Source organism: Podarcis bocagei (assembly GCF_964188305.1).
Source record: "Podarcis bocagei genome assembly, chromosome: 4".
Classification (NCBI taxonomy): domain Eukaryota; kingdom Metazoa; phylum Chordata; class Lepidosauria; order Squamata; family Lacertidae; genus Podarcis; species Podarcis bocagei.
Window position 1 is genome coordinate 54,311,558 of NC_138128.1, and position 288,358 is coordinate 54,599,915.

General features: G+C 42.3%; 4 protein-coding genes and 1 long non-coding RNA gene across 12 annotated transcripts in view; 3 read left to right on the forward strand and 2 right to left on the reverse strand.

Annotated features, from left to right (window-relative positions):
- KCNK18 (potassium two pore domain channel subfamily K member 18) overlaps positions 1–3,758 on the forward strand; it is a gene marked incomplete at both ends in the record, with an annotated part of 8,832 nt that extends 5,074 nt beyond the window's left edge. Inside the window, one exon of the mRNA XM_081192395.1 lies at positions 2,947–3,758. Within this exon, the coding sequence (XP_081048521.1) occupies positions 2,947–3,758 (812 nt within the window). The remainder of the gene's footprint in view (positions 1–2,946) is intronic.
- Positions 3,759–30,679: 26,921 nt separating this feature from the next.
- Positions 30,680–55,058, forward strand: SLC18A2 (solute carrier family 18 member A2). 5 transcript variants are annotated; one of them, XM_081192106.1, is made up of 16 exons: positions 30,680–30,768; positions 33,377–33,527; positions 37,406–37,763; positions 41,404–41,462; positions 42,091–42,174; positions 42,736–42,828; positions 43,749–43,838; positions 43,949–43,992; positions 44,072–44,132; positions 46,575–46,670; positions 48,093–48,171; positions 48,419–48,470; positions 49,803–49,866; positions 51,307–51,426; positions 52,451–52,584; positions 53,332–55,058. In XM_081192106.1, exons 2-16 carry the CDS (start codon positions 33,407–33,409, stop codon positions 53,440–53,442), a joined length of 1,566 nt encoding a protein of 521 aa, XP_081048232.1. In that variant the 5' UTR covers positions 30,680–30,768; positions 33,377–33,406; the 3' UTR covers positions 53,443–55,058. The 5 variants fall into 5 exon arrangements, with proteins under 5 accessions (XP_081048232.1, XP_081048229.1, XP_081048230.1 ...); XM_081192103.1 differs by lacking the exon at positions 30,680–30,768 and adding an exon at positions 30,784–30,904; XM_081192104.1 differs by lacking the exon at positions 30,680–30,768 and adding an exon at positions 30,994–31,019.
- Positions 55,059–57,107: 2,049 nt separating this feature from the next.
- PDZD8 (PDZ domain containing 8) lies at positions 57,108–94,867 on the reverse strand. The gene is made up of 5 exons (XM_081192844.1): positions 92,940–94,867; positions 79,227–79,349; positions 77,448–77,550; positions 64,281–64,443; positions 57,108–61,488 (listed from the first exon to the last, which is right to left on the reverse strand). Exons 1-5 carry the CDS (start codon positions 93,809–93,811, stop codon positions 59,198–59,200), a joined length of 3,552 nt encoding a protein of 1,183 aa, XP_081048970.1. The 5' UTR covers positions 93,812–94,867; the 3' UTR covers positions 57,108–59,197.
- A 28,434-nt stretch (positions 94,868–123,301) lies between these two features.
- On the reverse strand, positions 123,302–193,761 carry LOC308586450. 3 transcript variants are annotated; one of them, XR_014007876.1, is made up of 4 exons: positions 193,672–193,761; positions 148,145–148,241; positions 134,213–134,407; positions 123,302–125,445 (listed from the first exon to the last, which is right to left on the reverse strand). It is a non-coding gene; the product is annotated as an uncharacterized lncRNA (long non-coding RNA). The 3 variants fall into 3 exon arrangements; XR_014007877.1 differs by lacking the exon at positions 123,302–125,445 and having other exon boundaries at positions 134,138–134,407; XR_014007878.1 differs by lacking the exon at positions 123,302–125,445 and having other exon boundaries at positions 134,138–134,407; positions 148,062–148,241.
- A 100-nt stretch (positions 193,762–193,861) lies between these two features.
- EMX2 (empty spiracles homeobox 2) lies at positions 193,862–205,113 on the forward strand. 2 transcript variants are annotated; one of them, XM_081193085.1, is made up of 3 exons: positions 193,862–194,927; positions 197,718–197,902; positions 203,509–205,113. In XM_081193085.1, the coding sequence occupies exons 1-3, from the start codon at positions 194,531–194,533 to the stop codon at positions 203,674–203,676; spliced, it is 750 nt and encodes a 249-aa protein (XP_081049211.1). In that variant the 5' UTR covers positions 193,862–194,530; the 3' UTR covers positions 203,677–205,113. The 2 variants fall into 2 exon arrangements, with proteins under 2 accessions (XP_081049211.1, XP_081049212.1); XM_081193086.1 differs by lacking the exon at positions 193,862–194,927 and adding an exon at positions 196,726–197,022.
- Positions 205,114–288,358: the final 83,245 nt, after the last annotated feature.

Below are 288,358 nucleotides of genomic sequence, written 5' to 3' on the forward strand. Positions count from 1 at the left end.
TGCTGTGAGGATTAAAATGGACCATAAGACTTTTTTTTTTTTGACACCATACATTGCAATCCAGCAACAGCATTCCAAGTGAGATGGGCTGAATCAGTTTAACAGCTGGCCCACTGCAGTCAGTGAGGCTGCAACCCGCAACCCACTTGCTAGGGTAGAGCATGACAGGTGTGTTTGGATCTTATGGCCTTTAGGTTGCAGAAAGCTATTGGATCAGATGTCTGTCAAGAGCCATCTGTCCCCATCCCCTTGTGTAGGCAGAATCATGGAAGAGAGAGAATAAAGACGAGGATGGGTGTGGGGGTTAGGTCCACTTTCAGCTCTGGTTATGCAAACTGATGGCATTCAGCCCAGCATAGCTTATTCTCAAAGACAGATGAAAGAATGACCATCCTTGTACTAAGGAGTAAGTCTCATTAAACTTAGTGAGATTTGCTTCTGTAAGCATGCAAAGGGAGTTTGCAGTGATGCAAGTAGTTCATGCAGAGTGACCTTACTCATTCTGACTTTCCCATGCTGTAGCCTCACAGTTAGAACAGCCGTAGAAATGTTTCTATAACTGAAGTATCAAAAAGTTGATTGTAAAAAATATTTCCAGTGAAATACTAGTTTTCAAATCCTGTTAGGGCGCAAATGATAAATGAGCAAATAAAGGAATCCAGTTTGAATATGACATTCTTAGCAGCTGCAGCAAAGTCCATTTGTATTAACCTAGAATAAAATCATTATAAAAAATTCATATGTTGGGTATTTGCCACCTTATATGTTGAACAGAATAGATAACATTGACTATTAAAACTACTGGAAACATACAGGTGTTGTGAATGAGGCAGAAAAATAAGGATCTATCTTTCAGGGAAAGAAAACCTCCAAGAAATTTGAAAATATTTTCGTACAGCAGGTTTTTCAACGTTATCTTAAAGCAGCAAACATATAAAAGGATATTTGTCCAGCTGTAGACTTGCACTGGAGATTTCATACTATCATAAAGCTGGAAAGAATAATAATAATAATAAAATAGTTCCCTGCTCCAAAAGAAGGCTTATCCTTCCACCAGTTCTCTTCCCCTTCCTGTTCCAATCCATATACACAATCCAGACTGTTGTGGCTCATGAACTAGAAGGTGCCTGTAAGGCAAATACCCCTGGACTCAGGAAATCAAGCCAAGCCAGCAAAATCATGAAAGCAATGCCAATCTATTTGCTGAGGGTCTTTTTTGTTTATTTGAGATAGGAAAGGAGGACACTCTCTTTTGCCTGTAACCTCAGGCAGAATTTGTTAGTATTTGGGTGGACTGTATTGTTAAAGTATTTTACAAATAACAACCCCACCCCACCCCCCAAAAAATCCCAGAGTCTGGGCTTAAGCCTTTTCAATTACTATCATTAAGAGATAAAAAGGAAACAAAAAACCCCCACTCCATACATTTAAATTATAGCAATTAACTTCCTCCTCTAGCCAATCCCTGAAGTCTACATTATTAGTTGCTTCCAGGTGGGAAAGTAAGGAGGGAAGGGCATTCCAAGCTTCAAGGCCACACATCAAGTTGGCTGTAAAGTTGAGAATGGAATCTAAAGACTGTAGGAACACTTAGTAGCAAGAATGCATGCAGTATTTGGACGTACTTCTATAAGAACTTTTCTGGGAGTAAGTCCTATTGAACTCAGTGCAACATGCTTTTGAGTAGACACAAATAAGATATGCTGTTAAACCTTTGGTTTGCTAACATCTCTTGATGAACTAAGTAGCATATGTAGTGACAGATCTTCTCATAAACTACTATCTTCATATTGTACTTTGTATGCAGTGTGGAATCACTGTACCCCCCCCAACCCAATTTTCTATTAGTTCTTAGGAGGAAAGGACTCTGATCATAACATATAGGAATGTTATTAATGCAAGTTGACATTATGTGATTTGATTTGTTGACGCTTTGCCCTTTGCTGCTAGATCTTTAAGGGAGAGTGAGGCCGCTGCCTCAGGCAGCAGATACTAAAGAGAAGGGAGCAGGCAGAACTGTGTGACCCATACAGACTGCCCTGAAAGCCCTAAGGTAGCTTGCTGTCCTCCGATGGGGTGGATAATTTTGTCCCATTGCCAGATGTAAGAGTCAAGTACAAGTTTGATCAACTTCCGTGCATGGAATGGGAGAAGTACCATCTTTCCCTTTGCCTCAGGCAGCAAAATGTCTTGGTCTAGCTCTGTGTTGTAGTCAACCGGTGTATTACAAAGAGATGAAGTTGAAGCATGCTAACATCTTGCTAAATCACCTACCAGCACTTAAAAAAAGAAAAATCAACCAAGGATTAGCAATAATCAGCCTTTAGTTGAGCAAAAGATACCCAAGTTAGATACAGTGGTACCTCGGGTTACAGACGCTTCAGGTTACAGACTCTGCTAACCCAGAAATAGTACCTCGGGTTAAGAACTTTGCTTCAGGATGAGAACAGAAATCACGCGGTGGCGGCACGTCGGCAGAGGGAGGCCCCATTAGCTAAAGTGGTGCTTCAGGTTAAGAACAGTTTCAGGTTAAGAACGGACCTCCAGAACAAATTAAGTTCTTAACCCGAGGTACCACTGTACTGGAAGAATGTTGTTATTTGGAGAAAAGCATGAAGAAACTAAGGATAAACTCTACAAAAGGAGGCAACTTTCCCCAAAAAATTTTAAAATGCACAAAAGGGGACTTAAAGAAACCATTTCGTCTTGCATTGTAGGTAGGAAAACTAAATTCTGCATAGTATTTGTCACGTGCAATGGAAATACATGAATGTAGTAGAGCTGTCTGTTTTTAGACTTCACGTTCTGGGTGGCAGGGAAGCAATATTGGATAAAGGGAAGAAATTCTTTGCATATTTCATCAGCTTGGATTTAATTGACATACCAGTGAAAAAAACAAATCAAATGGAATTTAAATTGTACTTCTCTGATTCTGTTTGGTTTCAGGTTATGGTCATACCTACCCTGTGACAAGACCTGGGAAATACTTGTGTATGCTGTATGCATTATTTGGCATCCCTCTAATGTTCTTAGTTCTCACTGATATGGGAGACATCCTCTCATCTATATTATCCACATCTTACAATAAAGGGAGACAACTACAGTCAAAAATATTAGCCAGACTTTCTCTTGCATCCTGCTGGAAGAAGAAGAGAGACTCAAAATCTGGATCCTTAGCTCTCAGGCAAACTAAAGTAGTCCTTCATGAACCTTTAAACATCAAAGAAGTGCTAAGACATCATTCTTCACTGAAAATAAAGCCTTGCCAAAGTCGAAATGTCGAAATATTTGAACAACTTATTGCCAGGGAGAACCAGTTCCTTGCACCACCGAGACCTGGCAAGTTTGAACGATGGAGTTCATGCCCTGAACTGGATTCAGGGGCAATGATGAACCACATGATTGACAACATTGACAATATAGGGAAAAGAGTAGAAAAGCTGGATGTGCCATTTTGGTTGATGATGCTCATTGTCTTTGTATACATTTCCTGCGCTGCCGCCATCCTTCCGCGCTGGGAAAGCCGTTTGAATTTCGAGGGCGCTTTCTATTTCTGCTTCATCACCTTAACAACAATTGGCTTTGGTGACGTTGCCCTGGAACACCCCAACTTCTTTTTGTTTTTGTCGTTTTATATTGTGGTCGGCATGGAAATTGTCATCATCGCTTTCAAGCTGGGACAAGACAGGCTCATTTCTCTGTACAAAAAGTTGATCTGCTGCATCGGACGGAAAAATACCCCACCAAAAATGATATGAAAAATGTCCATCTAACTAAAAGGAGAGGCAGCAACATCAGTTCCAAACTCATGTTGATGGGCAGCTGCTGCAGGCTATTGCAAATGCTTTTGTTTTTCGACCTTTGATTCAGTAATGGAAAATCACGATGGGTGATTATTTTCATTGACAGTGGGATCTGCTGTAAACTAGTGAAATGATTATGTAGCAGCTGAACACAAATGATAGTGAGGGCATTCCTCCCCTTTAAGGTGTTAAAACTGATGGAATAAAACTATTCTTTGGAACACTAGGAAATATAGAAGGTGCCTCTCTGTTAAATATGAATATTTACAATTGTGTGGACATATCAACCATTTGGCTCTCCCTACTCCATTGGCAATGACAGCGGTGAGCTAGAATAATTGATAATAACCATGAAATATTTACAATATTAATATACCACATCTTACTGAAATTGGTTCCATGTACGTTTACGCAATTGAAATAACAAAATAAAACAGATAATTGGTAAGCTTTCAAAATGTTTAAAGTTTAAAAGCCTGGGATAATAAAAGGGGGGTTGTTTGGCACCTAAAATATGATGGTGATTAATCAATCAATCTATATAACACTTGATGCAAAAAAGGATTTCAACATGGTTTACAGGTATATAAAAAATACAGAATCATTGAAATATAGGCATCCAAAATTAAAATGTGCAATAAAACAATTTCATCAAATAAAGACAATTGAATCTGCAATTAAGGGGTCATCCATAACAGCAAGAACTCCTTGATGGACACTGGCGTGGAAGCTGGTTTTCTCTCAGCTGTCCCTGATCTAAGCATGGCAAATGGCTTTGAAAACCACTGAGAAGAAATCCAGAAGAACCCACCATGTTACATTCCCTCTGTATCTCCTAGAGATGGTTATCAACCAGGGCAACCAAGGCAGTTTCAGATGGCAACATTACTACCATGTGAACTTCCTGGGGCATGCCATTCCATGAATGAGGCACCATGGCTGAGAAAGCCCCCTCTCCAGTTATCACTCACTTCACTGATGTCACCCAGGTCTATTTTTTGTGTGTCACATCTGAACCAGAAGTGGCTGTATAAGCTCTGGACTGGATGCTGTGGTGGGCTGGATGAAGGCTAGGAAACTGAGTGAATCCTGGCATGACAGAGCTTCTGTGGGCAAGTGGTTTCTGTTGTCAGAAGATAGGCCAGCTGTTTGTTCTGGGCAGGGTTGCATGACCTTTGAAAGTGCAGGCATGCAGTCTGGGGGATGCTCCTACAGGTGTCTGTCACTGGAAACGCAGGTATCTTCCTAGGCTTGAAAAATCTGCCAATAAGCCAATATGCTACTGGGTCCAATCTCTTCTTCTTTCTTTGGCAATCACTCATAGCCAAATATGGTCTTAACAGTGTGTCCGTGAGTGACTGTGGAGGCCAATTCTGGACCCACAGATCAAATTTAAGGTGCTGCTGTTAGTATGTATATAAAGCCTTAAACAATTTGGGGCCACTGCCAGGCAAAGCTACCCACTGAATGGTCAGCAGCAAGAAAGTGGACAGGTGAGAGATGGCTGAGGGCAATCTGAGGTTGGTGGGCCAACTGCCCATTTGTCCTAACAGATCAACCTCTACCAGTAGCAGCACTGATGTTATGGAATTCCCTGTCAAAGAAGATCAAGCAAGTTCCATCTGTATTAACTTAGAAGCAAAGATCTTTGTTTAATCAAGCTTTCCTGAAATGTGACCAGTTTTGTATTATTAGTTACTTGACTGACAGTACAGTATTCATTTTTGAATTTTATATTGTTTCATGTAATGTTTTGTATCATTCAGCACTTAGGTGGGACTTTCCTTTTGACTGAATGGTGTATAAATTTGCTAAAGAAAATAAAGAATAACAGGAAAGAACCTTAGCTAATGATCTGAGAGTGCAAGCAGGAAGGCACTCCTGCAAGTACTGGGATCCCAAGCTGTTTAGGCTTTAAAAGTCAATGCTAGCACTTTGGGTGGGCATAGAAGTGGCCAGCCAGCCAGTTGAGCTCCTTTAACGATATATGACCTGAATAGGCTGTGCCAGTTAAAATCCTGGCAGCTGTATCAGCTCAAGCTTCCAAACTGCTGCCTTCAAAGGCAGCCCCAGATGGAACACATTATAGGAATCCAATTGGGAGGTTATCAGGGCATGGGCAACTGTGGACAGACTAGCCTTGTGCAGGAGAAGCCACAGATAATAAACCAGGCAAAGCTAATGAAAAGCACTATGACAGCCTAGGCTGTAGCTTGCCCCATGAGAGAGAGAGAAGGAAGGCAACTAAACCAGTCCAACCAACCCCTTCTTGGCCACTTCACCTCTGTCACAAAGGGAATGTCTTTATTTTTCTCCGGGTGCCTCTGCTAAAAAGCCCTTTAATTGGCACAACTTGCTCCTAATACTGAGTAGTGTGGCATTTAGGGTGCAATCCTAATCCTGGCTGCCAAGCAGCAAGGCTTTATCAAGCAACAGGCCACATCTCCAGCCCCGACACACACAGCAGCCGACATGGAAGGTGGAGAGAGGCAGCAAAAGTGCTGGAGCTGATGCATCAACTGGGCCCAGTGTCATCACACAACAGCAGTGGCTCAGGATGAACAGATCCTAGGGCAGCTTCCCTCCTCTACAAAAATACTCCATTTCAGGGTAGAGGAGATCCCATAGGAAGCACTGCTGCACACCTGCACATTTCGTAGGCAGAAGGATAATAACATTAATGGAATGAAACCTGCGACATTTCATCAGTGGCAGAAGGCTGGAGGCTAGCTTAGCCAGGAGAGCTGGGTGGAAATGACTGAACACTCCCACCCCTGGGCCTGGTGCAAGAGAGAAGATTGAATTGGTTTGCCAGGCACTGAATGAATAACAAGGTCTCATACCCCCCCATGAAGCTTTTCACAATGTGTTCTTTGGAAAATATATGTGGCTGAGAGGGATATGTCAAATTTTCCTGCATATGTCCAATCTTTGTTTGTTACTTTGCAGAGAATACTTGGATAGAGTTTAAGCACTCCTCACACATCCTGATCTTCTTCTTTTAATGGCTCAACTATGGCTGAGAGCAAAAAAACAACAACCCAATAATTTCTCAAAATCATAAAAACCGCAATTTTTCTTATTAAGCATAGTGAATGCATTTCTTCTATTTCCTACAGTACTATCACTAGAAACTTTCTTTCACAACAATGTACTCCTGTTATTAAAGCACATAATGAAAACTCACCTTGCAAACAGCAAAGATTCCTCCCCCCAGGCATGCACTTGCTTTGAGTTAGCAGTCATTGTGTGCACAACTAACCTGATTTTATGTTCTAGCTGCAGTTACTATAATATTTTCAGAGAGTCAGAGTTGGGCATGCATTGTCAGTGTTTCTGTAAAACTGCAGTCTGAAAAGCACTTTAAATTCTTATACCAAATTTTACCAATGATAACTTGGCTGAACAGACTGGTGCCTTCTCACTAACCTCTTTCATTTTCACAGTGAAATAACCATCATCTCATAGCAGGGCTGTTACAAAGATTAAATCAATGAAACTTAATGTATACCTTGATCACAGAAAAGCGTTGTCATCCTAATGCATGAATATTTTCCCAATGGTGCTTACACTTGGTCTCAAAAGTGGGTTTGATTCTCTTTGTCACACAAATCCTATATACAAGTGCATTTTGATTGTCAGAAAGTTCAGTAGTGCAGAACTGGGTATACAGGCTCTCGTATCAGTGAAGTATTCCTGGTAGGGTCACTGCTCTGACTTTTAAAACCCTGCTTCAATACAAATGGGCAGTTCTTCAGTATGTATCATTTGATTATGCTGGACTCCTTTTACAGTTCACATCTTGATCTGAGCTGATTGTTTTTCCCGTATAAGAAGCAGGAGCACTGCTAGGTACTTAAGAGATTAACAACACAGGCCCATGCCACAAATTGGCACAACATGTGCATATGCTAATTTATATGTATAGATGCAAGTTTAGGTGTCTGAGTGAATTAAGATGGTTTGGCTGGGGTCTCTCTGCCACTGTGCTTCATAGCATCCCCAGCATGCCCTGTAAGCAAAGGCTCCCCCCCCAAAACATTGCACTAATTTATTGCCCTGTCAGTGCAAGGATTTCTGCTTTCACAATGGGACTTTCCTCCTCCCCCATGTGTGCCCCTCCTCAAATCTGCCCCAGAGGCTTGGGGATACCCCCAGAACAGATTTAGGAGGCCTGTGAGGGAAGAAAGTCCCACTGCACAAGCAGAAATCCTTGTGCTCATGGGACAGTTCCTTAGCACTACATTCAATGCAAGCCAAAGCAGATTTTTTAAAAGTTTGTTTTTAATGGTAAAGGAGTCCAGAGATCTGGGGCCCAGCATAAAAGATGTGGGTCTTGGAGGGGGCCTGCTAAACCACCCACTAACCACACCCCTGGTAAGAAGTGAGAAAATAAAAATCCACGTTCTGAGTTCCTGATCTTTTTGCAAACTGTTAATGACGTTTGTCCAATAAAAGCAGTTATTTTATGTTTGTTTCCTATGGTTTAAGCAAAGAGTATTTAAATAAACGGGCTTTCAGTAACCTCAATAATCATGATTGATTGCTAGGAATTAATGAATAATTTATCATATGCTTTAATGTATGCAAAACAATACTAATAAAGGTTATGCCTGCATCACACCATTCTAGGTATTTAATCTTTAGTTTCATTTGGCAGCTGTTGTTCCAAAATAACAGCACTGTTTGGAGTGACTTACAAATTTCTTTCAGGTTGCCTGATATTTACTTATGCTCTACAATGCCTCTAAGCTTGCCCTGATATAACTGAAAAGTAACGAAACAATTTCACCCAAAGCTCAACTAGTGCTTCCAGGAAAACATAGGTAAATATGAAGCTGTCTTGAAATTACTCTGGAGATGTAAATTTGGGTGGCCCCTCTGAAGTGGCACTGAGTATGGACTCTTAAGTCCCCAAAACAGCACCATACACACAGAAGAGGGAGATATCAACAGACCTGGTGCAACCCCAAGGCTTGCAGATAAACAAAAGGAAACTTTAGAAAAAACCTTAGGCGTGGAAACCCTAAAGCAAACTAAACATAGTGGAAAGGGAAAATTGAAAATAGGCGTGGGTGGGAGATGGAATGACATAGGAGCACCAGAAGCTGCCTTATTGTCAGACTCACATACTCCAAACACCACCGCTGAATGTCCAGCACTCATTCAGCAATTGGGTTCTCTCCAGATTGACGTTTGCTCCAATTTAGCATAAAAGAGCAGGTTTTCTCCGGGAAAGGAGCAGGGCAAGGGGGAAAGGCACAGCACAAACAGAAGTGTGGAACACTTAAGAGGTGTTTTTAATATTTCGTTGAGAGCCACCCAGAGCGGCTGGGGCAACCCAGTCAGTTGGGTGGCATATAAATAATAAAATTATTATTATTGTTGTTGTTGTTGTTGTTGTTGTTGTTGTTGTTGTTGTTGTTAAGTGTAAGAAAGACTAATAGCAGTATAGGCTCAGCAGCAAACCTAAGGTCCAGAAGTCTAGATTCTAAGAGATTCATAACCTAATGGATGCTTCGAAGACGTCCTGAAAGGTAACATGTCCCTTCTGCCAAACTTTTAAAGACGAGGCAGGCTGAGCTTCCTCATTACACACTCTTGTTCTGTGGGCCTGCTTTGTAGACATGTGCTCTCTCTGGGTGCATTTGAACCCACCAAAGAAGGTGGCACTTTGTTTTCAGTGACAAGACTGTGTCCTGTCCCTCTGCCTCCAGCACCACTGCCATCTCCTCCTGTTCTGCCCCTCTCTTTGACTGGTTGAAGTCCTGCCTGCTCCCTGACAAAACTCAGTACTCCCTGAAGGGGCAGGGGAGAGAGCTGGCCCATCTGCTTCTCTCTCTTTGACACCCAGAGGCAAAAGCAGAGGACTTCCCTTCTCCATGCCTTTGTGCCCGCCTTCCAGCCCTCCATCGGCTCTTCCTCCTTGACCATCTGGGGTAGCCAAACCATGACACATCCTGATGGAACCACAGAGTCCATGACACCTATTCTGAGCCAGACAATTGTTCCATTTAACTCAATATTATCTAAATTGACAGGCCACAGCTTTTCAGGGTTTCAGGCATGATTGAACCTGGGTCCTTCTGTACATAAATCAGTGCTCTTCCACTGAGCTCTAATGTCAGAAATGTCAAACAAGCATGCTCAACTGTTTGAAGTGTCTCTCACAATAATGTGGGAATGAAAGAGAATGGAACTTGATCTAATATCACCACAATTCTGAGGATAGTTTCTCCCAGGAAGACACCAACAACGTAAAATAGAATATATTCTTTGACATAACAGAGCTGTGTCAAAGCCTGATATTGGTTTGGAAAGGAACATTCTCAATAGTGACAGTGCTTTTTTCTGGGGGTACGCATTCTTCTAAACATTTTGTGAATCTAAGTTTGACCTACTTGAGGGGGAGTATTTCAATATGAGTAGGAAAATGAGAGTACCCCTAAACATTTTTTTTTATAGAAAAAAACACCCTGAATAGTGGCATCCCAGTTTGGAATGCCTTCACCTCCCATGATAATAAAGTGTCAGCTCCACATAAAAATGTGACTATTCACACAGCCATTTGGCTAGACTAGTGCCCTCTCTTGGCTGATGGAGTTACTGTACATTGCTAGCACATTGCTTGGTGTTTGTTTTTTGTTTTTTACATTAAGTTGTATTTAAATGAAATATTTTTGTTGTTGTATTTTAATGTTGTTCCTTGGCCTGAGATTGTGTGAAGAATAAAGGGCTGCCGCAAATGAACAAATAAAAGTATGCTGCGAACGTCTTCATGTAGTGGGAGCAAAATGCTCTTGTAAAAGTCTTGGGGGTGGGGGGAGATCATCTGAATGTATCCGTAATTCCATGGAAACAAGATAATCAAGAAAAGCTCTAGCACAGACCTTCTTCTAAAAGCTGGTGATACTTGATTCTCCGCTTCAGCAGAATTACTTGGCTTTCATGCTATGTTGGCTGTTGGCTGGCTCCATGCTGAGTGCTCTGAAGGAGCAACTCATTGACTTGCGGAAAGAATAAGTGACTGTTGACACTGCTGCCTATTGCCGTATGTGATACAAGGTCTCAAGAAACAATCACCTGTTTAGAGGATTGTGCTTCCAGACGGCACATACTACTCTTCCATAAGCTTGCCTTGCTATTCATTTCAAACAATGGGTCAAGTACTGAGAGACTAAAATGCAAACAAGACCAGCAGTGTTAATTCAGGTGAAGGCTTTCACATTTTAGGTGGTTTTGTCCTGCAGAAACATACTTCAATACTGCAAGATGTAACTGATAACTAGGAGTTTCTGATTTGCTCTATATGCCCCGTTTCAACTTCAGCTGGTGGAAACTGTGCTTCCGCTTTGGGTATGGTTCCAACATTTGATAAACTGGGAGCTGTCTTTAAAAAGTGCATCCTGTCTGCAAGAAATTAAACAATTTCCTTCAGTAGTGGCTGTGTATGTAATATGTTTAAAAAGTGAAAAGTGACTGGCCTGAAGTCACCCAGTGAGCTTCACGGCCAAGTTGGCATTTGAACCCTGAAATGCCTTCTCATGAGTAGAAGGCAAGTCCTCTCTTTGGGTCCAACCTGCTGAATTATATTTTGGGTTTTCATTTCACATTATTATGGTACAACAGATTCTAAGTTATAATTTGATAATTATTCTAGGTAGGTCCTTGAAGAAATATTTAAAATTAGTATCCTGTTCAATTCCAAATCTACTGCTACTTAGCTCAAAATTCCTGCAGCATATGCTTTTAAGTGCTTTGTTTTCATTGGCCAAATCTCTCCCCCCCCCTCAGTTAATTGTACTCTAAGCCACATAATGAATTTAAATTTTAAATTAAAGAACTTACATCAAATTTCAAAATGTGGATGTATTCATATTTTTAAAAAATCAGCTTGCCCTAATAATTCCTCTAGGGCTGCCACTACAGTATCTATCACATCTACATCATATGTAATGAAAACGCATTTATGGCTTGGTAGCGAATATATCGCAGTATAGCTTATTAAAGCATGTCCATGTCATAAATTTGGCCAATTTGCTAACATAAAAGAGTCTGGTGACATCAGCATTGTTGTCTGTCTATGTCCAAATGACGCAATTAAAAAGCATTGCAAATAAAGCATGTGCAGCATGCAATTGTCCAAATGGAAAGTGTTCCAGCTGTACTGCCTTTATTTTTTCAAATTACATCTTGGAGCATAGCCATTTGACCAGCATTTATAAAAAGGCCAATGTCTTATCAGAGCATTCATTTTTTGTGTGCTTCCATTAATAAATACACATTATGATCATTGTGCAAACACACTGGAGCCTTCCAGCAAGCACCAGGGAGAAGAATGCAAAGGTTTCAAATTATAGCACTTTCCATTATGAACCAGCTATCTTGATCCTTGCAGGAGGGCAGAAGTGGGCTATTTGAAAGGAGCAACAAAGCAGGATTCCCCCCCCCCCACTAGCAAGGGAGGAAATAAATATAGTGAGCCTATTTGTGAACAAATATGCAACTTCTGGTATATGGATAAAAGTTGTGGTTGTTTTGTTGTTGTTGCTGTTGCAATGCTCACACTTTTGAAGGACTTTTCAGGCCTGTGCTCACTCGGTTCCGTTAAAAAACAATAAGCCAACAACAACAACTTGGGATTTTCATTAGGAAAAACTACCGTATTTTTCGCTCTATAAGACACACTAGACCACAAGACGCACCTAGTTTTTGGAGGAGGAAAACAAGAAAAAAAATATTCTGAATCTCAGAAGCCAGAACAGCAAGGGGGATTCCTGCGCAGTGAAATCAGCAATCCCTCTTGCTGTTCTGGCTTCTGGGATAGCTGTGCAGCCTGCATTCGCTCCATAAGACGCACACACATTTCCCCTTCCTTTTAGGAGGGGAGAAGTGAGTCTTATAGAGCAAAAAATACGGTATATACAGTGGTACCTCAGGTTAAGAACTTAATTCGTTCTGGAGGTCCGTTCTTAACCTGAAACTGTTCTTAACCTGAGGTACCACTTTACCTAATGGGGCCTCCCGCTGCTGCCGCGCGATTTCTGTTCTCATCCTGAAGCAAAGTTCTTAACCCGAGGTACTATTTCTGGGTTAGCGGAGTCTGTAACCTGAAGCGTATGTAACCTGAAGCGTCTGTAACCCGAAGTACCACTGTATGTGCCTTAAGAAGAAGAAGAAGAAGAAGAAGAAGAAGAAGAAGAAGAAGAAGAAGAAGAAGAAGAGTTTGGATTTGATATCCCGCTTTATCACTACCCGAAGGAGTCTCAAAGCGGCTAACATTCTCCTTTCCCTTCCTCCCCCACAACAAACACTCTGTGAGGTGAGTGGGGCTGAGAGACTTCAGAGAAGTGTGACTGGCCCAAGGTCACCCAGCAGCTGCAGGTGGAGGAGCGGAGACGCGAACCCGGTTACCCAGATTACGTGACTACCGCTCTTAACCACTACACCACACTGGCTCTCATGAAACATGAACATGAAAACATAAAATAGGCCTGCTGGATCAAGCCCATGGCCCACCAGGCCCACCGTCCTGTTCTCACAGCAGTAGCCAACCAGACGCCCATGGGAAACTTGCAAGCAGGATTCAAGCACTGGAGCACTCTCTGTGGTTTCCAGCAACTGGTTCCAGAAGCATGATTACCTCTCTGGCCATGGAGGCAGAACATAGCTATCATGGCTAGTAGACTTCGATAGCCCTCTCTCCTCCAGGAGTTTATCTAATCCTCTTTTAAAGCCATCCAAGGTTGGTACCCACCACTGCCCGTCCCCCTGGGAGTAAGTTCCATAGTTTAACTGCACCCAGAATGAAGGAGCACTTTCTGTAATCTGTCCTGAATCTCCCAACATTCATTGGACATCAGGCTTGCCTCTTCTTTTCCGTTTCAGTAGAGGGCTTGCTACAAACATTATTCAGAACCTGCTGATTCAAAGGATGAATTGGTGGCATGGTCTGGAAGGCAAACACACCCCCCCCCTCCTGCTATTTTCATAGTTTGAAAGTAGTGAAGTGACCTGGTCTCCTCCTCCTCCAATCCTGCTACAGAAGGCATATAATTTTTTCTCTCTTGTTCTTGGTACATGGCCAAATAGTTGAGGGAAGATGGACAGTCGTGCACGATTTCTGCAGGAACAGCAGCCTCACTATCTCATAGCGATATTTTCTAATTTTGAGAGAAGTTGTTTTCTCACCCAAACAGCAACAACAAACTGCACTGTAATTCCAAAGCTATGGCTTTTGTAAGAGTGCTTTCAGGCCACATCAAACCATTATCTGCTTTCACATCTATGGTAACTGCATCCCTGATGTAATCTCATTGGCTATTCTTAAGGTACCCAAAGCTGACTCATAAAGTGTGAGCTTAAAAGCCCACATGAAGAAGTGCTAAGTCTTACATATTAGACTATATGCCTGCAGGCAGGTCTATTGTCCATTTTTTAAAAAAAAAATCTGTACAGTGCATCACTGTAGGCATAATTTGTTATATGGTGCATTAAGGAACCTCATATCAATATAGGGAATGCACAGTGATAGCAGAATACTCCATCGTCACTGTAAATATGCAGCACATGGGCGAAGCACCATTTTTCGCTGGCAAAATCTTCCCAGACATTTAGTCAATTTCTGCCCAGACACTTTTTGCAATATTCTGGCTATGTCCAGGAAATTCCAGACATATGGCAACATAAGATGGTTTGGACAAAGCAGCTGTTAAGGCACAGGAGCTCTGGAGTGGAGTTGGGGAGGGACCACCCTAGCAATAACTTGCTTTCTTATACATCCTCCCAAGGTCTTTTATTGCGTGCTTCCAAATGCCTATCCTTTTGTTTGGAAGGCTGGCCTCTGTTCTACGTGCAACACAAGTTGACTCATCAGACAGACTTAGCAGTGGCCACCAGATGGCATCACTGAAACATATAGTTTTGAAATACAAATTGCTCGTGGACATAAAAAATAAAAAGACACCAAATGGAATCCTCTGACACAAACTGTTATTCTTTGATCCCTTGCTTCAGTATTCTCATTCCATCATTATTTTTGTAAGCATAAAATGTCATGCAAAGACCTTAACTGATTTTAAGGTAAATCCCATGGTGCAGTGATTTACAAAGCCATTATTTGGGGAAAATGAGGTAGTAGTAGTAGTAGTAGTAGTAGTAGTAGTAATAATAATAATAATAATAATAATAATAATAATAATAATAATAATAATAATAATAATAGGCCCAGAGCCACAGTGCAGCTCTGTGACAGCAAAGCCCTCAATTTTCAAAACAATTTGGCTAGTACTTTAGTATACTGTTCTTAATATTAGCACATTTTCATTCAGAATTGTTATTGAGAAACTATGTAGAAGTACCCAGTATATTCTGTCAACTCAAAAGTGCGCACTTATAGTCTAGGTAATAATTAAAATTAGAAGACAATGTGAGGAATAAAAAAAGTAAAAATGCATTTTAGGAGAATTAGAAATTAATCTTCATTAAACTTTTGTATATTGATATTGGGGCATCAATATACAGGTCTTAGGCTGCACTCCTATAGACACTTACCTCAGAGTCTCATCAAAGTTAAATTGGCATGTGTAGGATTGTGCTGTTAGGCTGCAACTCTGTGCAAGTTGAAAGCAGGCTGATCAGGTAAAAAAGAACACAGGGCACCTGCACCTTTAATAGCTGTATAAAAGAGAGAACTTCAGCAACTATTAAAGATACAAGAGCCCTTTCTCCTTTTTTCACCTGGCCACCCTGCTTAGAAGTAATTCAACCCAATGGAACTTATTTCCAAATAAGCACCTATATTGTTGTGTTCATATTTCTTTTAGGGAATTAAATATTGTTCGTATTTTGTATAATGTATATAAACAGCATTTATTCAAATATTGTTATATGGCATGTTTCAAAATACAGAGCCAGCAAGAGCATTTCTGAGCATGTGCAAGGAATACCTCCCTTGCCATTGAATGCTGACTGCCTACAACATCAAGATCTGAGACGAGAGACAGGGGATTATGCTCAGAGGTTGGGCTTCCAGTCATGCACAGGTATGTTAGATATTTAAGGCATAGCAGTCAGTCAGAATAAAGCAGGCCTATGGTCTCATTGATTTTAATGGGAGGTATTTAAGCTATAACTCTCTTCCACTGAAATGAAATGCTTTGGTTGGATCATGCCAGTAGAGATTAAACACTGACTATATATAACACATGTCATATCTTAAAACAGTTTTAACAAGTGACTTAAATATTGGCTCAGTGCTTGCTCTACAAGGGATGATAAACTCTGATGCATTTAATAAGATGCTTATGATAAAAGCATACCCGACTAATGCCAGGTGTTCAAATGATGGACTGAGAAACATATTTTCACTACCGCCTTTTTGGTTTTGCTCTGTGACTGTGTGGGTAGCCAGAAAAAGGGCAGGGTTTCAGCAGCTAGGGTTTTTACAACTAGTAAAGGGGGCCTGGGAATAGCTCCCTTTCCTGCGCAACTAGTGTGGAGAGCCTGTTTGCAAGTCATTGGTCCCTCAGCCTGCTAGCCAAAGCTTCTCCTGTTTCTTGAACTTATTTTGGGTAGGGCAGCCAGAAGCAGCATCTCTGTGCATGCCTCCAAGTTGTACAAAGGACTCTGGTAAGTGGTGTCATGCTTGGGGATGTTTGAGGGGGGTGTCTGATGATTTGGGACAATATTAGCAGATGGCAATGACCTAGAAGGGTGTGCCTTTTTGTGAAAAAAGGCCTTCAAGATTGAAGCTGTCATTACTGCCCTGTTCCCTTGCTCCTGCCTGCAGTGCCCTGGGATGCCTTTCAGATCTTTCGTCAAACATCTCGTCAAAATCGAACAAGGTAGCAAGTGAGTCACATAATTAAATGTTCATCTTCTGCTTAAGCTTTTCATTCAGCGGTGAATCTCCTCCTTTACTGGTTGCCTGTTTCCTGGAATTTTAAGCCCTGTGCAGGTTTTGATTAGTCCACCCTTTGTCTCAGACGGCAGCATATGATTCACAGTCTTGATGGTACAGCTGATTGCAAGTGTTAGCAGTGCAGCAGGCTTGTAAAATGTCAGCTGTTGCACAAAGGTCTAATTGCAGAATGACAATGGCCTCCCCTCCCCTTTAAGTACTACTGTGACCACCACTGAACCCTTCCTGCCCCAAACACTTAAGAAAACACAGGAAGGCCAAAACACCAGTGATTTTGCACCTGTGAGACACATATGCTGCCTATTATGGTCTTGACTTCCTGAAAAATGAAACGCTGGAGATTTTTGCATAACATACTTTCATTAAGAAAAGAAATACGGTCTCTCTTATACAGATCTGATAAAACAGCTGACAACTTAGCCAGAACCAGGGGGAATGAGAGACGGAGATCTGTACTGAACAGCTCCATATATCCATTCCTGTGTCTTTGGGAATCAGCCTTCCCCAACTGGGTGCCCTTCAGAGGTTTTGCACTACAATTCCCATGAGCCCCAGCTAGCAGTTAATAAGTATTTTAAATAAAAGCAATAAAATATTTATATAAAAGGAATAACAGAGTTCACATTCTCCTGGTCATTCTGACCGGTCCATAGCAACCTGGAGCACGCTCAGGGCTGTAAAATTCTGCAAACATGGGTCAACCATTTTAATGCAACTTGGATTTCTGTAGAGCTTAGTCATATCAGAACTCCTGTTGTTAGTGTCAGCAGGAGATAGATCTGGGCCTCTGTCTCTCGCTTAATTATGGTCTCCTGTACAAAATGTTTTGCATTGCAGTAGTTCAGGGATGCTGAAACAATCCTCTGCTTAGATTCAAACTTTAAAGCTGACTTTCTCAGAAGAACAAAGCGGCAGCAGGATGTAATGAGCATCCAATGATCGTAAATTACTTATTTTATCTCTAATTTGCCCCTTTATTACTTTGTCTTTGTCCTTTCCCCCCCTTTTTTTACAAGGAGGGAATTCATACTAATATTGCAAATTTAAGGATGGAAGCAACAAAGGCAGTCTTTTGAGGGTTGTTTTTTTTAGCCCTAGCAGGTCTGTCTGGTTCGAGGAGACTAAAACTGGCATATTTGAAAGGGTCTTATCTGCCAAGATTCAGAATATCAATGTATTTATAAAATATATGATCCAAATACTCTGGATCCACATACTTCACACATACACTGTGCAAGTATTATTATTAAATAAAAATGTGTGCTTTATTATTTAAAGAAGAGGTGGCATGGTTTACACTTGCTTCGAAGCCCTTCCCAGATGTGCAGAAGTTTGTAGGACTGGCTTAGTTGTGAGGAAAAGGTACTCTGTACATGCTCATGGCGTATTTCAGTTTTCACATACAAATAATAATAGTTCCAGCTTAACAGGAAATTGAAAACAACAATGCCTGATCATAAAAGAGACTTCAGAAACAGTTGCATTTGTAACATTCTGAAAATCATATTACATGGTCATAAATTACATGGTGGACATGCTATGAACATCTGGGTGAGAATTAACCTATACAATGTCCTAAATTCCATCTAAATTTCAGGAAATTTGGAAGCCTCCAGCTGAGGTTTATCTCTGTGGTCTCTGCGGTTCCAAAAAAAATGGCTTGACTGGTTATAGCTGTGCCACCCTGTGCATGTTTACTTGGAAATAAATCCCAGTGGGTTCAGTGGGGTTTACTCCTCAGTAAATGTGTATACGATGGCAGCCTGAATCCTAATGATGTGATTGCACAGTTTTTAGCTTCTACTAAACTTTGGCTCGGGACGCGGGTGGTGCTGTGGGTAAAACCTCAGCGCCTAGGGCTTGCCGATCGCATGGTCGGCGGTTCGAATCCCCGCGGCGGGGTGAGCTCCCGTCTTTCGGTCCCAGCTCCTGCCCACCTAGCAGTTCGAAAGCACCCCTAAGTGCAAGTAGATAAATAGGTACCGCTTTATAGCGGGAAGGTAAACGGCGTTTCCGTGTGCTGCGCTGGTGCCGGCTCACCAGAGCAGCTTCGTCACGCTGGCCACGTGACCCGGAAGTGTCTTGGGACAGCGCTGGCTCCCGGCCTCTAGAGTGAGATGAGCGCACAACCCTAGAGTCTGTCAAGACTGGCCTGTACGGGCAGGGGTACCTTTACCTTTACCTTTAAGCTTTGACTCAATCTTGTTTAGAAGCCATATCTTCTGACCCAGAAGCCCAGTCTCCTGATCCCAGATGTGTGGGAAGTACTGTATTTCTCTCTGTGATGAAAGCAATACATTCTGCGCTAGTTCAGAGGCGCTTTCTTCTTCATTGAATTTTGCAGGCTGAAGACAAGTTCTCTGGCTAAGCCCTGAACCAAATTACATCCCAGTTCTTTTCTTCTTTCTATTCCTCTCTTGGTTCACATTGCATGGCAAGTAGCCAGAAGCAAAATGGCCTTTGCAGTGAGAGAGAGAGAGAGATAAGAAAACGGAAGCTACAGTTGACTCAGCACTAGCATTGTGGTTCAGTTTGCTAAAGATCTTGATTTATCTATTGAGCCTAAACATGCCATCCGCTTCCCTCAACTCATCTTTATTTTCAATCTCTGCTGCAGGAAGAGGCTTTAAAGGCAGATCTATGAAACTGTTCTAATGGAGTTTCAAATAAATGGTGTTTTGGATGTTTTCCATCTGGGTGGTGGTGGTGGTGGTGATTACCTGCCCTTCACCCTAAAGTCCCAGGTGGGTTAAAACTATTTAAAATACAACATTAAAAGCAGTCTTAAAATAAAGTATTTTAAAAATACAATAACAAAGAACAAGGTGGCTCCTGAAAATATACAGGTCAGATACATTCCACAACAATGGACATATATCAGGAAATCTAATGAACATTTGTAATTAACACAAGGACAGTGATCCAATGAAAGGGTGTTTAGTTCACAAATCTGTCATTTTAATAAATGAACTGAGTAATCCGTTACAATTAAATGAATTTGCATATTACCAAACACTGATTATTTGTGCCTTTTGGAGATACTGAAGGGAGTATAAGCGGATATACAATTTGTTGAACAAAAACTGCCATCCATTGTTAGTAGAAAGGCCGCTGTTTTATGTTCTTTACTCCTTTTTACAGCAGAAGCAAAATAGCCTCACCATCCCCCCCAAAAAGGAAGAAGTTGAAAGTGCTTAAACTCACAGCTCCAGCAATTAAAACTTTCCCAGGTTGAAAATTGCCCCGACTCAATAATTTATTCAGTGTAGGTAACTGAGACTGCCATTCCTATGAACACTTAGCAAAAAGTAAATGCTGTGGGTTTTGGATCTTGCTGCATTCCACTGATAAAACATATTAATTGTTGCAGCCCTAATTACTACTTTCAGCTTCAGAACCCACTGGTATATTTTCACCATGTCTTTAAATCCTCCATCATAGGATATTTCACTGACTGTTCCTTCTCTTTGCAGTAAATGTATAAGGGACAGGAATATTAAACCTCTGTCCTAAACAGATACTGCTAGACTACCTATCCTAAAGAGCAGCTGTTTGCCTTAGAAAAAGCTGCCCATCCATTCCCAGGCAACTTACTTAGGATTTTCTAATAGCAATGTGTACATCATCTGAAAATGTCTGGAAGGTGGAAATTACTTGTACGTGCTGGGGACAATGTTCCATTAGCAGCAATTTATTATCCTTAAGAGCCTCACAGGAGCATTTATTAACACAACAGAACACAGACATTCACAATCTGTTGTAGTATCACATTGCATTTGCCCATTTGTGAATCAGCACTATATTGATCGTTTTATTCCTAGACCAATCCTTCTATTTCTTAAAATCTGTCCTAAATCCATAGGACCAATTGAGGGAAGGGAGGGTGGTGGGATTAATCCTGTGACAAAATAAATTGCCGTAATTGAGAAAATACACAAAGCAGGCACATGACATTACCCTTGGTGTTAGTGCTTATAAAATGCATGCGTTTTCCAGCGATATTTTAATTACATTCAACTAAGCTAAGGAACAGTTTTCAATTCTATGTAAAAAGCTTTGAGAACTTGTTTAAAAAGCAATATAAACATTCTGTATGAATAAGACTGCAATCCTACACTTACATGAGTTCAATAGGGTCTGCACTGCAAGTTTCAGGTAGGACTTGCTGCAAGATTATTTGCACCTCCTAACATCAACCACTGGCCTGTGGATGAAAGAGTATCTGTGTGTGAACGCAAGCAATGTGTACATCCAAACATATTGGCTTGGAGCCTAAGAAAAGTTAACCTCAGGACATTCAGGGAGGTGAAGTTTCCCATTCCTCCTTCCCAGCTGCAGGCAGCTGCAAGGCTTTTCAGAGGCTGGGGAGCCCGCCTGAAGAACATGGCAGGAGGTGTCAGGAAGGGCTGCTGAAGTGCAGAAGGAATGGGAAATGGTCCTTCTGTGACTTAATTTTAGCTTCATTCTGTAAGCTTTCTTAAATTAACTCTGCCCCCCCCAACACGACCCTCAGACATCTTCCCTTTGTACTGTCTCCTGTCCCTCCTAATTTTTTATTTTAAAATTTATGGGGTTTGCTTTGCTTTTTCTTTATTTGAAGGGGCTGCCTTTGCATGCTTTTTTGTCTGGGCTTTATTTGTTTTGGGTGGTTATGTTTTCCCTCTTTTTTGGTGGTTCTGAGCATCACCAGTTGTTATTTTGTGAGATAGGTATTTTGTGGTGCCTTAACAGTTCCTTTGATTTCCAAACAAGTCTCCAAGCCTCTGAAGGTTGGAGATTGCTGAGTTAACTTACCTTAGGATTCAGGTCATTGTCATTATACCAGTTTAACTGATATAACTACCCTGGCTTATAGTCTGAAGAAGGCACAGACAATTTCCTCTCAGAGATACTCTTTCCACCCCCATAAAGGATTCATTGGAGAGATAATAATGGTTAAGCCAACTGCCATCAAGCCAGTTGTCTGTGGGAAGAGCTGTGTGAAAGAACCAGCCCTGACCTAGACATTGATACCTGCTCAACTTCTGGGTCAGGTCTGGGATGCTTTGGGGGAAGGGTTGTTCTTGAGTCCTGAACATCTACATGTGAAAGCCCACATTATCTGACACTCTGCACTTTAGTCAATGTCTTGATGAAGCATGTTTGCAAGCCTCTGTGGACCTACTGATGCCACCTAGAGAACTTTTATATGTATTAAAAAACAGTATATGAACTTCAAAGGAATAAACAAACCAGTCACTATGAAAGCCCAGCTAGATCTTATATGGGAGAACTGATATTATATCTTTCCACATTGTTTTCTTTTCCTAAAAGCAAACCTTAGGCTGGATTTGCATCAGAAACATGGCACAGAAGAGGTGGTTTGAACCCTCCCCCCCCACCCACCAGAGCCTCCCTATCCAACTCCTAATGTAAGAAAAAAACATGTAGGGAGATCCAATAGCAGATCTCCCATGTTATGTCTTGTTTAGTCCTTAAGTCTATAAATTTGAATGAATTTGGGAGACTCATCAGTTTTAAAAGGGGAAATTCAGTATCTGATTCAAGCGAGCCACAATTTTCCCCATGGATCTCATCTGAGATACTCATGTATATACAAAACACAAAACACTGATGTGTGAGACATAATTATAATCCAGCATGTAATTCACATTTAGCATCGTAGCTGCCATGATGGTGGTGTTTTGGCATTCCTATATTCTTTTGCTTTAACCTTGTTGCCTTGGCTTATTTATCCCTGATCCTAAATCTCTCTCTCTGTGTGTGTAGACACACACACACACACACACACACACACACACACACACACACACACACAGGTGTCTGTACATGCACTGATTTCTCAGTCTACTTTGTGCATCCAGTTAAGTAGTCTCTTCCCCATGAAAGCTCATGCCACAGCAAATCAATTCATCTCCAAGTTGCCACTGCACTTTCTGCCTTTTTCGATGCTCATGGAAAGTTTGCTTTGTACCTTTCTTTCTACCTCTGTGCTCCTGACGAAAACTGTTTATGGGCTGAAGGCAAGATGTGACATTTTCTTTTCAAAGTTCAGGGCCCAGAGGAGCACAGATGACTGTTTCCCTTTCTTAGCTTGCCCAATGCACAGTTAAGCTACATGTGCTTGTCAAATGAACACAGAGGGGTGCACCCTGATGTAGCCAATATTTAACTGAGGAAGCATATTGCTATTTTATTTTTATTTTATTTTTTAAAAATGTGGACCGTTGCACACAGGTCATCATGCAAACATAATCACATTTGAAACATAGATCTATAGTTACATCCATTTGTACTTCCACCATGCCTAGAAGGTGGTATTTACTGCTCGGTGCTTAGAAAACTAAATGCCAAAAGGTTTCAAGAGCAGTGTAAACAGTCAATATAAACACAATTTGCATGTAATGACTGGATTCCTCTAACCTCAAGCGATGGGAAGATTATTTGTCAGATGCCTTTTTGTGAGAGACAAATTTCCAGAAACAAATAATTAGGTTTGTAACACTGCAGTCAGTGTGGCTTCTTATTGATTATGAAGCTAAAGCAAAGTTGCCCTCAAGGCTGTGTCAAGTGTTAACGGAATACTAGGTTTGAAAAGACAGATAAAACAATGTGAGATTTAGCCTGGTTGTTAGTCGGCTTTTATTTTGCTTGACAGAGCCTCTCTTCTTGTTAGAGTAACGAGACATGGCAATAGAGGCCTTCCTTTCAGGGCGCAGAATGGGAAGCAGTGTGTGTCTGTGTGTGTATAATGATATAGCCAGCTGCTCCTGAAACCATTGGCCATTAATATTTCCCCATTGAATGGATTGCCTGACAAAGTTTAAATGTTGTGTTTTTAAATTCCATTGAGGTTGTTAGTGCTTGATATGATTCCTCGGAAGAAAACTTTTTATGGTGTCAAAAGGATGCAGTGGAAATAACAAGAATGGGACAATACTTGGCCGCAGCAGAATTTAACAGGAGAAAAGATTGACACAGGAATCCAGACAAGGAGTAGAGAACAGGGGAAATGATTTGGAAAAGCACTGCACAGGTCAAGAGTCCATGGAATTAAGACAGTCTCTTAGGAATTAAATATAACATACGAGAAATCAGTTCTCTGAGTGCTGGTCCTTAGCTAGCCACAATGAAAATCACGAGGGGACGTTTTGATAGGGTTGGAGCATCTCCATGGTTTGTAGACCTTTTAAATGATACTATCTTACATTTGGCACTTTATTTTATTATAATATTGGACTGGTTAAAGGTGTGTTAATCCTGACATGAACTTGTATGACTGCTCTGTATAGTGTTGTGTTATATTCTTTTAAAAAATATTCTTATTACAAACCTGAAATAAAAACATTTTCTCCCAACAAGGGGAAAACTATATCTATCTAAAAACAGCCCAGTGGGCAAGTGATGCTGACTTTTTCTAAGGGAAAACAGAGAGGTGCGAGGAAGAGATAATGGAACTTAAACATTCCATGCCACAAACATTCTGTTGCAGATCCCACTAGTTCAATACAACATCTGTAGCGATACAGTTGGGATGTGGAGTGGGATTGCTGACTCCTCATCCTGACTCAGTGATTTTGCAAGGTCAGTTTTGAAAGTTGTTCTAAAATAACAGGAAACTTAAGTGGTAGAATTGTGGGTGGTAGTATGTCAGGCTGCAGGTAGACCCTGTATTTTGAACCCTTCCCTGTGTAAAAAGCTTGCTGAATGCAGTGAACAGTGGCACCTAAACTATTTTGCTTCATGCAAGGAGAAACTAGTTTTCTAGATTTTGAAAGGTGGGAGCATTAAAAATGCAAACCTCTCCCAAATCTAATGGTAGCATCTTTATGCCATTTTAATGGAACCATGGAATGAATTGCACATCCACAATAAAGTGTGTGGTATTTGAGAACATTTGTAGAGTTATTAAGGGAAAATAAGTTTATCCCTACTGTGTTTTTAATTTTTCAAAGGGTTAATCAGACACACAAAACCAAAATACAGTGGTACCTTGGGTTACATATGCTTCAGGTTACATACGCTTCAGGTTACAGACTCTGCTAACCCAGAAGTAGTACCTTGGGTTAAGAACTTTACTTCAGGATGAGAACAGAAATCGTGCTCCGGCAGCACAACAGCAGCGGGAGGCCCCGTTAGCTAAAGTGGTGCTTCAGGTTAAGAACAGTTTCAGGTTAAGAACGGACCTCCGGAACGAATTAAGTACTTAACCCGAAGTACCACTGTATTTCACAAATCAACAAACATTTTCATAATAATTGCTTTGCATTAGCCTTTCCTCAAAAAAGCTTTACAGTCATAGTTCCAGTAGATTAAAACTACGCTCTAATGTAGATAGAAGCAAATCTGCATTTGTAAATTAATATTAAATGTTCACAAAATGTTCACCTAAATAAGGTGAGGCTTAAAACTGGCTACTTTGAAAACAGTAGTAATTCAGTGCTTGAATTGTTATGCTTAATTTTGACTTAATTTCGGGGGATGATAGAAAGTGTGATATGTTAAGGATGAATGAAACACACAGAAAGAACTCTGCTGGACACAAGCAAAATAATCTGATGATTATTCTAAGTTCACTCGTGTTGATCATAACCTGTTCTACAAGGGCCCAAGACATTATTCAAGGGAAATTTAGCAGTTAGGATCACATGTAGTCGCAGTTGGTACAGTCACAGTGCTTCCAAGTTTGAGTAACCAGATCAGCACCTGAGAGAGCTCCCAGTGAGCCAAACCTGGCAGAAGTTTCTTCCCTCATTGGATAACATGGGAAGATGTTAACACAGCAAGTTGTTGTTCTCCTTGGATTTTAATGGCATTTCCAGGCTATAACATTATTACTCCTCTATTCTAATTGTTCATAAATTCTCCAACAAGGAGTTGCCTGGTTTTGTATTCTTAAGCTTTTGTGAAGCTGAGGAGAGGGGTTGTGCGGTTGGTAGCTCATCCTCTGACAATGTGGTTATGTATTTTGGCTGGGACAGTGCAAAAGAGGGTCCCAAAGGATCCCACTTTGAGACAACACCCCAAACCTTCTGCTTGTCTGCAGCATCCCCCATGCCTTGTAAGAACCCAGAGCCAGGGGTTGTGACACACATAAATTACGGTACTATAATTTTTCAAAATTCCATTCAGGTTAGACCCTAAATTTTGTTGCACATTCTCAGGGCTGCAGAGTATTATATATATATTCTTAAAATTGCTTCACTTTATAATATAATTTCATCTGAAGCCACACTGCATCATGCTTTTTGTAGTTTTGAACTTCCTTTCCCTTTGACTCTGAATGGAGCAGAGGCCACTTGGGAGTAAACATTCAATATTTTAAGTGTATCTTAAGTGCAAAAATGTGGTGCTGTTGGGATGGACAAAATTATGGGATGGACTCGAGGCAAAGGACTGAAAATATTGCAATAAATATGGCATGCTGGTAGCTCTTATATTGAAAATCCTAAATTACCAAAATCTTCCAGAATGAAAATACAGAGTTTCCTCAAAAAACTATGGATTTCAGTAAGGCTACATGAATTTCCAGGCAAGCATACTGATGCAGCCATAGTATTTGAGTATGATTTTACTATTGATGGATTTTGGCTGTAGTCGTATTATTTGAAATTTAGTTTACAATTATAATATAAATATTGTGCAGAGAGAATAACAAAATGTTGCCATATTGTTCCACAGATATTGACCTCTGGATAATGAAATGATAACTTTGGAATGATTTCTATAGGTCCCTTACAAGAAAAAGAGAGTGAGATGTGAGTAGCATCCAGGAGCTGATTGGCAGACCTTTGTCTTTTCTGTGAGCAGACATCTATTTTCTTCCTTCTCATTTAAAGATTCTAGTCATAACTGTGACTCAAAGCCTAATGATCTTGGAGATCTTGGCTGAACTGTGCCCATCAGAGGAGGCTGTTAACAGAAGTACTTTAAAATACTTCATCTATATTTCTTTTGTTTTAGCATCAAACGTTAAATGAACCACATCAAATAAGAACAAAATAGCACTTCTGCCCACTTAATGGGCTAACTGCAGTGCAAAGTGCCCAGGGCAGCATGCAGTTACGCTTCAAATACATCTTCACTCACTGATAAGATCCAGACCAGACTATAATGAAATTAACAGTGTATATCACTGGCCCTAGCACACATACACACTTCCTAAAGCATCAGATTAAAACAAGGGCAGTATCCAACTAAGTCCTACTTAGAGTAGACCATTGAAATTAACGTACCTACATTAATCATACCCATAGATTTCAGTGAACCTTTTCAGATAATTATTGTCATGTGGGCAGGGGAGGGGGGAAGAGCTATTTTCCCTCAGACTTACAAACAAAACGAATGCACACTATGGAAGGAGAGTGGAGGGAAAAGGTAGAGGAGAGAGATCAATGTGAAAAGATCAGAATTTCAGCAGAAAGTTAAAGTATATGCCCTGACTGGAAATGAAGTTGTATGGCTGCCCCCAAAACCTTTGCAGGCACAAATATTATTAATAATAACAGCAATAATACATTTATTGTCATTGTACAACCTGTGTACAATGAAATGAAATTAAATCATATTGAAAGGGGGATTGTACATGACTGTCCCGATAGTATGCCTTGTGAGCACAGATAACCATGAATGCACAATAAAAAGGACACCCTTAATTCACATGGATACTTGTGAATAAACAGTTTGTCCAAATGTCCATGCATGTTCTGCTGTGGCAATGGAAACCTGTCCAAATTGACCTTTAGATGTTACCACAATGCAAGTATTAATAATATATCTGTGCACAAATAAGTACTCTCAGAAACAATTTCAGCCATTTGTGCCTAAGGTACTGACAAGATCCCTTTTAATATATATTGGCTTTTTGTATCTGGCGGTGAGAATGTCAGCTCCTTGGAGGCAAGGAGGGCTTGAGAGACTAAGAAAGCCGACGATTTAAACTTGAGCAATACTAAATAGCCATTGTCAACATGGACTGCAGTGAGATGGGGCAAAGAATAGCAGTCTACAGATCAGAAGGCCTTTCATGTCACGATGTTCGCAGTACAGTATATTCTGTCACAAGCAAATTTGTTCCTCTCCATTCTATCTACAAAACATATGGAAATACAACTGAAGGCTAATTCTGCTTTGATGTTCTATGAAAGCCCAATTCCTTTTTCTTCTGATGCAATATTTCTATTGATGTTTCATTAAAATGCATTAAAAATGTGATTCCCTATCACCAAAGCATTATCTACACAACTATTCATTTTTTGATGGACTAGGACTTCAAACACAAATGTAATTACACATATGTTTACAGCTAAACCTTCAACTTGAAATGCATGTCTGTCCCTGTCACTCTGGTCAGTTTTTGTACATAAGGAGGTTTCAGAAGGCATTTACATATCATGAGGAGAATTATTTTCTATCCCAGGAAAATATATTAATACACACTTTGATATGACTTCTTACGTATTTTAAAAATGCCTTATTTATGCCTAATGCTTTACAGACCTTTACAGACCTAATGCTTTACATGAGTCTGACCCAAACATGCCATGATAGTTAAGCAATGCCTTTCAGTCTCTTTCATTCTCTCAAGAGCCAATGTGGGATTTAGGTTAGAGTGGTGGGCAAGGATCTGGACCTTGGGGCATTCATCACATCTCAGCCTAACCTAATTCACAGAATTGTTGTGAGAATAAAACGAGAAGATAGAACAACCATGCATGCTACCTTGAGCTTCTTGGAAGAATAAATTAAAAAGAAGTGACCAAAATGGTTAGATAGAAAGGGACCCCTGACCATTAGGTTTAGTCGTGGGCGACTCTGGGGTTGTGGCGCTCATCTTTCTTTACTGGCCGAGGGAGCCAGTGTACAGCTTCTGGGTCATGTGGCCAGCATGACTAAGCCGCTTCTGGCGAACCAGAGCAGCGCACGGAAACGCCGTTTACCTTCCCGCCTATTTATCTACTTGCACTTTGACATGCTTTCGAACTGCTAGGTTGGCAGGAGCAGGGACCGAGCAACGGGAGCTCACCCCCTCGCGGGGATTCGAACCACTGACCTTCTGATCGGCAAGTCCTAGGCTCTGTGGTTTAACCCACAGCGCCACCTGTGAAACATATAGAACACTAAAATAAGGACACTTATAGTCCACTACCTTCTGATGGCTAGAAAAATCTGCTCAAGTACTCTTTTCTTGAAACTCATTGTATGAAGTCTGCCTTCTAATGGAGACTTCATCACAGAGCAAACCAAGGCGTAGTTGTCACAAAAATGTTTGGCAATGGAAAATCTGACTTTATGAATTTAAAGCATTTTCAAATTCTGGATGAGAGATTTTTAGTAGCAGCCAAGAATGTAACTCTGCTTACAAAATGCAAGTTGTATATTTACTAGTATGGTCATAGAAACACATTAGGTGGGATCCAGGCTAAGTTAGGTGAAGTTCCTACTGAAATCAGTAAGACTCCATGGCTAACTTGCCTGGATTCCAATGGGACCTAAATTCAGCTAATTTACTGACATTAATGGGATTTACTCTCAGAAAAGTGGGCCCAGGCCTTAGTCTGGTTCCACCCCAGTGATCATAATCCATGCTATTTTTCTGTAAAAAGAGGTGCCAGAACTTCTCCCTTGTTCTCTTATCATCATCATCATCATCATGGCAATGGTGCCCACCTGAGAGGTGCTTAAACTGAGTTCCGCCAAGTTCCAGCTGAAGAAAAGCTCTGATCATAATTATTATCATAGGTATGCCAATGGTAGTGATTATGTTCAAGCAAAGAATAGTGAACTATGTCTACCAATGGCCTGAGAGAATCGGCTGTGAGTCTTGCTGGACCTGCCCCCTTCCTTGTGCTACGTTACTTGTGTGGTGGACAAATTATCAAATCAGCTGTGGAACCTGCTGAAAGAGATTAGTCAAATGTTGACTTCTTTTAGAAATTAGAATTCAATTATTTGTTTGGAGGGGGAAGAATAACCATGAGATTCTCCTTTCCTCACTGCCATCTGAAAACTGTTCCTAAATATATTTTGTTGGGAGTAAAATCAGTATTTTTTCTTTATTATTTTACTTCCAAGGAATTATAGGAATTATAGGATTATTATTTTACTTCCAAGGAATTATATGTAGGATTCGGCTGCAACCAGTACCCTGCAAGAGTCCTTGGGTAAGTGAATATATATAACGGTGTAGAAATAAACTGGCTAGCACATTTGCAAAGCTAAGCAGGGTCTGGTATGGTTTCAAATTGGATTGGAGACTGTGTGTTGAGATTCGGGGGTTGGGCTAGATGACCCTTGGATTCCCTTCTAGCTCTATGACTCAGTGACTCCATATATATTCATTATAATTCAGGCTGATCCCTTATAAAGCATAATAATAATAATAATAATATATTATTTATACCCCACCCATCTGGCTAGGTTTCCCCAGCTACAATGAATGCCAACAGGGAAACATAGTTTAATTTGTTGTTGTTGTTGCTGTTGTTGTTGTTTAAAAACTTATGCTATTTTAAAGGTCCCTGTGGTTTAACAAAGCTGCTAAAGGACCCATGCCGTTTCTAAATATTTACACATTTGTCTATAACAAAGGAAGGTGCATCTGCTATTAGCAGCAGCGTGGAGGAGGCGAGGAGTGTCAGTATCCTGTTCAATGAGTCCCAGCTGGAGACGCCAGAAAAACCCAGCTGGCTGAGTGAGTTCTTTACACTAGTATTTATCCCTCGCCTCGCAGCTGCAACAGGGACCAAGTGCACGGCAGGAAGCGATGGTTTTGCTGCTTTCTTCCCGGACCTCCAAGCCAGGCGCTTGCCAAAGTCTGGCAGAGCCGCCTGAGTAGAGCATCCTCCGGGAGCTCCTTGCAAGCGGGGAGCATTTGGTCCAAGGCAGCGGCGAGGTGACGCGGGGAGTAAAAGCGGGGGCTGGGTGGAGGTGGGGGTGGGAGAGACGCTTGAGTCGAGTTGGGTGCCTGCTTGGAACAAGCAGCGCCCCAGAGGAGTCTATTGGGAGCGATAAGGATCTGGCGTGACGTCAGAGAGGAGTCTGGTAAGTGGAGCTGCCCAGAGGCGCTGGGAGCTCTTTCGAGTTCTGCTGGAGAGGACGAGGCAGCGTTTTGCTGAGGCGGAGGGCAGCAGGCAAGCTCGGGGGACCGCGGCTGGGGAAGCCTCGCCCGCCCAGGAGGGTAAGCGAAGCCCCTGGCGCGCGGGAAGGGAATTTAGGCGGGAAAAGGGAGCAGGCGAGAGAAAAGGCGGGGAAAAAGTGAGGGCGAGTGGCGCGCCCAGAGGGAGAGGCGTGGGGTGGGTCTGGGAGTGGGGGGCGCTCACGTGAGTGAAGGGGGCGGGCAGGAAAAAAGGGGTCACGAATGTGAGGTATACTTGGGAGGGAAACGTCGAGATTTAGGCCTTGCAAAGCAGGGGTGGGGGGAAGCTGTGCCCATGGCTGGACTGGAACACCCATCTCCCTCGACATTTATTTATTCATTGCGCTTATATCCCACCTTTTTCTCCGAGGAGCACGCGGTTCTCTTCCTCCTTCAATCCCCACAACAACCCTGTGAGGCAGGGACTGACCCAGGTTCACTCTGTAACCATTACGCCACACATGCTGGATGGGGTGGCTGATGGGTTTTGGAGTCCAGTAGCATCTGTAGGGCTGCAGCTGCCCCACCCCTTCTGTGTGGGATACTGAGATGGAGCAGGGAAAGTATCTAGTTGGGCAATGAAGGTGACAAAATACTCAAACAAGTATTGAAAAAAGGGCAATAGAAGTGGTCTAGAAGCATTAATCCCAGTAACCTTGGTTGCTGTGGCTGGCTCAAAAATTGATACTGGCACCTGTGGGTTATTAGCTTTGTAAATTGGCTGCTGTTTTTTGAAGTCCTTAAAGTAAGGGGTGAATAGTGTGTTTTCCGCACTAAGGTCAGACCTGAAATTGGGTGAGAGTTCTTCTGAGCATGTACAAAGAACATTTGGCTCACTGCTGGACTTTCAACGCATCTAGGTTTAGAAAGCTGCTTGTAGGTTAGAGAGAGTGGCTTCCAAGCTGGTTTAATTGTTGGCAGTTATATTTCAGCACTTTGTAGGAGAGGACAGTGGAGGAAAACAGGGAGCACAAAGGTAGTGCTCTGAAAGTGCACGTTGAGTTCACTTTATGTGTCTTGTTGCGTAACACAAGCTGGTTTTTTGGACAGTGCCAAAGATACATTCAGATTCTCTTCTGATGAATGGAGATTTCAGTCATCTACAGTGCACCCACTATATGGCGGGTTCAAAACTAAGGTTTTCTTAGTTAGCAGGACACACAGTAAATCCATGTAATGAACCTCTACCCAAATGCAATTGCAGAAAAAGAGCAACCAGTCTCTGGTGCAAAAACTGCTTTGTCAGTCAGAAGGGAGTGTAATTGTTGGTCAGCGAGAGTGTATAGCGGGGTTTACATGCATTTGGTAGTTCGCACAATAATACCCCTTTGTGTTAATAGCATCCTTACTTTGTGTCCTTTGTGTGATGGACACTTCTCCAACCTGTTGAATCAGACATGATTGTTGAACTACAATTTGCCCTGTTTGCAGGTTAGAAAACAGGAGAGACATATTTTTTCTGAAAGGGGAATTTGAGGGATTGATCAAGGTGGTGCAGGAGTCTTGCTTTGAGGCAAATTTGCCCCTTCCCCATTGTGCTGAGTATCTTGTCCTCACAGCCCAAGTTGCAGCAGTAATGTAGGGATCCCTGGTCTGGAGTTTCGACTAGGGTTTTGAGAAGTCAAATGTTAGTAATCCATTATTCCTGTCTGATATCCTGTTTGTTTATGGCCAAACTAGATTAAGCAGTGAAGAATTAGAACGTGAGCATTTTCTAATATGGGAATTGGAACAAAACATAATTCAGAGAGATGTGTTCAGTCCTCTTTGAATGTAGATTTTCTTTAAAAAATGTATACATTTGTAGCATTTGGAGTTCTAGATGTTTATGATTTGAAAGCTAAGCAGAATAAATATACTCAATGGATACTGCTGACCATTCATAGTGCTTTGAGAATATTCTAAATGAAGCTGAAGTGCTTGATGTTCTTTGCCTTGGGAAATATGTGTAGACGGATTAATTAATACAGAAGTGGAAATGAAACCTGCTGGCTAGAGATATCTTCCATTTATACCAGTTCACTTAATGCTTATACTGTATTTGAATGCATCTTTATTGCCCTTATTTTAATATGTTTGGGTTCTGGTGGACTTCATTGCTAGTTCTATCTCCACCCTTCCCCACAACCCCTTTAAATCCTACATAATTGGACTTCGCAAAGTTTATTTTTTGGTAGTCAGTTTTATGAAAAGGGCAAGTGGCTTTTGTATAGTAAATTAGAATGGTAATGCTGAAACCAATGATGAGAGCTTGGCTGGAATTATCATTTGTTTTCATAGTGATCACAGGAAAACATTGATTTACTTGGCTATTATAAGTAGGTCCCAAATGCAGAAGCAGCCTCATTGACCCCTCCCTATTATGCCCAGGAATGGAAGAGAACCAAACATCTTACATTTCTGGTGGCAGATTGGAAATCATGTTCTTCCTTAAGAAGGCTGCCTTGAAAACAAAAGGGGATAATGCATTTTAATTTTGGATTTGTATTAAAATATTATTTTTTATGTTTGTAGTATAAGCCATTACTCAAGGGAAACTAAACCATGGCTTGGAGTGAATTCGGTGTCCTCAGCTGGCTCAGAGAGAGTCGGCAATCCCGGAAACTAATCTTGTTGATTGTCTTCATTGCTCTGCTCTTGGACAACATGTTACTTACTGTAGTTGGTACGTAGTTGTTTTTTATTCTTTCCTCTTGTTTTTTTAACAACCTTTAAAGAAGGCTAAAATGCTACAATTGCTATGAAAGTGCAATTGATTTCTTTATAAACAAAGCTAGCCATTTGTTAGGACATATCCCTTACCCATTTCTGGTTACAATTGTAATAGTATTGCTTCTGTGGATATCTGCAGGAACCGTCAAATAATGCTTTGAATAAAAAAAAAATCATAAGACAAAAATAGCAATGTAATTATTTTTTTAAAAAAATCTACAGTACTTTCCTTTGTGGTTTCACAAACCAAAATGACAGTGAGGATAGGACTTGAGATGCATGCTTCCTTTTGATAGGCTCTTTTTCATCTTTGAGCTTATGAGACTATTTAGCTTTGCAAAGCTACAGCATTTAGTCATCATAGATTATGAATATGGCCACAGATGGAAAAACTTGCACCACTGCTTGTATTTAATAAGAATTGGCCAGAGAAGTAAACACGACACCCACATTATTTGACTTCAGCAAGGTATGATCAATACCAAAATACTGTTAGGTTGGTATTCAACCTAGTTTTACTCAGAGTAGACTTACTAACATTACTAAACCCATAGTGAAATCTTCTTAAGCTGCCCCGCTCTTGTTTTTGCTGGTCAGCTTGTAGGGCCAAGTTTGAAGCAAGTGGTTACTATTGTGGAATAACACAAGTTTCCTGCTTTGACTCAGCCTTGGTGAGCTAATTGCTCTGGGCTGTATGTGTATGCCATTACCGAGATGTTATCTTGTGTAATTAGGCGTCAAAAGGCGGGGAGGAATGCATCCACAGTGCTGTAAAGTGAGGAACCTGAGAAAGCAACATAAGAACATGATGCTTGCTGCAGTACATTGCTACCAAGATAAACCATTGTTTATCTTGCTGTCTGAATGTAGCCAATGAAAAGGCATGAAAAATTTCTTTCTATGGCATTGAATAACAAATACTCTTATGCTCAGTAGTGGACAGCATGGTGGGTGAGTTGCTTCTGCTTGCTGGGAGGGACTAGGTTCCAGGATGCTCCTTGGCAGAATGAAGGCTCTCTTTAAATATAGACCCAAGTGTTTTAATTGTTGTTGCAACCAGTTAATAAAGTGCTTAATCAGAAATTATGTGCTGTAGAAACTTTGAAGATTGCTTTATACTTGTCCTTTAAGTGGGCCTCTTTTCTCAGTGGTTTAAATCCACCATGCTCTATACACGATTTCTTCAGCATTTCAAAATATCGTGGAAGTCCATTTTACAAATTCCTTATTGTTGTGCAGTCTAGGTTTACCAAAATAAACTGAAATCCATAAATTATAGAGCTGGTGCTCTTCTGTCTTGTTGTATCTCCCCCACTATAACACACACAAACACACATGAAACCTTGAGTGTCAACCTGGATTTAATTCTACTACCAAGTCTTGTGTGTTATTGATGTTAAGGAGATTTGCTTTTAAAAATAATAATCTGACATCTGTGGGTTTTCCCCCCTAACTATAAACCTAGCTTTGCCTTCATTATTCAGACTGCCACTTCAACATAGTGAAATAATTTGGAATGGGACTGGCTTCAAAAATGGACTTTCCAAATGTTGATAACATTTGAAGTTGATTATCATATCTTCATTTTCCTGTCTCAGTTGTCTAGATTTCCTAGCTGTTCCAGTTTATACTCCTGCCTTTTCGGTGCTTTGCATCTCCCCCCTCTCCCTGCTTGAAAGCACCATGTAACTGTTTGGGTAGTTATTTGAATAACACCCTTTTATGGCCGTTTGTGCTCTAACAGGAGCAATACAATGTGTCTGAGTGACACTCTGGAGTGTTTATTTTCCTGTGTGTTTGATGTTATATTCTTGCCAGAGTTGCTATTTTGTTCTGAAATTGAAAAACAACCTTTTGCAAATTTGTTGCTGTATCACTTGGCCTTTCACATCTCGACAGAAAGGTTTCCTAAATAAATATAATTGTTGCCACAGTAAATCGATCCAGACATCTGCAAGTCATGATGCACGTAAATGACTGTTGATTTTGTCACTCATATTTCCTGATAAAACATGCTGCTTCACCTGCTTCTACTATTTTTAGTTCTCGTTTCCTTCCTTTCAATACAGTTAGGATGTAATTAGGATTTTAAATCGCATGCAGAAGTTTAATCTTACCTTTCAGAGTTTAGCTTTATCCTTCCTGCATTATATAAAAGGAACAAGGTACTAGTGGTGGAGAAGCCAATGTTATATGGGATTCTCCAGCTTTTTTATTGTCAGGAGCATGGGATCACGTAGGAGGCAGGGCCATGGTAAGTTGCTTCTCTGCCTCTTTGGTTACACTTTAAGTCTCTTTGAAACCAATAAAAAATAGCTGTGACTTAGCTCCCAATGAAATCGGTGGGACTTAATTGCAAGTCCTGCATTTTAGTCTGTCTATATCCTTTATTCTTTAATGTTCAAGCTTTGTGTAAAACAGTTTGAAGAATAAACAAACTTAATAATAAAACAAAGAACAATGAAAATAAAGAACTCTGGTAAAACTCCTGCAGAAGAGGAATATAGTGTTCCTGATAAAAGATACTGAATGAAACTTGTACTATAAGTACACAATGCTCTCTAGATGTTTACTACAACTGGCTGCGGCTGATGGGAATTGTAAATAAAACAATTCTTAGCGTATTGGAACAATTCTTGTGATGTGTTGAAGACAATAGCAATTAGGTGACTTTCAGTATAAACATCTCTTGTTTATATTTTATTCCCCACTCTTGGAATAGTAGTGATTCTTTTGCCTTAGCAAATGAAATATATTCTTTGCACCGTGTTATGAAAGGGAAGTGTGTGCATGGCATGCGTCACTTTCATTCTTGACTTTAAATGACTGGAAGTTTATATTGTAATTCAGATCAAAAATACCATTGGAGTCTGTGGGGTATGCAGGTTAAAACTGCCCCACTTCTCTTTTCATCATAACTTACCCCATTGTATTTTGCAATAATGTATCGTCATGATGCTTATTTATATGCCACTGTTTCAAATTATACTCAAAGCAGTTAATCACAACAGTAAATAAAAAATAAATGTGTTCCACAAAAACAACAGATATTAAATACATCTTTCAAAGTGTTTTATACCCACATTATCAAACCAACAAAGAAATTCATCTTATTATTATTAGCTACATATTTGCACTAAGGTGTCTCAAAGCAATTTACATAATAAAAATTGAATTATTAAATTTCCCTATTCATATGAAAAACATTCAGATCTGTTTCATCGACTGTATGGGTCTTTCCCCGCTCCCTTGACCTGTCCTCTCATACATATAGTGCCTAAGAGCTGGATTACTGGTTGCTGGTGCTCAAGTCTATCCAGAAGTCCTTCCCCCACAATATTTGATAAATTGGCACTCTCTATTTGCCAAACAGGATTTTTTTCCGGGAACTTTAGAGTTTAGTTTCCTTGCATTTTAGAGAAATGAACTTTGCATTGAAAATGGATGCCATGCAGAACTTTGTTGAGCCTTGTTGCAAATTCTCCTGACCATATGGAAACGAGTAGGGGAGAGGGGTTGAATTTCCATCATTTTAGAAAGTAGCGGCACCTATGTTTTCCCCAAAGATGGAGGTATGATAGGAGGATGCCCAAGGTGTCAGTGTTTCAGTTTGCATGAGAACTTCCTGCACATTTTTGTAAGGAGCACAGCTTATGATTCAATGATAACTTATGTACTCTTCCATGATTTCTGGCAGTACGTACTGTATAACCTGAAAGCTTAAATAATCTTCTTGTAATTTGATCCAGCAAAGGTATAACATTTATGTATGTTTTGATAGTGGTATTTGTATATTTCCCTATATAATATTTGTTCTGTTTGTTTTTTCAGTGCCAATTATTCCCAGTTACTTGTACAGCATTACACACCAAAAAAATGCAACAGAAATCCAAACTATTAGGCCGGAGACATCTACATTAAGCCTGAATAGTTTTCAAAGTATCTTCTCCTATTATGACAACTCCACAATGATTACTGGAAATCATTCTGAAGGGACAAGACCAGGAGATTTTTATCATGCTCGGACAGAGCAAATGGTGGTAAATATGACTAAGGCATCACCATCCTCTGACTGCCCCAAGGAAGACAAAGACCTGCTAAATGAAAATGTCCAAGTTGGTTTGTTGTTTGCTTCCAAAGCAACTGTGCAGCTGCTTACTAACCCTTTTATAGGGCCAATGACAAATAGGTATGCTCTATCTCTTACACACTAAAGTGGCATTTAATACTGATCTGCCAGTTTATATATCAGCATTTCAGAGAGAGGTTTGCCTTTTCCCTTTAATTATTTGCATTATTTGTATGTTTTCGTTGATTGCTTGCATTAATGGATTGCTCTTACCAAAATATATATCTGAATAGTAAATCTCCTCTAAGCCTGCAATATTTATTAAATAACGGGCTTCTATTAGTTATGTTAAATAAATTTAACATCTCCTTCCTTCTGTATTCCTTGAATATCACTTGTTTATGAAGGCTTTTGTAGAAAGAGGGAACCTCTTTTATACCAGGGTAAATACCAGCATGTGTGAAGTAGAAATACATAACAGTGGTTGTTATACTTGTAAATTTTTTGAAGATTGATTTTTCTCTTTTGAACTTTTCAATGTCATTTCATACAACTACAAAATATGAAATTATAAGATTGAAGAGCTTCTGAAGGTTTTGGATTTTTATATCTCAGAATAATATATATAATCTAAATCTAAATCTAAATCATGATGATGTTTGTAACCTATCCATCCGATTGGGTTGCGCTGGCCACTCTGGGCAGCTTCAAGCATATTCCAAACCGCAATAAAACAGTATCTCATACAAACAGGCCACCATCTTGCTTGGTTAATTAAAAACTAGTTGGAAGTCTGGGAGTGAGGGACCAAGACCCCCAATTTCAGCAGGTGCCAATGTCCTCAGCCTAAGGGAATTTGTATCACAGGTCATAGGCTGGTCAACTCGGGAGCAGAAATTGGTTGCAGGCTGTGCAGCCATCTATTCTGCTAAGGCCAATTGTGTTGCCACAGTAAGTTACTTTATGGATTGAGAGGCAATAGGCATGCTTGAGTGAGGAAAGCAAGTTTTATTAAAGCACAAAAAGCATATAACTGAAGAATGCACACTTAATGGATCACAGTTTCAACAGACTATATAAGGCATATTACTGATAGCTAAGCAGAGCTAAAAATCTATAATAGTGTATCTCATGCCCTTTCTGCTGCTGGGGAAATCCTTGCACTCACAGAAAATTCTCCATGTTGGATTCCACCCAGTGTCACAATCCTATGTTTCTGAACATCAAAGTCAAAAGCACAAAAAATAGGGGTAGAAGCAAAAGCTAACAACAATATTGTGATCCACTCCCACAGAGTGCTTAGCAACTGCTCCACCTACTAATTATGGTGGCATTTGCTGGTGATACATCCACATTAGCCATGCATGAAAGACACCAATAAGCAAAGAGCAGTGAGTGGAATTCCAGGATGATGTTCCACTCACACATACTATCATACACAATGCACAATCATGTTATGAGGAAAAGGCCGTAACATGTCTGTCAGAGCTTCAGTTGGCCCATTAATTAGGAGATCTGTATGTAATACCTTTATGGAACCATCATCTTCCTTTCCCAAGAAGGATTCAAGTCCTGATGCAATACCAAGGATCCCCACAAAGACAGCATGAAGAACATTGCATACATCACATTTGTATTGGTATCCATGTGAAGTTGTCCCGAAACAGAGAACACTAAAGATCTGGGATGAAAAGAACTATCAATCTGCCCTACTCCACTTTTCTTTTTGTTTTTTATACACACTATATTTAAAGCACATTCAAAGTGCATTCTTATCCTCAAATAATTCTGGGCACTGTTGTTTAAGTTGGTGGAAATGTAACTCATGAGGTCAACTGCAATGCCCAGAATTATTTGATTGAAAATGTACTTTGAATGTGCTTCCCTGCTATAGTGTGTACACAACTTTAGTCTGGCAGCCAGATCCACAGAACATGTGGGGTTTGCTCATCATATGTATGCATGTTCTTCCATGTTGTGAAACTGTCCAGACTGCTGATGATTGCAAATGGAAAAGGGCACATGGCTCTTGCACCATTTAATAGTTGTTTAGAAGATACAATTTCAACAGGTGTTTCTTGAATGACAAGCTGTGCCTGCCTCTGCTCAACTTCCCTCTTCTACACAACTATTAAAGGTGAAGAAGTCCTATCTTCTCTTTCACCTGGCTACTCTGTGTGCAGACAGAACTCTTGGAACATTGAATCTGTGTTTAATTTTTATAATACTATTTTACTTTTTAAATGTATCATTGTAGAAGAGATTTCAAAATATTAAGCTGTTTAGAAGTGTTTTTAAGTAAATATGACACAAGTGAAACAGATTGTTAGTGTTTCTGCAGATGGAAAATGTGTGATAGATAAAGGTAAAGGGACCCCTGACTGTTAGGTCCAGTCGTGGACGACTCTGGGGTTGTGGCGCTCATCTCACTTTACTGGCCAAGGGAGCCGGCATACAGCTTCCGGGTCATGTGGCCAGCATGACTAAGCCGCTTCTGGAAAACCAGAGCAGTGCACAGAAACGGCGTTTACCTTCCTGCCGGAGGGGTACCTATTTATCTACTTGCACTTTGACGTGCTTTTGAACTGCTAGGTTGGCAGGAGCAGGGACTGAACAATGAGAGCTCACCCCGTTGCGGGGATTCGAACCGCCAACCTTCTGATCGGCAAGCCCTAGGCTCTGTGGTTTAGACCACAGTGCCACCCGCATATGATAGGTGTATCACAGATAGAATTTTGGAACAATGTGGTATCTGAGCTGCAAAGTTGGCTTTCACTTATAGACCACTTGGAGGATTGTATCGTGTAACAGCTGTGCAGCTAACTGTGCACAAATAATAGCACTGTGCTATTACCTTGTGCTAATACCATGTGGTATAATAAAGCAGAATTAGACAATTGTAGCAAGTATATTGTAGCATTGTATCAGAGCATTATGAAGAGAAGTGTGCTGATCCAAAGCCTCCAATCTACCAGAATAATTGGTTGCTTAGGGTGGAAGTAGCCATTACCCAAAACAGATGCTGCCAAGAAATTAACCAAGCTAGTGTGGTGCACCGGTTAATGTGTTGGACTAGGACTTGGGAGATCACCATTCATATCCCAGCTCAGCCATAAAGCTTACTGGGTGACCTTGGTCCTATCATAAGGTTGTTGTGAGGATGAAAGGTACATCATATAGTGCATCTTAGAGGAAAGGTGGGGTATAAATTTAATATAATAGATAAAATGAAATCTAAACATAATTTTCTGCCTCTTGTTCCACAATATATGACAGTTGTGGTTGGCATGGTGGGGCCAAGACACTTACTTGATCTTGAAGGTCTGCTGCTTGCCATGCAAGGTTGGCACAGTGCAAATGCACCAGCAGAGTCAATTTGGTGCTCCTGCTGGTGCACTTGTACTGCAACGCCTTTCTCAGTGCCTCATCCCACCCTGCCTCTCCTAGTAAGCAGTGGTGACTTGCCTACTGGGAGATCAGGTAAGTGTCTCTACCCCTTGACATCATCTGCTAGAAATGTGTGCTGCCCTGCCCTGTTGACAACTAGTGGCATTTAGGACCTAGCAAATGGTCCGATAGCACCTGATGCTTTAGTATTTGTTACAGCTAAATAGTAAGGCCCAACGGAGAGACCACAGAGAGGTCCAGGTAACTGAATTTTCTAAAGCAGCTTTCTAGTGAAATAAGTCTTTTAATGTATGCTAAGATGCAGTAAAGCATAAACATCAAGCCAAAATATTGTGTTGGTTTTGTTTTCCAGAATAGGCTATCAGATTCCCATGTTTGCTGGCTTCTGCATCATGTTTGTCTCAACAATTAGTAAGTGCTTTTCCTCCCCTGCCTATGTCACCAAAAATTATTTTATTATATACTGGAGATGGAGGGGTGGACGGATAGGAAATACACAAATGGGGACACTAGTTTAAAGCATGCATGAGTGTACTGAGAAACTTCCCTGCTTATATTGTTCCATAACAGTATAGTATGGACATGATCATTCTTTGCTTCAGTTTGGGGGGTGTTGCTTGGTGCCTAAAATATTTGCTTTTCTTGTCCAGTCCAAAATGTTGAATCAGCAGCACTATTTACAACCCAGCACAGTCAGTGGGAAGAGAAGGCTGCCATTGCCACTTTGCCCGCCTTCCTTTGCTAGTTTACAAGCAGCTGCAGAATAATTAAAAAGGAAACTCTATGCTCTTCTACTCATCCATCTGAATGTTTCCTTGTGCTGTATCCATGTTCTCATGGAGGCTTGACGTTAGCTTGGCTCTTCCCGTGCTATTTTCAGCAAAGCACTTCTGCTGGCAAGTGTGAACTGTATCTGGTTTGGGACACTTCCTGTGGTGTTTTTTTATGGTAAATGCATTGTGAAATGCCTTCACAAGATCCTGGATCAATCTAGTTCAGTTTAATACAGTTGTGTTGGTGTGTTCTGTCTTTTCCACAGTGTTTGCCTTTTCAGAAAGCTATAAGTTACTTTTTATAGCAAGATCTCTTCAAGGAGTCGGATCTTCTTGTTCTTCTGTAGCTGGTAGGTATTCATATGCACTACATGATATAGATTGGTGGTTGCTAGATCTGTCATTTTGAGCAACCAACATATTCTTGACTCTGTCGTTTTAGCTAAGTACCTATTTATTTAGTTAAAATAATTTTTCCTTTTCATTTACCGTACTTCCTCTATTTAATCAGATAAATTTTCTCCATCTAGCTTTTTGCTGTTTACAGATGAGCCGAAATGGTCTAATGACTCCATTATTGTTGCTTTTTAGAAGAATTATTGCATCATTTTCTTTTGCTTTCAAAGTTTTAAAATTCAGTTTTATAGGTCAGATGATATTAATATATTGCGTGAGGTAGGAAACATTTTACTGCAGGTCGTCTTGGCTCTTGGGATTCCTTTTCCTTCTCATTTGGGTGTTCTATTTTCAACAAGCTTGCTAAGTTTAGCTTTTTTGTGAACAAATGAAGCATGTTCTTGTGCTTCATATGCACCTTGCTATTCATATCACTGTGTGATTTCCTGCCTGATTTTCACACTGAGAATAATCATCAGTACTGACTTGTCCTTTTTCGTTTACTGCTTATGCAGGTATGGGTATGCTGGCCAGTGTGTATACTGATGATGAAGAAAGAGGCAATGCAATGGGGATTGCCTTGGGAGGCATGGCTATGGGGGTATTAGGTTAGTATGAGGAAATTCATTGAAAAAGAATGTGTGGTTTCCAAAAAGAAAAAAGGTCTATCTCTTTCATACACTGATGCCTTTATGTACCTACACTGCAATAAATGCATGTTTTAAAATGTTCTAATCAACAGCGGCTAATGGGGGTGGTGGGGGTGATGGAGGAGGCAGTCCCTGTCCCAGCAGGGGTAGTGCTGCTGCCATCAGGACACCACTGCCTTTGCCTTCTTGTGAGTGACTGCTGTTTCTAACAAATTAGTATGAGTTTCCATATTGGTACAGATTGGAGAAGATATACCTGTGGCGCTGTGTAATCTTAATTATTTCTGCTGTATATCATTTAATTGAGTTATTTGCCTCAGGGTTGTTCCTTTCTGCTAAGTGTCAAATATTTCAGTTATTAATATACAGGTATCTCTTTGTCCTTCCTCTGTTTCATAAACTCATTTTAGTGACATAGCTAAAATATGCTAGAACAAGATCTGCTTGTTCAGTGCCACTTCCCCTCTCTCCTCTTCTGTGCCCCTGGAGGAGGGTTGTGTGAACTCCCAAAACAAGTTTGGTGGAGGAGGATGGAATACAGTCGTATCTTGGTTGTTGAATGCCCTGGAACTCAGACATTTTGGCTCTTGAACGATCAAAACCCAGAAGTGGCTGTTCCAGTTTTCAAACGTTCTTTTGGAAACCAAACGTACGACAGGGTTTCTACAGCTTCTGATTGGTTGTAGGCGCTTCCTGCAGCCAATCAGAAGCTGCGCTTTGGAAGTCGAACGGACTTCCGGAATGGATTCCATTCGACTTCCAAGGTACAACTGTAGTCCTGTTGCATGAGTGGACCTCATTCATTGTGTACATACCCCACTTAGAACTATGTTGAATTCCACCCTAAGAAATGTGTAAATGACTTTTTTTTTTTGTAGTGGGACCGCCTTTTGGAAGTGTAATGTATGAATTTGTTGGGAAGACAGCACCTTTCCTGGTGTTAGCAGCATTGGCTCTTTTAGATGGTGGTAAGTAAAATTCCCATATCTATGACATGACCAATAGCTTTGAATTGCGACATTGTCACCTACCTTTATTTTTGAAAAATACCCCAACATTATGATTTCTTTTCCTGCAGCAATACAATTGCTAATTCTGCAACCATCCAGGATACAACCAGAAGTAAGTAGTTCAACAATTGTGTTTTTTTAATGCTGGTATTACACTTTCCCTAAAACTGAGGTTATTTATCTGTTGATAGAGTCAGAAAGGAGCATCGCTGCTGACACTCTTGAGGGATCCATACATCATAATTGCTGCAGGTATTTGCAGTTATTTCACACTTGCATTTATTTGTTGTGGTCATTTCTGATCTGTATTTGGTAGTCTGTGGGAAGGATCACTTAGTCCGACTAAGGAAGGATCACTTGAGCTGCACGCACCAGCATGCAGCTTGTGCACATTATGGTTAAAACTATAATGTGAGCAAACAGCCAGTTTTGTTTTCAGGTATTCAGTTGTGATAGAAGGACAAATCTACTACCTTGTGCTCATAGACATATGAGTTTTTCAGGTGGAGATTATAGTGGAAAGATTACATTAGACATAACATTTTATCTTTGTAAGAACAGTGCTGAACTATTGCTTCTTGCCCTCAGGATCACAGCACTAGTGAGACCACAATATTGTTTTAGGGATTCTTCATACAGAGTCTAATGCAACTTGGCATATTTGAACAAAGAATGACAGCAGTGGTCATTTTTTTGCTGAACTGTGTTACAAGAGGAGAGCCTTTTCCCAGGAGAAATAATTTATCTGTGATTTAAAACAAATTAGACTTGAATTTTAAAGATAACAAGCTCCTTTACCTGTAAATGGCTGCAGCATGAGTCTGTTGTATTTTTTTATTGTGATCAAAAGGGTATAAACATGTTTTGAAGGTACATTCAGCACTGAATGTGCTGTTCGACAAAGTGGAGTGGCAGTTTGTAGATTCAGGGCTTCTTTACATAAGACAAACATCCTAGATTTCCAGGTAGGAAAAATTGCATGAACATAGTGTGTGCATGATGATTCCACACTGCCTGCTTTGTCACATGTACATATTGTAATCCAGAATGATGGTGCATTAGTATGATATATTGCTATGGCAAAATAAACCCATGTGCGTTTTGTTGCACACGGCATAGTACATCAAGAATATATCAAATAGTACAAAGTTGAAATTCAGATATGTATTGACAAATGCTGTTTAGCCCATGTCCCTTACATGGAATATCACATTTTCTTTTGAATATATTAGATGCACTCAATATATTGGGACATTGTCCTGTTAAACATTTGATTAGCTGGGATCTGGCATCCTGTTAAATTAGTGGTGACCATTTCATCACAGGCTAAGCAGCAGAGAGTAAGGCAGCCCACATATATGCATCATCATATATATAGAATTAGTGTGATCTTTGTCAGCTTTTGATGATGAAGATTAATCCTTAATTAAGATGAATTTGGGTGTGTACTTACAGTACTGACAATGGAGTCCTATTCATGTTTTCTGTGGAAGTAAGTCCTCCTGTCTTGAATATGGTTTACTCCCTAGTAAGCATGTTCAGGACTGCATCCTGAATCTGCTTATGTTTTGCACGCATGCAAGTTCATAATATACCATATGGTGAATGCCATCCACAAGTATATGCACATGTACCAAAATGTACATTTGAATCCACTCTTAGTTCTCATTAGCTTTATCTCTCCAGGCAACAATTCTATTTTATTACAAGTGATCAATTCGCTGGAGCCTGTCTTTCCATGCAGGGGAAGTCCCTAACTGCCAGATGTATCACTCTGATTTCCTTTGGACCACATTAGTGAGGCTGAGAGAGGGGGGTATTGTCATCTGGGCAGCCCAGGACCTCCATACACACTGCCCAGATTTGCACCCTGGGAAGGTCACTTTGGTCTGACTTCACCCCTGGAGGTGCACTCCATTGTCTCTTGAGACAAATGGATGGCAACAAGTGATCAACGCTTCAGTTCCCATAGGGACGAAAGGGACAAAAGGCAATTCAACTAACTAAATGTCCTGGTGGATGGATTAATGTTAGCACAATGAGACTTTCCCCCCTTATCAACCTCAAGTCTGCTCCAGAGAATTGGTGGGACCCCAATAACAGATTTAGGAGACGCATGAGGGGGAGCATGTTCCATTGCAAATGAGCTGACAAAAAGTTCACATTAGGACTACATTGAATACAGCTGAAAGTCTTCAGTGTTCTTCTTTTATTCTGCTTCAAGTACCTGAGGAATAGGTTTTAAACAAATCTGTGTCCAACAAAGTAAACTGTTACTGAACAAAATTAGAAGTATATTTTCAGATTACGGTAATTATTTTGTTACAACCGGAGCATGTGAACCAGGTGCAATAGAATTATTGGCAAATCTCCTATTGATAACTGTGTTGCTCCTACTAGAGTTCACAGTATCATCACATGCTGAAATATTTTGTCTTTCTACTCTGAAATGCAATGAAAATAGGGAAATCTTTTGGGGGGGTTTTATGGGGGGGGGGTAAACTGGAGTATATATGAAATTACGGATTAAATGACTTTCCTCCCACACTAGTAATTTAGAAGTAATCAGTGTTGTATTATTTGACAAGCAAGTCTTCAAAAGACGTTTTGTTTCTGTAAGTGTTGCTTTTTCGAGCTGTTGATTGGAATTTAAGTGAAACAATTCCAGCAATTTGTTTTCCATCTCTTTCCAAGGATCAATATGTTTTTCAAATATGGCAATTGCTATGCTGGAACCAGCTTTGCCCATCTGGATGATGGAGACAATGTGTTCGAGAAAATGGCAACTCGGTAAAGTGTTTTCTTTCATTTATTGTATTTCTGATCCTGAGAATGTTTGTGATTGCCATCTCAGATCATATGACAAATGGTAACATTTTTAAAAAAATGTGTCTCTAGACAATTGAGTGAATACTGTAGATTGCTGGTATGCCATTATATAGTTTATATTGCACATAATCAAGGGACACTTTGGTACCTATTTATTGGGGTGGCAGTGGAAGACAGGAGTGCCTGGTGTGCTCTGGGCCATGGGGTCATGAAGAGTCAGACATGACTAAACGACTAAACAACAACATCCTGATTTCAATGAGAGGTTATATGATACTGTCATTGAGGATTCATTTTGGTTGGTTTGTTATGCATTGTTGCATCAAGCAATTGTTAACCTACACAAAATGTTCCATACCCTTTTATATCTGTGTGTCTTTCTCACTTCCTTTCCCCAAGTAACTCCTTTACATTCCACCTGTTTTTCAGCACACCCCACCCCGGTTGTGTCAGCTTTCTGTGTGCGCTGAGCATGTTCATTCTTCATTGGGCTGGTTTATTCCCCTTCCCTACTTTAGTGTTTGTTCCAAAGTTTTTTTGGGGTTTTTTTGTACTTCTGTAGATCTCTAGATATTCTGTTCTTGTGCATGAGTGATATGGTTTTGGCTACAGAAAGGTGAACCGCTGAAGTCTTTTGAGTTTGGTGTTGGTATATATGGCATTTTACATTTATCATAACCCAAGTTCAGTATAGGAAAAGAGAATATGCGTGATCAAAGTTATTACATATGTATCCTGTCTTTTCTCCAAGAAGCTCAGGGCAATGTGTTGGGAGTTTTACCCATTTCATCCTTATAAATAACCTGTTGTTTTCTGGGGGTGAGGAAGGAGAGGGGCTGAGCCTCACTGCCATTACATGATGACATGGGACCTCATTGCTGTTCCACCTCCAGGCTGTCAGATGTTTGCCTGCCTTCTGCCCCCTCCCCTTCACTCTGGCTGGCATGAGCAGCAGGGCTACAGATGCAATTTGTCCCCTCTGTTTGAATAAATTCTGCCCCTGTCCAGGTCTGGATTGCAGCCTTGGATTGCAATACTCTTAATATTAACTCATCTCCTTTTAACACAGTTTATTATTGTGTTTAATTTGGAAGCTACCTTTCTTTTGTTTTATACACACACACACTACTTCACTTATGCACAGATACTGGTGTCCAATAGCAAGTATTATTTTTTAAATATAACAATGGTCTAAATTTGATGGATAATCTTGCTAGATCAAACAAAAGGCTTGAAACAAACCGGATATTAATTTTTTTTTGGTTCAGGCTGAAGACCTTCATTAGATATGTTCTAATCAAAACTGCTGTGTCTGAACTTATTGCTTTCCCCAATGCTTCACAGAAACCAATGTTGATAAGATAACCCGTTCATATTTTTCAGGCGTTGCTTTTATTCCTGCCAGTGTATCTTATCTGATTGGAACTAATATTTTTGGGGTCCTTGCACACAAAATGGGACGGTATGCTGAATTTAAACATTATCTAATTCCTTAACACAGTTGTACAGTATTTTCTATTCTTTCAGTGTTCCTTCAGGTAGCTGCATTATGAGAAACAAACTGCAGCTTTCATGATAAATAAATTAACCTGCTGCTTTATTTTAAAGTTAATATTTTAGTACTAATTGTAGTAGAAATGCTGAAGTTAAACACATGTTTAGTGCCTACGTTTCTTGGTGTCTAAAAGATAATGTTTCTTCTTTCATAGGTGGCTTTGTGCTCTAATTGGGATGGTAATAGTGGGAATAAGCATTTTGTGTGTGAGTAAAAGTTGATACTTTGAAGAGCAAATTCTGTTATTTCTATAATTTCTATAATTTACTGATGGTTCTATCCTTTTGGTGTGGGTATTTGTAGATGTAAATTGGGGAAGGGTATTTGGGATTCAGTGATGACACAAACTTTCTTCAGTCTTATTTTGAATGTAATCCCCTGAAGGGTGCTGTAGCATTCGTACTTTCTTGGTTTCATGCATAAGACTATGGAGAAGAGAGCTGCGGGAAGATTCTATTATATTTGTTTTTTATCTGGGCTGTCTTTATTTGTTGTTGCACACAGTCTCCTCATTTACAGCAGCGTCACTGTGGCTGATTAGCTTCTTTTAACTTGAACCTAAACTGTTATGGGTTATTAGATGTTTCATGTTTGATGCTAGTAGGGAGCAATCATATGCTGCTTGGGAGGGCAGCTGAAGGGCCCTAATGAACTGTGGACCTCTGTGGGTGGGTGGAATGAATGGTGTGGCATGATGTCCCTGGTGTGGCAGGAAAAAGCTGCCATTGGTGGGGCCAGGATCAGGACACGTTTGGGGAGTGCCACGTGAGGCTGTGAATCTTCATGATCCAATTCCCTCTTGTTTCCCCAAAATCCCACTTTTAAAAGGCTCGACTAAACTAGTCCAAAGCTGGAGCTGGCATAGTTAATTCCCTTCCATTGCCCATAATATGAAAAGTGCAGGAAAAGGATACCCTGGCCACTGCACCCTTCTCCTTGCACCCTGCCCTTTGATTGCTGTATGTCAGAACTTACTGACTACAGAGCATAATAATAATAATAATAATATTTTATTATTTATGCCCCGCCCATCTGGCTGGGTTTCCCCAGCCACTCTGGGCGGCTTACAGAATCTATAAAACATAATAAAGCATCAAACATTAAAAACTTTCCGATACAGGGCTGCCTTCAGGTGTCTTCTAAACATTGTATAGTTCTATTATCTCCTTGACACCTGAAGGGAGGGTGTTCCACAGGGAGGGCGCCATTACTGAGAAGGCCCTCTGCCTGGTTCCCTGTAACTTCGCTTCTCGCATTAAAGGAACCAGCAGAAGACCCTTAGAGGAGGACTTCAGTGTCTGGGCTGAGTGATGGGGGTGGAGATGCTCCTTTGGGTATACTGGACCGAGGCTGTTTTCAGTGAAAGCAGTATGATAAACATTAGCAGAAATCTAATAGATCAGAAAGCTAATAGATCAGATTAAAGCTAATAGATCAGATGAAAGAAACACTCACCAGTAATTAAATGAAGGTCATATGATACAATCTAGTAAGCAGCTTGATGTTTGATTTTGAATGTTTGCTTTTCTTTTTTTCAGGTGCCACTTGCTAGAAATATATATGGACTCATAGCACCAAATTTTGGGGTTGGTTTTGCCATTGGTAAGGAAAACACAAAATACTTGTTTCTGTTTTTTGATGTATTCTATTTTTTTTGTGAGTCGCTCAGAGACTCAAGTAAAACAATAGAAATAACTAACCAATCACATTGGTTCTGCTCTCCAACAAAGACCTGCCCTCCCCCACAAAAATCCTGGCTCCACCCATGCTAATAGGGTTAAAAAGAATCTGCACTTTAATATATTTGTTAATAGATAGGACCCAGTTTAGATTTCTCTAGATGGGGTGAATGTCCACCTGTGTGATAACTGGGGAGTAGTAGTCCTGCCAGGTGTGCATTCATGTTCTTGCATTTCAAGTAAGGGCTGGTTCATATGCACCAGGCTAGTGACTGATGGGAAAAGGGAAGGAAGGGGAAAGTGCTCTGTTAACTTACGGGGATTGCCTCCCATGCTCTGCTGTGTTCTAGAGTTTAATGATTATGTTGCAGCATATCATCCTAAACAGTAAGGCCCATAAGCAGACTTTCATGTGTGGCTTTGCTTACCAAATTCCGTATGGATGTATGTGCTTAAAAAATCAAGGGAAGCTGTGGACGGTGGATGTGTTGATCCTTTCTGAATTGGGCCTGCTTGTGTGCATTTCCTAAGAGATGGTTGATTTTGGGGGGATGTTGGCTCTGAATCCAGAACCCTTCCCAGCTTCCACTGCTAATGGGTGGTCAGCACTGCCACAGCTGACTTTAGCTGCCACTCACAGCAGTGGGTGTGACCCACAGCTACAGGTGAATAATTCTGGCTTGGGCTTTAGCTTCTGGGGGGCAGGTGGGGGGCGGGTCAGAGAACTTAAAATTCTTTGTAATTTATATGACATAATTTTTCAGATAGTTTTTTTAATGTAAATTCCCTACTGTTCCTTTCCTTTCAAATAGCAATTTATGTATTGCTTGAAATGCAACAGGTGAACAGATTCAAGTTTAAGTAATTCAACCAGGCATATTAGCAATCTCATCTTATTTCAAGCAAGTGTGTTTAGACTGTGCTGAGAGTAGTAAAGTCATGTAAGTGTCTTTATTATACAGTGAAGGACAGGTGATGAAATAATTGGATATTTAGAAGTTTAGCTTCTTTTGAAGGTCTTAAAAATTCTCTGAATATCATGTTTTCCAATTCTGGAGAAAAGGGTCAGAGGGTTGTGCAAGATTATAACGGTATTAGGTTTTGTGAAGAGGGTGGTTTTGCATTTGCTGGCAGATCTTGTGTTTAGGACAATGGCACCATCTTAAAATGAAAAAAACCTCATACATTCAAAAACGGTATAAGGAAAATTGAACACAATATATTGGCCATAAAAATGAGCAAATTATCTCACCATTATGTTTTTTCATATATTCATGCTTTAAAGTAAGTTTTCTAAACTGTGGAAAGAGGAAAAATGAAAGGTCTTTCTCAAAATAGCATTTGTTTTCTCCCTTATAACCAGGGATGGTGGATTCTTCGATGATGCCTATTATGGGTTACCTTGTTGATCTGCGCCATGTTTCAGTCTATGGAAGTGTCTATGCAATTGCAGATGTTGCATTTTGTATGGGATTTGCTTTAGGTAAGAGCTGAATTTGCTTCTTGAAATGCATCTAACAGTACCAAAAGGATATTACAAAGGCCTTGGAGCAAATGCTGGCAATGCCAGCTGCCTGGTAGGCTGCAACAATAGTGGGGTTTGCTGCATAAAATATGCAGGTGATAAGGCTGTAGAAGAAGGTAAGAAATATCCCTTTCCCATTGGCACTATTAGCTGTATCACACAGAGGCTGTAGTCATGCTGTTCAGTCTCCACACTATTGGGGTAAATATCTACCCAAGTCTCTGTTAGGACAAGGCAATTGCATTGAAAACTCCATCAGCTAGACTCTCTTCTGAACTGATCAATAAGAGTGTTCTGCTTACGTACAGAGATAACAGCTTTTAACAGGGATGACAAAGTTGTCACAACCTGGTCAGTATGGAACAGCAAGAAACTAGCTAGGCTGAAGTCAAAACCCCTGACATTCCATTCATCTACATTCATTTTCTCTCCCACCTTCACACTTACTTTCTGTTTACTCTCCAAGAGAGATGTGGCCTTAAGATCTTAGCTGGCCCAGGCCTCTTATAGGCCCAGGCCCTTGCAGACTTCAGACCCATACATTCTGCTTCCACAGATTACAGAAAAAGAGAGGACTCATGAACTTGTATTAATTTGTGGCTACTGGTGGGGGGGGGAGGAGAATAGAGGGAAGGCAGAATACCTTTCTTTCCCTTCCATTTCTGTAATTATGGGAACTGTTGTCAAGCCTTTTGCTTGGTAATGAAACAAAAGCACTGAACTAGTGGGTAGTTTTAAAATCCATGTTGAATTTGTACTATTTTCACTGGCTTTAAAAGGCATTTAAAAAAATCAATAATTTTCCAACACACAGGTTTTCAAGCATACTGTATATTTGTTAATTCTGCTCATACAGTATATTATGTTAGGACTTATTTTTTTCTTGCTCACAGATTCTTTTAGGCTAGTTCTTGTTTTTCTTATGTATGTACCCTAATACTTTTTCTTTTTTCTTTTTTTAAAAAAAATGTGTTTCCCAAAGGTCCATCTGCTGGTGGTGCCATTGCAAAGGCAATTGGATTCCCATGGCTCATGACCATTATAGGAATCGTTGACATCCTCTTCGCTCCTCTGTGTTTGTTTTTGCGCAGCCCTCCTGCCAAGGAAGAAAAAATGGTAAGCACAAACTTTTTCTCGCTTTGCTGTATTTGAATTCTGATATATTTTAGTACAGAAGCAAATAGAGAAACAAACTATTTTGTAATGTTCTGTTTCATTAGCTGAAATCAGTATTTTGTATTGAGTGGGGTAACTTGGTTTGCACAAGACAAAAAAAATTACAAGGCTGGCTTATCTTTGGAAACCAGCAGTAACAAAGTTACTATATTTTGGGTGAAGTTTGAATTAACAGTGCATGTTGGACATCTGGTTTTCTTTGATGTGTGAGGCTTTGCCACATTGATGCTGGAATTCAAGTACCGTATTTTTTGCACCATAACACTCACTTTTTTCCTCCTAGAAAGTAAGGGGAAATGTCTGTGCGTGTTATGGAGGGAATGCCTATGGGTGGCATGCCTACAGATTTTCCTCCTCTAAAAGCTACGTGCGTGTTAGGGTCGGGTGCGTGTTATAGAGCGAAAAATACGGTAACTGTGAAGAGTTCACATGGAAGGGTATTTGAGACTAACACCTTCTCTGAACCCTCATAGTAGCAAATTGTGTCAAAAACCTGAGGCAACTTTAGGAACAGTGGAATGTCTTGAAGAACCTTCAGGCGTCTGATTTCAGTGTGAGAGCCCTCAGGGTTGCTGCAGTGCATGCACAGAAGCTAGGAGATACTTGGTTCCAATTCTAAGCCATCTGTTGCTGAAAGCAATAAAATGCTTAACAGATATACTAATGCAGAACTCTGCTCTTTTTCAGGCAATACTTATGGACCATAACTGTCACTATAAAACCAAAATGTATACGCAGAACAACATCCAGTCACATCCAATAGGCGATAATGAAGAAGAATCAGAGAGTGATGAGTAATTTCTGAAAGCCATATCAAGTAGTTTAATGCATACAAGTGTTTCCTGTGGAACATCTCATCAAGACGTTTTAGTTGTACTGTACTTTTAATAGTAAAATAGTAAACAAGAAAAAGCCAAAGGTAGCTTTATTTATTGCCCTTGATTATGAAGCAGATTACCTACTGCCTTATAAAAGGAGAAGGGAAGCTTTTATAGGAGTTTGCTACAGTGTCAAGAATTTGTGCATTTCACATTATGCACTATATTTTTGATTAAATGAGTAGTGTACATCTAAATCCAGATCTATGCCTTTAAAATGTCCATTCATTAACACTTTGCTTATTCCACCATTTTCTCTATTTGACTGATCAGCAGCAGAGAGTGCCTGAAACTAACAATGATAAATTATCTGATTGTACACTATATAAAGAAATGAAAATGTTGCATTTGTCAAATAGCTTTCCGTGAAACCATGAAATAGAATACATAATTCCCCTAATTTATATGCATTTCCCCATTATTCCTAGAGGAAAAAATCATTGAAAAATAAAATATGGAAATTGTGAAGGATACATTTAATTGAACTCCTTCTTGGTTCATCTCTATCTACTATTTACAGATAGTAGGTACTACACCAAAAATGGCTGTATATTATGCTTTCCAACACACTTGTGCAACTTAGGTGGGGAAAAAACTATCTGTATAGAAATATTGATTCACAGTGTATTATATGATTTAAATTTTAGACAAGTGTTACTAGGTACACACCACAAATTAAATCCAATTTGTGTCAGACACTTACAGATGCATAATACTTGCAGATGGACAATCCCTCCCATATAACATAAGAGAAGACAGTTTAGACAAATATATGACACTAGAAGCAAGACTGGTCGATGTCTGAACAGTTTCACCTAGTCAATTTGAAACTTCTCAACAATTCGGATGAAATTGTTTTTTCTTTCTTTATTTTTATTTCTTAAAGCTTTATTTTGATTTTTAATTAAGAGAGTTGCAAGACACAAATGTCTCCTGGGGGACCTGTGTGTCTGCCCAAATAATGTAAATCTAAGAGCTATCAATTAGGTAGTCAAATTTTCACTCTTGGCTGGCCCTCGGGTATGAGACTACAGAACCACAGCCTTAGAAAGTATTCCTGCTCTGGGCAGAGTAACTTGCAGCAAGAGGATTTGGAGAGACGAGGACTATGTAGATTGCTATAAGGGAGGAATGTAATACCCCTGCCTCTTCTAATTGATAGGCAACTCAGCAGTCCATTGAGGCCTACAACAGTGTTGTCCTTCATTTGGACCTGAGCTCATGAAAGGATGTGTGGTGTCCTTAGTTGTGAAAATAGAATTCCAACAAATGATAGACCATGTATCAGTATCAAATATTTAGTGTCATGTACTTGTCATGCTGTTTGTAAAACATGATCTCTGTGCCTTCTTTCATTTATCAACAGATGGTTTGTGTCTTAAAGCAGACACTTTGTTTACATATTTTGTAAGTGTATATATATTGGTCAAAATTAGAGATGCTGTAGATTAATTATTGTTGTTAATTATGCAGAAAAGTAACAACTTGGAATGTTATCATTTCTTGGAAAAAACCCAAAATAAACGGTGGACAATTTGATGTTGTTTTGCTACAAGTGATGTACAGATTAGTAGAATGACTCCAACATTGTCTTCTAGGAAGAAAATAGGCTTATGATTTCATCATGCTGTTGCACTCTTGCTGTAACAGCTCTTGATATGATCATACGAGAGCTTAGGGGAAGCTGTTTCAAACCACACTTGTTCCTGCATGCTGTTTCCATATCCTTAAGTCAGCACCATTCCTGTAGCACAGGACAGTATAGTGACTGATAACAAGAGTACTCTGTTGTGTGTATTTTGCAAAGGGTGCTTCTATAGCTGTAGTTGCAACTTCTGCTGCAAAGTCACTTAAGAGTACAGGATTTGGTCAGAATGCTGCTCAGTTTTGGATATAAGCCTGTTTTATTTTGTTATATAGGGAGTGGCCAACTTCCAAGAGACTGCGATCTACTCAGAGAGTTTAAAACTTGGCAGTTCAGGTTGAGCTTTTAGGGAGGAGGAAAGCCCCATTTTTTAGGGGTTCAGGTCAAAGTTGTTGAGCTTCTTGGGGGGGGGGAGCCAGTGATCTACCAGAGACGTCCAGTGATCTACCCATTGGACATGCCTGTACACTATCAAAATGCTTCTGAATGGTTCAAATTATAAATCAAATATCCTGTGATAACTATTCAAACATGTTTTTAAGCTTTTTCTAATGGAAACAGTACTAATGCGAATAATACATGGTTTCAGTAGAACCTTGAATAATATACCTCACCCATCAGACTGGATTGCCCTAGCCACTGTGGAAGTGAGATCTATGTCATAATGTGTGTATCTGAAGAAGTGTGTATGCACACAAAAGCTCATACCAATAACAAACTTAGTTGGTCTCTAAGGTGCTACTGGAGGGAATTTTGTTTCGACCACGGCAGACCAACACAGCTACCTGTAACTAGAACTATGTCATAATGATTGCATTTGTTTCAATACTTATCTGAAAATGCTGTAGTCTGCATATTGTTTTTCTATCAGACTATTCAGAAACATCCCTTCAAGTGGCGTCGGTATAACTTGGGTCAGAGGTGATGGTTAACTTTATTATTTTAAAATGAAAATTAATACTAAATCTGAAGTACTTTATGACTGAAGCTTTAATTTCATGGTAAAATGAATTTCAAAATGTTTTTTATATACTCACAAGCATTAGACAATATGCCATAGCTGTTTCACAAAAAGAGCATCATGTGGAAATTCTCTTCTGAACACATTGCACTGCAATTTTGTACCTGTAGGCCCACATCCATATGAAGATTTGTCAGTTTTTGCATGTGAAAAAGACATTGGTCCTGTCACTTTGATACATGTTTCTGGAAGGAGGAGAAAGGCTCTGTAGTGTGCAGCTACAAAGGGATGTGCTCTTGGACTCAGGTTAAACCCACACAAAATGAAATATAGGCCCTAAAGCAACTTTCCAAGGTTGCATTGCCAGTTTCAGGATATGTGAGACTGAAACATTCCCCCCACAATAAATCAAAATACTGTGAAGTTTAGGTCTGCAATGCCAAAGTGCATTTAAGGAATTTATACTAATTTGATGTAGTAGATTTTTATCTATGCAGCTTTGCAACAGAATGGATCCTGATAGGCAGCCTACAATACTTTCAATCCCCTGCACTTGTTGAGGCCCCCCAAATGCAGGAGAAATTTAGCATGCTACCTAGAATGTATCATTGAATCCTCTGTGCGGATGTGAAAGATGTTCCTTAGCTAACAAGTCAATGGAAAGGAACAGTGAAAGCAGTCTATACCACTAGCCCATCAAGCTCAGTAGTGTCTACAGCGAGTAGAAGTGACTCTCAAGGGCTTTAGGCAGGTGCCTTTCCAACTCTATCTGGAGACGTCAGGGAGTAAAGATGGGGCCATCTGCAGACAAAGCATGTTCTCTATCACTGAGTTGTTTTCCAGGGCATCACTGAAAGGATTCACTTGAAGATAAAAACTTTGGATGTCAATCCTCTACAACATGGATAAGATAATATTTGCAGATAAGTACTGAAAATATCCTATAAATATAACAGCTTGCAACAGAGAAACTGAGAACTTATTTTAAAAAATTTATTAAAGCTTGTTTTCATGATAAAATCATGTCTGACAATCATCTTGGGCAGACTTTCTATAAATATGTGCAAGTGTCAAGTAGTTACATACCACTACATCAAGATATCCTTGCTTTCAGTGGCATTTTTTATTTTCAGCTATGTACAGTAAAGCACAGAAGCAAAGAATATAATAGGAATGTATTAATACAGCTTGCCTCTCAAGATCAGTGTTTGTTATAATTATGTTTTCCCTTGCTACCATACAATTATTTTGCCACCATTCTCACGCAACATTTAGAATATTGCACTACATTTATTATACAATCATCATAGCAGAGTATTGATACCAAACTTTTCATGCCCGTTTCATTAACTGATAAACTATAAGGTATTATTTTGAAAAAACCTAATGCCTATATTATTTTTGCAGCTGTTTTCTCAAATGAGCAAGTGTTTCAAGGCAGTACCTGGACTCAAGCGAAAAACTAATGGAGAATTATTCCAAACCACCTCAGTTGGTAAGCAACCCAGAAAATAAATTGAGAGATAAAATTCATTAAACACAATGTTGAACTCTTTTGGAGGGGTTTATTTTTTGGAAGTATCTAGTATAAGTTATGAAGCAAATTTTTTTAAAGAGCAGAACTGTACCCTTTTTTACTAGTATGGATTGTATTCTAATTTAATATTTGGCTCAGTTATGTTTTTTTAAAAGCAAAAGGTTATTCTTAAGGCCAAAAAGATGTGAAGAGGTTGTTATCACTCCTATACAAACTGAAAAGCAGATTCAACATAATAGGATATCTGATTGCTTGTCTGTCAAAATAAGAGGCTTTAGGTGTGCTAGCTTTGCCAGTTTCTACAGGTGTTTGTATATATAGCACAAGGCCTAAAATAATGATATGGAAAACAAAGCCTTATGACACATAAATGTCAACCCCCCCCCCCCAATATATTTCTTAGCAGACTAGCTGAGGCTTTTAAAAAAGAAATTTAAAAAAGGTCCCCAATTTCTGTTGGGCCCAGGAACCAGTAAGGAAACTCACATGCTATATTAAAAAGCTGGGTATCTAACTAGCATTTTTCTGTTCACGATGGCATTACAACCAGTGGAAGTAAATTATTTTAGCATTTCATTTACCCTTTAAACATTAACACACAAAAGTCATACATTTTGTGGAAAAATCAATGCTTAGGTAAACAGAAAAAGCTACAACTCAACTTAAAAATAGGTCTTTATGCATTATAATATTACAGTGATATGTTCTATAAGGCTTCCACCTATTTTTACATTAACATATCTTTTGCTGGTACATTTCCAAGAAATTGCTATACAATATTGGTACAGCTTATGATCAGGCGAAATTGAATGTTTGTGGTCTTTAAGGAAGGAGAGAGGGGGAGATGAGCACCTACTGATAATTATTTGAGCTTTGAACTAGACATATTTTAGAATTCTTTCCCAGCTTACAATTCTGCTAAACCCATAAAGGAAAAAGGTATTCAAGTGTCAATTAAGCTTCAAAAATCTGTGACTGAAAAAAATTATGGAAAGTAAGCATCATGATATGTAGTAACACCTTTACTAAATAACTGAAAATAAAGCCTGTGTTGGCTATGATGCATGATTGGCAAAAAAAAACAGAACACCCCTGCTCTGAAATAAATCAAAGAGCCAAATAATGAGACACAATCAAAATCTTCAGAACCTGGTCCCCATGGCTGTAAATTTCAGCATGCAGTTAAAAATCAAAACATTAAACTTAATAATGGAACGGAACAAAAAATAAAACAACTGTATTAGCATGAAACTTTAGAAAAAGTTCAAATAAATTAATCTTCCAGTATAAACTTCCAAAATGTTCTTTAAACACAAATTGGACCAGCTATGTCAACAAAAAACAAGAAAGGGGAACTGTACTTTTAAGAAAACTCTAACTATACTCTTACAGAGATTTAAAAAAACACCTGTGGAAAAGCAGCTTGTATACATTTTACCAGTGTTTAATTACATTTTAATGTATCTGGTGTGGTTTTGATTAAGTGCAAAGTATTTTCCCAGTTTATCATTCTCAAGGCCAAATGTGCAACATCAATCTACTAAGTCATCAGATCTTTCAAGCTCTCCTTCTTTTAGTAGTTGTTCGAGTACTGGCTCCATTACTAGCGCACTTTCAACTTCATTATCCATTTCTTCGTCTTCATATTTATCCTCTTTTCTGGATTCCAGGTCTAAAGCTTCTATATCTTCAATGCCTGCTCTGTAGTGAATCATAAGGAGTGTTAGGGCTTGCAGTCGTTCACCTGATTTAGCCAATGCAGTAGACAATAGCATTTTTTTCCTTGTATCTGTTGTTTCTTTCTTTTCTCTTATTAAAGAATTGTTATTTTCCAGTTCCTGGTCTATTTCATACTGTAGTTTTTCCAACATAACCTCTAATTTTAGGATTCTTTCTTCTGTAGGTAAACCTCTATAAAGGTCTCGACCAATTTCTTTAACAGCAATGTAGACACTATCATCTAATCCACCTTCTTTTCTTGCTAACTTTATCCCTGTACTTGCTTGCTTGGAAGGGCTACTTGGACCACCAGTTTCTGTGTCGCTACCTTCATTATCGGAACCATGTGGTGTGTGCTTTGGCGAAGGTTCTACTACATCAGCCCCTGGCTCACTAACACGAACTTTAGGAACTTGACGAAGATTTAACAACCGGGAGCTAGTGTTGATGATATGTCTTGTTAAACCTGTTGTTCTGTTTGCAGTTTTCAATTCTGTATCGGCACGAGATGCTGGTACGCTTAGAGAATCAGGGCTATCAAATTTAAAAGTGCGAAGGTCTCGTTCAAGCCGTCTTGTGGCTCCTAAACAAAATGGGCTTTCCGTTAGACATTTTTCTTGACATTTTTTGTGACAAACGTATGCACAAACAACACACTGCGATGCTGCTTTAGTCCAAACTTTTTTTTTGCAGTAATCACACCAAGTTGGATTCTGAAACTGGGTGTCCTGAAAATTATGCTTGTTTTCAGTGTAAATAATCTGTCCAAAATAAGGATCCTCTTTGGGAAGAATGGGAGCAGATTCATCTTCTGAAATATTTTCTTTTTCTTTTTCCAGGAGAAAACTGGAGTCTTCTGGTTCACCCTCTTTTAAATATTTAAAATGTATAGTAATATCACCGTAACAAAAATTTTCATTGAAACCTTTGTGAGAAATCAAATTACGCAATGCAGTTCTAGTTACTGAAGCTTTAGGTGCAGGAGGATTTAATCTAAATTGTCTAATGAATTCCATGGAGGATGTAGCTATACAATCTAAAGCTATTTCTTCAAGTTTTATGCTTTCATATCCTAAACAGAGAAGCCCACCTAATTTGAAAGGATCCCTACACCAAACAGCAACATTTAGGTACTTGTGCTCTTTTTCTACTTCAAATATGTAGGAAGAGGTCTTTGTCCTTGTCCATTTACCTAATCGTTTGCGATAAGGAATTTCTGGTGTTTCCCATGAATTATGGTTTTCTGTAGCTGATCTAGAACTTTGTGAAGATTCTGAAGGTTCTTTTACTGTTTCTAATTTGTTTGTAACTGCTTTGTTTGTAACTGCTTTGGGACTCTGTAATGATTCTGAAGCGTCCTTCATTAATTCTAGTTTGTTTGCAGCTGGTTTGTTTGTAACTGCTTTAACATTCAGTGTGGAATCGGAAGGCTCCTTAACTGCTTCTGGTTTATTTACAACTAATTTGGATCCTGTAGGTTCTTCTTCTATATCAGTATTTTTTGTTAGCTTTACTGAATTTTTATCTCCATTACTTGCAGGAAGTGGCTGCTTCTCTGGTTTCTCAGCAGATAAGTCACCAGTTTCTAGTGTATTTTGAACTTCATTAGGAAGTGGTGTGGTTTTAAACTGTGGCCTGGGTGGGACAGGAGGTTTACTTGTCTGTTTGTTTGTTTGGTGGGTTGCATCTATATTTTCAGAACTTTTTTGTACCACTTGTTTGGCTGCCTCTCTGAAAAGTGCCTTTCCAGTTGCCTGAGGACTTCCAAAATGTCCCTTGCGGCTTGGTAGCGGTGATACAGTTCCAGGTGGTTTTGCTGTAGATGACACTGTGGTATGCTTGGGACTGGTTGAAGAATCATCTCCGGGTTCATATGACTTTAATTCATTTGCCAAATCCTCAAATTGTAAATCTAGTTCTTTGTTTTCTAGATCTACTGATGTCTCCTCATCTGGAAACACTGAGTTTACAAATGGTGCAAGACTATCTTGCGGTACTGAATTCTGTTGGTTATAGCCAACAGGCCTCTCATAATGTACGATGACTCTGTCACCAGCCTGTCTGATGAGCTTTAGCACTTGTATTGTTGATGTAATTTTCACTCCTGTCAAAAAAGAGAAAAAAATCCAAGAATCAATAGTAATGAAAAAATATATATATAGCTGACTTTATAAAACATTCATGCCCTGTTTCAATGAGGACAATGGTCATACCAAACACCAGATTCTGCTGACTGGGAACTGTGTGCACAGAAAGGGCCCAACACATGGAGATCTTGGCAGCACTTTGAGCGGAATATCTTGTTTCCATGATGAACAAGACATTCAGATTTGACAGCATACATGTGAAATGGAACTCTGGCCCCTCCTAGTGGTAGGGTGATAGGCACCTGAATTCAGCTCCTTATTGATCCTAAAGGGAACTGGTACCATCAAACATGGCAGTGTGAAACATTTGGTTCAGTAGCTAACCATGTAAACCATTCCTGATTCAAGGAAGAAGACACAAGCTATTAACACAAACCAGAGCCATGGAGAATATTTTCACTATTGTCACTCCAACTGGTGATGAAGAAATAAATATGAACTTACAAAGATAGAAGTAAGTTGCTAATATACCAGAATACCACATATAGAAAAATGTTCAGGAATCTGTTTTGTGAACTCCGAATTACTGGATACTGTTGCACAAGAACCCAAAATACTTCCTCACTTTCGGAATGGCTGGTGCCTAATCATGTGATATGGGCCAAATTATTTATATATTTTTCAGGTCTCTAGGTAATAATTTATCAATAATTATTGTTGCATCAGTCCATAGTGCCTGCAAAAACCATGATCCATGTTTAGGTGCAGCTGGAATCTACACACAGGCAATAGCCAGGGAAGTGAAACTGCGAAGCAACAGCTGCTGGGAAAAAACACCCTGTAGTTCTGCCAGGTAAGAAACATTGTGATACCATCTAGAAGATTTTAACAAAAGGTGGTTTCAGATGAACCCCATTCACATTTAAAATATTGAAGAGGGTGATGTGCTATACCTCTAATGTACCTTCCAACCTTCTAGAATGGTGCTGGGGGGCTGCAGTAAAAGCTGCCTTCCCCGCCCCCCTGCCACATGAGTGAAGTCTAGGTTCAAGGTCACCCTTTGCCAAATGCACATTGGAATCTGCATTTTCCACACATACTCTAGCAGCTGCATCACACTGGTACACTACATACCAGGAACAGTGTCAGTGCCTTTTGGTTTTGATCTGCAGGCACTGGGGTAGGTAAATTTATCTTTCCAACATAGCAATTCCACGAGTCCATCAAGGAGGGATTGGGACTGAAATTAGTGGACCCTCAGATTCCAAAGTTCTATTGGGAGGGAAGTGGCAGGGCAGAAGAAAGGAAGGGAGCAGCGCCCCCCCCCCATCCTTCCTTTTGGTTCCTCCACCTTTTTATGATCCCTCCCCTACTGTTTTTGAATGGTGGGGGGCAGGCAAGAAATGTCATGTCCAGGACTAGCATAGTTTGTTCCATACTTCAGTTGTGAGCTAGAGAATGGGAGGGCTTCCTCTGGCACATTTTCCTTGCCCCCCTTATGTCTCTACTGACCAGGGGTGCCACTTGAATAAAATATTGGGAGGGCCCAGGTAAGTTCCACCCCACATAATCAATCACATGATGCAGTGCACGCACACCATTTGAATGGCAAAGCCCCCTCGGCCCCTCTAGGAGCTGGCTCCTATACTACTGACATCTGCAATGCAAGGGTGCTGTAGTTTCATAATGGTTAGGAGATAGCTCACAAGATCAACATCACTCACCCAAAAGTGGGCCTCTCTCTTTTTCTCTACCCTGGAAAGAGATTCTCTAAATATCCTCTAGTATCCCATCTCAGGGATCATAGGATTGAAGTGTAAATAAACTTTAAAAAAAAATTGTATTCATGAAAAAGAAAAACACAATTGCATGTAAACAAAGAAATGTCTAATGAGTGGAGACACCATGTCTGTCTTTGAGTAGGAACAATTTAAATGTGTTTATATTGATCTTCAGATGCTTTCAGTGCAATTATGGAAGTCAGGTGTTAAGGAAGCTTTAAATCTACAGTAATGCATTACAGCAAGTACTTTCAGAGCAAGTGCAACCTAACTGTTAACAGCAAGAGGCACAAAAACATAGTTTTGGATTAGAACAAACTGTAGGTGTAACCTAGAACCACAGAACTGAAAAAGATTTTACTGTGTCTGTTTTTCCAAGGGTAGGTAAAACTAACATCTTAGGGCTGACAGGACTGGAACCTCATACACAGGCAGGCTTGGAACTGGGAGGAGGTTTTACGATGTCAAAACAAAACAAAAACCTGAGGGAAAGAAAGCCAACAAGAGTTTGTATTTGATATCCTGCTTTATCACTACCCTAAGGAGTCTCAAAGCGGCTAACAATCTCCTTTTCCCTTCCTCCCCCACAACAAACACTCTGTGGAGTGAGTGAGGTTGAGAGAGAGAAGAGTGACTAGCCCAAGGTCACCCAGCAGTTGCATGTGGGACGCGAACCCGGTTCACCAGATTACGAGTCCACCGCTCTTAACCACTACAGCACACTGGCTCTAGGAGGGTGAAGCAGCAGGACAAAGTATGGATTGAAATGAGCCCAAAGAAAATGTAGAGAGAGAGTAGGGCTTAAGGAAAAGGACAGTTACAACTGGAAAAGAAAGCAAGAAGAGGTTATAAATAAACCTCAGGTCACTTAAGTACGGGACAGGAGTGAAGAACAACAAGAACAACAACAACAACAACATGCTACGTGTGGAAGAAGGTACTAGTACAGTATTAGGGAAGCTGGTCCAGAGAGGATAGCTAAAGATGGATCTGACATACAGTTTTATCCAAGTTGTTTTACTACTTACCTCCAATAGCTATAAGCCTATCCCCTCTCTGAAGATCAGCAGCTGCTGCAGCTGAGTTCGGTGTGATAGTTTCAATGAGAACATGCCCTGTTTCACCTTCCTTAACTTGTATTTGGCGCAGAGTGAGTCCAACACTTGGTGAATTTCCTTTTATTAGTTCTGCCTGGGAAGAAAGAAATTGTAAAATTGTAAAATGAAATGACATTTAATCTTGTATCTAATAAAGATTTAATACATAAGGTTGCTATGTTTTCTCTAGACAAATCTGTCTTACAAAATGTGGTATGTTTAAAACAGGTTTGATCAATAATGAACAATGTCATTTTCTATCCATGTTTGCAAAAATGAATGCATTTTATCAAATAAAGTTGAATATAAACATGTTACGTGAACTATAGCATACTCCAACTCAGCAGAACACTATGTGATCCATGACTTTAATCAAGCCAGTTAACAGAAAAAGAAAACCAAATTAAGATCAGCTCTACAGATATCATATGCTGTATTCAAAACCATGTGGCAAACAATTTGCTTCTTCCAGTACAAGTAGTGCTCAGGGTCTCAAGCAGAAGTTAATCTGAAATGCTGCAAATCAACATATTTTGCATTCAAAAATCTTATTTTACTAAAGATGAAGTGATTTGAAATCATAGAGCATTTATTGCTGTAGGGGATAAACTAAGCTCAAACTATTTCCCATTTCCTTTTTTCAAAAAACATCATATGGGCATCAGGGAAATACATCTGTCTCCCTTCTCAGAGGAACATTAAGTTTTTTCCAGGTACAGTCTGAAGCAAACAAAAAGCCTGCAAAACCAGGGGCAGAAAAACTTATACATTTATGGTGGACACTGACAGGTGGGAACACCCAGGTTAACTCATTTAAGATAAATCACTTAGAAATGTACCTGCACATTTTGCTTCAGAAACTACTTTTCTAGGGCTACTTAAAAAAAAAAAAAAAAGCTCAGCGTCTGGGTATGCCAGTGAAGGCATTTGTGGGTATGATGGCACCTGGCAGCCCCCAACAGACATCTAAAACTGATTTATTAACAATATGAAACACATACCAATAAAATTGCAACAGCAGCTGCAAAATGAGGCTCTCTCAACAGAAGTTATAGAAGTCATAGAGCTGGAAGGGACCCCGAGAAATCATCTAGTCCAACATCCTGCAATGAGGAATCCTGCCCACAGCTGTCCTTGGGTGGACCTGAACCACTAACCTTCTGGTTAAAAGCCAGATGCACTGACCCATTCAGCCACCTGGCACCACCACCCATCCCCAAAGGCTTGGGCAAAAAGGTACATATTTTTTCCTGCTGACAAAACAAAAAAACATGCTGGAGTGTGACACACCTCAGAGGGGAGTTCATTCAACAGGTGCGGAGCCCCCACAAGGAAAAACCTTTGATGGGCCCCTACACAATGGACCTCATTAAGTGCAGTTATTACCCAGATTCCTCTAAGCAAGGGTTACAACTCCTTACTGTGGTTGTGTGGCTGCAATGGTGGCTTTTGGGAGAGTTCTGTGAGATCTTGCTGGAAGCTGCCATTGCATGATCCTAGTAAGCAGAGCTTTGGCAGGGGTAGAAGGGTGGGGGACACCTCAGGCAACACAAGGGGACAGGCCGTCCCTGGCATATGTTTTGCATGCAGAGGGGTCAATCCCTGCCATCTAGTAAAGGAAAGAAATTAGTAGAGCTAGAAAAGTTAACTGCCTGAGAAGTTGGAGAGCCACTGACAGTTTGAGTAATACAGGGCTAGATGGACCAACGTCTGACAACTTCATATGTACAAATGCTCATATTTTCCCAACTTAGAAAACATTCTCTACTGTTAGAATATGTGATTTATATAAAAGGGGGCTTTTCTGGGCATACTTGTAATAGCTTATGTTTACCTTCGAATTGCAAAGCAGTAATTTTTCAGAACACTCAGAAATAACCAGTTTCTGTGACATGCAAGACGCAATCTCTTTAGCGATTAGCATGAATTGCCCAGGTATTCCAAGCAATGACAATTATGGAAGCAGCAGATACAAACAACTACAACAGGGCAACTAGCATTTAGGAGGACAGTGTCTGCACCATGTAAAAAGGAAGCTATTGGTTTTACATGCAATTCTGTTCCTCTTCTAAAGAAAGCAATTTAGAAAAAGATGCTAGTGTAACTCATGCTGAATGGTTATTACTCATTGACTTTTAGTTCTTGCTAAATGCAGTTGTGATGTTCTCTCAGTCCTGAAAAAATGGAAAACAATTGATTTTTCATATTTCAATTCTGACAGCCACTGATAGAAAAGATTCCTCTAATATAGCACTTGAGCATGGATCAGTTGTATTGCAAAATGTTGTACAATCTCACATTAACTGACTCATAAAGTTAATTTTCAAATATTGCAAGAAGAGCGGGGGGGGGGGGGGAGAATCAAGAGGGTTTGGGGGCCAGAAATGAGTCCCAATCTCTCCACACCATCAGCACTGCTTTTAGAAATCGCAGTTGACTTGGCAGAATAGCTGTGATTAAAATGTCTATTCTTCCAAATTTTTCATATTTTTCCCAGGTTTTGCCCATCCATATTTCCTCTTTTCTTAAAAAAATGGCAATGACAGCTAATTCTATTTCTATGAATAGAAATTCTAATTCTATTCAGCTAGTGGGAAAATATAGAATAAATTATAAAACATTATTTAGGCATAGATGTAAGGGAGGTCTCAGAATGCCCAATCTAGCAATTATGCAGCATTTCAAATTAAATCTCTGATCCCCTTGATTAGGGGGCAATATGACATTCCATTGGTGCAGACCAAGGCCCCTCCCTCTTCACCATCAGTAAGGGCATTTCATTTCCAAAAACTGTCCCAGGCTGAGTAGAGCAAGATTCAAAACTATTTCGCTTTTCAGTGCATAGCTCTAGCACAAGGTGCAAGCTAGCTCTTCTGTAAGCAGAATATACTTAACATAAAAAGAACATCTTAGGATTGCACCCCTTGTCTATGGTTTCCTAAATACCAATAGTCTCTTCTGCTTTTCCATTTCTTTATCCTGAGCTATAAAATGTTCCTACCTCTTTGTGTTTATTTCCCCCCAAGGACTATTGTTCAACATTAGACTGTGCTGTATTTTTCACTTTTCAACAGCAGCTGACTAAACCAAATTTCAGTGCATCTCAGGGAAGCAGAATGACCCCAACAGTGCCATGTGCTGTGTGTCAGGAGTGCTTTCATCTGCTTCCCTGTAACTGCTTTTGTTTGAAAAACCATCTAGGATTTTTTTACCCCAATATTATAATTCTTAAGCTGAAACTAAGATAATGACATAGGTAATTTGGGGGGGGATGTTTTACTATCCCAAGTGAAATTCTAATATGCATCTGGGTAGTAAAATGTTCCAAAACAAAAGCAATGTGTTTTCTATCAGAAAAAGGGCACTTATCTGCTTCCTTGGGTTGATTTTTGTTTTAAAAACTGCGTGGTACATTTGTTACTCCAATATACTAACAGTGGCTGAGACAGAAAAAGCACCTCAGTGGCAGAAATCAATAGATTTCATAGGTTTTTGTTGTTGTTGACAGAAATAAAACTTAAAGGTTGAAATTTGGGAGCACCCTGGGTAGGTGACAACTGTGCAGATGATGATAAATCAAGAGGGACTACTTAGGTGTAAAGAAAAGTATCAGTGGGGTAAATTTTAACCACAATTGGAGGGAAGAAGTTTTTTAAATAAACTAATTGTTTGACTGGCAATTTTATACTATAATTATCATTTTATTTAAATTTTATTGTGAACTGCTTTGAGCACAATGTATTTGTGAAACATAACAGTATTATTTGCACAGTATATCATGACTATTATTCCTCTGCATGCAGTAATTTGACATTTCATCTCTATATATGCAGCTGAAAACTGTCTGTGCTTTTAATACTTTTTTAAAAATGATCTTTTCTGTGAGCCTTTCAAAGAGTAGAATGTTCAGGAAATTCTGCAAGTCCTACAGACAGAAAGAGTGCTATAATTTTGCCCTTTTTGTTCCTATTTGCAAACAAAGGGATCTATGTTACCTTATCATTTTAAGATCATTCAGTTCTGTCAATTACCATAATACATCAATAAGGCAGTTTTATTTCCTACTGAGGAAATTTGTTAGCTTTCAAATGTCAGCAGAAAATCATGAAGAGTAAACGTCTGTTTTCATCACTGAACTCTGGTGGCTCATATCCTTTGACCTATATACTTTAATATCCTCTAAACACGAGTGTGGTAAAATAATTAAAAGTGAAAAGATTCTACAGTATGATGGCATTTAAATGATTTGATAGCTTGGAAAAGTAAAGATGGAATTATGTTTCTATGCCATTAAATCAACCAATATTGTTTTGAGTTTTATTGTACAAAAATAGGTTTAATTTATGGATTTGTTTAAATGCCACTTTCCCTTCAAGGATGATTAAATGCTTTAGCACAGAAGTAAAAATAAGGAAACAGCAATGTAAAGAAAACAAACATTTTTGGACAATCATATGCCCTAACACCTACCACTTCACAGGGGCAGAGAACAGACCCAACACTGGCCTGATTTGCACAATAACAGTAAACAATGGTTTAATAAAGCACAAGTTGTCCCACAGAAGTTCAAACAAACTATGGCTTGTTTCTCCAAAGTTTGATATGTTTCTCTTTTGCCTTGTGCCTTTCTGGTTTGGTAAGCACATGATATGGGGTGGCTGAACAAACCATGACTAAGGAGGTGTGGCAGGTCTGCAGGTTAACACAAAGTCATAGTTAAACAAAGGTTCACAAGTCAACAATAAGCTTCTGATCATGTTTTTTGACACACAAAAATCTCACTAGTGTACAGGGTTCACACATAAAAATAATTTATTAGCATATGTGAACCAGACCACATCAGTGTACTTCAAAAACCCTTTGGTAGGAAGAAATATGACTGGAAATGTCACTCTCAATAGTATTAGTTTGTAACACAGTTGGCCAGATTCAACTAAATAGCTGCGCTAGCAGAAGCCAACACAAGATGTCTGGCTGGTACAACAAGGCTTTCCCTTGACTCCTTCCCCTGTGTGCCCCATCAGCTATAGGGGGTCAGGAGAGTCCCCAGAACTGCATGTGGCAGGAGGACAGGAGAGATCATTCTATCATGTAAGTCATACTAAGGTGATAGCTATGCCAGCACAATAATTCTTGTGCTGGCATAACTAACTCTTCTTAGTGCTATTTTGAATTCCACCCAGGGTATTTTTCTTTAATGCTTTCAGTAGGTTATCTCTTGTGCCTTTCCCCTCTTCCTCCCCATAATTCATATTTGGGCTTAAGCCTTTATTAAATTTTGAACATTCTCTCCTAAAAGATCATACACTCCCTTTGCCAGGTATATGGAAGATGGCCAATGTAAAGCCAAGTTTTAAATACACCCAGAGAAGATCCAGAAAACTCAGATCTGTCAACCTAGTTTCTGTCTCAGAAATGCAAACTGGAAGAAAGCGCCTATTAACAATTAAACATTCAGAAAGCATCAGTTTAGCATGTTTAAAAGGGAAGTCATTCCTCAGTAGCTTTCTGGAGTATCACCAAATATGAAGATAAGGACAACCTGGTGAAATGAATTCCAAACCTTTTAGAAAGGAATCCCCTATCAAAGGCTTCTAAAAAATATGGTTATCATGCAGTAAGAAGGAAGGTCCTCTTAAATAGACTGGCAACGAGCTAGAAGGAAACAAGCAAAAGTAGGAGTAAATGGCCGTATTTTATTTTTTTATATAAAGGATTAAAAGAGTAGGCTCTCCTCCAAGAACTGAGATCATTACTCTCATAGAACATCTTTCTAGTAACAATGAGAGGAAATGCTCGGTAAGGCAATATATTCATTGCTTGATACTGAGCTTATCCCAATAACTTGCAAAAATGTTTTTGGGCAGAAGAGGCTGGTTTGCACATAACGTTAAACCATAGCTTAGAGCTACATACATGAACTAGAATAAGCCTGGGCAAAGTCTTGGCCTCATGTACTCTCTCACCCTCCCCCCCCCCACCTCACCCTGTACAGCTGGGAATAGAACTGGCATGTTTACATTCAATTTCCATGAATCTTGGCTTCTTATTACACACAAATCAGGGGCAATTGTTTAAGGTTAATTTAAACAAGTCAGCTTCACAATCCATGGTTTGAAGTTGGCTTGTTCTGAAACTTAAAAAGAGTTTGTTTTATGCCATAATTAACAAGCCAGAAATTTGAAGTCTACATGCCAGAAGTCCTTCTCTTGGTCATATGGGATGAGGTGAGGTAGCATATTAATCTGAGGCTTCACTCTGCTCATTCTAGTTTGTTCATATAGTCATAAAACATGTTTAATGTGTCCAAAGAGAAACAACAACAACAACTAGTATTGCTATTGCTATGACATCAGCACTTGGCTTCAGAAGGAACAGATTCTAAACATGGCTGCAGTAGCTATGAACCAGAACACCAAGAATGACAATTGGCCCTTGAACCATTTCAACTTTGCCTCTCTTTTAGATATGAACTTGCAGGGCCAAGGACAGATGACTATTTTGCAACCTTTCCATGGACTACCTGAATGGAGTGTGCAGACCATATTTTGAGAAACTCTGGTTTGAACACAAGCCAGGACTCCCAAGTAAATCACACACATACATAGACACAATATTAACTAGATTACGCTGGAACCTTGTAACCAGGCAATATATTCTGCACAATATATCACATATGCTTTAGAAAGTCATTTGAAACTAAGCAAATTACCTGGAAACCACCATGTTTAGTTGGGTCAAGAAAACAAACATTGCTATCACTCTTACGAACAGGCCATATTGTTTACACAAATAATTAGCTTTCATGCTGAGTCCACCTTTATAGCTGAAATCACTTGTCACTGTAAATCAATTTCAAATGAGAAACATGGCTGTCTGCAAGTAATACTGAAAACTCTGCTTTGTGTCCAATATTTATATAAGCAACAGAACAGATTACCATGTGAATACAAAATGGATTGTCAGCACAGTGCATCTGTGAAAAATAAATACTCCTCTTTGTTTCTTTTAGGATTTGTAGCTGCTTAAAGAAAATAAACCAAGTTAAGTTTATACCCTAGGATAACATATGCCTTTACAAAACATGTGTTACAGTGCACTGAACCATCATTAACACCTAAGCCATCCAAACAATAATCAATCAATCAATCAATTAATTAATTAATAATAGTAAACCTACTGTTTCAAGAACAGAGTTAAGAAAGGGGAAACTGTAACATAAAATAGGACTGGGAACACCTTGACTTTTCCTCATCCAAAGTAGCCAAGTTCAGCTAAAAAAAACCACACCTTGGTGCATTCACAGTATGTACAAAATTGTGTCCTTTATTTATTGGAAGGATCTTGGAGGGAAAGGACAGATATCATATGACTGCAGACATTATTATAATAATAATATGCACATCAGGGTAATGCTTGCAACTGTTGCCAGGAAAGGGAAGATAGAGGAAAGCTATTTCAGCAGAATATAACAACTTTAAATCAAGGCAGTTACTAAGTAAGCCAAATAGTTAATGCTCGACATGAGAAAGCAGACAGCTTTCCATTTTACATGCAATATGGATTACAGAAAGTTATGCAAGTCTCAAAATTATCCCCCATTGTATTTTCAAATGCTAAGTTTACAAGACTTGGTATTTTCATAAAAAGTGACATTTTCAAAAATGGAAGGTTTTTTATTTGTTTTTTGCCTTAATCTCAGTTCTTTCCTTTGACAGGATTAAAGACTGAAATGGCAGACTTCAGTAAGCTCACTAAAATACTATTACTGAGAGACATTTGACTGAGTCTATTTACACTATTATTTCACAACTACTTCAAGTTTACCAAGTAGTTGAAAAAATGGCATTTCATTAGAGTATGTATCATGCCACACCTACTGCAATTTCTTGCAATGGGGGAAAAAAAACTAAAAGAGGACCCAATAAGGTTACATATTTTGATATATTTATTACATTGGGTGTCATGAAAGTCCAGCTCAAGCCAACAACAGAGTTCCTTGTAGTCATCTACCAGTGAAGTAGCAGCATAATGTACCCCAGTTGTCTTCTCTAGCCATTAATGCTAATAACCCTCTAGGAATGCCATCAATTTTGGTACCCTCCAGTGTTGGCCATTTACTGGATGACATCAATTCAACCATATGATTAAGTTGGCTTGTTTTATAATAGCTATTTCAATTCAGAATGCCTCATCTGCCAACCAATAGGTAGATAGATATAGTAAGACTGTTTTCTTTAACCCAGTTGGCACATAATGCTAAACTATGTTTCAGCATTATGAGAGAAAGCAGTATGAGGAGCTTGTGCACTCCTTCCTCCTCCTCCTCTAAAGTGACCAACTGAAGATCAGAAGCATCTACTTCTGTTTAAGATTAGCTATAGTTTGGCTTTGTTGAAACCCTAAAACGTGACTAACCTTAATTATGTTTAGCATAAGCAAGTCAGCTGCATAACCCAGGGTTCAAAGATGGCTTGTTTCTACTAACCATAGTTAAGGCCAGTGCTTTTTTTCAGGGGGGACGTAAGGGTATGCAGTACTGGCACCTCTCTTTTTTGGTTAAAAAGTGTGGCACTTACTCTAACAACTTCATGGTGAGTACTGGCACCTATTTTTATGGGGGGGGGGAAGTGGTTAAGGCTAAGCATGACCAATTGCATTTAGTCTACAATGGAAGCAAAACCATCTCTTCAGAGCAGTGCGAGAAAGGAGAGCAGATAGCAGGCAAACCCAAGGTTTACTATGGTTCATTCTGTTAATGTTAAAACATGGTTTGGTATTCAATGAAAATGCAGTCTTTGTTAATCGGGAGACTCAACAATTTGTTTGTTTGGAAAAAAGACTAACACTAGTTTAATTTTCCAGGTTTCAGTTTTAACAAATAGTTTGTTCAATGTCACTTAATGGAGAACATCTAAAGTCTAAAGGAAAGTCCTGCCTTACTTCATATCCAACTACTGATTAAAATCAATCTAGTAATGGAAAATGGAAAATTTACAACCACAACAACTACTGTATATTCCATAGCCAACAACATATGAAAAGGGTTGTAGCTTGGTTATAGGTTATGGGCATTGCATGGGAAAGGTCCAAGGCTCAGTTCCTGTCATCTCTAGGTAGGGTTAGGCAAGACTCTGGTCTGAAACCCTGTAGCTGCTGCCCAGCAGTGTAAATACCAAGCTAGATAACTTGGTGTAAGGCAGCTTCATAGGTTCACCTACCATATTAATCTCAACTTTGAACTGGATAAATAAATCCAGAAACCCCATATGTAGCGACCTCTCATGTACAATATTTTATCTGAAGTATTTAACTTTTGCAGAGTTACATAATAGTATTGATTCTACATGCAGTTTCACTATTACCATGCCCAAACTATCTCAACAGCATCCATGTGCAACCACAACTATTTCCCATTAATACGTTTGTACATTTGGTTTCTCCATGTAATGGTTTATTTGCAATGTTAGCATATTAGGGGCAATGTGGAAAATTGCAGCCCATGCACCATATAAATTTGCTTGAAACAGATCCATCTTCCATTGTAAGTGACATCTGAAGTAATGCACTAGACAGGTTTAATAACCTAGAATCTTTGTTCAAAATCAATTATACACCAATATGTAAAGGGACATGATTTGATTAAAGTCTCACTATTTTTAGTCATTGTACATCAAGCTGTCTAATTTATCCTCACTGCTTACATAACAAAAGTATGAAAGCAAGACCTAAGGTGGGTATTTTGCAACTGGAAATAATTATAGAGGACAATTTATAGTAAGAAAAAACTGTTTTGTCAACTGCCCATGAACAAATTTAGCTCTTTCTGTCAACTTGCAAAACAAGAAATTGTTTGAAAATATCCAGACTTATGACATTTGAGGTCCCTATACTGTGATTTAGTTTCTAGGTCACAAAGGACCATTATTCACATGCTAATCCATTACAATTCATTTATTTCAGTGGGATCAATTTCTACATAAGTGTTTATAGGTGTACATTTAAAAAAATAGCAGTGGTATGGGGAAATCAGAATATTTCTCATTACAATGGAGGTTGTAAGGATTGAACCAAGGATCTTAGATTTACATAGCATGTGCTCTGCCATGGAGCTATGTCGCCTATCCTCACCATTCAAATATTACTTTTGCATGGAAGGGCTGTGGCTTCATCTGATCCTGTGGATACTCTGTGTAAGATAGCCTACCTCTCTCTACAGTGTTGTCACTGGCTTTGCCACCACAGATAAGGCTCCTTCTCGTGTTGCCACCCTCGCAGCACACAAAGAAGGGGCCTCAGATGATGATCACTGGGTCTTGGTCAGTTCATATGGGGAGCGTCGGTCCTTCAGGTATTGCAATCCTGAGCCATTTAAGGCTTTATAGGTGAAAACCAGCACTTTCACTGGGACACAAAACTAATTGTCAGCCAGTGCTGTCGAGCCAGGATCAGTGTAATATGCTCAAACTGTCTTGCCCCAGTGAGCAACCTGGCCGCCTGCACCACCTGAAGTTTCCAAACCATCTTCAGAGGCAGCCCCACCTATGATGCGTTCCAGTAATGTAAACTAGAGGTTACCATAGCATAGACAACAGAAATTAGGCTATATCTGCCCAGACAGGAGCGCAGCTGTGCCACCAGGCGAAGCTGTTGGAAGGCACTCCATGCCACTAAGGCCACCTGAGCCTCAAGTGACAGCAAAGGATCCAGGCGTACCCCCAAGCTACATACCAACTCCTTCAAAGGGAGTGTAACCCCATCAAGAGCAGGCAATTTCCCATCCATCCGGTCCAGGGAACCACCCACTAACAATGCCTCTGTCATATCTGGATTGAACTTCAGTTTCTTGGCTCTCATCCAGTCCATTACCAAGGCAAGACAACAGTCTAGCAAATCCACTGCCACATCCACAAAAGTAAAGGAAAAGTAGAGCTGTGTGTCATCAGCATATTGCTGACAACATACTTTCCATGCACCACCTTCTGGACACGACCGTCCAAGTAGGACCAGAGCCACTGCAAAGCGGTGCCACCCCTAACTCAGAGAGCCACTCCAGAAGGATACCATGCCCAAATGGTATCAAAAGCCACTGAGAGGTCAAAGAGAAGTCACAAGGACACATTTCCTCTGTCTCTCTCCTGACTGATGTCACCACACATAAAATATTTCCTTAGTACTCATCTAGCTTGAAGTCTCAATTCCTTGCAAACTTAATCTTGTCCCCTGCCAACTCATGTTCCAGACTACTGTTCTGCTCGTAAAGGAGAATCTGAGTATTTTCACTAGCAGCTTGAGTGAGTTTTAAACAGGGTGGATAAAAAATCAAAGTTTTTTTAAAAATAATAATTTAAAAATCAGTTTTAAAAAAAAATTAAATTGGATTTTTAAAATAAAATGCTTTTGGAGGAAAAATCTTTCTAAAGATAGTTTTTTATTTAAGTTACATTATAGCCCAAAGGCTATTCATCAGGAAATGAGGATTTGTTTCAAGTTTTTCATGTGTGCTAATAGTCTAAGGTTTTTTTTTAATTGTTTAACCACATCGGTTAACAAACATAGATACATATGCTATAATGTTATTGTTTTAGTTAAATAAATTGTTTAAATTGTTATTAAGGAAATGATTATTCTTCTGCTTCCAATAAAGTACAGCAGAAAAGTTGTCCAAATATAACCAATAATTTCATAATTATCTGTCTATGTATTTCTGATAGGTATAACCAAATCAGTAATTTTTTGATGTAACTAAAAACTACGCTGAACAATTATTATTTCAAAAATGAAACCTTCCTCTGGTTGTAAATATTAAGAGGATGCCAGCAGGGTTGAACCTTTTTGTAAAAAATGATTTAAATCAAGCCTTGCTGACTAGTAATTTAAATCGTTATTTAAATCTATTCGATTTAAATCAAATCCACCCTGGTTTTACACATTTTTTCAATTTGAGCAATTGGTTTCTGGTATCACCATAATGCCAAGAATAAACATCTTGTAGGTTAAAACACAACACACAAATCATCATGTTTTTAACTTCTTTTAAAACAGTTCTCTCTTTCCTGCTGGTCTAATTCCTACTCCTGCTGTCTAGTTATATGTGTAGTAATACTGCCATCTGGTGTTGAAATGTATGTAACTACTATGTATGTTAAGGGAAGAAACACATATTTACAAAGTACGCAATTGGGTTGTGGGCAGGTGGTATTTATTTGCAAAAGAAATCCTGCAGAAACTTCCAGATGTATTCAGATTGCTTCCCCTTACTGGCCCTCTGTGCAAAAAGGAGCTGATACACAGAATAGGGAGACCAATGCGACTCCCGCACTTTCACCAAGTGTTGCTTATTTCCCTCGGACATCTGCCCACTACTAAAGATTGGGATTCAAGTACAATTGTACCTTGGAAGTCCAACAGCTTAGTTCCTGAATGTTTTGGCTCCTCAATGCCGCAAACCCAGAAGTGACTGTTCCGGTTTGCGAACTACTTTTAGAAGCTGAATGTCTGATAGGGCTAACGCTGCTTCCGATTGGCTGCAGGAGCTTTTAGAAGCCAATCAGAAGCCGCATTTTGGTTTTCAAACATTTTGGAAGTCGAACAGACTTCCGGAATGGATTCCATTTGACTTCCAAGGTATGACTGTAATTTGAAGGCCAGGGGCCCAGGGAGGAAAACAACAACTGTACAGGAAGAGCACAAGGGCCAATCCTTATGTCCATTAGCTGGCCCAAGAATTGACAGGGGAGATTTCCATTGGGATCTACAGAAATCTCTCTCAAAGAATGTGGGGAGCGGTGTAGGTGAGTGTGTGAGAAATAGATCCTGCCCTTAATATTCTGATACACTGTATTCATAGTATTATTTCAGTGGTATTTATTTAAACAAAATTTTTGATGTAATTGGGTAAAAGGTTACATAGCTATTTCATGTACATATTCTTAAAGGTGGAGGGGTTTCCTATTGCTTTTATCTCATGAACTTCTTAGAGACAAGAAGTGAGTACTTTGTATTCAATTGTGCTTGCTTGTCAAGTTATTAAGTGAAATGAGGGGAAATATGAGCCATCACATAAAAATAATATAAAATAGCATATATATAATTTACCGTCTTGATAAAAGATCTTTCTTTTTCTTCCCAAACTTTTTCACCCAATTCAAATGTGCAATGAATAGATACTTCTCTCTCATAGGATCCAAAAATAAGTAATCTGCAACACAAGAATATCAGTAGCATTAACACAAACATATATTTTAAAATTAAAAAATTCCTTCCTGTAGCACCTTAAAGACCAACTAAGTTAGTTCTTGGTATAAGCTTTCGTGTGCATGCACACTTCTTCAGATACACATATTTTAAGCCATCATTCATTGTTCGTAATTGGTTTAACATTTGCCCATATTAAGGAACCCCTTAAAATATTAAATAACTTGAATGTATAGCTAAGCCCACATGATTCTACTTGACAAATGTAGCACAAGTAACATCAGAAGTTTTATAAAGCACTTGCCCCCTCTAGTGGGAAAGGAGGATACATGAACTTGTTCAGATGCAGTTTCTCAATTTCTCAAAAACATAACATGCACACTGAAGTAGGCAGAAAGTTTAATCTTGCACTATTACTACATATGTAACAGTGATAAAGAATGAAGAAAATTGATCATATTTTAATTGATCAATTTCGTATTAACAGCCTAGTACTCAAGACATGCATGCTTCCATATTCTGGCATGCACACCTAACACCATCACAGAAGAGGTGTGATAGGAAGAAAAAATAATGATCATATTTAAAAGCCGGCCCAGGATCTACCAGATCCCAAGTAAGTCTAACTACCATATCACAACAGCATCATGCACAGTCTGCAGCCTAGAGCTGGCAAAAGGATCAGGCCCAATAGTCCTTCTCAATCCCATTGCCATGAGCTGCTGGGCTGTAGCTCTGCAAGGACTCATCAGCAAGGAGGACGGATTTGTCTTGCACACTAAAATATTAAAATACCAGCGGATAAAATGTAATTCATATACTGCTGTCTGCTATTTTGATGTTATACTTTACATTACTCTATCAAGTGAATTATCTGTATTTCATCTGCTTGACAGCTCCTATCATCAGTTCTGTTTTTAGAGTCTTTCAACAATTAAAACCTTGCAGATATCAGAGGCAGGGAGCTATTAGTATTATAAACTTGATGTTGTAAGTGCAACTGTCAACAAGTACTCTGAATATTTGTTCTGTTATAGAACCCACTAAACAAAGCTGTGCTCATAACAAAAAGCTAATCATCCCCGGCCTCCAAATCAACCAGCCTTAGATTTCAGTAGACCAGATCAGTAATTGCAATTGTTATGAGTTTTAAGGGTTGACAATACATTTTAAATTTGAATTGCTATCTAAAGATCTGCTTGACAGAGTTACTCATTTTTGCTCAAGAAGTGCTAAGGAAGTACTTCTATACAAATTAACATGGCAGTAAACCACACTGAACACAGCAAGCACTTGATTGCACCATTAATACTTAAGCATGAAGCAGTGTTACAGTTACAGTCTATTCCGACTCCATTTAGAACACCAACAAAATGAAAAAAGGTATTCTTCATTTGAAATACATTTTTGAAGATACAAAAAAAAGAAGATACAAAAGAAAAGAAAAGAAGAAAATGTGCTAATAGAAGCTGAGAGCAACAGCTCCTAATCGTCTTTGTAATTAGCAGAGAAAAGCAAACTAATGTAAAGGAACACATATTTAGGAATTAATTTTAAATAGTGTTGGTTAACAAACTCATTTTGTTTTTAAGAGCCACAGTCACATTCCACAATCCACAAGGGAAATCCAATGGAAGACATTCAGTGAAACCAGACATGCAGAGAGTACCAAGAACATACCTTGAACATTCTATTAAGGAAACTTTCAGTCGTCCTTCAGTTAGTGAAAAATTTTGTATACTGAGATTCCAATCTCTAAATTCTTCAGGTGGCACAACTTGAAATGGAAAAAACGGCTTGAACCTAGTCAAAATATATGTATAAATAGGTTAAAAACTTTCCCCCATAGGTGAAAAAAGCATACAAAATTTACACACTGCAACGAAGAGATGAAAGGTCTGATTGTAAGAACAAAGCAACTGCGTAAGTAACACTATACAATACAGTGGTACCTCGGGTTACATTCGCTTCAGATTACAGAAATAGTACCTCGGGTTAAGAACTTTGTTTCAGGATGAGAACGGAAATCGTGCTCCGGCGGCGTGGCAGCAGCAGGAGGCCCCATTAGCTAAAGTGGTGCTTCAGGTTAAGAACAGTTTCAGGTTAAGAATGGACCTCCGGAACGAATTAAGTTCTTAACCCGAGGTACCACTGTATTGTATTTTATTGTATTACAATTTGAATACATTGAAGTTCAAAGAACTCAAATATTAAGTGTTCTTCACAGACACACTGTGGACCACTGTTTGCCGATCCCTGCAATAAGGTATTTGCCTGACATGCGGATTAGAACTGAATGGCCATGTCCCTATCGCCAGATGTTGAGGCTGGCTTTTGTTGCAACAGCAAAAGCCACTTTTTACCCTACTGAAACTAAAGTCAGCCAGCCTATTCATGTTATAAATTAATGATTTGCAAATATCTGTTTCTTCCATCAATATATTTTGGGATCCCTAAAATCTCCGTTGGGCCTGGAAGTTCCAGAGGCTCAGACAAAGTTTCTGAGTTATCCACAGAAGTTCAATTTTTACTGAGTAACAAGTTGCATATGGCTTGCCTCCTCAAGACACCTTATTCTTTATACTCTATGGTTTGAAGTTGGCTTGTTTCAGTAATCTATCTTTAAGACTAACCACAGTTTAGTTTGGTTCAGACCCACTCTAGTCATGGTTCGGCACTAAAATTGCCCTGGTTGATGACTTATTATGAGAGAGACAGAGTGTGCAACCTTGTAGATCCTCATTTATCTCTCAAAAGCTTTTTGATACCACTGACCCTAAGTGTCCTTTTGGAGGTTGAGGATTGGAGGCACTGTGATATGGTGGGTGTTTTTCCAGCAGGGCTGTCTCCAGACAATAAACATTGGGAGACTTCTTCTAGGTGCCTTGACAGTTAAGCAGAAGAGTCCTGCAGGGTTTTATTCTGTTCCCACTGCTGTTTAATGAAACCATGGTGAGAGCTATTGAGGAAGTATGGAGCATAGCATCACCAATATACTGATGAAACGTGACTCTATTTTTCCATAAGCCGGTCAGATGGTATAGGTGCTGGTGTGTGTGGCTTCAATGGCTAAGAGTGTCTATCAGCATTTATGGCTAGTTTGCCAGCTATGGTCATTCCTAGACCAGGATAGCCTAGCAGCCCATGCCCTAGTAACCTTCTAATTAGATTACTCTAACATGTTCTACAAGGGACTGCCCTTGAATACTTGAAAGCTGCAGCTAGTGTAAAATAGAGCTGCAAGGATTCTAAGTGGTGTTGCACTCATCGCCAAATGTTACTGGGATCAATTCAGGGTGTTTGTTAGCTTATAAGCAGGCTTGTGCAGAAGTGGAAGCAGCCGGGTACACTTGCCCTGGGCCTCAGAGGGACTAGGGACTGGCTGCTTTTTTGAGTTTATAAATTTGTTCTAACAAAATTCATGCCCTGGGCCTCAGATGTCTGCCTATAAGTCCTAAAGAACTTGGAACCAAATACTTGAAGGAGTGCTTCTGCCTATATCAGCCTGCCTGAGCCATTGGATCTCATTGACAGCTTAGCTCAGCAGTGATTCTAGAGAGGGCTTTCTCTGTAGTGCACACATTTATTGAACTGCCCCCTCCGAAAGGTGCATAATGTACCTTCACTACTGTAATTCTGGTGCCATCCAGACAGCGTTTTGCCCAGGCCTTCACAGAATACTGAACAAAACAGAATCTCTGGGTGAGATCAGCCACAAGGAAAGCAATCAGTTTACTGCAGCTATACATCTCATTTTAATTGTGTAGTTGTATTAATTATTTGGAAGACTGATTTAGAATTTGTTTTATTGCTGTTTTAATGTGCAATTGTAAACTGCCCTAGGATTCTGTCACCTAATGGGCAGTATGAAATTGGGTTTTTTAAATATAACAACAACAACAACAACCTGTGGTTAGTTAAAAATGAAAGCGAAAGCGTCTATTCTCTTTAGAACTGAACAGGCAGTTCACCTCGGCTTGTTCATGTAATGATAAATCCAGTTTTTAACCATAGCTTATTGTTACAACCAGATGCAGCCAAGTAAATGCCAAGATAAAATTACTATAGACTTCTATCCTTCTAAGCAGAGTTCACATTAATTTGCTCACCTTTGCATACATAAAATGTTAATGGATGCAGATACCAGCATGCTAGTATCTTAATGGATACAATACTAGCATGCTAGTATTGGAATAACTGCTGAAAAATAGTTTTCTCAACAGGAACAGCATAAAGAAATAAAATAACTCCTAACACATTCTAATCAGAACTATCTGTCAATGTTGTGCCACTGAAATTATGAGTTTATGTGTGTCCTTTCACTGACCTCTATGAGAAGGGGAATATCAAATGACAGGATTGCACAACAAACCCTTATGATCTCCAGAGGGGCAGCTGTGTTAGACTTAAAGACTAACAAATTTTACAATGGTATCATTTTATTATGCCATTCAGAACAATTTCCTCCTTATCATGTGGGATAGTGTTTTCCGAAAAGCAAACTTGTACTGGAAATAATCAGTACAAGTTATTTTTGTTAGAAGCTAATGTTTATACACTATTACCAAGACAGTAAGTTTATAACACAGACTTCTACTATGGCCTGGCATATACAATATAACTATTGCAATACATTTTACACCCTGCAGATCTGATAACTGATCATATGGCTACATTTGCTGCAGAACTACAGTGCTCTACTACTCTAACCAAGGGTGCAGATGTTTATCTGCATTCACAATGCAGTTTACAGAACCTTGTCAAGATACCCATTGCATATTATTTAAGTTTAAAAGCAAAGAGAGCAGAATGGAATTTGGCATGTTTTTCAATACGGAACTCCCCAAAATAAATAACTGTCTCCATGAAGCAGCTTGTGAATTCAATTTAAAATAATTCTCAAGCTCAGCATAATTTAAAATTGGATTTTCTTGAGACAAAGAAGATTTGCAATTTTAGGCAGATCCATTTTCCACCAGCAAAAGATACAGAACCTGTTCTACAGCTAGGTTTAGCTGAACTGTAGCGCTCATTTTAAATTTGTAAGATACGACTAGTCAAAGCTTCAGTAATGTGTGTCAATAATATATTATATAAATACATGATTGTTTCAAGAATAAGCAGGCTTCAACAAATCCACTTGTCATGGTTAGTGCGGCACCACCCCTGAAGAGGATGACAAATGGTTAGTCTTTGTCATCAACTTCAATTTTCACCAACTTGACAATTCTTTAAATTTACCCACCCTCCTAGAAGATTAATACAATTTTGGGAAGAGGTTAACCCAGCTACCATCTGCCAAACCTACAAAACTGGGGAGGGCTGAATACTTCAATCAAGCACTATCTTAAATAGAATAACGATCTATAACTTATTATTGCATTTTTATCCCATCCTTCCAAAGTGATCAGACTGGTGCACTTGAACTAACATATTTTATACTCAAAACAACCCTGTGATGTAAGTTAGACCTCAATACAATAACTGGTCCAAGGTCACAGAATGAGCTTCATGGCAGAGTAGAATATGAAAAGAATCTCTCCAGCCCTAGTCCAACACTACCCACTAAACTACACTGCCTGACCTGCTTTGGAAGTCCCTCTAGCGAATACATAAGACAGATGTTGAACAATCCTCTTCATATTTATTTATACATGAAAGTTATACTCAGAAAGTTCTGAGTTAAATAGAGCTTCTTAATTAAATGTACTTATGATTGCTTTCATTTTTAATTTCTAAGGTATGACCAGTTAAAACTTCAGTAATGTGTGCCAACATTATTATATAAACAAGCATAGCTTCCTAAATATATCTGTTATTTTTAGCTGCCACCAGGAAAGATGCTTGCCATCATCAGACTATAAAAATAAAATGATTTCTCTTATCCTTTTGAGACAGAGACTCAGCATTAAACTTTCCACTATTCTGTCTCATATTTTCAACATACAACACCTTTGAAAACCTCTTAAGTTGTTGAGTTCTTAAAATATGTCATCAAAAACAGTAATTTAGTGCTGCCAATTTAACCTTAACTAAAGGCTAAAAATTGAATGCATGTGTCCCAATGAATTTAGTGGTGTTTATTCCCATGTAACAGGAATAAAATCAGGCTATAACAGTTATTGCAGTTATTAACTCTTGGCTAGCTGCTTATATATCCTACCATAGTGAGGAAACATTGCAGAAGCAGTATGTAAAAACACATAAAACTTAAAATAGACTCTTGTTACTTCTTCTTTCACACAATCTTTAAGAAACATATAGTAAAATGATGTGTCCTTGACTGACACCCCTGACCATTATCGAGTTACAAAGATGTTTCTGCTGAACAGAAGTTTGGAGGTTTGATGAATGTATCTTCTAAACGTACGTCTGACTACTTTCAAGTTATGAAAATACTATCTTCCCATTACTGTCATAAGAACAAATGTAGGAAGAAATTTGAAACAGCCCTAAAAAGTACATACACAAATGCATGTGAACAGGGCTTTATGTGGGGAGGAAAGAAGCAGCCACAAGGAGCTGCTGTTTTGAGCAGAAAAGTGGGGGAAGTTTAAAACAGAATTATTACAAAATCTCCACACACCCCTCCAGCAGCTTTCCCTCCTTGAAAGGTTCCATATAAAAGTTTACAAGAGTACTTAGGCATTGCTACTCGCACGTCCATGGTGGAAAATAAGTTTGGAGGAAGATATGATTTGGAGTAGATGGTTGGCAGGCAAAGGGGTTAAGTATATACACAAACACACCCCAGTCAGATTTCAGAGGGTGCTTTTCATTTTTAAGAACACACATTTGCATGTGATATGCAGTTGCCCCTCACAGAAAATAAGGAATATTTTCCCAGTTTTAAAAGATGTGTTGTGACAAAGATGTGAAGTAAAATCAAGTACTCCATTACTGCTCTTGCATTTCAAATTAAAATGCTGCAGTGACTAGAAGCAATAACTGGCAGAATTCTCACTTCAACGCAGTTCTTAAAGGCACAGGAGTCCTCTCAGGACATAGATCTGGCACCCCATGACCTCTTGGCTCCCTCACCCACATCCCCAATGCTTTTCCTTTGGCCTCTTGGCTCCTATACTTGCCTTTCCCTCAGGATCATATATTTCACCCTGCTTTTCTTCATTTGCCTAGCCTCTGGGCACACTCTACTTCATACATTCCCTATCCTCCCAGGCCTTCTCCCAGTCAGCTTAGCTCACCCCATACAGCTTTTCTTTCAATAAAGTCTATGGGGTTCTACACCCAGACAGACAATTATTCCTTTTTATAACTTAGACAGTGAACCTTTTGTTGCCAAGTTCTTGGTTCTCTGAGGAGTTAGAATGTTCTGTGCCATCACACGAGCTCATCTGATGTCCAAGGCATCATTGCAAGAATCATGTTATAACAGACACCAATTATGTTCAGTTCAATTTCTATAATAAAGAACTGTCTCAAAGTAAAAAACGTAAACTATATTTGTAACTTATGCTTTTTGGAATATACACTGGCAATTTTTAGAATGCAGGAAGATAGAGGATTAACATAATGGTTCCCAGAAAGAATATTCTCCAGTTACCTAGAGTTTACTTGAAAATATTAATAATTGTTCCGCACAATAATTACCTTTTACTGTTGTATCTGTGATGCAGAAATGTTACAGAAGCTCTAATAAAGATGGTTAGCTATTCAACAAAGGCAAGGGAGAAACAATATGCAAGAGTATACTATAGAGATAGACAAATCTGAGGAAATATGTTGATAAATGGTCAGAATGAGGATTCACATTATTCATTCTTTCCTAAACACCATAGGTGCCACATAAAATGGTTATGTCATATTCCGAAAGATAAAGAATTCCACTGGGAAACTGTTAGCATCCTGCAAACCTAATCTAAGAAACAAATTGCAAAAAAGTATATTTCAATTTAAAATTACCACACCTGCAAGTTAAAATCATATTTCTCAAGTGAAACAAAAAAGTAAAGAATTCCGCTCCTTTTATGTAACAGACTAATGTCCTTATTATATACAGAGCTCCCTTACTGATTTAGCTATGTTAAGCAGATTAGGTATCTAATGGATGAACTCGCAAGACCTTGAATTAGGAAACACAGCAGCTGGCAGATTTTTCATATTACTTATGTGGAAATAACTTCTCATAGAAGCAGGTGTGTGAAAAGCAGAACTCAATGCTTTAGTTGCAAAGCACTTTTTGAAATGCATGTAGCAAATATTTTTTATTATTATTAGTGTAAACCAAGCTTCAATATAAGTTCCCCAGGCAATGAATAGTATACAATAAACCACAGAACTGTCCCCCCAAAACAAGAAACAATACAACTATAATTGTCATAACTATGATAAAAAAAATAACCACCAGCAGCTTAGATTATCATTATGCAGTACTGATGTGACCATCTCATAAACCTCTGAAGGCCAAGTGGAGCAGATGCTTCAATTCGTCTGATGTCTTTTCATCACCTGAAGATGCATCTCCAGATGGAGGAAAACCCATAATCAGGGAGCCATATTGAGAGGTTAAGTATGAAGGGTCTACAAAGATAGGCCTAAGAAAGGAGACAGAAACAACACTGCCTATATGGTGGCCCTGGACAAACAGCCATAGTGACAGAGGCTGCAAAATTACCCATACTAATTCAAATCAAATAGCAAGCCTCTACTATAAGCTTGTAATAGTAAATGTAAGGTAAAGGTAAAGGTAAAGGACCTCTGGACTTTTTAGCACATGGATGGATGCATATTGTAAGATCTGAGTGCTGAAAAACCAAATGCAATTAGGAAGGCTGTTTTCAAGCATTACTCTTCTACAGGAGGTCCCACAGGCCCAAGGGATTGTTTCTCAATACAGGCATTCTTGCTAATTATATATACTTCATTTCCACAAGTCTTTTTCCATGGGACTGGAGCACCTTTGCTAAAATTAATATTTAGATTAATTTTAAAAAAGTAACCTAAAGGGAGGGCATGATGAAAGTTATTAAAATTATGATTTGTGTGGGCAAAATAAAACAAGGTAAGTTTGTCTCCTACCTTCTTAAAACTTGGATGAACTTAGGATCATCCAAAGAAGTTTAATGGTGGAGATTCAGGAAATAAAAAAAGAATTTCTTCTCACAGTGTGTAAGAAATTAAATGAAGTCACTGCTACAAGACACTGTAATGACCAGTGTTAAGCTATTTTGTAAAGAGTATTAAACAAATACATGGAAGGTGTCTATCAAAGACAGGCCTCCATGTTCAGATGCAGTATGCCACCGAGTATCAGCAGTTGTGGAGCAACAAAGGCAGTGCCCTATTCCCTTCATACCCTACCCGTGAGGCACAGAGATGCACTAGGTTAGCAGCTATGGGAAAGTGGATGCTGGACTAGATTAACTATTAGTCTAACCTAGAAAGTATCTACTTAAACTCTTAACTTGAAGGAAAATGTCACAGCTAGCAATTACGGTATACCCATCCACTGATTTATTTGTGGAACCCTCTTGTAGTACTGCACAAAGCTGGGGAGATTGTCTTTACCTGCAAACATCTAATCAGTAACAGCCTCAAAATCTGTGTTGGCTGCATTTGTGTATCTACCACTTGAATGGACATCATTCAACATGCAAATTCACAAAACAGATGTTAGAGAGTAAACCAGTCACCTTCAATGCAACAGTTGTTTGCCCCAGAGAATTAAGTGTCCCAATTAAAAGAATGTTCTAATTCTTTTTTAATTGCTAATACTTACTAGAACAAAATGCAAAACAAAGAACACAAGCAATAGACTATTTACTGTTTTATGTCCATATTGCCACTTAATACCTATATTGTTTGTTTGTTTTGTTTATATACCACCCTTCAGACAGAGTTGGTTGTATTCTGTAAACCAATAAAAACACAAAAACCAATAAAAACCAATAAAAACACAAAAATACATAACTTAATAACAAACAATATATCTGCAGCTTGAGGTCAAAGTTGCCTTCCCCAGTATGGTGTCATCCAGACATTATGAGCTACAGCTCTCATCATTCCTAACCATTTGCCATGCTTGCAGGGATTTGAAGTCCAAAACAACAGGAGAGCAGCACATTGGGAAAAGCTTCATTACCTGAACCTTATTGGTCCTATGCATGGGTGATTAGAAATGTTAAAGTACCTTGTTTTTGTACTCTACATTACTTTATCCTTTCCAGGACTTCCAATTCTTGACATACTTTATAGCTTTTTAAAACAATAGCATTTCATACGCTCTTTGAGCAAAACAGCTATTTTTCTTCATCTCTGAAAGATCCCTTCATCGTTTTCATTTAAGTACCTCTTGAAAAGGAGTAATTACCACACCACTTCTTTTCAAATCTTATTAATTAGTAAATAGGCTGCCTATTATTATTGTTCTGTCCTTCAGTCATACACTGGTAGGAAGTACTATTCCCAAATATCTGGAAATGACTTGACACCAAGGTGACATCTTGCCAAAAAAAGAGAAGAATAATTTGGACAAATGTCAAAGCCTTGGGGTTGATCCAGCTGGGTCAACACATTACAACTCAGGCATACTTCGTACTGAGAAGATTGATCAGCGTGTATTACTTCAGCCTGCAAGAAATACCATAAAAAATGTCTAGCACATTTATGTTTTAGTCTAACCTTTATCCCGATATGCTAGTTTTCTAGTTACCAAAAGCAAGGCTGCAATATGTAACTATCCAGTTAATCAAATATCCATTTTGATTGGCTGAAAAAGGTGCCCATGATCAATAAGGCATCAGGCGCCAAGTCCCAAACCAATGGATTCAAGTTACAAAAAAGGAGATTCTGACTAAATATCAAGAAGAACTTTCTGAGGATAAGCGCTGTTTTGGCAGTGGAACATACTCCCATGAGAGGTGGTGGTCTCTCCTTTCTTGGAGGTTTTAAAGCAAATGTTGGATTGTCATCTGTCAAGTATTATCTAGTTGAGATTCCTGCCTTGCAGGGTACTGGACTAGATGACCCTCGGGATCCCTTCCAACTCTACAATTCAACTTAGAATCATAGCATCGTAGATTTGGACAGATTCTATGATTACACAAACAGTACTTAAAACCTGCAAATGCCACCTTAGAAAAGGATTCCCTCCTCTTTAAATATCTAGTTTGATTATCACTTTAATACTATCCAAGTTCAATATTATTATAATTAAATCAAGTTTAACTAAATCTAGGCCACAGCATCAGAATACACAAACATACAAGATCAGGAAAACTTTTAATCAAGGGAGAAGTTCTATCAACAGAACCAACTGAAGGATATAAGAAAAACAAAAGAAGCCAATTTTAGCTTCACTTGATCTAGAGATGGAAAATATCAAATCAGAGCCAATATTGTTACAAAGCAGCTATTAATATTCTAACTCCTTTTTTTCCGTCTAGGGAGAAGCTGTTTTTAAAAACAGATATGCACTAGATACGTTTTTAAAATACAAGATATGCCATGTGAGAAAAGGCTCTTATAACCACAAAGTTACATTTTAAAAACCAGTCTAAATTTGGGATTATAGTTCAAATTAGAGACTTGCTAGCTAAAACAGTACATCATTCCAGGAGGGGTTTATTAATACTTCAGAAAGCAACTGGAAGATTGCCTCACCAACATCAGATTATAATAGATCTGGAATCTGCATACTACAAACAGGGAGAACAACAACAGCTAGATCTGTGAAAAAATAACTTTTAACCTTTGGTACTAGCAAAACTTATTAGACTCAGTGGCCATATTTCAGTTAATGAAAACACCAGCATATGTAATAATCACAGATCAATTTTGTCACCAGGAACAAGATAAACTCCTATGAGGAACCAAGATCTGTGCTTTCCAAAGTCACTAGGAAAATATAAAGTTGTATCATAAAGGAAAGACCAGAGTTGTCTCTCCCTTTTCCATTTCACTCTTTTTGGCATTTAATTCAACTGTGAGAATGGAAGTGGAAAGTCTTTTTACGATATTTCAGTGTTTTGGGTTCTTCAGCCAAAATTTCCAGCTTAATTAAAAAAAAAAAAAATGAAGCAAGAAGGAACAGCAACCCTAGACACTAATGTCCACTTATCTAGAAGCAAGTTCCACACACAACGGAACAGACTTCTAGGTAAATATGAAAAGGATTAAAATTTTGAAAAATAAAATAAAAAGCTGTCTATTTTCTGTCTATATTAAGGTATTATCTGATGAATAAAGGAGGTCACTTTTATACTGTGGTATATTCCAGGCTGATTATGGAATAACCATGCCTATAAAGTTTAGCTGTTCAACTGTGGAACAGATTCCCATGAAGGGTGGTGGACCCTCCTTCCTTGGAGGTGTTTAAGCAGAGGTTGGATAGCCATCTGTCATGTATGATCTAGTTGGGATTCCTGTAATGCAGGGAGATGGATAATGATGGGGTCCTTTCCAACTCTAGAATTCTATGATTTTATAATTCTGTGGTATCAGTGATTTACTGTCAGTTAGGCCCTACTAAATTTTCTCTACCAATATCCATTGGTTAAAATCTACTTTAATGCAAGGTGTTCACTCACACAATGGGGCTTCTCTCCTCCCTCTGCACCCCCCACTCAAAATCTTTCTGAAAGTTCCAATATTCAGCTTCATTAGATATCCACAAATTCTGGCATTATGAGGGAATTTTTTCCTCTATCGACTTTCTATGTGCTATGCATAATTTTATATGCTTATTTCATGTTGCCTCTTACTCATCTAAACTGAAATTCCCCAAAAGCAAAACTTACACCATTTGTTCAACTGCAGAATACTTTGTAGTGTGCAAACAACACAATCGCTCCAATGATTAGTTGAACACTGCAAGGCACTCCCACCCCTGAATGAGGGAGTCTGCTTCCTCTCCAAAGGGATCAGGCTGATGGAAACAGAATCTTCTAGTGCTCAGGAACACATGCTATGTGAAAAACTATCCAACATCTCCCAGCGCCTTGCATGGTAGCTACTATTGCATTTAGAATAAATCCAAGTACTTTATTATTATACATTATAAAGCTCTAAACTTAGTATTTGGGATTGAGATATGTAGGATATCTCAAAATTGGTGTTTTTAAAATGTATGGGCACACATCCACAATCTAACATTAAGCTGAAATACCCTGTACAACTAATGATAAAGATGGTAAAGGGAAAGGAAGGAAGAAGACAAGTAACCACTCCTTTCAGGACAAGCTCCACACAGAAAAATAATTTCTACCTGCATTAGTGGCTAAAAGACAAAACCAAAAACTGTGAAAGGCAGCTGATCTGGACTAAATATCAACAGAGTATATAATCTTTTGAACATGGCATGGGTGTTTTAAAGTGTTAGAAGAAAAGGGTGTAGTCAAGGGGTGTCAGAGAACAGACAACAACTTTTCTCTTTCTTCTGCTACTTTGTACAAAGTCATTTTGCCAACAGAGACTATCTACAAAATAAGAGAGCATTAAAACCATGCCTCTTAAAAATTCTAGCAAGTTTATGTAGTTTACCAAAACAAAAAACAACACCCCCCCCGCATGCTTCCAATTTGCAAACAGAGTTCCATAAATACACTCACCTGTTTGCCAGTTGCAAGCATCCCTGCACCAAACACCCAGCACAAAAATATTCCCACCCCAGGTTGTCCATAAATAGAAGAGTATCAAGAGGAAACACAGAGTCTCCTCCATTCCCAGAGTTCTCTGCAGGTCAAAGAGTACCAAAGAGTGAATGAGATGTTATTTACATATCTTGCAAGAGAGAGAATATTAGTTATTTTCCCTAAGTAGAGAGGAAAGAAAGGCATGAAGTTTCTTTCCTTCCAGAAAGGCTTTTGCAAATCAGAGTAGAAAGGGATTTCATAGGCCACCTAGACCAACCCCCAGCTAGATCCAGGAAATCCAGAGCAAAAGCATCCCCAACAGATGACCAGTCTCTACTTGAAGACCTCCAGCAAAAGAAAGCCCAACCATATACCCCCAGATAACTGATTATTGGTTGCATGTTCTTACCACTAAAAAGTTTTTCCTAACATGCAACCTAAGTCTAACTTAACATGAAACACTCTGGTAACTTAAGCCCATTATATATGCTCTTGCTCTGGGATAGCAGAGAACTATTCAGCCCTTCAGTATTTATGCTTGACAAATCTATGTTGGCTTCTACTAACCACTGCGTTTTGTCAAGATTTATGCTTACAAATTTGTCCCTATCTAATCTGTTCAAGTATCTTTCCTGGTAGCAAAGCAGTCTAATCTTCCTCTTTTCTGAGAACTGGACCAACATTTGCCTATCTCCAGTACTTGCCTATTCTCAATGATATCTAACATGACAGACAGAGATTCTGAGAATACATCAGCAGCTTCTTCTAGTACCCAAGAATGCAATACATCTTGGCCCTAAAAATCAGAACTCTTTTAAGGTAGCTAGGCATTTTCTGACCAATTCCTCTTCTATCTTAAATTGCAATCCTGACCCTTAACTACTGTCGCACGGTCACATACAGTTCCCCTTTTAGGAGAAAACAAGAGGCAAAAGTAGTTCCTTCTCTTTATTACCGGTACATACTAACATTTCATCATCCTTACAATGAAGCAGGCCTGGTTACCTTCCTCTTCCTTAAACCATACAATCCATTTCATTACATAGTATGCCAGCCTCAGTTTTGCTAACACTGTCCTAACAAGTCTGGGTATGCATCTGTATTTGCCCTCTGTGACGACCTCTCCTTCCTTTCATTTTTTCTAAGTCTCGGGGGGGGGGGGTAGTTCATCACCAAACTTTTTGGTCAGCAGCATCAGCTCTTTACATTTTGCCTCATATTTTTCTCCCATTAGAACTGTGATTTGCCTTTAGTAACTTCTTCACTTCATGAACTCCCACTAGTCTTGGGCTCCTTTCTTTATTAGTATATCTGGCCATGGAATCCTACCTAGCATTTCTCTGAGCTGATTAAATCCAGCTTTACTGAAATCAAAGGTACATGTTTGGCTCTATTCACCTTAAGCTTTCCACATGATCAAGATTTTCAGCAGACTGGAAGAAAACAGCAGTGAGTTACTGCTTGCACTTTCTTCAAAAAACAGCAACAGAAAAAGGGGCACCATGAGGTGTGGAATGGGGGAGTGGGGACAGTAGTACAACTAAATAATGGCTTTGATAAGACAAACCAAAAATCTGTGGACCTATGCATATGTATACAAACCATTTCATCTTCTAAAAATGCCACCTTCAGAAGGCATTTTTGCGAATGTTATCATCATTGTTGCTATTACCATGTTTCAAATACTACTAAACAGTGTTTATTAAGAATAAGTCAATAGAAAGTTTTCCTTCCAACAATTCCCCAAACTATAATGTGAGTAAAGTATAGCTTTGCTCCAGTTAAACCCAAAGCACCTTACCTGATTTTATAATGAGGTAAAGTATGTTTGCGCCTAATGACTTTCTTGAACTGGCTGACAATGATGGAAGTAAGTTGTGGCAAGGGCCTTCCTTCGAACTGTGACTTGACTTCAAGACCAATCACAGGCTCGTCGACAAAGGCGAAAGACCAGTGAGTGAAGGGCAAGCGGGTGAAGACCAGCCTCACCCGACCCACCACCCTAGAGATCTTGGCAAAGAGATATGCCGACTTGCCAAAGACAAGGTCAGCATCAATGGCCAAGTGGAAGCCACCGTTGTACTCAACGTCCACCTCAAAGTCTAGTTCCTCGGGGCATCCTTCCTCGCTACAGGTCACCGGCCTCAGGATCTTGATGTTCTTGAAAACGGGCACAACGTTCCCGAAGGCAACGTCTCTCAAGCTGAGCCCCTCCAGCACCTTGCCTGTCACCTTTGTCTGGAGCAGCTCCTCAAACTCCACCTTGATCTTCCTGGTGACCCAGTGCCTGACAAAGCCAGTGTCCTTGAGCTCCCTGAAGAGAAAGAGACAGATGGCATTGAGCCAATAGAGGGTCTCCTCGGTGAACTCCACCACCGAGCTAGAGGAGGAGTCCGGGTGGGTGCCCTGGTCATTTTTGGAAGGGGACTGGCTGAGGGGCACGCTGCGGGAGCCAGCCCCCTCTTGGACCCCTCCGCCGCCAACGAAGCCGGCGAAGTACTCCTTGAGGCTGGTGTCGGGCACTGCCCGGGTGGTGTAGACGCCGGTGCTGGGCGCCGAGGACGGCCCCTCGGGGGCTTCGGGCTTCCTCCGGTAGAAGAGCAGGATCTGGCACAGCAGCGTCAGGCAGGAGCCCAGCAGAGCCGACAGCAGCATTCCATACACCGACAGCATCGCCTCAGCGCCTCTCGCCGCCCCTCACGCAGCCGCGCCGGCTCCCTGCGAGCCGCCTACCCCGCGGCCCTCGCCGCCTCACGCCGCCGGCGCCACGGCCAGCCCCGCTACCTCCATCTTGCGGGCAGCGGCTTGAGGGGAAACGGGCGCCGCCGCAACTCCGTCAAAAAACAAAAGCAACAACCCGGAGAGCTCGAGGTCGACGCAGTCCCCCCCCCCCCAACGCTCGCTCCCCTCAGCCGGCCCCAGACGACAAACCGCCGCCGTATCCACAACTCCTTCCCTCCGTGGCCCGCTCCGCCTCACACAGCAGCAGCGGCCGCGGCATCCGGGTCTTTTCTCGTCTTCTCGCGTCCACCGCCCCCTTCCTGAGGAGAGACCAACTGCCACTTCTCTCCCTTTGGCTGCCCCGTCCCCTCTTCTGTCTGGATTGTAAAGGCTGGGGAGGTCCGGGAGTGGGTGGGTTACGTCATAGGCTACGCCGTCCCATGCGCTGACCTCATAATACTGCGGAGGGAGGAGGGGGGAAAAAGTAAGGCGGAAAAAAGGAGATAGGAAGTGCGCATGCGTGTTTGTTTCTGGCCCCTCCTCCTCCCTTCTGTTGCTTTTGGTTCCCGCTACTCCCCCCGCCTGTCCGGCATGTTCTGTGTTCAAGGCTGATTGAGAGGTTAGTTAGTGTTTATAAGGCAAAAGGGTTGAAAGTGTGAGGGTCCTTAAAGGCACCGCAAGAAGGAAACGTGGTCGAAGCCTGTTTCGAGGGCAGGCTCGGGCTGAATCCTGTCTCCACCAGGGGGGTTGCGGAAGCGGTGTTTTCTTTATCAGCATAGGATGCAAGCGGTGTTCTAAGAATAACAACAGGGATTCTGAATTCGGACACGCGCGCACCCGCAACCTGCTTTGCTGGCCTGGATTTTATTTGCTCTCTTCCCACCTGGTCCACAGACAAAGCAATTGCAACCAGCGCATTAGTTTATTGAACTTATAAGCCGCTTCCTACAACAGAACGTCCCCAAGCGATAGAGTAAAATATACACAAGCACATCAAAAATATAATTAGAGCAGAAGCTTGGGTGCTACCCGAATGTCGTCGGAAACAAACGTCCTTTTTTTGTTTGCACTTCACCGGCATGCTCCTCCCACCCGCGTCGTTTTCCGATCTCCGTGAAAATCACTCCCTTTCTCCTGCTTTTGGTTCAGATTTAGGCAACTCCTACTGCCAAGAAAATGAATGAAAATATTCTAGCCAAGATAACATTGGCACGCAGCTTATACTTCACTAAACATAACAGTTTCAAGCAAGAAGGTAGCCGGACCTTGAAGGATTGCAGTGACTTAAATATGCCGAATCAACACGAAGGATGGCTTTTGTAATGAAACAGACAAATTGAAAGGAACCTGTAAACTTTTTTCCCCATGCAAAAATAAGGGGAAGAGGGAGAGGAGCGGGTGCGGAGCGGGAGTGGGTTTTGGGTGTGAAATTAGGCTCTTGTGAACATGACCATATACCAAATCAAAGTCCAGCGGATGGGGGTTGCCTTTATTTACCCTTTTAAAACAAGGCCTTTAACCTTAAGAAACACGCAGAACTTGTATATTACTTCATATATGCTGTTTACGGACCAATTACACAATGCAACTGAATTAGGCACAGATTTCATTATGCTAAAGGGAAAAGAATAACAAACACAGGTTTTCCGGTTTTCCGTTAATGTTATCCAGATTCAAAAGTGCAATGGAGTATTAATTATTCAGAGTCACTGTTGTCCCTCTTTTCCTCTAAAATAATGGTTATTGGATGGTATGAATAACTACATGTCTCTGAGTGATGCTATAAGATTGCAGTCCAAACAGCACCTACTTGAAAAAGCTGAGCAACAGCAAGATTCCGGGGTCTTGGCACTTTAGGTAAAGAGTTTACCTTTGAGGCAAACCTGCGACCAGTGTTTTTGAGAATAAAGGTTTGTTTTATACAAATTTACAAGCTGAGTTTTGATGGAGGAAGTGCAGAACATTACACTCCAATAGTGGCTCTCATTGCTCCTCTCATAGCTTCAGCAAGCTTGGGTCTAAAGCAGCAGCCAGTCATGTCCCCATCCATGTCTCGATGCAGCTTGTTCTAGCCAGCACACATTCAGTTTTGGCCTTCTCCTTCCCCCAAACCAGGGGTCTGCAACCTTTAAGAGAAGAAGAGCCACTTGGACCCGTTTCCGAAGGAAAAAAAACTGGGAGCCGCAAAACTCGTCATTATAAAAATAACTTTTTTGTCACTTTTTTATTATTTCTTTGTTTGACCCCTCAGAATTACTCCTCCTCATAGAAATAAATGTTAAATTAACAAGTTACTTTTTTGTGTGTGTGTGTGTGTTCTTCACTCCCCTTCAAAACAGTGACCAGCGTACATGCCCCCTTTCAATGCAGTGACCAGCATACATGCCCCTTACAATGTAGCGGGCAGGCGGGCGGGAAGGTGACGTCGGGACAGTGCGTGACTAATGCACACACCACCCCCATGCGACGTCACAGCCAGTACAGCGCCCGCCACAGTGGGGAGTGTCAGGGCGCACAATGCGCCTCCTCCCCTCGCTAGTATCTGCCCCGGAGCCGCGGAAAAGGTGTAAAAGAGCCACATGCGGCTCCGGAGCCGCGGGCTGCAGACCCCTGCCCCAAACCCTTGCTCAGTTAAAAAGACAGGTGGTGATATCACACCTCATGTTACCTGATAAGTGACCTAGAGATAGGTCAATTAATCAAGAGTCTAAATTTAATCACACTGGACAAAGAACTGATAATATTGTATCCTTTGTGACCTTACTGCACAATGCACTTCTACATTGTTGAAATAAAATAATAAATACCTGTAAGTTAAAATTGAGGTTTTTTAAAAATCCTTTTAAAAACCCTTAGACATGTCTTCTGAATTGTTTTGGGGACGGATCCAGGGCGGGGATAAGTGGGTGTCTGACCTGCCCCCCAATCAACATACTGCAGTGTGTTGTGGGGGTGGGGTTTTTTTTTAATGTCTGGCAATGTTTTGTTGGGTGCCATCCATCACCAAACACCCTCAGTGGGCTGCAGCTGTTTTGAGCAAGTCTGGTGTTCCACAAAATTTGAATAAACAAAGAAAGAAAGAAAGAAAGAAAGAAAGTGTCTGCACAGGCAAAAGGATGCATGTCCAAAATGAAACCAGGTTTTCCACAACTCAGGGCGGGTGGGCTGCACACATTTTAACTCACTGTTTTGCACAGGTCTGGTAGATAAATATTCAGGGTGGGTGGGAACACATATTTCAAATACATCCCATTGAACACTGCCCCCTTGTGCGGATGGAAAACAATGAGATGATGATTTTAATTGAAAGGGCTCATGTGTGGACATACATATGCAAAAGCACACATTAAAAAGTTTGATGTACAAACTCATTAGCACTTGGGTATGTATACAGCCCTAGTCCTAGGACCTTCTGGGAAGCACAGAAGCACATGAAGGCAACTACCCTCTCCTATATCTTACCCCTCAGTCCTTGGCATTCAGAGGCATATCAACACTGAAATTATAAAGCATTTCCTTTGTTTTGAATGACTACCCTCAGTTCACAACACCGTATTTCAACCTAACATAAGGTGTGTTCTTTATTTCCAACACAAGAGCTCTTGTTTTTGAAACTGGATCTGGCCACCCTGCTTTTGCATAACCACTTTATGGAAGGGAGGCTGAAATTGCTGACAGGTGCAGCTGTCTAGCCCTCCAGTGTCACATAACATATCGGGATGCAATTGGCATGTGGCACATGGACAAAAAAAAATGACATTAAGGGATGTGAATAGATCCAACCTGGCCAGATAATGCAGGACACATTGCTGCAAAGAGGAGGAGAATGGGCAGATGGCTTTTTGTCCTCTTATTCATTCTCTCTCTCTCTCTCTCTCTCTCTCTCTCTCTCTCTCTCTCTCTGTCTCTCTCTCTCTCTCTCTCTCTCTGTGTGTGTGTGTGTGTGTGTGTGTGTGTGTGTGTGTGTGTTTTAAAGGGAGCTAAGGCAATTGTCACAGGTAGGTAGCAACTTTAATTCCAATTTGTTATTTTTGTACACCAAGTATTTCTGATTCCCAACACGTAGATTCATCTTGCAACATAAACACTGGCAGATTTCCAACTATGTGTCTTTTAGCAAGCTACTTTTTTCCATTGTGTCTTTTGTGTGGAGAAGATGGATAGGGAGCAGTAGAACCTTGCCCTCTCCAATGAAGCAGGAAAGTTGGAAGATTAAGGAACAAATAAAGTACTTTCATACTTTACATAGCGCATAAATAAACTGGGGAATTTGCCCTCACAAGAGATTGTGATGGCCACCAAAGTGGATGTCTTTAAAGAAGCTTAGACAAACACAAGGAGAAAAAGACTATCAATTGCCACTAGCCAGGATGGCTGTGTTTTTACCCCCACTACTGAAGGCAGTATGCCTCTGAATACCAGTCGCTGGGAATCACAAGTGAGGAAATTGTTGTTCTTGGTCCTCCATGCAGGCTTCTCCTGGGCCTCTGTGAGACCAGAATGCTGGAAACCAATGAACCTTTGGCTTGTTCAACAGGGCTCTTAAGTTTTTTCCTTTGCTAATCACATTACATGTATAGTTAGGGACTATTACATTTACATTATATGAGATCAGCAGAAAGGCAGGAATGTGAAGCCCAGTCAAGCAAAGTGTGTGGAGCTACACTAAATCAACAGCTATGTTTACTGTGGCAGTTTGATTGCTTACCAGAAGCAACATACAACTCTTTGATTTCAAAGTTGCCACACTTCTGGGATTAATATTCAGGGCCATTAACATGATTTATTTTGTCCACAGCAATAACACAGGTATTATATGCACCACAGAAGGAGCCCACGTATTTTTCTGTATTAATAATATATAAATACGAGTTAATGAAGGGAGGGGGGAGAGAGCAAGAGAGACAGTTGTGTTAATTGACTTTCCGAGATGCTAATCTATGGCTCATTAGCTTTAAACATAGGTCTTGCAGCATGGTGCCATGTAGAAATAATGTACTTTAGCTGGAAACACAGCACAGTAAATGCAGTGTGGTGTTCATCCATTATTCAGCTTATAAACACACACACCCCTCTATTTGTTCTCCGGAGAGTTTTAGGAAGCAGGATGATTAAAGGCACAGGAAGAGAGGTCTGCAGATAAACATGCATAATAAAAGCCTGGAGAGGAATAAAGAGCTGGTGCTTAAGTATGCAGGAAGAACTGTTGCCTAAGCTACATGCTGTGGTGGTAGTAAAAAAAAAAAAGGCATCTCAATCACAAAGCAGAGATGGGGAACCTACATCCCTCCAGATGTTGCTAGACTACAATGCCCATCATCCTTGGACAGGGCCAGTCCAAAATATGGCAGAGTGAGACAGTTATCTTAGGATGGAGGAGGGGTGAGGACATTGGTGTTCCCCAGATCCTCTGCTCACTTCATTATTAACTTGGCATATATTATTAACTTGGCATATATGTTTAAAACAGCCTTTTCTAGCTTCCATGACAAACTGGGAGAGCAACTCTGGTATCCTTCTGGCCACTTTGGCCAGAAGGTCTCATTCTGAAGGATCCCCTTGGCCTTTTCTCAGAGTGAGGTGAGGCAGTGAGGAGGTAGAGCAGAGAAACCACCACTATTGCTGGTGATTGGGGGGGGGCACAGTGTGGAGAGACACAAATGTCTTTGCAATGGCTGAAATCTTAAAGATGCAAATACTCAATGTAGGGCAGAAACTCAAACCAATAAAATTTTATTGAAACCAAATATAGTGACATGGCAGCCAGCCACCTTATGATTCAAACAGCATCCACACCTTATTGCCAAAAATACACTAAATTCTATTTTGAAGCACAGGCACAAAACCATACCTTAGCCAAAACACACATATTTTCTCATCCTTCTATTTAATGCCTCCCTCTAGCCCAGGGCTGAGAAAAAATGTTGGACTACAGGTCCAATCATCCCTAACCACTGGCCATGCTGGCTGGGGCTGATGAGATTTGGAATCCAACAAATATTTAGAGGGACACAGATTCCCCACCACTCCCGCAGCCCTCCATGCGCTGGAGAGTTAACTTCTGCAGCAAGGCTTTTCTATACATGTAGGCTCCCAAACGGTTTAGAATCCTAATATTCCAGGGTTCTAGACCAGTGTTTCCCAACCTTTTTTGGGCAAAGGCACACTTGTTTCATGAAAAAAATCTCGAGGCACACCACCATGCCAGATGGGGAAAGGTCACTTTTTACTTATGTAAAAAATAAATAAAAAAATAGTAACAGCATAGAAGGTAATGGTTAGGCTAGCATCCCTCTTCCAAATATGCTAGGTTTTTATTTGCAGGGACTGTTCTACATGGGAAAGCATTCAGCACTGTCATTCTCCCATCTGCCATCTGAATTGGTACTATTCTGGGTCAACTTACTCTGCTGCATGCGTAGATGAAAATGGCACCAAGTGTGGGGGAAGGGGCAGAACAGGTTTCAGATACAGGATATTAAGCATACACGTACTTCAGATTGAACTGGTTGCTTGCTTTGCAAGTTTTCATTTCCCAAATGACTGCCTTGGCAAGCGCAATACCTACCAGGCTCAACGCCGGTCTCGCGCTGCTGCTTCCCGCGCTCTCAAGGACCCGGGAGGAGGAAGGCGTGAAGGGAATCCCGAAGGCGTGAAAACCTCGCGCATGCGCAGGCCTTCTGCCTGCGACAGCCCAGTAGGCCGGCCGAAGCGAGCGGCGATGGGATGTGGGAGGGTGCTCGCTCGCCGCCCCGCGTGTGCCTATGTGGGGCACGTTACAGCCCCGTGACGTCAGCGCCACGCAGGCAGCCAGGCAGGCAGACGGCGAGAGCCCCGCGCTGGGCGGCCTCTCCTCGCCGCCGCCGCCCCGCCTCTCGCCGCCCGACTCGCCCGCCTCCCTCCCACGGCACACCAGGCAACGTCTCGCGGCACACTAGTGTGCCGCGGAACACCGGTTGGGAAACACTGTTCTAGACCATGCAAGAAGCTTTCAGGACTAGAACTGGCTCCCTGCTGCAGAGGTTCAGCCCCCAACAAGTGAGAGAGCTCTGGGAGAGGTGACAATGATAATGAAGGAGCGGTGAGGTCAGCCAGAGAGTATTGCCATGCTTCCCCTCATGCAGTGATAGTCGCATGGGGCGAAGAACTCTGGAAGGCTTAAACTAGTGATTGACAATAGTTCATGCCGCCTTATGCTAAATATATGCAAATCTGTTCTCTTCCGAGAGTGATGAATTTCATCTTTCCTTTTGTTGGCAATGCATACATGCCCACCCTTGCTGCTTTTTATGAAACATTTAGACTTCTGTACATATTTTATGGGACACTGGTGGCGCTGTGGGTTAAACCACAGAGCCTAGGACTTGCCGACCTTTTGGCAGTTTAAATCCCCACAACAGGGTGAGCTCCCGTTGCTCGGTCCCTGCTCCTGCCAACCTAGCAGTTCGAAAGCACGGCAAAGTGCAAGATAAATAGGTATCGCTCCGTCGGGAAGGTAAACGGCATTTCCAATCGCTGCTCTGGTTTCGCCAGAAGCGGCTTAGTCATGCTGGCCACATGACCTGGAAGCTGTATGCTGGCTCCCTTGGCCAATAAAGCGAAATGAGCGCCGCAACCCCAGAGTCGGCCACGACTGGACCTAATGGTCAGGAGTCCCTTTACCTTTACCTATTTCTACATGTATTCAGTGCTTTTTTCTGGGGGTACTCAAGGGTACACAGTACCAGCACCCTCCCCCCCCCCGAAGAAAAGCACTTGTTAAAAGTGTGGCACTTACCATAACAACATCATAGTGAATACTGGCACCTTTTTTCTAGAATAAAAACACTGCATGCTTCCCAATCTCTGAACAGTGAGAGATTTGAAGGTGCGAGTGCATATCTCTTGTTTTGTTTCCTTGAAATTAAGATCACTAGAGACTGAGTTGTATTTGAGATATATGGCTTTATTTGCACATGAGCATGAAATTCAAGGGCTCAGAACATTAACACTCTTGCTCCCTCATTGTGCTGAAGTGGCGGGGCAAAGCCCTGTCTTCAGACTCAGCATAAGTCCTCTGTGTTTCCCAGTTCCAGATACACAAGAGGTAAGATGAGACTGGCCCTTGACCTTTTAGTCACCCACTGAGAATGACATTGCCTCCACCTAGGGGAGGGGAGGAAGACCTGCCCCCTTCTCCTGGAAGCATATCACACTAGTAATTCCTATAGGAACACGCCTGTACTTGGCCTACTATTTACTCATGCAAATATATACTTAGCAGAACTTGTTAGAACCATCAACTTAGCAAAATGACTACTTTTGCAGCCTCTTCCCTACAGAATCCCATCTTACAGATATAAAACCACAGGCTTGGAGGAAACCTAAGGTGACATCCAGACCAAGCCTTCATCCTGTAATATAATTGTTTACGAAAATGGACACGTGTTTCAAACTTAGATATTCCCTTTAAATATACATAAGCAGGGCCCTAATTCTTTCCCGCAGCACCTTGACGTATCTTAAAGGGGAAAGCTGCATTTGAAAAAGAAGTATCAATGACTTGGCAATCCTTACCCTGTAAGTCACTTTACACAAGTCTCATCTGATTTGTGCATAAGAGTCGGCAAGAGAATGTTGTGCAACTGGCTTCACCTCTTTCCCCAGCCTCCTGTGCAAAGTTAGCACAGAGGGACTTTCATAAGCGGTGGCAATTGAAGGGGACAGCAAGTGAAACAACATCCTGAGCTCCAAAGCAGAGAGGCTGCTAAGACAGAAGTCTGTTGCCCTTGCTTTCCCTGAGAGCAGGTTGTTTCTCTTCTCCTTTCTTGTCCCACTTTGCTCAGCCTAAAAGCAGGGCCGTGGCTTAGAGATATTAATGCATGGGGAAATCCTTTTGGGTGAACAGTGTTATCAGCCAGGCTAATCCATTTTGGCCTGTGCACCTGCATCCCTTTTAAGCTTCGTCCTTGTCTCACCCCACACTGTCAATGGCTGTTTGGATGAGGAGCATTTCTAAGTCTGCCCAGGAGACCAGTAATAGCGCATGGCTATTGCCAAATAAAGGAGAGCCAAAAAAGCTACTGTATCATCCCGATCTTCTCTTCAACAAGCCTGCAATCCCACATAGAACCTGGGAGGTTATCAAAAGGCTTGATATCCTCCCTCCCGCCTTTGCTAAAATCAAGGTAGTTGTCTGTGTTTAATTTTATACTAGAGATTTGTAGGCCTTAACACCACCTCCTCACCAGCTGTTCAGTGCATCTGTTGTTGTAATGTGATCTATGTTCCACTCTCTGACTAAGGCTGCAATCCTATACACACATATCTGGGAGTAAGCACCACTGAAAACAATGAGACTTACTTGGGAGTAAATTTGCATGGGATCGTACTATTAAATCTATGGAAGGGTGTTGAAAATATTAAAGATGTGAAATGTTTAATGTCCCATGAGCAGGGTAAACATTACAGGTGGCATTCAACTCCGTTTTACTCAGAGCAGATCCACTAAATTAATGAGCATAATTAAATTAATTTCTACAGATCTACTCTGAGCAAAACTGAGTTGAATACCACCTTAGACTTCATCCTTTTTCAAGGACCATGATTTCTTTCTTATAAGCAACATTTGGCATATGACACTTTTCAAGTCTTAATGAGTTTTACATAGATGAGTCCTGCAAGGCAGTGAGGTATTATTAGCGCTGTATTGCAGCTTGGGCATTGAGGCTAATGATCTGGTGTGTACATGATGGTAAACTGGAGTACTGCTTAGCATGACCACCTGAATGCACCAGCTCCCAGAAAGCAACTCTTACTTGTTTGCTCCTCCCTGAGATTTTTAGGTCAGCATAGCAGAAGAACATGGTTGCACAGCAACATGGAATATTGGTTTCCCACATGCTCCTGCGGGTATATGATGAAGGTAATTTTCCTCCATTGCTTTGCTGTCTCTACAAGGGCTAGACAGAAACATGTGTTATCAGTCATGAGCAGTGCTTCCCCCCCCTAGAAAAATAGGTGCCGTTACTCCCCATAAAGTTGTTACAGTAAGTGCTACACTTTTTAACAACCAAAAAGAGGTGCCAGTACTGCATACGTGGTCATTGCCTAAATCCACCTAGTGTGATCAGAACTGAGACCTCTTCCTTTCTAGGCACCTCTTAGGAGAAAAGAAGGGGACAACTTGCAGCCTGTACCATCCCTAACTCACAACCCCGTTAAGAGAGAGCAGCACACCTTGCAGGTAGCAAAGAACAAAGAAACAGAATTTTGACATTTTCAATGGGCTTTCTGTGAGCATGAAAGGAAATGATAGTCAGAGGAATGATAGTCAGATACCCATAGAGGCTAGTGGCGCGGGGCACCTCCCAGCATCAGCTCGCCACCCTTGCGCACCTCCGCCATGCCCCGCCGAAGCAGCACCGCGCCCGGAGCCTCTGTCTGCCATGGCCACCACGGCACGAAGCGTCCAGCTGAGCCGGGAGGTGCTGCATCCAGCCTCCGCCTCTTCCCCACCGGAGGAGCTGCCCTCCAGCCACTGCCTGCCTCCTCCAGCCCCACTAGTAGCACCATCCTCCCTAAAAAAAGGTCAAAAGGTCAACAACTCTGGGAAGTGGGGGGGAGGGGCACTGGAGGGAGCTTTGCACCACGGTGCTGGATATTCTTAAGACGGCCCTGATGATAGTACCTGTGACCTAGGGGAAAGAGGTGTGTGATCCAGGGAAGAGTTTTAAGATAATTGCTGTACTAGAGTTAGGAGTTAACACTAGCCAGTCACCATTGCTGTGAAATGAACGGGAATGATGAGTCTGGGAAACTGGAAATGTAGAACATTAAAACAAAGATTAGGGATGGAATATGAGTCTTCTCTTTTGTATGTGTGGTGTAGTGGTTAAGAGCAGTGGACTCGTAATCTGGTGAACTGGGTTCGCATCCCTGCTCCTCCATATGCAGCTGCTGGGTGACCTTGGGCTAGTTACACTTCTCCACTTCTCTGAAGTCTCTCAGTCTTACTCACCTCACAGAGTGTTTGTTGTGGGGGAGGAAGGGAAAGGAGATTGTTAGCTGCTTTGAGGCTCCTTGTTGTTGTTGTTTAGTTGTTTAGTCGTGTCCGACTCTTCGTGACCCCATGGACCAGAGCACGCCAGGCACTCCGGTCTTCCACCACCTCTTCTTCTTCTTCTTCTTCTTCTTCTTCTTCTTCTTCTTCTTCTTCTTCTTCTTCTTCTTCTTCTTCTTCTTCTTCTTCTTCTTCTTCTTGCTTCTACCTTCTGCAAACACTTGGTAGCTTGTACTTTTCTAATTCTTTTTACTATAATGTTATTTCTAAGTGAATTAGTTTAAAAACTGTTAAAACTAATTACTCCTTTTAAGAACCTTGTTTCCTCAAGTCAGCATTTTACTAAATAGCAAATAGATCCTAATGTTGTAGGGCTGTACCTGACATAGTCATATTCCAAACATGGCCACTGAAATCAAGTTAGTCATGACTCTTGACTAAATTAAGTTCACTGATTTCATTGGGCTGTGTCTGAGGTTAGCCAGATGCAGTCCACACTTTTTGCTCTAGGAGAAATCAAGGGCAGGTTTCTGGCAGTCAAAAGAGAAATGCTCAATGCTTTGAAGAAACTGAACGAGACACAGAACATGTGAAGCTTGCTTTTTCCAGTGTCTGAGTGCCTTAGTGTGGAACCACTGGAAAGCTGCCACATAATTATTATATCCCAAAGCATGGTCTCCTTCTCCTCATCCTGCACCAACTGTCCTCAAGCATAACTAAAGATCAGTTTGTACTCTGTGGCTTTATTATCATTGGTTATAAAGCCTGAGGTTAAAAGGCCGTATTGCACTAAGTTTCAGGGTGTTTCACAATTTTGCTCTTGGCCAACCATAAAATTCAGTTAAAAGTGCACAAGCTGCAGCATTTCCTGGAGATGTCTGATCTAGTGATATATGCCTTAGTTACATGCTATATGTGTAGCTGTCTTTGGAAAGTCTTCAGAAACTTCAGCAGGTCCAAGATGCTGTGGCCAGATTACTAAACTAGATGAACTAGTGGCCTGACTCAGTGTAAGGCAACTTCCCATATTGCAAATTAGCAGCTTTTTTTTTTTTAAGAACATTAACTTTCTCCAATATTAAAAAAGGATTTTTTGACAACTTTCAAGGTGCAGAATGTGCATATGGTGGAAGTAATACTCACATACACTACAGAATCACTCTCCACTTTCATATGTGTGTCTCTCAATCAGATCCAGTAATGATAATTTCCTTTTCGGTTCCTTTTAAGTGTCACATTTTGTTGTTGCACCAGAAATATGAATGAGACTGCACTGCTGGTTGCTTTACTTATATTGGGGCTGCAGGGAGAGAGAGAAGAACTGCAAAAGGAAAAGTTGGGCAATGAATTTGTCTAGAGACAGTGGCCACGAATATGCTTCGGCTAAATGCAGTAAGCTTGCAAATTTGTAAGAATGGATTTTGTGTCCGAAGAATGACAGTCCTGAGCTGCATGCCCTGAGCTCCGTGTCCTTGACTGGGAGTCCTCCAGATCTGGAAGTGGAGAAGGGGAAATCTCTCTGCTAGTGTCCCAAGTGGACTTCACTGCAATCTCTCCTGCCAGAGAGCGAAGGGGAAAGCATTGTCTTCATTTGCTGTTGTCATGTCATCCTGCGGTGGGGGGATGGTGCTGCCCAGAGGGATTTCTCAGGCAACTCTGCTAATATTCTCTCTCAGTTTACAGGTGTAAGGTTACTGTACTCAGTAGACCATGCATCTGACTCACTGCAGCAATTCTTTCTCTATGTTCCTGGGCTGATAGCCAAGGCTTGATGTTGGTGGAACAAAAAAAAAATATTACCCAGATTTAGCATCAAGAAAGACTAGAAGATATGTGCCTAGAATATATTTTGAATTTTCTAAACAGCACCATCAAATACCTTCGTTAAATGTTATTCTCATTTTTATTTTGGCATACTAGTTAGACAGTTAAGAAAAAGAAGAGGAGGAGCATCAGGACAGAACAGAAGATCGTATCGGAGTGCGTGAAAGAGGCACAATGGCCTTTGCTGTACAATCCTCTTTTCACAAAATGAATGCACATTTGTGGTGTTCGGTCTATGCATCTCCCTGCAAGGTAGTACTTTTGTTTTGATAGGATCATACTTCTTCAGCAAATATTCAAAGTGCAATTTCTCTAACCTGAGAAGATGAGTATCATTATTGTGATAGTTGGCTTCAATGTATGTGACATAACAGCATCCCCCCCTCCATATTATTTTATGATTTTTACATAGTAATTGGGGGGAGGTGTTAATCCTTTTGGGGCAATCCACTCTCCCACTCTAAAATCTGTATCGGGATACTGTATATTTAAGTGCAATAAGCCAACCAGCCCTAAAACCCAGACCTAAGAGTCCTCAGGTATCTGAGCTATCAAGTAGTTGGCCTATAGCTGACCTCAACTGTCATCTAGTATTCATTTTTAGAACAGGGGGGCCATTTGAGAAGCTTTCTTACAAATGGAAAGCTTCCCTTTTCCAGACTTGATAAGTTTTACACATACACACACTCTCTCTCTTTTAAAAAGCTCTTTGATGAATTAATGGCCAAACAGAGAATCATACAGAGCTTTGAAAACATAAAAAAGCGAACAACAGCCCATGTTAAGTATGGGGAAAGGGAAAGGCCAGCAGTGGAAAGAACTTTAAATTATCTGGTATTTTCAGCAGTCCTTCAAATTGCAGAACTGGGATTCTGCAACAATAGCTCATGCCACAGCTTCTGAATCCATTGTGAGTTCTCAGAATATGGGAACAGCTCTCCAGGGTTTCAGGCAGAAATCCTTCCCAGTCCAATCTGGAGATGTTGAGAATTGAACTTGGGATCTTCAGTCTTGGGATCTGCTCTGCTTGCAAAGCTAATACACTATTGCTGAGCTACAACCCTTCCCCCTCTTTTTATATTCCATGTGCCTTCAGACCTTCACTGTGGTAGGTATCTGAATTCTTCCCCCACTCTTAAAATAAACATCTTACTAATATTGATCTACAGTGAGTTTAAAAAAGTTTAAAACAACAATCCCCTCAAAAAACCTGAGATGTTTTTGTTAGGAATAGTTCAGTCTGAAGTTCCTAGCTGTTAGGAAAAAATATATTTATGTACGCAACCACAGCGGCTCGAATTTTGATAGCCCAAAGATGGAAAGTGAGCAAGATCTCTAGTAAGGAAGATTGGCAACTTAAGATGATAGAATTTGTGGAAGCAGCAGGTTTAATTTATGGAATAAGAGAGCAAGGAGAATCTTTAATCAAAGAGCAGTAGAATTTTTTTGCTGCATATTTAGAAAATAACTGTACGGTTGAAAATGCTGGTAGCATTTAAATGAATTCAACAGTATAGCAAATATTTGAAGAATGGAGAAACGATTAGATTGGTTATAGTAAAATATGCAGGAATGATAGATAAGTAAAATGAACCATGAAAGGGGAAGGAGGGAAGTCCATTGTTACACATGGTATTATGTAAAATGTTTATTTTGAGATGTATAAACTGAAAAATTAATTAAAATTGTTATTTTTAAAAATAAAATATATATTGAACAAAGCTATTAAACTAGTTTGCCCAGTACTCTGGATACAAATGAATATTCCAGCAGAGCTTAAAATAAGCTGCTTGAAGTGGATTAGAAAAAAGAGAACAATTTCTCAGTTCTCAGGATTGGCTAGAGGGGTAGGCATCAGGGAACAGAGGCTGCATTTGGAGACTGACTGATACCACTTTCAAAGTAGCAGTGCCTGCTTGTGGTTCACCTTTTCAATATATTTATTTGTAAGCAACTGTATATCGCAGTTTCCAGTGTTCCCAAGGAAACCAAACCTGCTCTAAAATGTCCCACCGGTTGAGGGAATGTGGAGTGCAAAAGAACATGTAAAATAGTGTCAGGTTTTTATACTTTGCTAATTTAAAAGTATTAATATAAATCTATCTATAACTTGATTTCCCCTGTTGTGCAATGCTTTTGTTTTCTGGAGTTTGTTTATAAGGTTATCAATCCAAAAACAGTTAAAATCTGATTTTGTCACAGCACGGCTCTTGGGTTTTCAAAGGACCAATCCCTATTTTCTTCAGCTTGCAATGCATTACAAATTCTGAACAACCACTGGTGTTGCCAAATTTGCGGGGGGCGGGGGCATGCAAGGTGTCCTTGGTGCCCCTGCATGGTATTTCCTCCCCTGCTGTTGCTGTGCATTATCTTGCTGTGGAAATTTCTCATCCCCTGCCATAACCTTTGAGTCAGACTCCCTGTTCTGCCAAGGACACTTGTTCTTTTGGATTCAGAGGCCTCCAAACATTGCCCATAAGGGAATGCAACCCTCAGGCTGAAAAACATTCCCCACCCCTAACATAATGCTCACATTATTTTCCCAGTTCTGGTCAGAGCCATTTACAAAATGGGTGGCAGATAGCTAGTAGTCCAGGCTGCTGCTGCTGCCGCCGCCGAGATCTCAGTAAATCTCATCTGGAGCCATGCAGCTGGATTTTAAAGTGCATCCCCCCCCATTTGCACTGAGAGATCTAAGCAACAGTTCTGCTAGGAGATCAACTGCAGGAGCAGTCCAGGTGGCTGCCCTCAGCTTCCTTTGGCCCCTCCCTGAGAGCATGGGTTGTGGGTTCTGTATTTGCGTTCAGAGTCTCACCCTTGGGGATGTCATTCTTTATTAATGGAATCATCTGGCAGCGCACGTCTGGGCAGGAGACAGTTGCACAATAAATACAAAATGCCTTCGCCCATCCTGGGTTGATTATGAGCAAAACAGTGACATAAAGATGAACGCTATTAAAGGAAATGCATTTCCCTCCAGGAGGAGGTGGGGAAACCCACCCTCCACTCTTAAAATAAATGCCTTATTGATTTTGATGATTTGCTCTGTCTTCAGGTTTCTAGTAAGCCTGGAAAAAGGCTCTAAGGCATTGCAAAGTGCCTCCATATTTAACCACATGATAATGCAGCTGCAGCACAAAGTTTCCTGTACGTATAGTGTCAATAACATTAATAACCACAAGCTAACAATTCCAACAGAAGTATATACTGCAATTGACTTTTAGCCCTCTTAGCAGTACACTGAAGTCATCAGGATACTTTTACATGGCCAAAACTGGCTGTGCCAGAATTGACAAATTTGACATAAATATAATATGTCATACAGATTCTATAAGTATGCAGCAAACATTATATGATGAGTGTAGAAGGGTTCTGGGAAGGTGCTGAAGGTTGATATGCAGGAATTTGGACCAATTGCTTCCACTGTCTTTTATCCAGTTGCCATTGTGACGGGGAAAACCTTTTCCAGATACGTTTTTATGCACCAACTACCTGTTTGCCAGAGGATAGTAATTGCATACGATGCAAAGCTTCCATAGAGCAAACTATGAAAATTATTGCAAATGAGGCTGTTGCTCTGGGGCAGTTAGTTTGGCTGTTTCTTTGCTAATGATGCTGCACAGAGCAACACATAGTAATGGAACTACAGCAGCATCCTGCATGTAGTCCCACCTGCAACCCCACCCTTATGTTGCAAAGTCACTTGCAATCCCATAGTTAGTATAGACAAATGCCTTCAGGATACTGTGTAGGTGAAATACCCCTAGATTCATATTCATCTTGCCTACATGGTATGTTGCAAATGGCATGATGTCTTAGTGCAATCACTGTACAGTATTCTCTTTAGGGCTTGTAGCAGAAAGCTGAGTTATTGAATACAGTATAAGAACATAAGAGCCCTTCTCTCCTGAATCAGGCCAAAGGCTGATTGGTTGACTGTCCGAGGTTGTGGGGAGCTGTGGTTGTTGTTGTTGTTATTTTGCAGATGACAGTGTGTACATGATTCCACACATTTATTCCCCTTACAGATATACTGCCTCCTTGTAGGAGAAATATCATGTATAAAATGAAGCAGTCCAGAGCCCACAATTCAGCCAGGTAAGAATTTGTATACTAATGACTAACTCTGCAAAACTAAATGGTCGGAGTGTTCTGCTGAGCCTGTGATAAATCCTTCTTCCATTCCTGGAATTCTAAGTATGCAGAAGCTGAAAGAACACTGGCCTAGGGTAAATAATGCCTCTGCAAAAAAATACACAAAAATCAAAAAATCCCAGGGTCAACTGTCCACCTTGTGCAAACTGACATTTAGTTAGAATACGGACAGAATGGAGTCACTCTGCTACTCCAAACAACCCTCCATTTTAAGGTGTTCCCAGGTTTATTTTACCATAGGCATATTACAATTTAAAGCAAACTAATATAAATGCTAGTATTTTTGTTGTGGGAAGTTACAACCAAGTCCTATGCACATCTACTTGAAAGTAGGGTCTGTTGAGTTCAGTGCAACCTACTCCTAGGTAAATGTATGTAGGATTGCATCCCAAGAGAATAAACAATTGCAACTTTTTTGTAGCAAATCTCACTTGTTTCAAAAAGATTCACCTCTTATCCAGGAAGCGGTGTGTGTGTGTGTGTGTGTGTGTGTGTGTGGATTTTTAGCTGAAGAAAAGGAAGTAGCCTTCCCCTCAACTTAGTCCTCCTTTCACACTTTTAAGCTCCCGTGGCTAATTTTCCTTTAAGACAAAAACAAAAAAACAAGACCTGTTGAAATGAGAAGTCACAGAACTGCAGTGTAGTTTGGCCCCTAACCAAAATGTTAATTCACACTTTCTTTAGAAATTGAAAAGGCTCAGTTGTCCTAATACTATTCCAGTTAAAGGCAGCAGGAGACAGTGAAGACTTGCTGATTAGATCAATTAGGTATCAGCACTACTAATCATTTCCCTTATTTGCCTATGGGCTAGCAGTGAGTGACATCTGAGCTACACACAATTAATTAACGTGGCTCTGCAGCACAGAAGGTTTTGCAGATTTATTCAGCACGCCGGCTGTCTTTAAAAGCTGGCATAGACTTCTTTAGTTGTCTCTCCTTTTCCCTTTCTAGAGGCGCTCTACAGGCAGGCTGCTTGGTAAAATTGCAGAACATAAAAGACACAACCTCAAAACATGTCCACTGAGCGTAAATTCCCAACTTTAAAAAAAAAAACAGTCCAAAAAAACCCTCAGGGAAACTATTTATTATTATAGAGAAAGTTTCATGAGAAGCTGGCAGTAGATATGCTTGTAAGAATCAGATTATCTGGATCCATTTCAATCTGGACTCAGGCCCAGTTTTGGCACTGACAAAGTCTTGGCTACCCTGGTTTATTGATTTCTCAGGAGTAAGATAGAGGGAGTACAATCCTGTTGATTTGCCTTGATCACCTGAGGGTTTTGATACTATCAGCCATGGTATCTTCCTGGATCAGCTCTGTGGGTCCGGTGTCAGAGGCGGGATGATATGGTGGCTCTGTGCCAATCCGCAGGACCATTTCCAGATAGCAGCATTGAGGAACTTCTGCTCAGCTGCATGGCTTGAAAGGTGTGGGGTTCTGCAAAGCTGCATGTCGTTCCCCTCACTCCTTAACATCTGACGATGCTGGAAGGGGTCATCCAGGGTACGGGGTGTTGTGCCATCAATATACAGATGACATGCAGCTCTGTTTCTCCTTGTCATCAGAATAAGGTGAGAACCATTATCTGAAGACAGTAATTGGCTGGATGCAGGTCAATAAATTGAGGTTGAATCTGGACAAGGTGGAGGTGCTTGGGCTGGTAACTTTCAGGTCCAACAACTGAGTATATGGATGGAGTTATACTCCCCTTGAAAGAACCGGTGAATAGTCTGGGAATACACCATGACTCAGCTTTCTCCATCAAAGCCCAAGTGATGTCAGGGGTCCAGCTCTGTCTGATCCACAGCTATTGCCATTATTGGATAGAAACATCAGCTATGGTAACCCACACTTTGGTAACATGTTACTGTAATGCACTCTGTGTAGTGCTTTCCATGGAGACAGTTTGGAAACTGCAGCTAGTGGAGAATGTGGCTGCCACTGCGTTAGACCAGTTCAACTAGTTGGAATACATAATGTTGAATCTGAACTGCTTACCTGTATGCTACTGAACTCAATTCAAGGTGTCAATGCTAATTTATAAATCTCTAGAGAGCATAGGAGCCAAGAACCTGTACTAGCTTGCCTGTGCAATGGGCTTTTGTTGGGTGAGCTATACTGTGCTGAGACATGGAGCAGGTTGTCTGTGTTGTGGTTCCTCAGTTATGGAACACACTCCCCTTGGGGATTTGACTGGCATCTCTGTTTTTCACCTTTCTATACCCATGTTATATCCCATAATATATCCCATAATAAAGTTACTGAGATTTAGGTACTTGCACCTCCCCGCGAATCCCCGCGGCAGGGTGAGCTCCCGTCTTCGGTCCCAGCTCCTGCCCACCTAGCAGTTTGAAAGCACCCCCAAGTGCAAGTAGATAAATAGGTAGCGGGAAGGTAAATGGCATTTCCGTGTGCTGCGCTGGTGCTGGCTTGCCAGAGCAGCTTTGTCACGCTGGCCACGTGACCCAGAAGTGTCTCCGGACAGCACTGGCCCCCGGCCTCTTAAGTGAGATGGGCGCACAACCCTAGAGTCGGACACGACTGGCCCCTACGGGCAGGGGTACCTTTACCTTTACCTTTACTTTTTACTTCCAGTGCAGTCAGTTATTGGAGATTGCCTTGCTCCTAGGTAACAGCAGCTATGCCAAGCCAGCCATGGCTGTTATCAGCATAGGGCCCAGTGGCGGCACCAGAAAAAAAAATCATGGGGAACACAGAAGGAGCAAAATATGTTTCTAGGTGGGAGGACTGTGTCCTACATGTTAAGATCTCTGAAAGAAAAATAACAGTTTATTTCACACTAGAACTGCCATCTTAGGAAACTCCCCTCCCCAAAAAAGTTATATATTAGTTAATGTAGGTAATAATTTTTTATTTAGCATGTGTTAACCAGATACAAATTACAGTTAGAGTCACTTCACAAACATGTGGGAATACCTGTATTCACAGGTGAATGTGTATAATACCTGATAATAATCTAAAATCGAAATTGCCCCATTGAAGTTAATGGAAGTTGCATCTTCATAATAGCTAGGATACAGTGACCCTGTTCATGCATGTGCAAGGGCTTCTGGGTAGTCAGGAGGTTTTCTCCTATTTCGTCTCTGTTTCCCCCAAGCTCGCTGCCCTGCACACACACAATTGGTGCTTCTTTTGCTGTAAGAAAGGATGTTGGTAAAGCTGGCTCAAATGTCAGGGAGCATTGTTGAATGATGCTGGTGTGTGTGTGTGTGTGTGTGTGTGTGTGTGTGTGTAAGTGTGTGTGTGTGTGTGTAAGTGTGACTGTCAGAAAGAGAGGCCTTAAAAGGTCTACTAGGTCAGGCATGGATGTTGTTGAACTACAACTCCCATCAACCCAGGCAAGCATGGCTGGTGGTCAGGGATAAAGGGAGTTGTAGTTCAGCAGCATTTGGTAGGCCACATCTGTGCTAGGCTGCATGATTCTTTGGACGTCAGTCAATTTTGATAGAATTTTTCTGTAATGATTTCAAGGGAGAGACTGTAGCTCAGTAGCAGAGCTGCTTTTTCAAGATGGGGAACCTGTGCTGCCCAGATGTTGCTGGACTCCATCTCTCACCATTCTTGCCCATTGAACACACTGGCTGGGAATGATGGGAGTTGGAGTCCAACAACATCAGAAGGGCATCTTGTATTGGAAGGACCAGGTCGCAAGTAATATGAAAGATCCTTGCCAGGGTAGACATGGCTTCCTATGATAGCTCCCTGAATATAAGAACATTGAAATATTTTTAACCCCTCAGTTGACAGTTAGATTCCTTTAATGATAAACTCCTTGGCCTTCTGGGAATAAGGGTGTAAGAAGATGGACGATACTGCTTATATTATTGTGAGTTCCATAAAACTCAGTGGATATTTTACCTTCTAGACCAGCCTTTTCTTCTTTCTTTATTTCAGCTAAGTGCAATGTTTTGCCATGTATGGTTACAGAACTTCACTTTCAAGGATTCTGTTCATGTTGAGAGTTTGTCCTTGAGATTTGGGCAAAAGCGACTCTCTTGCATGTATGTTTTTTAATTGTAGTTTTTAGAAGGTGCAGGCAAACTTGTGCTGTTTCCCTTAAAATAATGACACTTCCAGGCAGATCAGATAAATTGCTGCATGCTTTTTATCCTGATGGGGCTAATGTCAGTAGCTATGTTCTAAATGCATTCATTTAGCAATGCCCCCAGAAATCTGAACCAGGCAGCTTTAACCACATCCTTTATTACAGTAAAAGAAGCAGGGTGTGGGTGCAGGGCAGAGGGCTGGAAAGGAAATTTAAGGAGCTCCAGACCTTTTCTAGGTTTCCCATTTTCTATGTTTCCCAGGATAACTAATCAATCAATCAATCTTGATCGATTAGATCAGGATGTTGAGTTAATGGTACAAACCATTAGCTACTGCGCTAGCTCGATAAAAGGAAAATGAAAACTAGGCAGATCCAGGATTGTAGAAGTAAGCAAAAGAGGAGGATTGGCTTCATCAAAAATCATGTGGCCCAGCCAAAGCACCAGAGACTGGGAGCAAGCAGAGGCTGATCCTTTAGGGCAGTGTTTCCCAACCACTGTTCCGCGGCACACTAGTGTGCCGCGAGATGTTGCCTGGTGTGCCGCGAGATGTTGCCTGGAGGGAGGCGGGCGAGTCGGGTGGCGAGAGGCGGGGCGGCGAGGAGAGGCCGCCCAGCGCGGGGCTCTCGCCGTCTGCCTGCCTGGCTGCCTGCGAGCTCGGCGGGCAGCGCCTCCATCCGCAGCGCTCGCCTCGCGGCTCTCATTCCCTGCCCCTGCCAAAGCTCACCCAGCCAAGCCGCGCTCTCCTTCCTGCCTCACTTTGCTGCCTCCTCCCCCCCCACCCCCAAAGCTTGGAGGTTCCCCGGCAAGGGGGAGGGAAAAAAATTGAAACTTACACTTTTGTGCGTCCCTCCCGGCGTGACGCTGCGCGCTGACGTCACGGGTCTGTAATGGTGGTGTGCCTCAAGATTTTTTTCATCAAACAAGTGTGCCTTTGCCCAAAAAAGTTTGGGAAACACTGCTTTAGGGCAACCTCAATTTGTTGTCCCTATGCCCTTGCCTTCTTGCTTAACAAGTTCAGGGGGTGACTGGCTGTCAGCTTTCTCATCCTTAGTCTCAACTTTGCCCTTGAAGAACTCTGCAGAGAGGGGGAGGGGGCAAAACTAGAATTAGTGGGCTTTGCCTGTCATTGTTTCTGGCTCCACCTACTGTTGACCTCCCTGCCTTCCACCCTACCGGTATCAAAGGGCACCAGCTACAACTTTTGGAAACCTTGCAATAGGCAGGGATCTAGGAGAAGGCTGTGCCAATTAGCCTTGGATGGAGCCTGAAGTGTTAATTCAAAGGGTGGACTCATATTTTAATTATCTTTTTTGTTTTTTGTTTTTATGAAGTTTTCTATTGTATTGTCTATATTTTTATACACCACCATCTGATATTGCATAAACTGGTAGTAAATATTTTATTAAATGAATGAATCAAAATAAATGTACGGCAGAGTCCAGGTACCTTCTTTGTACACTCACAGCCCAATTCCAGATATCTAATTATGATCATTGTAAAGTTTGGGGAAATTTGTGTTTGTGCTCAGAATGCAAGCGTTCCAGTTCTTGCATGATAATTTATGGTATTGACTAGAAATGAACATCGGTCCTTTTAAAGGAAGGTATCCTTCTTTGGTAGGCTCAGAACTTTTTAAAAATTGCTTTTTCAAGGATCTAGGAAACACAGAAGATCTCCCCTCAATCCATCTCCCCTCCCCCCAGATATGCATGAAGAAACAGCATTGGCCAAAGTTCCCACCAGTAATAAGGGTGGTGGTTGTTTTTGTACACATGGCAGGCATACAAGATACAGGAAAGTTTCTTATCCTTTAATGTGCATAAAATCTACCCAAAATCAGGTGCTGCTTTTCAGAAGCATGGTGCTGTGCACTGGAATTAAGAAGGCAGGCAGGTTGTCTGGCGGCAGAAGAGCCAGCCCCCACCGCAGATTGCCAGGAATGCATAAGGCAAGGAAAAGTTCTTACCAACTGCTTTTCATTCAATAGTCACAGAGAGAGGCTTGGGAATGCAGCCTCTTGGAATAACGATGTTGGCCCGAGTGAGTCTCCACCCCACTTCTCTCCCTTCATGCGTCATCACTACAGGTGCTGAGAAGTACCCTCTGCCTTTGAGCTCTTTGCTCTCCTACTTTCAATGCTTGCCGGGTTCTGGGAAAGGCGGGTGGTGGTGGTCTGGAATGCTTTCTAAGGACACTGTGTCTATCAGCTGTCGCCCTCCAGGTGCTTCCTCTTCCTCCTCTCCCATTATTCCCTAGCTTTCCCCCTCATCTTCCTCTGAGCTGTGACCTCCCTCAAACCCCTGTTGTAATTCTGAACTGTCTTCTTCTTCTCTGGAAGGGTCAGGCTGGGGAGGCGGTCTCCACCATTCCTCCTCTTCCCAGTCCCTGACACAGGTGGGGGCTGGCTGAGGTTGGCGGGGCAGTTCTCTGTTTGCCCTAATAGACAGCCTCCATTGGACTGTCTGGCATGGCATAGCAGGGTGGTTACAAAAACAATGTACTTGGGTGTGGTGTGTGTGTAAGCAACAGTCTATCCAGGTGAGGCTCACTGCATGTTATATGCAGCTGTAAGAATATATTATTGTAAGAAATAAACTGGATTTGGAGCCCAGTAACTGGGGGGGGGGGAGGTTAACTCTTTCCTTGCCTCCACTTGGAGTTAGCTTCAAGTTGTTTTCCTATGTAGGGTTCAAAATATGTGTTTGCGAGAGCAGCCTTTGAACAGATGGTGCTTCCTTGCCCCTAAGCAAAGTGTTGCAATCTGTACAAAGTTAGACTTCTTTTGTCAACAGTTCTTGCTGAGACGAGACAGAACAGTGGTGGTGGTGGTGGGGAAGTATACAAATTCATATTTCTTAGCTGTGGTGTGAGACAGTGAAAGAGAAGGGATATTTTTTGAGTCAGAGCAGCCTTATTATTTTTTTTAATCTGAGGAATTTGATCCCTATAGAATTCTAACTCTTGTGGCCACTTAGTTAAATTACTTCAGAGTAGTCTAATTAATACTAGTGGCATGGCTCCTGAGTAAGTTAGTTTCCCTGCAGGCCCGCCAAATTATACCATGGCTACCTGCTATTAGAGTGGAGCAAAAAGAGATCTCCAGGCTGTTTTCCTATCTCTTCATTTAGCTAGAGTCAGCTGAGGTGAGTGCTGCAGATCAAGTACAATCACATTCCATGATTCTTATCGGAGCTCTAAACAAGTGAACACTCTGACCTTGAGGGAAGAAAATCTCTATGCACATATTTAGCTTCATTGGGGAGTTGCAGTTACTTAAACCATGTGCTAACACATGTTGCTGAAATCCTGTGTGTCTCTGTGTATGAGGAAGGACAAAATAAGAAGAAATGGAAGAAGGGGCACAAGGGTTATTTATTCTCATGCCTCCTCAACCTTGAAGATTCTTTCTGTATATTGCAAAGGGGCAGTTTCTGGGTGCTTCCAGGTGGGGCTTAATTTGAAAACAGGCCATAGATAGCACAAAATGTGTCATTAGGTTGTTTTTAGTGATTGGATTCCTCCCAGAAAAAGTAAATCTGGATTAAATGGGAGGGTTGCGGATTGGCATTTTGATGCCAATAACACACACAGGTGGGCATGCATGATGATGGCCAATCCTGCAATAAACAGCCATCTGTAATCACCATTACTATGGATTATTTATTTTATTTATTGTATTTATATTCCCCCTTTTTCTCCAGGGAACTGAAGGCGGCGTACATGGTTCTTCCTCTCCTCATTTAATTAACTCAACAACCCTGTGAGGTAGGTTAGGTCAAAGGGCAGTGACTGGTCCAAGGTCACCCAGTCAGCTTTAGGGCCAAGGGGGGATTTGAACCCTGGTCTCCCATACACTAACCACTGCACCAAACTGGCTTTCAGCTCTCTAGTTTTTTAAAGGTTCCCAGTACAAGTGGCCAAAGCTGTGCTTGTGTGGTGCCTTAATGAGTACTATTGATTTATTTCCATGTGCCCAATTTCAACAGAAGTCTTGTTTTCCGTGAAGTAGTTTGTGTTGCATATCCGTTTTCACAGCTGAAAAATACAGGCGCCCTTGTGTACTTATTAACAGCCCTCTGTAACTCATGCCCATTGTTGAAAGCTTTTCTCTGCCTCCTGCCTCCTGTATTAATTTAGCCTGGCCTGACTTCATAAACTGTTTGTTTATTCTCTTAGGCTTTGGTTCCACACACTCTTACTTGGGAGCAAGTTCCATTGTACTCATAGGGCTTACTTCTCAGTAGACATGCCTAGGTTTCCACTGCAACAATACTACAATCCCCTGCACACATACCCAGAAATGAGTCCCACACTGATCACAATGGTGTTTCCTCCCAGGTAAACATGCATAGAATTGGCTGGAATGTTTGTTCTGAATGTTTCATAGAATAAATTCTTTATTACCCCATGCAAGTGTGTAGCTTTGGTACAAAGGTGTTACAGCTCCCATTTAACTAGTCATGGCTGCAGTTCACACTTACTTTAGAGAAGAGTAAGGGCAAAAATAAATTTGATGTTAAATGTGTGAATGCAGTTTTCAATGCTGATAATATCATGTAGATGCAAACACACACACATGTACCCTGGCATGCATGATGCTGATCAGTCCCACAATAAACACTCATCCCAGTTTTTATTTTCTTAAACAATAGCAACTGGAGTGGGAAATCAGGGGCACTGGACTTCGGGAACATGGATTTGCCCCTTTCCTACTCCTGCAATTCTGATGAACCAATTTTTTTTTTTTATAAAATTTTTTATTGCGTTTCTTTCCATAGGTTAACAGATTTGTTTACATAGCAACATGCAAGAAACATTTTTTATATATGAAGAAAAATAAAAAAAGAAGAAAAATTTAAGAAACTTTCATAACGTCCTTCAACAGTTCACTTTTGGACCTCCTCACATCCTCTCAGCATTGCATTCATTATTCTAGCCAGTTCAGCAATTTGTTATCTTGTTTCCCATCTTATTATACCTTTAAATTTATTATGTTACCAATTTCGAAAATTTGTAATTTGGTTTTGACACTCTTAATAAACATAATATTTTGTTTCTAATTTGTCTCGTTTTTTTCCATCAATACTTACTTTATCATTTCCTTAAATAAATTGCAGAAGCATAACGTTTCTTAATCGTGCACAATCTTAACATTCAAACAACTTATAATATTTTTGCAAATAGTCCTTAAATTTTTTCCAGTCCTCCTCCATTGTTTCTTCGCTCAGATCTCGAATTCTGCCAGTCATTTCTGCCAACTCCATGTAGTCCATCAGCTGCGTCTGCCAGTCCTCCAGTGTGGGTAAATCTGGTGTCTTCCAGAACTTTGCAATAAGAATCCTAGCTGCTGTGGTTGCATACATAAACAAGGTTCTGTCCTTCTTTGGCACCTTCCGGTCCACCATGCCCAGAAGAAAGGCCTCTGGTTTCTTAGAAAAGGTATATCTAAATACCTTTTTCAGCTCATTATGTATCATTTCCCAAAAGGCCTTTACTTTCGGGCAGGTCCACCAGAGGTGAAAGAATGTCCCTTCTGCCTCCTTGCATTTCCAACACTTATTATCAGAAAGATGATATATTTTAGCCAACTTGACTGGGGTCATGTACCACCGGTATACCATTTTCATAATGTTCTCTTTCAAGGCACTACATGCCGTGAATTTCATACCGGTGTTCCATAACCTTTCCCAGTCCTCAGACATGATGTTGTGTCCTACATCCTGTGCCCATTTTATCATGGCAGATTTAACTGTCTCATCCTGTGTGTTCCATTTAAGCAGCAAGTCATACATCCTCGAAAGTACCTTAGTCTTTGGTTCTAGTAACTCCGTCTCCAGTTTCGATTTCTCCAACTGGAAACCCACTTTTTTATCCATTTTAAATACCTCTTGAATTTGAGCATAATGTAACCAATCTCGCACCTTATTTTTTAGTTTGTCCTGGCTTTGGAGCTTCCAATTATCTCCAACTCTTTCAATCAATTCCCAATATTTTGGCCAGTAGGCCTCCATATTGGGCCTTTTTTTAGAAATCTTGGCTTCCACTGGTGATAACCACCTCGGGGTCTTGCTTTCTAATAAGTCCTTGTACTTCATCCAGACGGCAAAAATTGATTTTCTGACAATATGGTTTTTAAACAGTTTATGTACCTTCGCCTTGTCATACCACAAGTATGCATGCCAACCATAAACATTGTCAAACCCTTCCAGATCTAGGACATCGGTGTTTTCCAACAAAAACCAATCCTTCAGCCAGCAGAAGGCTGCAGCCTCATAGTACAACCTTAAATCCGGCAGGGCAAACCCCCCTCTTTCTTTTGAGTCAGTTAGTATTTTGAATTTAATTCGGGGCTTTTTGCCCTGCCAGACAAACTTAGAGATATCCTTCTGCCATTTTCCAAAGCATTCCATTCTGTCCACGACCTGGAGGGTTTGAAATAAGAATAACATTTTTGGCAAAACACACATCTTTATAGCTGCGATTCGACCTGACAAGGTAAGTTTCAATCTTGACCAAATATCCAAGTCTTTTTTGATTTCCGACCAACATTTTTCATAATTATCTTTAAATAGATTTAAGTTTTTGGTGGACAAAGATACCCCCAGGTATTTCACTTTTTTAACCACACTTAGCTCTGTCTCTTTCTGGTACCCCTCTATCTCTGTAGGCGTCAAATTTTTGGCCAAAACCTTAGTTTTTTGTTTGTTTAGCTTGAATCCCGCCACCCGACCAAACTCCAAAATAAGTTCAAGAACTCTTTTTGTGCTAGATTCTGGCTCCTGTACTGTAATGACTAGGTCATCTGCAAAAGCTTTCAATTTGTATTGTTTCGCTCCGACCACTATACCCTGCACCAACTGGTCCTCCCTGATCATATTCAGCAATACCTCCAGAACAGAAATAAATAACAGAGGGGATAAAGGGCACCCCTGTCGTGTCCCTTTTTCAATTTGGAGTTCTTCCGATACCACATTGTTCACTATCAGTTTAGCTTTTTGTTCTGAGTAGATTGCTTCTAATCCATTTTCAAACCCCCGTCCCACTCCCATCCCTTTCAAGTTTTTCTTCATAAACATCCAAGAAATGTTGTCAAATGCTTTCTCCGCATCAATAAAGATTAAAGCAGCCCTTGTGTTTCTAATTCGCAACAACTCCAATATATCAATAATGTTCCTGGTCTGATGAACCAATTTTTTGACCATTTCCCACAGGCATCTAGTTGGCCACTGTGAGAATAGGATGCTGGACTAGATATGCCATTGGCCTGACCCAGCAGGCTTTTATGCTCACCACCCCTCCCAAAGCTGCTTTCATCCCTAGGAGGCATCAATGGAAGTTTTCCTCCTGGGCTTAACAGCAGCTGTGGGGAGGAGGTGGTGATTTTCACTGGGAGTGGGAATGGACCCACTTTCTCATAGACCTGATGCCCCACCTGAGCTGTTATTTAGGGTGGGGGTGGGGAGACAGGACAAAAATGCACCCACACATTTAATGTCCCCTCTAGTTAGGCACAGTTTCAAGGTGCTTCTAGATGGCAATTTATTGGTGCTGCTCATACACATGTTTGTCACGGCATCCACATGATAGCACCAGCATCCCAATGGTAGTCTGTACTTTCTGTCTTCTTGCATTCAATCTGGGTTTCTGCTTTATGCAGAAACATAACCTGTGATGCATCCACAGTCACTACTGGTGTGGCAGCTCCTTTGTTTGGTGGGAGGCTGGTCCCATGTGTGGGGGGGTGACATTTCTTTCCCCACAGCCCTGCTTCCGTTTGCTCCTCATCTGAGCACAAGCTAGCCAATTTGTTTCTGGAGGTGCAAGCAGTACAAGTGTGTCTGTTTGCACTGAAAGCGGCATGCTGAAGGCAGATTCAAAATATAAATGACCTCATATGGAGAGGATTACCTTGGAGACTGCAATCACAGAACAGACATAATTTATCATCCTTGTGGAAGTCTTGCACAAGTCATCTTGCCTAAGACTAGGGATGGGGGAGACGCTTGATTCAGGTCTCGTTTGAAGCCAAATCCATCAAATTCGAACTTTCCAAAACAATATGCAAACCAAAACACAGCTATCCTTTGAAATTTGCACCTATCCAAATTTTGCTAAAGCAAACAATGTCTTCAAAACTGCATATATTGGGGAAAAATGTTCAGAGTTTTATCTACAGTTTTATTATGTGCACCACTTGGACAGCTCTTTAATTAGGTGGTTTATAAGTCTAAATAAACAAACAAACAAACGAATGAATGAATGAGTAAATAATATACTATTAATTCTGTTTATGTGGATCTTGTATTGTTTTTACTTTGATTGCAAATCATGTTAGGACTTTATTTTAGTGGGAAACCTAAGCTAGCCTCTATTTAAAACAAAAAATTAAAACTATAGCTTCCTTTTGCACAATTAGTTCTAGGAGATTACATTTCCTTTCTATTGCTCATTATTGTAATAATGACAGTTCAATACAATTATTTCATGGTTTCAATTCAAACTCGTTATACAAATGGTACAAAAATATACAACCAAGATGCGCCTATAGAAAAGGTTTTTGTAAAGCTGATCCTTAGAGGAAATAGCCATTTTATACTTGTTACCACAAGGTGGCAGTATTGGTCCACTTCATGCAAGTTAGAAATCTATGAAGGAGGAAAAATAAAACACCAAAAAGTTTTCTTACTAATGTTATGTTGCTTATAAGGTATCTGCAGTGTTTGTCCCAAGCCCTGCCCCACCACCTCTCTCTTACTCTATCTATTGAACCTTATTAACGAATATTTATGCCATGTATCTGTCTGTTTCCCATTTGGAATTATGTCACACAAGATTATATATAACAACGAGCCTAACCTGTATCTTCAATAAAATGATATTGTTCACTGATTAAAATGGAAAACAGAAAATGATGAACTGGCACCTTGAATTAGACTGTGATTTATTTATTTTTTAAGGCAAAGGGAGGAACTCTTGTTGCATGTTGGACCTCTGTCAGTTCTCTGTAGGAATGGGGGTGGGGCGGAGAATTTTGGTTCAGTTTGCATCTTAATGGAAACATAGTGTTATGAGTTTTGCAGAGAGTAGGCTGTATTCCAAGACCCTTCTAATTCCTGAATCCAGCAAGTTTTAAAATCTAAGCAAGGATTCAAATTCCTAGAATAGCCAGACTAGCTTCCTGGTGAGGTAATGGCCCTCTAAGTAGGGGCCATTAAGGTAACAAAGGAAGTGGCTCTGTGCCAGATGTCAAATGGGTGCTCCAACCCCTCAACGGGCTGGTAGTTAGAGATACAAAGCCCAGAGCTGAGAGCTGACAGTTGAGTTAGAAGCTGGAAGCAAGGCAGCAGGCTGGGATCAGTATGTGCCAGGTGGCACAACCCAGGCTCACAGTGACTGCTTTGCCTTACAATGCCAAATTGATTGCATTCTTTTGCGTGACATGTGTTATTGCTGAGAACAGTTTACGCACTTCAAGGCCACAATCCTGGACAGACTGCTGGAGGAGAGGGTTCTTAATGGCTATTGATGGCTATTAGCCATGATGGTTATTCTCTGCCTCAACAGTTGGAGGCGGCAAAGTTTCTGAATACCAGTTGCTAGAAACCACCAGACGAGAGAGGGATCCTGTGCTCATATCCTGCATGTGGCTTTCCCACAGGGACCTATTTGGCCACTGTGAGAACAGGATGCTGGAGTAGATGGGCCATTGGCCTGATCCAGTACACTCTTCTCATGTTCGTATGTAGGCCCTGTTGCAAGTTCTGCTTTTAACTGTTGCTCTTTCTCACACCATTCCCCTGAACTGGCTGCTAGGAGATATTTGACATTCACTTAGATGTTATTCAGAACTCTTTGGTTGATCTCAAAGCCTGGGTTTTAGAAACATCAAACGAGAACTGTAATGGGGTTTATGTTTGCTGTACGTTCTTCATCAGCACCGTACTCTAATGTATCTTTGCATCTCAGCACCCAGCAGATGAAAGAAAGCTGAAGAAACTTAGTCCTCCTCCCAGTAATGTTAACATGTCATCTATAAACAAACTCCCTCCAGCTCAAGACTCCCTTACTGTGGCAACTTTTCATTACAGATCTCTCAATAACCCCGCCGACAAAATTATTCTGACTTTAAAGTCTGAGCAGGTTATCCCTTTTTCATGCAGGGGGGACCACAAACCATCTGACAGTTTAGCATTTGGGAAGACTTCAGCCCATAGAGATTCAATTAATTTTTCATATGCCCAGAAACAGATTCAAGATGTTCTCTCTCAACTTGGACCAAAAGATCCCGGCCCCTATCTAAGTTCTAGATCAGCAAGCAGCTGACTTCAAATGTGCCAAAGCCGTAATTGCCATCATGTGTGCTCGCTCACGCAGGCGAATTGGAATCCAGCAAAAACAAGTCCTGGCACCGATTCGGCGCGCGGACTTCACGTCCATGTCGTCCTGCCGCTGGAAAGCATCTTCGAACAAGCCCACGCCCCAATTACAACGCACCTTATAAAATTAACAAGGTTGGACCCTGTCAATTTAAGTGTACGGCAATCTTCAAACTGCAAGCATACATAAAACGTAGGTAAGCTTTGCCCATGGCAGCTTTTTAGTTTTACAGGCATTTTTGGCCGTGACCCACAGAGCTGTGCACAAGGGGACTTTTACACCCACCGAAGGGCCGCTTCTTACCAAACTATCCCTAAAACTCAGGAGTCCTTTCATTGAGAGCAGCCTTCAAGGCAGGACTGAGAGAAGCCTTGTGTGCACAGGTAGAAAATTGCTAGGCCAAAGGCTCCCGAGGCTTTTTGAAACCTAAAGGTAAAGGGACCCCTGACCATTAGGTCCAGTCGTGACCGACTCTGGGGTTGTGGCGCTCATCTCGCTTTATTGGCTAAGGGAGCCGGCATACAGCTTCCGGGTCATGTGGCCAGCATGACTAAGCCGCTTCTGGCGAACGAGAGCAGCACACGAAAACGCCGTTTACCTTCCTGCCAGAGCGGTACCTATTTATCTACTTGCACTTTGACATGCTTTTGAACTGCTAGGTTGGCAGGAGCAGGGACAGAGCAACGGGAGCTCATCCTGTTGCGGGGATTCGAACCGCCGACCTTCTGATCAGCAAGCCCTAGGCTCTGTGGTTTAACCCACAGCGCAACCCGCGCCCAATTTCTGAAACCTAGCATCATGTTAAAATCAAATGACACCCCTTTAATTGTTACATCCCACAACAAAGTGCTGCAGTGGGGGATGCTGCTGCTCAGTATTCCATTTCCTGGTTTTCCAGGCTCCGCTCCTTTCCCAAGAGTCAGCATTTCACCATCACTGAACACACTTGGTCCTTACTGGACTATATTGAAAGTTCTCCCCACCCTAGAACTTTAGGGCTTTCCCTCCTGACTAGTTTTGTGTGTCTGCACATCTTGTGGTTCCCCAAGCCTGATACCCCCTCTTGCATGTTGATAGCAGTGCATTGGCTGCATAAGCAATGGCACTCACCTCTGGACATTGGAACAGAGCAAACGCTGGGCTACAAATGACGGTTTTTATACTACATACGTGCCCCAAGCCTTCTTTTAATATTGGAGGTAGTTAAAAATTATTATTTTTTTGCAGATTAACAGTTTTCTTTGACTTGCTCTTATCCCAGGGAACAAACACACCTTCGTTTCTCAATTCCATCATGGCAGGGGTGTGTTCTAAAAATTTCTATGCAGCCACTGCTAAACTTTTTATGAAAAATGCACCCACATGGGTAGTTAACAGTATCCTACTATGCTTGTTTACGGTTGGGAGTAGTTTCTCTGTTGTGTGCACGGCCAGGGTATTTTTGTTTTATGCCAGTCTTGGATCAGTTGACTTTTTTTTTTACTCCTGAGAGATGTTAGCTTATAAAAGCAAATTACACATACATACTTGTTGAATTCTTTGTTCCCCAGATGGAAGAAATTATATCTGGATGTGCTTAAGTTTATAAAATCCTGTTCTTTTCTTTTTTCAGTTTCTTTTTATATTTAAGAGATAAGAGATATGAACCACGTTATGGTTATTAGCCTTGCCTCCTACCAAATGAGGAGCTTTTTCATATATTTTGGTTTTGTCTTTCTATTAAGTTGTATGTATCAAATTCTGTAAAGTGCATAAATAAAAAGGAAAAAAGCATAAGGCAAAAAAGAAAAGGAAAGAAAAGAAAATGTAATGAAGCCGATTTGCAAGCAAAAAAAGAGTTTTTTTCTGGAACAAAAACTTTAGGATTAATTGAAAAAACATGGAAGCTCCCTGGGTGACCTTGGGCTAGTCACTTTCTTTCACCTTAGCCCTACCCCAGTCCCTATCCTACAGGGTTGTTGTCATAGTAAAATGAGGGGAGAATCATATATGCTGCCTTGAAGTCCCTGGAAGAAAGGTGGGATGGACTTGTAATAAATACATAGCAGGTTTTAAAAAAAAAACACCACAAAACAAAAACAAAAACAAAAACAAAAAACCCAGCTCAGCCAAAAGTGGTCCTCTTGAGATTTTTTTTTTTTGTCACAGATCATGATTTGGAATTGATTACTTATTTATTTATTAACAACTGCAAAGAGAGAGAGAGAGAACAGGATTGCTTCATACTGGAACTCTAATAATAATAATAATAATAATAATAATAATAATAATAATAATAATAATGTTTCCATTATTATTCCAATACGTTTCCGAGCACAATTCAAAGTGTTGGTGCTGATCTTTAAAGCCCTAAACGGCCTTGGTCCAGTATACCTGAAGGAGCATCTCCACCCCCATTGTTCTGCCCGGACACTGAGGACCAGTGCTGAGGGCCTTCTGGCAGTTCCCTCGCTGCGAGAAGCCAAGTTACAGGGAACCAGGCAGAGGGCCTTCTCGGTAGTGGCACCCGCCCTGTGGAACGCCCTCCCACCAGATGTCAAAGAGAAGAACAACTACCAGACTTTTAGGCGACATCTGAAGGCAGCCCTGTTTAGGGAAGCTTTTAATGTTTAACAGACTACTGTAGTTTAATACTTTGTTGGAAGCTGCCCAGGGTGACTGGGGAGACCCAGCCAGATGGGCGGGGTATAAATAAAATAAAATAAAATAAATAAATAAATAAATAAATAAATAAAATATAAAATAAAACCAACTTTTATTTGTATCCCTCCCTCCCCGACCGAGACCAGGCTCAGGGCAGCTAACATCAAATATAAACATTGATATAAAATCAAACAATAATTAAATCACCTCTTAAAAACAAGTCAGGATAAAATTAAAATCTGAATTAGATGTCTTTCTGCAGCATTTGGGTTGGGAACAGTAAATGCTCATCAGGCCCAACTGTGTACGCTGATCTTACTCTCCAGTAAAGAGGAGACTGAGTGGAGATATGATGGCCATCTTCAGATATCTCAAGGGTTGTCACATGGACAATGGAGCAAGCTTGTTTTCTCCGGCTCTGGAGGGTAGGGACTGAGCCAATGGCTTCAAGTTACAAGAAAGGAGTTTCTGACTAAACACCAGGAAGAAGTTTCTGAAAGTAAGGAGCTGTTCGGTGATGGAACAGTATCCCTTGGGAGGTTGTGGACTCTTCTTCCTTTGAGGTTTTTAAGCAGAGGTTGGATGGTTGTCCGTTGTGGATGCTTTAGATGAGATCCCTGCATTGCAGGGGGTTGGACTAGATGACCCTTGGGCCCCATCCAACTCTATGATTCTGTGAAAACATCTACCATTAATAGATAGTTATAAACAACTTAGAACATGGCATATTTAACCTATTGTATGTATTAGAGAAGAACACAGAAAGAAGGATTGTTTTCTCTTTTGGAAACATTATCTACAATTGTACTCTTTTGTTTTGTCTTCTTTTTAGTGGTCATAATATGAAAGTCTGTAGTTCTCTATCTAGAGGGAAAGGGGGGGGGGGTGTCAATGTTCTCAGCCAGCCCAAACCTGCCTGTCTTCTTACTTACAGCCAATGATGTGCAGCTCTGCCTGTCATCAGCTCCTTGCCTTCCTCCCTACCTGTTCACTGGTTGCCATTAGAACTGGTCCCCCCCCAACCCCCCCACCTGCAATCAGGAGCAATGTAAAGAGAGAAGGGGCATTTAACCCCCCCCCCATGGATCCGAATAAAACCTAATATTTGGGGCTTGGGGAAAAGGTACTCCCCGACTGGCTGCAGAAGGCTAGACTTCTAGAAGGAAAGTTGCTATTCCACTTCCATCTTAAAGCCTCACAAGAATACTAGAGTGCTGTGAAATTGTCTACATCTGGAAGTACCTCCAGTTAGTAGGTGCACAGGGCAGAACCTTCTCCATTAAGGCACCCTAGCAAATGGATTTTCTAGTCCATAAGATAGGATGAACCCCATCACTAATGGTATGGTGATAGCTTTATAATAATAATAATAATAATAATAATAATAATAATAATAATAATAATAATAATTTATTATTTATACCCCATCCATCTGGCTGGGTTTCCCCAGCCACTCTGGGCGGCTTCCAACAGAATATTAAAATACAATAACCTATTAAACATTAAAAGCTTCCCTAAACAACTTAGACTCTTACATGCCTCTTACATAACAAAAAGCAGCTGCAAGGGCCCAATCGATGACAACGGCATTAGCCGCCATGCTGTTCTGCTGCCAAAACCTGCCTCTCTGGAGCTGCTATTTGGTGGCCAAAGGTACTCTGCGCAGAAATTGGCCTCAGTTGTGCTGCTATATCTAGCTTTGAAATAGCAGTCTGTGTGATAGGCACATTGTTTCGTTACTTTGTCTTCTCAATTGTCAGTTTTTATTCTGAGAATTCTATTGGTTAATCAATTAAGAATTCTTTTTTTTTTTTTACATCTACCTTTTAAAAACTGGTTCATCTCTTCATGCATTTGCAGGATAGCAGACCTTTCCATACTGAAAGATGGAAAAACTGACAGGTTAAGCAATGAAAGCGAGCTTCTTACTAGATGCACAACAGGCCATCTGTAACATTCTCTTTTTCTTTCACTCCTTTGGTCCCCTGCTGATTAACCTTTTTTTTTTGTCTTCTGCAAATTAAACCCATGCAGTCTTGCTGCCCTACTGGAGAGTAGTTTGACCATAAACTGGATGGAAATGTGGCCTGCTACTTAACGAGCAAAAATATGAAAATAAGCAAAATCCACCAGCTCAGAAGAGGCCGCTCTAAATTTTACTTAATGTCTCTGCACTGTAAAAGTTAATGCAAACCAGTCTCGCTGATAAAATCTGGAACTATAATATTAAAGAGAAGGAATTTGGGGGGTTCTTGTGGTGGGAATAAAGAGTGGCATTTAAATTCTGGGGATTTCCCTCTTTGCTTATGAGCTTTTTGTGTTAGCAGCTACTGCAGAAGGAGGAGGAAAAATCCACATTTCAATGGAGCAGAAAACTGAAGACAAAACAGCATATTGAATTTGGATCAGAAAGGGAAAAGGCACAGAGCAAAACCAGAAGGCAAGTGGGACCCACAGAGAGAGAGGCCAAAGCGGCAGGCTTTAGGTTAAACAAAAATCCTCCATGCTATTTGTAGTTGAATACAGAACGGGGGAGGAAGGCAAAAAGAAAAGTTCAAAGCCAGATATAGTAGCCGAGAAGGAAAATAAAATTCAAGGGAGGAAGGAGGGAAAATAGAAGCAAGCCTAATAGGTGTTTGGCTACATTAGCAGCTAAGGGTGATTAATGATTCTGTGTGTTATATCCACTTCCGGGGAACAGCTCCATTAAATTCAATGGAACTTACCGCTGAGCAGACATGTATAGGAGTGTGCCTAAACATGTCTAAGGTTGTGCTGGATTTGACCCATAAGATTTTCAAACAAGCTTTTTTAAATAATCAGTTTCCTCCTTCTACAATTGCATATCCCCCTCCCCCTGTGGATTGACTAAACGCCAACAGAGAAATACAAGCACATATCCAGTAGAAAGAGGCAAGAGGGAGAAAGGTTAGAGTTCTAGGGAACAGCTTTTGCTCACACCAAATCAGTTTAGCTTCAGCGATGTGTGTTCATGTCTTTCTTTGTTAATTTGCCCAATGATGTTGAAGGAAACGCATCCATCTTGCCCTAAATTAAAACCATAGTAAACTCTTTCCTATCCCAACCGCCTGCTGATTCGCCGAGGGTGAGATCATTGGAGATGGTTTAATCTGAAGAGGAAAATCCTCTTAGCTATTTTCCTAAAGACTTGCTGAGTGGGCTAAGTGTAGGCATTCATGCTGGAAGGGTTGGAGGGGAAGAGCCATGAGATTTTCCCAAGCAATAATTTGCCAGAGAACCACATTAAATAACACAAAAAACCTCTTTTTTGATATAATAGATGCCTTTTAGGGCAGATCCCAGACATCCTAATAATTTCAATTAGCGTTACTCATATAACCATCCTGTAGCCAACAGGCCTCCATGCTACCGAATTCCAATCCGAACTTTAAATTTGCTTTGACATGGTAACTTCTATATGTTGGGTGCATGGATCAGGAATACCACACAAGACTGAATCAACTCTTGCTGTAAATGTTCTACAGGTCCAAATAAGCAGGGGGAAGAGACACTTAGTCTGGTTTCCATTTTCATGTGATTCTAATTCCCAACTTCCTTACACAATACGTAAACCAAAGTACAGCTGTCCTTTGAAATTTGCACTTCTCCAGCCAAATCAATGCACAAAAGGGGAGATATTAGGGGAAAGTGTACATTGAAATGCATGTATTAGTGAAAATGACATACATCTACATGGAGGTGCAATTTGCTTTGCTTTGCATTTTAATGCAAACCTACCGGATTCATACTTCCCCAAACAATGCTTGAACCAAAATGCAGCAGTCCTTTGGAAAACACACTTCTTTGAAATTCTGCGATGCAGATCGCCAACCAAAAACTGTACTAAAATGCAACTACCAATATTTGTTAAACCATCATACAAAAATGGATTATATTAGGGGTGCTGCTTGCAAAAATATGTATTTTTAGGTAAAGTTGCATGCAAAAATGTTTATTTTAGGAAAACTGCACACTAAGATTCTCGTGAATTTTCATCACAATTTTTTTTAATTGCAAATTGATGCAGAAATATGGCAAACTGAACTTAAGACTGGATAGATTAGAAACTGAGACAAACTGAAATTGTCCAAACTCAGCTGGCAGTGGAATCCCTTCTATGGTTAAATTATCTGGTGCTCCCTTCGCCCAATGTGAATAGGGTTTCCATCTTGGCCCTTTCTCTAGTTTTTTCTTCAGCCTGGTGAGGAAGGTTAGGCTGAACGCTGGTGGTTGGCTCAAGATCACCCAAGAAGCTTCATGGCCAAATGGGTACTTGAACCAGTCTCACACTCTAACCCCTACACCACCCTGGTCCTACAACAGCCCTGTGCAGAGCCAGGCTTTCCTAGACCTGAGCCTCCCTACCTCACCTCCTTTCCTTATGCATTTCGCAGGGTGTGCTGTGGCTCTGAGTAGAATCCTGCTCTATCTCTCACCCAAGAATGCAAGGCGCCTAATTACGCAGCCTCTGTTCCCTGTAATTCATGTTTCCCCAAGAGCCCATTTCTCATTTTGTGTTGTATTCCCCCTTCTGTCTCTCACACTCTTTTATGATGATGTTGTGTAAGGTCTCGTTAGATTATCTGCCTAATTTGAATTGGAAGGTTCCTGAGAGTAGCAGCCTTGTGTTTGGCCTAATGCATCATACTCCTCATGCTGTTAGAAGTGTCTCCGGGGACTGTATTAAATAGGAGTGGTATATCATTAAGAGAAAGCATCTGGTGGCTTATGACACCTGAGGTCTGCTCTGTCCTGGCATCAACAAAGTACAGTAGAGTATCATGAGCCAGTTTGGCCTCTTTAATATGTGGCTATTTCCATCCTTACTGTTCATAGCTTCATCCACTTCCAGTAGTGGCCTTAAAAAGGAGGAAATGGGTGATACACGCCATGTTCCACTTTGCATGCATCTGCACAAATATACTACTTATTGATCACGGCGCTTGTGCTAATCGCTCCCACTTTCCAGGGATTATGCTGATAGGCTTTAAAAGAGGGGTTGGGAACCTTTGGCCCAGAGGCCACATGAGGTCCTTCAGGGCTCTCCCCAGGCCACACCCCCTCCTAAACCACACCCCTCTCTTAAGCCACACCCCTCACCAGCCCTACTTTATATCCTCCTTGAGTGTTTTTGCCTGCGTTGTTTCCATGGATAATGCCTCTGACTTGCTTGGATGGAGAGGGATGAGAGTGTGTGTAGGAAGTAGCCTACTCTACAAAGCTACAGATTGCATTCCTTGCTTTGTCCTGCCTCTCACCAGCATGTGGCCCCCGGAGGTTTGCCCAGACCAGAATATGACTGGAAAAGGTTCCCTACCACCCCTGCTTTAAGGCCAACACCAAATGAAGAAACCTATAGCTCCAGTAATGCTACCAAGACAAAGGCCACAATTTCTCTGGTGAGCATATCTTGTCCAATTAAAGCAATAGTCCTATATATATGCTTACCTGTGAATCAGTTGGATCAAACTCAGCAAGACTTACTTCTGAGTCGACGTGCAGAGGGTTGTGCTGCTACTGTCTAAAACTCTACATGTTCTGCATCCATGGTGCAAACTTTTCTGCAATGTCTGGAGTTTTATGACATGAAGCTTATGTATAAGCCAATAACCAAGCATCACTTCCAGAGGCAACGGATTAAAAATATAGTGAGTTGGTTGTCCTGCCACTCCAGCAGTAAACTCTGTTGACTATTTCAGTGAAAAGCCAGAATGGCTGGTTTTTGTTTTGTTGAGACGAAGGTAACAATAGAAACACAAGTGCTTCCTGCCATCTAAAAGAAGATGAAAGTCAGGAGTTTTGTGGTGGCATAAGAGTGATTTAAATGTGCAGTGTGGAAGTTGCCAAAGGCATCTGTAGAATGGGGTAGAAAAGCCCAGCTTGAACTATTCTGAGACATATTTCAATTGTGAATGTGCTCATTTCTTTTAGTCTTTCTGTGGTGGTCAGATTCTGCTCCAAGACATACACTGCCTGACTGCTCAGCACCTCTGAAAGCAAAGATTTAAAAGGGACCCTAATACAAGGAAAAGAAGTGCTTAGAAGAGCTCAGCAACAGAAAACTCTATTAAGGCTGGCCTGGCACCTAAAAAGAGAGATACATATAATCAAGGGGGATTTGTGAAAACAAGGTGCCTTGGGAGGATTGGGGGGGGGTGGACCCATTATTTATTTCACATTTCTGCCCCTATTCTTTCTCAAAGTATCTCAAGCAGCTTACATATGATTTCCAGGTGGTCTCCCACCCAGGCAGCTTGTGCAGCCAGTTCTGCTTCTCTTTGGTGGTGGAACTGCTCCACACGGCGTTCCTTGCCTTCCCATCATTCTCTGGCTATGAATCTGCTTGCAACTTCTTCTGCTCACACTAGATGGCAATATATGAACACAGAAGGATAGGCACATTGCTTGTGGGGGACTAGGAAACAAAAAAAGAAAGAAAGAGTCAACTTGGAATATGGAACACATTTGGAGTAGAGTAAGCATACTTGGGTCTGACAGGATAAAAGGAGGATGAATAGATAGGCTGATAAAACATATGAAATTACCAAACTACACAGCAACAGCCATATGGGCAAATAAACTAAGTATGCTTTCACAGTGCTGATCACAACCATGGGGAAGAAGACTAAGGGAGCCATAAGCTTATTTCTTTTATTCCTCTAGAGTAAGAGGGCAGGCAGACTTCAGGCTTGTGGGATCTACTTTAAAAGAAAGAGCGAGTGTGTGTGAGAGAGATCCCTGGGGTCTTCCCAGCAGGCCAGTTACAAAATGGCAGTGCAGGGTAGACCCAGCTACAAAATGGTGGTTTGGAGGGTAAACTCTGTCACCGAATGGCATTGTGGGGTGGCAAACGCCATATGTTGGGCCTGCCTCCCAGTCCAAATCTGCACACAAGCCATTATAGATCAAGGATTCCAGCATCAGCCCTGCTAAAACGTACTATGGCAGAACCAACCTCCTGCAAAGCTTATCTTAAGCTGCAGAGCCCAACCTTCTGCAGGTTTCCTCAGAGGTAAGACCCAGCACAGCTACTTTTTCAGGCATTATCGGAACACCAGATTTCCTTTGCTCCGCTTGTAAATTCTAAACTTTAACTCGTTTTGTACAAAGGCAACCACTTGCAAAGCTTATTCTAAGCTGCAAGGTGGCATAGGACTGTAGCAGGCACAGACATTTTCTTTTCAACGGCCTTTAGCTGGGTTTAATGCCCAGCAGATAACACATTATTTTCATTCGGGCTCAGCCCTGGAACCTATGAATAGGGATCTCAATGTGTGTGTGTGTGTGTGTGTGTGTGTGTGTTTTCCTACAAAGGCTTCTGTGCCATTGTTGCAACTCAGAAAGAAATTTAGCAGGTAAAGCTTTTTTCAGAATGCAGATGAAGCGAAGGAGGAAAGCCTCACCTGCTAAATTTCTGCCTGCCCTGCAGCTGCCAATGGTTCCCTTTCACTGGACGTTCCACTGATATCAGTGGGTTGTATCCCCAGAGTAGACTCGCTGAAATTAATGGACAGGACAAACTATCAGTTGCTGATCCATTAGGGTGCTTCACCCATCTTAGTCTTGCCTTCAGCCAGTGCCCCCTCCCTCTGTTGTTGTTGTTGTTAACCAGCCCAGCGGGTGGGTCTGGCTATCAGCTTCCGCCCTCTTAATCCCTGTAGAACTCAAAAGGTCTTCTATGGCCTGGTTTGCACATCATCATAGGCTACTGAATTATGGTTTATTAAGCCATGGCTATTTTATTAATATTATTATTATTTTATGACGTTTATATCCCACCTTTTTCTCCAAGGAGCTCAAGACAGTGTACATCGTTTTCCCTCTCCTCATTTAATCCCCACAACAACCCTGTGAGATAGGTTAGATTGAGTCAGTGACTGGCTCAAAGTCACTCAGTGAGCTTCATGGCTGAATGGAGATTGGCACCCTGGTCTTCCAGGTCATAGCCTGACGCTCTGACCGATACACCACACTGCCTCTCACTGGCTTAGTGTCATGTGTGAACCCTGACACTCTTCCCCAAGGCAGTCAATTATGGTTGGCAGAGAATGACTGAGGAGAGATTTGGGTGTTTGAAATCTTGGCCATTTTTTCTGTCGTTATGTGTTCTTCTCGTGTACCCCTCTTAATGAAACAAAGATTCTATCACAGAAGAAGGACACAGAAAATTTTAAATGTTGTCAACATCCTAAGAGAGAGTATCACATGTGCACTGTGAGGGATTTGGAGCCCTTAGAATATGTGGTAGCATTGAGTTCATCCAGGTTCATTATCCTACCACTTTTTTGATCACACATCAGGACCAAGCATATGGCCAAATCTTCCTTACCATTTGGCAGGGTGGTACAGAAAACCAACCTAATTCATGGCAAGACAGCTCAAGCCAGGATAGTTGGGGTCATTTGTGCAGGCTCCCTCCCCACCTCACCCCCTCCATCTGCTAGCAGACATTATTTCTCACAATTTATCTTGAAGAATCTTGACAAATAATTAATCCTTAATAGTGCCACAAGGCACAAGTCCTCATTTCCTTTATGTCCTGAGACTAGATTTTCAACTGGCAGATTGTTATCTTCACAGATTTGGCCAGATGCGTAAAGAAACTTATTATGAACTTATTAACTTTGAGAGAGCTGGGTCAGTTTACATTGGCTGAAAGCTGGGTTCCCTGCTTTCTGATAGACTTGATACTCCAACGATAATATTTTAGCTGTTGTATCTATGAAACCAGATGATCCCACAGATCCCAGGCATACTTTGTATGTATAAACAATAATAGACCGAGAGTTTTTTTGCCTTGTAAAAATACATCATTTGTACATTTCAACTTAATGAGCAAAAAAAGAGTTGCCAAGGTGCAATTATACAAAATATATACTGTGCTGATTAGGGATTCTGGTTCTTTAATGTTCTGAAGAAGGCTTTGAGTTCATACTAAATCTTTCTCTCTCCCTCTCTAATGAGATATGGCTTATCTGACTCAGGGCACTGAAAAGATGCAATTAGCTTGGGGAAAACCACAGTTTCATTGGTAAGGAATGAATTTATGTTGCAAAAAGTGTTAAGATGAAGGCTCGATTCTGTTAAAGCTCCCCAAAGAGAGTTATCTTATGGGGATGATGAACCTTGCAGTGAGCAATGTTAATCACTTGAAGATTCCTCAAGCGGGACTCTGAAGTGTATGGGTATGGCTTGAGACTACTCCCTAGTGCTGGGTTGAGAAACCTCTGGCTCTCCTGGTATTATTGGACTGCTATTTTTTAAAAATCTAAACATACACAAATGCACCTCCACACTTAAGATGCTATCAAGAACTGTCCTTTGTGATACCAGAATTGCTTCCCAGGTTAGATTGGTTTAGGTGAGATCAGGTGTGTCAACTTGGCCCCAGGACCATGGGTGCCCGGGGCCGTGGTTGCCATGCATGGCCTTGGCACCAAATTTTGTGGGTGCCCAGCCCCTTCATGGGGAATTTTGAGTCCTTGGGCCCCCAGGGCCCCTGGGAGTTGGCACCTATGGGTGAGATTGATGGTTGGTGTGGTAGAAGCTTTTTCCTGAAAAGAAGCAGAATACACGCATTATGAGATGAGACTAACAACCCACTTTCTGGAATTTCATCAGCTTGACTGTTCCAGCTGATGCGACTCTATATTTATTCTATGGAGCACATTCTGTGGTTTGATATGTAAGCTGTTGCATTCTGGCTGCCTCCTAGAGATCTTTTTGGGTTCACAGAGCTCTGCTGCTCTCTAATCAACCCAGATCCGCCTTAATGTTGTCGGTGACATGCTTGGCCTGCTTAGCAAGTGTTCGGATTGGTAGGTTCATCAGCTAACACTAATAAGCAGAAGAGTTGCTTGCTATGGTATGAAAAACTAGAGTTAATAATCAGGGAAGTAGGGCGAGGGGGGGAGGGGAATTGCAACAGAGCCATTAAACGGAAAGGAAAGTCTATGGACTGAGTCAGTTTTTACAAATTCCTAGTGTTCATGGAAAACACTGGCTGGGCAGAACTATTTATTTAAGGCCCACCACTAATGGCTTGATAATTGGGCAAGGAGAGTTCTTTTCTGCATATGACAAAGCCCCTGACCTTTTTATGGATCACAGAGTGATTATAATGAAAGATTGTCTTCGACTCTGGAAAACTTGAGATTGATCGCTTTTAATATTCCAAAGTGGAGGCATTTTTAACAGCAGCCAAATGAGTTCCTGAATATGATCAGTATGTAGAAATGGTACATTAGGCATTTACATACACAAGAAAAGGAGAACTTGTGGTTCTCTAGATGTTGCTGGACTCTAGTTCCCATAATCTCTGACCATTGGTCATGCTGGCTGGGGCTCATGTAGTTCAATAACATTTGGAGGGCCACAGGTTCTCCACACCAGATGTGCAACCAATTGATTTCATTAGGATTTACTTCTAAGTCTTCTTTTATGTCAAGGATTGTAGCCTTTTTCAGACTGAAACTACCGTATCTCTGTGCAAGATAGGAAAATAATTTTTAAAACAAAACAAAAAATCATTTTCATTTTCATTTAAGAGTAACGTGGGTCATAATTACAGATCATCGATGTGTCACTAAGGATCATGATATTAGCACTTATTTTAATTGGTTACTTTATTGATTAATCAGTTAAAATAAGACCTTTTGCTGATTAAAAGCCTTAAATTGGTTGAATGATGGGAAATGGTTCTGAGCATTTGGGAATATGGAAAATATTGCTCAGGAGGGTTCTTCCAAAGCCAGCTGCACCAACATGATAGTCCATTAGGGAATCCTAATGATATCATATACAGTGAACTGAGGCCACAACTCCTTCCATACTTTAATATTACATAATTGTTTTGGGGGAGGGAACTGGAGAAGACTTTAAAGTTTAGGGTTTGGTTATATGCCAAGGGCTTGGAACATAAATTTGGTTCCTGGGATATCATTAAAAAAAGAGATTGAGCAAATGAAACACATTATATATGATGGAGTTGAAGGCAATTATGCACATATCTTAAGAGAACAAACTTTAGTGACCTCTTTTCTCCCTTTCCCATCTTTAGCCCATATACATGTGATAGATAAACCTGACAACTTCAGTTTCTCTGTTTCTCATTTTTTCCAAACTAAAGTTCAGTTGTCTACATTTCTACATCAGTTTTCAAACTTACTTTAAAAAAAAAAGAATGTCCTTGTGAAAATTAGCCAGCAGTTTCACATGCATTTCTCTTAATATACTAATTATTGTATGCACTTTTGCTTAATATACATGTTTTTGCAACCAATTTCAATAATGCATTTTTGCATGTTAACATATGCATTTCCACACAGACTTTCCTCTGGTTCATGCATTTCTATACACGGTTTCTGGAGATCTGCATTGCAAAATTCAGAGCAGTGTGACTTTTTTGTCAAAGGATAGCTGTGTTTGTAGTAAAGAGATAGTGTTGCTATAAATTTTCTGCTTTCACAGCTCTAAAGTTCCAGGTGCCTTGACAATCTTCATAAAAGTTTATCCCTCCTCTTGATTTGCTTCTTGTACTTAATCTCCTTTACATGATAGGAACTGTAGCCCCAAAACAGCTGGAGACCCAAGTTTGGGATCTAGATGAAGTGTGTAATCCTATTTCCATTTACTTGGGAGCAAGTTTCATTGAGATTAGTAAGACTTTTCCCCCCATGTAGACATCGAAGTTGGATTGAACTTATGTCGCATTGAAATCAATATCAACCATTATGTCAAGGGGCTAAGTTTAGCCCCATTTATTTCAATGAGAACTCAGGCTGCAATCCTAACCCCACGTACCCGGGAGTAACTCCCAATGAATTCAATAGAATTCACTTCTGAATAAGGATGGGGGAGAAAATTGATCCACGAACTGGTGTATAAATGTGGAGAGCTGAATTTAAGACTGGAAAAAAGAGAAACTGTAATGAACAAATATGTCTATCCCTACTTCTGAGTAGACATGGTTAGGCTTGCCCTGCCCATGCAACTAATTTAGTCCAGTCCAGTTGTTTTATCTCCTAAGTTAAAATCCTCGGTGTCTTACTCAAGATTGATTCTTCTTTGACCCTTCATTGGTGATGCATCTATTTGCAATGAACAAGCCTTTGCCTCCATCCCATTATACACACTTCTGATCGTAGAAAGCACAATGACATTTTTCTTTTCCTACGCGGGGGCAGGGGGGGGGATTCTTGCTTTAAAGAAATGCCTCCAAAGAACATAGGAATGGATGTGAATCTGCTAAAGGAAATTGTTTTTGGGATGTAAAGGCTGGAGTGGACAGCATGATTTTTACGGTCATTAGAAACAGTAATAAATATTCCAGATTGTATCCAAGAGACGTGCAGAGGGACAAGTTCTCAGAAGCCCAACAGGATGACAGCCAAAGCTACAGTTGGGGAGGGAAGGGGAGTTGTGGGTGAAGACCCCCAAAACCACCCCCAAAAGAAATATACAATAGACACAGAAGTTTAGTTTAACGTTTTTGGCATTAATTTGGCCACATCTTTATTGAATTACAGCATGTGAGTGGTTGCCTAGGCATTGGTTCCTGACTACCTGACCCTGCATCGTAGCAGGACAGGACTGACAACTGGACTCCACCAGAGGTCAGTAAGGGGAAACATACTGGGGGAGCATGGAGTTGAGTGCAGGCTCCAGTTCACCCATATGCTCCCAGGGACTCTGGTGTGGCCCTAACCCCTGAAAGGGGATCGGACAAAAGCAAGCCGAGTGCCTGGATTCTTTAACAGAATCCCCTAGCAGCAGCAATGGAGGGGCAGGCACAGCCAACCACTTCCCCTCCGCAAAACATTGAACCAATGCCTAACCGCCAACCTTACAAAGTTGTGACGATCTGCTACACAGTAGGCAAAAACCAAATGGCAACAGCCAATCAGCCAAATGGCAAAATTCCTACCAGGCCCCTGCTCCAAGACAGACAACCCCTAGACAGACATAGCAAGGCCAAAGAACAGCCCTAAATATAGGGTGGGAGGGCGGGTGATCTGATGCATGTCGCAAGAAAGAGAAAGCTCCCAGTGATGTGCAGCAGCTTAAATAGCCCTTGGTAGCCAATAGACAACCCAACAGGCCAAATTTCTGCCCCAGCAACCAAGGGACAACCAATGGGGTGTTGTGGCTATCCAAACGGTCCTGCCCCACAACAGGGAGGCAGTTCAGGTGATCTCACCACAACACGTGCTTTACATGATGGAGGACACGATTTATCTGTACTATTCAGTTAGCTGGGGGTGGAACAATTGGGCATTATTTGCCTGGCTTTGTATCCATCCCAGTTCCAACTCCTTACTTTTACATCTCTTACAGGGTGATAAAAATCTTCTCATAATATCCTGAATCTTGATCAGAGGTAGTATTTCCCCCACCAAATAAAACCAGATAGATATTTCTTTCTTATGGCTTCATAGTCAAATGTCAGATCTGAAGCACCAGGGCTGCTATTTTCTTTCATGTTCTCTGACTATCATTTCTGTCACAATCATTATTGCCTGTTATTAAGTTTGCAGAATACACAGTGCTTTACATTGCAAGGGTGGCCCATCCTGCTTTTCCATCTGAGGCAAAATGAGAAGGTGGCACCCCCCACTCCCTGTGCCCCTGCCAAAGTCTCACTTACCCAGATTGTGTGGTGGTGGCATCAGCTTTCCAACAAGATCTCATGAGATTTCATGGAACTCTCGTGAGATCCTGCAGAGAAGGAAGTTACGTGCTCCTAGGACCTCACTCTGGTCAGCAATTGTGTTGCAGCATTCTGCACTAACTGCAGCTTCCGAGGAAAGTGCAAGGGATTGTATTGCAGTAACCTAGTCTATATAAGGGAAAGTGTGCAGGCAGTATAAAAGGTAAAGGGACCCCTGACCGTTAAGTCCAGTTGCGGATGACTCTGGGGTTGCGGCGCTCATCTCGCTTTATTGGCCGAGGGAGCCGGCATACAGCTTCCGGGTCATGTGGCCAGCATGACTAAGCCGCTTCTGGTGAACCAGAGCAGTGCACGGAAACACCGTTTACCTTCCCGCCGGAGCGGTAACTATTTATCTACTTGCACTTTGACGTGCTTTCAAACTGCTAGGTTGGCAGGAGCAGGGACCGAGCAATGGGAGCTCACCCCGTCGCGGGGATTCGAACCACCGACCTTCTGATCGGCAAGCCCTAGGCTCTGTGATTTAGACCACACCGCCACCCGCATCCCTATACTTTCCATTTATTCCCTGATCAATTGAAACTGTAATACTATATACTCATAACTAGGAGTAATTCCTATTGAGCACAGCTGAATTTACCTCTGAGAAGACATACATAGGATTGCACTGTTGATATCTTTAAACATAGCTTTTTACCTATATTGATGTTCTGATTGTTCTCCAATTGTTCCCTGCCACTTTACACAGTTTCTGACAGTGGACCCTGCTTGTACACTCTACCACACGGGTTACTATTTGTAGCTTTTACTCTGGGAACTAAATGCCATGTGACTATGTGGCGGGGCGGCGGGGAGAAAGAGGATCTTGGTTGGATGCTTTGCTTCTCCCTTCCTTCCTCTCCATAATTCATGTGCAAACTCAAGGGCATGGAAACATTGCCAATCATCAGAGTCTTAAGGAAAAGCCATAGAGAAGGCTTAACTAGCAGGCAAACCTTTAAAGGGAACAGGGCAAGATCTGATCTATCATCAACAGGAATTAATGTAGGAATAAGCTCTGTAAACACTAGAACATTTAAAAAGTGGGACTAATTTCTGTCATTAACTGTTAGAATTCCTTGCCATGTGAAAAGGTCCCAGCTGCTCCCTCCAATCAGCAGAAGTGGACCAAAGCAAACATCTCCCATTTGTCGGCTCTCCAGTTGTCACTTTCTGCCTTCCAGCTGGAAGGAAAAGAGGCCCTTAATGGTCATTTCATGCCTGCCAAACAATTCTTGGGATTGTAGTTAAGCTTTACTCAGAGTAGACTCATTGAAAGTAATGGACCTATGCTTATTAATTTTGATGGGTCCACTCTAAGTGGGATTAGCATTGGATACAGCCCTTGATTCAGTTTTTAGTTTCTTTCTTTTTTCTTTTTACCTCCCCCCCCCTGCAAAGTATTTCACTTTCATATCATTTGCCCAATTTGGGGCCAAACCACACAGGAATTGCTCCATCTTCATGATCATAGAAATCACATATCTAGAAATCACAAATCAGGAGCCATAGATCGAGAAATCCATGATGGACTGCTGAGTTCATAGCTACCACCCACAATGTGGAAACAGAAAATATTAGATTATTTACTATTTTCATCTGCTAAATATGATGATGCTACCTTTTAAGTACAAATCCTCCTGAGAAATTAAAATTAATGCAACAAATACCAAAATGATATGCAAAACAGCACAGATTAAAATGTAATGAGCCAACAATAAAATCATTGAAAGCACTGATGGGATAATAAAGAAATTCAGGATCCTAGAACTATGGTTTTCCCTCCTGCTAAGTTATATTCAGAGAAGACCTATCAAAGTGAATGCACCTAAGTTAGTCGTGTAACTTAGAATGTACCTAAGTTAGTCATTTCAATGGCTCAACCCTGAGTAGAACTAACACTAGATGTGACCCAGTTCTCTCAAACATACTCTTTTGAACTAGATTAAGTATCCAGATTGCTAGGCTCTGTTTTCACAATCAGACTCTCAGGTTGAACTTTCAGGCTAGTGCTCTTGGAGTGCTTTCTCAAAGCCACTTCATATAGATTAGTTAACCTGTAACACACGTTTAACAACTTTATGACACTCTTTCACTCTCTCCCTCCCCTGTGTGTGTGTGTGCGCGCGTACACACACACACACACACACACACACACACACACACGGATCCTCAATTCCATGATGATCTGTGACTTTTAATCTGGACGAATTAACCGTCAAAGTCATCATAATCACTATTGGCTAAATCACATCACATCATTACAATGAGAAATCGGGGACAGGGGGAATAGGTTACACAGTGTATGGTTAGAAAATGATTCAACAGACTGATTGGAAGCTTTGCTGTAGAAAATTTAGGAGTAGAAAGGATAAGAAATGGAATACTTGGAATGAGTTGAATACTTAGCAGGAGACTCTGGCATGCTGACTCGTGGTGTGCATTTTTGTTCCATAGACTTTGATAGGTTGGCTTTGTGGGAAAGAGTTCTCCATTTGTACTGTGTCTTTTGAGAAACATTTTGTTGTGTTAGCTGAAGTGGAATGTCTAGTATGTGCTTTTTGTCTAATAGCAGTGTAATATGCTTGTAGTTTTTGATGAAAAAGGCGATTTTGTGGCCACTGCTGGTCAATGGGATTTCATAACAGTGTCCCTTGCACACATGCTCAGTACAATATGAACCTGTTGTGGGAGGTGGTTAAAGCGGGTGGGCGTTGAATGGAATATTGGATGGAGCTAGAATGACTCAAGCAGAGCAGGATGGTTGGAAATTAAAAGAGCAGCTGTGTAAGGAACAGAAAATGAGTGATGGATTGATATAAAAGCACTGACAAACCAGGCCTCAGCCTTAAAGAGTTTATACTTCAAGTAGGTCAAGTGTGAAAAGATACAGGAAGAAGAGATCACTGGAGTAAAAATCATTTGAGAGGCATGGGGTGGAAGAGGGGAAAATATCTGTGAGGTGTGCAGCACCTGGATTTCTGATGGGCAACTTTTGAAGGAACAGGGAGGCCTTTAAGGGAAAAACAGGAGGGAGATTTAGGGAGCAACAGTGTGACGGTAAGTGCTTTTATCTTCTGAATTCCTCTTTTCCTACTTCAACTTTGAAAGGGTTCGCCAGTTGACCTGAAAACTACCAGCTGGACCCACTCTGGTTCCCTTTAAAACCATACAATGTGCAGGATTCAGCTGGGGTGACGGTGGGGCATGGGAATCAACCCGAACCTTTGCTGATGTCACCCAAGGAACCAGCTGTTCCAGGCAAAAAGAGGCAGTGGCATCCAGTAGAAGTTAGGAACCCTGTTAAAGACACAGGAGCCGGATGAAGCAAAAAGCAGTTGTTGGCCTTTATTTCTAATCTTGTTTCACTTCACAACATAGGGGTGCACCGGTGGGGCTGTATGGAGTAACAGACCTAGTAGCACATCTGCAACCTTGCAATGCACAGCAGCCAGGGCAGAAGGTGGGGGAGGCAGATTGGTGTGACAGCCTGAAATTGGCACAGCAACCAGGCTTGGATGGAGATTGATGAACAATAAACCTTTCAGTTTAATATGCTGTGTTCAGGGCTTCCCATGTTTACTCAAGCTCTAAAATGTCAGGATATTACAGCTGTTAAGCACCACACCTTCAACAGATGTGTTATTTAGGTAATATGACTAGGGAAGGGTATCTTATCTTCTGGATTGTTCCAGCTTCATCACCTTTGGAGCTGGATGGTTGTCAGTGGCGGGGTGGTTAACTGAATGGAATCACCTGTTTGGCTCAGATGGAAGAGCAAACCACAGTTTCCTTCTGTAAAAATAAGTTGCACTGGATTTCAGGCTTGTGCTCCCACTCCTCTCCTCCTTCTCTGCAGTTGTGAGATCAGAACTTAAAAACAACGACAATAAATAGCACCTTGTAGGCAAAGCCACTTACTGTTTTTGCTTACAATAAATCTTAGTCTAGGGAGTCATAGTGTTTTCAGGAAGGCTGCCGAATGCAGACCAGTGGAAAACAAATTTCATTGGCAACAAAAACTCTTGTAGCCCTCAAATTAGAATTTCATCACTCATTGGATCATTTTTGCATGCAGTTTTCCCCTCTCATAAATTGATAAAAGGATGGGTGTGTGTGTAGGGAATGCAGAATAACTTTTTTGGCACAGCACAAAACTGAGAGCAAACCAGAATCTAAGACCATAGTTTGATCCTGGCTCACTCTCATTATTCCACAGTTTAAAAATATTAAAGTTTCCAAGTGCAGGTGTCACAGGAAACTGTGGTTAGTTTGCATTTTCTTCTTCCTATTTTAATCTCCCTCTTGTGGGAGGAGAAAGAGTGCTGATCCTTACAGCTTGTTCACCTGAACCAGGTGATAAGAGTGGAAGTTATTCTAGGGATTATTTTGTCTAATTTTGTGTGTTGCCAGAATTCCTTGGTGTTCATTATGCTTTCAGCATTTGAACAGAATCTGCTAAATTACATATTAAATCATTTATGCTTGAAAATGCATTCCTAAAAGGACAGATATATGCGGCTTCAAATTTTTGAACAATCAAATTCTTTAGTCTGCAATCCTTCTTTGCACACTTACCTTGGAGCAAGCTCCATTGAACATAATTAGGCTTACCGTACTTCTGAGGAGAAATGTATAGGCTTGTGTATAGGCTGCTACAACCCTCTGCCAGTAATCCACCGTAAACATTACTCACCTAGCATAGTCTAGGTTATTTATTTTGTTGTCTGCCATGCTCAAGTGCAGAACACAGTCAATGTAAATTTTTGAATGTGTTAATAATAGTAAGAAAGAGAGAGGGAGAGAGAAACTCTGCCACATAAATTGGATGCAGGAGGACAGCTGTAGACTGAACAGGAAGCGCTGGCCCAAGGCTAAATGAAACAGCTGTTGCCATTGTTCTGAATAGAAAGTGCCTTTGCAAATTCCACACAGCCCAGGATCAGAAAGCAGATGTTAGTAATTACAACACATGAAAAGAAGGGCACAGGATCAGGCAAGTGACGAAAAAGCAGCAGGACCAATAGATTTATAACTCACTGCTGCAGACCAGCAACTACCAAGGAGAGTGTAACAAGTGTCAGCATTTAGCTCTCCTTCTTCCTGTAAAGTTCACACTAGGGGTGTCATCACTCATTGTCTCCCCATGTTCAGCTTGCAAACAAATAACCAAATGAGCTGAGCACTGTAAGGTGAAGGTGAAAGAATTCTGTGATTTATCAAAACAAAACCTCCCTAATTTGACTGTGTTTAAACAAGGCTCCTTGGTACGCAGCAAAACCAGTACAAGATACTTTATAGTCAGTTAACTTTCATTTTTTGCTTTGTATTTATGTACATAAGCCTAGATTGGTGTTTTTTCTTCATAATGTTGAATTTATTCTGTGTTTGCTAAATTGTTGATTTTTGTTGTTTTGAATTTACTGGCATGTCCCGTATATTTGCATTTCCAATGTTCTCTTTTGTAATGTTTTGAATGTTTGCTATAAGCCACATAGCTCATTGTGTAAAAGCAGCTTCTAGGCTTCCGGTCCTGCCTGCCTTAATGGAGGCAGCCCCCGCGACAGCGGGAGATTGTCTGTGAACAAAAAACAAGCATGGCGGAGGGTAAATCATCCTTGCAAATTCCCCCCAGGGATGGGGGGGGGGAATGGGCTTCACTCGCAGTTCGTCTCGGTACCTGGCTCTCGCGCCAGCATGGAATATGGGAGGCAGGAAGGTGTGGAGTGCAAAAGCACTTCACCTGGCGAAAACCCTCCTACACTGCCATTAAGAAACAGAAGTTCTCCATTTAATTGGATCTTTAATTGGCTTTAAAGTACTTGTGTGTGATGGGTAAGGGATGCAACAACATACTGTGCAATATGCCAGCTACATAGGTCAAAGGTTTGAATTGAAATAAGATTTTATTTGGCATGAGAGTCGGCTGGGGAGAGGGAAGCCCACAGTTTGTTTATTCTAAGCTGTTTTTATATATTTATGATTCGGCAACCCTCTCCAGAATATAAGATAAAAAGATATTTACAAGTGAGGAAGGGACATTGGAGTAATATTGATATTAAGTAGCAAAAATGGAAACTGTGTGTGATCTAAAATAAAGGAGGGGGAGAGGAAGCTCAAGTATGACTATGTTGGAAAGACAGAGTAATTCCCCTCACCTCCGTTTAAAAACAACAGACAAGGAAAAAGAGACTGAGATTTGTGTGTGCTACTGACGGAATGTAATCTAAGATAAAATTTAATTAAGCCATAAATCTCTACTTGGAAGGAAAAGAATTTGGAGGCTGTGATAAGAACGCTGCAGAGATTCTGGGAATTGGAAAGGAGTATTCAATCTTCAGCGCATTTGAAAACTGCCCACCTTTTTCTAAGCAGAGGAGGAAATGGCAAAGATCTCCGGTATGTTTTACTAGTGAGACAGAATGGTTTCTAGCAGACGGTCACCTGTTCTGAGACATTGAAGCAAGGGTTGGAGAGATAAGACCTCTGAGAAACTTCAAGATTCGGTTCCTCCACAAGCCACGATGGGAGAAAACAACAGCTGGGAAGTGAAAGAGACAACACCATAAATGGACAGAAGGAATCTCCAAAGACATAACAGTTTTCACATGCAGGGCAGAATAAAGATAATAGTTTGAGTTTCTCACTTGAAGCTTTATACATTCATATATTGTAACATCATGAATGGAAATCATTAATTATGTAGATTATTATTAAAACTGAAAAGTAACTGACATTAATTAAGATTATGGAATGTAGTGATAAAAAATCGGAAATGCACCCAAACCACCATGCGGGGAGCCACTTTAACTAAAATGTATTAATTGGAAGTTGATTGACATTTTGATAATTGTACAATTTGGGAATTAATTGTTATCGTTACAATTTGGCTATTATTGGGGGTATATTGGAAAGATAGATCGATAGATCGATAGATAGATAGATAGATAGATAGATAGATAGATATAGATAGATAGATATCTCAGCATATAAGTGAAATCAATCAATCAGAAATAACATGAACACTATTTTGAGGTTCACTTCCCTTGCATAGTGACAATCATATGAGAGGGGGCAAGCCTATTCCACCCAACACATTGCTTTGAATTCTATTGGTTCTGGAGTCTATAATGAATTTGAAGCTACTGGTTGATTTTTGCAGGTGCCTTCTGGACAACTGGTTTCTTATTCTGTAGTCTCTGTTATTCCCTTACTGATGCACATCCATGGCCGGTGTGCCATTGTGTGCCAATGCCACTGACGCCAGCACAAGGCCAAACATGACAAGAGACTCTTCTGGATCTCCAGCATATTTAAGGAATCTCATCCTCCTCCCAGAACTTCTACTCCAGTTTTTCAGCAATTAATCCCAAGATGCAGCTCCCAAGTATTTTTGGCAAATCTGATCACAGATGACAAGGTAGGTTGAAATTTGACATAGTCAATGTTGTGGACATTCTGCAGCAGTGGTTAGGAAGACGTCTGAGTGACACATCTCCCTTACCCTTCCAACTTACTTCCAGCTACCAGGTGAATGTGCTGATCAGCTGAGATATGTGGTTATTGCCCCTTCTCTACTAGTCAGCTTAGTGGAGTCTTGCAGTGGGGTGGGGAGCAGAAAAAAATTGCCTGGGGCCTAAATCAAGCCCCTTGGACCAAACAGTGGACCAGTAAGATGTCAGCATCTCTGCTACAACACCAATGTCAAATATGGCTGCTATGGCTGAGAGATTTTTATACCTTTTTCTTTAAAAACAGGGACTGTTCCCTGAACTTTTGGTTTGGGGGTAAATCATACAAACAGTAGTGTAATAAGCTTCCATCCAGATATATAGCTTAAATTTCAGCCATAAATAGGAAAGAAGGAAGAAGATGTGATGTTGTGAGCCTGATATTGATTTTGATACAGCGTTTTTAGGCTTAACATCCTTTGGACGTCTTCTCCATTATTTAAAACCATGCACACATTTAATCAGAAAAAAGAACACACACCCCCACAGCCCATAGCAAGGAGCACAGACTGTAAGAAAGGTTAGTCAAAAGGTAAACCATGTGTTTGCCATCTTTGCTCCTGATATGGAAACCATATGCTTAAATACACCAGCAACCATACTTAATATAACACTTTTTTTTATTAAACCTGGTTTTATAAAAAGCTATCCACCATTCTCTCTGTTAGTGACTTCCAGATAGGTCACATATTCCTCACTGCAACTATCATTACATATTTAGAGCAAATTAGACAGCCCGATAGACTGGTTCTGATTATTACTGCATAGGAGCAAGGGGGCATCTTATTTTTCTCCCCTGCCCCTGATAAATTAAAGGAACTGTAATGGGCAATTTCTGCAACCTGCAAAAAGGCAGGCCCATCTGTGACTCATTTAGCACTAAAAAAGAAGAAGATTTATTTCATTAATTCGGGCAGAATTTAGAGAGAATATAGATGCCCCCCCCCCGCTCCTTTTTAGTTCTCCTGCTCACGACTGGGAGAAGAAAAGGAAAAACCCAACCTTGCACAGACATTTCAGGAATGAAAAACTGCCAGCATGTTGTTATTATAAGAGCAAAGTTTGCTGCCTTGGTGGTGAGATAGTGGATGGTTGCCTGGCCAACTGGAAGAACTCTGCTCAGGAATGGCTTTAATATCCTATAGGCCCTCTGCCACCATAAAGCACTATACAGAAATGAAGCACTGCAAAGAAAAACGGGCTGGAAGAACTGGCTGCTCAGCCTACCTTGGTAAAGCATCAAAGAGACAATTTGCAAAAGCCCATTATTATTATTTTCAAATTAAGTTATTTGGAATTATTCCCATGGTATGATTTCAAAATCAGCGACAAGTCGTGGAAAATTCTGCCTTCCTGCCATTGGTAAACTGCAGAGTATATACGCTACATCAGTCTTCCCCAATCTGGTGCCCTCCAGATGTTTTGTACTTTGGTTTCCATCAACTCCAGCCATTTAGTTCAACACATCTGGAAGACCCCAGGCTGGGGGAGGGCTGCTCAAGATAATACAGGTATGTTGACCTTTCATGCCTACATGATTTGCTCTTTTCCTGAATGAGCAAGATGGTTACACTGTGATAAAATTCCTTCTTCCACCATTTCCCCTTGCATGTTGATGGAACCTTTCTCCATGGTTAGTCCATTTTGGATTAATCAACTTGAATTAGTCTTGCAATCATTAGCACAGTGTCACCACCCCACCACCTCTATCAGGCATTGGAAATCTGTGGCTCTCGACATGTCAGACTACATCTCCCAACATCCTTGGCCATTGGCCATGCGGACTGAGGATTTTTGATGTTGGAGTGCCACAGATTCTCCATCCCTGTCTTAAATACTCACTTGAAAAAGTGGGAAGTGCTTGCTATTATAATGCTCTTTCATAAATGTTCTATATATTTCTGGACCCAAGAGCCGGCAAATGCTAGTGATAGTAACTGAAGAAACAGAAGTTTCATAAGCTGGAAAAATAGGGAGTTTGTGAGCCATCATTTGAGCAACAGAGCTACACAACACCCTATTGGCCAGATAGAAACTTGATTTTTTAAAGTGCTCGTACACAAAAGGAAGCCTAGATTCTTATGATTTTTCTGAACCTGATGACCACTAGGGTAAAAGTAAAAGGTAGGTAAAGGACCCCTGGATGGTTAAGTCCTGTCAAAGGTGACTATGGGGTGCAGTACTCATCTCGCTTCAGGATGAGGGAGCTGGCGTTTGTCCACAGACAGCTTTCCAGGTCATGTGGCCAGCATGACTAAGCCACTTCTGGCGCAACGAAACACTAAGATGGAAGCCAGAGTGCATGGAAACGCTGTTTACCTTCCTGCCACAGTGGTACCTATTTATCTACTTGCACTGGTATTCTTTCGAACTGCTAGGTTGGCAGAAGCTGGGACAGAGCAACAGGAGCTCACCCATTGCGTGGATTAGAACTCCTGACCTTCCGATCAGCGAGCCCAAGAGGCTCAGCGGTTTAGACCACACCGTATCCTGACTCCTGGGTAGTATGAAGAGTACAAGCAAGGGAGACAGCAGATTAACTGAGAACATGTCGGGTTTGTTCAGACCACATAGCAAGTCTGACTTGAAGCCTTTGATGGTGAAGTGAGGTGGAGTGGTGGTCAGGCCTACCAATGTTTCAACAGGATCTTATCATAGGTCATATCTGCATCATATATTTAAAACACATGACCTCCTAAACAAAAAAACAAAAAACAAAAAAACAATTCCTGAGATATATAGTTTAAAGGTGGTGGGAATTGTAGCTCTTTGAAGGGTAAACTACGGTTCCCAGTGATCTTTGTGGTTTAATTGCATTGTGTGGATATTATCCTAGATAGCAAAAATAACTAGGGTGGCACATAGCCTGAATTTCTGAAAGCCACCACTTCTGAGAACTCTGTATGGGTGCAGGAAGGCTAGAGCTTTCTTCCTGAATGTGTATGGGGAATGGTCTGTATGCCTGGCATGGCAACCCATTGAAGGCCATGCCAGCAATTCTATTAAGGCCTATACAGGTCCTTCTGGTCAACATGCCATTCCTTCCATCAGCCTCTGATCTGTGTGTGGTACACAGGCTGGATCTCTGCTTGATGGCCCCCAGGCTCAGGATAGGCCTGGGTCCTGACACACGGTGTGTTTCCTTATGGAACGGTATGAGGGGAATGGAGGCAACACCCCTTCTACCCCCGCCATTGCTTAAGAAGAGCTTTCCGTGCAGCAGTGTGTGGAGTTAGCCCCAAACTCCAGTCTCTTTATCTTTCCTGACAAGCAGGAAGAATGAAGAAGATCAAAAGCAAATGAAAATCGATAGGATTAAGGTACTGAAATTCTTCTGTTTTGCCACAGGCTGTCACTCTAACTCCACGTCCTTTGCAGCTGGGCAAGATTTCTCTTTAGAGGAAACCAGATGAGAGAGGAAAGGCAGCCAGACAAAGTAGTTCAGAAGTTTGCTCCTCCTTTTTTTGTTGCCTGTTTCTGAAATATAATCTCCCTGAAGATTTGTTTGGCAGTCGAAAGCCCCCCCCCCCCTCTCTTCAGAAGAAGAGTAAGGAACATTCATCTTGATAACACACATGCTGAGCTATAGGGAAGTAGCTTGGTTGTCGGGTTGAGTGCGGCCAAAAAAAATTAGAAGCAAATCTAACGACAGCTTTAATGTTGCTGGGTTTTGCATGTGCAGGCCATTTGTGCACCTGCACAAGTTTGGGGAGAGGGAGGGGAGTCTATTTGCACATTGAGAGTTGCTGAGTCCAGCTGGGCAAAAGCCAAACTCCACAGTGGACAAAGGATGAGGGTGCCTCAATCGAATCTTTCAGATGTTTCCATTGACACCAGCCAGAGATAAAAGCCCAGTACAAACACTCCTCCAGGCTTCAAGCGTCTTTGCATAGTCTGTTGATGCCTACGCTCTTCTCCCATGCAGATAATGTCTGCTAAGTTCCTGCCTGTGCGGCAAAAGCCTTCGCGTGTTGCAAGGAGTGGAGTCTCCAACCTCTCCTGCCGTGTGGAGGTACACCGCATGTGATTCCCATGGCTGTAAATATTCGGTTCACATGGTGGTTCTCTTTCAATAAAGCAGGGAGGTGGTGCAGATTGGACACAACACTATGTTCACATTGGAGAGAGGTACACAGAGCCCTCTCCCATGTGAAAATCCTGGCTGCTACCCGAGTGAGCATTTGAAGCAGCATAACCAACATTTTTGCGCTAGCGAGAGGCTATGGCATGGGTGGGGTGGTCGGTCTTCTGCCAGCCTTTGAATAGTCAATGGGGATTGTTTTCTTGCTGTCCTTCCATTTCAAAAGCAGGCCAAGGCATACAGAGGGGGAAAGGAGGTGTGAATGGGAAGGCAAGAGATGAAAAGTGCCTTGTCAAAGGTCAGTGGGACAGATTCAGTGTCCTGGAAAGTGCGCATGCAGATGTCTTGGCCACTGCTGGACAAAGCTGAATTTTCAAAGGCCCAATGTTTGTGGGTCGGACAGACTTAAACTATGATAATCATAAGTATACTTAGTACAAAGTGAAAGCTATACATACCCCCTATTCTGTTTTTAGGGTTGTTTACTGGGATGCGGGTGGCGCTGTGGGTTAAACCACAGAGCCTAGGGCTTGCTGATCAGAAGGTTGGCGGTTCGAATCCCCGCAATGGGGTGAGCTCCCGTTGCTCGGTCCCTGCTCCTGCAAACCTAGCAGTTCGAAAGCACGTCAAAGTGCAAGTAGATCAATAGGTACCGCTCCGGCAGGAAGGTAAACAGCGTTTCCGTGCACTGCTCTAGTTCACCAGAAGCGGCTTAGTCATGCTGGCCACATGACCCAGAAGCTGTACGCCGGCTCCCTCGGCCAATAAAGCGAGATGAGCGCTGCAATCCCAGAGTTAGCCACGACTGGACCTAATGGTCAGGGGTCCCTTTACCTTTACCTCCACCCGGTAAAGCTGTGGGCCACAGTCTAAGGCAAACAATCTCTAGGTTTTGTGGAGGGGCCATCTAGATAGAGGAGCTTGTGTCTTGAATATTGAATGCCTCAGGTTCAATCCCTTGCATCTCCAGGTAGGGATGAGAAAGGTTCCTGTTTAGCACCATGGAGAGAAACTACCACTCAGTGTAGACCAGGGCTGGGGAAACCTGCCACTCTCCAGATGTTGTTGGACTCCAGGCCCCAGCCAGCATGGCCAATAATGAAAAAAAACCAACTATCCTGGAATGTGGCAAATAACTGATAATCGCCTAGAAAGGCACCCTCTGCCCTGCAGAAGCCCACCACCATTTTTTACGTACACATGCTATTCCTAAATTTATTTGACCCTCCTAAAAAAACCCTAAAAGACTAGTGGGCAATCCTCCTGCAGCAAGGCTGTCTTACACAATGCATGGGGAGAGGTTATTGTGAAACACCTGGATCAGACTTAGCGCTGGGAATAAAATCTGAATTGAAAAAATAAATAAATCTGGAGAGGAGTCTTCATCCAAGCCACATGGTCAGAAACTTAATAAGCTGCCTTTAAACTCGCCTTTTTCTGGGAAGCCTTTGGATCCACTCCCTAATCCCTATTGTAACCAAGCCAAAGTACATCTAATGGAAGTCATCTTCTTGTCTATTCATGACTTCATTCCTCCCTTCCTCTGCTGTTTTCCCATGTCGATTTTGGACTGTAAGACCCCTGGGGCAGGGAGCTGTCATACCTGTGCTTTGCAAAGTGCAATGTACACAGATCAAGCATGGTGAGCATTGATGAAATGCAGCCTTTGAAGCTCTCCTGAGGCCACAACCCTCCCTGGCCCTGCTTTCTACCCTACTTCAATGGTTTTTGTCTGGCTGGAATCGTGGAATTGTAGAGTAGGAATGTGTCCTTGTCCTCTGCTAATGCCTCCTGCTTGCTTGCATGAATGGAGGAAGTGGCAAGCTGTACACAGCTGAATTTTGCATTTGTTGCTCCACCCACTTTTGCTTCTGGCCCCTTCCATGCTGGCAGGTGGCCCTAGAAGGTTTCCCAGGAGGGACTGTGGCCCTCTTGCTGAAAATGCTCCCCATTTGTGACATAGATGGTGCTACATAAATAACAGCAATATGATAAAGACGATGCTGTCAAAACATCCTATCTGTATTTTAATTATTATTTAATTGGTTACTCACCATTTCCAACAAATCCAAACACTTGTGTGAAAGAAAAGTAGAGGGCAAGGCAAATTTGTCTGCTTTATAAGACACTGTAAATACAGTTTGCAAGGGACACCGATGGGAAGATTTTTAGCAAACGAAATAAACTCACTTGAGTTCTGCAGCAAAAGGCCCATTTAGGTTTTCTTTCCAGATCACCTTAGGGTGGGAAATACATTCACGTGGTATGGGAAATGTTTGTTGTTTCTAACCAGCTTCATCTCAACCAATCCACCTCCGCAAGCTCCAGTGTTCCCACAGATGTTTCTTGCTGGTCAAGAGGAAGCCACCCTAATTATGATCACAGCATTCTGTCTTTGTAAAAAATAATTATGAATATGAAGTGCGAAATTAATTTGTGTGAAAATGCTCCCGTGTGCCATGCAAGGCAGAATATTTCTTCAAGCAAACCAACTCAGGAGCGGGAGGATTAAAAAGGAAAGGAAGAAGCAACAGAAATTCTCGAATTATTAGAATTATTGTGGTGTTGTGAAAGAAAACCAGAAGACTAGGCTCGCGTCCATCCATAATGCTGGCTAGGAGCAGGCGCAATTATCATTATCTGCTGTGGATGGCCGCCAGATGCTGTTGACTCCAACTCCCATCATACCTGCTCATCAGCCATGTTGGCTGAGGGTGATGGCATCTGGAGTACATCAATACCTGGAGTGCACCACTTTGGTTAATCCTGATCTACTGCAGTGAAAGAAGCTCTATGTATACGCCTAGCAGAACAGAATGCTCATTACTGAGGTATCAACTGATACAGGACAGAACCAAATGCTGGTTCCCTGCTCTGAGTATCAGTTTGTGTGCTCAGTGTCTCCCAGATCAGAAGCAGCATCTGATCTTGAACTGTTTCTGGACCTCAGAGGTGTATCCCAGAACCCCTGTAATGCCATAAAGTAGTCTGAAGAGTGCTTTGTTCTAGTGAGGACCAAAAAAGTGCACAAAAAAGAAGGTCCATGCCAGAATCATTTTGAAGAGTTAAGGGGAGTGGGTTGTGTACTCTCAGTGTGTGCAAAAGTTGGGACACTGGGCTGAATGCAACAAACTTGTTCCACTAGCAGAAACCATTGCAAGGACTCTCACTAGTGCAATGGGGGGCATGCCTCCCCCAAATCTGCCATGGAGGGTCAGAAGAACTCCCAGAACAGTACAGGTGGGAGGGTGATAGTATAATGTTCTGTTGGGCAAGCAGACATGCTTGTGCTGAGGGAACCATCTCCTTAGTTCCACACTGAATTCCACCCTCTGGAAGGCACACGCAAGAGTCATTCATAGTTCCACCAGAACTGAGCCCCAGTGCAGAAATTCATAATCTGTTGTGGCATTGCAATATTCTTTCCTCCAGGTTTCACCCATGAGGGCCATCTCCTACCTTCCCCTCATGTTGAGAAACAACAAGGGCCACTGCCTTTATGAGAAAAGAACTATAGCTGAGTGGCAGAGCATGTGTTTTCCTTACCGAAGTTTCAGTTTTAAATCCCTGGCATCTCTAGTAAGGGATCTTAGGTAGCACACCTGGAGAAGAAATCTGCCTAAGACTTTGAAGAACTCTTACCCATTGGGGACAATAATGGGCTAGAGTTGGGTAGCCAATGCGGTGCCATCCCGTTGTTGCCAGATCACAGCTCTGAATATCAGCCATGCTGGTTGAAGCTGATGGGAGTTGTAGTCAAACAACATCTGGACAACATGACATATGTGCTCATACAGTACATCTTTGGTTCACTTCAGCTGCAATCCTAGAATGGGGAGAGGCATGCAGGTGGGTCATTCATGTCTAACAACCTGCTGGGCTCTTGCCAGCAGGGTGGAAGTGAGGGTGGAGGAGTGCTTTGTGCTCTTCCATCCTTTTTTCCTGAAAGGGAAATAAATGAGATTGTCTTCTGCCAGCTCCAGGGTGTATGGGTGTTGGGAAACTGGGAAGTTATTGGATCTGTCAGATCTAAGCTTGCCCTGATCCTCCACAGTATTGCCAACACACCCCTAACATGCCACCTTCTTGACTCTACTGACTTCAGAGCTTTAACATTGGTAGGGCCAGGGCTCTGGAAGTTGCTGTGGTGGTGGTAAGAGTTTATCTTACCTGATATCTCAATCTAACCTTGGAGAGGGAGAGCTAATGCATGCCATGGCCCCTTAGATGGCTTTCTAGGAACCATAAAATAGGATAAGTTCCCAAGCAAGAAGCAGTGTTCAAGATCTACATGCATGATAGATTCCCTTTCCTTGCAATACACACCCCTTGCTGACTTCTGTCATCAAGCATCAAGGTTTTAATGTATTTTTAATCTCTGTTGGAAGCGTCCCAGAGTGGCTGGGGAAACCCAGCCAGATGGGCAGGGCACAAATAAATTATTATTATTATTATTATTATTATTATTATTATTATTATTATTATTTTATATTTGCTGCTGAGATGTTTAGTTTGCTGGCTGACACTGTAGCTGAATCCCTTTGGGAGACTTTGCAGATTCTTCCCTCATTCCACAAACAGATTGATATCTGAATCATGCAGTTCAAAAAATTGCCCAAACCATTTAATTTAACCTGCTGCAGATTCCAGGGCTGGTTGGCAGGTGTCATTTAGAAAACTTTTCATGCATTGTGACAATCATTGACCACCTACCTGCTTATCCTTGCTTTATTTGACTTGTACATTGTAAATTCTGTCTGTGCTTTGTCAGTATGTAAATGATAGTGTTATATTTCCGGCTGATTTTATTGTAAGGAGCGGCTCATAAAACAGTTTATTTGACTTGTTTAAATGAGATATCAAAGGGCTTCCCAGTTACACATATTGTGATGGAGAAGTATAAATGATCACATGCAGATAGTAGAATTCTCATGTGCTCAAGAGGGTGAATCTCCATGCATTGTTACACTTCCTTGCAAATTTGGATGATCTTTCTTTTGTTTTAAATTTTATTTTATTGAAGTAGGAGTACATACATTGCAAGATGAAAAAATCCGAGAACAAAATACAAAGGTGGATACAAGAGCATATAGCACACATAAATAAAGCCATAATCCCATAAAACATGAAGCAGATTACAGCTACTATCACAAGGCAAGAAGAGCTGCCTTTCCAAGAGGAAAACTGAGATGAAGGAGGATGAATTCTTGCCTCCCACCTTTGTTGGTGAAAAACAGGGATGAGGAACCTTTTGCCCTGCTGGCGTTGTTGGACTACAATTTCCATCATCCTTGACCATTGGCTATGCTCTCTGGGGTGATGGGAGTTGGAATCCAACAACATCTGTAGGGCCACAGATATAACAACCTCTATGGAAAAGATTAACAGAACCCACATTTCAGAGATGGAATCTTGCCCTCCATACCTCTTGCCAGTTCACTCTGACACATTAACTTTTTAGACAATGCCAGAAACAACATCCTTGTGGATCAATTCTTGGGTTGACTGTACAGATTAACATGGTGAACAGTGTGTGATATAATCTCAGAAACTGGTTCCCAGAATGTCTTAACAAGGAGCTTATCAGAGTTTGTAGGGCAGCAGTTGAAGAAGGAGCAAAAAGGGTTTTCTTGTGTGTGTGTGTGTGTGTGTTTCTTGTGGCTGATTAGCTCTTTTCCCTGTGTAAAGGTCAGAGGGGGCAGGGTTTCTGTTGAGGCAGGGGATTAGCTGTGGGAGGAGCTTATCAGAGTTTGTAGGGCAGCAGTTGAAGAAGGAGCAAAAAGGGTTTTCTTGTGTGTGTGTGTGTGTTTCTTGTGGCTGATTAGCTGTTTTCCCTGTGTAAAGGTCAGAGGGGGCAGGGTTTCTGTTGAGGCAGGGGATTAGCTGTGGGAGGAGCTTATCAGAGTTTGTAGGGCAGCGGCGCGCGCCTAGTGGCGCGCGCAGTTATATCCATCTTTTAGATTTAGGGGAGCTAGTCTCAAACGTTTGTTGGGGGAGACCTAGGTTTTTTTTTGTGTGGGCGAAGTTATTTGTCCTGTCTTCAAGCTTTTTATGATGGAGGACCTCTGTAGCCACCCCCAACAACACGATCTCAAGATGGAAGGGGAGGGAACAGCTGCAGTCACCTGCAATTCCTGCGCAATGTTTGCCATCTTGCCAAAGGTTGCAGGCAGCTTCACCTGCAGCAATTGCATGTTGATTGCCCTTTTAAAAGACAAAGTCCAGCAACTGGAGGAACGTGTAGCTACGCTCCAAAGAATTAGAGAGCTGGAGCTCTTCTTGGAAGCAACAGAGCACACCGTCCCCACCAAGGAGGAGACAGGGGACTCCCCTGAGAAGGAGGCTAGTTCATCAACACAGGAGCCAGATATATGGAGAAACGTGACTCAAAGAAGTAGGAGGCCCAGGGTTCACTCTGATTGTTTAGAAATACACAATCGCTTTGAGGTCCTCTCCCCTAGCATGGAAGACGAAGAGCAGACTCCATTTGAGGATCTCTCCCTCATTACAGTCGATCAGGTATATGAAGACGAGCAGCAAAGTCAGTCCTCAGGGAATGTGCAGGCGACCTTGGAACGGACAGCTCACGGAAGAACCCCGACCAAACCCAAGAGGAGGCGTGTAGTGGTGATAGGGGATTCCCTACTGAGGGGAACAGAAGCAGTGATCTGTGGGCCTGACAAGATGTCTCGGGAAGTGTGCTGTCTCCCCGGGGCTAAGATCCAAGATGTAACTGAACGACTGCAAGGAATCATAAAACCCACTGACAAATACCCCTTCCTCTTGGTTCATGTGGGAACCAATGACACTGCAAGCAATAGCCTCCAGAAGATCAAAAGAGACTACGAGGCTCTCGGCAGGAAATTGAAGCAACTAAATGCACAAATTGTCATCTCGTCTGTCCTCCCAGTTGAACGACGTGGCCCAGGGAGAGAGGGGAAAATAGTGGAAGTGAACAGCTGGCTTCGCAAATGGTGTAAACAGGAACGGTTTGGATTCTTAGATCACGGACTGCAGTTTCTTGAAGATGGACTTCTGGCAAGTGATGGGCTGCACCTCACAACGGTTGGGAGGAATGTTTTTGCCAAAAATCTCAGAAACCTCATCAGGAGGGCTTTAAACTGACTAATGTGGGGGAGGGAGACAGTGCTCCTGAAGGTAGGAGTCTATCAATTAATGAAGATGATCATCCAAATGTCATAGACCAAATGGAGCAAACAGCACGCGGACCTACTGGTGGGAGGAAAAAATCCTTAAATAAGAGACACGGGGGAATGATTAATGGACTTCAATGTCTGTACACTAATGCGCAAAGCATGGGAAATAAACAAGATGAGCTTGAGCTCTTGGTACAGCAAACTAAATATGACATAATAGGCATCACTGAAACCTGGTGGGATAAGTCCCACGATTGGAATGTAATAATGGGGGGATACAATCTATTTCAGAGAAACAGACCAGACAAGAAAGGAGGAGGAGTGGCGTTATATGTCAGGGATGTGTATACCTGTGAAGAGATCCAAGATTTAGAACCTCAAAGCCAATGTGAGAGCATTTGGGTCAAAATTAATGGAGAGAAGAATAACAGAGACCTCATTGTGGGAGTTTACTATAGATCCCCAAGCCAAACGGAGGACATAGATGATGCCTTCCTGGAACAGATGGCCAAGCATGCAAAAGGAAGGGAGATAGTAGTAATGGGGGACTTCAACTACCCGGATATTTGTTGGACGTCAAACTCAGCCAAGAGCATAAGGTCAAACAGATTCCTCACTGGCCTTGCAGACAACTTCATTGTCCAGAAAGTGGGAGAAGCAACAAGAGGAACAGCCATTTTAGATCTGGTCCTAACCAATGTTGATGACCTGGTTAGTGGGGTAGAAGTGGAAGGATCATTAGGCACGAGTGATCATGCTCTTCTGAAGTTTACTATACAGCGGAAAGGAGCAGCCAAGCATACTAGGACTCAATTTCTTGACTTTAAGAAAGCCGACTTCATAAAACTTAGGGAAGTGCTGGGTGAGATCCCATGGACAGCAATACTAAAAGGAAAGGGAGTTCATGATGGCTGGGAGTTTGTTAAGAGGGAGATAGTAAAAGCACAACGTCAGGCAATACCAATGAGACGGAAACATGGAAGGTGCCTAAAGAAGCCAGGGTGGCTATCTAAAGAACTTTTAACTGAATTAAGATTAAAAAAGGATGTGTACAAAAAATGGAAAAGGGGGGAAACCACCAAAGAGGAATTCAAACAAATAGCCAGCACGTGTAGACACAAAGTCAGAAAAGCTAAAGCACAGAATGAACTCAGGCTTGCTAGAGAGGTTAAAAGCAACAAAAAAGGCTTTTATGGGTATGTTCGTAGCAAAAGGAAGAACAAAGAAACAGTGGGGTCACTCAGAGGAGAAGATGGTGAAATGCAAACAGGGGACACAGAAAGGGCTGAACTCCTCAATGCCTTCTTTGCCTCAGTCTTCTCCGATAAAGAAAACAATGCCCGACCTGAAGAATTTGGAGCAAATGATTCAGCAGAGGAAACACAGCCCAGAATAACTAAGGAGACAGTACAAGAATATTTGGCTTGTTTAGATGTATTCAAGTCTCCAGGGCCAGATGAACTGCATCCAAGAGTATTAAAAGAACTGGCAGATGTGATCTCAGAACCACTGGCAGTCATCTTTGAGAATTCCTGGAGAACAGGCGAAGTCCTGGCAGACTGGAGGAGGGCAAATGTTGTCCCTATTTTCAAAAAGGGGAAAAGAGAGGACCCAAATAATTACCGCCCAGTCAGTCTGACATCAATAGCAGGGAAGATTCTGGAGCAGATCATTAAGCAAACAGTCTGTGAGCACCTAGAAAGGAATGCTGTGATCACCAATAGTCAGCATGGATTTCTGAAAAATAAGTCATGTCAGACTAACCTGATCTCATTTTTTGACAGAATTACAAGCCTGGTAGATGAAGGGAACTCAGTGGATATAGCCTACCTTGATTTCAGTAAGGCATTTGACAAGGTGCCCCATGATATTCTTGTAAAGAAGCTGGTAAAATGCGGTCTTGACTATGCTACCACTCAGTGGATTTGTAACTGGCTGACTGACCGAACCCAAAGGGTGCTCATCAATGGTTCCTCTTCATCCTGGAGAAGAGTGACTACTGGGGTGCCACAGGGTTCTGTCTTGGGCCCGGTCTTATTTAACATCTTTATCAACGACTTGGATGATGGACTCAAGGGCATCCTGATCAAATTTGCAGATGACACCAAACTGGGAGGGGTGGCTAACACCCCAGAGGACAGGATCACACTTCAAAACGACCTTGACAGATTAGAGAACTGGGCAAAAACAAACAAAATGAATTTTAACAGGGAGAAATGTAAAGTATTGCACTTGGGCAAAAAAAATGAGAGGCACAAATACAAGATGGGGGACACCTGGCTTGAGAGCAGTACATGTGAAAAGGATCTAGGAGTCTTGGTTGACCACAAACTTGACATGAGCCAACAGTGTGACGCGGCAGCTAAAAAAGCCAATGCAATACTGGGCTGCATCAATAGGAGTATAGCATCTAGATCAAGGGAAGTAATAGTGCCACTGTATTCTGCTCTGGTCAGACCACACCTGGAGTACTGTGTCCAGTTCTGGGCACCACAATTCAAGAAGGACACTGACAAACTGGAACGTGTCCAGAGGAGGGCAACCAAAATGGTCAAAGGCCTGGAAACGATGCCTTATGAGGAACGGCTAAGGGAGCTGGGCATGTTTAGCCTGGAGAAGAGGAGGTTAAGGGGTGATATGATAGCCATGTTCAAATATATAAAAGGATGTCACATAGAGGAGGGAGAAAGGTTGTTTTCTGCTGCTCCAGAGAAGCGGACACGGAGCAATGGATCCAAACTACAAGAAAGAAGATTCCACCTAAACATTAGGAAGAACTTCCTGACAGTAAGAGCTGTTCGACAGTGGAATTTGCTGCCAAGGAGTGTGGTGGAGTCTCCTACTTTGGAGGTCTTTAAGCAGAGGCTTGACAACCATATGTCAGGAGTGCTCTGATGGTGTTTCCTGCTTGGCAGGGGGTTGGACTCGATGGCCCTTGTGGTCTCTTCCAACTCTATGATTCTATGATTCTATGATTCTATGATTCTATGTGCATTTCAGAGACCGTTCTCCTTAGTGTCTCCTCAAGCACAAGAAAGACACTCATTGGCTAATGTGATGAAGGCAGATGGTGGTAAGGTGCCATCTATGTATGAAGTTGACTTTTTAAAAAGCCATGGCCTGCAAAAACTAACACAAGATAAACAAACAGCCCTGAATTACAAAATAACACAACAGGAAATTGAAAGTGCCATTCAGAATATGCAATTAGGCAAATCCCCAGGCCCAGATGGACTTACCTCCAAATATTATAAGACATTGAAGGAATATTTGGCCCAGCCACTAATGGAGGTATGTAACCAAATTATGGAAGGGAAGGGGGCACCAGAATCGTGGAAAGAGGCATTCATCACTTTGATACCAAAATTGGAATCTGAAAAGACTCAACTTAAGAACTACCGTCCCATCTCACTCCTAAACGTGGATTACAAAATCTTTGCTGATATTTTGGCAAATAGACTGAAAAAAGTTCTAAACGAAGTAATTCATAAGGACCAAGCAGGCTTTCTCCCTGGTAGGCATTTGTCTGACAACACCAGGAATATTGTTGATGTTTTGGAGTTACTACAGACAAATTTGAACACGAAAGCAGTTTTGATTTTCATAGACGCTGAGAAGGCCTTTGACAATATATCCTGGAAATTTATGAAGAAAAACTTGGAAGGGATGGGAGTGGGAAGGGCGTTCCAAAATGGTATTGAAGCAATCTATTCAGAACAAAAAGCTAAATTGATAGTAAACAATGTGGTGACAGAGGAGTTCAAAATTGAAAAAGGGACACGACAGGGGTGCCCCTTATCACCCTTGTTATTTATTTCTGTCCTGGAGGTGTTGCTGAACTTGATTAGGAAGGATCAGCGGGTGGAAGGAATACAGGTCGGAGGAAAACAATATAAACTGAAGGCTTTTGCAGATGATTTGGTTTTGACATTACAGGAGCCAGAACCTAGTACAAAAAGAGCTTTAGAACTAATTTCTGAGTTTGGTCGGGTGGCGGGATTCAAGTTGAACAAACAAAAAACTAAGGTCTTGGCAAAAAACTTGACACCTTCAGAAATAGATGGGTTCCAGAAGGAAACAGAATTAAATGTGGTTACAAAAGTGAAATACCTGGGGGTTAATTTGACTGGGAAAAATTTGAATTTGTTCAAAGATAATTATGAAAAATGTTGGTCTGAAATTAAAAAGGACTTAGAAACTTGGTCAAGATTGAAACTTTCCTTGTTGGGAAGAATTGCAGCAGTTAAGATGAATGTATTGCCAAGAATATTGTTTCTGTTCCAAACCCTTCAGATCGTGGACAGAGTGGAGTGTTTTGGAAAGTGGCAGAGGGATATTATGAAGTTTGTCTGGCAGGGCAAAAAGCCCCGAATAAAATTTAAAATACTAACAGACGCAAAGGAAAGAGGGGGATTTGCCCTGCCGGACTTAAGGTTGTATTATGAAGCTGCATCCTTCTGCTGGATGAAGGATTGGTTTTTGTTAGAAAACACTGATGTCCTAGATCTGGAAGGGTTTAACAATGCTTTTGGGTGGCATGCATATTTGTGGTACGACAAGGTAAAGTTTCACAAATTGTTCAAAAACCATATTGTCAGGAAAGCTTTATTCATTGTCTGGACTAAATATAAGGACTTACTTGAAAACAAGACCCCGAGGTGGTTATCACCGATGGAGGCTAAGACCAGAAAACTACTTAACATGGAGAGTGGCTGGGTAAAATACTGTGAGATAATAGAAAGAGTTGGTGATACTTGGAGGTTGCAGAGTTTTGAAAAATTGAAAGGAAAGGTGCGAGACTGGTTTCACTATGCCCAAATTCTAGAGATTTTTAAAAAGGATAAAAAAATTGGTTTCCAGGTGGAAAAATCTAAATTAGAGTCAGAACTACTTGAACCTAAGACGAAAGTGCTTTCAAGAATGTATAACTTGCTGCTTAAATGGAACACTCAAGATGAGACAGTTAAATCAGCCATGATAAAATGGGCACAAGACATTGGGTACAACATTATGTTTGAAGACTGGGAAAGGTTATGGACCACCGGTATGAAATTTACGGCATGTAGTGCCTTAAAAGAAAACATTATGAAAATGATGTACAGGTGGTACATGACCCCAGTCAAACTTGCAAAGATATACCATCTGTCTGATAATAAATGTTGGAAATGTAAGGAGGCTGAAGGAACATTCTTCCACCTCTGGTGGACATGCCCGAGGGTGAAGGCCTTTTGGGAAATGATTTATAACGAGTTGAAAAAGGTATTTAAGTATACCTTCCATAAGAAACCAGAGGCCTTCCTCCTGGGCATTGTAGGCCAGAGAGTGTCAAAGAAGGATAGAACTTTCTTTTTATATGCAACTACAGCAGCAAGAATCCTTATAGCCAAATATTGGAAGGCACAGGAGCTACCCACGCTGGAAGAGTGGCATACGCAACTGATGGACTACATGGAACTAGCCGAAATGACTGGCAGAATCCGAGACCTGGGAGAAGAGGCAGTGGAAGAGGATTGGAAAAAATTTAAGGACTATCTACAAAAACATTATAAGTTATATGAATGTTGAGAATTTGCTAAGTTTTGGGGAAAACATGCTTCAGTATTGAGATCTGAAAATGATGGAAATTAAGTTATGACTGTGAAAAGTTTAAATTTTAGAGTATATAATTAGATGAAAGTACAAAAACACATGAAACAAGGTATCAATTTGCTGTTTATTTTTTATTGTAAAGAAAGCAGGGGATGGAAGATGTGGGGAAGTCCAGTTGACTATGAAAAAAGATTTGGAAAAGTGAATTTTCTTGTATTTAATTTCTTCTTTCTTTCTGTAAAATCGCTTTTGTTGTGTTATTGACGATGTATTCTGACCTTGGGAAAAAAGCAAATAAAAATATTATTTAAAAAAAAATATGAAGTTGACTTGAGCAAGTCTTTGGCCCGTATGAATAACCTATGGAACTCTGAAACAGGGATCCCAATGACCTTTTCACACATTGTTTTATTTTAAATCATCTATTGGAATGAAACCTTTAGTTTTGGGAGCTGAGGCAACAAGTACATTTTCAAACACTGTCAGATATCTTTTTTTAAAGAATGCCTTTTAATGAAAATCCATAAGATGCATCGGTTGGCCCAGGAAATGATCAAGACTAGCAGAAGACTAATGCTGCAGCCCTAGACAAAACAAGTGATCAAGCATTGCACACAACATTGCACAGCAATAGTGAGACCAGACAGTGGGAAAACCTTTTTCTCTATTTTCATAGTATCTCTCCAGCACAGACCAATTTGGGGTTATTTTATTCTATAGCTATTTAAAGCCAAATCCCACATTTTGAAAGATTCATTCATAAACATCTGTGTGGCACGAAGCCAGCAGAGCTACTTCGTCTGCCTAGGCTCACTGAAACATCCAGCTTGGAATGGTTCTCTTCCCCCCACCCCCTTGCGTATTGCTAGCCAGAACAAATGTGATCATCTTTTAAACCATTCTTGTGCTTTCATGTGGTGTTTTGGCATATTGGTGCCTGAAGTGTCCTTAATTGTTGCTGTAATAACAACATGGGCATCCTTTGGCTTGAAATGGCATTCTCTAGCTTACGCGCCTACAATTCCCATTACTAGCAGGATAACTGAAATTCTTCAGCAATCCCATATTTGCAGCAATTTATTCTAAATCATGTTACTCAAGGGAGAAGTGTGCACAAGACTTTAGAATAATTATCTTGCTGGAAATGTGCAAAATTTAATTCCAAAATGGTTCTTAAAATGAAATCCTCAATGAAATATATAGTGTTGACATCCTGGACCATTATAGTTATTATTTTTTCAGAACATTCTGAGTCTTTAATCTTAAGGGAATTATTTGGCATATCTCTTCTCTGATGTCCCTGTTCAAGTAGCCAAGAATCTCGCTCTGTTTGATATATAGTGAGTCTTTAAATCTTGTCTTGGATAGGGTTCCAACATTCTAGACTGGTGAATATCAGGAGACAATGGGGATCAATGTAATTGCGATTTCCATCAAAACCCTGTGGGTTTCAATGCAAATTAGCGGTCGAAGCAGTTCTTGGCTCCTGATTTTGGGGAATGCACGTGACCTTTCCTCCCTGTGATTTTCTCATCAGTAGAAATTTTAGTAAATATGAGAATTTGCTTTTACTACATCAACTTAGGAATCTCTTTACATTTTAAATGATGTGTGTTTGTGTGCATTTAAGTGTGAGTGAATGTGGGGACAGGACCTTTTCTGTAGTGGCCCCACAGTTGTGGAACTTCCAACCCTGAGAGATACAATCAGCCTCCTTCTTGCTGTCATTTAAGCATGCTCTAAAAACATATTTATTCATGACTGCTTTTAGTGACATTGTGTAAGGGGGTAGGGGGCTCAATTTTTGTTGAGAGGTCAGACATGGATTAGAATAAATGAAATGTTGTTTGATCTTTGATATGGGTTTGGGTTGTTTTTATTTGTTTTAAGATACCATGGGAAGATGACATATTTTAAATGTTGCATGTTAAATAGAACTAAATAAGTGGATTCAGGGCCTTTTTTTTCTAGAAAAAGATGCTGGAACATGTTGACCCTTTTTTAGGAGGAACACCCACCCCAAGTTGTTGAGTGAGTTCCAGCTGAAAAAAGCAGTGATTGGATTCTTATTCACATGCCAATCTCCCAGCAGTGAGAAGCTTCAGAGGTGCCACCACATACCTTGGATTGGCTTTCTCATAATGAAGATCACAGAAGATGGTTGTGTCTTTGAGATATGTTGACTTTATTTATACATAAAAACAGGCTGAGCATAAAATGGAAGAGCTCACAGCATCAACACTCCAACAGATCTTCCTCCCATACTAGATTTCTAGGAGTGCACCCAAAGCATAGATTTGGACACAGCACAGAGAACAGGCCAAGCTGGTTCCAAACAAGACTGGTCTAAGTCTATTGCTCTCCTACATTTACTGATGCCATCGCCTCCAGCCAAACAAAGAGGAGCCTGCCCCTTTTAGCTCCTTCTGAAAGTATCTCCATCTCGTAGTTCCGTGGAAACCAGTCACCTGTGCTCTTCATTCATGCAAAGGGGTAAATTAACAGAGTTAGCTAGAGTCATCAACTTAACAGAGGGACTGGTCTGACCACTTTAGCAGCCTCATTTTCTGTAGAATCTTACAGATATAAAACCACAGGCTTGGACCAACCCCACCATCCTATGACAATATGCATGCTTTGGCCTTGCCTGTTGCTGGTATGCATACTCTCACCACTTTCCCCCAAAGGAAGCAGACAACCGGGGGGAAATATTCCCCACCTATGCTTCAGAATGTTTCGACAATCATCTCTGAATGGTACCACGTGGTATAACCTCAGTTTTATTTACATCTTGCTCAACTCCTTGATATATATTGCCAAGGATGCAGCTTATTCGTCCACTCCTGACTCTCTTTATTTAACATATTGGTCTGGATTTGAGAATGTTCCCTTCCCATATAAATTAGCTTAGATTGATTCATTAATGTGTTTTTCTGTGTATCTATCTCACATGATCATATACTGTATTTTTAGCAGGATCCCAGGCTCAGGAAGCTTTCAGGATCATCCAAGCTTAACAAAAGAGGCAGCTGTTCACTATTTATTTTTATTGTCTTTGTTCGATGTATGTCCACATACCCCTTACATTACATACCATCCATCCTCTGTAGTTAATCAGGCAGGGATCTTCAGTAACTATAATTCATTCATCCTGACTGTGTTGTGCTGCTTCTTTCATCAGACACATGTGAGCGCAAAATTAGATCCTGCACTGGACTGTCACCTGAACTTTATTGTTTTTAAACTTCGGTCAGTCCTCCATTTTACCAACATAATGTTTATGTGGAATAATTATTTAGCCTAGAAGCACAGAAGACAACTAGCACTAGCACTGCATGTTGTTCAGACTGAGTTCCCGGACTGCCAAGTCTCTTCTCTTTCACAGTCTTATGCAGATTCCTTTATGAGATCACCTCCAGGCAAGAATGGGAACAGTAGAGAAAGACATGTCCCAGGGGCAGACTTTGGTCTTTCAAGGCCAAAATTTGGATACACCCCCCAAAAAACATCTCACCTTCCCTTCTGCTGAATTCACTATGTCAGAGATTCCTGAAAAGGCTACCTGAAATTATCATTCCAAATCATATCACAGGTCAGACAAATGGCTACAACCTTGAAAGATTGTGATACGATAATCTTGTCATTGTCCCATACAGAACAACGAAATTGAAAAAAATCTACATCAGACATTCAAAAACCCACAAGCCTGCTATCCCAGCTATCCCAGACTGGTCAGCCCCTAAAAACTCTGATACCCCATAATTGAATACAATATACCCACATAAAGACTACCTTACACTGCGTTTAAAACCAAAATTACATTTGGATAGAAACTGTTTCTCAGGTGGCTAGTCCTAGTCTTTATAACCCTGTACCTTCTTCCAGAAGGCAGAAACTGAAAGAGATCATTTCTGGGGTGCGCACTATCCTTCACTATCTCTGCAGCTTTCTTATGGCACCTGGAATGAATGGAATTAATCAAATAGAAGAGAGAGGAAAGAAATGCTTTCTCCACCCTGTGCTTTACTGTCCTTTGTTCTTTACAACTCATACAGGCTGTGTGCACACCATACATTTAAAGCACCTCGCTCCCCTGAATCCTGGGAACTGTAGTTTGCTTCTCATAGTGCTACACTCTCAGCACCTTTAACCAACTTGAGAGGAAAAATGTGGTTGAAATATATGGCGTGTACTCAGCCACAGTGGTGATACAGTGCTAGGGATGCAGGTGGCGCTGTGGTCTAAACCACTGAGTTTCTTGGGCTTGCCGATCAGAAGGTCAGCGGTTCGAATCCCCGTGATGGGATGAATTCCCGTTGCTCTGTCCCAGCTCCAGCCAACCTAGCAGTTCAAAAGTATGCCAATGCAAGTAGATACATAAGTACTGCCGTGGTGGGAAGGCAAATGGCGTTTCCATGCGTTCTGGTTTCCATCACAGTGTTCCATTGCACCAGAAGCGGTTTAGTCATGCTGGCCACATGACCTGGAAAGCTGTCTGTGGACAAACGCCGGCTCCCTTGGCCTGAAAGCGAGATGAGCGCCACAACCCCATAGTTGCCTTTGACTGGACTTAACTGTCCAGGGGTCCTTTACCTTTACCTTTTAGTGAAATTTATTCCTCCAAAGATTTGGCCTTCAGACTATGAAAATAAGGGAAGGGGTATCATATTAATTCTAACAGGCCTTGAATTATATCTACTTTCTAACTCGGGACTCTAATAAAGTATAAGCAATCACTGTTGCCATTTTGGAAAGAATAATAACTATAGTGAAATCCTATATTAAGCTGCTTCGTTTAAGTATATGATGTATGCATTATAGACAATGTAGATGAGATGTGTATACACATTCCAGAGCCTTCAATACTTACTCATGCAATGATTTATCACTTACCATGTGCTATAATGTTGCATAAGATATAGAACATAGAGTTTTTTTTGGTGGGGAGGCAATAAAAATGTTGTCAACACATGCTAAATGTATACAATTTTCAATTTTAGTTTTTCTGGGAATTGGAAAAAAGGCCAGTATAGTTATTCTATTACATGCAATATCAGAAGGAGTAGATTAGCAACACAATCCAGTTTATAGCACCATTTGACATGAAACTCTCGCTAGCTGGCCACAAGAATTTAAAGACATTCAAGACAAAGATTTTGGGGAGATTAAAGAGATTTTGGACTACCATGAACACATTAGGACAAATTCCACCCTAACCATGTTATTCTGGGCAAGAGACTACCTCTTGGCTTCTTTGTGTCATGTGTAAAATGGGAACACTGACCGAACTCATAGAGCTATTGTGAAGAAAATGAGTAAAAAATTGCCCCAACGTACTTCGGGCATTAAATGTGCCAAGTTTATGTCTGCTATTAAATATCAAAAAGCCTTTGGTTGGAATTCAGTGTGGCACTATTACAAATGTTTTGGCTGCACAAGTATATCAGTTTGCCAGACAGAACAATCCCCCTTAGCCTCCCCAATGAATTTTGGGGAGCTCAAGGGGAGGAGAGTAGAGAAAGCCCCATTGTACTAGTGCAAGCCCTTGCATAGGGCTTCCACTGATGGAGTTCATTAGATGAATCCCATCTTTTATGACTATCATAACTGGATAGCTCAGTTTGTTAGCGCATGGTGCTGATAACACCAAGGTTGCAGGTTCGATCCCAGCTGCACATTCCTGCATTGCAGGGGATTGGACTACATGATCCTCAAGGTCCCTTCCAACTCTATGATTCTATGTTCATTAACTCCACATGTATGACCAGTTTCTTTCTTTACATGTCAGATATCTTAACGAGTAAAAACAGCAAATGTCAGTGATAACAATAAATGTATGTGAAAATGCTATTTCATCATGCTTGCTGTAGTGAAGTCTTTCGTACTAATTCTGTAAATTGGTAGGAAGGCAGGGGATAGTCACACAAAAATTCAAACTGCTAACTAAACAAACATAAGAATGTTTGCAGTTCAGCTTCTGTTAGAGAAGGGGAAATCAAATAGGAAGATAAATATGGCCTCATCACTGCTAGTCTTTGATTTATGAAGTGGATGATGTCTGTGGATCACTGCTAGTCATTGTCATCATCATCAACAACATACTGAAGACATATTTATACAAGTCTTTGTTTGGCTAAATTGCTGCAACTGAATTTTCATATATTTCAGAATCTTGCAAGCTACCTTATGAAGGCTGTGTGCCCTGAAAAGTGGGTCTGAAATAAATAATAAGAGATGGAGCCAATTTTACTATGAATCCACCATGCCTCCAAATGCCAGCTGCTGGAGTAAAACAGTGGGAGAGGGCTATTGCCCTCACATCCTGCTTGTGGGCTTCCCATATGCAACTGGTTGGTTGCTGGGAGAAACAGGTTGCTAGACTAGATAGGTTTTTGGTATGATCCAGTTCTTATTATGATCACTCATGAGTATCAGCTGGTTCAGCAAAATATACTCCTGAACTATGGACAATAATCTGTAGAACAGCTTGGTCCCTGAGAATGCTGAATTGGGCTGTCCTGGAACATTCCACTATTCTGATGTAACAGCAGATATATTCGGAACAGCAGATATAGTCAGAATTAATTTTTACTTATTGGATGCCCAGGAGCAGCTCTGAGTTCTAGCCATGATGCTCTTAAAAGTAGTAAATTACAGACTAGAGATGAAGTGTGCTAAAGTGCACTTAGGCATTGCAGAAAGTGATTCATAAACCAACATGAAATGCTCTTAATGAGAAACGGATTACAATGTGGTCCAGATTTACAAAGCAGGGCATTAGATTGCAGCGTATAACATGGTTATGGATTACTCAAGGCACAATTCACTGAGCTTAACTTCTGCACAAACTTTCATTCACTTTGTCATTACACTGTAATAAACTATTTTAACACCTGCACTTGACATCTGTGCAACCAATATTGTTGTCGGATTTTTTACTTCATGGACACATTAGAGTCTGGGGAGGCTCGTACACAGGATCATTTTGTGAGAAATGAAAGCATAACTGAACCCATTTGATGTATTATAGTATTTTAATATTCTTTTGGAAGCCGCCCAGAGTGGCTGGGGAAGCCCAGCCAGATGGGTGGGGTATAAATAAATTATTATTATTATTATTATTTGTCAGGGGTTCAGGAGCAGAGGCGAGGGCAAGGGAGGAAACAGAGAGCGAGGGGGAGGAGGCCGAAGAAAAGATGAGTGATGATGACGACCCGAGATCTCCGAGTCTTTCCAGTGAATCAGAAGATTCACAGAAAGGAGCGCCAGTGGCCAGAGCAAGGGGGGAGCCTAGGGGGACACCCCAGGAAGAAGGGTCCAGAGGGGGCTCAGAGGGCAGCAGTTGGAAATCGGGACCAGCGTCACCAACAGAGCGCAGTGGAGAGGAAGGGCGCCAGGTATCGAGCTCTGGCAGCTCGCAGCAGGGGGGAGGGCATGAGTCAGGAGTGGCCACACCTCCATCGGGGAGCGAAGAAACGGTTAAGCAGAAAGTGGAAGGTTGGGCGCGCGCGCCAAGTTCAAATGCACAGGAAGGTGGCACAGTAAGCAGCCCGGAAAGGGAGCCAGGTCCTAAAGCCCGACGCAAGGAGACAGAAGGGTCCGGGGGGTCAGCGTCAGAAGAGTCCAGGAAGGAAGAGACCGCGGGGGGCAGAGGGACCCAGAGAAGAACGGTCAGGCGGAAAAGGTGGAGTAAGGCTAGGGTATTAAGCTGGTGTACAGGGGGCGGAGACTCAGACGGAGCTTCGCCGGTCTAACCCATAAGACGTAGAGCTGCACGCGGCAGCTTGAGAATGGAAACTGTAACTCAATAAAGACTTTTATAAAGTGAATGTTGGCTAGCGTGATCCTCTGTGAGCTAGGATCTGGAAGCAGCTCTGACATTATTATTATTATTATTATTATTATTATTATTATTATTATTATTATTATGCAAGAAGGGAGACAGATCCCAGGCTGCACTGCTGTTGCATGGAACTAAGCACAATTTGAGGGGTTGCTGGTTTAGATAGCTTTTTAGATAGCTCCACCATCACCAACAATATTGCTGTGTATAATGTGATTGTGTGATTAGCACAGGCACCATTTGGATAGTGACTAAGGTTTCATTCATGACAAGATACACCATCCCCACTACAAGTCCTTGTGATTCTAAACTATCATTCACAGCTACTTCTACAGGAATCTTCCTTTGAAGAATCCGAGACCAGGGAGAAGAGTCGGTGGAAGAAGACTGGAAAAAGTTTAAAGACTATTTACAGAAATATTGTAAAATTAATGAATGTTAGAAGAATGTTGGAATGAAGTTATATGGCTTTAGTAGAAATGTTATAAGGAATTAAGTATAAATAGATTAATAGAATATTAAAGGAAAAAATAAGGTTAGAATGTTAAGATAATTATAGGATAGAAAACAGAGGAAGATGGAAAGGAATTGCTGAAACAATTAATAGAAGTGGAATACAAAAAGGGAGGTGTGAGGAGGTCATTGAAATAAGTGAATGAAAGATAAGATGTTGAAATTATTTGATGTGTTTTAAATTGCTTTTGTTTTGTTAGTTTAATGTGTTAGTGTTTTGTGTTAGTGTTAGTGTTATGTAGTGTTTTTGCATTGCATTGTATTGTCCATTCTTTTTCTTTTGTTGTTTTTTGTAGTGTTTAAATTGTTGGAAAAGCAATAAATATTATTTTTTTAAAAAAAGGAATCTTCCTTTGACTGTGGTGGCATATGCCTTGATTTCTCTTATCTTCTTTTCTTCTTCTTTTTTAAGGGTGGGAGGACTTCTCATGGCATCAATAACTTGCAGATAACCCATTACTGTTGGCCTTGATTTTCTTTTCATGGATTCCAGTCTTCAAGAGGCTGCTAATCTTTCATTATGCTACCCAGGGAATTGCATCTACAAAGCTCACCTGTTGACTGATGCAGCTATACATTTGTCTAGAGCCTGAGGGTTTTGCTGGACTGGGATGCATGTGAATTGACCAGCATCCCCCCCCCCAATACCAGTGGCACATTTTACAGTCAACCGAGTGCCAAACAGTTTTGAGAGGCAATTGGCATTTGCAGTTGTGGTCTGGCAGAATCGCAACCAGCCAATAGGGTGTGTTTTCTATTGGACTAGCTTGCCAGGAAAGAGAAAATTGAATATTTAGAAAGGGTTCCAAAACCAATTTTATACAAGGAGAATTCTGCAAGCTTAAAATAGTAACAATGATAGTGCTGGTCAGTGGATAATGTTGAACTTAAGCTTCAGTCTCAATCAATGCCAACCAGACCTAGGCTCACTAGGTGGTCTTGGGCAGACCACTTCTTCTCAGCCTCAAGAGCACATGAATGTGTGTCATCAGTTGACTCTGAGTGATTCTCACTGTTGGTTCAGTTTCTATATCAAACTTGTAGCTGCTCAACAAGATTTAAGTGAGGAGAAAACAACCACCACAACCAGTCAATAACACTGGACAATTCCACATTGCAGTTTATTGTGATCTAGTGCACTGCTCATTCATGAAAGGTTTTGTTTTGTTTTGTTTTCTGCAGCATCCACATACCATCCTCATCAAAATGCCATCCTGTCCTCCACCCCCCAATTTAATCTGAATTTACCTTTTGTGGATTTTTTTTGTTTTTCACTTATGGGATTTTCTGCAAAAACTGACTCGGAATTAAATGGGGAAATATGGGGTAACAGTTTGATGAGGATGCCATGGTGTGGGAAGCACACAACGCCCGTATGCAAGAGCAGCACACTAGTCTACAATAAACTGCTGTGCAGAAGCACCGATGGCTTTAAAAATTTAGAAGACCTCAACCATCTGCTGTATAGTTTGGAAGTTGTCTCTTGTGTCTTCATCCACACTGCTGGGTGCTGGGTTGCAGGGGTGCAAACTTGAATAAAATATGGGGGAGCAGGTAAGTCCCGCCCTGCATAATTGATCACATGATGTGGTGCACACACACCATTTCAATGCCAATGTCCACCAAGTTTCAGAGGGACTCCTAAGATATTTTATTGGTGGGGTGAAGGGACCTTGTTGGCAACAAACCACATAAAAGGCAAAGATGGGAGTCTGAAGGCAGGCTGAGCCCTCCATAGTACAGAACCCCCATTGCAATGAAGATACACACAATTCCTTGGAACTTTTATGTCTCCTTGAGTTAGTTAGGCATAAACAGAAGGAGTACAACAGATTCGCCCTGCCTCAACCATCCATTGATTGGGAATATAGGGAACTGCCATATACTTGGTCCATCTAGCTCAACATGGTCTACTCTGACTGGCAGCCACTCTTCAGGGCTTCAGACAAGGGGCTCTCCCAGCTGTATCTGGAGATGCTGGAGATGGAACTTGGGATATTCTGCATGCAAATAAATGATCTACCACTGAGCTACAACCCTTCCATGTAGATTCCCTAGTCTGTATTTCACAGGGCCAATTACAAAAGTGGGTTGGCTAGAAATTGTAAAAACAAATGAAGTAAATTGTAAACATAATAAATTAAGTAAAAGATCAGTTCTCAGACACAAGTTGTCATTCATGGGTAGGATGCAGTGATGATGCCAAATTTCAGAATGGGGGGAGGGTCAAAACAGCCCCATCCTAGTAATGACGTATTAAGCTTATTTATGCTCTAAATTGGGCCAATTCTGTGCTCTTTCCCCTTTCCCCCAAAAGGTGCCATCCAGTAGCAGCTGGAAGGGAGGCAACAGAGAAGGCTGCTTCTCAGGCACTCTCACCCACATGCAAAAATCCTGGTACCTGGGAATTTTGGAAGAGCCAGAAGCCTTGGCCAAGTAAAACACGCAGTGGACTTTGCACAGGGAACATCCTGCTAGTCAGGCTTTAGGGCCAAGATCCAAGAAGCAGCTCTCTCCTTTGCACACAGCCCTGACTGCAACTGGAAGGTAGGCTTTCAGGAAAAGGAAGGAGCAGAGGGGCTCACAACAGGGTGGGGGAGCCCCCCCCCCCAGTTTCATCAGGGAAAGAGGAGTGGTAGAGGAAATTCTTGCTGTTGGTTTCCCTCCCTTGGATTCTTCATGGCTGGGGCCTTGCTGAACTTTTAAATAATTTTCTGAAACAGCTCAGAAAGGAAGAGATTGGGCCTTCTTTTGCTCATCTCTGTGGCAGGTCCCCTTACCTTCATTTAATTGCCTCTCTTTTGTACCATGCCTATTTGACTGTGATATGTATAATGCTTACAGAGGTTAACATGAAGGGTGAAAGATGGTGGCTTTGTAGAATAAAATTAAGAAATAAATATTTGGACATGGATATGAAAATCAACTCACTACGTCAGGTAGAGGAAACCCCTTTGTTTACACACCAAAATAAATAAACTCCATTGTATCAAACAAAAAGGAGGCATCAAGGGTTTCATCAACTTATCAATTATATCATTAAAATCAGTCAGTTGCAGTTTATCGTTTTCTGTGCAGAGAACACTTAGGTCAGGCAACCAATCTTGGGATATTGTTGACCATGGATCATCCTTTATCCTTTTTAGTGTAGAAAATTATCTTTTACCAGTACAGTTTGTAACCATTAAACACAGGCACAATTTGAAAATTGTTTCCACATTTGGAAAAGCTGTCTGAATTTTCTCCTGGAATATTATTTGATCAGTGGCTTGGCTGGCCACTTGGGTGCCCAGGGTTGTTCTTCAGTCTGCTTAGACTGATCAGGGGAGTCTGGTTGATTTTCTTCTGTTTGAAAACAAATGTTCTGTATCTGGGGGGTTCTGTAGGGCTGCTTCTGCCTGTTGTACAAAGCCATATAACATCAAAATTAAATATTATAGTGATATAAAAAGAATCCTCACTTGTTCTCAAAATGCACACTATAATGATACACAGTGATCTGAACACTTGTATTGCTTCACAGCTGACTTTACCATTTGATTCTTACTAAATGGTAAGTACGCATTTGTTGTTATACAGTCATAGAGACTCATGCACCACATGTTTGATGTTACTAAGCAACTGGGCCTAGATAGTAAAAGCTGCCTTTAAAAAAAATGGCAAGAGGCCAAGGTCATCCTAGGACCTAGATGGATGCCCTGGGCTGTAGCCCACTCATCCTGGATGTATATCTGGCACTACTTGGGCCCCACATACCTGAAGGGTGAAGCTGGGTGTTCACTGGTACTGTGCTTTGTAGCACATGCTGTCATTCTGTAAGCAAAGTTTATTTGAAAAGGAGGGGAGGGTCAGGAGGTACAGGGCCTCGCACAAAAGGCCAAACCACCCCCTAAGCAGACCCGTAGTGCATGGACTGGGCAAAAGGCAGGGAGTCCAACAGTAGGTGGCACCAGAGACAATGACAGGTGGCACCTATTCATTCTAGTTTTGAACCCACCCTTCTCCCTCCTGAGTTCTACAAGGGCAACACTGAGAAGGAAGAAGCTGACAGTTCCTGGGCTGGCTGCAAATAGGAAGGCAGGCAGGTGGGAGCTGGCTGAGAGCCTACTAATGTTGGTGGAGCACTGCTGCATTCACCCTCATGGACCAGTTTCCACTGCCCTGGTGTGCCCCCCTCTTACTCCTGGCAGAACTGCTGTTGTTCTCCACTCCCCCCCCCCCCCGTTTCACTCTGTGCTACAGTTCCCAAGAGCCACTGCAAAACCACACCACCCTCATGCAGGCCAGTTTAGAACTCTTGGGGGTAGGGATTTCCCAACAATGTTCACAATTGGTTGCTAAATTATAATTCAATATGATGAGAGTTCAACCATCACTACGCAGATGCCGGCGTAGGAAATGTGTTGCACTCATAGCTTTTTATGGAGGCTTCTGTGAATGGCTTTTGTGAGTAGCAAAAACAGATTTGCATCACCTGTTTATTGCAGACATGTTCCATTTAGGCTGATTGAGAAATAATTCCTTTAAGTGGTCATGCAAAGCAGGCTTGGCTAGCTGGGGAACCCTAGCACATGTGCAGTCAATCAGAGCTCCTTGCAGCTTAATAATTGCTACTGCTATTTGCTTTGCTCTCTGTATGGTAATGAGTTTCAAAACACATTTTTTAAAAAAAGTCTGAACAAGTTTCAGCAAGCACTTAGACCATCCTTTCCTTGCAAAAGAAAAAAAAAAGCATTGTAGTGGCAAACAGATGTTAGTTTGTTGATGCAATTATCCGCAGATCACTTTTCTACAGTTATTGTCCACTTTTCTACAGTTCGTTTAGAAAGAGGAGTGGGGGAGAGAGAAAGGTTGAGCATAGCAAAGGTCTTTGTGCTCTGCAAAGATTTGGTTATTTAGCCTCTGTGATTCTGAGCGACACTAAAACTTCACTAGAAATGTTACAACGTTCTCTTACAGAAGACCCTTCCATGCAGCAATTAATGTGAAACCTACATGTGGATTATGACATGCCACAATCCTCTCACATGTGGGATCTCATACTGCTTTCCAGCACAAATGCATGGCCCAGCCTTCCTCAGATGTACCATTTGAAATGCTAGTGGTAGTAGGAGGATACCTACATGTTCAGAGGCTTTTCACTCACGTGTGTACCCTACAGGTTTTTTCCAGGTGGCCAGTTAGGTAGAGCTAGATAATTTTAGGCTCTGAATTTAATCACCTTTCAAGGCCTCCCTCTTTAGATGGTAATGTGTATGACTTTACTTCCTTCAAAGTGGGAACCCTGTTTTGTTAGGGGCTTTCCTGCTCATTCTGCTGAGCCGGGCTGTGGACCCAAAGTCTCCTCTTGGTGGCACCACTGCTGACGGTCCTATCTACATCTTCCCTAATAATTCCATGGTTTCAATGAAGCTGTTCCCATGAGCCAGAGATAGCAAAATACAGAATTCTACTGAGCCCTGCTGACCCCTTGCCACCATCAGCTTAGTTGCAACCTAAGAAAGTACGTCCCAGATGAACTTTGATAAACTGGAGTAATCCTTGAGAAATGGATTCCGATGACTGACCTTTTTGTGATGTGTGTGGGAATTGTTATTTTTGTGTCTGTATGGTTTGTGTACATAATACTGTTGCCATATGATATCATATCCTCACTTATCATTGCATCTATCAAATCTCTGCATAAATCCCCCTCTGTTTTTAAATTATCTATTGGTTAGATCATTTTGGAATGGCTAAATATGTGTGTGTTGAACATTCTCTCCCAACTTCCCTCTTTGGCTCCCCCTCCCTCTTTCACCCACCCCCAGGAATTTTCTTGGAAGTAAACCCCACTTCTTGTAATGGAGTGTGCACACCTCAGTGGTTTAGCCTTGAGGTGTTACCTATTGTGCAACAGGCTGTTTTATCATACACTGTATCTTCACAAAGATCTTCTTTCGTTTGCATATCCTATTGAACATCTAACCATCTGTGCTGGCTTTAAGATCAATGCCCCACCCCACCCTGCATTCTATAGGAAAAACCTGTCGTTAAAACTTGACCAATTAAATCTCTACAGAACATATTTTTCCTTTCAGGTCTGTTGTCCGCTGTTCTTGCCTGATGTGAAGCCAATATTTCACATTAATGGTTGTGAGATCATTCTCATTGCTCTCCATGGAAAAGGCTGGTGATTCCCCCCCCCCCCAATTTTATTTTGGATGCTTTATTTTAGTCTGTCTAGGGCTGAGAAAGGGATGAAAATGAACTCCCTGCCATGGTACAAGCAAGAATGACCTCTGTAAGAATTTCAGATCTGTAATCTCACTTCATTTTATGTAACGATCAGGGGGCAAATATAACTCCAAAGTCTTCCGCTGTTGAGTTAACTTAAGTTACTTGAAGGGAAGTGTAACAATGTGTATTTGGGCAACGACTGCTTCTCTTACCATTCCCAGAAATCACAGCATCAGCTCACAGTGGCTCTATGTCCCAGCCATTCGTTTCAAGTTATCTTTTATTTTAAAAGTTTACACACCCCAAAAAGGGGCCCGGAAAGAAATTAGAGTCAGACTTGAATATTTTTATTATCTTTATTAAAATATTTTATTTTCAATTTACTTTTTTCCAAAATGATTTTTAAAATGTGTTTCTAAAATCCTTAACCCACTAAATACCGGTAAGTCCAACGCACAGTTTAAACGCACTGCATCTTTTCTCCCAATCCTTTCCAAAAGGATAATGATGTGCATCTTTGTAGCTAGAAAGGAGTTTTTGTGATATTAGGCCAGGGATATCCGATATACACAAACTCACACAGGCTCACAATGTATACCACCCCTTCGCCCAACTGCAAAACTAACCACCCCATTTTGAACAAACTTGAAATCGCTCCACTCTCTCACACACAACCAAGAAACGCAGTCTGGAGCAGCTGACCAATGAGCCATTGATACCACAGATCGCCGCTCTAAGTTCGTCATCGCAACGTCGCCTGCTTTCTATTGAGTCTGGTCAGCGAGGCAACCTGCGAAAGGATCGCGGGAGGCGGAGGGCGGTCCACTGCACTCCTGTTTTCCTGTCTGTGGAATGCAACAAGGGAGCAATGTTTCTCCTAGCTTTCAAGGACAGGGGAGTGGATTGAGGACGAGAACTTTCAGCTTGTACCTTGTGAAGCCGAAACATAGCATTCTCCCAGATCTTTACGCACACTTATGCGCAAGCAAATCCCAGCTGGAGCGTGGGGGCAGGCTGTGTATATTTCTCTCCCGCTCCCTTCCTCGGACGTAGGGCATCCAGGTTGGCATCCAGTGAAACATCCTTTCTGTTTGGGGAGGACAGGAGCCTTTTCAAAAGGACGTTTGCTCCGGAGAGGATCCCATTGCGCTCCAAGGCTTGCTTAGACAGAAAGCACTCGCCTAGAAGTCAGTTTTAAAACGGTCGGACGTTCAGTCCGAGGAACCTGGCATTTTATCCCGGCTGCGGTGCCAAATACCCTAAACCCCGTTTGTCACTTAAAGAGGTGTCGGTCGGTTGGTTTGCTTGTGTCATTACAAGCAAGGATTTCATCGGAGCCTGTTTTACGAGCGGCTTGTTTCAGGTGCCTTTTGGCAGAGGCGTCTTGCAGACAAGAAGAACCAGGCGCCCCGTCGAAAACCAGCCGCAGCGCAGCTTCAGAAACGTGGCTTCGCACAACAGAAAATCCTCCCGCAGCCCCACCGCCTGCTCGCCCCCAATGCTTAAGCTAAAAATGTCTCTGATTCCGTTTCGGAATCGAGCCAACAAAACAGGTTGCCCTGTGTGACGTTAAATTAAACAACAACCCACGAACCTCCGAGTGCGTAAACTATCACGAACAAGGCAGTCTGACACACGAGACCCAGTCCGCGCCGTCTATCTTCTCTCGGGTCCTCTGGTTTGGACTTCCCTCGAGTCGTTTTCGTGCCATGTGGGGCCACACAATTTAGGATACCTTTTCAGCTGGATGAAGGAATCCCGTAACCCTTGTGTTCAAATACCAGTTCAATGTCTTCTGACCTAAGCTAGCTCCCGTAGACTCTCTGGCTTGCATAGGTATGCAAGACTGGGTGTGTGTCCACGGGGGAGATAGTCGTAGATAAGCTTAGGAGTTCAGACGTTAGGTGCCCGAAGGAATATGAGAAGGTAGGACTTTTATGCTCAAGAAGTTACGATGCTGCGCACACACGGAGCTTGATCCACATTCCAGCGGACAGGGTTAAGCTGATCTTAAGGTCCCACTCAGTCAATGGAACTAGAAGCGTCCAGTCCTAAGCGCACGTGGACTCAAGTGCCGCGGGCAAATCCTCAAGCGCACACCTTCTGTACCTTGACTTGAATGAAAGTTTATGTAAGACAGGCTTGTTTTAAAAGCCACAACGGGAAGAGGAGAAAAAATGGGAAGGGGTTCCCGATACAATTACTCCGGAGCAAAAGCTCTTTGGAGTCAGCAAAAGTGACTGCAAATCTTTAGCAAAGTCGTCGCAGCTTCGGCTGCGCTAGATCCTAAGTCCTCTTACTTGGAGGATTAGCTCCGGGGGATTTACTTACTCTAGAGTCTAAGTAAACGTAACTCAGGGCGTGCCAGGCATTCAAAAAGGGTTACAAAAAAGGAGAATCGTAGCTACGGATCAAAACGGATTAGGCCTAAGGGAACTTTTTGTTCAGTTTCAAAATGTTCCCAACTTCCTTTTCACGCTTCCATGAAAGCTTTACTTTCCTTCTATATCTGTCAAATACTTCACCCCAAACAAACCTATTTCTGTCATTAAAAACTAACAGAATTCTGAAGCTTATTTTTGTGACCCCTCTCATAGATGTCCGCTCTTCAAAACATTACCTGACGAATTTAGGATATGGGCATTAAGCCGATGAGCTAAATGGAAGTGGGAAAACCTGAAGGTTTACTTCTACATAGTGGCATAAAGCCTGCTTCTCAGCAACATTATTAAAAATCCACAATAATAAATAGGCTTTAAGGTTTAGATGCCAGACTGGCACCCTGGTTCTGCCCCACCCTTTTAAAACTTACTAAGAATTTCACTCAAAGAACTTCTCCCTAAATGGGCTTAGGGAAGAAGTGTGAAGTTAAGGCAGAGATTGGGAACCGCCCGGCCCATTCCTTTTGGGTTGAATTTACTCCCAAAGGCACACAGCTAAGGAGCTAATTCTAAAGCCCTGAGCATGCCCTCTTGTACTCCAGAGACAGGAGCCGTTTTCTCATGCGTAACCCTATTCAAAAGAGAAGGAGCAGCTCAAGAGGCTGGGGGATTGTGGATTGCAACTTGGACCTGTTTGTACAACTGCAGTTCCCTAACTAAGAAGCCGCCCTTCATTACTGGACACCGTCTTTTAAAAAATCCCAATATTGGAGATTTCTTGGGAAAGGAGACAAGGCTCCCAGTGTACCTGCGACCTTATTCTAGCCTGTTCAGAAGACCTCTTTGCGTTGGTTTAAACGTCACATTCGTATTAGGCCCAGCCAAACTCCGCGCACAGGAGAAACGCCAAGTTCTATCTCAGCGCGTCACGTCTCGGGAGCGAGCGTGGGATTGCCGAGCGTTGCTGTTTGGGAAATGCACAGTTGGGTGAGGGAGGGAATCAGCAAAGGTTTGTGTGTGTGTGTGTGTGTGTGTGTGTGTGTGTGTGTGAGTCTCAATTCCGCATACTTATGTTCCTAGTCATAAGATGCCACTGCAAGCAAATTACGCTCTTGAAGCCCTTGAAAAAAGCATGATTTAAAACGAAATAAGTATTAATTAGTATCCTAAATGACACTTTAATGTGCTAATATTGAATCTGTGCTTTAGAAGCGGGGCTGACTTATTATTTGAATGTGTTCTGTCTCCTCGGTTAAATTCCTTCTGTCTGTCTCCTCTGTAATTCACGCTCCAGACTGCTGGAAATGGGGAGAAAGGGGGGGGGGAGAGAGGCTGCAACTCAAAAAATGAAAGCGGGAGGAAAAGGAGAAGGTGGGTGCAAAACCAAGCTCATCCAGGAAGGCCTAAAGCTCGCCAAAGCCCAGAAGAAGCTGCGATCCGCAAACCGCTTCAGCAGGCGCTATGAGTTGGGGGTCAAGCTTGAATTCGCTTCAGGCCTGGGTGACGCCACTGAGCCGACTCAAGGTGGCTCTTTCTTGAATGGGGAAATAAACAAAAAGTCTTGGAAACCGACCAGCGGAAAGAAGCCCGGCGGGCCTATCTGGTTATGGATCAGTGGTAGCAGGAAGCGGCTCCGGCGGGAGCGCGTCCGGGAGCGCAGGACTAAATGGGTGTCATTGGATTGTGGATAAACTTCTCCACAGACGCATACACGAAATGTCCCGGATGTTTCTTCACCCCAGGGGTCGAGGTATTTCTCGTGCTTTCGTTTGTAGCAACGAAAGTATCCAACGAACTAGTCACAACTGACTTCAAGTAGGAGCTCTCCATTTTAGCATGAGCTTGACTTGCGGGCCCCTCGCAGGACCCCGTGGAAACCGATAGAGGCGTTTGCCACTGACTTCAAGCGGGACACATGCACTGTGTGAAATCCTTGCCCGCGATAAATGGGTGCGCTACCTCGCCACCACTGGTCTAGAGGCTTCAGAGCACTTTGCAGTCCTGTGAACTCAGGAACTATTACAATAATCATATCTCTATCTTTGTCCACACCTACATACATATCCTTAATAACCGGTTATTACGCTTCATGCATCTGGCGATGTGGCCTGTACTATAAGAACGCTGGCTAACCTTTAAGGTCCTACAAGACCCTTCGGGTTGTATCCAGCTAAATTTCGCTTGGAGCAGACCCACTGAAAATAATCCACCCAAGTTAGTCGTGCCCCTTAATTCCAATGGGTCTACTCTGAGTATGACTATAGTTGGAGTCCCACCCTTAGTTGACGTTGCGCAGAGAATTGTTGTAAGGCAGACCAAGAAGACACAGTAATATCTTTCCCCATGCAGTATTACAGAAGAGAAAACGAGGACAGTGAGTGAATGAATTTCAGCACGGCAAAGGCACGGGCAGAAGGAATACATTGTGTGAATTAGATGAATATAATACACATCAGCATCTTGTGCACCATCTATTCGAGGACCTATGAAGTTTGAGACTTCTGGGCAACCGATCAGGGCTTTCCCCCTATTCTTCTCTAAAGGAATCTGGAGAGAAACGGCCGATATTTAGGGCAGTAGATAACCCGCGGGTTAGCCACCCCGGTATATAGACTCGAGGCCGAGGGGCAACGCGAAAAATGGCATGGATCCTTCCGAAAAACGGAAGTCTTCGACAATGGAAGCTGCAGTACTATCGTTCATCAGATGTGCGAGTCTTTAAATTGGCTTGGGGTTTGCGTTCATTCTAATCATTCTGGATTTCGCCACTGCTGGTACATCCCCCTCCCCCCCCCCAACCACGAGGACTAGAAACTTGTAAATACGAATCTAATCTGAAGTTTCCAAATGCTTAATCCACGCAATCTACGCTTTTAAAGGTTCGAGCCAGATTCTGCTAGAAACCACAAGAAAGTTCCCTAATGATTTTAATTATTATAGCAAATGCCCATTTTAAAGATGCTAAGAGACGGAGGTGGTGGAATAATCACAGCTTCGTGGTGAAGGTTATTGCAGCACCGAAGGTACTGTGCCATGATCCTTGGAAAGGTCTTGCTTGGGAATTTCTATGGACGTTATCTGCCTTCTTCCTCGCGCTAGGAAGGACTAGCTGGGCCAGTTAGCCTGGCGAGGCTCCTGATCCTTGTCGACGCGACTTGGTCCGCCGAAGGCAAAGCGAGAAGGGGCAGCTGGAGAGAGCGGTGGGATTTGGAGAGAGCAAGCGAAGAGGTCGCTGGATCGGGATTAAGAGTTCCGGACGTCAGGCATGCATGAGGAAGTGGGGAGGGGGCTCCAGCGACGGGTCACAATTTTCGTGGAAGTCCCTGTCCAAACGGAGATCAAGGGAGCTCTTCCAGGGGGAACTGGCTGGCGCACTGCCTGGGGCAACGTGTCCAGGTTGCTGTCGCGCGTAAAAGGCAGCGCAGGACTTCGCGAGCGATCTGGTCCCAGCGCGGAGCGGGGCAGCGCTTCATAGCCCTTAGTTTATTATCTAGTCTAGTTGGTCTTGGGGTGTGTGTGTGTGTGGGTGTGGGTGTGAGGTTTATCGCCTCAAATCCCTAGGCTAGGAATCAGGCACATTCCGAGTACAGTATAGATCAGGTGGAAAGGAAAAGTCGCTTCCTCTCCTTACCTCAGGGTTTTGCCAGATGCAAAGAATGGGAGTTTGATTCCCACATCCAAAGGAGAAAATTGGGAAGATGTTCGCCTGAAAATACAGACTTCAACGGAAGTGATTTGCAAATGAGGGGTCCAAAATCCATTTTCAAATGCACTCAAAGGTTTAAATTCCAAGAAAAGGAGCGGGATGGATTTTGTTGTTGCTGCAGCAGCAAACTGGTATTTCAATAGAGCCCGGATAAAAACATTTCTGGAATGTAAGAAAAATGTGGAGAGTGGGGGGGCGAAGAGCTATATTCCTCGCGTCTGATTTTTTAAAAAATAAAATTCTGGAGAAATCTATATATTCGGCACCTATAATTCGGAAATGCAAAAGACAGCAGCACCAAATATAAATTTCGCTAACCAGCATTTTGGCAACTAGCACAGGAAAGATGCGACGTTTCACTCTGTTTTTTGAGGAGTGCGTTTGCCATCCCAATTCCAAATATACTTTGATTTTTTTTTTGGACATGAATACGACAGAGAGTCTCGTAGCGCCTCTATGGTGGCGCAAGCTTTCCTGACCCACTGTCCACTTTATCGGGTGCAAATTAGTCCCCATTCCATTGCAAATTAGTCGCAAGTGCTCTTTAGGATGGGGTACTAAAGCCCATAATAAGATACAGTAGATGAGCTAGGTGTGTGTGTCTTTAAAGACACTTCCTGTGTAAAAATAAGTTTATAATTTTCTTATGCGTATGATTTTTAAAAATAGCAAAATTATTATATCACGCCTTGGATATAATAACATCTCGAAAGTGTAAAAGACCATGCATTTATAGCAGTGTTAATGATGAACGGGTAAATTACAAGAAACGTGTATGTGTGTGTAGAGAAAGATCTCTTCTTCTGCGATAGAAGATCTCTGTGTTCGAGTTTTCCAGACGTCATCCACTAGGCGGCGCTACATGCACATATATTTTGTTAAGGGATGAAAGAAGTATTGGTTAGAGAATACTTTTTTCAAAAACGTCTTTGCTGAACACTAGACTCTTAAAAATAAAACATTTGGTAATGAGCACACATTGTGGAAATAGCTTAAAGCCCAAGTTAATTTGCAAAAGCATCTGAATTAGAAAAGGCATAGAAATTATTTTAAAAATTATTCTTAATGTAATAATTTGTTTTCTAACAAAATTGGCATTTTCTCTGGCCTGTTAGAACTTGTTTATATTAATATTTAGGCCACGCTCTTTCAAAATAATGCGAATAAACAATTTCCATACAAAATTAGAGAGAGATGTTTCGTGGAAAGTTGCATCTATCCTTAACATGATTTGAACCACATTTTGCTTCTCTCTGAGTAAATGATACTATGAAAAAGAAGAAAGAGAGGGAGAGAGAAATAGTTTTAAACACATAAAATGTGCTGGGCAGAGTGCCGCCAAATTATGCTCGATGGCTGGAGCTCCAATCCGATTAAGGGTTTCAAAATTGCTAATTAAATCCTTAAAAGTTTCCGGCTTGGCTCGCTCGATTTTCTATTATCATTTAATTTCTGCTTCATATCAGTAATCTGATGCGATATGTAAAATAAAGCCGTTAATGCGAATTAATCAAGACCCTCACATCTTTTCTTTTCTTTTCAACCCTTCATCCTGCACCTATATGCCCGAGATCTGGTATATATTTTGATACTGTTTGACTGCTGCTGGATTAAGCAAGACCAGGAGAGTTCAGCCACGCCAGGACTGCAACCCTGTACACACGCAATTACTTCGAGGTAAATTCCACTCTAACTGGAGGCGGCCTCTTCCAACGAAATGCGCTCTGGACAGGAAACCAACAGTTCATAAACAGAATAGGCAGGAAGATTTGTATCTGACAGAATTTGGTCCACTACAGCCAAAAGGGACAACGATTTCAGTCCAGTATTGGGATCCAGGAATACAACTCCAAAACATCCGGGAGTGACCGCCGTCCCACCTACATTTGTTTACTAGTCCTGTTTCTCTGCTTCTTGTTTTAATGTTGTTAATTCACAGTTGGGCTACAGGGGGGATCAGCCTCTGGTGGTTCGCTCAGATGATTATATGTGGACATCACGAACCACTTTATGACTCACGGAGTTTTCATGGGAACCCATCTGACGCGTAAACGCCATTACTCCGGTTTAAGCGCCCACTGCGTCATTACAGAGCCTGGGTCCTATCCTGCAGGCTGTACCAAAACTGGACCTCCGAGAGATAGTCCAAAATTAGCACAGAGCAGACCTTTCAATCTCTCTGCTGAGCAACCCAAACCCAGATGGTCTGCAAGTCGGAAGACTCTCCCCCAGGCTGGCAAGTTGATATCGCTTTCCCCCTGCTCTGCTCGCTGTTATTGGGAGAGTCGGTGTGTGGACTCTCTCACTTTCTAAACTGGTGTGTGTGCAATATATTCGGGGGTGGGCTGAAAAGGGATTTCCCTGTTCCAAATAGACCGTCCAGACTTTTAATTCTGACTCTGTTAGTATTAATTTTGAACATTAATTGCTCAGTTACCCAATTCTAATTCTTGACGTCGTGTGGTTCTTAGGGGATAGGAAGAGATTTGTGAATGTTAACTTGGATCTGGAAGAGAGAGGAGCAACTTGAGAAGTTTGCAGAGAGATGGGCAACTAGTAGATCGATTATCTCTCTCACGCACAACCCCCCCCCCAATCCCGCGCATCTTCCCCCAGCAAACCCAGAGAGAAGGGCAGTACCAGGAGAAATAAGCCGTTACCCCCCCATCCTAAAGAGGCTCAATGAAAAATGGGGTGGGGACGCTCCATTCTGTTCAAGGATGCATGGGGATCCTTCTGGGGATCTGGACCCGAGAGGATCCCAGACTTCTTGGATCCCTCTGTGCCTGTTGAGGTTTGGGAACAGAGGAAGGTGGGGAATTGCAATTCACTTTGGCTGGAGGTCTCGCTCTCACCTCAGACAGCTAATCCACCTGCGCGCTGCGGAAAGCAGCTTGCGAGCCTCGGGCGGGGGCCGCCTGGCCTGACCCGCTGCCCACGAGCCTGGTGTCCGGCTTCCAGCCGCTCGCCTCTTTTATCCCGCCGGCCCGGCCCGACCTCGGCTCCCGTCTGATCTGCCTGCGCCAGCCAAAGAACGGCAGAAGGGCAAGGCCCGGGCCATCGCAATCGCTCCGGCTTATGGCGCTAAAGACGCTTTTAAAAGGGGGCTCGCAGCACGCCTAAATCTATTTGCGGAGATTTAGGAGCTGCCTTGTGCATTTAAGCCACGTAATTATCCCTCCAGTTCCCAGCCAACCAGAACCACCACCACCACTCCACCTCAGCCGCCACCCCGGCCCTGCTCAGCATTTTATTGTGGGCGCAATCCTGATCCATTCCAGTCAAGGGCGCCTGGGCCTGGGCAGCGTCTGAGCGACCTCGACGGCTCTGGGTTATTTCGTCAGCCTGGTAGAATTAATAATAATAATAATAATAATAATAATAATAATAATAATAATAATAATAATAAGAAGAAGAAGAAGAAGAAGAAGAAGAAGAAGAAGAAGACTAAAAAGAAGTGGACAACTGTGCGATGAGAAGAAAGATCACTGGGGTTGTGGGGGTGAAGGTGGAAAGACTCAGATCTGGAGCTAAAAGGGATCTCATCTTGGAGGGGGTCCCAGAAGTCTCAGAAAAGACGGGGAGGTAGCCAGAAACGCCAACACTAGGGCAAAGGTTGGGCTTTGGGAAATAATTTCTAACCCCACATGCAGCAGGGTCAAGTGAGCGCCCTATTTTCCCCTCGCCTTTTCTGGCTCAACTTCCCCCGCTTCTCGTTGTTATCACAAATATGCCAACCCTCTCGCAAAAGATCCTCTTTCCTTTCTGGAATCCAGAGTTCAGATTCTGCATGGTATTTTTTTGCCGGTGCCTCCAGCAAAGGGCGCGCCAGGCACCGGCCTAGGAGAGAGATGTCGGGCTGCGATTATTAACTTCCACAGAGAAATGTCCTGGCAAGAGTTTCCTAAGGCGGCGAGCAACGCGTTTTCTAAAACCTAGCTCTGCCCGAGAAAAACTCGCGGGATGATGAGGGCACCGTCCGACCGCCGCGTTGTCGGGAAACAGCGAGGGGAGATGGTGGGCTTCCCTCCCCACGTCCGAGTTCGGTCTCCGTTTTCCACTCGCTGTTGGTTTAAAAACGGGGGGGGTGGGGTGAGCTGGATCGAGACTTCCTGCTCCGGATCTTGTTAGAGGACGCGATACCCCTTTTACATAGAATCCCGCGGCAAAGCCAGCTCAAAGAGGGTATCTATAAAGAGCCACGATTCGGGGACTTTTCAGCCGCGCGCCAGGCGACCAAGGAGGCTTTGGAAAGACCAAAGGCTTGCACTCAGACCGGCCATTCATTCACAACGGGGATCTCTCTATACCTGCGCAGAGAAGCAACTTTTAAGGAACTCGTTTGAAGGCATCCCTCGCGTTCAAAACAGGCAGGCTGAAATCTCCTGGCTGGAGCTATTTAAATAGTCAGATTTCTTTCTATGGGATATGCTTGTTTGGGAGGGTTCTTTTTTCTGTTTTTAAGCTGGTTGCCTTTTTTCCTTTAGCCCCGGGCTAGATTTTCCTCGCCACTACTATACGATCCCTTTTGAACATTTCAGACAATAGCAGGACTAAGGTTCTAACTTGGCACCTGGGTCATCCGAAGCATATTTATCTGGCATTCCTGGCCCCGCCATCCCGTTGATGGCATTAAAACACACACACACACATCCGGGTAAATCGTGGTGAGATCTGGGGCCTGCCAATCTCTTTGCATTTGTAAATTCCCCTTATTTCAGCGAAACACCCTTTCATACTAGTGCACTGAGGATCGCAGATGGGCGCCCTTACCCAAAGGATTTAAGAAACACACAATTCCCCACCCCCCTTCCCAATAACCTACACCGAAATTAATGAGCTCATTCCCACTTCCGTGATGTCAGAGTGTAAATATGGTGAAATACTTGCTGCGGATCCCACCAAAGTCACTTGAGTTTCCGTCCAGACATGCACGCAGGATGACCTGAGTTGTGGATTGGGCTATATGACATTTTAACGTTGTCCAATTTTCTCTTGAGTTTGCCTGTAACCCAACATCCATCTCACCCCGCTTTGCTGGACTTTTAAAATTCACTTTCCATAACATTTGCGGGTGAAGGAAGGAGTCGAAATTGGTCGCTTTACGACGAGAGTTAATCCTTTAAAAGACAAGCGGGATTTTTTTTTTTAATTGAAAAAACACACACTTCAAATGGGTCGGTGGGTGAAGGCAAAGCAAGGCGGCTTTGAAAAGAGTTGTCCATTGTCTTTACGCTGCCCGTTTCGATTTTTAAAAAACCAATTAAAGGCACAATAAATAAATGACCACTTTATAGTTTAGTAGCCAGAATGTTGTATTGTATTGCAGGATGATGATGATAACCCCAAAACATCAAACGCAGGGAATAAAGGCAGATTAAAGAAAACACACACACACACACACTCCCGTCTTCTTGGTTGCATACAGCTGCCAGCGTTCCTAATCTGTCCACACACTTCCACCCACATGGGCTGCAGAGAAATAGGTGGGATTTTTGCATAATTAATAGGGCCTAATAATAATTTTAGCCATATGCAAGCTCCATCTACGAGTTTATATTTATACCCAATTTATTTCTAGCTTGTGTGGCATCTGGTCGTAAGCATAAAAGCAACGCACTTTATACTGTCTCAAGTATGTGTGCGTGTGTGTGTGTGAAAGAGAGAGAGAGAGAGAGAGTGAAAGAGAGAGAGAGAAATTATACACAAAATACGGGGAATGTATATGAATTCACCCCCTTAGTAACTCCAACTGAAGGAGAGACTCCTCATCTTATTGCTCTAGTGACACAAAGTCTGGGTTTTTTGTTCTTGTTTTTTGTTGCTACCCGGACAATGTGATTAAAATATAATTTTGTGTGTGTGTGTGTGTGTTCCTACAAGTTACAACGGAAAAGGCAGGATATATTTCGACTTATATTTAAATGAATGTGATAATCAGGGTTTTAAAAAATAAAATTAAAAGTATTCCATCAAATAGCTTTTATTAATAATATTAAAGGGATGCGGGAGAAACCATGAAAGGGAAAACTTAAAAGCTTTTGGAAACAAGCTTTCCCCTCCCGATTTCCATGTAGACTCCACTGTGCATCCTCTGCACCTTTCGAAATAAATCACACCGCAGCGTAATAGATTTAAAATACGCCAGATTTTTTTTTAATCATTAATTGAGAACGTGAAAAATACCTGCTGGTACTTCACTTTAGAAGAGTGTAATTGGTAAAAATAGGAGGTTGATGAATAGATAATAGATCCTTAACTACCAATAAACAGTAAGCAGCAGCCAGCAGTACTAGGATGTGATCATAATTATTCGACCGCAGCAGCCAATGGGAGCGGGAGGACTCGGCCCTAAAAATCGTCCCCAAACGCCGCGGTAATCTCGAAAATGCGGACAAGGCCGGATTCGCCGCCCGTCCCTCTGCCGGAGTCCCAGCTTTGTCTGCAACACCTACCCTCCTCCCTCGTCATCATGCTGCCCTGGAGATCAGCAGAAGGCGGCGAGCCACACCCCCGCTCCCCCCCCACCCCCGCCAAAAAGGTGTTTGGGGTTTCGCGTTTGTCTGGGCGCAGAAAACTCCTGGAGGTTTCCTGGGCGAAAACAGCTCCAGTAAGTCGACGGCTTCCTGCTCCGTAGGGCGGTTCTGAGGGAAGGGGGGAGCGAGCCACCCCATGGCTGAAGATCAGCTCGGGGCACCCAAAGAGAACCGACAGAGAAGGCGGACTCGAAAGGCGCTGGGAGAAGGAGAGGACAGCAGGCGGTAGACATTTGCCACCACTTCCAGCACCGAGAGAAAATCCTCGCCACAATTCTTCAGTTGGGCTGTTTGGGGAAAGCCAGATTTCCTCGCCAGCTCAGGCGAGCGAGCTCGGTGTTGAACCCCAAGGAAGAGTCGTCGTCTTCCTCCTCCTCCTCCTCCTCCTCCCCCGCTCCCCCCCCGTCAAAGTTGTGAAACCTTCCACGCTCCTACCTGCATCCTGGAGGGATTTCGACTCCGCTCACACGGGTGGGACCTCTGGCAGGCTGCGTCGGCTACGTCTGCTGCGTCTCTCTCTCTCTCACTTTCCCCCCCTCTCTCTTCTCTCTCGTGACTTTCACCCCCCCCCTTTCCTTCCCGTTCTCCCCGGCACAGAGCGGTGGAGTCCATTCCAGTCCGGGCCCGGATCCATCCCTCCAGGATCGCGCCGGCCACAAGTTCGCCTCTCCCCTCTGACGCACTTTAAAGAGTCTCCCCCTTCCACCTCCGGGCGAGTAATAGCGACCAATCATCAAGCCATTTACCAGGCTTCAGAGGAAGCTGTTTATGTGATCCTCGGCACTAATTAGGCTCATGAACTAACAAATCGTTTGCACCACTTTGGGCAAAGGGACCCGATCGCAAGCTCGCTCGCTCGCTCGCGCTCTCGCCTCGTTCTCGCTGGATTGCCGCTGGACCTCGCCGGGGCCGCCTTGGGCGCTGCACAAAAAAGGACAAGACGGAGGTGCGGGAGGGAAGGGAGGAGGAGGCGGAGGAGGAGAAGGGGGCCAAAAGAAGAAAGGCAGAACTTCGCCCAGCAACTTTTTCTCTTCCCCACTTCGCTTTCCCGTCGGGCGGATGAAGTGAGCGCAGAGCTTTACAGGGCGCTCGCCTCTCCATGTGGCCGCACGGCTCTCTTGCTGCTGCCGCTGCCACCGCGGGCGGCTGTCCGGCTGCCAGACTCTGGATCTAGGCGGGCCCGGCGCCCGGATCGTCTCTGCCGGACCTCGACGCCTCCGAGGAGGAGCCGCGGGCGCAGCGGAGGGCGCGCCCGCCGCCCGGAGGCCCCGGTGCCGGGCGCTTGGCCGCCAGGATGTTTCAACCGGCGCCGAAGCGCTGCTTCACCATCGAGTCTCTGGTGGCCAAAGACAGCCCTGCGTTGCCCGCCTCCCGCGCCGAGGATCCCATCCGGCCGGCGGCGCTGAGCTATGCCAACGCAAGCCCCATGAACCCTTTCCTCAACGGCTTCCACTCGGGCGGGCGCGGCGTCTACTCCAACCCGGACTTGGTCTTCGCAGAGGCCGTCTCGCACCCGCCCAATCCGGCCGCCGTCCCGGTGCACCCGGTGCCTCCGCCTCACGCCCTGGCCGCGCATCCGCTGCCGGCCTCGCACTCCCCGCACCCGCTCTTTGCGTCGCAGCAAAGGGACCCCTCTACTTTCTACCCCTGGCTAATACACCGATACAGATATCTGGGCCATCGGTTCCAAGGTAAGGGCCGAACGGAGGGGGTTGCCCCACCCCCCTCAGCTGCTTGATTTCCTATTGCACATATTGGAGGGAGGGAAAGGGGTCGGGAAGACCCGGGAAAGTGCAGAAATCTCTCGGACCAAGGCAGAGAAAATGGGAAAGGAAATGTCTCTTTTTCCAAAGGCCGTTTGTCTAGGCGACGCAACGAAAGCAGAGTTGAGGATAGGCGTGGAGGGGTGTCTGTGTGGGGCTGGGGGAGGGGGCAGAAATTCTGAATCTCTCTTAGTTCCGTTGCAAAGGCGACTATTTGCAGAGGAAGCGAATTCGAGTTTGTGCTCTTTTTTAGAATGTTGTTAACTTGAGCCATTGTCGGAAGGGTTGGGATCAAGGGGCAGGCAGCCTAACCCTCCCTCAGTTTGGTCTAATGGATTCCCTCCGCAGTCTCCCTGATCCCCTTCAGGAGGATCGTTATGGAACGAGGGGCTTCAGGAGTGAGTCGGTCTCTGCAGCCCGTTCCTTGAAACTTTTTTAAAAAATCAATCTTCCCTAAAGAGTGAGTTCAAGAGGACAACCCCCCCCCCTCCAGTGAATTAGCAACCGAAGGTCTTGTGAGAAAAATAAGAGCTGAAAGGTAGAGAGACAACAGGGGGAAAGGGGGGTTGACAATACTAAAAGCAGGAGTGGGCGGGGCAGAAACGATTCTCTTTATGACTTTAAAATGATTTAAAGAAAAACCTCGCAGGTAAATTTCTCCTTTTAACCTCCCAACCAAAGTCGACTTCAGCGGAGAAATGTGGAGTCAAGTCAAAGAGCGAAGCTTTCTTTGAGAGGCTCCCAAGACAGCCCAAAACAAGGCTAAATTGCAGTGTTAATGGTGGTTTAATTTTTTAAAAAGAAAAATGGGCTCCCCTTTTATTTCTTGGGAACAAAACCGATAGCCGTTCCAAGGCACTTCCGAAGCTGCCATCTCATTCACGCTCCAGTGAAACTTTACTGAGAAAGAACGCTCAGTTTGAAGTCAATGACTCCTAAATTCTCAGTGGTTTTTGTTTTAAAAGGGATCGCACTGGAATATTTCCCCAATATTTATTTTTTTGCCTCTCCCATAAGCCCACCCCGACCATCTTCCAGAAAAAAAGAATAACGAAAACAAGGCAAGAATTGGAAAAAGATTTTGTAGAGAAATAACTTTCTTCCTTTCACTTTTCCATGGTTTACACGGACAAACTAACAGGAGAGAGAGCACAAACGGGCAGGGCTAGAATATTGCTTTCGTTTGCCCCCCCCCCCAATGAAGGAGAGAGAAAGAGAGAGAGAGAGCGCACAAGTCTTCGGGAAGCCAAACGTTATAAAAACGAGTTTGAAGGGTGATAAGGAAGTGTGGCCCGCACTCAGTCAAAGGAGATCCTCCTACCTGCCTCTTACCCCACAGTTGTCCTGCTAAGATCTGGAGCTTCTGGGGACCCAGAAACCGAGTTTGTTTGTATCCCACTAGTCTTATTAACTTCCTTGCTAAGTCTCCCCCCCCATCAATTAATTTTACAAAGTGCAATAAGGAGTAACCAAAGGGGTTGGGAATCCATGCAAGCACCTCTTTTGAAATGGAATGGTTTCCAAGAATAGGGGACGGAGAGGGGGGAGGGAAGGGAGGGAGAGAGAGAGTCGATTAGGGTTATTAGTATTATCGTTATAACCTCTCGGTGGGAAATGAGGGGTTTCGTTCACCCAGTCATTTCCCCCGCTGTCGTGAGCAGCTTTCTGAAGGAGGCTCCATCGCAAAGGAGGGATTTGCCTGCCTTGTTATTGTGGCCCCGCGTCGGATGAAACGACCGAGGCGCAAAAATAGGTAGAGCGATTGTGGGGATGGCGGGTGTCTCTGCAAAAAGCCTGGCGAGGAAACTCTTCCAGCAATTGACAGATGACAAACGCGGCGGCTCTGTGGGCACTGGAAAGAGAGCCCCCGCCCTCCTCTTCTCCCATTTTCAGCCCCCATCCCCATTTGGATCTTTTTGCTTTGTCAGATGTTCGCCAAAGCAGCTCTTTCTACTGGAAGTTTTCAAGGCGGTCGAAGGTGGCGACTTTATACCTGGTGCAGGTCTTCGAAAAGATGGTTCTTGTGCGGATTTTTATTTTATTTTTAAGTAACTACCTGCATGTAAAAGGCGGTGTCAGAATAGGATGATAGGAAACTCCTTGGAGGAAGAGAGGGGGGTGCCATTTTTCGAAACTGGGGTTTCCTAGAAGAGTGTTGCGAATTCTCCTCCTTAGCTCGCTGAATGTTGGCGAGATTAATTTCCTTGTGAAATAATTAGTTGCTTTCTTGTGTTGAGGGGGCTCTTTCCCCCTTAATCGGAAGTCAGCTGTCCCCCCTCCCCCTTGCACACCTAACCCCCCCCACGCGTTCCTTCAAATACCCAGAGTTTTTGTTTTTAAAAAAAGATATATGAAGCCGACCAACTGGCATTTCCTCTCCGTCGCTTTCTTCCTTGGGAGACATTCTCTGAGTGAATGTTAGTTTCGTTCTGATCTTGCAGGGTCTGCACCTTTTGTCTCTCTCTCGCTCTCCTTCCCTCCCCCCCCCAAAAAAAGTCAGTCTGCTGGGTGAGAATTTAAGCACATGTTAAGTAGGGAAATCACTTCCAAGCAGAGGTGCCAAAGACAGAAAGGTTTAAAATAATGGGAAGACTTTCCGCTTCAAGTTCCCCCCTCCCCTCCCCCCCTCCACCTTCGATTAGACTAGAGATGCAAAATGCTAATAAGTAGGCTTGCTTGGCTCATGAATGTTTTGGTTTTTTTTGTCTCGGAATCCAGGCAATGAAACCAGCCCGGAGAGTTTCCTCTTGCACAATGCACTAGCCAGGAAGCCCAAACGGATCCGCACCGCCTTTTCCCCTTCCCAGTTACTGAGACTGGAGCACGCTTTTGAGAAAAATCACTACGTCGTAGGGGCAGAGAGGAAGCAACTGGCGCACAGCCTCAGTCTCACAGAAACTCAGGTGAGGTGCAGGAGGAGCGTCTCTACCCGGCAGGCCGCTCCGGCGCGCGCTCAAAGACAAGGCCTGGGCCTCTGAACAAACCCCCACCGCCCTGGGTTGAGTTTGCAAGGGCTGCGGGGGGCGGGAGAAGCCAGGTTCACGTGTAAGAAGATAGAGGTGTAGGCTAACGTGGGAATTCTAAATTCTGTCCGTGTGTGTTGGCTGCCGCGATTCTTTCTTTCCTCCCCATCACAAAAGCATTCTGGATCTTTCCCCAAAGATTTGACTTGTTTTGTTTCAGAAAGCTCGTGGAGTATTATTGGTATTGTTACTGTATTAGAAAAATGTATGTTATGTCAATTATTATTATTGTAGATCTAGAGGATACCTGTTTAAGCCAAAGTAACAGGATATTTCGCCCCAGCGGCATGAACAAGATTTTTATCATCTTCTATCAAGGTAGTTCGGTTTAAATAGCTTCCGGATCGTACCGTTGGGATTATCCAGGGTCAAATTTGAAGGCGGAGAAATAAATTGCATTTCTAAATTGAACTCCATTTAATTAAAGAAAATGAGGAGTTTTGAAATATTTAATGTGTGTTTATCGCTGAGAACTATCCAATCGATTTTTGGTTTGGTTTGGTTTTATAGTTTGTGAAACTGCGCAGTGCAAAGGGAGCGTTTGCTTTGTTATTCGAGGAGGAGACTTGGTTTGGGAAATGGGTGTTGCTCGTTGTGTCTTTTTTCCTGAATGTAGGATTTAAACGATTTCAAACTATAGACAGAGAGACCTCAAGCGGAAAGTTGGGAGTTCTCTCTCCCCTCCCCCCGCCTTGTTTACTTCTGAAATTGAAAGTAGGTTCCTCCATACAGTTAACTCCATATAGTTTAATCCATTCCCCCATTTACACCAAATTAACAATAATTAAACCCTTTCACAGTCCCAACCTGAATACATTCCGATTCCATTTCGGTAGAAGTAGACTCTGAGCGAAAGTGTTTCGAATACTTTCTAGTGACGTTCTATTGACCCAGCCCGACGTTAAATACTACGTATTTTAAATGTGAGATAAATATATATCTACACACACTCACGTGTTCAGTTTGATGAAGCGGGCTTGAGTCCAGGAAAGCTTATGCCCCAACAACCGTGTTAGCCGCAAAGTTCTTTGCGTGTTAACTGGACGCCCCCAAAAACCCCTGCATTTTGCATCAGAGCAACAAAACCGCTTTAAAACCCCCGTCTTTAACAGTGCTGCGGACCCGGCGGTTTATTTCCCGGGGGCTGGCAATATTGGTCGTTGTCTCCCCCCTTTTCTTTTTCTTTTTTGAAGCCCTTCCCTGCCAACGGCGTATGTCCCGCTGACCCTCCAGCAAATTGTGCCAGTGAAATAGAATGATAAGGTTTGGGGAGGGAGGGAGGGGGGGCACATCAAAAAGCTGGTGCGGAGGGCCATCCGGCGATGGGAAGAATGGCGTTGTTTGACAGTCGCCCAGATGAGACTTGCGCTCGTTTCTTGGAGAGTGTGCCAGGCAGAAAGATCAATTGTGTGAACCTTGCAGTGTGTGCGCGCGAGATCAGATCAAATTAATCTGTTCGACTGCCCCGCTGCCTTGCTGTATATATGTGCGTACGTTTCAAACCAGATGGTTGGTTTGGCTGCTCGGGGTTTTTGTTTAGGATGCATGCCGTCGTTCTTCTTTTCTGTTTGTTTGTTTGCTTGAGGGGCTCCGTCTCTGGCCCTCCCCCCCTTCAAATATCTCGATTTTCAGAGGCTTTTGTTACTGCTCTCCTCCCTTAACAGAAGTTCGATGGCCTTTTCCAAACGCTTTTCTCTCTTTCCAAGACGCCGGGGCTATTTCGAAAGGAATGTTCTCTCCGGGGCTCTGCATTTCAAGGAAGCGAAGAGGGGGAGCAAGGCAGAGAAGAAGGAAAAATAGGCGCAGCTTAGTTCAAAGTTCCCAGTAAACAGTAACGTTCTTTGGTCGGATTAAGTTGTAACACTTTCGCCCCCCCCCCTCATTCTCTCTCTCTCTCCCCCCCGCCCCCGTCCCCTTTTCCTGCCTTTCTTTGGGGGCGCCTTAAAGAGGGCCGGGCCTTTTGTTTTAAAGATGTCTCCCCTAACAAAACCCCCAGTAAATGGGTCGCCCCTTTGATGAGGTTCGCCGAACAAGGGCCTGGTCACAGCCTGATTTCCACTGGCAAAGGCCGTATTTAAGGTGGTCTTTGTCCCGCTTGATTCCGAAGCTGGTCGGGGTCTATTGTGGCGGTGTCAGGCCTCCAGCCCCCGACAAAACGAGCGCCCCTTTGGAGACCAGGCGTGGAGAAATGAACCGTCGTCCCCTTCAATTAGCAAACTGAAAAGCGAATTAAACTCGCCCTTGTATATCCCCCCGCTCAGCTATTTTAAATGGGAGGCTTTTTTTTTTTAAGAATATGAAAATGCGGCCGAGATGTGGGGAGAGGGAAGGGTGGGGGGCGTCTGGCAGCGAAGGGCTTCTGAAGGGGCAGCGAAGCGGGTTAAAGGAGCTTATTAAAATGGTCCCGTTTTCGGATTTACGTCCTCCCCTCCCTTTACGGGCAGCGTCTTTATCAGGCATTTTCAGGCAGAATCAGAGCAGAAAGTGCTTAGAGAAAAAAAAAAAGCCGAACAGTGTTTACCTTTGGCCGCAACGAGGAACGTGTGTGTGTGTGTGTGTGTGTGTGTGTGTGTGTGTGTGTGTGTGTCCCTCTCTCTTTGGAGATAATTTCGGGATCAATAAGATCTGCAATTAAATGACTGACAGGGTCAGCTGGTTATGTTTAATTCAGATTTAGGCGAGCCAAAGCAAATTCGTAGGGGGCTTCCCTTCTCCTTTCTTCCCACCCCCTTCCCCGAGATACTTGAAGGACTTCCCCATATGGCTTGCAACCCGGGCCGCTGTCACCGAAGCATCACCGGGAAATATGTCCTTCTTGCCCCTTTGATGATGAGGCAGGCAGGCTCGGGGTACAAAAGACACGTCGATTTAGAGCAGGCAAATTCGAACCTCCTACTTAATTAACGCAGCTCTTCAGCTTCCCCCTTTTATTATATTTAATTAAGGTTGAATAGTCCCCCCCTCCACCTTTAAAACCTGAAACCGGGTTCAGCTCCTTAGGAAAATATATCCATATTGTAGGTTTTAAAGACCAGTTTTACAGCCAGGAGTTTATAAATACGGACGTTAAATTTATATAAAACCGGTTATGAGATAAGTGGTGGTGAAGATTAAAAGAATGCAACCATCTCGGTTTGGTTAATTGCTTGATTTCGAATGGCTGCCGATGCGATTAATATTTGAGGGCGGGGAAGGGGGAAATGCCCTTAGAACTCTCAATGTCCTTCTCAATCCCACCGTTTGTAATGCAAAGTGCAGTTGACACGAGTATCAAGAGAGAGCTGCCTGGAGAGGAAATATGTGAGCTTGAGAGGAGAGACCGGGACACGGCATTCACACACGCACCATTCATAGGTGCACGGAATACACGTGTGAGAGCAAAGCGAGTCGGAGTACGTGCGGTGTTTCTAAAACGCATCTGTAGCAGATAGTATGGGCGAATGGGTTCACATCTGCAGAAAAAGTGTACATTGCAATGCATATATGTATAGGAGCATCGTGCCGACCTGACTGCCACAGAGTGGCAGATCACCCACATACAGATGCGGAGAGAGGGGGGGAGGGACGGGACGCCACAAAATATTGTCCTTTCTGCTAGTAGATCACATGCACAGCGTCTTTCTAAAGCCAGACAGACGGTCTAAATTTGAAGGCTGTATATAGAGACCTGCGTGCATATGGGAATGGGCACGGATTGCCCAGTGGGGCGATCTCAATTTCTGCTCACAATGGAAGTCAGTCTGGCTGAATCCACGGGGCTCGTTTCCAAGCAAACTTATTTAGGATCGGAATGTAAGGCTATACAGTAAACAAGCGAACTTATCTGGCAGTAAAATCACTTTTTAAGGCTAGGGGACTTGTTTCCGAGCGCAGCCTTTGGGCCTACGGTTGACTGGGGTTATAAGGAAGATCAGACGTGCGCTGCCTATAAGTTGCAGATCCCCCAGGCATTAGGATGGGCTCTAATGACTACTCTGGAGTAAGTAAGTGGAGGAGCATAGACTCGGTGTTCTCCTGAGTGGAGCGAAAATGCATCCACGGCGGAGACGCCGGCAGGATCTTCTGGGGTTCCAGATCGCGTGTAAACCTCTGCACACGAGGGCTGCCTGCACCTGGGGAGGGAAAAGGGAGAGGCTCCTTGTCTGGGCCGTGCCCCGCCTTCGCGTCTCCATAGTTACACTTCCGGCTCTCAGCGCGACGGGGCCACCGCGTGCAAAAAGAGAGGATCGCCATAGCTGTAGCCTCTGCTTCGGAGTAAAGCCAGATCTCCACTGTAGTCATTTGTTTACACTGAAATTCAAAATCCAGTTCCCCCCATTGCGATCCACGGCGGAGCTGAAGCAAGATGCTTGGATTTCCAATGCATCGGCACGATGATCCTAAACGATTTGTTGTTGTTTTTTTCCTGGGACGTGAACCCTTATTGATTTCATATGGAATGTAATGCCACAAATGAGTTCAGAATCGGGGTGAAAAGCTGCAGTCCTAAGTTGAAATCAGTGGGGGCGCATTTCCAAGGGCTGCGCTCAAAGTGGGGGATTAGTCTTAAAACCCCAATTACTGCGGCTTAACTGAGTCCTAGGCGAGGCAGGAGGTGAGCTCCCGTGAAGTCAACGAGATTGCCTTTGATCCGGGCATTGTCTGTCTAAGCAACAGGAAGTCCCATTAATTTATATGGCGTTTACTTCCCAGTAAGCATGCAAAGCAGGCGAGAAACGCCACATCTCCTCCAGTCCTGCTATAGCCAGAGGATTCTCCGAATCTGAACAGAGCGGTGTTTAGTCCACGCGATTGCTTAACAGCAGACTGAGCACAGCCCGGCCCCTTCCAAGCGAACAGCCATAGGATCGCACTGCGTGGCCACACGGCACTTCCAAGGAGAAGGTATCGAAGTCAGGGAGGGGAAATTAGGAAGCTTGGAGTGCCTGACCTAAATACCCTTTTTTAAAAAAGTCGATTTCAAACCCGACCTTGTTCCTAATTACTCAGAAGCAATTAGTTTGTTTTAGTGCTTTGCGTTTTATAATGAAGATTTTTAACTGTTGTAAGCCGCCTTGAATTCCTGCTTGGGGAGAAAAAAGACGGGATGCAAATACATTAAATAATCATCACAATAACCCCTATTGAGTTCACGCGCAGAGGGTCGTTGTTGCCGGGTTAGTGGGTGCTGCTAGGGCGAGAATGTCCCACTGCTGCTATGCTGTATTCATTTTACCCGAGACAGACTTGTCTACCTGGTGTAAACCATCAGGAGACCTGTTTCCGAAGCGAGGCTTATTCTCTTTCTGCAGTGGACCCGGCAAAGGTGCAGAAACCGCCCCTTGTGTTGTGTGTGTGTGTGTGTGTGTGTGTGTGAGAGAGAGAGAGAGAGAGAGAGAGAGAGAGAGAGAGAGAGAGAGAGAGAGAGAGAGAGAGAGACCCTTAGGCCACGCACATCCGCCGCCCGGGAGCTGACAGCCCTGCTTGTGTTGTTTCCCTTTCTGCAGGTAAAAGTTTGGTTTCAGAACCGAAGGACAAAGTTCAAGCGGCAGAAGTTAGAAGAGGAAGGCTCGGACTCCCAACAAAAGAAAAAGGGGACTCATCATATTAACCGGTGGAGGATCGCCACCAAACAAGCCAGCCCGGAGGAGATCGACGTCACGTCGGACGATTAAATAATCTCTCACTTTAAAAAAACACACAATAATAGTAATAATAATAAAAAGACGACGACGACGAAGCGGCTTCGGCGGCAAAACTCCCGGCTGGCACTTAACAGACTTTCCCACGAACAACTCAAGTGTTAAAGGCTCGCGACAACCGCAGGAAAGTGAGTGGCGCGGCCAGGGCGAGGGACAGCAAACCGGCTGGATCCCACCAGGCGATTCTCGTTTTTCTGTTTTTCTGTTTTTGTTTGTTTTTGTTTCTGTTTTAGAGAGGGGCAGTTTGAAGAGGGGGCGAGAGCCGGCCGGCCAGTTTAAGCGAGCCCAGAAGTCAGTCCATCAAGGGTGGGGGCCTTGGCTGGTCCTGCACTGGTACAATTTTGTTTTGAGCGCAAAAAAGAGAAGGGCGGGAGGGGAATCTGTCAATCAAAGCCAAACCACCAAGACGAGGTGATTGACCAATATTCCGTTTCTCGCCATTCGAACTCAGATCGCTCCAAATTTTTAAAGGGATCGCATACACACGCAACCGTACCGGGACACTTTGCAGTTGACGAGGGATTTTGTTCTTATTAATGATGATTCTGAGTGTCTCCCAGGCTTTTAGGAGAGAGGATCCCATACCCAGCCAAAATCGACACACCTGTTTCAGAGAAACTTGAACTGCATGCTTTCTTTTTAAAAAAATTAAAAACCTCGAGGGAGGGGGAAGAAGAAGGAGGGGGGTAAGGCCTTTTTTTTTTTAATGGTCCCTAAAGTCAGATATGAACTGCGCTCCCCCCCTCCCCTCCTCAGAGACAGGTTCTGTGTGCTTTTTAAATTTATTTTACGAGAAACTGTGCAGTCTGTAAACCTTTTTATGATAACTTCTGGCGTCAACGTGGTTGTGAAAACTCAATGAAGTAGCGGTAACAAATTCTAATTTTTTATTTTATTTTTTTAATTTTGTTTTTGCTTCCCCCTCCCCCCAATGGATATAACCTTTGAAGAAGAAAAAAGGGGATGGGTTGTTGAGGGTGGAGGGGTGGGGAAGGGAACTTTTGCTGCAAAAACAGACAATAATAAAAAGAGAGATTTAAAGAAACTAGTCCCCACATTCTAAAACTTCGATTCCTCCTTTTAATCCCCCTTCTCCTTGGATGGGGGTTTGTACTCAAACTCCCGCAGGACTTCAGAAGGAGCAAGGGATCTTGCAGATCCCTCTGTAGAAATCATTTCGACCCAGGCCCGTTTTCATTGGGGACAAATTTCAAGCACTGATGTTGATGATCCAAGATTATAGAGCTACTAAAAATGACAAATGTTTCCTTAATGTCTTCTTTACCAGAATGTAAATATTTTTATGTTTTTTGTGTTTAATTTGTTAGAATTCTAACACACTATATACTTCCAAGAAGTATCTCAATGTCAATATTTTGTCAATAAAGATTTATCAATATGGCCTAACAACTTTAAGCACAGTTTTTCCCTTCGGAAAGGTTAAGTCCCTGCCACTTATCTCTTCTCTGCTGGCCCATAGACCCGATGACCTTGATTTGATGCTAGCAACAGGCAGCCACCCCTCAGGAGACGTTTAAATAACAGGGAAGCCCAATAGAGATCTCCTCAGTCTGACCATCAAACGCATTCCTCCCCCAAACCGTTCCCAGAGCAAACGGAGGACTTTTTCTACAGTATGTCAGAACCGGCCCAACTAAATTCTAAGTGTGCATCTAAAAATGAATTATGGATTTCACGAAAACGTATGGGTGTGAATTCGTGTGCCGTGCATGTGCAGGCACCAGAAAGTCAGAATTAGCTGCCTGTCCTGAATGTGCAGCGCCTACGCGGTGGCAAACTCGGGTTTGCTTGAGTGTGTGTGTGAAAGGGCCCCGTGATTCACAGTAATCGGAAGTAATCTTTCCTGGAAATAAATGGGCTCTCCTTCGTGAGCGCGTTTGCATAGCTGCTGTTTTAGTTCCGGTAGAAATCCAAATACTCTCTGACACTGGCTTGTTGATCGCTCTGCTGGCGAGTCCAGGTACCTATTAGTCAAGGACAGCTTTGTTAAATCGGAGGCTCCACTAGAATCAACGCGAATTTACTTCCGCATTAAGCGGGGGGGCGGGTATAGAGCTCATTTGGTCATTTTTCTTTCTTTAAAACCTAGCGTCGCGGTTCCGTTCCTTCTTTTTAACCTCGCCTCCAACACGCGCAACTGAACTCTTTTCAGTTCCACCCGAACTTCTTCCTGCAGCTTTACACTCACTTAACTTGAGAATGCGTCCCCGGTCTGACTCAGTGGGGCTTACTGTTGAGTAGACGCGGATAGCATTGCGCTGCTTCTGGCATGTTTTTAGGATAAGCGTAGCACGACGCTTTAGAAGCAAGTCTAAAACGAGGCGTTCCGCAGCTGTAGCAGGCTTGCAAGTATTCCTTGGGAGCAGGAGAAGCCGGTAGGATTTTTATTTGTTTCCTTGTCGTATTAATGTTTATACTTTCCGAGAGAGAGCGAGGTGGGGACATAGGAAGGGGAAGGGAGGGTTGCCAACTTGAAAAAGAAAAGGGTAAAAAGTTTCCCCTAATCCTTGAGGAAGCTAGCTGGCTTTCTGGGGTGCCCCAGGTTGTTGGTTTTTTCCCCTCCCCCCCAACAAAAAAATTAATTCATGCTTCATTTGCTCCTTAGCCTGATAGGCTGCATTAATCAGTTTTCTTTCCATTGACAGCGCAAACCTCGTCTGCAGTGTTCCAGCTACAAAGACTTTTTTGTCGAAGTGCAAATCAGTTTAGGCAATTATCATACCAGGAATATGAAGGGGAAAGAGGAGCCATTGCCCAGTGGTCTCCTTTAATCTCTTAATCCGTGGATCCAGGGGGGCTAGTTGGACATAATTTAGGACAATCTGACTACCCTTTACACTGTGATAAGGCGAAGTTACAATGCGTCGCGAAAATACCAGCTTTGTTCAGCATCCTGCCTTGAAAGTTCAGATTAGGCATTCCGCGCACGTGCTTGTCCAGTATATGGCGCTATGGAAATTCGGTTTAAAAGGTCCGGGTCGGGTTCTTTTCTTTTTCAGGCCTTTAAAAAACAATGATGATGATTAATCATAATAATTATAATGACCGTTCTTTGTTTCTCCTTTCGATCCTAATGGGTGACTTTCCACCCAGAGAGCAGAGAGAAAGAGAAGGTGCCCTGGGAGAAATTCCCTCTTCTGTCCCTTCAACCCCGCCGTTTCCCACTCCACATCTAGGAGCCAAACTCCTAAGGTAAACTTCTCTTCGCCTTTCTCTTTCTCCTCCTTCTTCATCTCTCATTCTTTCCCCTCCCCCAGCCTTTCTCCTCCTCCTCCTTCTCTGTCTCTCCCTTTTAAAACCCCTCTTCCAATAAAATCGGGCCACGGGAGTTTGATTTCTTTAGCACCTTAAAAAAAATTCCCTGCTATAAAATAAACCATTGTTTCATTTCATTTCATTTTTTAAAAAAACCTCTCCACATTACCCATCTTCCTAGGCTTTAGTCCTCGAAATGGTTTCCTATCTTGATTTTTTTTTTTTTTTTTTTTTTGGAACAGAACAGCTTATTTTTTCCCCTCTGCGAGATGCAGGAGCTTCTCGCTTCGGATAAATAAATAAATAAATTTCGCCTCTTTCTTCCCTTAAACCGCAAAAAAAGGGGGGAGAGGAGATTGAAGGAAAGGGGAGAAGAAGAAAAATATATATATTAAGCGTCCTATGTAGCGTAACAGCAATAAAATCTTCAGAGAATGCTATTAGCTTTGGGGGGGGGGGGGAGGGAAACCCCTAAAAGCTTTATTACAAACCAAGCTTTGAAAATAGGGGGGATTAGGAGTCTGAAAGAGTCCCACAATGGCTAGAAGAAAAGGTTTCATGCTAATGAGGTTAATGCCCTTTGTATCTGAGGACTCCACAACTTCATTACTCGCTATCTCAGGCTCCACCGAGCGGCTCAGAACACTGCAGCCCACTCCAGCTTCCCCCTTCCCTGCCTAAAGAAGGATTTGATAGCAGCTCTGTTCAAACTAGATAATTATATCTTTTCAAGTCGGAATTAAGATAAAGAAAGTGAAGCAAAAGGCGGCTCGCCTTGATCCACTGCAAACAATTTGGGCGCACTTTTCTCTCTCTCCCTCCCTCCCTCTCCCTCTCTCTCTCCACCCCCCCTCCGCCCCCGTTTCCATAAGAAGCAGGACGCTCGGAATTATTAAGTCCTCATTTGCTTTATTAATTCATCTCTTTTAAAGTGCGCCCGGATTACGCAGGCCGCGCTGCGTCTGCTGCGCCCGGCGCTGGCGTCCGAAGGCGGGGAGGGGACCAACTTTGCGCCCCCCCCTCCGCAAAAAAAGATGCGACCCGATGGGACGGACCCCGGGTGGGGGTCGCAAAGCGAGGTCGGGGACGTGACAGTGGCGGAGGTGGAAAGCGGGAAGCGGAGGCTAGGGGAGGCGGTGCGGGGAGGAGGAGGAGGAGGAGGAGGACCGCGACGGGGCTGACCGGGCGCTTTCCCAAAGTAGGTGCTGGAACGACTTCGGTCGCCTTCACTCCTGGTGTCTAGAAAATGCTTTTCTCCCTGGCTCTGCCGTCTCGCCCTCCCTCTCGCCCTCTCTCTTTTAGCCCGCTCCAATACTTGGTTGACTAATAAATCCTTTCAATAAGACTTACTCCCAAGGAAGCGCACCTGGCTTGTGTTCCTCTACGTGACGCACGGAGGGCGATCCAATGCCGTGCAAATAGGTTCCATGGATGTAACTGGGGGCTAAGCCCTCGTTGCTTTTACACACACCCAAACAGCCCAATTCAGTTCCAGACAGTTTATACACCCCTTGAGCCAAATGGGGCTTCATTTCCACTAAGCTCATCTCATAGGAGCCAACTCCTAGGGCCCGTGGGGGATTCAGCCCCCACAAGGAAATATTTGTGGCGGCTGCGCCCCGACAGAGTTGATGGGCATTCCCATTCAAATAGTGTTTGTGCACTGCGTCATGTGATCGATTATGCATGGCCTGGCTTACCTGCCCCCCCTATATTTTATTCCAGATGGCACTTCTGGCTCACCTTGCTTTTTCGCCTCTCCCCCATTCCCTCCCTCCTCCATTTCCTTAGGTCTCCTTTCCCGTCCCACTGATTTTCCTTTAAAAAAAAAAAAAAAAAGTTGAAATGAGTGCGCATGCGTGGTTCTCTTCTGAATGGGGCGGTGGTGCGTGCTTGTGATACTGTGAGGCTCATTCTCCTCTTACTTCGGATCACCAAGCCACGGTCTTGAATGTGTTCTTAAAAACCTGTGTCTTGCGCCGTCCCCGGGTCCGCGCGCCCCCTTTTCAGTCTGCAGGGCAGGTTCAGAGCAGGGCGCCCCGGTCACAGCTGGAGGCCTTGGTTGCATTTGGGGACGCGTCTTTGATCTGGTTCGGTTTCGTTCTGGGGCGCAAACGTGCACCAGTCAACTTCCGACCCAGAAGAGGTTGCTCCTGAGACGTCAGGCCTAGACTCGGAGGTGGGGCCAGGTTCGCCCAGAATTCCACCCCGTCACCTCCACACGCGCTTCCTAGGAAGTCTGGAGTGCTTTAAACAGGCTTTGGGAGGGGTCAGCCAGGAATCAAACCTCAGTCTCCGAAGACATGTCTAACTGGGGTGAAAAGGAGCCTGAACAAGGTTGTCACTCCAGTTAGACTTGTCTTTTGAAACTGAAGTTCTCCCCAAGTTCTGGCCTAGAATCCCAGAGGTGGTAAACCGGTGTACCTTGCGACTAAATGCTCTTCCAGATCAAGCTAACGCCCCCTGCACGTAGACAAGTAGCATGTCAAGGAGAAAGCTAGATCAGAACCTTCCGCTTCCCGGCTTGCTTCCCCTAGTCTTCGGGTTAATTCCAGTGGACTGACTTCTAGCAGGGCAAGCGAATACAAATTTCTGCAGAAGTCACTCCCAAAGTGCAGGGCTTTTTATTATGCATGTTTAGGATTGCGGCTGTTATTAAGTATGTTTAGGATTGCAGCCTAATGGACGGGCGCATGGAGAGAATTATGGAGCGTTTCCCACTTCGATTATTTTCCAACTCGGGTTAGATGTTAACTATATCTGCAGAAACAGAACAATGTATACAATGTATGCGAGGCCCCAGTGGCGGGTTTTTTTCCAGGGGTCTGTGCGCATGCGCAGATATTCACCAACTCCTGCGCTAACCATCTCGGATATTGCCTTGATATTTTTCGGTCGTCTGGGTACACAGGCCTGGGTGTGATCTCACGGAGGCCACTCCCATCAGTAGCTTTTGCCGTTCTCGCTCTGATCCTAAACCCAGTGGCGCAAACCTTTGCTTACCTGGGAGTAAGTCGCGTGGATCTGAGGAAGTATAGAATTTTAGAGTTAGAAACGGGAATCTTTTCGCCCAAGGTGGGACTCGAACTCACAAACCCTGTGATTAAAAGTTTCCTGCTCTGACCGCGTCCCCTTGCTTGAGCTTGGAGACGGTCCTGCGATATTGAGGCTGGAGATGGCAACTCTACAACCAAGGCAGAGAGCCCTGTTTTGTGGCAAAGAATGTGAATGCTTGTGATTATAATAAAAGTAAAATCCAGAAATGAGCGGCAGAGGTTAGGATCGCGATCCCAGACTGATTCCCTTTCATTTGGGTATGCCTTGCTATGAGGTGAGCACGCCAGAGTGGGATCCGACCGGAAAACCGTATGTGCTTGGAAGTTCAGCTGCCTGCAGACCGACGCCTAGGCGGGTCTCTAGGAGGAAGCCTCACCCAGTTCGAAGAGACTTATTCCCTAGTACACATGCCTAGGCTCAGACGGCTGGGGTAGCTCTGTCGGTAGAGCAGGAGACTATCAGGACCGTGAGTTCGAGTCCCAAAATGTTATGGATGCTTTAGCTGAGATTCCTGCATTGCAGGAGGGTGGACTAGATGACCCTTGGGTCCCTTCCAAAACCACAATTCTATGATGCTGTGATGACCCCGGAGTCCCTTCCAACGATTCTATGCCGGCATTTAATGGGTACACTCTCATGAACACGTGTTAAGGTGCCGCCGGTGTGGAAACACCCTTGTTCCCTAGTCTTTTGTGGTTTGGACTCTGGAGAGCCCCTGATGATTTAGGCTTTACTCTGTCGGCCCCAGATTCGTTTGTGGGGGGGAGGACTCCGGATTCTAAAGTGGGGCTTCCTTTCATTTCAGTTCCCCTTCCGCCTGCTTTCTCGGAAGTAAACGAGATGTTCCGTAGCGTGTGCAGAGAGCCTGGACCGAGCGCTCAGTTTCTCTGAGCGCGCTGGCCGGTCACCTCTGGGTAATGAATGATCTTCGCCCCCAGCCCCAAAGGCGAACCGCTTAGGCGTGAGGTTAGGAAATGAGACGGGAAGCTCGGCTCGCCTCTTCCCGCGCCCATCCCATTGATCCAGCCCCGCCGCTCTCCCCTCTTTCCCCTCCAGTGTTTCATAACTACTTAGAGCTCATCATATATCAATTGATTTACTTCTCCAAATAGCCCCCGCTGCGCCGTGGAAGTCGGAGTTTAGAGGACCTGGTGACCCCGAGCAATAACCTCGCTCCTTGCCGGAGCTTGTCCTGCTAGGACGCTCTCAGCCATTAAAGCGCAGCGCGGAGGGAAGAGAAGCAGCACTTGAAAGCGAAAGGTCTGATTAATCGGAGGCAATGGGCTTTTAATTGGCCTTTTGTGATTAGCGCTTGAGCCAGGGAAGCGAGATGTCAAACAGCACAGAGTGGATCCCAGGACCCCCTCCAGCTTTGGCCAATATACTAATTCTCCCTTTTAGATTGGCTGGGACTCCAGAGCTTCTTAAACTCGCTGTTAAGTTTCTCCCCGCCACTGAGGAATGACAGCAAGGTTCTTGAACATCCCTGGCGTTTACCTTCAGGTAAACGTGTAAAGGATCTGGGATGTCAGTCATTTGCTTATGCCCAATATCTTTGGCGTAAGTGGCTTGAGGAGTGAAGTTTGACACCCTTCCGTCTGAAACAGGAAATTGAACAATGTGCAGTCCTCGTCTATGTACCTTTTACTCAGAGGTAAGTCTCCCTATGCTGGGCTTTCCAAGTGGACCATCTCTCCAAACTCACTTTCCACGGAATGAAGTTCCACTGACACCAGTGGGGGCCTGCTTCCAAGTAGAAGCTGTTCAAGGAAGGGATAAATGTTCCTAGAAGCTCGATCTGCAAATCACTTAAGCCGATTTCATAAACTGATTGTCACAGCGTGCGCTAATCAAAGGCGCTTGCTTCCTCCGGAGACTTAAACCGGATTCGTACCGTGTTCGCTGGTACGAATGTGGGCTTACAAGGACATAAGTGGGTTAGAAGGATCGGGCAAGGCCCCTTGAAATTAATGGGAGGGAAAGCTGTCGGACTTACTTTGATTTCTGTTGAATAAATCTACCTAGGATCGGAGCATACTTGATAACAAGTTTCCCTGAAAACGACGGGGGGGGGGGGAGGTTCCCACGTGCTTCGAATCCAAGAATTTACGGAAGTCTTCTGGGAAAGGAATAGGAGCGAAATCAAGGAGCGATGCGTGTAAATAGGTGGGTTTAGGGTCGCCATAGGCCTAGGACGCAACTCTTGGCTTACCTGGGTGCTGCCTGGTACCTTGGAAAATTCTAACCTGAAGTGCAGAGGGGAGAGTGTCAAAGAGGCGGCTGTCATTTGACGCCTCGCCTGAATTTAATACGCCGGCAGGTGCCTGGCTGACCCGTGAGCTCACAAAAGCCTTTTCTTTTCCAAATCAACACGGCTCGGACGAGTCTCTGGTCTGGGAGCGGCTTTCGCCACATCAGCACCTGACGCGCATTTGAGCATTGTTTGGGGAGAAATCCACGGACTTCTATCACCTTCTTTGGGCATCGTCTGTTTGCGGAACAGCAGCCTTATTTGAGCGCTGGGACTTGGGCTGTTCTTTAAAGTGCTTTAAAGGCATATTTTTAAAGGAAGGGTTAAAACAGTGTGGGGAAACCGGGCAGGTCCTCATCTTGATATTCTAACTGCAGGATTTTCTCTTCTAACCCGCAAGCAGGCGGTCCCCTGAAACCAACGAGACTTCTCCATTAAAAGTTTAGGAATCTTCACTCATCCAGCTGTTTCTCAGTCACAGCAGCCAATCTTTCCATATATAGATAGATAACTTCTTCATTGACACCTTCCCCTTCTTTGGCTGTATGGTTACAATTACCGGTAACATAATTTTCATTCATTCACTGACTCTGGCCAGTCACTTTCCCTCTGTTCTCATCCCACTCATGCACGCTCCAGCTCGATCAGAGACAGGGTTTCCCAGGCGTCGATTCCTCCTCCATCTTTGCCCGCCCCCCCCCCATCCCTAGCGATTGAAGGAGAATCCGCCTCCTAACCAACTCCCCCATCACTTGGGCTGCTCCCTTTCGCCTCTTCCCCTCCGCAACCTTTCTCTCGCGCCGGTGTTGATCAACATTCCGAGTGCAGAGGGGTCTTATCCTTGATGTCCACTGCAACGTATTTGTTGGAGCAGTTTCAGTCGCTGTCAGGATCCCCCGAAGGGCCTTTTTTTTTTTTTTTTGGAGGGGATGACCCGCCCCAGCCCCAGGCCTTCCAGCCTTCCCTTCCCTGTCTGGGGAAAACCGGCTAATATTTATAGCTCAGCTCTCCACTGCACTTGGCTGGACCTGACGTCAGGAAAAAGGAAACAAACTCTCTCTCTCTCTCTCTCTCTCTCTCTCTCTCTCTCTCTCTCTCTCTCTCTCTCACACACACACACACACACACACACACACACACACACACACACACACACACACACTTGATCCGGCCTGCTTCTGAAACTGATCTTGAAATGAGAGAACAGACTCTACACAATTCCCATGGCCTTGACATAAGGTACAGCGATAAATATACACCACTAATGAGCAATTACCATATAATCACCTTCCAATTAGTTCGCATAATGATGAATTAAACATTCTAGCCGGCTGGATTAGGTTTCTTACTTTGTATATTATTTACGAAGGCTAGCTTCTGCCTAGCACCAAATATCAAATGAGATAGGGAATTTTCTGTTGGGGTTATTAGACATTCATATCATGTCTTCCTTTGGGGCTTTAAAGAGGGGAAAAAAGTTATTCGCTGGTTTGTTACCACTAGCCTAGCAGGAAATTCTACCGGAAAGGTACCGGCCACCCCGTCGCTCTGCTTCTCCCATCTCTAATTTAGGAGAGAAAGTGAGAGTCTTCAAGACAGTCAGGCTTCACCGTCCAGGAGCTTCTCATTTATGTTACTTGGCTCTGAGAAAGAGAATTTTGCACGTGGTCGGTGCGCTTTAAGGCTCAAACATCTTCCAGGTTTCTCAGTCCGGTCCGCCCGTCCCACCCTGAACTGTTATTTATTTCCTTGCAAAAAGCCTTAATCAACATCAAAGGCTGGAGGTACCAGGCGCCCCCTCCCCGTCGGAATGTTGTGCGTATGTTTCTTTTCTTCTCCTTTCCACCAGGACAATGAAAGATCAGCGAAGCTTCTTTGAAATGGGGAGGAGGACTAAAAGGAGCCTCTCAACGTCCGCCGGCCGCTGAGGGGCGCCTTAAGGGCCATCCTACGCCCAAAAGAGCGAGGGGGGGGGGAGCCTGGGGGTGTGGGACTTTGAGCAACTGCCGATCCACTAGCTTGCAAAGTTTGGGGGGAAAGTGGGGATTCCAGACTGGTTCTTTTCTCTCTTTGGGTCGTTTGTGAATGCCTTTCTTTTTCCGAGGTCTGCTTTCATCGTCGTCGATGCAGCGGAGCGAAGGAGAAAGGTTTTGGAAATTCAACTTGAAGTCGTGGTGGGAGAGAAGGGAAAGTGGCTGCGTCGTGGCTGTTTTTAGTTCTCCGGTGCAAAACCTGCCTACCCCACATTTTTAAGCCAGCAACATTCAATTCAGATCAATCGTTCATTAACACGGGGAGCTGGGAACGCAAAAGAGCCGTTCTAGGTTTTTTTGGGGGGACTGACCCACAGCAAATGCTTTGAGAGGCTGACCCAAGCTGCCACTTATGGGGCGTGTGAGCAGGCTGCCTCTGCTCATTCCCGGTGGACCCAATGGGCTCGATCCAGCCACAATGAAACAGGTCGGGATCCATTCGATTATACCCGGAGAGAATAGTGGCGCAATCCTGTAATGCTTCCTGAGAAGTTAAGCCGCTCTGAGTTCAGTGGGGTTTATTCCCAGGTAAGTGAGCGGAGGATTGCAGCCTAAACTTGCCTTTCATTCCCCACCCCCACCCCATGGCATTTCACTTAGGCTGCATCGTATCCCATGAAATTTTCTATCCGCAAAATATTTTGTCGCAGGGTTCCTGGGCCAGGACCCATGTAAATAAGGCAGGAGAAGAGAAATGTTTCTCTCTTAACTCTTGAATTTCTTGCCGTTTGTTGGTTTTCATTGATGACCTTTAATGTGCTTTAAATTAGTCATTGGCCTGTAAAGGAAGCCCGTGTCACTCGCCCCACCCCTGAACCAAAGGTTTTCAATTCCTGGTTATCAAATGAGCGCGGGCACAGACCTGGCGCTCGAAAACCTCATTCAGTCGCGATTCTCACATCCTTTCGACGCGTTTCTCCACGTAGATCTCAAACTTCCTAGCAAATCGGTGTATGCCTTAGCTCCTCAAACCACATGGTGGGGGAGGGGAGGGTTTTTTTCTAACATACCAGAACCTTGAATGCATTTACTCTGGAGTAGTTGCCCTTAGGGTCAAGCCTGGTTTACTATAGGGAAAATGTGCAAAGGATGACAACAAGTTTAAAAGAATTTTGAAGGCGACAAGGTTGCATTGAAGAAACTTATTCTTGAAAAGATTTCCATGCCGAGAGATCGCAATCTGCTCTGATCTTAATTATGGAATAAATATTCAGGAGCAATTCGCACCAAAAGACAGGAAGAGGTTGCGTTGGAAAGTTCTGCCAAGCATACGGGGTGGGAAACAAGAGACCAGAATAAGGTCCCATATAACGGAGATAATTGCATAGGAGCAAGGAAAGACGTTGAAAGGAAAACGGGGGGAAATCTTAACATTTTTTTCTCCAACACGGTCTCCTCCCCTCTCACTTTTGTACTTTTGCTCTAAATAGTTCACCTGAATGCTGGGGGATGTAGAGATGAAAGACTTTTTTTTATTTGGGGCCTTTCAAAAAGAAGATGGTAGAGGAGAGGAAAGACCCCCTCCCCCAAGCACCAGTAAAGTAATACCTTTATTAGGATAAACGAAAGCCTTGCAAAATAGCAAGCAAGCTTTCCGGTTCTTCACTGTTGTTCAGTATGGATAATAAGAAAAAAAGGGGGGATGGCGGAGGGGACAAAAGAGAAAATCCTAGATATGACTACAGTTGAGCGGGAGCTGCAGGAGATCAGTCTTAGTAACTGGTCCAAGTCCGGCAGCCTCCTCAAATACTGCAGCGGCAAGTTCGGTGGGTTTTAATGGGGCTTACACCCAAGTAAGCAGGCCTGATACTATAGAAGTGCCGCCCACCTCCCTTTAGATTCCTGTGTGTGGCCGTGGGAACGACTTTTCCGCGCGCGTAAATGTGCTCTGGAGACGAAGCCCTAAGCGCACTTCATCGGAAGAAAACCCCGTGGAAATGAACTAAAGACGCAGAGCCGGATCCTATGCACGCTTCCACGGAAGTAGGTTCCGCTTCACTCCACAGGACTTCCTCACGAGTGAGTCCTGGGGGCGGGTAGTCGGGTTTTCAGACTCGCTTTCAGGTAAAGATCCGGTTGCGCACCTGGCTTGAGCGCAGGAGGAGGTGGGTTTGGAGGGGTGAAGCCGTGTCCCGGAAGGGGAGAGCTGTCCGTGGGCCCGTGGCCTGCGCTTGCTTGGCTCACCAAAAGAAGGCGGCAGGGCATTTCCAGACGGTCTTGGGAATCTGGATCTCATTCATCTAGCTCGCTCATTATTTGAGCAAACTTTTCAGGGGTGGGGGCTCTGTTTAGAAAGCAAAACCACAGGGCTTGACTTTCTTCCTCGAGAATGAGGGGAAAGAGGGAAAGGAGAGCGTTCTGCTTATTATTCTAGCATTTGATCGCAGTAGGTACTAGAGCCAGAGAAGACACAGCAGTCTCGAGGACTCCAAAGAGAGAGAGATTCCCAGATAAAACTCCCCGGCGAGTTCCATTCATAATCTCGCTAATCGCTGTTATTTTACTTGGCAGGTTGGTGTTCCTTACTCTTGCGGGCGAAATTCAACCCAAACCGTAAACCTCTCTCAGAAAGGTTGTTTTGGTCGTATCCAGTGGGAGGGGAAAACAAAACTCCGTTGGATTTTTTTTATTAAAAAAAAACCATTTAAGCTTTGGGATCCTGCTTTCTCCGCTCCCTCTTGCAGCCCAATCTTATGCACGTTTACGTGGAAGTAAGTCCCACTGCGTTTAGTGTGTTGTGCTTTTTCCTAAATTAAGTGCAGAAGAATGGTGTGTGGTGGTGGGGCGGAGGGAGAAGAAGTTAGATTTGTGCCTCTATTTTTTTTTTTTTAAAGCTGAACTCTCCACCCCTTCCTCGCCCGCCAAGAGCCACAATATTTACCCTTGCTGATGAACGTCAAGAGGCCCCAAACCAGCTGCTGGTTCCAAGCGTCTGGGAGTAACACTCTGTTATGGTATGGGAAAAACAGAATCCGAAGATGTACTGCAGAGAATAAAGTGCTGGAGGTCTTAAAGTCGGTGGGATTAGAGTGAAGTGGGAGTCCACAACCAAATGTATAGTCCCATCCAACTGTATGTTTACTGACTCCGAAAGTTCACTGTGTTCAGTGTAGCACGAGGTTGCAGCCTCAGCCACTGTTTCTTGGAAATAAGCCCCATTGAACACAATAGAGGTTATTTCCATGTAAACACGCAGTGGATGGAGATTTTTCCAATCCTAAATTATAGTCCTACTGAACCTGCATCCCAACAGGCTTGTAAATTAAAAAATAAATAAAAATATTCTTGTTTTTACTCTGTGGATTTCAGTGAGGGTTAATTCTATGGAAGCCCAAGCAGACTTACTTGTGAGTAAGCCACATAAGTTTACTGAATTTAGTGGGACTTGCTAATAAAGATTGTGGTTTAAAGGTGTTCAGAATGACAACCTGAACGCAGCAGTTGAACTCTGTGAGACTCACACCCTGGGGTTTCCGAGCACAATTCAAAGTGTTGGTGTTGACCTTTAAAGCCTTGGCACAGTATACCTGAAGGAGTGTCTCCACCCCATCATTCTGCCCGTACGCTGAGGTCCAGCGCCGAGGGCCTTCTGGCGGTTCCCTCACTGCGAGAAGCAAAGCTACAGGGAACCAAGCAGAGGGCCTTCTCGGTATGGCGCCCTCCCTGTGGAACGCCCTCCCACCAGATGTCAAAGAGATAAACAACTACCTGACATTTAGAAGACATCTGAAGGCAGCCCTGTTTAGGGAAGTTTTTAATGCGTGACATTTTAATTTTTAATCTTTGTTGGAAACTTCCCAGAGTGGCTAGGGAAGCCCAGCCAGATGGGGTACAAATAATAAATTATTATTATTATTATTATTATTATTATTATTATTATTATTATTATTAGAATTGCCTTCTTGGTGTGTTAAGCACTTGATGTGTTAAGCACATTTACAAGCTTCTCCTGGGATTTCACTCTGACTCCAGCCAACCCCTCCATTGGAATTTGCATAAATTGAATGACAGTATTCCTTCTTTTATGCCTCTGGGGGCAAAGTAACTTTAGGCTGCAATCCTATATACACTTCCCTGGGAATAAGTTCCTTTGAGTTTTGCTTTGGAGTAGAAATGCATAGGATTGTACTGTTAAAGTCTCTGGCGCATATCATTGGGAGTCTCAATATGATGCTATTCTGTTGATTGTGGGATGCAAATGGTCCACCTCCTTCGATTTTAGGGAAGTGGGCTGGACTTAACAACTTCAGATTAGATAGCCTGTTGTTGCCCACAAAGCCACTGCAGTTTAAATGTGGATGGAGCTGACCTGTTCCTGAAGCGCCTGGGAGCAACATCAGGCAGGTGAGTGTGTGCAGTACCAAGCAAGAGGCATGATCCTATCCAGTTCCATACATGGAGGTTGTCTTGGGACATATCCAGAAGACCTTTGTATTATGAGGACTTAGGAGTGGTGCTAGACAACTTCCCCATTGGATGCAGTCAGTGGGGCCCAGGCCCAGGCCTGGAATTGGCACTTGCCTGTAGTTAGACCATTGCAGTTTCATAGATTAGAGCTCTGTAAGAATTAACCACAGTTTACTGGGATCAGCACTTACTATAGAAAGCTGGCTGACTGATGGAGTGGGAGATATGAGGCCATGCATCTCCACCTGAGATCTACGTCACTGACTCAGCACCATGTAAAGTAGTATGGGGATATCTAGGACATCACAACTCTTTGGAGTCAGCTTCTTGCCAGATGTAAACATTGACAGGTCATGGGGATGTGACCCCAAACACAGATGATCAAGTTTCACCAGCATTTCCGGAGAGTATATAAGGTTGAAGCCTACCTGGGCCACTGGGAGTCTCAGTGCAGACCTTGCTGTCAACACTGGGTGCTGCACCAACGGCCTGTGAGGCATTTGACTCATTGTCTTTTCCCCAAAGGGAAGGGATTCTTCACCAGCAGAGGAGACCATAAGATGATCTGTCTGTTTGCTCTTGCTTTGCTCTTTACTCTCCTCATCTTGTAAATAAAACCTGTTAAAGAGAAACATTGGTGGTCTTCATTGACTATCTGAGTCCTAAAGAACTGCTGCCTTTGACAAACAGGTAGCAGCAGAATGCAGGCATGTGAGGCGAGGGAGGAGGAGACTGAGACGCCCCACCACTTCTTGGTGATTGGTCCCTGTTCCTTTGATTTGGAGATGTTTTGGGTGGGTGGGGGCTCTCCCAATCCTTCCTCACCCTCCAAATTCCTCTCCTACATGGATCCTAATGACCTTGGGGGCATTTTGAGTATAGCATGGCTATTTTAGGAGGCATCTCCTTTAAGTCAAGGGAGCAGCAACATTCAATACTGCTGACCTTCTGATTGGGAAAATATATGGTCCAGTCCTTGATTTATTAGAAGACATCAGCATTTTTTGACACTCTGGTGATGGTAGAGAGGATTGTGTCCTCCTCAGGACTATCACAGAGGCTTAGAAAGAAGCCCCATAGAAACAAAACCCAACCTTTAAGCCTCCCAGTCTCATTGACCTTTTGCTGGAAGTAAGTTCTGCCCATTCATTCTTAAATGCATAAAGATGCTTGGGAATTTCCCATAAAACTGAAGAACAGGGGGGAAAATCCTGTCTTCAGTTTTATGGGAAAATCCAAAAGTTGTTTTGTCGTCCAAAAGTTGTTCAGAGTTAGGATATTGAAAAGACAAAGGCTGTCCACACATCATACATTTAAATCACATACCACACCCAAGAATCATGGGAACTGTAGTTTACCCATCCCAGCACCCAGTTTTCACAGTTCTTTGGGGTAGGGATGTGCATTAAATGTATGATGTGAAGTGCTATTGGAGGTGGATGAGGAATAACCTGAAGAAAAATTGGGGAGGATTTGGGCCTCTCCCCTGTATGATCAGTTAGTCCACAACTATTTCCACTTGCTGAGTCCCAGCTCCCACTCCAAGAGGCAGCTAGGACTGCTGAAGTCTTCAATCCAATCCACACATTCAAAAAATGCTGTTACTGAAAATCCACTGAAATCCACCATGAATCACTCATAATCTGGAGCACATGGTTTGTGGGAGAAGGTGGTTAAAAAGCAACAGCTGTGTAGGTGCTGGTGAGCGATACTCACTTGTATTCAGCTGACCTAGATTGTAAACGTGCCCAATGCAGATAGTATTACCTGTGTTCTGTACAAAGCTGGCATTCTATACACTGTAATTACCATTTCTAGAAAACTGCCGCTACTACTACTAAGTTAACACTGGAGTAATTTCTGCTGGGCTAGGATTAAGATCCAGGTGGAAAGGAATGACTCCAATGAAGATGCAGCAGAAATTATCTTCTTGCAGGGCTTTGTGTGTGCTTGGGCTTTGCAAAGCAGAGGCAAACTTGGGAGACTTCTGGGACAATGGCTACCCATTTGGTCAATGGCTTAGCTATATGGATCATAAGTGACAAACTCAGTGGTGATCAAAGCTTGCTTGGAAGGTCTCTCTCTCTTTCTGCTTAGGAGCTTCAGGGTCACCTTGCTCAAAGGTATCCACAAACTCCCAACCACAGAACCTGACCTGGGAAGTTCCAAATCATCATTGACCTTCTTTCACTTAGCTAACTTCGCCTGATTCAGACACCCTTTTTACCTGGGAGTAAGTCCCACTGAGTTCAGTAGGACTTGGTTAGAATGACTCTGTTAGTCTTTAAGGTTATATGTTATATGTTGGTCTTATTGAGAAGACTGTGACTGGTGGAAGCTGGAACAAGCAATTTTATTTATTTATTTTAAAAAAATATTATATTTTCCGTTTTTCCATTTTACAGCATTCAGCAATGGATATAAATATACTCAAATCAAATATTTTCTGCAACTTCCCTCCCTACCTTTCTATGGTTTCTTATTTTTCTATCATTTTCTTACTGCATATCCAAATTTATCCTTTTTACAAATTTATCAAGTATAATTCCTTTAAATTTCTTACTGTTCGTGTTTATATCAATCCTGCTAACGTTTTTAATTGTTTACAATTTGTTTTCATATGTTGAATAAATTTTCCCCATTCTGTTACAAAAAGTCTATCATCTTGTTCTCTTAATCTTCTGGTAAGTCTCCCCATCTCTGTGTATTCCATCAGTTTTAATTGCCTATTGTCTCTATTTGGGGCCAGTTCCAGGCATATATCATTGAGGCAGTTGTGGTTGCATACATAGTTTTTTCTGGTCTTTCAGCACCTCTTCTCTGAGTATACCTAGAAGAAAAGCTTCTGTTTTTTTTTTTAAACAAAGGTTATTTTCAACATTTTTTTCAATTCATTATGGATCATTTCCCAGGAAGCTTTTGCAATCTTACAGGACCACCACATATGTAAAAATGTATCTTCTTTCTCTTTACATTTCCAACAAATATTGCATTCAGACTTATACATTTTAGCCAGCTTACTTGGCGTTAAGTACCATCTATATCTCATCTTCATATAATTGTCTTTTAATGCATTGCACGCTGTAGATTTTAAATCTCCATTCCAGAGTCTTTCCCACACTGTCGTATCAATATTATGACCTATATCCATTGTGCAATGTATCACTGATGATTTGACTATTTAATCCTTTGTTTGCCATTCTAATGATAATTTATACATTTTAGACATTGCCTTTTGATTATTCTTTAGCAGGTCGTTTTCTAATTGAGAGGTTTGAGTTGTAAAACCATTTTTCTTATCAATCTTGAATATCTCATTTAGTTGGTGATATTGTAGCCAACTTGTTAATATTCCACTTATTTCTTCAAACTTCTTTAGTTTAACCTCCCCTTCCACCCCTATTAACAACTTCCTGTATGTTACCCAGTCCTCTTCCATGTTCTTTCCCCTCTACTGCTATCGCTTCTACTGGTGAGAGCCATGGAACAAGCCATTTTAAACCAACTCAGTCAAGCCACCAGCTCAGTTTACAGTGATATCCTATGCATGCTGGCTCAGAAGTAAGTCCCACTGAATTCAAGCAGTATGCTTTCAATATACTTTTTTAGGCCTGTGGCCTTAACTCTCCTTTCTGTTGCTGAGTTACCTTCCCTTCCCTTTAAAATCAGGGTCACACATGGTCTCCTTTCCCCTCTAGCCACTGTCTCTTAAGGATGTGTATTCAGGAGTAAATCATTTTTTCTGAGTGTAATGACTTGTAGGTGTGTTGAGGATTGCAGCTGTAGGTTCTTCCCAATTAGGGATGTGTAACTATGTCAGTTTTGGTTTCTCTCAGTTTCTAATTTTTCCACTTTCTACATTTCTACATCAAAATTGCAATTAAACAAAATCTTATGAAAGATTTGCCACTTATGAAAGCTCATCATCATTTGAGTGCAAATTTATCCTAATATGAACATTTTGGCATGCAGGTTTGCACCCATAGACACATTTGTTTTGTTTTGTTTTGCAAAGCTTTCCCGTCTAATATAATGTATTTTTTTTTGTATACTTCACTCATATACGTGTTAAGTTCACATTTTATTTTAGCTATGTGCAATTATGTACACATTACTTGGTTGGAGAGCTGCATTGCAAAATTCACAGATGTGTGAATTTCAAAGGACAGCTGTGGTTTGGTTTGCATCTTGTTTCAGAAAGGGTGTATTAGGTACCGTAAGTTTGCCTTTAAGCACGAACTGAATCAAATTTCTCCCCATCCCTACCTTGAATTTGCAATCCCATCCCTAATCTGGCTAATCAGAATTTCAAACCAATGGAATGATGTTGGAAAGCGAGGGGGTCCATTGTGGTGGTGGTGGGCTCCAGGACCAAGACAGCATATACAACTTATTTTCTATAAAAGGACACTTACATATCTCCCACCCACCCAATGATGTTCTGTTGATCACCTTTAGAGGCAATGGAATTATTGGAGGGTGGGAAATAGCTATTTTCCTATGCAGTTTTTAATCAAAAATGCTGCACCTTCCACAAAGCAAAATCAAGGCAAATCTAAGAAGCGGCCACATTTATTCCACAGGAGCCCAAGAAATGCCAGAGCAAAGAAAGGCAGCATTATAGAAGTGTTGGGTGGCTATTTGGACAGAGCGCCAGAAAACTATGCTGTGCATATGTGCTTGTACATGTCTGTGTCAATGCCTGTGTGTCTGTCTACTGAAGCTTCTTTTCCTTCCTCCCCCCTTACAGCCATTCCTGTTCCAGTTTGGTAAATGACTGTAATTATATGTTTCTATGGAGGGGGAAAACCCCCCCAACAACACAAAAAGCGGCGTCAAATAATTTAAAGCAGTTCAAGTGGAAGGTCTGTCAATTCTTTAAGTAAATGATCCTGTGTTTATTCAGATGTTTCTCCCCATAATTGTTGTCTGGAGGGAAAAGCTCACAGGCTAAACCCCAGTCAGTCTCCGAGGCTTAGGAGGAGACGTTGATTTGGGACTGATTTATTGAAACAGGGTGAAGATGAGGGAGGGGAGGTGTCTTTCATTTCAGCTGGGCTTCGGCAATACATGGGGCCTTTGCCAAAATAAGAGGTGGGGCGGGGAGAAAGGAGGAGAGCAGCTCTGCAGCTCCATAGAACCATCTCCAAACGGACTGCCACTGATTCATTGTTTGAACAGGTTGAAAGTCTGATAATGAGGTTTTGATGAATCCTGAACAAATAGTCTTCCTTCAAACCTGATTATACTATGCAGAGAAAGGGGATGGTGCGGAGAAGGAATGGAGAAGGGAAAAGGCATGGGACTCAATAGGAAGAGGCTACTGCAGAACTGTTGAGCCCTTGCACCCGAACAGCAGTAACATAGGGCTGTAAGCATAACATGCATGTAGCTCCCATGCACCTGTTCATCAATCAGGCGTTTTATTGGATTGTTATCACTTGGCATGTGAAGGAGGAAAAATGCAGGTTGGATGATGATATAATCTCTTTGCCCTCTGTCGCTAACAACTGGAACTTGGAACCCAGTGGAATTGATCAGAAGTAGGTTCCAGAGCATACAAGGGAGGGAGGCGGTATTTTTTGCACAACACATAAACCCCTTCTGCCATTTTATGCCACAGGATGTGGAAACACTCACTAGCTTATGTGACTTGAAAAGGGCATTGGAACATTTGAGGGATGCAACTTGCTATGTTGGATCAATGGAACCTCTTGGTGAACCTCCCACCTGACAGGGCAGGGCTTTTAGTGGACTGATGTTGCACCAAGCAATGACAACGTAAAGGTAAAGGGACCCCTGACCATTAGGTCCAGTCGTGGATGACTCTGGGATTGCGGTGCTCATCTCACTTTACTGGCCAAGGGAGCTGGCGTACAGCTTCCGAGTCATGTGGCCAGCATGACTAAGTCGCTTCTGGCGAACCAGAACAGCGCACAGAATTGCCGTTTACCTTCCTGCTGAAGCGGTACCTATTTATCTACTTGCACTTCATGCTTTCGAACTGCTAGGTTGGCAGGAGCAGGGACCGAGCAATGGGAGCTCACCCCGTCATGGGGATTCAAACCACAAGAACTGTTTGTTAGTCAGAGTTGCCAGTATGTGATAGCCAGCTTGTTAACTTGAACAGAAATTCGGTTTTTGTGTTGGGAAGTGACACCCCTCCTGATCAGTCAACTCCATTTAACAAGCTTTAAACTTGGAGCTGTACATGAGTTCGAGTTGAGGCAACCTCTGTACTTTTCTGTGTCACTCTCTAGAAGTGTGCAGACTGTGCCCCCTCCGCTGTTTCTGGATCTCTGCCTTATCTTACATGACCCACAACATACCCTACCACTGCTTAGCCAAGCAGCAAAAAGAAGGCAGGGAAGGGCTCCAGATATTATTATTATTATTATTATTATTATTATTATTATTATTATTATTATTATTAATTACCCTCCCACTATTTCTCTGAAGACACCTTTTCCCTGCAGTCCAGCCCCACTCAGTCATGATCAGCTGTTCCCAAGTCAGCTGAGCAACACAAGATGGATTGCACGGAGAGGAAAAAATCCTGATGGACTTTAACAACAACATTGGGTCAGTCAGTAGGGGGAAAAGGGCTATGAGCGAAAGAGTGTGAAGAGACGAGACAAGATGAGAGTAAAGGTGGGATGAAAATTTAATAAATAATAACATACATGTCCAGTGATAGAAAAAGAAGACCATCTTACTCTTTCATTTGCTATATGGGTAGCTTGCTTTGAGAAATGCTCATGGTCATTGCTTTTATATTTTCCCTCCAAGGGTCTTTCCCTTCCTTCCTTCCTTCCTTCCTTCCTTCCTTCCTTCCTTCCTTCCTTTCTTTCTTTCTTTCTTTCTTTCTTTCTTTCTTTCTTTCTGCTTCTCAGCAGGCTTCTTTGAATTAAAGGCCAAATTCATGAACAAATTGCACATATGGGTTTCATCATTTCCATACTTGCTGCATGCAGTTGTATAACTGTATTGTGCTCATTAGGATAGAAAGGGAGGAGTCAGAACAATTCCGAGAAGAACAGCTCGGGATTTCCTCCCTGGAATATGAATGAGAAATCATAGCAGCAATTGCTAGAAATCACCACCTTCAATAATGCAAATATGAAGCTGCCACCTTGGTGAAGCTAAGCAGGTCTGGGATTGGACAGTGCTTGGTTGGGATACCTCCTGGGAACCTTGGATTCCACAATGGAAGAAAGGAGAGATATAAATGCAAAAGAATAAAATTTGATGAAAATCAACTTGATTTCATTTTTTGGGTGCTTGATTAGCTTAGGGAGTGCAGTCTTGCAACATTTCATCGTACTTCATTCTGGTCCTGCTGTGTATGGTGCAAATTGCATGTGGCACCAAAGTCCTGTGCCATAGCAATCTTGTTCCATCTCAGACCCCTTCTGCATCCAGAACCTTCACTGGGCATTGGCCACATTTCCATACCCCATGTTAGCCTTCAGGACTGGACAGAAACTTGTTTCCCTAGAAACGAAAGCAAAGATTCTTAAAAGAAATTGTCCTTCCTTTCCCTTCCTTCCCCACTTCCTGCCATTCTATAGCATATGGATAGGGAACTTGTGACCCTCCAGATGTTGTACTACAAACTCATCTTCCCTGCCCATTGACCATGCTAGGACTGATGGCAGATGGAGTCTAACAACATCTGCAGGGCCAAAGGTTTCCCATCCCTGCCACAGAGTGATAATGGAATTATAAACTACACAGAGATCTTGTTGAAGAAGCAGAGGTGTAGATTAAAGAACGTGGGGTACGTAACAAAATGGATATGTAATGAGCTGCATTTAGAAGTTCTGTCCTCCTGACTCATTGGTTTCTGAGCCTTGAGCAGTTATTTCCTGAAGGCATTCAGTCTTTTCTCAGCAGCCTGGAAGGCTAGAAACTTGCAATGAAATAATTAAAAGGTACAGGAAGGTTCTTAGGCTCCCGAGTGATTTACACTGCACTGCTGTGTTCTGTACCATGTGGCTCAGTAGGCTTCTAAATGTACACCACTGCATAAATTTCAAATGCTGACAAATCCATCCTTCCATCTACTTTATGTAGGTTTGAAGTTAAAGGACAGGGCTCCACCCAGTTGAAGTCAATGGTATGAGATCTTATAAGGATATATTTGTTGTAGAGCACTGATACACAGTTGGCAAGAGAGTTCTAGTTCTATTATAACTTTGGACCTGGATTCTTAATAGGAGAAGGTGGGAAGCACATGTACTTGGTCTCTCTGCTTTTTGTTCACGTACAAGCATCAGCCTGGTTAGTCCCCATCCCTTCTCCCTGCTTAAATTCTTGTGTCTGATTATGATTCTGAGTCCAGAATTTGGACATCAGTTTTTCAATCAATCAATCAATCATTTTATTCGACCGTCAGTCAGTAAAAAAATACATTTGTCAGTACACAGTTAAAAACTCCAGGAAGATTTTAGAACTTAATCAACACTAAAATGGGCTAAACAGATAGCCCCATATCAATACAGTCAATTATAGTCTTGCGACGCTTAAAAGCTAAAAAAAGAAATTTGGACATCAGTTATCATCTGCTTTCCTTGCTTATTGGTGCTCACACCTGGCATGATCCTGCTTGGATTTAGGGACAATTCACATAATTGTGGCATGATGGTGGTCAGATGATTGAGCTACAATTAGCTTGCCGTTTTTGGTGTGAAGATCACGCTTATTAATTTTTTAAAAAAGAGATGGGTGACCCCATGGCAATTAGAAGAAGGCACAATTTGCAAGCCTTTGTGAATGAAAGCTCAGCTGAAAGTTTTCCTTAGTTTTTTTTCATATTTAAGTTTCTACTTGACTCTTGTTCTCCAACAGAGGTGCTCAAAGTAGCTTGCAGAATCCAGCACTGATAAAAAAAATCCTTATCATTAAAATAAGAGAATACTAAACTGAAAGCTGCCTAAAAAGAACACTCAAACCATGGTCATGTCATTAGTGCATGTGTATTAATTGGGGACACCTTGGCAAGATGGTGTGCTTAATGCATTGCTCCTTCTTCCAGGTGTATCCTGAGGCCACATGTCTCTTGTTTACAAACTGATGGCATTACAAACTGGAACTGCAGGCAGAGACAGTGGCTGTGAGGGATGAGACACCAGAAGCAGTGACAAATACATGTCTTGGATAGATTAACATATCTGGTTCCTCTGTCAAAATTGGGTGTTTCTGGTTTGGATCCAAACTTTTAAATGAATTGATTTAGGAAGGAGTAACAAAAGGGTTAAAGTAAAACCATTCAAAGCAGGTGCCAATGGCAGACACTGTCATTTCTTTGAGTGACCAAACAGTTAAGTATGTGCACAACATCTGAGCATGTTCCTTGATGGCGGATAATGCCACCTGATGACAGCTGCTTGGTCATGTCAGCTGTGCAGACACAAAGAAAGAGTCCTTTATTGGTAATGAACCTTGTTTTTAATTATGAACATATTACCATTTTGAGACCTATTGGAATCAGAGCTTGATTTACATTTAGAAAGAGGCTTGATTTGTATTGCAGAACAGGTAATTACATGTCTTGGTAGCATCACCACAATTTCCCAATGTGTCGCTGATGCTTGTCTAGAGGAGCTGGCTCAGTCCCTTGTAGAAAACTTTTGACTTGTGGGCTGAGCCCAACAGGTACTCAGCAGCATTCTTGACACCTGTCAGAAGCAGGTAGAGTTATTCCTTTTGCTTTGTCATCACCATGTCAATGTGATTGTGTGAATTGTCCCTTCTGGATGGCCCTGGACCTACATGAGCTTTCAATGTCTCTAGAATCTATTAATAGCCCACCACCATAAGCATTGCCATAATCTTTTGGTAAGTCACCTCAGAACCCCTGGAACAGCAAAGCAGTGTATTGAGCAAATAGAAATGTTTGATACAGTCATACCTTGGAAGCTGAATGGAATCTGTTCCAGAAGTCCGTTCAACTTCCAAAACGTTTGAAAACCAAATCACGGCTTTTGATTGGCTACAGGAAGCTCCTGCAGCCAATCAGACACTGTGGTTCCAAACCCGTCAGACATTTGGGTTCCAAAAGAACGTTTGCAAACCAGAACACTCACTTCTGGGTTTGCGGCATTCAGGAGCCAAAACATCCAAGTTCCAGGGTGTTTGGGATCCAAGGTACGATTGTATATAGATTTGTGGGAAGAATGGTTCAGTTTGCCAGGGTACTCAGTTTAATTAACATACAATTTTTTTGTGGGGAAGGGCAATTTTTTACCACACTGCTTTCATCCTTAAAGCCACGTGTTGTGAGAAAGTTGTGCAATTCCCTTCAACTATTCATTTGGAAATATGTTGGCTGACTTCCACCACCTCTAGGTTATCACTGTTATGATGCTTGAGTCTTGCACCCAGCCTTCAGAAACATTACAAAGAAATTGATATGAAGATGAATTCAAACAGTGGATAATAAGGAATAGTACCCTCCCCATGTGATAATTCTTGAGTGGGTTGCGCAAGCAAAGATTCTAGGACAGCCGGTAAGGTGCAGCAAATTACAACCTCTAATGCAAATCAGCATTGCAAATGTGCAGATGTTTGGGGGGTCAAGTTACACAACAGGGCAGTGCAGATGAACAACACAACACACAGTGTGCGAGCCCCACGATTGCTGCCAGATAGAATGCTTGGCATTGATCACAATGCTGGCTCCTTTGTGCATCTAAATTACACCGACACAAACTCCCCAAGAGTTAATGTGTAACTCACACTGCTTTACATATCACCTATGCATCTGACCTTTTTGTCGGTTATGTATCTGAATTAAAAGCCCTCTACCAGCTGAGCATTCAGGAGAGAATGAGATTCTGAAAAAGGAGAGCCTGGAACTGTTTTTGCTCCTAATGGAAAGGTTATAGGGCCCGGGGCAACAATAGGGGTTTGTAAGGGATTGTGTTCCTCTTGAGTCTGTGAGCAAGAATGGACTGCAGTCTGCCTTCAGGCGAGTCTATCAACAATGTGCTGTGTGTAGTACTGGATCACAATACTTTTTAAACCATATTTCTAGCATTCCTGAATTCCTCTGGGTTTCTCAGAAACTTCTCAGGGATTCTCACTGTTTTACTGAACTAGCATGACAGGAACATGCATAAGATCCCTTTAGCAGCAGAAAGACATGCTATAAATGGTTCCAGCCATTGTGGCACAGTGATTAGGCTGTCAGGACCTGGAAGACCAGGGTTCAAATCCTCACTCAAGCATGAGGCTCACTGGGTGACCTGGACCAGTCACAGACTCTCAGCCTAACCTACCTCAAAAGGTTGTTGTGAGTGGAGAGAGGGAGAATCATGTACATCACCTTGAGCACCTTGGAGGAAAAGTGGGATATAAACGAAACAGCAATGACATCATCACTGACATTAGAATCCAGTGCTGCATGAGGAAACCTCTGCTCATGCAATGGGACTTCATAATCTTTCCCACTGCAGTCCTCCATGTGCCCTCAAAGTGTGCTCTGGAGGGTTGGAGAAACCCTATGGAGCACACTTTGGGGGTTCTTGGGGGCTGCAGGAGTGACAAGAGGTAGATGAAGTCCTGTTGCACAAGCAGAAGACCACTGATGTTCACTAGGGCCATGAAACTATTCTGGCTGAATTCCAGATCCCAAACTGAGTCAGGCTGATATTGGGGTGACCAAAAATGCAGCCAGGCTGGGTTAAGGCAGCCCCAGATGACCCCGGGTAGGATTGGGTCCCCCTGGAATGGTTGGATAGCGAGGTGGTGATGAAGGAGACATGGGTGGCTTGCCTGAACTGTCTTCCCTTCTACCATGCATGTGTTTAATTAGGGTTTAAAATAAGGTTACCAGGTTTCCCCCCCAAAGAATCCAGGGGCACTTGGAGAAAAAGATTATTTAAAAAGTGTTGTTGTTTTTTAAAATAAGAAGTAATATCTTCTCTTCTGTGGTCTCCTCTGTCGTACGGCCTTCCTCTGGGCCCTGGCCTGCTCTCTTGGAGTGCTACCCACCATGGAGTAGGCTAGGGTCAGGCCTGGGCTCGACCACATGTCCTTGCCCTCCCGGTGTTCTCCTACCTTTCTCCCTCAGTGGCGGCAGCAGCATGGCAAGGTCAGTTCTCCCCTCTTTTTTCTCCTTCCTCTTTCTCTTCCTTATCCTCCCTGCGTTGGCTCCGGGGTTTTCCTGGCCCCAGAGTGCCACTGGGCAGTCTGCTTGGTGCTCTCGCTCCCGGCTTGATTTGGGTCTGGGGGGGGGCCAGCAGTCCCCCAAGCTGATGTGCCGGGAGTCCCCGGTTCCCCCTTGGCAGTGGCGGTGGCAGCGGCAGTCTCAGCAGCCCGGAGCCAGCCTGGTAGCATGGTTGGCTCTGGCTGGCTTCAGGAGCTGCTTGCTGCCATGGTGCCTGCCATTTTGCTGGAAATCTCCATATGATGTATCTTGTGCCGTTGAACCAATCACGCAGCATTCATTCCCTACTATTAAATCTACAACACTTAAAATATAAATCTGGGGACGTTAAATGAAATCCGGGGACATTCCGGGAACGGATTTTGTCCGGGTACAGATTTGTAAATCTGGGGACTGTCCCCGGGAAACGGGGACATCTGGTAACCATAGTAAAAATGTAATTAAATGTGCATGGGTGGGGAGAGAGGAGGAGATGCAGGAAGACTGCCTACGTCTTTTCTACCCACCCTCCCCTTGACAGCATGTTTAATCACAGTTAAACCCCAATTAAACACTGTGTGAGGTTCTGTGATTTGATTTGGGGTCCAGGTGTGGGGCAGGTGGCCCCCAGATCATTCCAGGCTTATTTGGGGACACCCCAAAGTACTGATTGAGCCCTGAGTCAGATGGGGGTGGCAGCACCCACAGCCCCAGTAGCTAGCCTTATTTTACTGAGATCACTTATTCCCTACCCTACTATGGCCACAGTAATCTTTTCTGTGCCTTTCTCACGCTAGTATTGTATTATCATTCATTCTAGATTTTCAAAATTTAGTTATGAAGCAGACATAGAGCTGTGGAGGGAGAAAGTAATAGAAGGATAAGGGAGAAAGACAGATGCATAATTTCATGTCTCCATTGTGCCTTGGTTGTCTTTTTTTCCTCCGGTTTCATTATCCTAAGAACATTGTTCTTGTTTGTTTGAAGTCACACCCAAATTGTAGGGATCGGCTCAAAGTATTTTATTTTGCTCTGCTATGAAATGCATAAACATTATATTAATAGGGCCCAGAAGGCAAAGAATGGCAGACTTGTGTCTGAGAAGAACACGTTTATTCCAATATGAAGCCCAGATTAAAATTTCTTCATATGCTCATGTGAAAAATATTTTTAAAAAACCTTGTCAAAACATTGAGTCATCATCTTTATGATGTTGTTGTTTATGGCTGTGTGGAATATAGAGCCAGCTTTTCCTACTGTGGAATCTAGCCAGATTTAAGAGTAAATGCCTCCAAGATTTTCTGCTAGGAAAACTCTACCCCCCAAGTGCCTTTGACTGACATACAAATTTAAGAAACAAAAGCCTTGCCTTTCCAACTGGGATGCAAATCAGGTTTTCTAAATTAAACACCTTGGGCTTTGAGATATGGACTTTTATATACAGTGGTACCTCGGGTTACAGACGCTTCAGGTTACAGACTCCGCTAACCCAGAAATATTACCTCGGGTTAAGAACTTTGCTTCAGGATGAGAACAGAAATCGTGTGGCAGCAGCAGGAGGCCCCATTAGCTAAAGTGGTACCTCAGGTTAAGAACAGTTTCAGGTTAAGAACAGACCTCCAGAATGAATTAAGTTCTTAACCTGAGGTACTACTGTACTGATTTTTGGAATATAGCAGCCATTAACTCCCCTCTGAGAGCTGACTGGGACTGCAATCCTATACTAACTTTCCTAGGAATAAGTCCTACTGAACTTGATGGGGCTTGCTCCTGAGTAGTCATGAACAGAACTGCATGGTAAGGCTACAATCCTATACACACTTACCATTTAATTTGGTGGGGCTTACCTTTGAGTAGACATATATAGGATTGCACCATAAAAATAAACTAAAATCCCATCCCAGCACTCAGTCTATCTAAAGTAAACTATTATCACATATATGAGGAAAACACCTGCAAACTGAGAGGCTAAAACTGTTTCATTCAAAGTAATTGTTAACTGCTGAGATTCATATCAGTGTTTTCCCTCAAATACATTTGAGAGGGAAAAACACATTAAAGAACTCTGGGAACATCACCCTCCAAATATACATAGAACTTGAAAGTAACTGAGAGTCAAATGGCATAGATTTTGCCCCACAGAAGAGAAGTGCCCGTTTTGCTGTGGAACCTTGGGAATTGTAGTTTTGCGAGGGAGTGTGGAGAAGCTTGAGATCTCTAATAGAAACTGCTTACCAAACTTCAATACCCAATATTCTTTGGAGGAAGCCATGACTGTTATTATGAGTATGGAAATGCTATAAATCAGAAATGTAGATAGGCCATAACAAACCAACCTTTCCAAGGAGAGGATATCCTATAGTCAAGATTCTCTATTACATTCGTCTACTTTTTCCAGAATTCTTATTATTTTTTAAAGTTATATCGCATCCTCACTCCAAAAAGGGCCCAAGGGTGGCAAACAACAAATTACAAAGCATCATAAAAACCAAGGCATGTTGGAAGAGGAAGGTATTCGGTAGGTGCCAAAACAAAACAAAACAAAACAAAACAAAACAAAACAAAACAAAACAAAACAAAACAAAACAAAACAAAACAAAACAGCAGAGGCAGTGCATGTCTAATGTTTAAAGAGAAGATAACGTGTTGGTGAGAGGAGAGACATTGGACCATCCCTGGCGGAGGACCTTGGACCCATCCACTGCTGATTTGCAAAGAGGAGACAAGAACAAAGTGCTACATTGTTTCAACATATCTTCCCCAAAGCACTGTGATTGGAGACCCCTACTAAAATCATTCTTCCTGATTAGAAGCTAGACTTGTCAGTCACCAAAGATCCCCACCTCCAATTCTCATGTTACCTTTTATATGGCAGAGGTTTCACTTTTGACAATTGCACTCCCTGTATTTTTTTTTTTAAATCTGAATTTCTGAAGCACCTCAAATCGCTTTGGAGGCTCTTGCTTTTGTTCAGGTGTGTCAGACAGATCTTGCTTCAGACAACCCTAAATCTTTCTGAAGGAGCCTCCTATGGTTCACGATTCACCTGAAATAAATGCATGTCCCTACTTTATGACCCAGTCAGAGAGTGACAAATATTTGACAGCCATGTGGGCACTATCCCTGTGAGGAACTACTTTTCACTTTCATCATAACTGAAAGCAGAATGTGGGGAACTCTACAGCTTTATGCATTTTTATTGTGATACAAATTTGGAGCTGAACCAAACAAGCAGCCCAGCCCCCATTTATAATTTGACACAATTCAAAGCCAAGACAGTGCATTTTTAGTTTGATACTGCAATTGCACAATTGAATTCTCAGTGTCTAAATTATAGAGGAAACAGGTAAACGGATCTTCCTAGCATAGACATCTCCACCCCTTCACCCTCCAGTGGCAGGAAACCTCATCCACAGCTTACTGCACTACTAGCAAAATAAACGGAAATGCTTGTGCTAAGGCTTTTCACGCTGTGCACCCTGGCATTGCTTTAGAGTTTTCTTTTCTTTTAGCCCACCCAATGTCAAAGGCTCCAGATGGGCAACAGTGCACAGAAAATATGACTAGGTTCCAAATAGCTGCTTAGGCTGATATAAGAGACTTGGACTGTAGAAGGTTTTTTTTACTCCCCCCCCATAAATAATAGACCACCATGTTAGGATATTTCCGTTCCACCTTAAAAGGGAGCAGGCTTTCTGTAACAGAGTCTGTGCATGTCCTGATCACAGGATGTTTTTGTTCAGATATTCCTTTCGGTTTTGTTCAGTTGGTCAGAGAAGCTGACTGAGAATGGACGTGTTTTCTTTGTTCTGTTCATGTCCTAAATAAAGTCTGTAAATATGCTCTTTTGCTCTTCTGCGGTGCAAGCTTTTGGCTGTGCTTTTATCTGCTGATAAACAGTGTACACCAGCCTAGGAATGTGGCTAGGAATTTCCAGAGGCTTCGTGTCGCTAACTGTTGGATCTGCGTGACTACGGGAGGCCGATGGACGTCCAGAACTCCGGCTTGGGGGCTCATGATGGACACTATCTCCCTGGCAGTTTCCCAACACACCATGCCATGTCAGAAACTCTCTTCCCTCAGTTTGAAATGCGGTTTGTCATGTGGCATGAAAGCTGTGGATTTTCATGAACAAATATAAAATTTAATGAACAAAAATTTTCATGAACAAATATAAAATTTTCATGAACAAATATAAAATTTAAATATAAAATTTAAAATATAACGGCAAATTCCCAGCAAATGTTTATATTGTAAAAGAGGTATTAAAACTCAAGTTTTACAGGCAAAACAGAAGCTATTGCACTACAGTGGTGTTTTGAGATCAAAATACAGGAAGCCTGAAATTTACCTGCATCTAGCTTGTGCACATTCCGCTTTATGCATGTGGCAAAAAAGAAAAAAAGGAAAAAAAGGAGTGGGGTTCAGGGAAAAATGAGTTTGGCAATCCCACCCACCATGTGTTTTGACTATATGCATATTTGGTTTTAGGTGTGATCCCCAAAACATACCCCACATGTAAGTTGTGGACTTACTGTAACCCTTTGACAAGAGTTAGGTTTAGAGATCATTATTTGCTCAGGGCTCCAGTGAGAACTGGGCAAGAAAAACTTGAACTTGCTTTGTTATTGAAACTAGAAATTCTATCTACTTTGGCACAGTAGCCTGTGTACACATGGATAGGCATTTCCCCCCATGTAAAACTGTTTTTATTTATCATATTTGTATGCAACCTTTCTTTTAAATTGTTCAGGAAGGCATAGATGGAGCTTACTTATACCATGTCAAACTATTTATCTGTCTAGTCTAGTATTGCTTACTTGGACTGGCAGTGGCTCCCTGATGTGTCTGATAGCCTTTCCTACTACTTGCTTCCTCACAGTTAACACCAAGGACTTTAAGCATGCATAGCAGGTGTTCTACTACTAAGGTATAGTGCTTCCTGGAATGGTTGGAATCAAGAAAGCTGCCTTATACCTGTTCTCACTATTTGTCTATGTAACACTATCATCTGCTCAGAGTAGCAGCTTTTCATGTTTCAGGTAGACGTCTTGCACATCACCTGGTGTCTGATCATTTCCATTGGAGAGGTCAGGGAACTGAACCTGGGACATTCTGCATACAAAGCATGTTTTCCATCACTGATCTGTGATCTGAGAGTCAGTGGCACTCCCAAGGTTTCTTAGACTTCCCTGAGCAAGGTTGAAAGGCTATTACTACACACATCTTTCTCTTTGTACATAGGTAAAAATGCCCCGTGTAAGAACACTGTACACCTGGCATAATGTTGCTCTGCAGCTGAACTATAACTGACCAACTCAACATTTATTTCCATTAAAAAAACAGTAATTTAACAGTAAACTCCAGTTCTGCTAGCTAATGAGCATTATATTAAATGTCAGACCCAGAATCTTATCCTCTCATGGTTAGGATGTAAGTTTAAAACTCCTGTGCTTATTATGTCATTTCAAAGGTGGTTAATTTAAATAAACTTTTCATTATCTGTTGATTTATGGCAGCTAAATGAATGCAATAAAGCTTCTCAGATCCTTTTCATGTGTGTTATTGACAAAAACACTCACCAAAAGAAATGTGAAAATCTGTCTTTGTAAACTTTAATCCTTGGCTTTGGCATGTGTTTTGAATTTAGCAACTCAACTGAAATGAACGTAACTACAGAAACTCAAAAAGTCAAATGTGTATATTTCATTACACAAAAATATTCATTTCATCACTCAGTGGTAATCATCCATGATTTATATGACCTGATTTCTGGGGTCTGACTTTATGTTCTTTCAGAGTTCAAGAAGATGTGGACGAGGGTGTCTGTATGAGAAAGCAAGCCAGAAATGGCAACATTTCTGATTTAGGTCATTCTTTCTGCAAAGAAATCCTTTGAAAGCAACCAGATGCAGTGTAAATTAGAGATGCTGTGAAAAATATTTGATTTTTTCCATTAAATAATGCTTTCCGGCATGCCAAGATATCCACAAGATGAGCACAAATCAAATATTTTCTCTAACATCTGACATACACACAAAAAGAGTGTGGATTTTTTTTTTAAAAAAATAGATATAGGAAAATTTCCATTTGCTATTTCTACATTCAGAACTTTGTCTGTCTCAAACTTACTCACAGTTTATCACAAATATTTTAAGCAGTGCTTGAAACCCTCCCCCCTTTCAATTGTTTTTTAAATGTTTGTGTGTTGATTGAAATTGCCCCCTTCTCTCACTTGCCCTCAGTGACTTCATCACAAAGCCAAATCTGATTGGCTATGCAGACAAATCTGAAAGTAGCATTATCCCATTTACTACATTATCCCTGAATGGGTGGAATCATCAATAGGATTAATCCAGAAATAAGGGGGGGGGGCGGGCGATGACACGACACAGTGATTAGATAGAAACAACTGAGCTAAACAGAGGTGGAAAAATGTGAGCATCTACAAAATCTAAGTATTTGAGGTGGCTGGGGAATAAAAGGTACTTTTGCTATTTTTATTCCAAAAAACAACCTATTCAATTAATGTTTTATATTGCATAAATATAAAATGATTTAGGTGTGAAACTATCATTTCCCAATCCAGGAAAACAGTGTGTTATATAAATAACAGTTTTCACCTTGATTCTTAAGAAATAATTTGGATGCAGCTCACTCTGATATTCTGTGAGATTTGTTTATACACAAACACTCTGATTCATAAAACCTTGGGTATCAGATGTATGTATTCAGCCAGCATTTCTTTCTGATTCCCACATCAGTAAACAACCCAAATCTCATTTTCAGTGCCTGATCAGATTTTTTTTTTAACCTTGCGCTCAGTTTTAAAAAATGTTTGGTGATTCATATGAAACAAGAAGTACCAACTGCAGCAAGAACAGAAGAAAATATTTATCTGCACATTTACTTTATCTTTCTCATGCATTACGTTCTGGCAACCCGAAACCCTAATCTACAGTAGGAAAGGTTTGTGCACATCTGCACGATTACCTCCATCCTTGACAGCAATGCTTCACCATTTAACTGCTAAACCATTTAGCAATTTTTGAACACAACTTTTTATTTTTCTTTCCAGAGGAATCAGTTTGTATTTAAAGAGCTGTAGGAAGAGCTTTGAATGCAAACCACTTTCTCTGCAGAGGGGAAAATGCACCGCTTTGGGGATCATTTTTCTCTCTGCTGGGACTTCAGGGGTGTTCCTGTAATTGTCAATCAGTTTAATCAATGGTTATAGGGAGCTTCTTTGAAGGTGCAGTCCCAATGCCAATCAGCTGATTGGTGCTGAAAGCAAGTCTCCAAAGGAGGTTGGTTTAACCATTGATCAGCTGGCTAGGAGTTACAGAAACCTCATTTGAACATTGACAGATGTCAATGACCTGATGCCAGCTGCTTGACAGGTGGGCAGTCCCACTTACATGTCAAAATTGACCCATGTGGGAGAGTGCCCCCCTCTTGATTTAGCTAATCTTTCTTCCTATTTTAACATGTATCCCTGCCCCCAAAATTTATTTACAACTATAACAGAAAAAAGGAAGAGAAACAAAAATGAGCAATAGTAGTAATGAAAAAATCCATTGCCAGCTGACATTGACAATAATAAAATTCAGTAGGCAGTCCAAGTGTCCAAACAGGTGTCTAAATGAAATGGATGATTATAAGCCATATGTTCGCACTCATCACCAGTGGATGATAGATGGTGGATTGTTGTCTTTCTAGTCTTGCAGTATAAATTTCTTACACACCACAAGGATTCAGAATCTGGGTTTGTCGTCCATGTGTTAGTCCCAGGAGCACAGAATATAATTTAAGAGTGTGTGAACGTCTGCAAGTATCATTGATTTCTCCAAGACCATGTTGATATAAGCAATGATTTCTGACCGAAAAGAAAACAACACTGGATTTGCCCACATCATATGCCCCTAAGAGGCATTTTATTTTAATTTGTTCAGTTTAATAGTTCCGTGTTTTGTATAAACCTGTGTTCTTAGTGATGTGCAGGCTGTTTCTCCTCTGCAGCAATCCTATCTTCCATTCTGTGCTTGTGGAGTGTGTTGAACAAACTGCATATCATGTCTTGGCAGGGGTGTGTGTATCCCACTTTGCTGCTAGAAGCAAGATGGAAAGTGCTGTTTTGCCCTGCTGCAGCCAGCACTCCCACCACCACCTCCCTGCCCCTGCTGCCATTGCCTGCTCTGCTGCCGCTGCTGCATCAGCTGCCAGTGGAAAAGCAGCACCGTCATCAGCGCCAATTTGGGGTAAGTTCGTGCTGAATTGGGGTGAGATCTTGCTCCAAAAGGACACAACCTTGCTAAAAATCAGTGCCGATGGTGGCGGAACTTCTCTGCCACTGGCAGAGGCAGTGGGGCAGGCGGAGCACCCATGGGCATGCTTCCTGTGGGGTTTCTGCTGCCTGAAGCAGTGGCATCACCCTGCCTAATGACTGGGCCGGCTCAGTCAGGTCTAGTTCTGTGATGATTACAGTGGTACCTCAGGTTACAGATTCCACTAACCCAGAAATAGTACCTCGGATTAAGAACTTTGCTTCAGGATGAGAACAGAAATCGTGCTCCGGCAGCCTGGCGGCAGCGGGAGACCCCGTTAGCTAAAGTGGTGCTTCAGGTCAAGAACAGCTTCAGGTTAAGAACGGACCTCCGGAACAAATTAAGTTCTTAACCAGAGGTACCACTGTATTTTTAAACATATAAAATGGCAGGGATCCATGAGCAAAGGACTTGGATGAGGATGGGTGGGCATGGGAAGGGGCTGTGTATCCCTTCCCGTGCCAACTGTTTGCTCAAAACTGCACCCCAGCGTCTCGGCTTTCCTATCCAGAGGAAAAGAATGCAGGTCCATTTTTTTCTCTGCAGGCAAAAGCAATTATAATGGGGAAATATTCAGTGGGTGACTGGTCGGTGAGGAGAGAGTTAAGCAGCCCCTTTCTGCCCTTGGTGCCTTCACTCAGCCAAAAGCCACCTGAAACTTATTTGCATTAAAACACACAGAGAGACAAAAGATTCACTATGGAACAATGTAACATGCAGTTGGGATCCGAGAGCTTAATGCTTGCTCCCATGCTCTGTTTCCATATACACACTACTGCTGTGTGTAAACGAACCCTCAGAAACGTGAACCTGATTTAACCTAACTTTCCAATCTTAGTTAAAGTGTTACTTTACACAGTTTTCAAGTCAAATCCAAACAAAAGCTTTGCACGTGGATTTAGGCTTATAAATCACAGGAACGGTACGAGTGTAAAATATATATTACATGCAGGAAAACTATGTGAAAAGAACATTATTAAAGGTTGTTTCTCAAAAGTTAATTTATAGTTTAATTTATGGCTCTTGGGGAGCTCTAATTCTGATTCGTCGTGACTCCATCTAGGGCAGAAAATGAGGCAGACCACTTATATGAAAAAGAACATACATTTTATTTGTTATAAATAAATAAATATACATGAACAAAGGGCTGCCGTAAGGCTGCACCAAAGTTTATAAACCTGTAAATTTCCAGGTGATCCCTGACTTTAAAACCTAAGGCAGCAATCCTACAAACATCTGCCTGGGAAGTTAGCCACGCTGAGTTTCGTAGGGCTTCCTTCTGAGTAGACATGCACAGGATTGTATCCATAGCAGATGGATAGTAATATTAACAACAACTGGAACAGCAGCAACTACGGTGCATGAATGCATGTGTTGTTCAAGGTTTTGGTCTGAAGAGAAAATAAGAAAAGCAAATTCTGATTTATGTAATTAGCACAATCACTAAGTTTTGAAAAATCATTTGAGGGGCTTCAGGTCTGACTAAATACAGTTTGGCTATGCTTGATGATGGACCGGGCTGCTCATGAACTTGTACTATTTCAGACTGCAGGGAGGGTGTGTGTGTCATATAACTGAATATTCCCTCCTATTAAGATAAACACACAAAACCTCCTAGCATAGAAAACTGGATGGTGCAGAGAAGTGGCACTAAGCTGAACCCCCCCCCCCGCTACCTTTTTTTTTTTTGTAGGGACATTTTCCATCATGCATTTCCTCTGCCTTCAATCTGAAGCAGAACTTGATGTTTGTCGGTGTGGAGCCAACTCACAAATGAGAAGCAATATAAGTTCATTTTCCAAAGCAGAGCCCAGGCTTGCTTGCTTGCTTGCTTATTTGTTTGTTTGTTTGTTTGTTTGATCCAAGCTATAAGAAATAACATATTCTCTCATATGAACCCGTTCGGGTTTTGAGATCTTCAGGCCAGGCTTTTCTCTTGGTCTTGCCACTCTTACAGGCACGCTTAGGGTGGACACAGGAAACGGCCTTCTTGGTGGCTGCTCCCAGACTTTGGAATTCCCTCCCTGGATGAGCCAGACTGACTCCCTCCTTGTTGTCCTTCCACCGGCAGGGAACTGGCTGCTTTTAATGAAAGGGCTGGTGCCGTGCTGTTTTTATTGTAAAGCGTGTTCTCTTTAAAGGAGAGCACGTGTTGCGGATGGGGCCAGGCAAAGCACCCCATAGTTGCCAGGTAGGATAGATTGAAGGGGCCTTGCTGGATTGGTGGCTGGTGTTGCTGGGGTAAATTTGATGTTGCCAATTTGGGGGTGGGAACAGAGGTTATTTAAACAAGGTTCACAGCAAGCTGCTTTCTCTTTCGCTGTGGGCACCGGATCACCCGCCCGCCCTCCCTTGTTTGGGCTTGTGCTTTGACCTTGCTATGCCTGTCATGGGGTCGTCCGCCTTGGTGCGGGGGCCTGGTAGGAATTTTTCCATTTGGCTGATTAGTGTGTGCCATTTGGTTTTTGCCTACTGCGTAGCAAATCGTCACAACTTGTAAGGTTGGTGGTTAGGCATTGGTTTAAATTGGTTGGTGGAGGGGTATGGATTGGCTGTGCCTGCCCCTCCAATGCTGCTGCTGCACGGGAATTCCGTTAAAGGAATTCAGGGGCTTACCATCCTTTCGTCCAAACCCCTGGAATCAGGTTTGGGCCGCGTAAGCCCCTGGGAGCATGCGGGGAGAAGCTGAGGGTCTGTGCCACAGCTCCAGTTATCCCTGATCTTGTTCCTCCATACTGACTTTCGCTGGAATCCGGGAGTCAGTGCTGTCCCCCAAGGCGGGGGGGGGGGGGGAGATAGTCATAAGCAATGCCTAAGCAACCACTCACAATTTGTATGTTTAATAAAGTTGTGGCCAAAATTATGCCAAAAATCTTAAACAAAAATTTATGAGTGATGTGTGAGTTATTGGGGTAGGGGTGTTTTGTGGGACCTCAGCACGCAATTACTTCTGTGTTTTAAACAGATTTTATATAGTTTTAACTCTATAAATGCTTATTTGTTTTTAATGATAGTTCCCCCCCTATGTTCTCAGTGATTCTTGTTTTTATCTGTAAGCTGCCTTGAGTCCCATTGGGGAGAAAAGGTCAGGTATAGCTTAAGAACAACAACAGGATTCATAGCCCACCCTTCACCCTAAGATCGCAGGGTGCTTTTTTCTAAAAAAATGTTTAGAGGTACTCTCATTTTCCTACTCATATTGAAATACTGCCCCTCAGTGAAGCCAAACTTAGATTCACAAGATGTTTAGGGGTATGCGTACCTCTGCGTTCCCCCAGGAAAAAGCACTGGTTAAAGACAAAGGTGAGCAGAAGAATGGATATGACTTTTACCTTTGAACAGCAGGCTTTATTCCAGCTGCACAAAAGCCACAGGCTTCTAAACACATACACACACACTCCCCCCTTCTCCATCCAGATAAGTAAGAAGCACAGACCCTCCGAGTGTCCCTATTTTCCTGGGACATCCCTGATTTAGAGAAGGCATCCCAGTTTCTGATTTGATCCTGAAATGTCCCTCTTTTCCTTAGAATGTCCCTATTTTTATTGGACATATGTTGAAGGGTATGGAGCTATCTGACCCCCAAGCCATCTGAAGGCAATCCTGTATTTTTTTAATGTTTAATGTTCTATTATGTTTTTATATATGGTATGTTGGAAGCTACCCAGAGTGGCTGGGGCAACCCAATAAGATGTGTGGGGTATAAAAAGTGAAATTATCATCATGGAATGGGATGTCCAGTGCCAGATTTACATATAAGCTAATCAAGCTATAGCTTAGGACCCCACTCTCTTGGGGGTCCCCAATTTTTTTTTAAAAAACCCATTGGATGTATATTTCCAAAATATAAGATAAAAAACAAATAAAATTACTTTGATAAAATACATATTTTGTTATGTGCAAATGGCTTTAGATACCTATTGGGTCCATAAATTACCATATAGCATATATTCAACACAAAAAACAGTGGCAATTTGTTGTTGACAAAGGACAGCTGGACATATAAAGGGCCCCATTCCCTTCAGTAGCTTAGGGCCTCATCAAACCTAAATCCAGCACTGGGGACGTCCCTATTTTCATCGGAGAAATGTTGGAAGGTATGGAAGCATCTCCACAGACACATTCTAGACAGGAAAAGGCTCTCAAGGAGGGCATGGAGCTGGGCCTGTGGGGTGTGTGGCCAGGGAGAGGAGGTGTGGCCTAGGGAGGGCCTTGAAGGCTAGATAGAGAGGTATCGGGGGGACACTTTTGGCCCTCACATTTAAGCTCCATCACCCCTGCTTTTGAATGTGAGCGAGTATCCTCCTGGAACCTGAACAAGAACTTGGAAGCAACAAACCCAAGCTGTGGCTATCTGTGCCAATTCCATCCCTCCTCTACCAAATTTCAATCAAAGTGTGTTAGAAAATCCTGTTCCTCTGCTTATTTATAAGAGGAAAACTGCTTTCAAAAGTTATGAGAGGGAAGAGAGATGCCACACACACATTAATCTCTCTTAGGGATTTACATGTAGCTGTGAAGCATCGGGTATGTTTCTTACTCATTTTTTTTACTGTTCTGTGTCCTCTGGAAAGACCCAGGATAATTTCAAATCTGCTTCTTAAAGGGATATTTGGAGAAACTCATTTCATTCTTAAGTACCATTGACTTTGTACTGAGAGAACAAATGGACTCCATCAGTGTGAGGTTCTCATTGGCAGGTAGCATGACTTTTGCTCTTACTTGACTCTCATAAAGAGTTGTGCACTTGCATCCATGGCTGGAGGGTCCTTTCCATGCATGGAATGAGACCCTAGAATACCATCCTTGACTTAAAAGACACAGGTGCACAACTGGCCCTCCATATTACACCTTATATTTGATATTTTCCACACTGTTTTCATTTTATGAGCACTTCGGCTACTGGCAACTGGGAAGGGGAAGAAATCTCATTCAGTTTGCATCTGTCAAATTTGCCCTTTCAAATTGTGAATTGAAACACAGCTGTCTTTTGAAATTGACACTTATCAGAATTTCACGATGCAGTTCTCAGACGAATCAATGTTTTACAACAACGCACTAGGCGAAAGTGCTTGCAAAAGTGTGGACATGAGTAAAAGAAAAAGTATTAAAATGTACCTGTTAGGAGAAATTCACACTAATATGCTGGAGAATTTTCATGAAGATATTTTTAAAAAGAAATTGCGAATTGCACAGAAATTTGGAGAATGTTTGGAAAAATGTGAGTGGATCGAAATGGACCAATCCTGCCATCCTTAATGGCATCCCTGCTAAAAAATCAGCCCGTGGCTTTTGAAGTGAGCTAGTTTGATGCTTTCTTTCACTTCTGGCATGTGCCCAGCAGTTGTATCCAATCAGCCATGTTCTGACAAAGACATGTTTTCCTTTTACCAGAACCACTTGATGTAAAACAGCAAAGCCCCGGGTTTTTCCCCTTTGCAATGCTAGTACAAGACCTGTAGTACTTACGTAATCATTAGTTTAACAAAGGCCATATTTCAACCGCAAGGTGTTTCAGGGCAACAACTTTCCCTAGTTGGAATGACACAGGTATTTATTGCAGGAAATCCCTTGCAAGAAATATCTGCCTATTACAGACAGCAATAAAGTCAACTTTTTGCCTTCAGCGTAATTCTTCCTAGGGCTGATCTGCAAATGTCTAAAGAACAGAAACATTAAAATACCTGCTGAATGGCAAGAGTTTTCCACAATAGCAGTGATGCTGACAATAACATATAGTTAAGCAGATTTGGACAAGAGATTTATAGACGATAGTTCAGGATATACAATATAAAAATATGGCTCCTAGGTCATTAATGGACTTCTGTGCCAATGGGAAAATAATTCTGTGACACATCTTATGTGATTTATTTCCCTTTCGCTTTTTTTTTTGCAACAAGGCCTTGTATAACATAAATTTAGGTTTCTTTGTTTTGACTCAAGCAGAGTGAACTTATACATCTACTTTTATGTATATAACCCGTTCTTTGGGTATAGAGTGAGGATGGCACAGGAATCTGCAGAGAATATTTTCTCCTTGAAGAAAATCCGAAACCTTTACCTGGACAGAGATCTGTGTTCGGGAGATTACTGGAATCCTCATTTCACGTTTCTTACAGTCATCATTCAGAATAATAAAAACAATGCATTTTTGGAACTGTCAACTGTACATTCTCTGCACGCAGGAAGTTCCAAGTAGCAATGGGAAAAATGACTTCATCATAGTTTGGAGTTTGCCCACTGAGTTAGGAATCCAATTGTCTCAGCTTGGAGAAAAGGTCTCTGTCACTATAAGATTTTGAAGTCTCTTCGAATGTTGGGAAAATGACATGTGTAATGCAGTACTCCTTTCAGCTCTGTGCGTCACGGCATCTTGCATAATATACAGGTATGACTGTTAGTTAGGTCATTTCCCCTGGTGTTCAGTCAGGTTATAAGAACCAACCTAGACTCTGCAATCATCTCCTGAGAAGCTTCTTTGTGTGCCCCCTCCCAGGGAGGGTCAGAGGGTGGCAACATGAGAACGGGCCTTTTCGGTGGTGACTTCCTGCTTGTGGCATGCCCTAGTTTTAGGCACCAGGCAAATACTTTTCCTTTCCCACAGACCTTTTGGCCTTTTATTTGAAGGATTTTGTGGCCTCTTTTAGTTTAACTGTGTTTTAGCCTTTATCTGAACTGTGTTTTTAGGTTTTTATTGTTTTTAACCGCTTTGAGTTACCTTTGTGAGAAAAGTGATTAAGAAATACAATGAATAATAATCATAATATGATCACAGAACAGTCTGCAGCAATATCCCCGTCAGTTACAAAACCAGCCACCAAGTCTGACTTGGCTGATCTATCACACAACAGCTGACTATGGTGGTGCAAGCCTTTCTTCCATTGTTATAAAAAGTTATCTAAGTGGAGCATCACACACCTTGCTCAGCCGTTTGCCATTCTACTAATTCATGATAGACAAACACCCTTGGAGGTCACTGTCTGCAGCACTAGTTGTCTGAAACCCACTAGCATAACCTTTCCGAAACAGGAAAATATTTTCAGACAAGCTCATATTAAGGTAGCTTATGTAGACATACAGGGGTTGAAATTCTGTATTTTTTCAGAAGACTGCAGCATTCATCTTAAGCTAAAAGGCCATTAGAAGCAGAGCAGTTTTGAAAATAGAGGTAGTTTTTAAAAGGTAATCATAATTCCCCCCCCCCCAGTATCTCTATTTTACCACCTCATTTTCAGGTTGATCTTCAATAAGCTGTAGTCAAAAGAGTCTCCTCTCAGGCAAAGGCTAGGAAAATAAAAGCACAAGAACTAATGCGAGCAAAGGGATTATGGCGACCAATTAGAATATGAGGATTTGCCCATTCATAGCAATAGCTATTGAGAAATAACCGCAGTCATTATTCATATCCTTTGACTCTGATTGGTTAAATAATGGTTGATTGCCAGACTAAAGGGATGTTCTTGTATCGTGCAGTCATTAAACACACACACACACATTTTAAAAAACCACTTCAAAGTGCTTATGGAAATGAAGCAACTGCCACAAGAGTGCAGGGAAATTGCTAAACAAGGTAGAGAGGGGAGGCTGTGTATATGTGCCAGTAACTGTACAGTAGGAAGTTTATTCTCTGTCCAGTATTTTCCCCACTTTCCCACAATACAGCATGAGCACCAGTTCATTGCCTTACATTCTTTGCCAACCATCTAAAACAATGGCAACAAGCAATCTACATCATATTGTGCTCTTGGTAGGTTTGCTTTTGAAACACTGGGGAACACTCGTGATTATTTGGGGACGAGGAAGAGAACCTAGACACTCACACAGAAATACTGTCTTTACTGCTTAGGAGTTTGTCTACCAAACCAAGAAGCGACTGCTTTATGATTGTGAGTGATGATACAAAAGATACAGCACTTCATTAAACCGGTTTCATTATTGCTATTTATTCACTGATATGGTTCAAGATGGGAGTACAGCAACATAGGTCGCAGCCGTGAGGTGCTTACAGTTGAAATGAATTATGCAGACCTTTCTTGTCTCCCGCCTCCCTTCTGTGAATGTGTGCATGCATTTCAATATGTGAAGTAACTAACATTCATTTCAAAGGAGGGTCCTTTCTTCTCCTGCATTTCAACCTTGGAAATCTTTGATGTTTCAAAGAATCTCCTTGCCGAACACAATCTCATTCCCACAGATGCCTAACTCATCAGCACCTTTATAATTATCTCAGGAGAATGGCAGAAAGTCATTACTCAGAACAGAGAAAAATGCAATAATTACACCACACACTCAGTGACATATTTGTGCACTACCATTCAATAATATCTTTTGATGGCAGGCAAATAAACAGATGGATGCAAAGCAGAAGATCAGGAGCCATCTATTAGCATGATTGCCTGCATTAAAAACAAGCTGACGGCTCTGGGTTACATGCACACACATATGAATTTTGCCTAAGGCTGCAACCCCAGGTCTACTCAAAACCACATTCAATTCAACAGGGCTTACTCTCAGGTAACTGAGGTTAGGATTGCAGCCCAGAACCATCAGTGAGCACTCAGAGTGGGGGGAGAAATCTGATTCAGTTCTCATTTAGAGGTGAACCTACTTAATTTGCACATTCTGAATTTTTTTTTTGCTATTGTTGGCAACCATTTATCAGAAACAATACACAAACCAAAAAACAGTCAGCCTTCAAAACTCACACTTTCCTGAATTTTGCAACACAGTTCTCCAACCAAGTAACATGTACCGAAATGCACATATTAGGGTAAAGTGTGCATAGAAACAGGGGCAGACCCTGGTAATATGGTGTTTTATGTGAGGCCAAAATTTGGCGCCCCCGGCTCTCGTGGTGTCATCCCAAAGCTTCCCATAGATATTTCAGTCACCATGTACATTTCCTGATTATGTCCTACAATGCACCTTTCATCCCACTGGGATCACCAAAGAATGGCAGGTAGCTAAACACTCTAGCCCGCTCCCCCCATGCTTGGAGGACTAGACTGTGAATACCACCAACTACTGTAATAGCATTCTGCTGGCAAGTACTACGAAGGAGACGCATTTGGTGCAAGAATCTGTAGCAATGCTGGTTGGGAATATCCCAATGAGAAGTGAAGTGGTGATAACGATGTACAGATGGGTCAATTGCTCTGTGGCATCATAGCATCAAGAGCACCCAAGAAAATACTGTTATTTTCGGTTGTTCCTATCAAATCCTCTATTCTGAGATTTTGATTTCTTGGAGGTTTCATGTATAGATTACAGTTCACCAGTGCCATTAGCATACCTGCTAGGAGCTTATTTCTCTCATCTCCTTGCCCATTTGTAGATCTTGGCTCAGAACTGTTTTCTACAGAGTCCAGGGAAGGGAACTGGTCATTTTGTGTGAGGGTTTTTTTTATTATTATAAAATAATAATAATAATGAGACAGAAGTTTGGCATTTGGCCGTATTCAGAGGAATTTCCACCTGAACAAACTGCCCTCTGATACACTAGAATACTGACATATTCAAGGCAAATAGCCAGATTTTTACTCCCTCCCACCTCTCTCTCTCCTTTTATTTTGGCACGCTGAACAAGAAATTGGATTCTTTCTTTGGTAGTCACACAGACTGTAGCTTGTGCCTACTGACCCACAAAGTTGCATATGGAACAGCTACAGATGTGGCAGCGATTCCTGCAAGCTTGCTAAGAGTAAAAATATCTACAGTTAGCTGTGCTGAAAGAGAAAGGTCACAGAACCTGGATAATTGCATGAAAAGGAAGTCTCATTTGAAACCAATGAACTTAAGAAGAGAACAGCTGGTTTGCACCAACAGCCCACCTAGTCCAACATCTCATTTCCCACAAGAGCTAACCAGATGCCTGTGAGAAGCCCACAAGGGGAATATCAAGGCAATAGTCCACTGTTGTTCTCCAGCAACTTGTATCTCTGAACCTAGAGGTTTCATATAGCCACCATGGCTAGTTTTATAATCTAGTATCGTGGAATCGGCTGGCTACCAAATGGTGGACATATTTACCCCATTTCAGAGCCCTGTGGGGAATCTTATATGTACATGCCAGCTGCCCTAATCATTTCAACAAAGGGAAGAGATCAGTTATTATTATTATTAATTTCATTTCTATACCGCTTTATAAAGGAAAAAAATCTCAAAGCAGTTTACAACAAATTCAAACATCAAATAAAACAATCCAGAGTAAAACATGACTGAAGAAAGTCATGTATGTGTTTATATCAATACTTTTTATTTAAAAAGAAAGTCAATGCAGAGTATACATTCAAATCAATGTAATTGTAAATGTTGATTCATGGGTGAGAGCTACTCTCTCCACTGAAATGTATTATTATTATTATTATTATTATTATTATTATTATTATTATTAAACTTTTGTATATACTTTTTATTATGTTTTCTGTTTTATAGTCTAAGATACTCATTTTACATCCTTAAGATATCAAGGACTCCCTTTCTTCTCTTTCCATGGTTCATTTTACATATCATAAATCCCTCCATATTTTACAAAAACTATACCATTCTGTATTCCGTTATTGTATCCCTCAAAACTGTTGAATGTATCTTAATGCTGCCAGCATTTTCAGCTGTACACATTTATTTCCCATATATTCAACAAACGTTTTCCAATCTTCTTTAAACGTATGTCCTTCTTGTACTCTTATTCTATATGTTAAGTCTGCGAGTTGTGCATATTCTGTCAACTTAAGTTGCCATTCTTCTTTAGTTGGGACCTCCCCTGTTTTCCATTTTTGGGCTAACAAACACGGGCCGCAGCAGTAGCATACATAAATAACCTTTTTTGACACCTGGGAATTTCAGTCTGAGTTATCCACAACAGAAAGGTCTCTGGGTTTTTTGGGGGGAAAATTACTTTTAAACATTTTTTTCCATTATCTATGGATCATTTCCCAATATGCTTTTACCCTTTTGCAAGTCCAACACATATGAAAGAACGTTGCCTCTATCTCTTTGCATCTTCAGCACTTATCTGATTCAATAATAATGAACTTTTGGAGAAGGGTAATGCTCCATGTGCCCTCTATGGTTCCAGCATTTCTAAAGAGAAGAAGAAGAGAGAAATACAATTATATCACCACTGGATTAGGGTGTTGGTATAGCAGCTGCACCTAATACTGCAGCATCAGAAGAGTTCCTGGAAATTGGGTTCTCCTCTCAGAGAGCACGTGTTGCAGTCACCACAACGGACTCTCTGTTGCTGGGATGGATAAGTATGGATTGCCACAGCTACCCGATTGGTCCCTCGGAAGCATGGGACCTGCTCTGGCCAATGGGGCTTCATAAATTGCTTCCAAGGGAGAGATATATCCTGCTGTACATTGTGTTGAGTTTGGGCTTTTAGATGTACAGCAGATGTAATATCTTAAATAATTTTGATGTATTCCTTTGTACCAAAATTGTCCATGATTTTTGTGTTTTGTTCCTGTTGAAGCATTTACAAAATAATATTTTTTTCTTTGGAAAAAAGAGAGAGATGGAGCCTCTCTACCACCCCAGTTATCACCAGAGATAATATTAATTGGTACCCCTGTTGGCAGCTCCTGTTAGCTAGGGAGAAAGAGGATTTTAATGGGAATTGAGAATGAATGATTCCCTCCTGGCTTGAAGTAATCTCTCTGGAGCTGCTTTGCAACATCATGGGGTGGAGTACTGAGGAGGAAAGGTAAGGCGTTTGATCTGGCATTGCGGTTGTTCAGCAAAGCACTGAGTCCAAAACATGAAACGCCACACAACAATAATAAAAGAGACACAATGAGCAGCCATGGGGGAGGTACTTCAAGCAGCAAATGAAGCTGGAGTCCTTGACTTCAAGCACTCAAAACATCTCAACCCTCAAAAACATCCAGTATTTGGGTAAATAATGTTTGATGCGAAGAGCGATTTCTTAATTCAAAACCACACTGCTGGTTTTGGAAAAGCCTTGCCATCATTTTACAAAACTGCTTCCCATTAACTAAATCAATGTTAATTTTGTACCCGAAATTACGAGCTTGATACTGATTCAGCAGTTTGTGGTCATTTGGCATCTTGCCACATGGCAAAGCGAACAAAAATAGGCTTGGATTCCAAACTGGAAACGGCTCAAGCATCCTGTTAAGAATCAAGCAGATTGTTCTTCAGAGGGTAATCTTACTCCTCTCTGTCTGCCTGCCAGTCAAGTGAATCTCAAGTACACTTTGTATTTATAGCAAACATTGAAAACATATTTTAAGGGATAATATGATGAATTAATATGCACGTGGGACATGCAAACCTGCAAAGTGGCTCTTTCAGCACAGCTTTATGGAGCTCTCAGTGCTCAACACGATCTGGCTGCTGCAGAGGCTATTGTCTTCAATTATGAAGAAGCATCAATGTTCTTATGGCCATTCATAATAGGCTGACTGACATTTGAACTGCTGTCAGGGGAAATAAACTCTAGAAAGCCATTCACAGATTTACTTTCTAGAAAGCCAGGTGTTTCAAGCTTAGTAAAGGGTTGGCCTATCTAACTTCTTCCACAGAATTCAACCAACCTGCATATCCTGTGGCATACCCCACAAGTGTCCCAGTTAAACGAGGACATCCTGCTTTTTCTTGTGAGAATATGGCAGCCATTTTGGGCGTCCTGATTCCACATGATTTTACACCGTGATTCCCCCCTGAAAAAGTGCCTTTTGGGGGCTGCAATCTCACACGGTGGCCCAAAAAGCATGTTTTTGGCCTCCATACCTGAAAAAGTGTGTGTGGTTTTTTTTTTGGGGGGGGGGGGAGAAAATTGCAGTGCGAAATCATGCAAGATCACAGCATCCAAAATGGCCACTGTCCTCTTGTGAGAAAAAAACAGGTAGATGGTGTCCCGGAAGATGGCATCCCAGTTTTTGTTTTCAATGTGTTGGAGCGTATGCTGTGGTCCCTGGGAAGCCAGAGAAACAGGGGATCTCCTTCTCCAAGGGCAAAGAAAGAAAGAAAGAAAGAAAGAAAGAAAGAAAGAAAGAAAGAAAGAAAGAGAGAGAGATAAAGAAAGAGATATGATGTTAGATTCTCCCTACCTGCTGTTATAGATAAAGTGCCTTTGGTTTCCCACCCCTCCCTACCTTAGGACCACATCTTAAATCTTAATATAATCAGTCCTTGATATGATAATATTGATGGCTGTTTATTTAAGTATCCAAAAATTGGTAAAATGTGGACATCCTTTATTTTGCAAATGGAACTTTTTCCTGCATATGTTTGACAGTATGATGTTATATGTTTAAATGTTCTCTCTCTGTGCGTGTTTCTCTCTTGGACAAACAGTTCTGCTTCTTGTTCATGTGCCCTCGGAGCAATAAAAATGGAGCTCTTGCAGTTTGTTGTGTTTATCCTTGGCAATCTTGTCTCAGGCCTCATTATACTTTGAGGTGGCAAAGATTGCACAACTGTGATCTTATTGCCTCATTTTATTTTATTTTATTTACACGGGGGAGGTGTTTCCGAGAAATCGCTCTCATGTGAAAATCTCTGGTTTGACACAAACACCTGCCCACGTAAACATGAGGTGGTAAAATCACTGTGTAGTGCAGAGACTTTACCATCTTCAGAATAAACATCATGAGTCAGTCCATATTCTGACTCTTGCACTCAGTCCACAGACTTAACAGCAAAACTGAAAAAACATGAAAGAATTAAAGCACCAGGTGATGATTTAATGCTGGGGCCAGAGAGGAAGACAGATAGAAATTGAAACAGTGAGTGGGCGATGTGGCAACCAATCAGCTGCAGGCCTCTGATCATATTTACCAATTGGGAACTAGCAAGTGTGAGTGGATGATGTCATAGTATATTACAGCAGGCCTAGCCAAGTGATTGAGTAATACATCAGGAAGATAGCTGTGTCCTTAGAGCATCAGGCTGGTCCCTGTTTCCCATTATAGTAGCTTACAGGAATTTAGAAAGAAAAATAGGAAATGACATATTTTTTACGTGCTTTATTCTATGTCTCATTAGAGGGTTAGCCACTTACATATTAGCTATCTGTCTCTGTATCTGCTTAATGTCCGAAACAATTTATTTTAAGATCTACTTTAAAAGCAAGACATTTCCTAATTGTCTCACTATAATATATGTAAAATATTTCACTACTGGGGCTCATTAGCAAAAGCATAGATGCTGTTTAGTAATCCATAAGGTGATACTGGTTAATGAACATTGCAAATGATCCCACTAGCTACTTTAAGATTAATAACAGATATGTCTCCTGCAACAAACAAGTCTCCCATCCCCAGAGAGAACTGGAGAAAGTGGATCATAATTAGGATGAGGGCATACCAGGCATTTATAGTTGTAGTTTTTACCAATGAAACTATCCTGCTTTTGTTCTACAGCTGCTCTGATTTGGAAGGCACAGAATGCATCTCTACCTATACTCGTGTTGCTATGTGCTAGCACCATTCTTTCTGAAAATAGTGCATCAACTTAAAAATACCAAAACTAGGATGGGGCATGCTTGTCTCCAATTTGAATGTTATCCTGGTTCTTTTTGCCAATTAAATATTTTTCTCCAGGTATATCAGTGTGGGAACATGTATGCCGATGGTGCCCCATGTGTGCACATTTTCTTTTCTTGCTGCCCTGGGAATCGTCCTTTGGCTGTTGTATCACATGTGTGAACCTTGCCACACCACCTATGGAATCTGCTCATCTTAAATTTAGCAAAATCCCTGTGGGACAGCTTCATGGTTTGTGATGGGGGTGGCTGCAGCAGCTTGGTTTCTCAGATCCATCAATTGAATTACTGCTTGCCATTATTTGGGGAGGGAAAACAGCTGTGTGTGTGTGTGTGTGCGCGCGCGTGCATTCAGGTAGCTACCCCACAGGGTAATTCTTCAGAACATGTAAAAGCTATTTCTACAGCCTCTCTCCTGCCATTTTCTTCAGCTGGATGTGTGTGTGTGTGTGTGTGTATGTATGCATGCATTTAACACGACATGAACAAGGTGGTCAGTGAGCCCTGAAGGGCCCCTGCAGATCCAGGTCCTCACCCTGTCCTTACCATCATGCCAATGCTGTCACCAGCCCCATCACTGCAACTGTAGCCTCACGTGTGGCTGCCCCCATGACATCCCAGCGGCAAGGGTCCAGCAGTCACAAGGACAATGGTGCTGGGTGGTGCAGGAAGCCCCAGCTGGGTTGGGGGGGGGGCAGATCTGCCACCTGAGGCAAATGGCTTCAAGTCGCCTCATGCGTGGTTGCCACAGCATGCAGTACTAGTGCAAGACAATAGCGGAGATCCATTCATCTGAATCCAGCAGAACATGCACACTTGATGCCAGCAGCAGAACAAGCAAATCACTAACCCTTCAAAGATGAGCATTGGCAGGAGGCTGCAGCTCAGTAGATGAGCTTGTATTTTAAGTTGATGAGGTCCCAGGTTAAGTTCCTAACATCTCTGGTGAAAGGCTCTGGGGAAGCATACGAGCTTTGGAGAGCAGCTGCTTGATTCTGCTTGACAGTCCTGAGTTAGAAGGATTGTTGATCTGATTTAGCAGCTCCTTAGATGGTGTCGTGATTGTGTGTGACCATGACAGGAAGGTGAAAATGGTGTTAAGTGGCAACTAATACATTTTAGGTGCTCTTGAGTTTGTACTATCAGACTCTCACCAGGGAGTTTGGGTTGATTCCTTTTCTGCCCAGCAGGCTGACACACATCTTGGGCAAACTTTCTCTCTTGCTGGATCCCTGATTGCACCTCTCAACAGGTGACCGTTTTGCTTATGGCTTGTAGTTCTGCTCATCCTGACAGGCTCCATATCCTTTTTGAGAATAAAACTTCCTTGTTGTGCCCATTCAAAATGGGTTATTTCTGGTAGTAGAGCTCAGGTCATCCAGCTCTGGGAAATGAAGACAAAAGAAACACATCACAGTAGCATCAACAAATGGCTAATCGTACAAGATGTCCTACTTTCCCATCCAACAGGTAAGGGCTTCATTCAGTGCATTCATAATACCCCAAGATAGTGATGAAGGTTTTGTGATGAATGAGAAGCACAATTGGAAGATTCCTGTTTTTAGCAGAAATTAAGGTGTCCATTATTTTAATGGTCTGGTCCATAAAGCTTCATTTGGGTAATTGTATTGGAGTCTGAAAAGCAAGGCTGTGAACACACCATACATTTAAAGTACATAGGTTCCCCCAAAGACTCCGGGGATAGTAGTTTATTCCTTACAGAGCTATGATTCCCAGCACTCTTAACAAACTACAGATTCTTTGGAGGAAGAAATGTGCTTTAAATGTAGGGTGTGTACACAGCCTAAGTTAGAACTAAGCTGAAAAAGAGTCATGCAGCTGAAATCTACAGAACTTGCTTTTTAATGCAGATCATTCCCACATCCTCCAAAAAGCTTTTACTAAGTTATGCTAGATTCCAGTGACATTGTCAGGAGTACCTAACAATCTTGGGAAGCTGTCAGATCCTAAGAACCTTGACTGCTGCTGACACCTGCCCTGGATCTTGCTTTTCTGGTACTTCAGTATAAACGCTGGGCAGCCTGAAGCCGCCATTTTAACTTTTCATGCTGCACAGAGGAGCCCTTTAGCTCAGTTACATATTTGGTGGGTTCTACAGTAGTTAGGAGAAACTGTGACCTGCCTCAGTTCTCTTTGATGCTATCATATCATGTGCTGATCATAATCCAGCACAGAGTTAAGTGAGCTCAACATGCTTAATTTGCCATTGGATTGTGGCCAATGGATAGTACTTATTCCATAGAACTACAGAGCCACAGAACATTACGGATGCCTTCATCGCAGACATCATAGCACCAAAGTATTCATTTTCCTCCCCTCTTTAAATACATGTTGATCTGGCAGTCTTCATCCATCCGCAATGGTTGAGTGAAACCAGATCTTTTGAGTTCTGTACTCAAATAGTATTTTATGAAAATCCATCACTTATTTCATAGTCTTTGGTGGCAGCCTCAGAACAATGATTAGAAACAGGGAAAGCATCCCAATGAATTAATGGCAATAATTATCACAAATTGCTACATGCTTACATTAATTATATCTGTTTAAAAATAGGCTGGTGATGTAACCTGGCAGAGTTGACACATTAACCTAATGAGAAGAGATTCCCGCCCCGTCTTCATTAGACGACAATGTGCAAAGCAGACACTTACACCACATTAACCCCTAAATTATATGCTAAAGATGTCACTCCCTTCGAAGTGACAGATTGCTCTCTAACTGTATTTCAGGATTAGCAATCTCTAATCTGTATAGATGCAATCTATTCCATAACTAATCAGGCAGAATTACACCATTTCTCATTTACAACTCTATTACTGTAGCTTGTGGCATAAGCAAGTTGGACCCACGTCTGTACACCACCTTAATTCCATGCCAATAAAAGCCACAAGCTTTCCCCCCAATCTGAATAAATTATGCAAATAAACAAAATATGCAAATGAGGCTCTTGCTACTTGTAAAACAGGGATTTGAGCTCCTGTCATTTTTTGCTTCTGAAGTTTTACCCAGACCCATTTGGACAGGAGACTTTCTTAAATAAAAACACAAACAGATTGTGGTTTTCAGATTGCTTCGTTCAGCTCAGAGCACAAAATCTGTACTTGTGTGTGGCTGATACCCTGGATTTACCTAGCCTGGACTGCATGTCATGAAAAAGCCTATTTGAAATCATACTGATGTACTCATATTTACTCATGATTTTATGGGTCCTCTCCTACCTCAACTTGAATTTTGTATATCTTAACACCAATACAACAGGACTAAAATTTGCAGAATAACATAATTATTAACAAAAGTGGTATCCCAGTTGAGAATCGTTCTCAGAACAGTGTACATTAGAGTCCATGCATTGATTTGTTGGATCCAGGCAGCATTTGGCAATGTAGCAAATAACTGGAAATAAACCCATCAATCCTCAAGGCACTATACCTTGAGTAAGTGCTGCTATATCCCAGTATGATCTTGTATGTGAGTGTGTGTATGTATACAGTGGTACCTCGGGTTAAGTACTTAATTCGTTCTGGAGGTCTGTTCTTAACCTGTAACTGTTCCTAACCTGAAGCACCACTTTAGCTAATGGGGCCTCCGGCTGCTGCCGCGCCGCCGGAGCACGATTTCTGTTCTCATCATCCTGAAGCAAAGTTCTTAACCCGAGGTACTATTTCTGGGTTAGCGGAGTCTGTAACCTGAAGCGTCTGTAACCTGAAGCGTATGTAACCTGAGGTACCACTGTACATGAGGGGTACACGAAGAAAATATGAAGAGCCTTCTGGTTTGGAGCAAAAGTCCATTTAATGTTGCATGTTTCCAATGGGGACCAGCTAGATGCCAGTGGGAAGCCCACATTCAGAACCTCAGCAAAACATCCTTGTACTTGTGCTCCCCAGCAACTGGTATTAAGAGCAGATATTTCATACTTAAGGTAACATATAGAAATAACCACTGATAGTCTTATTATCCATGAATTTGTCTAATCTCAAATTTTCGTTGAGAAATTTGCCTAGCCTCATTTTAAGCCATCTAAAGTGGTGGCCATTGCCATGTCTGGAGACAGAGAACAAATAGTCAATCCATATAGTAGATCCAAATGGATACAGAGGTGATCATAATATATGTATAAAAGGAAAATTTTGTTCCCTGTTGTGAGTAAACACCAGCTGAAATAGCACCTGACACGTAAATCCCACAGAATGGTCCTCACACCTTTGATTTTGCCCTTTTTCTTTTCTAAAATGGCTGCAATGGCAACATTGCATTGTTCCCAAGTGGTTCATCATGTACACAGCATTAATGAACTATATTCTAAAATGGCTCAACAGAGATTTTCCCCTCCCAAGAGATATGGAAGCCTCACACTAGAAAAAGCAGGTGGCAGAAGAAGTTCTTCAGAAATTATGACCAACCAATTAAAGGTATTACAAATTACAGGCACATGTTGCAAGATACTTCATGTGGGAATTTGAAGCCACTAACAATGGATGCTGAATTTACCCTGAAGAACATAAAAAGTTAGCGGTATGAATTTGATGGGTTATATTTCCTTTTGAATAGGCAAAGCTACAAGGGAATAAAGCAAAGACTAAGTTGCATGATAAGATAGAAAGATTAGTGCCAATGCCATGCTGAGTCCTATTTTGAGTGTTTATCTGCTGCTATAACTCCACGGCCCCTTATAGTTTTAGCAGCTGACTTTGAATTGGAGCTTTCCTTCCTTTCAGTTTGTGTGTGTTTTGAGTTGGTATGCAAAACAGTCCATTCAGTCTCTGGCTATGCCTGCAATTGTTGCTTATTCCATGCCCATACCAATTTGAGTTAGCCCTAAAGGGGTAACTGTTCAGCAAGATGGTCAAAAATATATCGGAGAGTTTATTATTTATTTATATTTAAATTGTTATAGACCACATTTTAATAGAAATACAGCAAGCTGATATACCTAGGAACACAACATCACAAGTGCAGAAGGCCGTGCGTGGCATACCTAGATCTGCTTTCTCTCCCAACTGCCACCTGAGGTGACTGTAACAAGAGCAATTTATAGCTTTCTCCTCCGTGAATCTGTCTATTCTTCTTCCAAAGCCCTCCAAATTGATGGTCATCTCTGCCTTCTATGCGAGCTAGTTCTATAGTTCTACACTGTATTTTTCGTGTATCACATGCCCCCATGTATAAGACGCCCACTATTTTGGGGGACTTCAAATTGAGAAAATGGGGGGGGGGGAGAGATTGTATCCATGTATAAGACGACCCACAATTTTGAACATATTTTTAAAATAAAAAACCCCAGTCTTATACACAGAAAAGCATGGTATGTGCTGAATGAAGAAATGCTTTCTTTTATCTGTCCTGAACCTGTCAAGATCCAGCTTCATGGGATATCCATGAGTTTTAGTGTTCAGAGAGATGAAGAAAAACTATTCTCTAGCCACTTTTGCCATATTAGGCATAATTTTATAGACTTTTTTCATGTCACCTCACCTTTTATCCAAATAAAAGTCTCTCATAGGAGAGTTGCTTCACCCCCTTGGCCATTTTGGTTACTATTTTCTGAACCTTTCTAGCTCTACTATATCTTTTTTGAGGTGAAGTGACCAGAAATGTACACCATATTCCATAGATTTGTATCATGACATTATGATAGCTGCAGTTTTATTTCCAGTTCCTTCCCTAATGATCCTTAGCATGGAATTTGCCTTTCTCATGGCTTCCACACATGGCATTGACATATTTTCATTGAGCTGTCTATTAGGACCCCAAGGTCTCATTCCTGGTCACTAACCACCAGCTCAGACCCCATGAGCATATATGTGAAATTGGTTTTTGTTTTGGTCTTTTTGCCCTGGCATTTATCACTTTACTCTTTTTTACATTGAATTGAAATTGCCATTTTAAAGTCTGTTCACTGAATTAGGAGAAGTTCTTTTGGAGCTTTTCACAATCTCTCTTTGTTTATCAACCCTGAGGAATTTACCGTAGCATCGTCATCAAACTTGGCCACCTCACCTGCTCACTCCTAACTCTAGATCATTTATGAGAGTTTTCCATTTTTTTCCTATTTCCTATTTAACCAATTTCTGATCCACAAGTTTTCCATTTTTTTCCTATTTCCTATTTAACCAATTTCTGACCCACAAGAGGGCCTCTCTCCTTATTCCATGACTGCAAAGATTACCCAGGAGTCTTTGGTGAGGTACCTTGCCCAAAGCTTTTTGTAAGTTCAAGTACACTATGTCTGCTGGATAGGCTTGCCATACATCAGGAAAATTCCTGACTTGTCTTGGTTTTTGTGTGTAAAAACGGCATTGGGGGAATTTTGCCGAATCATCAAAATGTCAGGGAAAACCTGGATGTATGGCAACTCGATGGAAAAAGCAGCAGAAACAGCTCAAAAAGCTTAAAATCACAATTTTTGGGTTAGGTTTCCCAAAAAAAGTTGAACAATTTTGGTGGGTTTCTAAAAAGGTCAACAATTTTGATGTTTTGCAGGTGTCAGGAATTTTACTTTTTGAAATATGGCAACCTTACTGCTGGATCACTCCTATCTATATGCTTGTTGATGGTCACAAATAACTTCATCTCTGATGTCTCTTAGGTTAAGGCATTCTTTTTCTGCCCAGCTTTTACTGTATATTAATCCTGCTCGTTGCCAATCTGATTTATTTTTTTATTGTGCCTTTTAGAAAAAGCTGTCTGGTTTTAATTACATTGACATCTTAATTCATCTACTCTTTCCATACATTAACTTTTAGAGGATATACACATTTTAAAAAAGTCATTTCATGGATATTTGCTATGAAGTAGAAAGTAGTAGGGAGCCTTTCAATGCTAGCTTCCTTTGCTGCTACACAGAAACAGAGACAACCAGGCAGATATTGACAAAATCAGGATTCATTGCATCTCTGCTCCCTAATTACATTGGTGACAGCAGAAGACAAAGAATATACATGAGATGTGAGCAAGGTGTTGAATCATAATAACATGTGTTCTCGCTTATTCCTCTTTCCTACATGTGATATGAAAAAAGTTGCACTAATTAAGGTTACTTTGTCAGACTGATTGGTAATTACTAGAGCAAGCCTCCTAACCTTATGGCCTCAACAGTAAAAGGTCAAAAATAATGGTGTTGTCCTTTGGAGATTAATGATGCCTGGATGAGAAAGACAAAATAAAACATGGCAACTTAAGACGGAGGCATTTTGAAGTTTCTCTCCCTACTTTCTATAATGCTCCTTAAACAGCACTCCTTAGATCCCGATTCCATTCACCTTCCAGGCCATTCTGCACTTAATCTCTCTGCATTCACTAGCCTACTCTGATTTCAGCAGAGTGTCACTAAAGTTAAACAAGATAAGAGCTCCATTGCAGCCTCTCTGCTTTAGAGGTCAATGGAAAGTTTCTCTGGCTGCATCATTCAAAATAATAGATATCTTTTTATGATAGATTAAATAAAAAAATTCCTTCCAGTAGCACCTTAAAGACTAACTAAGTTAGTTCTTGGTATGAGCGTTCGTGTGCATGCACACGAAAGCTCATACCAAGAACTAACTTAGTTGGTCTTTAAGGTGCTACTGGAAGGAATTTTTTTATTTTGACTATGGCAGACCAACACGGCTACCTATCTGTATATGATAGATTAGTTAGGGAAGCTGATTTCCTCCCCGCTCCCTTGAATGGCTTAAGGAGTTCTTTGACTTTCTGGTGAAGGGAAGGGCCAGCATGTCGAATATTTCCAAGGCCATGCATGTCTGTTTCAAAGAATCCCTCTAATACGGAGCTCTTTCCTATAATATGAGACTGTTCTTTTGTTGATCCAACAAGAAACAAGCATTTAAAGCAACTGCTATGAGAAACCAGTGACACATGGAAGGCCTATTAGCACTCCATCAAATTAACAATATAGTTTAGATTCCCTCGAGTGTCGTATGTGTGCTTTAAAAAAATAATAATATTGGTTTATTCACTCTTGCGTTAATAAGGTGGACTTCTGCCAAAAGTACACAGATTTAAATCCACTGGACCTGCCTTGCTAAATTAAGATATTAAATGAACCATCCCTTAATTTTTTTTTTGTTCCCCAATATGAGGTTACTATATAGCTTATATTTAGAATCATGCACATTTTTTAGCGGCCACACATAATTTGTGAACTAGGCTGTGGAAAGCATTAATATCAGCATGTAAAATAACTAGATTTTGAACTCCAAATACCTGAATTTTTATTGAGAATGTATGAAGCCACTAGACACATTTCATTAGCTGTGACAGCCATTTCATATGTCCCAGGAAAGTGTTTAATCTTGAATGTAATATTTATCACAAAAGTATCAGATGATGTATGCCATCTTTGGTACGTACAACCATAACTAGCTGTGTAAATGAGCCCTCAGTGGGGAAAAAGTGTAGAGTGTTGGTTCCCATCCCCCAGTTTCCCCATGTATTTAAATGCTGAATTCATCATAACTATTAATTCTCTCCACCCCCCTCAAACTCAAGGGACTAAAAAAACCAAACAAATACAGCTCATATCTGTGTCTACAAATCATCCTCTTGAATGATTATTTCCTATAACAGAGAAATATAAGTTGTACGGCCAAACAGCTGTGGCCCTGAATACAAGGGGCACATATTTTTATTAGTTGCAGATAAAATGGTTATAACACAGACATTTATTCTTTTGGCATCTGGTGCACTAAACGGTTGTAAATCAGTGTTCTCTTTGCCCATAGGTACCAAATGCATTACTCATTAAATGGTCCCCTGAGAGCATAGTAAAACATCTTTGAACATATCTTTTGGGACAGGCTACAGCAAGTGAGATCATTAGCAGTATTTCCCTGTGAATCTATGGACTCATTGCTGAATTCATTGCTGTTACGCTATACCTTCAAATTGTAACTGATTTTGTGATGAGTTTACCACGAGAGGCCATAGGACTAAAAAACCCATTAGGCATTGCAACTGCAACCACTTGAAAACCAAGTGGAGAGGAGCTTACGTGGAAGAAACTAACTGAATTCCAGTTTGGGTAATAAGGACTGATTGTTGGGGATGTATGTGGTGGTGGTGATGGGGAGAAAATCAAAATGACCATTGGAATTCCTTCAGTGGATCTTGCAAGTCCCTAGTGAGTACTGAATCATGGATAAGTACTGTTTGCATAGAAATCCAAACTCAAATAGAATGACCTTCATTTATAATTGGCATGTCGGTAATAATAATAATAATAATAATAATAATAATAATAATAATAATAATAATAATAATAATCTATTCCCCAGCCACTCTGAGCAGCTTCCAACAGAAGGTTAAAAACACATTAAAACACCAGACATTAAAAACTTCCCTAAAGAGGGCTGCCTTCAGATGTCTTCTAAAAGTCTGGTAGTTGTTGTTCTCTTTGACATCTGGTGGGAGGGCGTTCCACAGGGCGGGTGCCACTACCGAGAAGGCCCTCTGCCTGGTTCCCTATAACTTGGCTTCTCGCAGCGAGGGAACTGCCAGAAGGCCCTCCGTGCTGGACCTCAGTGTCTGGGCAGAATGATGGGGGTGGAGATGCTCCTTCAGGTATACTGGGCTAAGGCTGTTTAGGTCTTTAAAGGTCAGCACCAAAACTTTGAATTGTGCTCAGAAACGTACAGATAGTATATTCTGTTTTAATATACTAAGGCATTTTAATATCTTCTTTCCTGTTCATTCAAACCCTTGTGGTTATGTGGAAATTAATGATGTGTCTGCTTACAGAACTAATTTGGTGTTCTCAGTGTTGAAGTGAAGGGGACAATGCAACCATGTCACATGGCCTGTTGTACCGGTGAGGTAAGCTAATGGAGGCTATACCAATAAGCATATTGACATTGGGAGAATGGTTTGGCAAGATGAAGCAGCAGCCTATAGAACCCAGAACAATTTTGCAGCTCACTAAATATGACACCCAGCCTTTAAGTCCAGTAGTTTAAAAAGCCATACTTGTCCAGGCTTTCTGAAATGTGTCCATTACCGTGCTGAGTTTCTAGCTGAGAAGAATTCACATGGCATGGAGTTAGCAGAACATGCTTCAGTCACTCTTTAGGCCATTTGAACATAAAATTACTTTATGTATAATTAGATGAATTATGTTTTTGTTTTTCTGTAATAAAAACATATTTATCTTATCTATCTGTCTGTAGGAGGTGAGATTCTGCTTCATTAAATTCAATAAAATATAGCCATCATGGACAGAATTTAATCTTCTGAGAACTCTGGAGACAAATGTATGGTTTTCCCTAACTTGCATTTAAAAATAACTTACACAAAATCACAATGAAATAGCTTAATGGGCCAACAGCTACAGGCAGCACTATCAAACAGTGAAACTATTTGATACTGACAACCCTTTCCTTTAAAGTATTTCTGGGACATAGATATTGTTGCCCTGTTTGAGCATAGCTACAAAGATTAATTCTGTAGACAAGGCCCAGTTCTGCTTGATGCTGAATGGCAGATTATTAGAGAGAATTTGCCAAGTGCTTTCAAAGCTTATTAAAATTGCTGGGAGTTCAGGTGCTCAGTAACCTTCACAAGTGATTGGCTTCTTGCTTGGCCAAATCCTAAAACAAGCTATCCAGTTACAGCCGAAAATAAATGTAGGTCTTTGAAACATCTAAAAGTGCTGCTGAGAAACTCATCAGTCCTGGTTAACAAGGTGGCAGTTGTATGTTTCATCTCCAGGTGACAGATGGCTAACCTGCCCAGAGGTTAGATGAGTTAAAAGGTTTCAGTAGCATCTGAATATCAGTCATTATGGCAGAGGTCAGTGCTGTGAAAGAAAAGGATGGAATCTTTTTCATGGTGATGTCTTTATACAGTACTTTTGTTTTCTGTGAGTGGTTTGGTTTGTGTTTTGGTGAAATGAATGCAGCCCAGAAGAGAGAAAGCTCTCTAAGGGCTGATTCACACATGCATTTGTATCACTCAATCTCTCATCACTTGGGTGGTTCACGGTTTAATGTGAGAACCACCTCTGTTGAAACAGATTGTTTTTGATGTGGCATCAGGAGATATGAAAGTTCTTTCCCTGGTGATCCATGATGGCAGTTTCACACATGCAAGGTATCGATGGGGTGAGTCATCACATGCAATCAGCAAGTGACAAAACACATTTTATGATCTCACCACAAGCCTGTCTTCATGGCTTGCATTTACCATGGAATGTCACAAGCGATACACTGTCCTGATGGGCTTCAGAAACAAACCCCGAAAGTATAATTTTGTTTGATACAATGTATTTGTGGGGTGCTGACTCTTAAGAACGAGTGTGAACCATTCAGCCACAGAATACAGGTACCAACCATTTTGTGTGTGTTCAATTGGCATATGACCACTGATGTGTGCACCATTTTTGCCCCCCCCCCACGTTCTGCTGGCATGCATGATGACCTGGAACGCAATTCCCACACAAATGGGGACTCTATTCAGAATAGAGGTGGGGTAATCTTAATCCCTCCCCAAACAGCTGGAATTAGGGGCAGAGCTTCCAGGCAGGGCAAGTTTAGGTTAACATGGTCCCCTGACAGATGAATAGTAAGGCTGCACCAGTGCTTCTTGTCCACTTTGTGTTGCAAATATAAAGAGAAATTGACCTAGCCAAGTTCACATGCCTGCTCCACCATGAAATATCACATGATGGCCTCAGTCAGCTGACCATATCTCCTCTCGTCCTAATTTACACACAAGGGGGTAGAGCCAGAGTTTGCTCCCATTTGTGGTAGCAACCCCTGAGGACAGTCCCATCAGTGGGAAAGAGGGGGAGAAGTCTTATCTGCACATTGATCTTTCCCCTGAAGCCCCCAGCACCACTTACCATACTGTTCCAGACAGTGCCGGATTTATGTATAGGCTAAGTAGGCTGAAGCCTAGGACGTCTAAATCTAGGGGGCCTCGCCAGCCCTCCTGCTCCCCAGTGGGAAAGCTCCCCTCTCCCAAAATTGCAAACCCAATACTTCATGTGAGGGCAGGACAACTCAGGCCTCTAAATCTAGGGGGCCTCGCCAGCCCTCCCACTCCCCAGCGGGCAGTCTCCCCTTTCCCAAAATTGCAAACCCAAAACTTCATGCAAGGGCAGGGCAACTCAGGCCCAGCAACTATGAGACTCAGGGCTAGCTAGTGGGGCCCAGTTTGAAGCAGTGGGGTGCAACTTGAATTTTTTTTGTAGGGCCCCAGTTCACAGCCAAAGTCTGCAAAATATTCTAGATATAAATAAAATCCATCTAGATTGCCTTGGTGCAGGGCCCAAGTTGGCCCAATTGCTCAAATTGCCTTGAGGTCAGCCCTGATGAGACTGTGCAGGGGTTGGAATGACAAGCCCTGCACCTTCTAGGTCCCATTCAGAATACAGACTAAAGGACTTGTTATGGAAATAAAGGGGGGCACTTATTGGAAATCAGTTTTGTCACCTCTTCCCCCCCAAACCCCGAGACAATGAGCCCAGCCACCTTTTATTCAGTCGCATAAGCACCATACTACAGCATGGCCATAAACTTGTATGTTCAACCACTGAAATATACACCCAATATGTAGCAATAATAATAATAATAATAATAATAATAATAATAATAATAATAATTTATTATTTGTACCCTGTCCATCTGGCTGGGTTTCCCCAGCCACTCTGGGCGGCTTCCATAGAAACCAAAAATACAATAAAATATCACACGTTAAAAACTTCCCTGAACAGGGCTGCCTTAAGATGTCTTCTGAATTTCAGGTAGTTATTTATCGCTTTGACATCTGATGGGAGGGCGTTCCACAGGGCAGGCACCACTACCGAGAAGGCCCTCTGCCTGGTTCACTGTAGCTTTGCTTCTCGCAATGAGGGAACCACCAGAAGGCCCTCGGCGCTGGACCTCAGCATCCAGGCAGTACGATGGGGGTGGAGACGCTCCTTCAGGTATACTGGGCCGAGGCCGTTTAGGGCTTTAAAGGTCAACACCATCACTTTGAATTGTGCTCGGAAACGTACTGGGAGCCAATGTAGGTCTTTCAAGACCAGTGTTATATGGTCTCGGTGGCTGCCCCCAGTCATCAGTCTAGCTGCCGCATTCTGGATTAGTTGTAGTTTCCGAGTCACCTTCAAAGGTAGCCCCACATAGAGCGCATTGCAGTAGTCCAAGCGGGAGATAACCAGAGCATGCACCACTCTGGCGAGACAGTCCGCGGGCAGGTAGGGTCTCAGCCTGCATACCAGCTGCCCTGGATACAGAATTGACCTGCACCTCCATGGACAGCTGTGAGTCCAAAATGACTCCCAGGCTGCGCACCTGGTCCTTCAGGGGCACAGTTACCCTATTCAGGACCAGGGAGTCCTCCACACCAGCCCGCCCCCTGTCCCCCAAAAACAGTACTTCTGTCTTGTCAGGATTCAACTTCAATCCATTAGCCGCCATCCATCCTCCAACCGCCTCCAGGCACTCACACAGGACCTTCACCGCCTTCACTGGTTCTGATTTGAAAGAGAGGTAGAGCTGGGTATCATCTGCATAATGATGGACACCCAGTCCAAACCCCCTGATGATCTCTCCCAGTCGCTTCATATAGATGTTAAAAAGCATGGGGGAGAGGACGGAACCCTGAGGCACCCCACAAGTGAGAGCCCAGGGGTCTGAACACTCATCCCCCACCACCACTTTCTGAACACGGCCCAGGAGGAAGGAGCGAAATCACTGTATAACAGTGCCCCCAGCTCCCAGATTTATGTTACTGCTTTATGAATAAACACTGTGTTTTATGAAAGGACTCTGTATTTTGTGAATTACCTAAGAGCCACCAATAGAATCTGACAGCTAACTAATTGGGTACTACCAAACAGCGACCCCTATTGCTGAAAGCAGGTAACCAGCAGGAAATGCTTCAGCTCAGCCTTTGCACTGTTGACTAAACACCCCCTGTTGTGCAGATAATGGAGAAGGTTTGTAAATTGTATCCCTTCTGGCTTCCTGGCCAACTCTATTATGCTGGTGTAAACCCTGGTGCACCAGAAGCACAGAATAGCAGCAAATAAAATCTGCTCATGTGTCAGCAACTTATAAGACTTGTCAACCAGTTCTTCCAAAGTTTTCCTAAATTATAAAGCTCCAAAATACAGGCCAAAAGAGAGCAGGTCTGGGAAGAGTGAGGCATACAATGGGCACCACCAGTGAAAAGGCCCTGCTCCGTGTAACTGCTGCCCTGTTATTTGATAGGGCGCCCACTTGCCCTCCTTCTTGACATGGAATGCTCTCTATTGGAGTCTCCAGGTCCAGTACAAAGACCATAAGAAAGGAGAGCAGGGACCTTAAAGTTCCCAACAGCTGTTAAGCAAGCAAGCAAGCAAGCAAGCAAGCAAGCAAGCAAGCAAGCACACAGGTCACCTTTGTCACAGTCAGGACACCTATGTCCTGGCCAGGCCTGCACCCAATCTTGTTTTCGTACAATCTTGTTTGTCCTCAGTAACCAAGATTTTATTATCAACATATACAAGCAGAAAAATTGTTTTCCTTCATTTGCAAGGAACCATACAAAACAAGGTGGCACTAATAAAGAAAAATTCCAGGGTGGCAACAGAAAGCAAACTAAAAATGCTTTTGCAGTTCATCAAAACTATCCAGCAATATCAAGTTATAGGAAAACTGGTGCTATTAACAGTAATCCTTCTAGTTGGTTAATCGGTTCGGCAACTTCCATGCACATGACGTGTGATGCTAATTATTTTACCCAAGAGTTAAATGATAACTAATCAGAGGCATCTACAGGAGAGCTATGAGATTCAGGTGAGGGTCAGATGCCTTGTCAATCCCAGCAGGTATAAAAGAGGACGACCAGGCCTGCAGCCTGCCAAGGCCTGCCACCTGGTGCCAGCCATCTTTCTTCTAATAAAAATAATTAGCAATGGAAAAAAAACCCTGCATTCAGTTTGATCAGATTAATACAAAACCAACCCATCAAATTGCTCAGCTCAGCTGTGCCTCTGTTAAAAGATCAGCAACAAACCTGAATGTAATGAAAACAAAGGCAGATAAACACACTGAAATTATAGCTGAGAGGACAGAAGCATTAGGGTAACACCCTTGATGTTGTGATTGATGCAGTGGGTGACACGACCCATAGAGCCTAACAGTGACTGAACAATACCTATCTGAGTCTGCGCACCCAGACTTGCCAATGTGAACTAAAGCTAGAGAGGATCTCCCTCGCAGCCGCATCCCTAAATCCAGCGTTTGCAGTGGCAAATGTCATCTCTAGTTTCCTTTACCAGTCAAGGTACCTATTAAGTTTTACTCCCTTAATGGCCTTTCAGGTCCTTCTTAGACCTTCAAATTCTGTCGTACTGGGCGACTAAAACAATCTTGCTTGATCACAACCGCTGCGAGTAATGAAGATTATGGTTTGGCAAGCATCACGAAACCAAAACTACCCTTTTTTGTTTACTGTTTTGCTGTGATAATTTATGAAGGCAAATATTCAGACTGAACGCAGAAGAGGGGGGGGGGAACCACCCCGGTGTGAAATAAATATACCTGCACTTCCCACAGCTTGGCAAGCATCCTAAATCGACTGGTACCTGAAATTATGCCAACCTGTGCGGCACATCTGAATTTGAAACTAATCTCTTATTTGCAATCAAAGGGTCTGCAAAGCTGTTGCTTGTAACACAGCTTATTATTCTGCATTAAATATTGTTGTTGAAACTGGCGTTTGCAAGGGCCAATTAGTATATTTATTTAATAAAAATTAGTCCTGCTATTTTAAGTGAAAAGCAAGAATGTTGTGAGCTGCACCCCCCTTTCTGCACTTTTGCAGAGCAATCCTATGCACAAGGAGCTGGCACAAGTGCGGCTAGCACAGCAGACCCTGAGCCCAGGGAAGAAGCAACAACAGCAGCTGAGCCCGCAGAGCAAGAATTCACAGAGCAGCAGCGCAAAATACAGAACACAGGAGCAACTGGCATCACCATGGCAATCTAGGTTAAATGTTGACAGGCACAGGGGAGAGTCCTTGAGCCCCCAGTCATGAGGCCATACAGAGATAGCCTGAAAAGCCCGGGAAGCAGCAAAAAGAAATATAAAGGGGGGGGGCTACTTGATGACCCTTCCTGATGTAGATCTTCAGCTACCCTTTCTTCCCTGGCTGAAAGGGGGGGGAGGGAGGTCCATTTTGTGGTTCACCTCAGGTGCTAAAACGTCTTGGACGTACCATGCCACAGCCCCACCACTGTGCATGGAAGGACCTGAGTAAGGCAGGGCCCCCAGGCATGCAGCCAGATGGGCTCACCTTCTGCCCAGTCATGTTCCCATGGCCTGGTCCAGCAGACTCTTCTTAGGTTTTCATGTTCTAAGCCTCTTCTCTGCCAGCTGATGGCAGCTGATGCTGAGATCCTGCTATGTACCTGGTGTTATGTATACAGTGGTCTCTGTTTGCCTGAGCTTGAGTCTGAACTAAGGATTCTGAGCCCCTGTGTTCTGATTCGATACATGATATCCACTCACAGAACATTTCAGGATTTGGGCCTCTGCCATTGGCCCTTCAACTCTGAGTCATGATTCAGAGCTTGGAAGTTCAGACAGCCAATCACAGTGGGAGTGGGAGTGGCCCAGGCCTTCAGAAATGTATATAAGCAAGCGCTTTGCCCGTTGTCCAGTTCTGTTAGTTCAATAAAAGTTCTTGCTGTTATCACTGTGTCTTGCTTTGTGTGAACTCACCTGGTGTGTTTGTTACTGCTGAGGATTATAGCTGCTACTGGTTTGTGGCTGCTAGCGCACAGTTTAGCACTCTTGGTAAACCATGATCCTCAGCATAGCCTGGTCCACGGAATCCTATGCTGCTAATCTCAGTGGATCTCATTAGAACCATCTTCTTCTTTTTGCACAAATGCCAGGATTTGGAGGGGGGCTGTGTGTGTATGTGTAAAAAAAAAACACAAAACCTTATATGAAGACTTGCCCATTCTCTCTGAAGCTGTGATGACATTCAGTTTGATTGCGAGTTACACCACATTAAAAAGAAGATATTATTCTCAGAGAGGCTGTTAAACCTGATATGCCTACATTTATTTACTTTTGCAATATCTTTGCCATGTGTATAGTGATACACTGAATTACTAACTTGTGGAATGAATGAAAATAATGTATGTCTGCGTTAAATGTCAGAGGAAATTGTGGCACTGATTAATAAGTAAAGAATACATAATTAGAAGGGGGGAATTGCTCCTTTACAAAAATTGCTCTCTCTGTATGTGTGTGTGTGTAAATTCTCACTCAGCCTTTCACAGAATGAACAGATTAAAATGAATGCAAGATGGGACATGTCAGGGAACCAGTTTGCTCTTTTTAGTCAGAGTATTCATATTTCAGAATAACAAGTTCTTAATATTTCACTTGCAATGGACTATGGATGTTTCCATCATTACCTGTTTTATTAGGATCTGGGATATGAAATAGATATGTTCTGTTTTGTTTCAAAGCTATCATCAATGTGAATGAAATGACAACTCAAATTACTTTTTTTAAAAAAAAAGTATGGAGAGAAATATTTTTAACTTCAACCTTTTGACTTATTCCGTTTTCATATTGTAAGGTTTCATTGATTTTTCAAATCTATAACATGAGTGCATTCAATGCAAAGGATAACCAGTGAGACCTCTCAGTCTCGGGCTCTGAAACGACTTGATGGACAACTTTTAAATGAGACCACACATGGACAGAACACCTTGAGAGGGAAGATGCCCTCAGGACCAAAATGTATATTCAATTAACATTGAAGCAGAGTGATGCTATTTCTCTTTGAGATGGGATGTCTGGGGGGAAACAGGACATCATGTGCTATAGGGCTGATTTATGCTCTGCATGGAAGGTGCAGCTGTGTTTGATGCAGGAGATGTATCTGTTACTATGTGGTTTCCTAGTACAAATCCAGCACATGCTTACAAATACACAGCTCTCCTAATTATATGGTAGGGTTGTCACCTGGAGGCATGTGGTGACGCCACATCATGGCGTGTGTACTGTAGGAAGTGTGAATCAGTTCATAGGGCTGATATACCCATGGAGGGACATCACTTGGAAATTGCAGCCTCAAGTGATGACCTGCAAGTGTGAACAGACCATTGCAGGTCAAACACTGCTTGAAAGAACTAGGTGGAGCTTTTAAGGAGGAGTGCTTTTCAGTGGAATTAATTCACATGCTCAGCTGGGAGTCTACAGCTCTGTTCAGTTGTTGTCTCCCCACCGTCCCACTTTGCAAATATCAGGGGGAGCTACGACAAGACTGCTAACCCATCTCCCTCCCCTGTGCCCCCACCAGCATTCCTGGAGCCCACCATGTGTTGGGGGCTGGATTTTTGAAGCAAAGAGCTGTTTTTGCTAGAGTAGGTGCCCTGTGTGATTTAGAATGCTGGGAGAACAGTTAAAAATCATGTGGGGAGCCTATTTGCACACAAGAGTCCTTCCTCTACAGATGTTCACCCCCCCCCGAATATGTGGGCTGTGTGGGGAACAGTGATGAGGCCATGTGGAAGGGGGCAAGGACAATGGGCTGCCATTCTGCTTTCTTCACAGTGCTCTACACCTAGTGCAATTCTGGGGCACTGTGTGTGGGGTGAACAGTGACTCAAAACAGTGGGGGATCTCCAGAGAACATTCTGCAAAGCGGCTTCCTTTTTCTAGCAGGGTGAGAAAAAGAAAAAAATATTGGGAATTTATTTACTTTATGAATAAAAAGCATTTGTATACCTCTGTGTCATAAAGATATACATATCACAGAGGCCTACAGCAAGAAAAACATAAAACCCTACAGTAAAACCATTAAAAAGTTAAAAACAGACATTGGATGTTCCCAGAAAAATGCTTGCAGGCTTGATATGGGACAGCTGCATATTCCTACACTGCAGGGGGCTGGGCTAGCCAAACTTGGCCCTCCAGATGTTTTGGGACTACAACTCCCATCATCCCTAGCTAACAGGACCAGTGGTCAGGGATGATGGGAACTGTAGTCCCAAAACATTTGGAGGGCCAAGTTTGGCCCTGCCTGGGCTAGATGATCCTAAGGATCCATTCCAGTGCTAGAATTCTATGGTTCTATTTTAAACTCCCTATTTATTATTATTTTTTATTGGGTGTCTCCTGATCTATTTCCCCCTTTTTATCTTGTGTCTGAGTATTCCCTCCAGGATTAGAGGTGGGGCATCTGCCACAGGGGTTGGGTTAGGCTGTGGTGAGGTGCATGCATGCACCGTCACAGCCAATGAGACATTCTCACTGGTGCATCTGCACAGCCCTGACCTCCCCACTGCCTCCCTGCCCCTTTATTGATACATGGCAGTGATGTCACTGCCAGGAGGCTATAGCTGCAGCTTTGCCAGGTGAGCCCTTGGAGTTCTTCTAAGGTCCAGTTGGCAAAAGGGCAGGACACAGGGAGGAGAGCCTCTAATAGACCTCAGCGCCGGGGCAGTCCTTCAGCCAGCTACTTGCAAGGGGTATTCTACACTGAATCGAGTGCATGCCTGGCCTTAAATAAACACAGTGGTACTAGTTCTTTTTATTTATTTATTTTAAAAAACCACCTCTTTTAATCTTCACATTTGCAAGGTGGAAAGTTCTGAATTATGGCACCTTGAAGGCTGCAGCAGACCACATCAACCATAAACTATGCAACCATTTGTTTCATGCGGCGTGTGTGAGTCTTGCCCCTGTTAGAAACCAATAAAATACTTATTCCTCGTTATCAGTATGACTATAGCGTATGTGGAAATCATAGCACACACATTATTAGAAGCCAGAGCTCATAAGTCTGTGTATCAAATGTGATTATGGTGTGGGCAGGTGGAATGACTGCAGGGGTGTGCTCACTGGGCCAGTTTAACACATGAATGAACATTTGGAAAGACAAATGATCTTTTGGAATGGGCATGCTGATTCCATCAAAGGCCAATACCTGGTGTTAGAGATTGAGAAAGCGGCGGAACAAAATAAAATAATACACATAGACCTCTTAATCCAACAGGACATTGATGTACACGGAAAGTCAGAATCCATTCTCTGGGCATTATGGCTATCTGCTGTGCTTTACAGTTCGGAATCTGATTGCATTGCTCTTCCAGTGCTGAGAATTTGATTCGCGTTCTCAGCCTCCGCTGCAAATTCCATAGACTGACTGAAGCATACAGTGACCATTTCCCTCTGGTTGTTTCTCGACAACTGGAACACAGCTAGGCGTCGCACCTTCTTCCAGCGCTGTAAATCAAGGAGTTAATCGACCCAAACTGCCAAAAATCCAAAGGCATGATCGGGTTTCATCAAAACCTTTGTTACATTAAACATCTCAGTCAGCTCTCATTATCCAGATTACGCAACCCTGTTTCTGGAGCTGATTGGCACAGGCTAGTGTTGCATCACTTTAATAACAGAAAAATAAAGTTGTATGGCAGACAAGACTCCCAGGGGCCATCTAAAATAACCGGCTAGTGCCAAAGCAAGAGCCAGCCACCCAAACAGTGAATGTGAAGAAAACAACCACCAAGTAATGGATGGAGGATATTTTTAAACTGAGCCAGAAATTCAGGACAAAGATGAAAAGCCGAGGAGATCTGCAATTTGGAAGCCCAACAGAGGCTGCTCCTAAGAGACTAGCCAAAAAGTAAGGACTATTGGGTTGTAGGTTGATAGGGCTTACAGGGCATGTTATAGTGATATCTGAATGCTTTTCAATTTCTATATGACAAGGAAGGAGCTGCTATTCCTAAAACAGGGAGCAGAGAATAATTCTTCCCATTTTAGAGATGGGAAGGGAGGACGGAAGTGAATTAATCCAAGTGAAAATATAATTTGGATTAATACAATTTGTGTAATCTTTTGTATAAAGGTCATTTAAACGAAAATGCTATATTGCTCTCGGGACCTCTCTACACTTGTAACCCTGCACTAGCATCTTTGGACCCACCTTGTTTTGGAGTGGAACCATTTCATTCCAGCCAGGGTTCCCCTGCAGAAGTAGACGGCAGGAGACACTGGTGGCTGGTAGTGTGGCAGCATCGCCTTGACTTTATGTTTCCTACCCTGCTGCTGGGAAAGGGACAGCAAAGTGGACATGGTACAGATGCTCTGGCAGAGTCAAACCGGTGCTCCTGCCAGCAGGAAGTGAAGCGAACCCTTTTACAGCAAGGGTGGCTAACCTGTGGCCCTCCAGATGCTGCTGGACTACAACTCCCATCACCCCTGACCATTGGCCATGCTGGCTGGGGCTGATGGGAGCTGGAGTCCAATAATGTCCAAAGGGCCTCATGTTAGCTGCCCTTTTTCTAAATCCATGGCTCCCTTATCCAGAGCTGCATCCTGGGAATTCTCCCTGCATCTACACAAAGACTCAGTATCCACTTTCCCCATAAACTTGTTCTAATTTTGCCACCCAGCCGCTCTCATTTCCCACTCTGCTTTGACAACTGTCTTGTATAAAGTTTAATTGCCTCTCCTGAAGCCAAGCGCAAGGAGTGGCCCTTGCTATCTTTAGGGCTGCAGTGTGTCATTTACTACAAAGCCCCAGAATTGTTACCTTTTTCTTTGTAGGCTCCAGACCAAGCTGTTTTACAAGGCAATAATTTGTGGTATCAAAAAAATTGCTTCTACAAACCACATCCAGATGTCACATTCAACCAGTGAATGAAACTCTTTGCAATAATAATCCCTGTAGCTTTCACTTCTTTTTGGATGGCATCAAAAATGCTAAATTACACTTTCTTTGTTTTCATGTATATATCAGTAGCAGTTGTGCTAAACAACAGTCGTATTTTTGTGTGATCTGTTAATACTCTGAATGACTTGTGCAGTCCAAAAAAACAAAACAAAAACCCCTTACATATGTGATAGGTTTCGCCAACTTTCAGATTATTTTGTGTTATAGTTAATGCTCTGGTAACCTCCCGGTTACACTACTGAAAAGGCTTATGAATGGGGCTGCCTTTTAAAACAATCTGGAAAATGCATTTGGTCCAGAATAGGGCAGCAAGATGTTTAATTGGGACTGGGTGGTTTGACCACATTAGGCGTATGCTTTGTCAGTTGCACAGACTCCCAGACCATTTGCAGACCCCATTTAAAGTTCTGGTTTTATCCTTTAAAGGCAGAAATGGCTTGGGGATCAGGTTACCTGAAAAACTGCCTTTTCCAATATGTATTATCACGGGAATTGGGGTTGCTTGTGTGTAAACCTCTAGCTGTTCCAAACTCCTTAGGGGCGGTTGTGTCTTTCCCTGACTGAGCAGCTTGGGTGCTGCTGCTCAGTCGCTCGACGAATCCGTGAGTGGGCGTCTCCTAAATTTCCTCCAGCATAAGAATTCCTTAACGGACAACCTTCGCCTCGCCTCTCTGCGCGTAACTCTTCTGCGCAGAGTGGGCGTGCCGAGTGGTGCTCCTCCACCCTCCTCACTGACTTCACTGCCAGAGTCTCGGAGCCTCTCCTCCGAGATGCTTTCTCCTTCTCCCTTCTTCCTGGTGTCACCTGGACATTCTTCCCCAGATGACGTTCTCTCTCTACCCTTACTCGTTCCCTCTCCTGCAGAGTCTTGAAGCCTCGCCTCCCCCTTCTGCTCCGATGTCAGTTCCCTGACATGTATCTACGCAAACCTTAAGTTCATCTTCGGAGGCCCTGCTTCAAGTGCCTCTGCCAAAAGAAGGGAAGCAGGGAATCACTAAGTGTGGGGCCTTTTCTTTGGTGGCACCCCGGTTATGGAACAGCCTTCCCAGGGGGCCCACCTGGCACCATCCTTGGGGTTTTTTCCATGACAGGTGAGGCTTTTGCCATTCATGAGACCTTTCAAATAACTTCTGTAACCTGGGCTTCTCAGTTTTTATACTTGTGTTTTAACTTTCCTTTTGCAGTGAGTATTAATTTTTGGTTGTTGTTTTATGTACCTTTTGATTTTATGTCTTCTTTTGTATTTTAATTAGGTTTTCTTTTACATGCAGACATAAACTTTTTTTGCAGATGGACCTGGCTAGACATGGATATTCAGAGGAGGGGCACTATGCATATTACTGGGTTGCTAGCCCTCTTTGCTCATTACTTGTGTGAAGGTGGCACCCTCACAGAAGTGGAGCTGCACAATTGGCTCTGCCACTAGCATCAGGCAATGACAGCAAATCTGAAACTGGGTGGATCGAATGAGAAGAAGAAGAAGAAGAAGAGTTTGGATTTGATATCCCGCCTTTCACTCCCCTTCAGGAGTCTCAAAGCGGCTAACAATTTCCTTTCCCTTCCTCCCCCACAACAAACACTCTGTGAGGTGAGTGGGGCTGAGAGACTTCAAAGAAGTGTGACTGGCCCAAGGTCACCCAGCAGCTGCATGTGGAGGAGCGGAGACGCGAACCCGGTTTCCCAGATTAGGAGACTACCGCTCTTAACCACTACATCACACTGGCTCTTCTGAGCTTCTTGATCACAGAGTACTTTTCTACCCAGATTGGATGGCTTACTTTTCTTCTGACAGAGCTAGTTTTTTTTATCTTTCCCACAACAGGCAGGCATTCAACTGGTGCAGCATGACCCATCGTGCCCCAATTTTATGTTGGGAGACATCGGAGAATGAAGCTCCTTCTTCTTCAGCAAATCTGGTTTCTTTGCCATGGACCATGCTTGAAGATCAGAAGTGATAATGGAAACTAGTTTCGCTGTGCCTTGCATCATACAGCAATGCTCTTCTTTTTCCTTAACGGTTTAGACCTAAACTCTGCCTAATCCCACTGACTCTTGATAGTTCGCATCTTTCCTGAGTTGCCACAAGCATTTACCAATTTCTGCAAAGCTTGTGCCAGATACACAGGGTTAACATTTCCACAAACAGCTGGTGCTAAGCTTATGGTTGCAAGTGCCAAATGTCTTTTGGAATCAGCCCAGGAGAAAACCAGCATTTAAGCAAAGACAATAAAAGTGGCTAGGCAAATTTTCAAGAGAGCCTCTGTACTTGGAGTTAACCAAACATTTATGAATGTTTTACAAAGTATGTGATATAGTAGTTGTGCTTAGTTATGTGCTGAAACCTGCCCGCCAATCTTGCAAATGTTTTCTTCCCCTGCAAAAGAGGCTTCTGTTTTTCTGTTTCATTCACCGTTCATCATTACAGTTTCAGTAGGTGCAGGATGAGCGTACCTGATGGTTGCAAGTTGGCCAAAGGCAGTGTCAAATTCCCACTAAACTGTTGTCAGTTGCCAAGCAGGCAGCCTCCCTGGCTTCCTGAGCCCGCTCAAGGACATTATGGGGTTTTCAGACAGCACAGGCACCCAGGAAGGCTGAGTTTGCAAACCGCTAGGGTGATGGTTTACTGAATGAGAGAAAATCTTTTAGCCACCTTGAAAGGAACAAAATAAAATCTCACCCATGAGAATTTCACTAATTCTTTTCTCCACTTTGATAATTTTCACATGCAATTTCTTTCTCATTAATTGACGGAGAATGGTAAATACACACAGAGAGAGTCTCTCTCTCTCTCTCTCTCTCTCTCACACACACACACGAAATGGTTAGCACAACAAAGATTGTTCTTAGCTAAGCCTTGTCTGCAGTGACTGGAGTGCAGATGTATCCTTATAGGTACGGGGATTAACAGATGACAAGGCCAGAAATAAAACAACTTTTCACTTTGCACACGTTCTTTATATATTTTCAAACACTTTGAGAAATTAGAAAATATTTACACATATGACCCACCACGTTGGCATTTATTCTTTTTCTTTACCCTGTGGTAGTTGTTACTCCTTTCCAGATTAATCTAAATGTAAAACGCAGCCTCCGGCCTCACTCTCATAGTTTTCCACTTGGCTTTAGTGAATTTGCATTAGGCTCAACTTAGGGGCAGGTGTGTAGCTACCCAGAAATAAATGGAACAGTTACCTTTGGTACAGCAACAAAGAGGTGAAATGTGCAGCGTGTCCAATCCCTGAATGAAGTAAGTATTTGGGGCATTTTTTTCTAGTCCATTATATGAAGTTGAATATTTGCAGATATAAAGGGCTGCAATATGAAGTGCGAAAAGGGAGGAAAAAAGGGCTAAACTATTAAGCATATGAGCTTCCTCAACTGCACGGTAATTTTGCTTCAGATGTAAAAGGCCGATTACTTCATGACAGCTGGCTTGTAAGTGTATTAAATGGACAGAGGCAAAGAGAGTGTCCTTCAAGATGAATTTCTTGTCATCTTTTCTTGTGGAAAGAGGTTTATCCCATCCCTTCAAAATCTGTAGGGTATCCTATTTTTTTTTAGTCTTAAAATATATATTTGGTTTTCTTTGAAGATGAATAAAAACTGGGATGCTATTATATTCAGTTCCTACTTTGCAGCATCCAGAAATTCCTTTGCTATTAATATGCTGGAGAAACAGATTTCTTTGATTTTTTTCCGTTTAGAAGATCAAAAGCTGTCAGAAATTGTTTCAAAAGAAAAATAAATCTTTGAGAAGTTGGATTTGAAATAATGAGTCTCCTGCATGTTGCCTATACAGTGCGCAGAACAGTTTAATGATAGTTATAATTTTAGTGTCTTGCTACTAGCATCACTCACCTACACAAAACATTTCAACCATCTTCTTAGGCTCCCCCCACCTGTAAATATAATATTGGGAAATTGGATAGAAATTACATGGCAGTGTTATTTTAAAGTATGCATTAATAGCTGTTGTTTTTTAAATTGTATCTCAGATGCTGTTGTAAAAGCTGTGCGGAATTTTTCTTCCAAACATTGTCACGACAACTTAATTTTACTTTAGTTGGTTTTATGAAAAATGTCTTTTTATTTCATCATTAACATCTGGCTGATAAGAAAAGCAGCAAGCTGAAAATGGAAATGGAAGCAATACGTCCTTAGTTTTATTTCCCTTTGTGAAATGCATCTGGCCTGAGCTATGTGTTTCAAAATCCTGAAGTCTATTTTCTGTGAAACACGACACACCACTAATTTTAGGTGACACGTTTTGATGAATAATAACATCAAGTAACATGGCCAGGAGATATCACTTCATCATAACTGAAGAAAAGAAGGATAATGTATTTTGAATACTTAGCATCACACTCTGCATTTCCACGGCTTTTACAAGTTGTGTGGTTTTTTAGTTTAGTTTAGTTTTTGTTTTTTAAAAAAATGCCAGCCACAAATAAATTGAGGTTTAGAAGTGAGTGGAGCTTAGCACTTTGGGCACTGTCCTTAAGCTGTCCTTGCACTTCAGATGTGATCGGTCCCATCACCCATCCAATAAAGCTTTAAACATGGCACTGGCTGGATCTTGAAGAATGGATCTATCCCATTCTACATGGCTACCATTTGAATGCCATCCAAACAGAATGGGCCCAATCCTGGGAAAGCCCATGAGATCAAATGTATGTACAGCTATAACCTTACCATTACAATCTGGTGCAAACTCACTTGAGAAGCCTCCCCATGGAACTCAAGAGGGATTTATGTGTGGGTGGCGCTGTGGGTTAAACTGCAGAGCCTAGGACTTGCCGATCAGAAGGTCGGCAGTTCGAATCCCCGCAACGGGGTGAGCTTCCGTTGCTTGGTCCCAGCTCCTGCCAACCTAGCAGTTCGAAAGCACGTCAAAGTGCAAGTAGATAAATAGGTACCGCTCCAGCGGGAAGGTAAACGGCATTTCCGTGCGCTGCTCTGGTTCACCAGAAGCGGCTTAGTCATGCTGGCCACATGACCCGGAAGCTGTACGCCGGCTCCTTCGGCCAATAAAGCTAGATGAGCGTCGCAACCCCAGAGCCGGTCATGACTGGACCTTAATGGTCAGGAGTCCCTTTACCCTTTACCTTTAAGCATGCACAGGAGCAAGCTACACATTTCATTCATTTCAGCAGGACTCACCGCCAGTCTGTTGAAATGAGTCTCTGCTGAAAGGATTGCTTGGTGTATAAAAGAACAAACAAAAAAACAAAAACAAAACAAAAAAACACAAAAACAAAGGGAGAGCAGGAGGAGCCTTAAAGTTACCCATCAGTGCCCAAATAACAGAATGAGCAGGCACCCAAGTCACCTGGTTACAGTTTTCCTCACTATGGATCATTATCCTGATCCTAAGCTTTGTTTGCTCCAAAGGAAGTCTCACTACATTCAGTGGTCTTGCTGCATTAGTCCTGGTTCACTTTCCGTAGTTGCATCTTGAGAAGCACACTCACTCTACTGACCACCCCAATCATTCTGTTTACATCCCAGTAACTACTGCAAAAACAGGAAATGATGTAGAATGATGTCTAGGCAAAGGGATGCATGTTTGTTATACTGGGAGTAACAGTCAAACATTGTGTGTGTGTGTGCGTGTGTGTGTCTCTACGTGTGCGCGCGTGTGCTGAATTTCTTTTCATCCCAAATTTAAAACATTTAGTGCTTCATAAAGCAGCTGCTATTTAACTGCCAATAATGTTTAACATGAATTTGCACACCGCTACCTATCCTCGTACTGTATAATTTATAGCACTAAGCCCTTTCAATACTCCAAAATGCCAGATAAACTTTTCTCATTTGCTCTTAATTTGGTCACGCAGGATAATACCAACATCTGAAGGCTCTTTAAACTGCTTTTTTTCCTCTTTAAAAAAAACTGCATTCCTGAAAGCATCACCAATGCTACCTCTGCTCCTTGTCATCTTCCATAATTATTTCCAATCCAAAGCAGTCCTTAATGCGCTTATTAATCTGGCATTCTCCTCAGTGTGAAGCACATTCAGCTCTATTAATTTTTAAAAACCCTTTTTATGGGGGACTGCAGATGCTTGGCTATTACTGAAAAGCTATTAGAAGCTAACACCTTTCTCTCCCCAGAGACTGGCAGCATCCAAATGCCTTCAAATGCCACCCTATTTTACATTATTAGCTGCTAAGACTAAGATATATATATATATATATATATATATATATATATATATATATATATATATATCCTCTCTCTCTCTCTCTCTCTCTCTCTCTCTCTCTCTCTTTCTTCTGAACTGCTAATGCTATTATTAGCTAATGGCAGAATTCTGCACAGCATTTAGATACATATACTGGGTGCACAGAGACAGTCAGCAAGGGTTTGCTAGTTTTTTTTATTTATCTGTTCCTGAACAATAATATTGCTGAACAATAATATTGTCTCTCCAGAGGTTTCTGCCATTTATGCTATATTTCCACAAGTAGAGATTCCTTAGGCCTCTACTTAACTCTTCATAGTTATCCTTTTCCTAATTCTGCTTTTAAAAATGTGCCCCTTAGTCAAGGATTTGTGGGTACTTAAAAAAAAATCACATAATGGATCATTTGCCTAGGATTTTTTCTTTGTGTGGTACATGTGCACGAGACAATTTCCCTTTCCTTCTCCAGTCCCTTACATTGCCTGTGATGCTGTTTTGGAGGATCCCTCAGCCCCAGAGAGAAGCCCTTTGGGAGTGGGGCCCTATAGTTGAGATATGAGGGACTGAAGACCTCCAGCATGCATGGAGAAGCATGTTTCTTTGGATCCTGGCCACAGAAATAAAGGAGAAATGAAAAGAAGAAGAAAAAAGGTTGATGTTTTCAATTAGGTGAAGGGGGTTGCCCCCATTTGTAACTATGGCAACAGAGCAACCTATTTCTAATGGAAATGGATGTACTTAACTGACTGGGTAAGGCCATTATCTTCACAAAGCAACTGATTTGGTTGATTTCCTCTTATAGTTTCTAGCTCACATCGACAAGATCACAGGTGTGGAAGGGAGCCACAGATATCATCCAGAATGACTCCCCAAACCTATAACAACATGAATAGCATCATGTACAGTTTAGTCTAAAAATGACGAAGGGCAAACTCAACATTTATGGGAAGGTGGCCACTGACTTTAATGGACTTTGGGTTGGAACTTTATCGAAGAACAATCTCAGATGAGTAATGGTTTCTCTTTTCAACCTACCTCATTGACTTATTCTTTGGCTAAATAAATGTAACAGGAGCTGTAAAGGAAAGGCCCACAATTCAGCACATGCTTTGAAGAGACAAAAGGCCTGAGATCCAGTCCCTGGTCTCCCCCGGAAGAGCATAAAAGAGGACTCTCATCTCAAGCTTTGGAGAATCACTGCTAGCCAACCCTGAGCTTGACAGACCAGTGGTCTAACTTCAGATGAGGCCTCTTCCTATGTATATTCAAAATGCCTATTTGATGCTAAATATATTTGAAAATCTGCTAAAGAAATGAGCAACAATAAATTTTTGACGGTATGAAGTTTACAAGCATAAAATTAATCTCACCCTAACTATGCAGGACCACTGGGTGACCTTAAATCCCAATCTATAATATATATCACCATTGCAACCACCATTTATCATATGGACAAAATAATACTGAACCTATATGAATACTTAGGAAAAGTGAACACGTTGCTGCATTTGTTTTGTTGTTGTTGTCCATGGTTATGCTTATCCTCCAAGAGCTTCTATGTAAAATGGCCCAAGTATGATTTTCAGACAAGACTGACTCCATACCTCTTAGCTAGAAATTAAGCCGTTCCACATGACATAAGCTTTTGAATTCATGACACTGTTTACACATCCATTGCCAAAAAGCTAAACACGCACAAACTTTCAAAATGTGAAGAAAACTTGCTTCCACTTGCATGCAGTTTTCCTCCCTCCCCAAAAATCATTTTAACTTTTCGTTATTCAAAACAATTTCTCTCTAAATTAAAAGAACAAAGTACTGCAACCAATAGACAAAAGCAAAACAGCACTGTTTCTTTTGAGCCAAGGAACACCAGAGTACGACAGAACATATTTGTCGGGGCTGATGGACTAGGCCTCTCTGGTTTTGCTGAAGATATTGTGAGACAGTGGTGTGTGTCCATGTCATTGTGAGTTCATTGTGTCTCTCTGCCTGTGAATGGCATATGATGGTTTTCATCCACACAGTCCCTGACTGGTGGCACTAGTGCTGTTTCTGCTTGCTGTGTGCAGCAGAGCCGATGGATCACTCTTGCTTACCAAGAAAGGCAGGGGGAGTGAGGAGGCAGTGGGGAAGCTGGCATGGTACTGTTCCTACCCCTTTCCTGTCTGATAAGCAACCGTGACACACCTGCTGGTAAGCTACTATAGCAGCTCCCTGCTACCTTGTAAGCTGCTTTTATTTCCAGGGACCCTCTCCTCTCTCTGTGCCTGCTGCTGGGTTGTAATTATTTTTTGCACAATTTTTGTATTTCCTGGTGCAGTGCTACCCCCTCCCCTCCTTGTCCAGGCCGAGCATGCATAGGATATTGAGCCATAACTGGAACTTAGGATGGCTCTGCCCATCTCCAGAGCCGACATTCATGTGAAGTCTTCCCTTCCCCAGAAAACTGCAAAGATAGAGGCTGTTGTTGTCTCTCGAGCAAACAAAGAAACATAAACTGACTTACTTGGGAAGGGATTTTTCTTATACAGATGGGCTGAAGCTTTGATTCCATTGAAGCATGCACATTCTCTTGAGGATTGGAACTTAAAAGCGCGTAAAAAATATTAGAGAACATCATTTTTGAGCTAGCAGCAATGGTTGGGAATTGCATTTTCTTTCTTAAAAACAGCTTTATGTCTGGGCTACTCATCTCTGAATCGCACTGCTGTAGAGGAAATAGGGCAGTGTTCAATCGGAAGGATCAGCTGCTGTGCTGTTGGCTACTCTGTGGAGGGCTTTAAATCAAAATGCCACTTTGCACATTAAGTTTAAAAGGGAAATGCACTTTCTGTTTCAATCCGGGCTGGTTTTCTAACTTTGGATATCTGTATAAATGATAGAAAGCGAGGAGCACCCCATAAGCTGACATTTATTTAAGTAATACACCAGCAATTGTGCTGGGGGTGGGGGGCATAAGTAGAAGACATGATTTGCAGGCTTAAGGTCCTAGATTCAGTCCATAGCATCTTGGAATGATTGGGGAACCCCTCTTTGGATCCCTGGAGAGCCACTGCAAGTTGGTGTAACTCAGTAGTGCTTACTTCTGACTAAGGATCGGCGAATCTGTCAATTTCAGTTCCTTTCAGCTTCTAGTTTTTCCAGTTTCCAGTTCAGTTCTCCACATTTATGCAACAGTGCGCTATTTTTCTTTAATGTAAGCAAGTCATTGTGAAATTTCACAAGCACAATTCTCCCACAATTCTCCCATTTTTGTATGAAATTCTGCCTAACACAAGACACACAATTTCACAAAACATTTTCACCTAATATAATGCATCCTTGTATGTTATTTTCACTGATATGTGTATTTATCTTCACCCTGTGTTCTACTTCATGCATTGTGTCCTTGTTACTTGGCCGGAGAACTATACCGCAAAATTCAGATAAGTGCAAATTTCAAACAGTGGCTGGGTTCCAGTTGGGGTGTGCGTGCATGCGTGCGCGCGCGTGTGCGCGCGCGCGCACACACACACACACACACACACATGAAATTGTGACTTAAGTAAGTTCACCTTTAAAAGCAAACGGAATCAAATTTCTGCCCCCTCCCTCCTTCTCAGTAGACACGTATAGGGTTACACTGCTAGGGAAATGATTGTGTTCAAACATAGTCTGGAATAATGGCAGCAGGATTTGCCCATTACGTTATATCTCAGAACCTTGTGGTGAAGCCAAAAGGTAGGAAAAAAATATAGGGCACTCTGACCTGGCTGTTTCAAAAGAAACTAAAGGCAACAGAGGAGCTTAAGTAATGTTAAAGTTTTGTTATCAAAGTAAAAGCCTGATCTCACATCTTTTGACCCAAACAACTCATTGATTAAGCAATTAATGTTATTGTGATCCCTTCGCCCACCCCACCCCCTTTCCCATTATCTTTAATTGCCCCTTTCTTTAGAAAGCAGTGAAATCAGAGAGCAGAACAACTTGTTTGGAAACTTTTTAGCTTCTGCAATAAATAAAAACCTTTCTCTAACTGGGCCAATTCCCTTTCTATTAAACAAATATATTAATTGTCTAAAGAGAAGAATGACCCTTTCAAATGAAACATAATTAGGTAATTATGTAATTAGACTGTTTTCTAAAATGCACATTATGTGCTAAGTAGGCAAGACTTGCTTCTTGATTGGCATTCCAGCCTATCCTTCAATTATTCCATTGTTATAAATGTTCCTTTATAAAAAGGCTTTCCTATAGCCTTGTCCACACACACACACACACACACACACACACACACACACCAAACACTGCCAAATAGAGCCTCAGTGGATGGTAACACACCTGCTGTTTGGTCAAATTATCATGATTTTATTGTGGTGTGTGTTTGCCCAGAAGTGGTTTCTACTGTACTTCTGAAATGGGCAGGCCTTGGTATTGATCAGGGCAGTTCATTTGAGTTCTGTTGGGTTTCTCTGTCAGTGTACACATGTAGTAGGGTCATTTTGTCACAGTGCACTTTTGTATGTAGCAGTTAGCAGTTGTATGCACCTTTGTGAAATAACGTCATCTAAAGTGTTTTCAAACTAGTGTGCAAAAGTGTTCTCTATTCCCTTCCCCTCAGTTAGCGATTCCACTCTGTGTGTGTGTGTGTGTGTGTGCGCACATATGTGCCTTTCAAAAGAGAGGAGCTGGAAACTGGTGTGTTGATATTCTGATATACAGATAATATATAGCACTATACGGAGGTGGCTCAATTACTGTACTGCTACCTATTTTGCCTGTTTCATTCATTGACAACAGGGCGAAGTGCAGTGGCACAGTCCTACAATGCCAGTATCCTGCTTTTGTATTTGTATCTTACTTTTCCACCCAGGAACTCAAGGTTGTGTATGTTTTCCTCCCCACTTTTATACAGTGGTACCTTGGGTTAAGTACTTAATTCTTTCCAGAGGTCTATTCTTAACCTGAAACTGTTCTTAACCTGAAGCACCACTTTAGCTAATGGGGCCTCCTGCTGCCACCGCACCACCAGAGCACGATTTCTGTTCTCATCCTGAAGCAAAGTTCTTAACCTGAGGTACTATTTCTGGGTTAGCGGAGTCTGTAACCTGAAGCGTATGTAACCTGAAGAATATGTAACCCGAGGTACCACTGTACGTGCATCACCCTGTGAGGTAGGCTAGGCTGAGTTAATATGTGTTCATAGGACCAGATTGAACTAACGTGGTGTGCTAATGGAAACCAGCCCAAGGATTCCCACTGGTGCACCAGGACTTCTCCCCTCCTCTCCCTTCCACCCTCTAATCTGCTCTGGAGGGTCGGGAGAACCCCTCAGAACAGTGAGAGTGGATGAGGGGAAGGGAGATAGGTTCATCTGACATAATGGCACAACACTGACTTCCACCATCAAGCAGCAGTTCTTGTCAATAGATTGCGGGGGAGGAGGAGATGTAAGGGGTCTGATCCACACAGTGTCAGGAAGTGCAGTTGGCATCTTGGTGAGGTGGGGGTGGGGAGATTTCCCTACTGTAGGGTTCCATTTTCTCCAGAACAGAAATTAAATTCCAGTTTTATCATTAACCCCAACAAATCTGTGATGGTGCTAGGCTGATTAAACTGTTTGCATAACCTTATTAGGTGCTGAAAGGGGTGGGGGTGGAATGTAGTCAATTTAAATGCTAGTTATTTGCCCAGTTAGTAAAAGCCCATTTTTCCTTGCCAAAAGTGTAATTCTTTTGCTTGAGATTTAGACCGTAGATATTGACAGAAGAATAGATAATAGATAATTGATGTCAAAGGCTGAATAAGGAAGTTGTCGATCAGCCGGGGTCTACGTTATCTCTACGCAATGTAAGATCAAGCAATGGCAAATTGTTGCTTGAAAAATTGTTGCATTGAAAAATTCTTTGGGAAGAGTGGGGAATATAGATGGGTTTTTTCAAAAGGCCTGTTTCCCTCTCCTCCCTTCCCAACTGAGCTGCTGGATCTAATTATGTGTATTTTGCAAAATTGAATTTTTAGAGGACAGTTATAATGTTCAAACAAGCACAATGTAGAATAACCCATCTTCACCATCTAATCCAGAGGCATTCATACTTGGACTGTGGTCTGTCCTCGTATCAAAAAAAAACAGTCTCCTGAAATGCCAAGCAAAACTGTAAGTCTCACTGAATGTAATAGAATTTATTTATGTGTAAATAATATGCACAGGATAAGGGTGCTCATCTCACTATTGCGAGCCCAGCAATACACTGGAGAACATTCTTTTCCCTTCCATTTTCTGTTGCATGAGATTTTTCAAGTGTTCTTATATGTTCTTTCAATGCTGATTTCAAATCTGAAATCGATTTTCGTGTACATGCTATAATTATCTTTCAATTTCCAACTTTTGCCGATATGTCATATTTACACTGGGGATAAGTGGACACTGACAGGTTGATCTACCCTAACAACATGGTAATTATTGTTTTGCAAACTTAATTTTTCTTTATTTTTATAGTTTTGTAACCTAAATATTTGTATTTTTCAGATCGGACCATGGCTTCTTCAAGTAGACAAAAATGTGTAAACAAGCCTGATGCCTTTTGTATGTGGCTGCTACACACTTCCTCGTCAAAGACGCAATATAACAGCATTTGTGAGGCGTGCCTATAAAAGCTATTTTGAAATTCCCCTGGGCAACCAAGACAAGAAATGGGCTCCGCATATTGTTTGTCACAATTGTGAATAAATGCTTAGAGACTGGACAAGGGAATAACTTTTT

Excerpts from the sequence above, each read along its gene's own strand:
- SLC18A2 (XM_081192106.1), top strand. The coding sequence starts at position 33,407 with ATGGCTTGGAGTGAATTCGGTGTCCTCAGCTGGCTCAGAGAGAGTCGG. Across the intron at positions 44,133-46,574 it reads ATACATCATAATTGCTGCAG|GATCAATATGTTTTTCAAAT; the intron begins GTATTTGCAGTT and ends TCTCTTTCCAAG. Across the intron at positions 49,867-51,306 it reads TGGGGTTGGTTTTGCCATTG|GGATGGTGGATTCTTCGATG; the intron begins GTAAGGAAAACA and ends CCTTATAACCAG.
- PDZD8 (XM_081192844.1), bottom strand. The coding sequence starts at position 93,811 with ATGCTGTCGGTGTATGGAATGCTGCTGTCGGCTCTGCTGGGCTCCTGC. Across the intron at positions 79,350-92,939 it reads TTACCTCATTATAAAATCAG|GTTCAAGCCGTTTTTTCCAT; the intron begins GTAAGGTGCTTT and ends TATTTTGACTAG. Across the intron at positions 61,489-64,280 it reads TAGGCTTATAGCTATTGGAG|GAGTGAAAATTACATCAACA; the intron begins GTAAGTAGTAAA and ends CTTTTTTGACAG.
- EMX2 (XM_081193085.1), top strand. The coding sequence starts at position 194,531 with ATGTTTCAACCGGCGCCGAAGCGCTGCTTCACCATCGAGTCTCTGGTG. Across the intron at positions 194,928-197,717 it reads TCTGGGCCATCGGTTCCAAG|GCAATGAAACCAGCCCGGAG; the intron begins GTAAGGGCCGAA and ends CTCGGAATCCAG. Across the intron at positions 197,903-203,508 it reads TCAGTCTCACAGAAACTCAG|GTAAAAGTTTGGTTTCAGAA; the intron begins GTGAGGTGCAGG and ends CCCTTTCTGCAG.